The sequence below is a fragment of the Marmota flaviventris genome, chromosome 17 (assembly GCF_047511675.1).
Source record: "Marmota flaviventris isolate mMarFla1 chromosome 17, mMarFla1.hap1, whole genome shotgun sequence".
Classification (NCBI taxonomy): Eukaryota; Metazoa; Chordata; class Mammalia; order Rodentia; family Sciuridae; genus Marmota; species Marmota flaviventris.
Window position 1 is genome coordinate 36,873,145 of NC_092514.1, and position 263,158 is coordinate 37,136,302.

Below are 263,158 nucleotides of genomic sequence, written 5' to 3' on the forward strand. Positions count from 1 at the left end.
TTGCACTGGCTGTTCACTGACTGATCTTGTCCCCAGATAAATTTGTGACTCGTTGCCTTACTTTGTTCAGATCTTTCTCAAATGTCACTCTCTCAGGGAGTTCTTTCCTATTTAAAATTGTAGCCCTTACTCTCAACAATCCTTACTGCTCTATGGGTGGGGCTGGGGATTGAACCCAGGGCCTTGTACATGCCAGGCAAGTGCCCTATCACTGAGCCACATCACCAGCTCCCTTATTCTTTATTCTTATTTTTCTCTCCTCCACATCCCTGATCAGTATCCAACATACTACATGATTATTATCTCTCTCTTCACAATTCACTGAAACATAAGCTCCATGGAGTTGAAATTATTTGATGCTCAATCTCCAGAGCTAGGTGTACGGTAATACTCATTACATATTGAATAAATTAATGAGTGTTTGCATAGCTGTACTATATGGTTTGTATTGATCTTTTCTCTCTCTCTCTCTCTCTCTCTCTCTTTCTTTCTTTCTTTTTCTGATACTGGGATTTAACCCAGGGCATTCAACCACTGTACCATATTCCCAATCCATTTTTGCATTTTATTTACAGATAGGGTCTCACTGAATTGATTATGGCCTCACCAAATTGCTGACGCTGGCTTTGAACTCGAAATCCTCCTGCCTCAGTCTCCCGAGCCACTGAGATTACAGGCATGTGCCATCATGCCTAGCTGTATTAATCTTTAATCTATATGTCCACCCTTCATGATATTGTGACTTCTATGACAGAGAGACTAGTATTTTACTTTCCTTTGAATTCTCTAATACCTAGTATTGTAAAACATTAGGTAGGCATTCAATAAACATTTTTTTTTAAAAAAAGAACTACTCTACATCATGAATACCACCAGTTAAAGAGTTACTCACATGTCTATTATGCCCCCAAACCCTTCCTAAATGAAACTGATCTATTTTTTTCTTAACACTTGATCCTGGGCAGTTTGCCGCTACTGATCAGACCAAAAGTAAGCTCTTGACTCAAGATCAACTAATCTGTCGGCTAGCCAAAATCTACAATATACCTTGGCATAAAAAGATGAACTAACTCTCCCTCTTTGGACTCTGATTTATGAACTAGATAGGCCTGGGGATGTAGCTCAATTGGAGAGTACCCAACTAGCAAGCATGAAGCCCTGGGTTCAATCTCCAATACTGTAAAATCTTTAAAAAGTAGAAAGGAATTATGATAGGGACATGAGACTGAAAGCCAAAAAAAAAAAAATTTCCGTAAGTTAAGAGATAGGAGTTTTGACTAACAGGAAAAGTTAATTTTTTTTTTTTTTTTAAGATAGGATCTCACTATGTTGCCTGCCTATCTGGTCTCAAACTCCTGGGCTTAAAAATAATCTTCCCACTTCAATCTCCTAAGAAGCTGGGACTACAGGTGAGCTCCACCATTTTGACTCATAAGACAAAGTGGGAAGGGAGCAAAAGCTACAAGTAAGTAGAAACTGTGAAGTATAGAAAATATCTACAAAAGTAAAGGGGAAGAGGAAGAACACAGTACCTGAGAAAATGGAGAATCAATGAATCACATTAATAAGAGCACCCTGGGGTGAGGAGCCACAAACTCCTGCAGTTCAAGTTTCATTTGGAGCTTTCTGGAATCCAATTCTCTTGAAACTCTATGCTCCCTTGTTGTTTGCATCAATTTACAACAAAACCAACTTGCTTGAGGTACATTAAAGGAGCATCCCTGTTCTTTACAACCCTTAAACCCAAATTAAAATAACATTCTTGGTTTATATAGTTGCTGCCACATGAAGAAGAATGAGAGTATTTTATTTTCATATTTTCTGCTAAATGATACACTTGAGAAGTTCTTCAAAGCCTAGGGGAAATGTCCTGTGGAGCTTTGAACATTTATTAGGAAACACAGGAAGGAATGCTCTCTTTGGAATTATTTGGTTTCTCTTTAAAGTCACACTCCTCTGACAAGCCAGAATCCACTTATGGCATAAATGTAACTTGCTTTTAAATAAATTCAAAACTCTGGATCTACAGCGTAAATTACTAGTTAGTCATTTTGAACAATCATATAGTTATTTATGTTATTACAAAAGTAGCATACTGTTAGAAATTCAAATTACATATTAATTTAAATAGTGAGGATTTTATTAACCAGTAGAGCCACAAACCCAAAGTTCCCTGCCAAGTTTCAGTGAATCTGTTGACTTGGGTAAACATGAAGTACCTAAGAAAAAGGGCTTTCTGTCCAGTGTGGTGGTGTATGCCAATAATCCCAGTAGCTCAAGAGGCTGAGGCAGGAGGAGCACAAATTCAAAGTCAGCCTCAGCAATATAGCCAAGCCCTAAGCAATTTAGTGAGACCCTGTTTCTAAATAAAATATTTTAAAAAGAGCTCAGTAGTTAAGCACCCCTGGGTTCAATCCTGCTTCAAAGAACTTTGCTTCAAAGACTTGATCACAGTCTTTCTTTTTCCTGTTCCGTTAATAGCCCACCAGTAGGGGTCTACATTGTAGCTGCCATCACTTCAGAGAAAGCCAGCTATTTTAAAATGTATTTACTACTTTGCTTGAGAGGTGGTGGGCATACAGTTAAGACTAACAGCAGCAGCAGCAGCTGCTGCTGCTGCTTCTTCTTCTTTGGGATTGAACCCAGGGGAGCTTGACCACTGAACCACATCCCCAACCCTTTTAATTTTCATTTAGAGTTGGAGTCTCGCTCAGTTGCTTAGGACTTCACTAAATTGCTGAGACTGGCTTTGAACTGAGATCCTCCTGCCTCAGCCTCCCAAAATGCTGGGATTACTGGCAAGTGCCACCACGCCCAACCTAACAGCTTCATTTTGAGCAGAGTTTGGTATTAGCTACCAACATTTTAAACATGGATGCTTTAAAGCCCCACAATTCCAACATCTACAAATCTGTCCTACAGATATGCTACAAAAGTACACAAACGTACAAGGAGGGTCACTAAAGCAATGTCTGTAATAGCAAAAAATTAGAAAGTTCCTGAATTCTATATTAAAAAAGTGGTTAAATAAATTATAATATATCTATACAATGGTGTACTATGCAACTATTAAAAAAGAGTGAGGAGTGTATACATACATACATAATGAGGTGGAACTAGGCCTATTATACATTGTTAAACTTTAAAAAGGCAAGTTGCAAAACAATACATTGTGTAATTCATTTTAAGCTTGTGTATGTGTGTATTTGAGGGGGAAAAATGCTTTGGAGGATTGCTCACCAAATCATTCATAGTGGTAACCAATATAAATAACTGAGTAATATAACAAAGGCATATTATTTTTGCAATTTTTATTTAAGTAAAACATTTTAAGCTGGGTGTGGTGGTACACACTTATAATCCCAGCGACTTGGGAGGCTGAGGCAGGAGGTCAGCCTCAGCAACTTAATGAGACTGTTTCAAAATAAAAAATAAAGGTCTAGGGATATAGTTCAGTGGCAAACCCTTCCTGGGTTTAATCCCCAGTACCACAAAAAACAAACAATAGCCATTTATTTATTTATTTATTTATTTTTAGAAAGAGAGAGGGAGAGAGAGAGAGAGAGAGAGAGAGAGAGAGAGAGAGAGAGAGAATTTTTTTTTTAAATATTTATTTTTTAGTTTTTGGCGTACACAACATCTTTGTATGTGGTGCTGAGGATCGAACCCAGGCCGCACGCATGCCAGGCGAGCGCGCTACCGCTTGAGCCACATCCCCAGCCCGTATAGCCATTTAAATAGAGACAAAAAGAAAAATTAAAAAAGAGGCTTCAACACTAAACTCAGAGTCAAATTTCACCTCCACCATCTTTTTAGGGTTAGTTAGGGTGTTAAGATGAAAATTTGCTTTACCTGAACTTCTGATTGACATTTTACAAGTTACCTCAACTTTTCTTTTAGACATTGTTTTTGAACACTGGGGAAATTCTGCCTTAATGGGACTAGTGATCCATTTTTTTTTTTCACGTAAGGAATATTTTTTATAAGATCAAATAAGATACACATAATCAATACCGCATATTCTGTCTCTTTTGAAAATTCTGTCCCCTTTTGTCCCCCATCTCACTCTGAGCCTCCACAACCTGGGAGCTGTCCAGGTACAAATTAACATTTAAAAAGACTTCTAGTTGTTCACACAAGCAGCCCTATTATTGCTCTCTCCTTTACAACCCTGGTCTGCTCAAAAACCCACATTCAAATTGGATCTCATCCACTCTAGCCCTTCAGCACACAGGTATTGTGGGCAAGAGGCCGCTTTTGGCCGCAAACCCCCGTATTCATTTAAAATAACTTCATTCATAAGGTTCTTTGCACTAGTCTGTGCCCATCACAGGCTCTGACAAAGCATTTTGCCTACCTTGTCACCACCAATCCTCAAGCAGCTCTGTGGGTGAGTGTTGCTACCCTCATGTAAAAGATAAGCAAATCAGGCTCCAAAGGGTGACATAACTTAAGCATGATCATAGGGCAAATAGGTGCGAAGCTTGCTGGGAAATCTAGGATTGGGGCAACTAAAGGTCACTGGCGACTGTTTAAAAAAAACAAAAAAAAAATTACATCCTTTTGAAAGCCAGAGTACTCTTAAGCTTGTGAAGAAAAACAATATTGCCCTAACCACACCACCACCTTACCCTCTTTCGAATTGCAACTTTTCTGTGCAACCACGTGGAGACTTTTCAACTACTTTTGGTGATTTACCTCCCTATTTCTGGATGCCACGTATAACCAATGTGATGCACAGACTTAACCGCGGTGCAACCCGAACGCCACTATATGGTCCACTCCTTCTGTTCCTTTGTATGTCATTCCCGGGCGCGCAATGTCGGCCCGGCTGCTCAGGTGGAGAGCTGGGTCCCCCACCCTCACCCCCTTAGATGTAGAACAGGCCCTGGCTCACACGCACCGCAGTGCTGCGGTAACTAGCATGAAACTACCGGGCCTGAGCTGCTGCCACCCGCCTGGTGCGGCGGTTCCAGGCTCGTCCCAGGTTCCTAGTGGGTTGCGGGCTGAGCTCGGGGTCTGAGGACGGTGGTCGCTGGGCGAGGCTGGGGCCGCAAGGTTGAGGGCCACGGGCTGGGGTCCAGGGCAAGGTCGGAGCCCCGGGCAAGAGCCGGGGTTGGGGCTGGATTGAGCGGCCTCAGGCCAAGCAGTGGATGGAGGCCGGCATCGCCCTACGCAGGGGCACCTAGGAGCTTTGGAGGTCCCTGCGCGCCTGTCCTGCGGCCTGGGTCCCACTGCGCCCTGCCTGGCCCTCAGCCACCCTCGTCGTGGCAGTTCGGCACCTGCAGCCCCGGTCCAGCTGGACGAGCAGGGAGTCGGCCTCTCCCGCCCTCAGGCCCAGGTCGCCGCCGGCCTGTGGCTCTTCCTGCGTGGGGCGGGCGCCGAGGATTCAGCTTTCCCAGCTTGCGCAACAGAGATGCCAAAGCCCCTTTGGGGGCTCGGAGTTGAGCGTAGCACCTCTGCCCCTTCCTCCAATGTGGGTAAGGGTCACAACGTGACAACCGTGTTGCAAAGAAACCTCTCCATCAATCCTCCACTCTTCCCTCTGGACGCCCCTTTTCAATATTTTTCCTCGGTCTGAAGGGAGCTCAAAAGTTGGGGTGAATATTCTTCATCTTTATGAAGGGAAGGGGAGTCCTTCCCACTAAGTGTGGTATCCTCTGGTTGCACCAATTCTGTCCCCTTCTTCTCCCTTTATGCACTCATTCATCCTCTCCAAAAGGTCAGGTTGGCACAACTGGGGGTTAAATCAATTTGTAATATATATTATAATGAGTTTGAAAATACCTTCAAGTAGGTCTGGTCATATATGGTTATTATATTTCCTCTCCTAGACTTTTTTCTTTTCCCCGAAGTTAATTATTATCTCACATTTTTGTTAAGCTTTCTGTATACCCATTGTTAATTTTTGCCCCCAACACTCTGCCAGAACTGTATATCTCCATGCATTCAAACTGATCAGGTACAGCTTCTATTTTATTTTTTCTTAGAAATATCTTTCCCATTCCAATCTTGACTGTTTTGCTCATTAAGCCAACTGCACAGCTCTTGTTCTGGAATTTCCCTTCATCCTCATCCTGGGAATTTTCTTTACTTCTTGTGTGAGTTCTCTGTGTACTGGTTTCCATGTGTGTTTTCCTCTCTCATTTTGGTAGAGCACATCCTCCAGTAGCTTTCTGTAAAAATGTGTAAGAAGGTAAAAAACTGGGCTGGTTTTGTGGCTCAGTGGTGGAGCGTTTGCCCAGCACATGTGAGGCACTGGGTTCCACCGTAAGCACCACATAAAAATAAAGTCATTGTGTCCATCTACAACTAAAGAAAAATATTCTTTTACAAATGGTAAAAAATTCCCCGAGATCTTTTTTTTTTTAAATAAATCATAGCTTTTTTAAACTTTATTTATTTATTAATTTTTTAAATTGGTGCTGAGGATCAAACCCAGTGCCTCACACATTCTAGGGTACTAGGCAAGCATTCTACCACTGAGCCACAATCCCAGCCCCTTCCTTAGATCCTAATTGTCTGAAAATACCTTTATTCCATCTCTTCACTGATTAACATGATAATTTGGATATGTAATTTGAAGTTAAACATTTTCCCTTTGAACTTAAAATTGTCTTATAGTTTCCAATATTATCGCTGAGAAGTCTAATGAAATTCTACCTTTCATACATGACTGTGTACCTTTGTGTATGACCCTGTTTTTATTATTTCTGGAAGCTGTTGGGATCTTCTATCTTTGATATTTTGAAAATGAACAGTGTGAAAATGTCTCAATGTGCATCTTTTCCTTCCTTGTGCTGTGTAGTCAGAGGGTCCTTTCAATTTAGAAACATTTGTCCTCAGTTCTGGAACATTTCTTGCATTACTCCCCTGCCCTTGCATTACTCAGTAGATGACCCACCACATATACACACATACTCTGCCCAGCTCCACCTCATTTATCTTCTCTGTTCTTTCTCAAATTCCTGTTTCTTGTGTATTAGAATCTCCAAATGATTCTAATCCTCTGTCTTTTCTCTCATACTTCTCATTTTTCCTTCCTTTTTTCCCCACTGACTACCTCAATCCTATTTCCTCAGTTTTACTTTCCAAACTTATCATTCTCTTTTTGTCAATTCTGACTTCTAACAATGCTAGTAAATACCTGTCAACCAACTCTGTAGGAAGAGTGGTGAAGAAAAGCCTTGATTTGTAGTATTCGCCCATTTCCATAGTACAAATATTTCCCTCAAGATTGATTTCAAGCTAAATCTCTAAAGATGGCATTGGGATGCACAATAGCAATCATATTACTACTTCTATCATATAGATATAATAGACATAAACAATCTCAAGATTATAGAGAAGAAATCATTTGGAAGTGATGAGTTTTTAGTATTATTTTTGTTTTAGTATAATTTATTTGATTGTGACATTATAGAACCAGATTTTAATAATGACAGCGATTCTTCCAGCAATAGTCAGTTATCTGGACAGAACAATTCCTGTGATGGTGTTAAACTGCTGGGAGAAGATTATCTTGTCTTCTTCATCCAGTTGCCTATGTCACTGGTGGTACATGGGACTGGTACAAGGCAGGACTTTGCTTCCTTGAGAGTGTGCTAAGTATTCATTTTGGCTGCTTAGTTCAAGTTAGGGAGCAGACACAATACAAAAACAAGTCCAGTGCCATGGCCCATGCTTATAATCCCAGCAACTCTGGAAAGGCTAAGACAGGAAAATCTTGAGTTCAAAGACAGCCTCAGCAAGGGCAAGACACTAAGCAACTCACCGAGACTTTGTCTCTAAATAGAATTCAAATATCAGCTGAGGACACTGGTTCAGTGGTCAAGTGCCCCTGAGTTCATTACACACACACACACACACACACACACACACACACACAAAGAAAAAAGAAAGAAAGAAAGAAAATAATGACAGTGATTCAACAACTATCTTGCAAAATTCCTGAAAATTCAACAATTGGCTATAGCAACCTGGTACAACCTGGTATGATATATTACGTATATCAGAGTAATCTCTCAAAAGCAGTTCTGATCATGTCAGTCCCCAGAGTGAAGCTCTTTATTGCTTCTCTGCCTAGTGAAATCTTCAGCAGTTAAGGCCTAATTCACATTTCATCTTTCTTATTTATTCATCAAACAAATATTGATTAGGTATCTACAATGGGCAAAGTCTAAAGCAAGATGCTGAGGATATGAAGATAAATAACACACATTTTCTCTCTTTGAGGCACTCACAGTGTAGTCGAAGAAAGTAAAACTTAAATATATGTTTATAAGCACATAGAAAAGATATGCACAAAGTACAAGAATGCCTAGCAAATGACTAGTTCAGCCTGGAGGAATCTGCCAAGGAAAAACTTAGTTTGTCTTTCTTTGTCTTTTGTTTTGCGTCTCTTTATGTTACCAGGCTGGCCCTGAACTCCTGGGCTCAAGCCATCTTCCCTATCATCCTGCCTCAGTATCCAGAGTAGCTAGGAATACAGGTGAGTGCCACAGTGCCCGGATTTTCCTTTTCTTTAACATCTATTAGTGATTTGGGTCTTTTTATTTTATAAGCATTACACTTTGATTATCACAGGCCATAAAGGTAAAATGTAGTGTTCATTTTGAAGACTGCTGAAATAAACTACTGACTTATTCACTTATGTGTCAATGTTTTAGACTGAAGTAACATAGTATTTCTTTAGGCTATCAATGTATGAGAAAGGTAGGAATACTAATGCATGTACTACGGTTTCTGAAATGTTTACAAAGATGATATGAAATGTCATAGAAGAAGCATGAAGCTCTGGGTAGGTAGCTCAGTGGCAGAGTATTAGCATACCTCAGGACTCTCAAAAAGAAAAAAAGAAATGATAACAAAATGGAATTAATCCATGGCAGTGGATGAAATATACTTAAAATTTGCAACTGCCCCATAGCTTCCCACATAAAGAATATGTATATATATGTATGTATGTATGTATGTATGTGTATGTATGTATGCGTATGTATGTGTGTGTGTGTATATATATATATATATATATATATATATATATATATACATTTTTTATGAAATTAGTACTTTTTTTTGGTACTGGGGATTTAACTCAGGAGTGCTTGACTACTGAACCACATCTCCACACCTTTTTAATATTTTATTTAGAGACAAGGTCCCGCTGAATTGCTTAGCACTTTACTAAATTGCTGAGGCTGGCTTTGAACTCAGGATCCTCCTGCCTCAGCTTCCACAGTTGTTGGGATTGCAGGTGCATGCCTCCGCACCCAGCCTATTAGTAAGCACTTTATCAGAGGCTCATAAACTTTTTTCTGATCCAAAATACTTAAGGCTATAATCCCACTTTGGAATAGGAATAATCGATCTGGTAAAACTCTGTAACTGTTGTAAAAAATAGATCCAGAAAGTTGAGTGAGTTTTCTAACACCATACACATAATGGTTGAGCTAGGGTTAGTGAACCTGGTGTTTGGCTCCTACTTGTGTCTTCTAAACACTTTAAATATTTACCCAGAGGCAAGCTCTGAATTCCACTAAGCAGTATCTGAAGCAACTATGTTGATATGTTCATTCCTTTGTCAATACTTCAACAAACATTTATTGAATGCCTATTCTAAAATTGGCTCTAGAGATGGACAGCTGAATTAGATACATTTCTAGCCTGCATTAGCTAATAGGGGAGAAAAGTACATTTGCTATGGGTAATATATTCTATCTGGGAAAATTGGAAGGCATTTTTATGTCACAGATGATGTCAGAGTGATGAAAGTATAAATTTGATGAGGAAATGGAGAGAGAAGGCATTCTAGGCTTATGAAGAAAGTGTAGAAAATGTTCATGGAATCATGCTGAAAATAGTATGGATGGAGAGTAGGCAGTATAACCAGGAATTGAGAATAAGAAGGCAGGAAGCATTCTGATTTTGCAAGGCCTTTATCTGAGGAAATAGGGTTATTTACTGGGTTTGTGAAAAGTTCTATTTTAATTTTTTTTCTTTTTTTTTTTTTTGGTACCAAGGATTGAACCCAGGTGCATTTAACCACTGGGCCACATCCCCAGCCCTTGTTTGTATTTTATTTAGAGATAGGATCTCCCTGAGGTGTTAAGTGCCTCACTAAATTGCTGAGTGATGGCTTTGAACCCTCAATCCTGCTGCCTCAGCCTCCAGAATTTCTGGAATTATAGGCCTGCACCACTTTGCTGGGCTTCTATTGTAATATTTTTTGAAGCAAGTCAGTAGCTTAGGCTCTTGAGAAAGTCTTCAAGACCCATAATTTTCCAAGTGAATTGTCATATACTTCTCTCTCTGAAAAATTAGAATTTATGGTGTCAGGAAACATTTAGCCCAGAATATAAAAAGTTTATCAATTCTACTTGGGGGTTTTGTGGTGAATTCATTCTCTCTATTCATGGGATATTCTGTTCTTTCTTCTGCTCCTCAGACACTTTATTAAAATTTAAAGACTTATAGGAAATTAAAAGTAGCTTTTAATGAAGAAAAAAAAAAAAAAAAAAGAAAGAAAGAAACTCTGCCCCTCAGCCCTAGTACTGGGGATTTAACCTAGGGGCACTGTGCTCTACCAGTGAGCCACTCCTCAGTCCTTTTTATGGTTTCATTTTGAGCCAAGGTCTCACTAAATTGCTGAGGTTGACCTTGAACTTGTAATCCTCCTGCTTCAGCCTTCCTAGTCATCAGCATTAGAGGTATGCCCCTCAGAATTTTGCTTCAATTGATGGCACAAGCAACATAATTTCAATCCTAAAAATATAATGTATATTACAGTTTTCTAGAAGCCCTTGTAGTAGGAAACCTCAAACATCCCCCTTACGATGTGGGCTCACCCTTAAGTAAAGAGGAAGTGTCCAGTTTACATGGTGAGCTCTACGGGTAAAGAGAAGGCAGAACTGATAAGCAAAACTTCCATTCATTTACTACCCTCATTGTCTCTTTCTTTCACCAGAGTTGGCTGGGAAGGGAAACGTGCAGTGCCACCTTTTCTTTCCTCCAGGATTTAGTGGTTATCTCTCTGTTCCCTACATTTCAAGTTTTCTAAGAAAAAGAAATTCATTCTCACTAAAATGTGGTGGCAAGGCTGGGTGTGACTATAATCCCAGCAATTCTGCAGGCTGAGGCAGGAGGAGCACAAGTTGGAGTCTAGTCTCAGCAATTTAGAAAGGCCCTAAGCAACATTCTATCTCAAAAAAAAAAAGGTCAGGGGATGTGGCTCAGTGGTAAAGTTCCCCTGGGCTCAATCCCCAGTACCTAAATAAACAAATAAAAATGTGGTGGCCTTTATTAAAGATATGAGTAACTATATTAACAGCACCATTTGGACTAAATACTCAGGGAAAGATTGAAAGAAAATATAACTCATTAAAAAACAAAAGGTGGGCCTGGGTTGTACCTCAGTGGTAGAGCACTTGTCTAGTATGAGTGAGGCACTGGGTTGGATTCTCAGCACCACATGTAAATAAATAAAATAAAGGTTCATCAACAACTAAAAAAAAATTTTTTTTAAAAAAGATGGATTGGAAATGTAGCTTAATGTAGAGCACTTGTCTAGCTCACATGTTTGATCCCCAGCAACACACACACCACACACACTACACACACACCACACACCACACCACACACATACCACACACCATACCAGAGACATTACACCACACACCACAAAAACACACAGACCACACACACACACCACATACATACCCCACACACCACACCACAGACACCACACCACACACCACAAACACACACCACACACTACAAATACACATCACACACCACAAACACACACACCACACACATACACCTCATACACCACACCACACACCACAAATACATACACACCACAAACACACACACCTCATACACCACACCACAGACACCACACCACACACATACACACCACACAAAGTTACTGTTAGAGTTAGAGCTATCAGTATAAGCTCATGTTTAGCTTAATATAGATAGAGAATGACAGACATAGAAATAATTATATATTTGTGTGCATATATGGGTTAAAATACATATTCCTAGCTCTGTTTACTGAGAAGGCTTGGAAGCAATGACCCCAACTGCAATGAGCATTCCTAACTTGCACATCTTAGTTTCTCACACTGTTCGCCCAGTAACGGAACCAGGGATCCAGAGACATGTTTGTGGAGTAGGGATTATACAAGATGAGCCTGGCACATCTTTTTTTTTTTTTGTACCAGAGATTGAAGCCAGGGGTGCTTTACCACTGAGCTAAGTCTTTAGCACTTTTTATTTTTTATTTTGAGCCAGGGTTTCCCTAAGTTGCTTAGGGCCTCACTAAGTTGCTGAGGCTGGCTTTGGACTTGCAATCCTCCTGCAGCTTGGCATATCTTGTAGTAAAAGTAAGGAAGTTCTAAAGTATAACCTGTGATCATGGATAATAATATGTCCCTGATTTGAACATTACACAATGCATACATGTATTAAAACATCACATGGGACCTCATAAATATATACAACTTTTAAAAAAAATTTTTAATGCCAGTCATAATAGTCTTTATTTTTTGTGTCTGTGTGAAAATACCAAGATCTCTCCCTCACATTTGTAGATCCACAACCCTTTTTATAAGCCATGTGTGTTCTCTGTATTATTATTAACTATTTTTTAGCATTTACCTGTAAGTTATTAAAGATTGATGCCTCTAGTTCTTAAAAAAAATTTTTAAATTTTTTAGTTGTAGTTGGACACAATCTTTATTTAATTTTTTTATGTGGTGCTGAGGATTGAACCCAGGGCCTTGCATATGCTAGGCGAACGCTCTACCACTGAGCCACAATCCCAGCCCCATATACAATTTTTTTATGTCAATTAAAACATAAATAAAAACAACAACAATAGTAAAGCATAATGATGTTGAAAGGACACAGGAGCCAGTTAACCTATCTCTTAATGGCAAAAGCAAAAACTGACATATTAGCAGGCAGTTTACCTTTTCATTTATCCACTGATTTAGAATTTTATTTTCAGTGATATTGGTGTAAAAACTACAGGTAACTTTCTTTTTGTTTTGCTTTCAAAAAATAAAATAATAATATTGAATATTATTTCCCAAATTAAATATGATCTACCCTCTACTTCCAGGGAATCTATCATAATCAAGAATCACTATTCTAGCAGGGCCTGATGGTGCACTCCTGCAATCCCAGTAACTCAGGAGGCTGAGGCAGAAGGATTGAAAGTTCCAGAGCAGCCTCAACAATTTATTGAGATCCTGACTCAACATAAAAAGTAAAAAAGAATAGGGATGTAGTTCAGAGGCAAAGCACCCTGGATTCAATGTTCAGTCCAAAAAAAAAAAAAAACAAAAAAACAAACACTGGTCTAAATCAGAACTTACTTTTATGCTTAAGAAAACTAAGATAGAGAAGTTAAGTAACTTCTTCAAATCACACTGTGAATTAGTGATCAATTCAAATGTTTACTCATAGACACATAGTGTAGTGTTCTTTCACCTATTTGCTGTAAACTGGAACTTAAGAAAAAAATAAATTTTTAGAATAGAAATAGAGCCAGAAGTATTTCTCTCCTATTAAGAGAACTCTCTTTAACCAAATTAAAATTCCTTGTCTCTGAATGTAATTTGCTTCTGAACCACTAAAAGTATAGAAACTCTATTTACCTTGATATAAAGGAGTCTTATTCTTTTAGTAATTTCCTCTTCTTACAGTGTCTCTATGATAGAAAATAGTTACAAAATTATGAGTTCTACTGTTGATACTTTATAAACATCAAGGAATTTTTTTCAGGCACCTAGAGTACAAACTATCCCAGTGGTAACATACAAACCCTGTGCTTTTCTTTCAAAAATGGCTGCTAAATCATTGTGAGGTCTCTTGGAGATACCTCTGTTGTTCAGTTCAACTATGAAGGTAGTAACTTTTTCAAACTAGTCACATTAAAAAGATATTGTTAGCCTGGTTGGGCAGGGTGGTACCTGTAATCCCAGTGGTTCAGGAGGCTGAGGCAGGAGGATCGCAAGTTCAAAGCCAGCCTCAGCAATTTAGGGGGCCCTAAGCACGTCAGGAGACCCTCTCTCTAAATAAAATATAAAAGGGTTAAGGGTCCCTGGGTTCAATCTTCAGTACAAAAAAAAAAAAAAAAAGTTACTGTTAACCAGGGTGTGATGGTGCACGCCTATAATCCCAGTGGCTTGTGAGGCTAAGGAAGGAGGATCACAAGTTCAAAGCCAGCCTCAGTCATTTAGCAAGGGCCTGAGTAACTCAATGAGACCTTGTCTCTTAATAAAATATAAAATAGGGCTAGGGATGTGGCTCAGTGGTTAAGAACCCCTGGGTTCAACCCTCAGTACTAAAAAAAAAAAAAAAAAAAAAAAAGTTTTCCCTACCAAAAATTAAGTTAAGAGTAATAATAACTGCAGAAAGGATGGAACAACAATGGCTTTCAATGGATTCACAGCAAGTTAAAATTGCTACAAGCTCGAAGGGAATATCTTCCTACAAATTAAGACACAGGAAGCCAAGGGTAGGGCTTGTTGAAAAATAAGTAGTTCAAACCCAAATAGAATAAGGTAAATGAGGACTTAGTTTTGTTTGAAACATCTAATGTACACTGAATTAGTAAGCTAAGAAACAGCTCTTTCATAAACATTCATTCCTGCAGATTCTCTCTCAACATATACTTAACCTCCTGTGTGATCTTGGCAAATTACTTTAAAATCTGGGATGCAGTTTCCTTTCCTCAGACATTTAAGAGGCTTAAAGTAGATACTGTCTACATTTCCTTTGGCTATAAAATTTGATTTTATATAACAAATTCTTTTTCTCCTTTTTGGGCACTGGGGATCTTCTTCCTTCTGCCTCCCAGATCTCTGGGATTACAGGTGTGCATCACTGCACCCAGCTACAGATTAATTTCTACATAGTAATTGCTAAACATATCCTTCAAATAATGATCATGTCATTAAAATAAAAACAATATTTGTGGGCTGGGGTTGTAACTCAGTGGAAAAGTGTTTGCCGAGCACGTGTGAGGCACTGGGTTTGATCCTCAGCACCACATAAAAATAAATAAATAAAATAAAGGTATTTTGTCCATCTACAATTAAAAAAATTTTAAAAAATATTTGTAATAATAACAACTACCTGAAATTAAAGGCCTGTATCCTTTAATTTGTTTTGATTAACAATTATAGCCTAGCAATTGTGAACTAAAGGTGAATTTTTTTTGGGGGGTGAGATGGTACTGGGGACTTAACTCAGGGGTGCTTAACTATTGAGCTACATCCCCAGCCCTTTTTTTGTTTGTTTGTTTTGAGAGAAGGTCTTGCTAAGTTGCTCAGGGCCTCAACCTGCAAACTTCTACTTGGAATACAGGAGTAAATCATTGCACCTGACTGAATTTATAAACTTTAAATGGAAATACAAACTATAATAGTGTTATAAAAGTAATTAAAATACCTGATAATGCTAACAAAATATATAAAAGATAGCTACACAGTGCTGTGCCTTGAATGTGTCCCCCAAAGGCCATGTGCTGGAAACTTAATCCTCAACACAACAGTCTTTTGTTGTTGTTTTTTTTAGATATTTATGACAGTAGAATGTATTTTGACATATTATACATATATGGAATATAACTTATTCTAATTAGGATTCAATGCAACAGTCTCCAGAGGACCTTTAAGAGACGATTAGGTCATGAGAGCATGAATAGATTAATGACATTATTGCAGAAATGAGTCTGTTAATGTGAGAGTGAATTTGCTATAAAAGCAAGTGCAATCCTCTCTTGCCCTCTCTCATGGACCCTCTGACCTTGCTTTCTGCAATGGGATGAAGCTGTAGAGCACAGGGTCCTCACCAGATGTAATCCCTGGATCTTGGACTTTCCAACTTCAAGAACTAGGAACCAAATAAACTCATTTATAAAATCCCCAACCTTCATAAATTGAAAATATCCTGAATTCAAATGCATTTTAAGCTGTAAGCTGTGACGCATGCTTATAATCACAGCTACCTGGGAAGCTAAGGCAGTAGGATCACAAGTTCAAGGCCAGCCTCAGCAATGTAGCAATACCCTTCCTCAAAATAAAAATTAAAAAGAGCTGGAGATGTAGCTCAGTGGTACAGCACCCCTGGGTTGTGTCCCCAGAACCACGAAAAATGCATTGAATACACTTAATGTACTAGCTGAGGAACATAGTATAATACAAAGTCTCGATTATTTTCCCTTATGGTCACTTGGTGAACTGGGAACTGTGGCTCACTGCTTCTGCTCAGCATCATTTGAGAGTATGGTATCAAATATTGCACCCAGGAACTAAATTCAAACTTCCAAGTACAGTTCCTATTGAATGTCTACACTTTTGCACTGTTGCAATGTTGAAAAGCCCTTAAGTCAAACCATAAACCAGGAACTAGGGCTGGGGGTAATAGCTTAGTGAAAGAGCACTTTGCTAACATGCATAAGGCCTGGGTGTGATCCAGAGCACTGCCAAAACTAATCATGGACTACCCATATACAGAATAATCTTTTACATTTATATTTGATTTTTATGAAACAAAATAATCTTCATTATTCTTAGCATAAACTTGTTTTAGATGCTCTCCAATTTTGAGATATTTCCCAGGATACACTATTTGTACCAATTTAGCCCAGTTTTTCTCATTATCAGACTTTGGAAGACAGCATAATATAATGCTTTGGTTTAAAAAAATTTTTTTGAGCCAGGCACCATGGCATATGCCTGTAATTCCAGCGATTCAACTTAGGGAGACCTTATCTCTCTCTTTTTTTTTTTTTAAGAGAGAGCGAGAGAGAATTTTGAGGATCGAACCCAGGCCACACGCATGCAAGGCATGCCAGGCAAGCGCTACCACTTGAGCAACAACCCCAGCCCCTGGGAGACCTTATCTCAAAATAAACAATAAAAAGGGCTGGGGATGTAGCTCAGTGGTAAAGAGTCAGTGAGTTCAATCCCCAGTTAAAAAAAAAAAAAAAAAAAAAAAAAACTTAGCCAGGCATGGTGATGCAGGCAGTTTGAGAGACTGAGACAGAAGGATCACAAGTTTGAGGCCAAGTACTTTAGCAAGGTCTTAAGTTATTTAGCAAGACCTTGCTGCCAAGGAAGGAAGGAAGGAGAGAGAGGAGAGGGGAAGGGAGGGGAGGGGAGGAGAGGGGAGGGGGAGGGAGAGGGAGGGAGGGAAGGAAAGGCAAACTGGGCATGGTGATGCAGGCCCCAGTGGCTTCAGAGGCTGAAGCAGAAGGATCGCAAGTTCAAAGCCAGCCTCAACAACTTGATAAAGCCATAAGCAACTTAGTGAGACCCTGTCTCAAAATAAAAAATAAAAAGGGCTGGCAATGTGTCAAAGTGTTAAAGTGCTCCTGGGTTCAGTCCCCAGTGCCCGCCCCCCTCAAAAAAAAAAAAAAAAGCTAATAAGTAGAACCATTATCATTAAATAAATTTTAAAAGAAATAAAAGCATAATGAAAGGTATGGCACAGAGCCCACCATTTTGCAACTTCACCTTCTCCTCTGGGGCTTCCAAGAAAATAGCCTGGATATCTCTGTTGTACTGGAAAACACATGGAGTTTTTTGCTTTTGGTATTGGGGATTGAACTTGGGGACACTTGACCACTGAGCCACATCCCCAGCCATATTTTGTATTTTTTAAAAATGTTTATTTTTTAATTTTAGATGAACACAATATTTTACATTTATGTGGTGCTGAGGATCGAACCTGGTGCCTCTTGCATGCTAGGCAAGCACTCTACCATTGAGCCACAACCCCAGCTCCTCTATTTTGTATTTTATTTAGAGACAGGGTCTCACTGAGTTTCTTAGCGTCTGGCTTTTGCTGAGGCTGGCTTTGAACTCAAGATCCTCCTGTCTCAGCCTCCCAAGGCACTGGGATCACAGGAGTGAGCCACTGGGTCTGGCCATGTGGAGTTTTGAGTCCCATGCAACTGAGTTCAAATCCCAGATCTCCCCCTTACAAGCTATGGAATCATGGGAGAATTAATCTCTTTTGAGATTCAGTTCCAAGTGTATAAGGGGGTGGATGCAGTTGCTGTAATGTGAATTTTTGAAGCAGTTGTGAAACTGGTCTGTGACTGTTGGTGTACTCTTGTAAATTCAGAGAGATTTTGTTGGACTTTATTATTATTTTAACTGATTATTTTTAGAGTATCTACTTTGAATTAAAATTTGTTGCATCAGTTCAAAAATTAAAAAAGGATAGTAATTGATACTATTGTTTATGATGGTTGTATGGATAGGATGCTCAATAAATACAATGAAGCTCATTTCTGTTGTTTAAGATTAAAAATAAAACACCCAGATCCCAGATTCTTGGGAGGCAGAGGAAGGAGGGTTGCATTTTGAGACCAGACTGGGCAATCTAATAAGAACTAATCCTACTATTTAAAAAACAGGCATAATAGTTGTCTCCAGACTTAGGTCTCCCAAAATTCAGGCTTACATATTTCAAATTTGGCTCAGGTGGTTCATTCTTCCTCTGGTTATTAGTGTCAAGTTTCTTTGTGTCCCAGGGGTTCTTACTAAGGCTCCCTGCTATCCTTATTATATCTAGTTAACTTTAGGTAAACACACAAATCAGCGGTTTATTATGAAAACCCTATAATGCACCGTGAGTATTCCACAGTTCTTGTGTTTTTCTTTCTTAGACAAAGGAAACAAAAATGAGTAAACATTTGTTTATAAGCTTCAAATAGGACTGCTAAAACTGTTCTTTTAATCTACCTGTTATTAGGCAGATCATTACTATTTTTACCTTGGAGGCTTTTCTTAAAATAATTTGATTATATTTCTCTCAGAACTTATTAGTAAATACATTCATTCAAAGCAAGAGATTTTTCTTTGCTATGGCATTTGTTGTTTTATTGTCACAGTATCATTCCTTAATCATGCTAAGTGATGAGCATAGATGGAATATAGACACTGTATCAGTAAAAAGGAGACTCGATATCTTGGTTACTTTTTGTTAAATGCATTCATACTTATGATTCATTTCAGTGTATCAGAGGCAATATTTACTGATCATCTTTCTTGACCTAGAAATGATATGTGCAATGTCTTTTTTCTTTTTATATATATATATATATATATATATATATATATATATATATATGTGTGTGTGTGTGTGTGTGTGTGTGTGTTGCTCAGGTTGGCCTCAACCCTGAGGCTTAAGCAATTCTGCCTCAGCCTCTCCAGTCAGTGGCTGATACTACAGGGACTACAGATGCACCTAGCTTTTGTGTAACATCTCTCTCTCTCCCCACTAGGGACTGGGGATTGAACCTAGGGTTTTATGCATACGAGATGCAGGGCTCTACCATTGAGTTCTTTTTATTTTGTCATTTTTTGGGGGGGTCGGGTGGGTACCAGGATATGAACTCACAAGTACTCAATCACTGAGCCACATCCCAAGACCTATTTTGTATTTTATTCAGAGACAGGGTCTCATTGAGTTGTTTAGCACCTCACTTTTGCTGAAGCTGGCTTTGAACTTGTGATCCTCCTGTCTCAGCCTCCTGAGCCACTGGGATTACAGGCGTGTGCTACCACATCCTTTTTATTTCATTTTGATACAGGGTCTCACTAAATTACCCAGGCTGGCCTCACACTTATGATTCTCTTAGCTCAGCCTACCAAATACCTGGTATTTTAACTGTATGCCACCATGCCCTGTGAGGCATGCAATTTTTTTTTTTTTTTTGAGAGAGAGAGAGAGAGAGTGTTTAATGTTTATTTTTTAGTTTTTTCGGCAGACACAGCATCTTTGTTTGTATGTGGTGCTGAGGATCGAACCCGGGCCACATGCATGCCAGGTGAGCACGCTACCGCTTGAGCCACATCCCCAGCCCAAGGCATGCAAATTCTTAACCTGCTGTTCTACTCTCAATCACCTCAATGGTGGTCTGACAGGTTGTTAGAGGTTGGCTTGGGTTTCAGATGAAACGTTGTGGGTACTCTCTTTAGCTTGTGTGGCTGATGAAGCCATGGCTAGCAGGAGGACTGTATGACTGGCTTAGGAGCTATAGGGATGGGGAGGGAAGTGGAACTGGTCTTCTGGTCAAAGCTTGGGGAGTTACACAGATTGGTGGCTGAAAATAATGGTTTATTACTAGTTGAAGATGTTTTTGTTTGTTTTGGACTTTATAAGTACATTTTATATGAAAACATGCTGAGCTGATGAAAGAGGAATTTAATTTCAGCTCCATTTAAAGGGAATATGAACAAATGAAGCCATCTTGCCCTAGAGGTAGAGTCCACAGAAATACCTAGCCTGGAAGCCCAAGGCACCCTTTTGAGAATTAAATAATGATGACAGTCAAGGTTCCAAATATCAGATCCAGAGGCAATGATGACTGTAGTTGTTAAGGATTATCCAGTCTCTTTTTAAAATTTACTATTTATTTATTTTGGTACTAGGGATTGAACTTAGGGTGCTTTACCACTGAACTACATCCCCTGTTCTTTTTATTTATTGATATTTTTTTAGTTGTCAATGGATCTTTATTTACTTATATGCAGTGCTGAGAATCGAACCCAGTGACTCACACATGCTAGGCAAGTGCTCTACCACTGAGTTACAACCCCAGCACTCTTTCTAGTTTTTGAGACAGGGTCTCACTAATTACTCAGGCTGACTTTGAATTTGTGATCCTTCTGCCTCAGTGTCCCAAATAGGTGAGATTATGGCATGAACCACTGTGCCTGGCTGAGCAACATCTTATGTCTTTAGTTTTGTGGAATGATGGTCAAGAGTGAGGGTTCTGGACATAAACAGTTTGGATTAGAATCCTAGCTCCATTACTGACCTTATGCAAGTCACTTAACATCTATGAAATGGGGTAATTAATAATAGTCTTTGTCTCACAGGGTTGATGTGAGGATTGAACAAATTACATTAACATATTGCCTGGCACACAGTAAGCACTCAAGCATTATTATCATAATTTACCTTTGTGTACTGGTGTCCATCCTTTTTTTTTTTTTGAACCTAATGGCACTTAACCCCAGCCCGTTTTCTGTATTTCAGTTAGAGACAGGATCTCTAAGCAACTAAGTTGCTTAGTGCCTTGCTTTTGCTAAGGCTGACTTTGAACTTGCTATACTCCTGTCTCAGCCTCAGGAGCTGCTGGGATTACACACGTGTACCACCGCACCCAGCTGGTGTCCATTCTTATTCAAGATTCACTGAGTGAACTGCTACTCTATGCTAGACACAGTGATAGACATCTCAGTTACTAAGATAAATCATGTATCATCCCTGCCCCCACAAACTTCCAGAAAGGGAGAAAGAAAACCACTTGCTGCTATGACACAGAGGGTTTTTTTGGTGATGGGTATTGAGCTAGGGCCTCACAAATGCTAAGTGTGTGCTTTACTACTGAGCTACATCTCCTTGCCACAGAGGTGCTTAAGTTGAATAGGATTGTGTACTTGGATGAGAAAAAATTTACATCTTCATACTAATCTCTAACTGAAATTTAGTATTTCCTTCAACTACTAATGTGAAAGGGAACTCATAGTAGTGTTTAACAGTGTTTGTGACTTTGTTACCAAGAGAAATAACAGATATTTTCATATCACATTACAGTTCTCTCAGGTATCTCAAAATATTATTTATCCTTATCACTACTTTGCAGATTTGATAGTTATCAGACTGACCTGCTCCTAGCTCATATTACTACTTTCATAAAGAAACACTCATAGTATTACATCACAACTTTAGTTTGTACTATTTTGGTAACAATATTTTATTGTAATTGGTTTTCTTCATAATCTAATAAACTTTACATTTATGTACTTTTTAAAGAGGGGCCTATAGGTGTCAGTAGACTGCCAAAGGGGTCCAGGCACACACACAAAAAAAATCTTTAAAATTCCAGTTCTGAACTCTATATGAAGCAAAGTATGGGTACTAGTGAAAGTGAGAGAAGTATAGATGGAAGAGTACAAAGAGATGACTATCTGGTCAGAGAAGATAGTGACCCTCAGTTTTAAAATCAATTTCAGAACAGTTAGCCTATGGTACTTTACTAAGGATTTTCTAATTACAAAAGAGCATAGAAATTAGAGTTAGAAAACCTGGGTTCAGATCACAGCTCTGACAGTGAACAACAAGCAAGTCATTTAATCTCTGGAAGCCTGCTTTATCAACTATAAAAATGGAACTAATGCTGGCTTTATAGGATCATTGTGAAAAAGTGAGATAATATGGACAAAAACACACTGACAAATATTAAAATGATTGCTATTCTTTCCTTAAACACATATTTTGTCATGTGCTAGAAAATATAAAAGAAAGGAATAATGGTCTTTGCTTTTTAGGAATTAAGATTTCAATTCCAGACATAATATAAAAATAAACATGAGACCCCTAGAAACAATTTAAACTCAATATGTGTAGAGGAATTAAACATATACATGTTATGGACAGACATCAGAAATCTCAAAAAACAGTTGTTGTCCCTAATTCAGAAATAAACACAAAACAAGTAAGCTAGACACAGAAGAGGCCAACCCTGAGATGGCCTGCAAATGTTTTACCTATCTGATTAAGAAGATAGTAACAGGGCTGGGGTGTACCTCAGTGGTAGAGTATCTGCCCAGTCTGTACAAGGTCCTGGATTCAATTCCCAGCAACTCACACACAGAAATCTAAGATTTCTCAACTAGTTCTAATTTATCTGAGGTAATAAGATTTTTTTCCCCAGTATTTTACATACTAGATAAAGGAGAATTCAAATGTGAGGATTTCTTACTATGCCTCTCTCCCAGCATAGTTAGCTTTGATTTTCATGACCAGTGCAGGTTAACTAACATGTACAGACCCTGCAGAGGCCCACATACCCAAAGCTAACAATGTTGTTCTTTAAACGTTATTTATTTAGAACATTCTAAACCCCTTAAGTCCATTTCTCTGTTCATCAGAGATTTATGATAATTTATCCTTTGGTTTTTTTTCTTTGACTGTATGTGCTCCTCTATTCCATTTTTCCTCAAAGAATGGAAGAACCCTGGTCAAATGATGGAATGGGCATTTTGCCAGTTATAGCTATAGTTAGTTAATAACAAATTAGTATTCTGGTTTATAACTTGATATTTTGTGATTTGCTTAGTGTAATTTAATGCTTCAAAATTGACTGAATTGATGAAACCTCATTTCCTAACTCCATAAAGCTGAAGATGAGGACTTTACTAAGATCTAAATACCCACAAGTCTCTGTGGGATGTCATTAGTCAGAGATGGCTTACTTCAGAAATCAAACAAACAAACACACAAACAAACAAAAAAACCCCCATTTTTGTAGAGGGAAAATTTAAAACACAGAACACAGAGAATATATAACAAGAAAGCATGCTGAATTCTTTTTGTCTAAACATAAAATACAGGGAAGCTGACCTTAAAGATTAGCAACAGGTATACCTATTTTCAGGTAAGATGTACAGCTAATTTCAGATGTGTTACTGAGATGCCAAATTTTACATTAAATCCATCATTTGTAGAACTTGTTTTCTGAAGAAACAAAATATTTTGATTAAAATCGGTACTTTAGATATTTAAATAACCATTCCAAAGACGGCTAGTTTTGTAAACAGTTTTGCAGTTAGAGAGAACCCCAAAATAGACGTTTGGAAAAAAAAAAAACGCAAGAAGAGAATGAAATGGTTCTGTTTGTAGATCGGGATTTTTGAAGATTATGTTTCATTTCGACGTAATGTAAGATAACAGGATTTGAGTTTGGAAAAACATCCTAGGAGATCATTTTGTCCAATCACAAAGTCAAAGCTTTCAGAGCATTAGCTCCCAGACCAACCTGTACCACAAGACTGAATCGGGCCTATGCATCGATCTTTTCAAGCAAGACCCGCAAGACACCGGATTCCCTCTCGTTTTTTTTTTTTTTTTTTTTTAAGCGCAAAATGAATGGATTGTCAAAAGGAGTGTCCGTCCTGCTAGGTTCGCCTGGATCAGGGGTGGCGGGGGAGGATCGAAGATTGCTCCCGTCGTGCGGAGGAGCCACGACCTCTCTGGCTAACAACCCTGAAACCTCACGACATCTACAAAATTAGTTTTCCTCGTTCCTCTCAGACATCCCTTGCCACCTTATAAATCGCTCCCTTTGGCGGAGCCCAGTGGCGCCCGACAACAGCTGCCGCCGCAAGCCGGGGGCTGAGGTGGGATTCGGTCAAGGGTGCCCTGGGGCACGTGGTGGCGAGGGGACAGGGGACGCGATCCCCGCCCCAGGGGCCCTTCCAGCTGGGAAGCGACCCCCCACACACACACTTGGTGGGCACACCAAGCCCCAGGCAGGCCGGGTCCTGAGACACTAGAAACTCGATTCGCCAAGGATCTCAGTTCACTTAATAGGCCCCTCACCCCCAGTTCCTTAGACGCCCGCCTCTCTCCAGGGGTTCCGTACCCCCCTGGGGGCGGCGACTGACGACGCTCAGAAGGCGAGAAACGGCTCCCTAAGCCGCTCGCTGGGTCTCTCTCTCCCCACAATGCACCGGGGCCAGCAGGAAGGCCGCTCCGACCCTAATTTTCCCGCGAATTCAGTTCAAAGAGGCGGCCGGGCCCGCGATCGGCAACGCGCACGGGCCAACCAAGCCGCGCCTCCGCGAGAAGCGCCTCCGCGTGACTGACGGGGGAATCCGCGGGCCAACAGGCTGGGCGGCCCGGCGGCGCGCGCTCCCGATGGCCAATCGGAGCGCCGGGAGGGGAAGTGGGCGGAGCGAGGCCAGGGTAGGGTGAGCGGCCTCCGAAGCGGAGCGGGGCTCAGAGGAGACACTTTTTTTTTTTCCTCCCTCCTTCCCTCCTCTCCTCCTCCCTTCCCTTCCCCTCTCCTCCCCTCTCTCCTCCTTCCCCCCTCGGTCCGCCGGAGCCTGCTGGGGCGAGCGGTTGGTATTGCAGGCGCTCACTCTCCGGGGCCGCCCGGCGGGTAGCTGGCGGGGGGAGGAGGCAGGAACCGCGATGGCGCCTCAGAAGCACGGCGGTGGGGGAGGGGGCGGCTCGGGGCCCAGCGCGGGGTCCGGGGGAGGCGGCTTCGGGGGTTCGGCGGCGGTGGCGGCGGCGACGGCTTCGGGCGGCAAATCCGGCGGCGGGGGCTGTGGAGGCGGCGGCAGTTACTCGGCCGCCTCCTCGTCTTCCGCGGCTGCAGCGGCGGGGGCCGCGGTGTTACCGGTGAAGAAGCCGAAAATGGAGCACGTCCAGGCTGACCACGAGCTTTTCCTCCAGGCCTTTGAGAGTGAGTGTGTGCGAGGCTTTGAGGGCAGGGAGACGCACTCTTGCGGCACCGGGGGCTCGGGACTCTCGGCCGGGCCCCATCCTCTCCGCGAGTGCACTTGGTTTGGGAGTGGAGGGAGGCTTCGCGGGGGATGTCCCCACGCCAGGGATTGCGGCTCCCCGGGACCCCAAGTCCTGGGCCTTTGGTGGAGGTGGGAGCGAGGTCCGGGTTGGGTTCTTGACTCCCCCACGGTCCGCGGGGGCCCCTCGTTAAGGGCAGGCTTTTGAGATGAGGTTGCACAGTTGGACTGAAGGTGCAGGGAGATCCCAGGACGAGTACTTGTTTTCTTTTATGCCTTTCGTACTCCAGAAGTACCGGGGTTTCGATTGTAGGTTTCGAGGGGGGCAAGAGTCAGCCTGGGAAGGGATGAATGCTGTGAGGCCGGCGAAATTGTCATGGGTCCGAAATACCTGGGCACTAACTTGTGCTTCATCTTAACATGGCACCTTTTGATGCTTTAAGTCTTTCGAAATATATCCGCCCATTTTATGGACACGTAAACTGAGACAGGTAGTAGGCCAGCATCCTCTCTTGGAGAGGACCTCGGAGCCCTGTCTTAACTTCCCGAACCTTAAGTCAGTTTCTGCTTTTTAAAGGACTGTTTGGAGGGCGAAAACTAGGACTGACTTAGGTGGAAACGGGAGCAAGGTGTCTGGAAACAAACAATAGGATTTATAAACAATATCATGACTATAAACAGTTGTAACTGTTCTTTAATGTTTGTTATATCCTGATTTTTTGCTTTTGTGTGGACATTATAATTTGGGCAATCTTAAACAGCTAAGTATCTTACAGAAACTGGAATAAACTCAGCTCTACCGCTGAATGTCTTTATTTACAATCTTACCGTGGCATATGTTAAGGGCATGGTATCAGCTGTGCTTGGAAAGACATATTACATTGTTTAATACCCCTCCTTCATTCTCTCTCATTAGTGCTTCATGAAATTCTAATTGGAATTTAATACTTGAAATTTCAGTTTTTACTGAAACGAATGTGAACCTGCTTCAGAGAGATTTCACGTTATTCCTTTGCTTAATATACTTTAAAAAATCTGGGACGTCTGATTAGAAATAGGATGGAGAACTGAAGGACAGACATGACAATAAACGTACTTATTTGTACTTCTTCTAAAATATCTTCTTTTAGTTTAACTTGAAACTAAAACGAACTGAAGAACAAGTGGAAATTTTTAAAGTTCTTTCTAAATCTTATGAAAAATCCTCCAAGAAAGTTTTAACTATTTGCTTTCTGATGCATCTACCTGGGAGAAATCAACTGTCATTAAGAACTAGATCTGGTCACCAAACAACTTGATTCTTTTCAACATTGGTCTTAGTTTCTGGGAAGTTTAAATGCTTTAGTGCAATTATTAATACAGTTACATTTAGTTTATTTTGATGTTTTTTAAAGAAATGTGATACTAATGAATCATTAATACAAGGTGGTATATGTCTTTATTTTTTTAACTTTAATCCAAGTCCTTTATAACAAATTTTAATTAATTTTAAACATTAAAAAGACTTTGGGACTCTTATCAGTTGCACAGAAATATGTGTTGGTGGCAGTATTTACATGTTGAGATAATATTTACATTAAGCAAAACAAATAAAAATTAAACAGGTTAAAAATACTCGGTGAATTTTAATTACATGTAATGTCTTAGACTTCAGTATTGACTGATTTTCATCATATCTATTTTGGGATGTCTGGAAAATCATTTTATTCCATTTTAGCTGGTTACTATATGAAATTTTTAAACGGCCAATTAAAAAGTGAAATTTTCATTTTGTTTGGCAACAATAAATATTTATTTTGTTGAATATAGCTACCTTATGTCAGCTGCTTTTTGGAAAGAGATGGGTTACACATAGTAAAATTAGCTAATTAAATGACTACAACTATTTGGTTCTTCACAATAACAGTAACCACCTCAGAAAGGTTTAAGAACAAGATTATGGAGAGCCTTGAGTTTAAAATAAATGGTGAATTTTGTGAATGTGCCATAGATTGAATGTCTTTTGATATTATTGTGCATACTTATTTCCTTGATTTAAATAATTAGTACATGGTTTTCATGCCAGGTGATTGGATTCTATTGGTTATAACATGGGCTGGGTTGATAGTTTCCTTAAAAATTAGTAAATTTAGATAATGTTTGGATTTTTGTTTTCTGTTACCTAGAACCAACACAGATCTATAGATTTCTTCGAACTCGAAATCTCATAGCAGTAAGTAGTCAATGAAATTCATCAATATTATTTCATTTTTATAATTTCATTTGTATTGTATTTTAATATTTTTAAAACTTTTTTTATAGCCAATATTTTTGCACAGAACTCTTACTTACATGTCTCATCGAAACTCCAGAACAAACATCAAAAGGTACATTTTATGAATCTTATTTCAAGCTGATCAAACCATCTGAAAGTTTTGTCTTAAAGTACTGTTTCTAATTACAGGTTAAATATGAAAACTGAAGTGAAATAGTGGTTAGTTGAATTGGGTGCAAAGTAATTTTTAATAGTATTATTTTTGGAATCCTAATTTATTTCAGTTTTTTCCTAGTAGAAATGATTTAGTAGTAAAGTGAATGAGGTGATTTTTATTGACTCGTATTTTCACTAGTTATTTTCAGATTTGGTAAAAGTCCAGGATTTAAATACTTACTAAAGGGCTTACTATCTTTGAGACATAAAATATAATGTTTAATTTTTTTTTTTAATATTCTTTAGTTGTCAATGGGTCTTTATTTTACTTATTTATATGTGGTGTTGAGAATCGAACCCAGTTCCTCACCCATGCTAGGCAAGCACTCTACCACTGAGCCAAACCCCAGCCCAAAGGGTTTTTTAAAAAATCTTATTTATTTATTTTTTTGGTGGAGTTCTTTTTTGGAACTGGGGGTCCAACCCGGGGCTTTGCGAATGCAAGGCAGATGCTTTGCCACTGAGCTATATCCCAGCCCTTAATTTTTAAAAAATATTTCTTAATCTTTCTGTCTTATAGTGGAGTCAGGAGATGTGGTATGGTACACAGCTTATTTTTGGCATTTAACATTTATGACTTAGCCACATGTAATCATGGAATGTGTTTCTTGTCCTATGTGCAAGATTATATTTATTGAGTATATCAAGTTAACAAGTTAAATTTAAAAGAAAACTATCAAACATTTAGTATGTTATAGTCTTAAAACCATTAAGCTATTTCAATAGACTTTGAAACTCCCTAGGAGACTCCTAGTTACTAAATAGGCATCACATTTATATAGCAAGATCTAGTTTTATAGATTTATTAAAGTATATTTTAAAGAATTGACATTAAAATAATTTGTCTTTTAACAGTCTAAGGTGAGAGACAGAAAGAGAAAACATTGTGTTCAGAAGGTGAAAATTGCTAAGGATCCAAATAAGTAGGAAGGGTGTGATGAAGTAGGTAACAGAACCTGTCTACTCTGTTGATTAATGCCAGGGTACAGGACTAGATAGTAAATATTTTAGGTTTTTTGTGGCCAGGAGGCAAAATCAAGGATATTATGCAGGTGCTTAATATAAACAACAGCACCCCCCCCCAAAAAAAAAAATCCCCAGTTCTTTTACTGATGAAATTCAATATTACAATACAACAATACAAAGTAAAATATTTTGTAACAAGCCTACAAGTAAGAAATGTAGAATTCTTTTGAGATAACATTTTGCTTAATTGGGGTTCAGAGTTAAGTGTTCTCTGTCATCAGATCAGTTGCCAGTGTTTTTTCTGTTAAAATTATTCTTGGGGGCTGGGGTTGTAGCTCAGTGGTAGAGTACTTGCCTAGCACGTGTGAGGCACTGAATTTCATCCTCAGCATTCATAAAAATAAATAAATAGAATAAATGTATTGTGTCCATCTACAACTTAAAAAAAAATCATTCTTAGTTTGTGGATTAAACTGTGGAGTCAGCCATAGTTTGCTGACCCTTGATTCATTTCATAGAACTAAGAAAATTTGATTAAGTTAACCTTTTTCTTTCACTAAGTTATTTTAAAATTTTTATTCTTTGGGACCAGGGATTGAATCCTTGGGCTTTTTACCACCATGCCACATCCCCAGTCCTTTTTATTTTTTATTTTGAGTCAGGATATCATTAGGTTGCTTACAGCTTTGCAAGTTGCTGAGTCTGGCTTTGAACCTGCAATACTGCCTCAGTTTCCTGGGCTGCTGGGATTACAGGGATGTGCTACCATGCCTGGCTAAATTATTTTTAATATGGATTGTCAGTTGAGTTATTAAGATATTGCCTAATTTTAATTTTAAAAGTCATTAAGTTCTTAAAGAATAAGTGTATTAATCCATAAATGGATTACAAGTACACATTTAAAATCTTACCTTTTTCTTCCTTTGTGGTACTGGGGATCGAACCCATGGCCTTGCACATACTAGGCAAGCATTGTTCCATTGAGCTACATCCCCAGCCCTTTTTGTTTTGAGACAGGGTCCTGCTAAGTTTTTAGCCCGGGCTGGCCTCAAACTTTCCAGTCTTCCTACCTCAGCCTCTCAAGTAGCTGGGATTACAGCAGTGTGCCACCGTGCCAAGTTTTTCATTTTCTTATCATGTTTGTTTATTAGACTGTCTCATTTTGGAATATATTGTGTCCAGTAGATGGATAGTTTAAAAAACTTGGTAGTATAAACTGATTTTCTTAATTATTGCCATTTAGATTTTAAAATATTTGCGGTTTGGGGATTTTTAAGCAATTTTCTAGCCAAAAAACAAAACAAAAAAACATTTATTCTTTCTTTATTATTGGTGCTGGAAATTGAATTCAGGAGCACTTTATCACTGAGCTGCATCCCAACTCTTATATTTTGAGACAAGATCCTGCTAAATTGCCTCTGCTAACCTTGAACTTCTAATCTTCTGCCTCACTGCATGCACTGTTGTGTTTGCCTAGCCTAGAAACATCGAACTCTCCTTTATTTCCATTAAGAAATGAATAGACATTGGTTAAACTCTCTTATTATATACCTGACTTTATATATTGGACTTTAAGAGTAATTTGTGTGTGTGTGTGTGTGTGTGTGTGTGTGTGTGTGTGTGTAAGGGTACTGGGGGTTAAATAAAGGAGTGTTTAACCCCTGAGCCACATCCCCAGTACTTTTAATTTTTTAATCTTTATTTTATTTATTTGTTTTTATGTGGTGCTGAGGATCAAACCCAGGGCCTCGGATGCTGGGCAAGCGCTTTACTCTGAGCCACAATCCCAGCCCAGTTCTTTTTATTTTTTGAAACATGGTTTTGCTAAGTTGCTGAGGCTGGTTTTGAATTTGTAATCCTCCTGCCTCAGCCTCCCTTCACTGGAATTACAGGTGTGTGCTACCATGCCCAGTTTTAAGAGTAATTTGTAGCAAATTGTAGGCCAACCCTTTGTATCTTCAGATGAATACTATTGTCTCTTCAAAGTAGTTGGTGACTTTGGGGGGCTGGGGATGTATGTAGCTCTATGGTAGAATGCTTGGATAGCATGTGTGAGGCCCTGGTTTCAGTCCCTAGCATAACAAACAAAAAGCATTAGTGACTTTTAAAGGTAGCAGATTTAGCAATAATTGTGGTCTTTTCACAAATTATTTTTGGAACTCCTTTTTACTATAACACCATATATATGTACATATGTGTATGTGTGTGTATGTATGTATATATATATATATATACACACACATACACACACGTATATAATTTTTTTTTTTTTTTTTTTTTGGTTGGGACTTTGTGTGTGCTAGGCAAATATGTTATACCACTGAGCTACATCTTCAGCCCAGTATCTGTTATTGGAACAAGCATGTTATTCCCTTGGAAGTCATACTGTCAGTTGTAATTTTATCCTTGGTATATCGGTAAAACTCATTTCATATTTTAGTCTTAATACTTTACAGAGGTATTCAAATTCTATAGGCTAACACTATTCTGATGCAGTAGAACTTAAGGTAAGGAGAAAGGCTTTGAATCCATTTTATTAGATTTTATGTAAACTACTTCTGAACCCTCCCAAGAAAATTTTCAGAAATTTCTTGAATTTTTAAATGTTCTCCTTTTTGATGACCTTTTGATAACCATTTCCCTTATTAAAGCTGAGCTACAGTAGCATTGCCTTTCTAAAGAACAGAAATACCTTGGTGTTCGGGGAGGAACTGCTTTTCTATAGTTGTTCATGTGGTTTGTTTTTTCTTAAGAAGGTAGGGTTGCCTTTATGATTGTATCTGTTTCAAGTGGTTGTTACTATTCAGTTCTCTTATTCATTTCTTCTGTATAAAACTTCATAATGTTGGGAGAGATGAACCTTGGGACTTAGTCTTACCTTTATTAAAGACAGAATTTCTTTTTTTAAATAATTAGTCTATTTTATTATTAGTTACTGTTGTTAATCTCTTACTGAGTGTAATTTACAAGTTAAACTTTATTACAGTTATGAAAAACATAATAGGAAAAAAACAGTATAATCAGTCTCCAAATCCATGGAGTCCATATACACATGATGGGCATCTGTGGAGTCAACCAACTGCAAGACAGAATTTCTTAATCATTACATAAACATATTATACCTAAAAATTTCCAGGGCTGGGGTTGTGGCTCAGAGGTAGAGCGCTCACCTATCATATGTGAGGCACTGGTCACCACATAAAAATAAAGATATTGTATCCACCTATAACTGAAAAATAAATATTAAAAAAAATTTCCAGTAACTTTAAACCCTCCTTAATAATAACTTTTCAGCATTTATATTGAACTGTTTTTGTAGCTTGCCTAGAACAGTTCATTTTTCTTCTTCTCTCATCTGTGGAGATTAAAAAATGAATTGCCATCATTCATAAAGCATTTCTTGCTAGACTATTGGGTTAAACTTCAAAATTGAAGTTTTTTAGTTACTCTAAACAGAGAAGTTTTTTTTAAAAAAAGGTCTTTTGTTTAAATAGAGACTTCTCAATCACTGGAATATAGACTATCAGTACTGCTGTTCCAATGTTTTATTGTAATATATTTACATTATTTTATATTAACATTTCTCTACTAATAATTTTCATTATAGTAATTGAATACAGTAGTTGTTTTGAGGTCTAGGGTTGTAACTCAGTGGTAGAGCACAGTCCCTAGTCCTGCCAAAAAAAAAAAAAAAGTGACAATAGCTGTTTTTGAGTAATGAGCCTGGCCTCAGTTTCTCTTATCTGCATTCAAGCATTATAATGTCATAAGTAAATTTTGAGTACAGTAAAATTTCAAGTCCCAAATTTGAAGAGAACACATAAAAGGGTATAAAGAGAAATATTTGGGGTTGAGAATGTAGCTCAGTGACAAAGCACTTGACTAGCACACACTGGACCCTGGGTTTGATTCCTAGCACTGCAAAAAATAAAATTGCATAGGATTTCAGTGTGGCCTAGCCTGAAATTCACTTAAGAAAAGAGAAACATTTCTTTACAATTAACAAATTATATGTGGATAAAGTTTTTCACCTCTATCTCTAGGAGATACCATAATCTACCTTGAGAAGTAAAATGAGATTTGTTTTACAACCCATTCAATCTTTAATTGCTTTGGGAGATTTTACTTCAGTTTCTGTTTTGTGAAAAAATTACTTTTTTCTCGTAAAAGTATCAAAGATAATAAGCAATTTTATCATTTGATGGATATGTCCTCTAATTTCAAATTTTTACATGACTTTTAAAAAACTGTCTCTTTAGTATGACATTATTCAACTGTAACCTTTGAGGATGTTTTATAAACTTTGGTATACGTTATAGAATATCCATTTTTATGTGATGCTGCTAGTTCTTTTTTGTTGGGTTGCTTTAAAGAAGTATGGTACAGATGCTTCAAAATACACATAATTTGCCTTTGTTTCACCTAGTTTAATAGATAATTTGAATACCTACCAAGAATAGGGCACTATGCCGAACACTACTTACTTGAAGAGAGGCAATCACTGCCCTTCAGGAGCTTATAATCTATATGGAAAAATAAAATATTTACACAGATTTCACAGGTAGGAGACTGTGTCAAAAGAAATATAAATCAAATGCCATGGTAAGGAGAAATCACTCATTTGGGAATAATTACAAAAGATTTTATGACAAAGCATGTCTGCTGTGTTGCAACATACACGTTTTAATAGTATTCATTGTTACAGCGAACCCTTCATAATTTATCTAGGTAAAAATAATCAAAATCAGATTTCCATCTAGCCTGTTATAGTGAAAATAAAGTGTAATTTGTTTGTTCTTTCCCAGTTGAGAAGTGATTATTTTGTTTATCTGTTTCTTCCAGGAAGACATTTAAAGTTGATGATATGTTATCAAAAGTAGAGAAAATGAAAGGAGAGCAAGAATCTCATAGGTAAGATAACTTATTAGTTTATATTAAGTGATGTATTTGAGGAAAGAGGAAAACCTAATAGTGATCATTTCCCTAGTGATCACCTCAGTTCTATTAGGATTTGGAAGGAACCTTAGAGGTCAGTTGGCCCAAATTCAACCAAACTCAGGAATTAATTTTTGTAGTGACCCTGAAAAGAGAATTCTTAAGCCTTAGCTTGAATATCTACAATGTGTAGGAACTCACTATTTGTAAGGCCGTTGTGTTTGTTATTGTTTATTGCCAACTTGTGCCATTTTCGATAAAAATCTGTAATTTCTGCAGTTCATCTCACCTGAGGGAGTGGAGAATCACATTTCTGTGCTAGGTACTTCACAGTGTCACATCTCTTCTAAATAATCATCTTCATATTCTATCCTTTCCTTTCTCTTATTTAAATATCATGCGAAATATAATTTTATGACCCTTTTGACAGAACCTACTTATTGTACACTTTCAAATGTATAACTAGAACTAATTGCTTAATATTCTTTATTATTATGTTGGGGATTGAATCAGGGGTACTCTATCATTGAGCTACAACCCAGCCCTTTTTAGTTTTATTTTTAGACAGAGTCTCACTAAATTACCCAGGCTGTCCTTGAACTTGGGATATTCCTGCCTTTATCTTTCAAGTAATGGGAATTATAGGTGTGCTAATCCCAGATGTGTAATCTCAAGTAGCTGGGATTACACATCTGGGTAATCCTTTATATTCTGATTAGTTTATTATCTCCTTACTCTAGATAATATGCATTTTTAAATTCTGTTTTTATCTTTGACATTCAAACTAACAAGTGAATATTCTTCTAAAGAGAAACAGGAACTTATATGGTGGTTATTCATTCATTGACTGCTTTTAGAGAGAATGAAGAACTAGAAAATATGGATCTCCCCCCCACCCCCCCAGTTCTTGAACCCAGGGCATTGTGTCATAGGCAAGTGCTCTACCACTGAGCCACATTCCCAAGTCCTTTTCAAAAAACAGAGTTAGGAAATTGTTACAATGTATTTTTCTTTTTCTCTTTAATCCATTTTACAATTTTGATAAGATATATGCTTAACAGTGCTGCATTTGTTTTCTTATTGTTTTAGTGACTGATGAAAGATTTCATTTTTCTTTGTAGTTGGCTTATATCTTGAGTTGGCTGTTGAATTAGTTGATTATGTTATTTAAATTATAAAAACAACAGTGTTTTTTGTTTTATATCTTGTATTCTTATAGGATTGAAGTGTAATTTGTACTTCAATATGTAGGTAAATTCTGACTTGCAAATAAGGTATGGCGGTCAACTCTGGAAGCTTAAATCTTTACCTAGTCTATGTACTTTTTTTGTGGGCATTGGTGTGTGTGTGTGGGGGGAATGGGAGTTTAACACAGGAGGCACTTCACCACTGAGCTACATCCCCTGGCCCTTTTATTTTTTATTTTGAGACGCTCTCACTAAAGTGCTTAGGACCTTGCTAAATGGCTGAGGTTGGCCTTGAACTTGCAATCCTCCTGCCTCAGTTTCCCAAATCCCTGGGGTTGTAGGTATGTGCCCTTGCGCCTGGCTCTATGTACTCTTTAAAATAGAACTGAAAATATTGCCGGTGCCTTGCACACTTACCTTTTGCTTGAATTGCTATTCCAGATGCTTGGTTGGTTGTCTACCCTGGGGCTAGGTCTTGGGATGCTCAGGGTCTTTTTTGTGGAATCCAGAGCCTTTGTGCAGTCTGAGCATGTGCTTTACCACTTAGCTATATCCCCAGCCTCCTCAGGGCCTTTTTTTTACTTAGAGCCTGATCTGACCCTCCCGCTTCTTTTCTTGACCACCTAAGTATAAAGTGTCCTCTAGACCTTTCAGGTTTCAAATGAGAATGACGAGTGAGCCAATAATAATAATAAGAAAACTAGACTCTCTTCTTAATTTTCCCTATTAAAATTCTAGTTCATCACTGCTAAACTATTATTATCTCATTGTCATTGTCTTTGATAAATATTACAGAGCTTCCCTAAGAATGTGTGTTATGAGGGAGATAATACCGGTCAGTTCTTTGTACATAATTATTCTTCCAATAACTTTTGTTCTTTTTGACCCCGTGGGTTCAACGTAAAGAACAAATCTAAGGATTACATTAAAATTCCTACTTATAATTTGGAAGACAAAATTTTCAGTCTTTAGGATCTAGCTGTTCCAGTGAGAGATTTTTATGAATGTCTCAGTCTTGCTCCTAGGGATACTAGATGCATTGGGAAAGTGCTTCCTTTTAAGTTTACTTGCCAGACCCTCTAGTCAAGTTATTTAAGTGTATTTCTCATCTCAAAGTAAGCCCATTTCTATTGTACTAAACTTTTTCACACAGGGTTGTAAGAAGTACATTATATACTAGTAAATAATGCCAGCACTATAAAACTTTGCTTATAAAAATCTATTGTCAAATTTGTTCTTAAAAAAGAACAAAGCAAGGGTTGGGGTTGTGGCTCAGTGGTGGAGCCCTTATCTAGCATGTGTGAGACCCTGAGTTTGATTCTCAGCATCACATATAAATAAATAAAATAAAGGTCTATTGACAACTAAAAAAAAAAAATTAAAAAAAAAGAACAAAGCAAGTCTTTGTTGTTTGTGACATTAATTAGAAGTTAAAATCTTAAATCATAATATAAAAGCATTTTTCTTCTGTGTTCTCTGTACCATCTCAGACACAGGGATCTCCTTGAGTTTAATTGGATACTGCATCTGTTTAACAACAGTAGTCTAGGCATTTTGTACTGAAATTCTTTTTCTTTCTTTCCTTTTTGTTTTTGGTACTGGGGATTTAACCCAGAGGCACTTTAACGCTGAACTATATAGCCAGCCCTTTTTATTTTTTGAGACAAGGTCTCACCAAGTTGCTCAGGACCTCATTAAATTGCTCAGGCTAGCCTCGAATTTGTTATCCTCCTGCATATGCTACCATGCCTGGCTTGGAGTTCTTGTTTTTTCTGTACTTCCAAAGTTGAAATGTCTCTATTCCCAAGCCCAGTATATTTAATCCCCAGAACTCAATGGGATAATCATCATACACAAAAATACCATAGTACTATAGCCTAAAATTTAAGTACAAATTCCTGAGTTGATTATGACATTTATAGCAACTTCTATTCTAAATCCAAATCCTATCTTTATTTGTGTAAAAGCAGTTGGTATTCCATGGTCATCGTCATCTTTTTTTATTTTATTTTAATTTTTTTGTAGTTGTAGATGAACAGAATGCCTTTTTTAAATTTACTTTTTATTCAGTTCTAAGGATTGAACCCGGTGCCTCACATGTGCTAGGCAAGTGCTCTGCTACTGAGATATAGCCCCAGCTCTCATGGCTTTTAAATTTATTTGTTTCTTTATGGGGGGTTGGGTTACCAGGAATAGAACTCAGGGGCATTCTACCACTGAGCCACATCTTCAGCTCTATTTTGTTATTTTATTTAGAGAGAGTGTCTCTCTGAGTTGCTTAGTGCCTGGATGTTTGCTGAGGCTGACTTTGAACTCACAATCCTCCTGCCTCAGCCTCCTGAGCTGCTGGGATTACAGGCATCTGCCATCATGCCTGGTTTATGCTTAACTTTTTGTGGGGGTACTGGGGATTGAACCCAGGAATGCTGTGCCATTGAGCCACACCTCTAGCCCTTTTTTAATTTTTAATTTCGAGACAGGGTTACACTAAGTTGCTTTGGGCCTTGCTAAAGCTGGCCTTGAATTTGGTGATCTTCCTACCTCAGCCTCCCGATCCCTTGGGGTTACAGGCAGGCACCACTGTGTCTGGCTAATACTTTAGATCCAAGTTCTTGGAAATCATTTGTAAAAATGTTAGTAGAAGGAGACAATAGAAAACGTATATCTTTCGTGTTTTTTTTTTTCCTTTTTCTAGTCAATCTATGATACTAGACCAAAATTGTCATTTGTAACCTTAAAACTCAATTTTTAAAAATATTTTTTAGTTTTTGATGGACCTTTATTTTATTTCTTTATATATGATGCTGAGAATCGAACCCAGTGCGTCACACATGCTAGGCAAACACGCTACCACTGAGCCACAACCTCAGCTCCAAAACTCAATTTTTTAAAAAAATATTTTTATTAGTTATTGATGGACCTTTACTTATTTATTTGTTTATATGTGGTGCTGAGAATCAAACCCAGGGCCTCACACATGCTAGGCAAGCGCTCTACCACTAAGCCATAGCCACAGCCCCAAAACTCAATTTGTAACCTTAAAACTCAATAAAACCCACCATCTGTGCCCCAAAAGAAAAAAAAATTCTTTTTTTCTTTCTTTCTTTTTTTCTTTTTTTTGAGTAGCTTTTGAAAATTTCAGAACTAGCAAATTTTAGAAACTCACTATGGTTATACCTTTGGTTCCCAGGTTTTCCTGATGTTTCTTCTTGCTTTTTTGGTGTGGTTATGTATATTTTAAATATCTTTATTTTCCTTTTAGGATGGCTTATATGATATCTTCTCTAACTCTTGTTTCTGGCACTCTAATTTTGAATGTATGGGGACCAAGCATTGCTTATTAGAATAAATATCTCTTGCTTTTCTGTAGTTATTAATCTAGCAGGGTAATAAGAGTTTCTTATGCTATGTAATGTGCCAATATTGGAATTCTCTAGTCCAAAGAGTTGGAATAATTCTTAAACTTTTAAGTGCATTTCCATAGAGAAAACACATCCTGAAAAGATTTTCAGATTGGAGTTGCTTACAAATGTGTTTGCAGGGGCAATGAAAAGTAGAATGTTTCCTCTCTTCTTTGTTCTGCTTCCATTTCTAGCCCAGTGTTAGTGGTTGGAGAAATCCCCTCAAAAGATACCTTTTATTGGGGGTATTTTCAAGCCTATATTTTCAGTAGTGTCACAAGGCAAAGTGTTTTTTGTTTTATTTCATCTTGTTTTAGTGTTTTGATTCTGGGGATTGAACCCAAGGCCTTGTGCATCCTTGGCAAGTACTCTGTCACTGAACTATATCCCTAGCCCTCAAGTGCCTTTTATCAGTGTTTTTTGTTAATATCCAAACTTTTGAGTTAATAATCTTCCCTTCCTAAACATTCCCTATTATAAGCATCTTTTTGTACAGAAACAAGGTCTGGGGGGTCCAATTTCCTTAGGCTGCCATTTCCCAGGTTTATATATAAGCCCTAGGGGATATAATAGTGATCAAAACACATCTGTCTTTTTTTTTTTTAATTGATTTTTTTAATATACTACAGCAGAATGCATTACAATTCATATTACACATACAGAGCATAATTTTTCATACTTCTGGTTGTATATAAAGTATACTCACACCAATTCCAAAACACGATCTGTCTTTATGGAGCATAATGTTTAGGAGGAAAGACATAATGAATAAAATTATAATTGTGGGAAAGAAAAGTATGGGGAAGCCATGAGTATATAAAATAGAAGACACAGCTCTCTTGGATGTGGAAATAGTGATGGTGAAAGCCATGATTTGAAAGATGGACACAGGCTGGTCTGAGTGCAGTGGTGTATGAACATAAGAGTAAAATGAGGAGGGAGAATGAGCAGGTAGATGGTTTCAGGAAAAAAAAAAAAGAATATGGTGAATATAGCCTTTGAGGCAAGAAGAGTGGCATGGAAAGAGTCTTGAACAGATGACCATGGACAGATAATACAGTTTTGTAGGATATGTAAGAATATCTTCTTTGAGCCTGTTGTAGCACATGCCTTTTCCCTGCAGTAATTTTGGAAAGTGATCCATTTATGTATAATAGACATACACCATTCCCACATCCAACTTAATCTTCTCACTTACAAAATGTTTTCATCTGAGTCTGAACCCTATATTTGCGGAGCCTGGATTCCAAAATAATGGGCTCAATGTAGTCACCAACTCCTTAGCTTTATATATCATAGGATAAATTCTATAAGAAAAGTTGAATGGCTGCTATCTAGCAGGATAAATGCCAAGTAGCTTATCAACTTGTGCTGTTTTGAGGTAATCATAGCCATGACCCTGGAAGCAAGCTTTTTACCTGCCATTATCAGATTAGTGTGTGTAAACTAGAGGTACTGATCTTGGTCTCTTTTCGGCATATAAACATTGATATCTTTCTTGGATCTGGCTATTAAAATTTGGAGTTCTAACATGAATCATGTTTCAAAATGTTAGTCTCTTTTGACTTATTCTGCAGACTGATTGAAAACTGTCAGATGTTTGTGTTTAGAATGTACTATTCCAAAATTGCAAATGTTTCATCAACTTTTGTATTAGTAGATTATAATTATACATATTAGTGCAATTCTTATTACATATTTGTGTATGCACACAGTATAAAAATATAATTTGGTCAGTCATATAAAAACATGGAATAGTTTGCATGTTGTCTTTCTGCAGAGTCCATGCTAATCTTTTCTATATCATTTCAATTTTGATACGCGTACTGTCGAAGCAAGCACCTTCATCCATTTTCTTGCAACTATATTGCTTATTTCCTAAGAATGTATGGACAGGAAACATCATGTAGATGAACTAAATCCTTATCTGGTATCTTTTTTCTGCTCATCTAAACTAGATTCTTTACAGCCTAAATAAAACCAAATTGGTCTTACATGGTTTTTTTTCCCCTTTCTTTATCTGATCCAGCTTAAACAATTAGGATATGGACATAGTAGCTATAAGAGGGAAGAGAAAAAGGGGGGAAAAAAGTTTGCTTTTTTTTCTTGGAAGAAACCACCGATGCAAGTGAAAATGGTTACACTTATTCTAGATTATATATATGTATATATAGTGTATCCTTTGAGGTGGGAGTTTGGGGGGAATCTTGTACAGCAAATCATATTCCCATTGTTAATTTCAAACCTTTTTTATATTGATACTTTTATTTGTAAAATACATTGCTCATGCTGAAGATATTTTCACACTGTTAAATTTCTGTATAGTTTTTGTTATTGTAAGTTTCTATTTTGTTTTGTTTTTTACCACTGAGCTACATACCCAGTTCTTTTTATTTTTAAGACAGAGTCTTGGGCTGGGGATGTGGCTCAAGCGGTAGCGCGCTCGCCTGGCATGCGTGTGGCCCGGGTTCGATCCTCAGCACCACATACAAACAGAGATGTTGTGTCTGCCGAGAACTAAAAAATAAATATGAAAAAAAAAAAAAAAAAGACAGAGTCTCACTAAATTGCTGAGGCTGGCCTTGAAACTGCAATCCTCTTCCTTCCGGCTAAATTTCTAAAAAGGTTTTAAAGTCTTATTCTCAATTTCTTACATTATTGTGGAATGGTAAGTGTACCTAATGACCTCAATTTACAGCCACATTTTGAACAATGCTATTTAAATATTTTCTAGAGTAGATAATAATACAAGATGTTTCTGGCATGTCACAGCTGGAACTTAGAATTTGGAATCACATTTCCCAGAAAAACAGCGTAAATACTATTAATATCACAGTGTAAAATGGGCCATGAACCCTGACCTTCAAAAACTATTACTCTAGGAGGACATTCTTATCCTTTACAAAAAGCATTTATTAAGTGTCTTTCTGTAAGACACTGCTAGGGACACCAATAAAATATAAAGATTTCAAAAGAATGTGTATGCAGGAATAGTGACAGTAATAAATAAAAGTGTTTATAAAGTAAAGATGTTATACTTAAGTTTTGGATGGGTGGGCTTGGTGTCTTGGTAAAATGAGAGAATACTGGATCTGTTATTTTATGCAAACTTCACAACCTTAACAGAGGTAATTGTACTCATAGGTATCAGGTCACAACTAAGAACTGAACCAGAAGTGAAATTGGAATTTTCTGGTTCTTTTATCATTCTATTTTCTCATGTAAAGCTTTAATGAAGATAATAAGAAATGAAACCATATTATAGGCAGTGATTAGACAATGGATTTGGTAGTTGGGTACTAATTAGAAAATTGCAGCCAGGTGTGGTGGCTCACGCCTGTAATCCCTGTGACTGGAGAGGCTGAAGCAGGAGGATCGAGAGTTCAAAGCCAGCCTTAGCAATAGGGAGGCACCAAGCAACTCAGACACTCTGTCTCTAAATAAAATACAAAATAGGGCTGGAGATGTGGCTCAATGGTTGAGTGCCCCTGAGTTCAGTCCCCGGTACCAAGAAAAAAAAAGTTGTAGAAAAGGAATTTTTAAAACAAGAAAATATTAAAAGTAAAATTAGTAGCACACTTGCCTGGCATGTGTGAGGCACTGGGTTCGATTCTCAGCACCACATATAAATAAATAAAATAAAGATCTATCAACAAATAAAAAAAAAAGGAAAGAAAATATGCAGAAAGGAAGAAAATGGTGTTTTCAGAAAATTAATCTGCATGAGGATTTGCGTTCAATCTTCCAACGTAAAGAAAAAGGAAAGATTAACTTGGCCTTGTATATAGGTTTAATTGAACCAACTAAGAGTTGGCTAGAGTTGTAATGGATTATCTTCTAACGTGTGGAAGTTATAGAATGTTTCTTTCTTTTAGCTATATTTTGGAGTTTTCACTACTTTTTAAGGAAATATTTATGAAATTTTTGAAATTACTTTTTTTTAGTACTGGGGATCAAACCCAGGGGCACTTAACCACTGAGCTATATCCCAGCCTTTTTTATATTTGAGACAGGGTCTTGCTAAATTGCTGACACTGGCTTTGAGCTCAATGATGATTCTCCTGCCTCAGCCTCCTAAGCCACTGAAATTACAGGTGTGCACCACCACACGCATCTTATTTATGGGTCCATTTTTTTTTTTTTAAAGAGAGAGAGAGAGAATTTTTAATATTTATTTTTTAGTTATCGGCGGACACAACATCTTTGTATGTATGTGGTGCTGAGGATCGAACCTGGGCCACACGCATGCCAGGCGAGTGCGCTACCGCTTAAGCCACATCCCCAACCCTATGGGTCCATTTTTATGGGAAAATTTGAACTATCCTCCTTCTCTTTCCTTTTATTGGTGCGTACTAGGGATTGAACCCTGGGGCACTTAACCACTGAGCTACATCTCCAGCCCTTTTTATGTTTTATTTTGAGACCGGGTCTCACTATGTTTATGTGGCTGGCCTCAAATTTGTGATCCTTCTGCCTCAGCCTCCCAAGTTGCTTGGATTAAAGGCGTGTGCCACCCTGCCCATCCTATGAACCATCCTTTTAGTAAAATATCATGTAAATGACTAACGTACTTTTAAAATATCGACTTTGAGTATAGTTTACATTTAATAAATATACTCATCTTAAGTATAGTTCAAGGCTTTAAAAAAAAGCTACAGGAGATTGATCCTGGGGTCTTCTGTATCATCAAGTTACAGGTCATCAACTTCCCATCCCCCCTCAACAAGTTTTCATGGCTGACCTTGAGCCTCAGCCTCCCGAATGTCTAGGTTTATGAGTGTGCACTACCACTCCTGGCTGATAGTTCAAGTTTTAACAAATGTATATACTTTTTAATCTTTGCCACAATCAAAAATGTAAAACATTTGCATGACTTTGAAAAATTCTTTGGTTTGTATAGTCAGTCAATTCCCCAATGTCTGCTTTTGTTTGTTTATTTGTTTTAAAGTATAATTTACATTCATTCACTCCTTTTGGTGTATGATTAGTTCTTTTGTCAAACTTATACAGTCAGATATCAATCACTGCAGTCCAGATAAACCCTAAAATTTTTTTCTTGCCTCTTTCATTGTTAGTCTTTCCCACGTGTTTTTAAAACCATCTGATTTATGTCACAAAATAATTTAAAAGTGCTTCTAATATTTGAATTACCTATTTTTAAGAATTCCATTGTATACTGTTTTTGTTGATATTGTTATCATTAGTTTTTGCCTTTCTTTTTTTTTTTTTCCTTTTTTGGTACCAGAGATTGAACTCGGGGGCACTTGACCAGTGAGCCACATCCCCAGCCCTATTTTGTATTTTACTTTAATTTTTTTTTTTTTCTATTTTGTATTTTATTTAGAGACGTGAGTTGCTTAGCGCCTCGCCATTGCTAAGGCTGGCTTTGAACTCGTGATCCTCCTGTTTCAGCCTCCCGAGCTGCTGGGATTATAGGTGTACACCACCATACCCAGCTCTGCCTCAGTTTTTGCCTCTTAATTATACTTTTTAGGGGCTGGGGTTGTGACTCAGAGGTAGAGTGCTCGCCTAGCAAATGTGAGGTACTGGGTTCAAACCTCGGCACCACATAAAAATGAAATAAAGATATTGTGCCCACCTACAACTAAAAATAAATATTAAAAAATTATACTAATACTGCTTAAACCTTTGTACTTCCACTCTTCCATTGTCATTTTGTTCTCTACTGATATTCTCGCATACTTTCCTTAGTACAGTTCTAGAAGTGCCCCCACAATGTTCCTGCTCTAGTTTTTTTATCAGTTGGATGGTTTACTTCACTTAGAAAATACAGGCATCCCTACATCTTTCATCGAAATATCTTACTTGCCTCTTCTATATCTTGGAAAAGAGGAGTCCTAGGCAAATTTAGAGTATAATATGTTCTCATTTTTGTCATTGCTCTAGCCTCAATGTCTTTCTGTAACTCTTCCTTTCTACTATAAAAAATATCTAGATTATTACCATTATGTAAGAAAAAACAAAACAAAAAACCAGATACCCTTGACTGGTTCTTATTGTTCTGTAAGTATTATTTACTTTCATTCTTTTCACTGGTAAATTTCTTGAGTTAAAGGATCAGTTCTGCTTTCCTTTCCTCACTGTCTGTTTTCTCTTGGTTTTTATAACCTGAATTGCCAGTATCACATCATAGAAAGTGTGCTCTAAAATGTTATGAACGACTCCTGACCAATAGATAAGCCTGTTTTCTCTTGAGCTTTAAAGGTTTACAAAAGCTGTTGGTGTTTGTTTATTCTGTCCCATCCTAATAGTTTTTCATTGATAATAGCTGTTTTTCAAAACAAAGGCTCACTGGTTCATGCTTCCTTCTGAATAGCTTCTTCAGAAAAAAGTGGAAATGGCATGTTGAAAGTGAATTACAGAACTATAGTAGATTTGTAGTTGGTGTTTCACTCCTAGTTGAAATGTAAAACAGAGGGTTTGCATCATGGATTAGGAGGGTTGAATTTTTCCATTGCTTTAAGTCAAACACTTGGATCAATTCAACTCTCCTTATCAAAATTTCCTTTTGCAATGTGGGAAGAGAAACTTTCCATTTTGTAGGTAAGACACTAAAGCACAGTAATTTATCTGGCATCTCATTTTGTCTATTTTTTTTCCCTGCCCTATTCCTGTGTTTTTGTTTTTGCTTTTATTTTTGTGGATTTGGAGGATTTTAGTTGTTTATTTGTTTAAAGTATATAGTAGACATACTCATTTGGATGTCATTCTTAATGATGGTAAAGCACATGGAGTCATGGGCCAGAACAGCAATTAAGAATGAGAAAATCAAATATTTATAAATTAGCTGGAGTGGCTTTCACTGTTATAAATTAAAGTCTAGGCTATTTTATTATAGAATATTAATGTGATGAAAACTTTTGTTTGTTTTGTTTAGCTTGTCAGCTCATTTGCAGCTTACATTTACTGGTTTCTTCCACAAAAATGGTATGTACCTTAAATATTTTGGCATCCAACAACCAAATATGTTTGGGAATGTTTAAAAAAATTGGTATTAAGATTACATTTAATGGGAAAGATGTTCTATTGGGGAAGTGTTCTTTGTTGTTTTTCAACGCTGGAAATGGAGTCTAGGGCCTTGTGTAAGTTAGGTAAGTGCTCTACTGCTGAGATCAGCCCCAGCCCTCTGCTACTTGTTTTTGAACTTCAGGTTTGAAGTCTAATGATGAAAATTTTAATTAATTGCCTTAGAACTGGAATAGGGGACTCGGGTTGTAGCCCAGCGGTAGAGGACTTACCTAGCATGTGTGAGGCACTGGGTTCAATCCTTAGCACTGCATATAAATAAGTAAAAAATAAAGTTTCGTTGACAACTAACTAAATAAATACATATGTCTACATATATTTAGAAAAACCACAATAGGTAAAGAATCCATTCTGCAAAGACACTTTGAGTTAATGTTATTGCATCATGTTTTTTTCTAAATAAATGGATATTATCAATATGTTAGGCATTAAACCAAGGAAATTATGTAATATTTTATATTACTTCAGTAAAACCTGAAAGCATGCTGGGGAAAATTATAGTTGTTTTTTTAAAACATGGATAAAATGCCTCTAAACTTAGTCCATCCTAAATTTGTGTATACATCCACTAATTATCGTGGAATGGAATAAAACCTTTACTATCAACAGAGACCAGGTTGGTCTTCCTTTATTGTTCAGTAAGAAAGTTTAAGGGGCTGGATATGTATATAGTTTAGTAGTAGAGTACCTGCATAGCATGTGAAAGACCTTAGCACTGATTCAAAGTCCTGCTGGAAAACAAAAAAACCAACGAAGTTTTATATTAAAATAGTATAGTAGAACATTTTAAGTGTTTTTTTTTTGGGGGGGTGGTGGTGGTGCTGGGGATTAAACTTAGGGGTACTCATCCATTGAGCCACATCCCCAACCTTATTTTGTATTTTATTTAGAGACAGGGTCTCACTGAGTTGTCTAGGGCCTTGCTAAGTTTCTAAGGCTGGCTTTGAACTTGTGATCCTCCTGCCTCAGCCTCCTGAGCTGCTCAGATTGTAGGCGTGTGCCACTGATTGATGATTTTAATGTACGATTTTTGTAATTTGGTCATGTCTATTATCAGCTAATGTAATTTTCAGGTTTTGCCTTAGATCTGGTCCATTTTTATATAAGAAGTAAGCCAAATGGCATTTCTATGTTTTTCCCCCCCTAAATTATTTACAGTTATATTCTGGGATCCTTATTTTTATTCATCTATATTTGGTTTTCTGTGGTACTTCGAAAGTATGTATCAAATCTAATACTTTTGTTTTTTCTTTTTTGAGGTACTGGGGATTAAACCCAGGGCCTAGCACATGCTAGGCAAATGGTCTACCAAATGGTCTACCATTGAGCTGTATCCGAGCTCATAATTTTAACTTTTAGGTTCATTTGCTCTTTGTTTCCAGAGACTTGTTAAAGTGCATATATATATATATATATATATATATATATATATATATATATATATCTCTTTGGGAAGCAGTGTGTTTAAACTATTTTTTCCTGTTCTCCAAGACAAAATATAAAGTTTGAAAATTGGTCAAATTCACTTTGTTTCTTTTCTTTTGTTTTCTTTTTCTTTGGGTACCAGGGATTGAACTGGGGCACTCAACCACTGAACCACATCCCCAACCCTATATTGTGTTTTATTAGAAACAGAGTCTCACTGAGTTGCTAAGCACCTTGCTATTGCTGAGGCTGGCTTTGAACTCGAGATACTCCTGTCTCAGCCTCCAAAGCCACTGGGGTTACAGGCGTGCTCCACCATACCCGCTGTTTCTTTTCTGTATATTATTAAAAGTCAATCTGAAAGTGAGCTCTGATGATAGTTTCCTGAAAACAATTTCCTATTATAACTTTGAAATTAGCATAAGTTAGGAAGAAGCAAGTACATTTCCTCTCATATTCATTCAAGTTACATTTTTTTTTAAAGGAATTAACGTTAAGAAACCAGGATACAAAATCAATGTCAAAATCCCTAGGGCTGGGGATATAGCTCAGTTGGTAGAATGCTTGCCTCATGTGCACAAGGCCCTGGGTTCAATCCCCAGCACCACAAAAAAAAAGAAAAGAAAAATCCCTAAAATTTGCATTTTTCCCCTTTTTGTTTTGAAGACTTTTGCTTAGCAATTGCTACTAAAAGAGCTAAGAATAAAAATAGAGATTATTAGGGTACCATTTTCATGGTGAGAATTATTCTGAGAGTTTTTGTTTCTGAGTTTTGACTGTTGGATTATTTTTTTGCTATACATGTGTTTTCATCCTGATTCAGCTTTCAAAGAGACTGATACAAATGCTTACACCCTGTGTGAAGAGATGATTTTTAAAGTGAAAAAGTATTATTGGAAACTTTTTGTTTCTTCATGTATGTGATGATATATTCATCTGTTATAATAGTTCTATGTAGAAGGTTAATGAGGAATTAATGATTGAATATTTAGTTATTTACATTTTGGACTTTATGATGTAGCAGAGATTGATCCTAGGACTTCTCACATGCTAGGCAGGTCCTCTTCTATTGAGCTACATTCACAGCTCTGAACCTTTGGGACTTTAAAGACAAGCATATTATAGAGGAGTACTCTGGAACCTAAAATTTGCAAGGCTTTTGTTAATTGATATAGAAAATATAGACTTTAGTATTCAAAACTGAAATTAGTAAATTTTATAAGCTATGGGATTATCCTAGGTAGTAAACAGTAGCAAGGTTTTGCTTTCCTATTTAGACTTTATAAATTCTGGGGAAAGGGTTTTTTAAAAAAAAACAAAACTAACTTATTTTTCTAAAATTGTGATCAATTAAAGAACCTTTTTAGTTTAGTATCTCATAAACAAACATATAATAGTAACCAATTTAAATTTCTTAGTAATAGATTTTGGAAGGAGGAAAAAATTAAAGATACTTTTTTTTTTCCTGTATATATTCATTTCTTTCATAATTTCTGCCAAGAGGGTTTAACTAAAATGTTTATCAAAATTACTTTTTAGTAGCAGTTTATTATGTTATTATCATAAATGTTAAATCTTGAAATCAGAAGTAGTTGGTATATAGGAAGGTAATTATGTTTTTCTTGTGAAAGGTTTATTTAAATTACTATATAAAGAGGCTTTTAAAGTGTTTGCTGCAAGTTTGGAACTTAATTGGGGAAAGAAGAATGAATCAACTTGTTTTGAGTCTTTATTGTGGGAAGTCTTTGTTGTTTGAAATTCCCAAACTTCTTGGGAAAATACATACTGTATTTATTTATAGTATTGATTTTCTGTTTAGATAAGCCATCACAAAACTCAGAAAATGAACAAAATTCTGTTACCCTAGAAGTCCTGCTTGTCAAAGTTTGCCACAAAAAAAGAAAGGTAATGTATAAAATACTGATAGATCAAGTGGAATGATTTTATTAATTAAACTTGTTTATGCATATGTAGAAATATGTTGATGGCTGAATTATAACACTAACTTCTTTTTGGCCTTCCATAACTTTGTGTTTTTTTAATAATGCATACAAAACTTTCTCCACAGGAATCTGGAGATAAGGAAAGAAGCTATATTTTAGCATTTTATGATGTGAATTTATTTGCTTCACTGTCATTTCAGTTCTGTTAGGTTCTTTCTTGCTATTAGTACTCATTAAAATTTTAAATAAGGGGTAAGAGAGAGGTTTTTTCCCAAAAGAAACACTACTCTCAGGCAAAGAAATTTTGTTATCAGCATTATCAGCCATTAACTTATTAATACATTGCTTCAAATTTTTATTTAGAAGATAAAATCTTTTCACCATAGAAACAAGTGTTACAGTGGTTAAGTTTCCTGGGCAACCTACCAAAGCCAACAGATATACTTTGAGTAGCTTCAAGTCCTTCAGTCTTTTAAGAGAAACAGGAACTGACCTATATAGAGGTTCCTATGCTTATGTCCTGTCAGAATCTTAGTAAGATGATAAGGGGGTTGAAAACTGCTGGAGCATTGGTGAAAAGTTGGCTATGGCCATAGGAAGCAGCAATATAATTACATATATTAAAAAGTTTATGTAAAGTTTGGACACATTGCTCCTTACTTCTACCCAACCCCCATACAAACAGTGAGGGAAAAATTGTGCAAGAATTAGATAATTAAAATGTGAATTTAAGCCGGGTGTGGTGGCGCATGCCTGTAATCCCAGCAATTTGGGAGGCTGAGGCAGGAGGATTGCAAGTTCAAGGCCAGCCTCAGGTATTTAGTGAGGCCCTAAGCAACTTAGTGAGACCCTATCTCAATAAAAAATAAAAATGCTAGGGATGTAGTTCAGGTTTTAAAGGGCCCCTGGGTTCAATCCCAGTATCTCCCTCAAATGCAAAAAAAATGTGAATAATAATGTAATGTGATTCTTTTTAGTTTTTCTAAAAAAGCACCAATGTCTTCTTGGAAGGATATAATAGTCAACTGCCAGTATTAGTCATTCTGTAGTGTTAGAACTTGGGGTGTGAGTGAGATTTAATATTTCTCATTTTACACTCCTTTGTGCAGTAGATTATTAGCCAATATTCTAGTTTTTTTTTTTGTTTTGTTTTGTTTTTTAAAAGATACTACCATAAGAGAGATAATATGTGGTCTGGGGTTGTGGTTCAGTGGAAGAGCGCTTGCCTAACATGTGTGAGGCACTGGGTTCAATCCTCAGCACCACGTAAAAATAAATAAAATAAAGGCATTGTGTCCATCTACTTAAAAAAAAAAGATAATATATAATATGTAGAATAATACCATAAGATATGTCTGTCATCACAAAGGTCCGTCCTCTGTATCTTTCAGTTTTTCTCTTTCAGCATAACATTTTTTAAAAAATATTTTTTAGTTGTTGATAGACCTCTATTTTATTTATTTATATGTGGTGCTAAGAATCGAACCCAGTGCCTCACACATGCCAGGCAAGTGTTCTACTGCTGAGCCCCAGCCCCAGCCCTCAGCATAACATCTTTACATGTTAACAGAACATTACTTAGAATTTGGTAACTATTGCTTCTACTAAACATTTTTTAATATGAATTTGTTTCATAATGTTGACTGTGGGGTTATTACAGCCATCTTGTTTTTCAATTCTGGTGATGTTCATCTGCACCAGATATTGTTGAAAATTTAAGGTAAATGTTGCAGTTACATGGATTTAGCATTTTAAGCATAATTTTTTAATTCCATATTTCTTTTGCACTAACTGGAATAGAACACAAGCTAAGCATTCTGCATCTGAGCTACACCCCCAGTCCCTAATTGCCAATATAAAACTAATTTGTATGACCATCATCTAGATATTGAATATACTGTATCATTATTTTCATCATATTTCAGAAATCTTTAGTTGATTTAATATTTGGAATATAGTTCCACATTTTTTATCTTTGCTTCACAGTTTCCAAAACAGTGATTGTTTTAACATGGCATTTGGTAAGCATGGCCTATACCATGTTTCCTGTAGCTATTAGAAATTTCATTGTATTGTTGCTCATGTATAAATTTAATTTAATAATCTTTACCTTTGCAGGATGTAAGTTGTCCAATAAGACAAGTTCCCACAGGTAAAAAGCAGGTGCCTTTGAATCCCGACCTCAATCAAACAAAACCTGGAAATTTCCCGTCCCTTGCAGTTTCCAGTAATGAATTTGAACCTAGTAACAGCCATATGGTGAAGTCTTACTCATTGCTATTTAGAGTGACTCGTCCGGGAAGAAGAGAGTTTAATGGAATGATAAATGGAGAAACCAATGAAAATATTGGTAATTTTTATTTTAATAATCTTACTAGATTTCATCATTGGAGAATAGGATGGTCAATAAAAATGACTGAATCAGTATTCCTTTATAATGTTCATAGTTGTTTGTGAAGTATTGTTTTGATTATTTTAAAACCTTACCTTTCCAAAGTTGGAAAGACTGATATTTTTAATTGATCTGTTAGCACACAGATTTTTTTTTTAGTTGTTGATAGACCTCTATTGAGGTTGAAAGAATTGTAAATACCTGTCTACTCACTACCTACATTAAAACAGGAACTTTTTAATTAATTAATTTATTTTTTTGAGATAGAGACTCACTTCACTTTGTTGTTCAGGACAGTGTTGAATTCCTGGGTTCAAGTGATCCTTCTGTCTCAGTCCCTAAGTGTTGGGACTCAGGTGCATACCTCTACTTACATCCAGCTTGAATACAAATATTTTATTATATTTATCACATATTTATCCCTCTACCCATTCCTCTATTTCAACAATTTATCTTTGAAAGAATCATCTGACCAACATATAGATGTGGGGTGGGGTGCAGGTTGGGTAAATCAGTCCTATTCTCCAAAGGCTCACAATCTAGCATGTGAAGATGGGCAAGAAATAAATGTGGTAAAATGATGAGTTCTATAATAGAGGTGTATGGAGAAGCACCATAGAGGAAATAATCTTTGTGAGTCTTGAAGTGTTTTTTGAAGTTCCTAAACAGGAACAGTGATTAAGGAGTTTGCTTAGCAAAGAAGATCGTGTCAAACAGAAACCACCATTTGCAAAGATATGGGTTAGTGTCAGTGAATATAAACAAGTAAGGGCATACACATATGGTAAAATTGCAAATTGGAACAAATGTGGTCTGTGGCCTCATTTAGGATAAATGTAGCATGTTTTGTGTTAAGGGACCATATATCATGAATAACATTTTTGTTTGATTTATAAGAAATGTTTGTTAAATTCAGATGTCAATGAAGAACTTCCAGCCAGAAGGAAACGAAATCGTGAAGATGGGGAAAAGACATTTGTTGCACAAATGACAGTATTTGATAAAAACAGGTAATGTTGATGGACAAGTAAGGCTTCCATAATGTTCTAGAAATGTTTACATTCTGAAGTAGAAATTAATGGTGATATTGTTTCCTTACCTTTGTTTCTTTCTTTCTTTCTTTCTTAACAAATGGAGAAAAAAATACTGAATTTCTCTTGATAACAGACAGAATGCAGTAAGCACAGAAAAGGAACTATTAATGATTCAGTTGAGTGTTTTCGTTTGGCAAGTATTTGAGTATCTGTTCTTTGCCAGACACTGTTCAAGGCAGAGAAGGCAACAAAGTTCCTTCATGAGCTTAACTTGTAATGTAGGACATTGACCACTACACAAAAACATTAACTGATGTCACTGTGCTATGAAGAAAAACATAAAGAGAATAAATGATTACTATAAAGCCTGTAGGTGGAGGTAATATTTGAGCAGACTTCAGTGAAATGAGTGCTGTGGAAATCTTAGGGTGTGTGTCTACTGAAGATAAGAAAATTGTATATAATCATTGTGTGGCTATGTGAGTATTTCACATAGGGTGGCAAAGAAATACCTGGGCATATAATCATCTCTGCAGTTTCTATTTGGGGAAAAAACATTTTAGCATCAGTAAAAGAAAGTCTAGGAAACAATGTAGCAGTTTTTTTACACAGAGTCAGTGGATGAAGCCTATACATGCCATGATTTTTTTGTACTAGACTGATTGCTGGTAGTTAAGTACAGTTTACTTGCAGTAAAATAATAGGAGAAAGAGCCAAGAAAAGTAACTGGGCCATTCCTCTTATTTTTAAAAATGAACTAGATTGATGCTTTAACATAATCATTTGTTAGCCACCAGGTAAATAAAAGTGTAAGGCTCTTAATATGACAGCCTTGAAGATTAGATATAATGAGATAGAGCTAATGCACGCTTCTAATCTAGCTACGAGGGGTGCTGAGGCAGGAGGATCATAGTTCAAAGCCAGGCTCTGCAACTTAGTGAGACTGTTTCAAAATTTAAAAAAGGATTGGGGAGATAACTTAGCAATGGAGTATTTTCACAGCATGTTTGAGGCCCTCGGTTCCATCCCCAGCACCTCAAATTAGAGAGAGAGAGAGATTTTGGCTAACATTTGTCTTAGAATATATCATATAATGTCAACATTAGTAATAGGAATCATTGTAGTGTGTTTATTTTTAAAATCAGAAATTTGAGTGTGGATCAAATTTATATAGAAAACAATAGGAACATAAACATACTAGAAGACAGTGATTATGTCTTTTAGCAGTGAGGACAATGCTTACTGGGCTTTGTTGATATTGATAAATGTTCTGTTTTAGGCAGTGAGCGGGTACATTATGTTTTCTTTTTTCTAATTTACATATGTTTTAACATATTCCTTGTATGAAAGGAATGCTTTTTTAATATTTATTTTTTAGTTGTAGTTGTACACAAACTTATTTATTTGTTTTTATGTGGTGCTGAGGATCGAACCCAGAGCCATAACCCCAGACCCAAGCAATGCTTTTTCTAATGAAAAAATACCAAGAAGAAACAGGGTGAATTTTTCCCCAAGTTTTAATTTTGAAAATTACCAAGCCTCTAAAACAGTTGAAAGAATGATTATTTAAGACCATATATCCTTCACCTAGACTTATCTGTTAATATTTTGCCACAGTTGCTGCACTAGCGAGTATGTTTTATTTTTATGCTGAACCAGGTAAAAGATTACTTTTTTTGTGTGGTTCTGGAGATCAAACCCAGGGCCTTGTGCATGCAAGGCAAGCACTCTACCAACTGAGCTATATTCCCAGCCATGAAAGATTACTTTTTATTCCTCATTCTTCACTTACATGTCAACATTTATTTCTTAAGAACCAAAGCATAACTACAGTTCACTTGTCTTACTTAGGAAAATTAATATATAACAAATACAGTACTAGCTCCCCATTTGACCTCAGTAATATCCTTTATAGTTTGTGTTTCCCTCCCCCATTCTGTAAGTAGTTGTCATACTGTCCAATTTCCTTCAATTTGGAATAGTTCTCCAGACTATTATATTTATTTGTTTTTGAGATTGGACCTCATAGTGTTGCCCAGGGTGGTCTCAAACTCCTGGGCTCAAGGGATCTTCCTACCTTGCCCTGGCAAGTAGGTGGAACCATAGGGCCTATGCCACAGAATATTGTTGGGACTTCTTTTTTAATTATAGGCATATATTTTTGTAGCATATATCTCAGTTTGGACTTTGGTGATTATTTCCTCATGATTAGATTGAAATTAAACATTTTTAGCAGAGATACTAATTACTTGGTGATGTGTTCTTTGTGTATTCCATCACAAACACAGGTAATATTAGGTTTGGTCAGTTGGTTAAGATGGTGGTTGCCATTTTTCTCTATTTTAACAGTTGTTTTTTGCTTTTCACTAATTAACATGTAATCTGTATTAATACATGAACCTGGGTGAATATCCTTTTACCTCCAGTACCCTTTCACCAGATAGTTTAATCATCCATCGATGATTCTTTTTTTTTTTTTGGTGCTGGGGATTAAACAGGGACATTCAATTACTGAGCCTCCCCAGCCCTATTTTGTATTTTAGAGACAGGATCTCACGGAGTTGCAGAGGGCCTCATCACTGCTTGAGGCTGGCTTTGAACTCGAGATCCTCCTGTCTCAACTTCCTGAGCTTCTGTGATTACAGCATCACGCCCAGATGATTCTTATCTTTTACCAGCATGGATTAAAAAATGTGTATACACACACACAAACACACACACACATGGGATTGAACCTAGGGGTGCTCTATCACTGACCTACATCCCCAACCTTTTTTTATTTTTATTTTGATAAAGTCTTGCTGAATTGCTGAAGGTGGTCTTGAATCTGTGATCCTCCTGGCACAACCTCCCAGATTGATAGGATTATAGGCATGTACCACTGCAAATGCCATTTTTATTCAACTAGTTTTAGTTTGTTCATGTTGCTAATCCTTTTAATGGCCATATTATCTCAAATTTAATCAGCCTCTCCAGGTAGGCTCTTGTGTCCTTTGAACTTGACTTTTAGTTTTTCCTTATTTTCTGGAGTAGTAATTGAAGCTTGCCTTTTCCTGCCTCTGCTCTGGATTACCATTTCTTCCAGTCCTGATTCTTTTCAGTAAAGGAACAGCATAGGCCAAGATCTGGGGATTAGATGTGTGAAATTGTTTTTGCAATCTCAGAGAGAGATTAAAGTATAACCAAAATTCAAGAGACCATAAAGTATGAAATATTGGGCAAAATAAACATAAAAAATTTGAAAAAAAAAGCCATAACTAAAGTAAAAGTAATGACAGCCAACCTGGCACACATATGTAGTCCCAACCACTGGGGAGACTAAGTCAAGCAGATTACAAATTTGAGGCCAGTCTGTGCAATTTAGTGAGACTCTGTCTCAATATAAAAAGGGCTAGGGATATAACTCAGTGGTGGACACCACTGTGTTCAATCCTCAGCACTGCAAAAATAATAATTAAAAATAAATTCATAAAAAGTGGGGGGAATTACTTTCAACTTATATATCATAATCCTCTAATACAAAACAATTATGCAATTTAAAAAGACCACAGCCCAACAGAAGAATGAACAAAGGATACAATACAAAGTTTATTTAAAAAAGAATATATGTGATTCTTAAACAATTAAAAAGATAAGACATCTGAATTAAAAGTACACTGAGATGTCATTTTTTCACTTATCAGATTGACAGAGATCAAAAAACTTGGTAAAGCACTGTTCATGAGGCTGTGGGGGAAAAGGCCTCCTCATACATTACAGGTAGGAGAGTGCATTGGATTGTAGCTATCAAATGTACAACCATAAAATGAAATATTATGTAGTCATGTAAAAGCATGATGGAAACACCTTTTAAATATAGAGCTATATGACTGTATTGTCTATTTAAATGATTAAATAAAATTAGTATTTTAAAATAGAAAATTGAATAGCTTTGCTGATGTACTATGGAAGTAGACTAAATTAAGTAGTACATCATAGAGAACAGGCAAAAATTCTTAGTCTCAAAATTATTTGATGTTAAGAATCAGACTTGAGAGACAGGCTACCTAGATTCACTGACTAGATCTGGCTACTTACTGTGTGTTCTTAAAGCAAGTTACTTAATGTCTCTGTGCCTCAGTGGAAATGGAGTAGTAGAACCTAGGTCATAAAGTTGTTGGGAAGTTTAAATAAACTATATAAAGTCTTTAGTGCCTGGCACATAGTAAGCACTCAATAAATTTTAGTTGTTATCAACTAATAGTATTTGTTTTAAGGCTGACGAAGAGAAGCCAGATTCTTGCTATGTACGATTAATTATTGAGCACGGTAGAAAAATGGTGTTTAGAGCAGTAAGGGTTACCAGTATTTAGAAGTATGGGAATATATATATAAAACACACACACACACACATATCGAAACTATACTGCATGAGTATAATTTAATTGATTAGTATAATTCATTTGATTCTTTGATTCAACCACTGTTTCATTTATTTCTTCTTCAATGAAATATTTATTGAGCATCTATATGTGCCAGGTGCCCTCAGGTTCCTATAATTGTCAGATTTGTTATTATAATCATTAATCAGTTTACTGGGCAAGTATAAAAGTAAAGGATTTTAGTACAAACATGTATAGTAATTAAAAATAACAAACCTAATTATTAGTGGTTTTCCTAAGGCAAGTATTATAAGATTGTTGTTATCCTTTTTTAAAAGTATAAAGCCCACACACTTGCTTTATACTTAATGTTTACAACTTACAAGGTCTAGAGAGCTTAGCCATATTATATTTTCAGTGTGTAGAGTTACATCTGTAAACTACGTAATAGAAGAATTCTCTAGTTATTTATCTGTTAGTGTACATCATTAAAATTGCTGTTGTTAGCACTGGAGTGTAGATATATTTTAAAATCCTGTTGGGTACATAAGCTAGTTTATAAATTTAATAAATGCTTTTTAGTGTAAAGTTGTAGAATTTGTGTACTTCTAGTAATACACAGGTTACTTTAAAGTGTATGTGTTTGTCTAACAGGCGCTTACAGCTTTTAGATGGGGAATATGAAGTAGCCATGCAGGAAATGGAAGAATGTCCAATAAGCAAGAAAAGAGCAACATGGGAGACTATTCTTGATGGGAAGGTATGGACTACTTAGAAGGCTGAGCACGTTATAGTTATGAACTCCCATTTTTGACTGATGTTTTCTTCTCCAAATGCAAATCCATGTTGGAAGTAGACTACTTTGTTTTAGTACTTTGAAGAACACAACTAAAAATGATCTAGTCAGAATATTTAATGAAAGACATTGTTCTTGGAGCCAGATTGCCTCATTAAAATTTCTGTTCCTAACTGTGTGGCATTTGGCAAATTACTTAACTTGTGTCTCAGTTTTCTTAATCTGTAAATTGAGGGACAGAATTGATGTATTAAATAAGGTAATTAATAAAATGTTTAATATTGTGCCTGGCATACAATAAGTGCTCAATAAATGTTAACTGATAATTTCAATCCCGTTCATAATAACAAGTAATGTGATGTCTGATAATAAATTTATTAAGAAATTGCATAACTTAGATGAAGCATACTTCAAAATAACTTTGAAGAGTTATAAAAGAATAAATAGGCATACATATTTCTTGAATAGACTCAATAAAATGTAATAGTGTCATTTATTTCTCAATGTATCAGGATACCAACAAAAGCAAAATCTCAGGTTTTTTTTTTAAAGCCCAAAAGATAGTCTCAAATTAATCTCATAGTGTGTAATACTAAAGAAACTTTTGAAAAATTTACTTACCAGTTAGTGGAACAAGCCATAAAGTTATAAAAAGTTAAACGGTTTGGTGTAATCATAAGAGTAGATAATCATATCACTGAATTATAGTACTGAAGGATTTTCATGTATACTTGAAATTTAGTTTATGATAAAGGTGGTAATATAGGTGTGAATGAGAAAGAGAAATTATTCATTAATTGTGGTTTCTACCCATCTGAAAATAAACTTGAATTCCCAAAGGATTATAAATATTAAATGTAAAAATTAACAGTCCTGCCTGGGTGTGGTGGTGCACCCCTGTAATCCCAGTGACTCAGAAATCAGAGGCAGGAGGATTGCAAGTTTAAAGCCAGCCTCAGTAATTTAGCCAGGCCCTAAGCAACTCAGTGAGACCAGTCTCAAAATAAATAAAAAGGGATTGGAATGTAGCTCAGTGGTTAAGTGCTCCTTGGTTCAAGCCTTAGTTCTTACAATCTTAATTTTTTTTTAAGAAACTATTAACAACCTTGTAACTTCAGAAATATGTTAGCAAATATTAATATAATTCTTGTGGTGAGGAAGACCTTAGTAGGGATGATATAAAGATAGAAAGTGTAAAATAAAAAATAGCTCACTAAAATTACTAATTTTTTTAAAAATATTTTTTTTAGTTATACATGACACAATATTTTGTTTTATTTTTATGTGGTGCTGAGGATTGAACTCACGGTCTCACAAATGTGAGGTGAGCGCTCTACTGCTGAGCCACAACCCAGCCCAAAATTAATAATTTTTTAAGAAATTTTTTTAATGTCTTTTATTTATTTATTTATTTTTATGTGGTGTTGGGGATCGAACCCAGGGCCTCCCCTGTGCTAGGCAAGTGCTCTACCTCTGATCCACAGCCCCAGCCCAGTAAATTTTTTTTTTTTTTATTGCAAAAGTCTCAAGTTGAAAACAACTGGGTCTGCTTAGTGTAGAGTGCTTGCTTAGCATGCTTGAGGTCCTGGGTTCGATCCCCAGCAGTTCCCTTGTCCCTGCTACACACAATGGATTGGGTGAAAATACATTAAAACAAAATATTAATATTGTGAACATAAAAATTGGCAAAGATAATCAAGAAGTTCTTAATAGAACAAATACAAATGGCCACCAAAGTTCTAGAAATATACTCAGTCTTGGGCTCAGGTCATTGCACAATGGTAGCGTGCTTGCCTAGCATGTCTGAGGCACTGGGTTTGGTTCTCAGCACTGCATATAAATAAATAAATAAAAATAAAGGTCCATTGACAACTACAAAACAAGATATTTGGTCTTAGTATTCAAAGAGACACAAACAGACAGAGGTATTACTTTGTTTTTTTGTGGCACTGGGGATTGATCCCAGGGCCTTGCGCATGCGAGACAAGCACTCTACCAGCTGAGCTATGTCCCCAGCCTAAGATATTACTTTTGACTATGAATTTGACAAAAATTTTACAGAGAGATGGTTTCTACTGTTATTAGGTATATGAGGACACATATTGTGATAATACTTTTATTTAAGGATATGGTGGTTTTAACTTTAATAGAGGGCAGATCTGCAATATGCATAAAACTAAAAATTATATAATCATTACCAATTCTAATTCTGCCAATTTGTCACACAGTAATACTTGATTAACTATGGGTTGAGGCTATAGCTTGGTGGCAGAGTGCTTGCTTAGCCATGAGTGAGGCACTAGGTTTGATCCTCATCAGCACCACATAAAAATAAATAGAAGTACTTAAAAAAAGTTGATCAACAGAAAAATGTAAGTAAGCAGATCTTTTCAGCCATTAAAATGAAAAATTGTAAATAAAATCTAAGAGCTGGAATTGTGGCTCAGTGATAGAGTGCTTACCTAGCATGCTTGAGGCACTGAGTTTGATCCTCAGCACCACATAAATGTAAAATAAAGATATTGTGACCACGTAAAACTAAAAAATAAATATGAAAAAAATCTAAAAAGCCATTTAAAGTATGATAGAGAAGAATTTCATGATATTTCATTTTTACTAAATAGTAGGTATGAGTTCCTTTTTCTAAAATTAATGAAATAGTGGTTCATTCAAGGTTAACAGATGAGATTTCAGCTCGTTTTAGTTTCTTTGTACTTATCTACAGTGTTTGTATTTTCTGTTATTTATTATCTTTATAATTTTTTAGTTTTAAAATTCTTAAACTGTACTTTTTAAAAAACAGTTTTTTAGTTGTATGTGGGCATAATATCTATATTTTACTTTTATGTGTTACTGAGGATTGAACCCAGTGTCTCACGCATGTGAGGCAAGTACTCTATCTCTGAGCCACAACCCCAGCCCAAGTTTACTTTTTATTCATTAGAAAATAAGAATTCTAAATACAAGTTGAATTTTCCTAAGAAATTGTTTGCAGCAGTGTAATGTGTATATACTTTTAAGTCAGAGCATATAGGTATACTTCTTTTTTAAAACTTGCTATTAAATAAATGACATAATTTACTAAATCATGGATAATTTGGTTTAATGGATAAACAGATTATTTTAAATTTTATTTTTACATCTCCGAAATGTTTTAATAATCATGCTTATATCTTTTTTGTATTGGTAGTGTTTCTATAAGACACATTCCCAGATATAGACTTAACTGTCTAAACCAGTTGATACAATCACATCTTTACCTTGTTTTAGTTTAAAATTTTAGTTTTTGTTGTGGTGTTGATGATACTGGGAATTGAACCTAGTGCCTTTGCAGCTGAGCTGTAGCTCTGGCCCAAAATTACCGTTTTAATAGGATTACTGATAGGAAAGATATAGAAGGACTTTAAAATGAATTAGAGCCCATTGAAGGTTTCTGTCAAAGAGAATAGCATGAAAGCATTTTTTGAGCAGTTTATTTGGACTCAGTGGCAGTGAGATTTAGAGAAGTCAAGAGAAATAAGAAAGCTACTCAGTTTGCAAAATGCCTAAGGAAATTGTCACTTCAGAGCAAAGAGAGAGCTGGCAGTCTGTGGGAATCAGATTTATTTTGCTTTGTTTTAAAGACATTTGGTCATCTAAATAAGGAATGTAAAGATTTCCATAAAAAATCTGTTTCCAACTTTTTCTTTTTTTTTTTGGTGGTGCTAGATAAACGGGCCTTGTGCATGCTATGCCAGCACTTTACCACTGACCTACATTCCCAATTCATGTTTCTGACTTAAAAGCTGGCCATACTGTATCAATATTTCTACATAAAAAGTCAGCTGATAAGTGGCTTCTGCATCGAATAGCCTTAGTTCTTCAGTTCTACAATGTCTACTCCTCCATATTTTATCTAACCTTATCTTTTGATTTTTGGATTTTTGAGGAAAATTTATTGATTTAAATCAAATCCACATTGACTCATCATAATGAATTATTTTTATTCCTATAATTTATTTCAGTTCATTTAGTGAATCTTCACTTTTCATGTTTTTGTATCTTTTAGAGGCTGCCTCCATTTGAAACATTTTCTCAGGGACCTACACTGCAGTTCACTCTTCGTTGGACAGGAGAAACCAATGATAAGTCTACAGCTCCTATAGCCAAGCCACTTGCCACTAGAAATTCAGAGAGTCTCCATCAAGAAAACAAACCTGGTTCAGTTAAACCTACACAAACTATTGGTAAACAAAACATTGCTATTAAAATAATGGTTTCAGGGTTAGATTTATTTGTATTTTGCTTCATGTAATTATTCTTTAGGAAATATTATTTGGCTTGCTAGATTGACTATTAACTATTGTACATTAGGATTTTCCTGTGTTAAATGTAAAGTTTTATGTTGAAGTACTGATAAATATACCTTTATTTAGAATCTTTGTGCTAGATGTGTCTTGAGAATTTGAATTTTTCTTTTAAACGTTTGGAAGCATAATATGGTATGTAATATATGTGCCACATATTATTTAACACTTCCACGGTGTCTGTATATACCTTCATGTCAGTTTAGCAGTTTTTCCAATATATGAATATGCCATAAACTGAGGAAGAAAAAAAAAATTGGTTTTCAGATTGGATTTTAGATTTTTCAGTGGCAGCTTGGAAAGGACTTTGGAACTGCCAGATGCTGAGTCACATGCCTGTAATTCCACCTACTTAGAAGACTAAGCAGGAGGATCACAAATTGGAGGCCAGCCTAGGCAACTTAGACTGTCTCAAAAGGATGTAAAAAGTGTTGGAGATGTAGCTCAGTGGTAGACTTCTTGCCTAGCATGAATGAGACCCTGGGTTTAATCCCCAGTACTAGAATAATTTTTAAAAAGTGCTTTGGAACTATATCTTTAATAAGTTTTACAGTGTTATAGAACTGAATTTAAATATTCAGACTGTTTTTTATAATTGTAGGGTTGCTGGAAGAAGTTCATCAAAACCTGGATTATACTGGTTTAGTACATTTTTAAAAAAATATTTTTTAGTTATAGATGGCACAATACCTTTATTTTATTTATTTATTTTTATGTGGTACTGAGGATTAAGCCCAGTGCCTCATGTGCAAGGCTAGCGCTCTGCCAATGATCCATAATCCCAGCTCTGTAGTACTTTTTTTTTGGTAGTTGTAGATGGACAGAATGCTTTTATTTTATATGTTTATTTGTATGTGGTGCTGAGGCTCGAACCCAGTGCCTCATACATGCAAGCAAGCACTCTACCGTTGAGCTACAGCCCCACCCCTGTAGTATATTTTTAAAAGGAAAAACATTTTGCAAATGGAGTTGACTCTGTTGTATTAATTCTGAAGCTACAATGTTCTGTCATATCTATTAGGAGCACTGCCCTTCACCTGAGCGCATCCATGTATTTTTATCTATTTAAAGACTACAGATGGCTTAAGATGTTTTCTTTGACATTAATCAGTTATGCGTAGGTCACTGTAATAAATTAAAGAGATATAAGAAATGACCCATGACAGGAAGATTTCCCACGTAAATTGTGGTCTAGGCACTTCTCAGCAATACTCTGAAGCCATTGAAAATAGGTAAAAAAGTTACAAAGGAACTGAGGGAAAAGGAAGAGTTTATACAAAATTGTTTATGTGGGATGCTCAGATGAATCAAGAGAAAGGCTTTTTTCCCATTAGGTATGAATAAAATATATCAAAATTGTTAATAGTGATTATCTTTTAGATCTGGAATGATTTTAATATAATTACTTAACTTTCTGATAAATGAGAATTTAGTGGATCTTATTTTTATGGTGGTTTAGGACATAGCATCTTAAATTCTGTCATAGTAGATTTATTTTTAATTATGTTGTAAGTAATTTTTAATTTTTTCTCAATATATATTAATATGAAATATAATTATAAGTAATTTTTTTATTTTTTCTCAATATATATTAATATGAAAACCAATCAAAAGCAATTCTTAGGGTTGGGGATATAGCTCAGTGGTAGAGTACTTGCCTAATATGTGGGAGGCCCTGTGTACAAATAATACACACACACACAAATACTCTCTTTCCTCAACTTCAAATTGTTCAAAACAGTATAGTTACCACATAGAATTACCTGGTTTTGTTTGTTTATTTTTAACCTTTATTTTATGTGGTGCTTAGGATTGAACCCAGTGCCTCCCACGTGCTAGGCAAGCGCTCCACCACTGAGCCACAACCCCAGCCCCTTTTATGATGGTTTAGGACATAGGAGGTAGTTTTTAAAGGAAAAATTGAGTCCTGCCAATAAAGACCTTAACATCTGATTACTGATTAACCAGATTGTTACTCTGATCATTAGCTAAGGATAAGAATAGAAATTGTGTCACATAAATAGAATTCCGTGAAATCTTTAATTGTTTAATTATTTTAGCCAGGTATTATTTTACCTTTTAGAAGCAAATATTTTCATTAAACAAAAGTATATTTTCAGCTGTTAAAGAAACATTGACTACAGATCTACAAACAAGAAAAGAAAAGGATACTTCAAATGAAAACAGACAAAAATTAAGAATATTTTATCAGGTAAACATAGCTGACCTTCTGTTAAGTAATCATGAAATGCATTTTTTAATATACATATTTTTAGTTGTAGGTGGACACAATACATTTATTTTATTTTTTTATGTGGTGCTGAGGATCGAACCCAGTGCCTCACATGTGCTAGGCAAGCACGCTACCACTGAGCTAGATCTCAGCTCCTCATGAAATGCATTTGTTATATATATTAGATCTAAAATCTTTGGGAATATTTAAATTAAAATATCTATTAATTTGACACTCCTTTTAAAAATTGTCTTAACTATTTTTATAAATTGAAACAAAACATCTTGATAAAAGTTGTGGACTTAACTGGATTTTTTGTTTTTTATTTCTTTAGTTTCTTTATAACAACAATACAAGACAACAAACTGAAGCAAGAGATGATCTGCATTGTCCTTGGTGCACTCTGAACTGCCGCAAACTTTATAGTTTACTCAAGCATCTTAAACTCTGCCATAGCAGATTTATTTTTAATTATGTTGTAAGTAATTTTTTATTTTTTCTCAATATATATTAAATATAAGAGCCTAACTCTTAAAAATTATATTTGTGTACAAATAACAAAATATCTGCATTTGATAGATTGCTTTATGCATGAGTTACACTTAATGATTCAAAGTTTGCAGAAACTTGGGGTAATTTCCTTATTCTTGATGAGAGAAGAAAGAATTTTTTTTTTAATAAGCCAAGATTCTGTGTTTGTTTGTTTTTTTTAATAGTTTTCGGCGGACACAACATCTTTGTTTGTATGTGGTGCTGAGGATCGAACCCGGGCCGCATGCATGCCAGGCGAGCGCGCTACCGCTTGAGCCACATCCCCAGCCCCCTGTTTTTGTTATAATTACTTTTTAGTTATAGTTGGAGACGATACCTTTATTTATTTATTTATTTTTATGTTGTACTGAGGATTGAACCCAGGGCCTCTCATGTGCTAGGCAATCCTCTACCGCTGAGCCACAACCCCAGTCTCCAGAAGAAAGAATTTATATGAAGTCTCCAAGCCAATAAAAGAAATTTTAAAAAAATATTCATTTTTTAGTTGTAGTTGGACACAGTGTATTTTATTTTATTTATTCATGTGGTGCTGAGAATTGAACCCAGGGCCTTGCAAATGCTAGGCAAGCACTCTACTGCTGAGCCACAACCTCAGCCCACAATTGAAAATTTTAACACACATATTTCATTCCCCTATAAAAGACTCCCATAGAGATGATGGAGCCAGATGTGGTGGCGCACGCCTGTAATCCCAGCGGTTTGGGAGGCTGAGGAGGAAGGATCAAGAGTTTAAAACCAACCTCAGCAAAACCAAGGCACTAAGCAACTCAGTGAGACCCTGTTTCTAAATAAAATCTAAAATAGGGCTGGGCCTGCGGCTTTGTCGTTGAGTGTCCCTGAGTTCAATCCTTGGTACCACAAAACAAATAAACCAAAACCCTGTTGGGTTTGAAACTAGGGGCACTGTGACACAGACTTTTTTGGGTGGGGGTGGGGAGTACCAGGGATTGGACTCAGGGGCACTCAACCACTGAGCCACATCTCCAGTCTTGCTGTTGCTGAGGCTGGCTTTGAACTCGAGATCCTACTGTCTCAGCCTCCCAAGCTGCTGGGATTGCAAGTGTGTGCCACCACGTTAGGCAAACCCCAGACCTTTTAAATATTTTTATTTTGAGGCAAGGTCTTGTTAGTTTGCCCAGTCTGGCCTTGTGATCCCTTTGCCTCAATGTTCAGAATTGTTGGGATTGCAGGTATGTACCACTGTACCTGGCATCACATGTTTTTGACTCCAGATCTTGTGATGTCCTGTTCACTGGCTGGTGTGCCTGGATAATTTTAGTTTTAAAAATAGTAAGAATCCATAACAATATAGAGATGCTACTCAATATAGTGCTTTTTTAGTGTGCAGAAGACCCTGATTTCAATCTCCAGCACTACAAAAGAGATAACCTACAAATACTTTTTAATTAACTGGAGAGATAGGTATTTATTTATGTGCTTATTATTTTAATTTGTTTTTTTTTTTTTTTTTTTTGGTACAGGTGATTGAATGCAGGGGCACTTAACCACTGAGTCATATCTCCAGCCCTTTTTAAATATTTTATTTAGAGACAGGGTCTCATTGAGTTGCTTAGGACCTCACTAAGTTGATGAGGCTGGTTTTGAACTTGCCATCCTCTTGTCTCAGCCTCTTGAGCTGCAGGGATTACAGGCATACAGGTGTGCACCATCACACTGGTCTTAGGTAGAGAAGCATAATTAGTATTTTCTTTTCCTAAACATGCTGTTATTTTTGTTACAGTATCATCCAAAAGGTGCTAGGATAGATGTTTCTATCAATGAGTGTTATGATGGCTCCTATGCAGGAAATCCTCAAGATATTCATCGCCAACCAGGTTTTGCTTTTAGCCGAAATGGACCAGTAAAGAGAACACCTATCACACACATTCTTGTTTGCAGGTAGGTAAAATGCTCATACTACAAAAGCTTATTCTCTAGCTTTTGTCGGGGATGTTAGAGTGAAAAAGGGGAGCCAGCCAGACTTACTGTTTAGATAAAAATTATTATTTTAAGTGTAAGTCTCTGAGGTGGTGTACTTCTTTATAACTCTCACAAGATCCTCCTCCTGTAGGTGTTTTTTTCATTTTGTCCTCCAACTTTCCCCCTAAATTTTAACTGTTGTATCTCTATTTCTTTACTGGTTGCTATACTGGTTAGTAGAATTAAAGAATTTTCCCAGTGAAAGTTTCTAGATAGGAACTAACAAGAAAGGGATGTACTATAATTGGGTTGTATGAAATATAAACACTTCTATCCCTGTCATTTAATATTGCACATGATGGTCTCTGGTTAGATACTATCCAAGATTGGTTATCCTTCCATTAGGATTTATTCCACAGTGGTGTATTTATAGTAGCAGATTTGACTGGTGAGATGAAAATTTTATCTCTTGAAACTGAAAAAAAAACAAAAAAAAAATTTTTGGATAGTTTTCTGTGTGTAGCCAGTGTTATGGTTTTCTACTTTGTAATTATACATACATTAGAATACACTTTTTTTTTTTTTTTTTGTGGGGATTTGGGGGTATTGGGGATTGAACTCAGGGGCTCTCAACCACTGAGCTACATCCCCAGTCCCATTTTGTATTTTATTTAGAGACAGGGTCTCACTGAGTTGCTTAGTGCCTCACTGTTGCTGAGCCTGGCTTTGAATTCTGATCTACCTGCCTCAGCCTCCCGAGCTGGTGGGATTATAGGCATCACCACACCCAGCAAAATATACAATTTTGACAAGTAAAATTTTATATGTATATTTCTATTGTGCCCTGTGTAGCACATAGTTCCTTTTTTCCCTTTTAACTATCTTTCATTTTCTCTATGTAATGTTTTTCCACAGTTAGTTTTATCATTAAAACCCTGATGCTTAGATTGATAAATAATAGGTCCACTTCACATCATGTATAGAAGGAAAATAATTTAGGAGAAGGATTGCCTGAACTACCTTTTTTTAAATAAGGTTTTCTTCTTAATTTTTTTTAGTTGTCAGTGGACTTTTATTTATTTACATGCCATGGTGAGTGCCTCACACATGGTAGGCAAGATCTCTGCCACTGAACTACAACCCCATCCTCTCAACTACTTCTATGGTGTCGTTGGTTTTATAAAATGGTAATATTGTAAATTATTGCAGACCTCAAGTCATACTCAGTTGGATGATGTACATGTAAATGTATAGTCTGTCAGTATTTCTTTCTTTTTGCTTAGGCCAAAACGAACAAAAGCAAGCATGTCTGAATTTCTTGAATCTGAAGATGGAGAAGTGGAACAGCAACGAACATACAGTAGTGGCCACAATCGTCTGTATTTTCACAGTGATACATGCTTACCTCTCCGTCCACAAGAAATGGAAGTAGACAGTGAAGATGAAAAAGATCCCGAATGGCTAAGAGAAAAAACCATTACAGTAATTATTATCATCTTCATTACCATCATTATTAGCTATGATATGAATTTTATGATTAAATGTATTTTGTTTGACAGGAGGCTGAGACAGGAGGATCCGAAGTTCAAACCCAGTCTCAACAATTTAGCAAGGCCTTAGGCCCTGTCTCAAAAAATTAAAAGAGAGCTGAGGATGTGGCTCAGTGGTTAAGTGCCCCTCAGTTCAATACCTAGTACAAAAAAAAAGGGAATTTGTTTGAAAACATTATGTAATCCGAACTAGACTTTTTGACTTTCAATGAGGAAACTTTTTTTAAGATATTTATTTATTTATGTATCTTTAGTTTTAGGTGGATACATTAGTTTTGTTTTTATGTGAACCCAGTGCCTCATGCATGCTGGGGCGAGCACTCTACCACTGAGCCACCACTCCAGCCCCGAGGAAACTTTTTTAAGTTAAGGAAACCAGGAAAGTCCATTTTTTGAATATTTAAGTTTTACCAAGTTAAATTTAAAAAAGATTTTCTTCATGTGAATTTGTATTGGGTATTTTAATTTCTATATGTATAGATAACTTGTAACTTAGGATTTGCCTTTCAGAATTATAACTTGGTTTTGAGAAATGTTGCCACTTTTCTGTTTTCAATTCCAAAACTATTTTTTACATTCTCAAAACTTTTTTAGAAATACTAATTATGTTCTGCATTTAATATATATTTTTTCTTCTTTTTTGTTACTGTTTTAGCAAATTGAAGAATTTTCTGATGTTAATGAAGGAGAGAAAGAAGTGATGAAACTATGGAATCTCCATGTCATGAAGCATGGGTAGAGTATTTCTAATTTAATATATTCCATTGTTCTTTATATTGCTTTTGCTGTTCACATTCTATAAATCTACCTGTTCCAATCTTATTTAAAATTTCACTAATTTATATGGTGACCCAAATTTTTGCCCTAATCTCAAAATATTTATTTAAAGAAAAATTGGGATATTCACAGAATTCATAAGAGAAAAAACATTGGCTTCTAGCTCTAATAGCACGTTTTTGAAGGGACTTGGGAATTCTTCATTTCCATATGTGGTAGAGTGACCCTGAGCCCAATCCCTGATACTAAAAAAACAACAAAATATAATAGGTTCCCATTCTTCCTCCCTGCCAAAAAAAAATTTGTTTTCTCTGTGTGAACTGCTATTGTCAATTATTTTTCTGCTCTATTTTCTTTATCAGATAATCAATTTCTTTGTTCTACAGCACAAACATCCAAGGTTTTCCACTTAGTGTGCCACTTTACCCTTGGGGATTGAACATAAGTTAGTACATAAGTTCTAGTCCAGAAGTCTGGGTATCTGTTTTTGAACTGCCTTTGAGCTACCAATAGTGTTTACATTTTTAGTGGATGCAGAAAAGAAAAAAGGAGACCGATCAAGTCAAAGCCTAAAGTGCTTGCTGTCTGGCCTTTTTATACATGAAGTTTGCTTGATTCTTATTCTAGTCTTTAAAAATCAATTATGAGGGCTGTGGCTGTGGCTTAGTGGCAGAGTGCTTGCCTGGCATGTGTGAGGCACTGGGTTCAGCACCACATAAAATAAGACACTACAACTAAAACAATTCTTTTTAAAAATCAATTAAGTATGTATATATGGATGGTGGATGGTTGGGTTAAATGTGTTTCCATTTGTCCTAATATGCCAGTTACGAAATACAATTTTAGGCTGGGGAAGCTCAGTGGTAAAGCATCTGTCTAGGATGCTCAGGGCTCCTTGTTCAATCCCTAGCACCACAAAAAATACATAAATAAATTTTAGTCAAGTTACTTTTAGTTCCCTTTCAATTCCTTTATCCAAATCTATCACTGTAGCAACTATTAGGATTCATTATAAATTGACAGGTATTTAGGCAAAATACATCGATTGCCACTCCCCCAATCTAGAGATACGGATGCCATGTTGGATTCTTAGTTTTAGTGGGTAATTGAGCAGCTGTCTCTTTGTTCTCATTTATTTCACTCAGATATTAATTGTACGTGCACTTTGCTTCCACCAATACACTTCTCATCACTTCTTTGACAACTTTAATTTTTTTAAAGGTTTATTAGGAACTGAAAAGAGTAGAGAAGCCCTGGTTCTATAATAAATCTGTGAAGATCAAGGAAAGAAATAAAGGGGAATTGTTAATATGTATAGAGAGTTAAAGACTATTGGTAGCTCAATGACAGTGTGAAAACAGGCAGTGGTGCTGGCAAAAGAAAATATGCTGTTTGGGCTGGGGTTGTTCCTTAGAGGTAGAGCGCCTGCCTAGCATGTATAAGGCACTGGGTTCTATCTCAGCACCACATAAAAACAAATAAAATAAAGTTATTGTGTACATCTACAACTAAAAAAAAAAATATGCTGTTATATTGTGACTTCATTAAGAAGCCTCTTGGTTTGTGGCTAGGGATATAGCCCAGTTGGTATAGAGTGCTTGCCTTGCATGTCCAAGGCCCTCGGTTCAATCCCCAGCGAAAGAAAGAAAGAAAGAAGGAAGGAAGGAGGGAGGGAGGGAGGAAAAAGAAAAGAAAAAAGAAACCAAGGGAATTGACTTTTCTAGTGGCACCTATTTAGTTTACATTCTGATTAGGTGAAGTCTTTCAAGAGTATAAAGAAACTTAATCTAAAATTTCTAAAATTATTAGTTTATTCAGGCAATTGAATCTCAGTTTTACTGTAGTCTTACTACTTGTTAAGACATCATTTTTTGGGCCGGGGTTTGGTGGCACACATATATAATCCCTTCTGTTCAGGAGTCTGAGGCAGGAGGATACCAGGTTCAAGGCCAGCCTGGGAAACTTATACAAGACCGTGCCTCTAAAAAATAAAAAGGGCTGGGGTTGTAGTGCAGTGTAGAACACCCTGTGTTTGATCTGGGTTTTGTTTTGTTTTTTAATGCTAGAAACAAAATAAACATCATTTACTGGATTCAAATATATTCTTGACTGTTCTATAATGGTTATCACTATTGCATTTAACAGAAATGCTTTATATAACTATTAATGTATTTTTATTTTTATGTTTTATTAAATAGGTTTATTGCTGACAATCAAATGAATCATGCCTGTATGCTGTTTGTAGAAAATTATGGACAGAAAATAATTAAGAAGAATTTATGTCGAAACTTCATGCTTCATCTAGTCAGCATGCATGACTTTAATCTTATTAGCATAATGTCAATAGATAAAGCTGTTACCAAGCTCCGTGAAATGCAGCAAAAATTAGAAAAAGGAGAATCTGCTTCCCCTTCAAGTGAAGAAATAACTGAGGAACAAAATGGAACAGCAAATGGATTTAGTGAAATTAACTCAAAAGAGAAAGCTTTGGAAACAGATGGTGTCTCAGGGGTTTCAAAACAGAGCAAAAAACAAAAACTCTGAGAAGACCTAACCCCATGTTATGGACAAACACTGAAATTGCATTCTAGGGAATTCAGCCTCTAAGAAGAGTTGTTTTTGTTTTTAAATCATAGGTTCCAAACAGGCACTGTTAGATGAAGTAAATGATTTCAACAAGGATATTTGTATCAGGGTTCTATTTCACTTGATTATGCAGCATTACATGTATATCAGTTTTATTGATGTCATTAAAACATTTTCTAGTTTGAGCATGAAAAGCAATACTTCAAAGAAAGTACTTTTAACTGAAACAATTGTCTTATTAAATACATTGAATTAATCTAGAAATTATTTCATATTTAAATTATAATGCTTTTTGCATTTGTGACTAGCTGTTTTTCTATTTTGTAATTGTGAAACATTTTCTTGGGGAGGGAAAATTGGAATGTGATTCTCTTTTTTAGAAATTGAAGATTTTTGTGAAATTGAAATTGTTGCATTACTACTTGCAATCAAACCTTGATCCTTGATTTTGAAATCATCAATTTGGAATGAAAAATTACAATGCAAGATATTTTACTTAAGTTTCTTTTACAATTTTAAGGTAGCACTTCTTCATCTTATGCCTGTTTGAGAAGATGTTAATTTTTCATATTGTTGACGGTAAAATGTCATGTCGGTTTATAAGGGTTACTGACCATTTGTTTTCACATGGATAAATTTAGTGCATTGTTCACCTATGTATTTTTTTCAAACTTGAACATTTATTTTCTTTTGGTTTTCTTTTTCAATTAGGTAATCATATGGAAAATTCAGCTGTATGAATCTTTTCATTAGAATAATAATCCAAGGAAAGAATCCAAGTTTGAGAATTTTAAGATGCCACTTTCGGGGAGGGGAAGTATTCTATAAAAAAATGAAGCAGAAAATGTTACACTTTTGTTTTTGTTGTTTTCATTGCAAGGGTGTCTTTGTAATGTATTTCATGATTAGAATATCCAATACAGATAAGCTGACTTGAATTGTTTTTGAGCAATTTTGCCCTGTGTTATGTGTTTTACGCACATATTAGCAGTTGGATTTTCTCCAACAGAAAGCAGTTTCACTACTGGCACATTAATAAGCACCAATAGGTTTTTATTCCAACTCCAAGCACTGTGGTTGAGTAACATCACCTCAATTTTTTATTATCCTTTAAAGATACTGCATTTTCATACTCTTTATTTATAAAGGATCAATGCTGCTGTAAATACAGGTATTTTTAATTTTTTAATTTCATTCCATCACCATCAGAGCAGTTCCCTATTTTGTTTAGTGAAGGGATATATAAGCTTTCTAATGGTGTCTTCAGAAATTTATAAAATGTAAATACTGATTTGATTGGTCTTTAAGATGTGTTTAACTGTGAGGCTATTTAACTAATAGTGTGGATATGATTTGTCATCCAGTATTAAGTTCTTAGTCATTGATTTTTGTGTTCAAAAAATAGGAAAGAGGGAAACTGCAGCTTTCATTACAGATTCATTGATTTGTAAGCTCTCTAAATGATGAGTTCCAGTAAACTCTCATTTTGCCTTTGAGTAGTGGATTTTGAGCATTTCTCTTGGGCTTTAATTTGCTAAAGCTGTGCACATATGTAAAAAAAAAAAATAGATTATTTTAGGGGAGATGTAGGTGTAGAATTATTGCTTATGTCATTTCTTAAGCAGTTATGCTCTTAATGCTTAAAAGAAGGCTAGCATTGTTTGCACAAAAAGTTGGTGACTCCCTCCCCCAAATAGTAATGAAATTACTTCTGTTGAGTAAACTTTTTATGTCATCTTATAATAAAAGCTGAAAAAATCCCTTTGTTTCTATTTATAAAAGAAAAAATGCTTTTCTATATGTACCCTTGATAACAGATTTTGAAGAAATCATGTAAGATGATAAAGCATTTGAATGGTACAGTAGATGTAAAAAAAATTCAGTTTAAAAGAACATTTGTTTTTACATTAAATGTTTATTTGAAATGATTTTGTACATAAAGTTCAATAATATAAAAGCTGTATTTCTGCTTTTTTTGTCATTGTTGTTATTATGCATTGTTAATGCGTACACTAAAATTTTGGCTTAGATAGCAGAAAAGTTCTCTACCCCCAGTGATGACTCAGAGGTAATAATTAAGGGGGGGAAAAACTAACATGAAATCCTGCTTTCAACATTTATGAGTGTTATGTCATTTATGATACATAGATATTTCTAGATTTATAGTTCAGAGTAATACCAATATTAGCCAAACAGTTATCCTACTTTAGTTGTGGATTTTTCTTTTCAATTTTCAAAAGTTCATAGGGTAGGCATACAAACAATGATAAACTAAAATTATTTACACATGGTTCCTGGTTTATGATGGGCCAACTTTATGATTTTGTGATGTTGATAAGTGTTTATATTAGAGATTGTATTTTTGACTTTGAAATTGATCTTTTCTTGGATTATCAATAGGTAGTACAATACTATCTTGCAATGCTGACAAGCAGCTCCCAGTTAGTGTCACAAGGAGCAAAAATCATTAGTGTTCTGTTGATAAGGTATGATGGTTAGAAGGTTTAGATGTATTAAATGCATTTTCTATTTATTTTTTCAACTTGAGGGTTTATTGACATGTAACCCCATTGTAAGTCAAGAAACATTTGTACTATATAAGAGGAAAAGTTGTTGAAGTAACAATTCTGTGCTTTATGTTCCAGTAATAGCTTTTTCCCCTTCACATGGTGCTGAGAAGTGCCTTTTAGGCTCCCAAGCTTACTAGGTATGTTTCTCTTTTTCTTTTTTAATATTTATTTTTCAGTTGTAGTTGAACACAATACCTTTATTTATTTTTATGTGGTGCTGAGTATTGAACCCAGGGCCTCGCAGGTGCTAGGTGAGCGCTCTATTTCTGAGCCACAACCCCAGCCCATAGGTACATTTCTTTTACGGAGTTAGCTTTATTTTTAAAAGACTCATTGACCTTGTTGCCTGATGGTCTTAATTGGTGCTTATATATTTGGTGACATGAATCAAGGACTTGAACTGCTATGCTGAAGTTTTGGATTTCAGGCAGTTTGAAGTATGAGAGGATTTACTAAAGAGATAAGAAAAATTTGAGAGCCAGGGTGGCATAATGCCTGCAATCCCAGCTACTCAGGAGGCCGAGATAGGAGACCAGGCCAACTTGGGCAACTCAGCAAGACCCTGTCTTGAAAAGTAAAAAGAATCAGGTGCCCCGGGGTTCATTTCCCAGTACTATGAAAGAAAAAAAAGTTCCTGTAGGAAGCACTACTAGGATGCTAATATGATGCAAGTGAAATATCTAGACAATCAGGACTCTCATGAAGTAAGTGCCAAGAAGTAGTTGAATGATGCTGCAAATGGCTTCCACCTGCTTTTGTAGCATGCTATCACTAGCAAGCACCCTTTCATCTTTTGGGGATCTGTGTGCTTCCACTTGTTCTGAGCGCTGGGAATGCGAAGTTGAGGAAGAGATCCTGCTTCAAAATTCTCCCAAGGTTTATAGTAAAAACTGCAGTTGTTTGCTTCTTTCTCCTATCCCTAAATAAGAATATATCCCTTTGGGTAGAATTATTGCTTGTCACTACAGGAAAAAGGTGAAGTTATACAGGCATTAGATTAGAATATTTTTCTTTATATTCTAACAAATTATTGAATCACGTAGAATATGTAATAAGGTCCAATAAACCTCACCTCCTAATCCAATTACAGTTTTCTTTTGAATAGATCCTCTCTAGACTATTCCTGTTTCTCTTCTGAGGTACTTGTAGGGAAGATCCATAGTTGTCACGTGGGTAATTATACCATCAGAGCCTTATAAGACACTTAACTGCAATTAGTAAGACCTGTGTGTTAGTCATGGAGATAGAAAGATAAACAAGTCATATATTGTTAATGTCCTTGTTAATCTTGAAATACTATGTTAGGTACCTCTGTTTGAACAGAATGAGTTTGCTTTGAAAACAAAACAAACTTCAGTTTATAGTTTAAGACAAAATAGTTTCAGAGTTCAAGATATTACACTCCTGTCTAGAATTCGTTTTAAGTCACTTCGTTGAAAAGGCATATTTAAGGTGCCTTTTTCTCATAGAGGATAAGAAACAAATGCATTTAATAAATATTTGATGAATGAAAGGAATGGGATGAAGATGTATGAAGAAAATGATTTATCCGCATTCAGTCCAACATTTATAGGGCACATTTTGTCAGGTACACACTTAGTATCAGACCCAGAGAACATAAGAAAGAACAAAGAACTTTCCACAAGTTACCATAACATCTAATTCAAATGCCTGGAGCCACAAGAATCCTTTCTCTTTCAGATTCATTTAATCTCACAAAATAAAAAATACACACATTTAAATTTGAGCTTTTTATTTTGTTTCAGATGGCTGGGCAAGGCATCTACATTCTGGAACCTCTTTATAGTCACTAAACATGTGAAAGGCACTTATATATAAAAAGGCAAGGAGAAAATTGGTCACGATTGTCTAACAGGGAACATGAGCCCCAAAATAAATTATCTTACAAAAATATCAAGCTTGCTTTTCCATTTTTCTATTACTGATAAAAATGAAAAAAAAAATTACTTTTCACATTAAAAAATCTGTAAGCTGCTATATCAAGTTATGGCTATTATTTTTTACATATTAAGTCCCTCAAATAAATATCTTACACAAATTTAAGTTTAAAAAAATCGGTCAAGTATTTACCCTATATTTCTTTGGCCCACTAACAGACCATTTATCAAACTGACATTAACTGGACTAGAGCTTGTAACTACAAATAGCAATATGCATATTATTGACCCTGAAGGCACACATGTACATATAATGTACTTGTGAAAAGACTAACACTGCTGCGTTTACTACTTCCATAAGTAGTTTCACCCTGTACAAAATCCTCTATCCTATCTCTCTCCCTCTCTCTCTCTTTTTTATTTATTTATTTACTTTTTAATCAATACTAGGGATTGAACCCAGGGCCCTCTACAACTGAGCCACATCCCCAACCCTTTTTATTTTGAAACAGGGTCTCACTAAGTTACTGAGGCTGACCTCAACATGTGATCCTTCTGCCTCAGCCTCTTGATTTGCTGAAATTACAGGTGTGAACCATTGCACCCTGCATCTTCTATCCTATATTGAATCAAACTACAAGAACAAAAGACAATACTTGCCTATTACAGACACTGACTCAGGCATTGTAAAAAAAAAAAAAATTTAGACTTAAAGATTAATGAAAATGGGATAAACGCTAACACTGCTTTCAAATTCCTGAACATACAGCACACAGTCAATGCACTCGTGTGGAAAAAACAAGTGAATGAATTTTACAGAACTCTGGCTTCTTATCTGGTCTACTCCTGTTGTTATAAAGTTTTACAATGGTCTTGGATGCTGAAAGAGTTTTAATAAAATGTTACATTAAACCAACTTTAAGATGTACAATGGAAGGGTATAGGATTTTTTGTTATCTTCCCAGACACTTAAAGCTAATTTGATTTTATTGAATTTTCTATTTGTATTAATAATGTACTAAAACCAAAATTGACTGAATTATGGTTTTGTCCACACCATTCAACTCTCTTATTGTTAAAAATGTTGTCAGTAGACACTTTTCATTTCCAATGGCCTGAAAGATTAATTTAACTTTAAACAACAACAACAAAAGTTAACTAAACTGGGATGAGGCAGATACAGTAAACCAATGCCAAGCATCCAAAACTCTAAAACACTAATACTTTCCATCCAGGATAAAAAAATGAGCATCCAAAGTAAAGAGAACCACAAGACTGATCAAGTAACCAATCAAAAACCACTTCTCTGTTATTTGAGCTAATAGTTACTCGGAGCTTGAAGTTCCCGCCTTCATTATTATTGGTAGTTCCTAGAGTCACAGCTTCGATATCAAATGTGACAGTGGATCCAGAGGTAACTGCAGGCAATTGATTAGTCATTTCTTTTCCATTTACAAAAACTGCACCTAGAAATGTTAAAGATGTCATTTACCTGTGAGCAATGACTGTTAGATAATTAAAAGAGCCTCCATGTAACTGATAACATAGCTAATTTTGTAATTCAGAAAAAAAGTACATTTCAGAATGCCAAATCAACATCAATAATGAATTTAAATATGCTAATCAATACCATCTACAGTAGGAGAAAAAATTAAAGCCTTACTAACGTTTTATTCCCTCTCCCCAACTTTTTATTTTTTGCAATCTTAGAGATTGAACTCAAGGCCTCACAATTGACAGGCAAGTGATCTACCCAGCTCTTTTTGTTTTTCTACTTTATTTTTACAGAGGTCTTGCTAAATCTCCCAGGCTGGGCTTGTATTTGTGATCCTCCTGCCTCATCCTCCCAAGTAGCTGGGATTATAGGTATGTACCACCATGTCTGGCTCATGTTAGAATTCTAGTACAGATTCAAGTCTTGTTCAATAGAGTATAAATCTCCCAGGTGAACGCATCAAAATAAACTACTAAAAAATTACAACCTGTGCCCAGCGTGGTGGTAATCCCCGCGGCTCAGAAGGCTGACACAGGAGGATTGTGAGTTCAAAGCCAGTATGGCAAGCAATGGTGAGGTACTAAGCAACTCAGTAAGATCTTGTCTCTATAAAATACAAAATAGGGCTAGGGATGTTGGCTCAGTGGTGGAGTGTCCCTGAGTTCAATCCCCAGTACTAAAAAAAAAAAAAATTACAATTTATAAAATAGCAAGATTGTTTCATATAGAATAAATAGGAATCTTGTTCTACTTAGTGCTTGATATTATGCTGCTGCAAAATACTGAACTGTTTTAATAGTGACTTTGAGAAGTGTGATACTGTGGAGTAAGGGACCAAAGAACACCAGAGACTACATATGGAAAATAACCTTGCCAGGCACAGTGGTGCAAACTTCTAATCCCAGGTACCTAGAGGCTGAGGAAGGAAAACCTCAAATTCAAGGCTAGCCTTTGCAACTTAGCAAAAGCTTGTCTCAGAAATAAAAAGGACTAAGAAAGTAGTCTAGCAATAGACTGCTCCTGGGTTCAATTCCCAGTATAGGGGAATAAAAAAAGGAATCCTGGGCTATAGCTCAATGGTGTAGATCCTAAGTTCAATCCCCAGCACTGCCAAAAAACAGAAACAAAAAAAAAGCCCTAAATCTTCTCATCTTTTTATGTATGATGTTGGGACAAACTCATATTTTACTACAGTGATTAACAGGTTTGAAGAAAATTGACAGTTATTTATCTCTTACCATTGGTACTAATGCATACAGCTTGGTCGCGCTGCAGAGAGTCATATCCATTCTGCTTCTCTGCACACACTCCTATACTATCTCTTCTGTCTGGCTGTCCCACAGTTTCAACTCTGTAAATGAGGTAGAAAGATTATTTTGTCTTTTTTTTTTTTTTTATAACATAGTATCGAAAAGCTACCATTTTTTTTAAGACTTTATTTATTTTTATGTGGTGCTGGGGATCAAATCCAGAGTCTTGCATGAGTAGTAGCAAGTAGGCGAGTGCTCTACTGCTGAGCCATAACCCCAGCCCCATTACAGCTACCATCTTAAAAAGAGCAATTTTGGGGGCTGGGGATATAGTTCAGTTGGTAGAATGCTTGCCTCGCATGCAGAAGGCCCAGCACCATAAAAAAAAAAAAGGAACAATTTTTGGGGGCTGGGGTTGTGACTCAGTGGTAGAGTGCTTGCCTAGCACATACAAGGCACTGGATTTGATCCTCAACACTATATAAAAATAAATAAATTAAATAAAGTTATTGTGTCCAACTATGACTAAGTATGTATATAAAAAGAGCAACTGTGGGCTGGGGTTTTAGCTCAGTGGTAGAGTTATTGCCTAGCATGCATGAGGCACTGGGTTCAATTCTCAGCATGGAATACAAATAAATAAATAAAGGTCCATTAACAACATTCACACACTCTCTCTCTCTCTCTCTCTCTCTATATATATATATATATATTTTTTTTTTTTCTTTTTTAAAGAAGAGCAATTTCATTGCTGGCCATGGTGGAACAAACCTGTAAGCATAACTACTCAGGAGGCTGAAGCAGGACTGAAAGTTCAAGACCGGCTTGTATAAAATAAAACAGGCTGGGGATATGGCTCAGTGGTAGAATGCTTGCCTAGAATGAATGAAGTCCTGGATTCCATCCCCAATACGGCAAAAAGAAAAAGCAATTTCATCACAATTGCTCTTTTCTAAATAATAATAACAATTGAGAACTTACTATATTCTAAGCACTGTTTTAAATATTTTTAGAGTCATGCACTGCATAAGGATGTTTTGACCGATGGTAGAATACACATAAAATGATGGTTCCTTAAGATTACAGCGGAGCTGAAAAGTTCTGGTCATCTAGTATTTTACCATATCTTTTCTATGATTAGGTACACAAATATTTACCATTGCATTATGACTGCCTACAATATGAAGTACGGTAACATACTGTACAAATCTGTAGCCTGGGATACACATAGGTTACTCATAAAGCCTAGGTGTGTAGTAAGTCACATCATCTGGGTTTGTGTAAGTATGCTCCATGATGTTTGTACCATGAGGAAATACTCTAATGATGTATTTTCCAGAATGTGTCCTTGTCATTCATGGATGGAATCTTTCCCAATTCTCATAACAACCTATGAAGTTGGTGTTATTTTAATCTTAACAAATATGTCCCTTCTCCAAGCCAGTGCAGCTCAGTGCTGGGCAAGAATGCCCCAGTTTCTGTTACAGCTTCCAGGAAGGAGAAGAGCAGAGCATACTGCAGGACTTATACTTTCAGACCAAAACATATTAACAATGCAGAATAGTATGGTACTGTCATAAAGACAAGATGTCTATGTTAAAAGAACAGAACAGAGAGCCCCCAAATAAACCCATAAGTCTACAGTCAAATGATTGTTGACAAAAGTGTCAGGACTATCCAATGGGGAAAAGACAAATGGTGCTGGGAAAACAGGATGTTTATATGCAAAAGAATCATGTTGGACTTTTATCTTTCACCATACACAAAAACTAAGTAAAATGGATTAAAGACCTAAATATAAGACTTATAAATATAAAACTCCTAGAAGTAAACTTGGAAAGGCCTTAGAACTCCGGCATTGGCAATGATTTCTCAGACATAACCCTCAAAGCAGAGGCAAGAATGGACAAGGATTGGAACAAACTAAAAAACTTATGCACAGCAGAGGAAATCATCCAGAGAGTGAAAAGGCCCCTATGGAATGAGTAATTTTTCTTTCTTTTTTTGGTGTGAGGCTTTTCACACATGCTAAGTATGTGCTCTACCATTGTGGCACATCCCCAGTCCAGAAATTGGAGAAAATATTTGCAAACCATACATCTGATAAGGGGTTAATAGCCAAAATATATAGAAGAACCCCAACTGGGGCTGGGGTTGTGGCTCAGCGGTAGAGCGCTCGCCTAGCACAGGCGGGACCTGGGTTCGATCCTCAGCACCACATAAAAATAAAGGCATTGTGTTGTGTTCATCTACAACTTAAATGTTAAAAAGAGTTACCAAAAAAAAAAAAAAAGATCCCTCAGTATTTTTTTTTTCAAAGAGAGAGAGAGGAGAGAGAGAGAGAATTTCAACATTTATTTTTCAGTTTTCGGCAGACACAACACCTTTGTTTGTATGTGGTGCTGAGGATCGAACCCAAGCCGCACGCATGCCAGGTGAGCGCGCTACTGCTTGAGCCACATCTCCAGCCAAGATCCCTCAGTATTATATCAGATCTTTATCATGGCTGATATAAAAAAAATTTACAAAATCTAGAGCTGGCTTGATGCAGCCTCCTGAGTAACTGAGATTATAGGTATACACCACCACACATGGCATTTTTTTTTTGCCACAATTAAAAGATGAGAGATATTTTATTTTTAATATTCTGGGAAATTATTTTGAGATGAAATCTAGAACAAAAATCATCTCAAAAAAGTCTAGTATTTGAAGATATGTTCCAGAATTTAGCAATTATCAATAAGTTGAGAAAAGGGCACATAATCCACAAGAAAAATAGGGAAATTACAGAATCAGACAATTCACCAACATGAAAACCTATATGGCCAATAAATTCCAACCTCATTAGAACTTAGGGAAGATAAAAAAATACAGTGAGAGATCATTTCCCATTTATAAGACAGACAAAACTTTATGACACAGGACCACACTAAATTCTAAAAGAAACAAACATAAAGAAACAGGATCTCCCATATACCACGACTGGAATATAAACCAAGATGGCTGCTGGGGAAAGCCACCTGACAATACCTCATCAAGCAGAAAGGACTGATGATGCACACACACAATGACACAGTAATTTCATTTCTGTGTATTTTATCTAGAAAAATTCTAACAGGAATACAAGGAGACTTGTACAAGGATATTCACTACAGCACTGGAGTGTTGTTTATAATAGTATAACCCCAAATGTCCCAAAACCCATCAGTAAGGAAATGGAAAAAATATATACAGCAAGTTAAAAAAAAATAAATTAGCTCAGTTTGGTCTTAATCTCAAAACATAACTTTGGGAAGAGAAGCTACAGAATGATACTGTAATACTGTCTTAGTCTGTCTTGTATTGCTAAACAGAATACCAAGTCTGGGTAATTTATAAAGACAAGAAATTTATTTGCCACAGTTCCCAAGGCCAAAAGTACAACACCCAAGTACCAGCATCTGATGGCAAGAGCTTGGTACATCCCATAGCAGAAAGCGGTAGGGCAAAAGAGCACAAAAAGAGAGAGTGGGACAAAATTGCTCTATCAAAACCCACTCCTGAGGAGCTGTGGCTGTGGCTCAGTGGTAGCGCACTTGCCTGGCATGAGTGAGGCACTGGGTTCAATTCTCAGCACCACATACAAATAAATAAATAAAATAAAGGTCTATCACAAACTAAAAAATATATTTAAAAAAAAAAAAAAAACCCACTCCTGGGGATGTGGTTCAAGCGGTAACGCGCTTGCCCGGCATGCCTGCATCCCGGGTTCGATCCTCAGTACCACATACAAACAAAGATATTGTGTCCGCCGAAAACTAAAAAATAAATATTCTCTCTCTCTCTCTTTAAAAAAAAAAAAAAAAACCACTCCTGTAGCTGAGCTTGGTGGGACACACCTAGAATCCCAGTGGCTCAGGAGGCTGAGGCAGGAGGATCAAGAGTTCAAAGGCAGCCTCAGCAAAAGTGAGACAATAAGCAACTCATGAGACCCTGCCTCTAAATAAAATATAAAATAGGACTGGGGATGTGGCTCAGTGGTCGAGTGCCCCTGAGTTCAATCCCTGGTTCCTCCTCCCCCCCCCACTCTTGTGACATGAATCCACTAGTGCAGACAGAGCCCTCATGAGCTAATTGCCCCTACAAGGTCCCACCTCTCAACGTTCCCCTTGTACTGGGGATTATGTTTATTTTTTTATTTTTATTTAAAAAAATTAGTTGTAAATGCAAACAATATCTTTCTTTTATTTATTTTATTTTAGTGTGGTCCTCACATGTGCTAGGCAAGCGCTTCACCACTGAGCTACAACCCCAGCTCTGGGGATTAGGTTTCTAACACCTGAAATTTGGGAGACACATTCAAAGCATAGCAAATACTGTTTAAATAATAATAATTTTTAAAAACCCCAAATCCTAAATGATTTTAAGAAATATCGCAGTAATGGAGTACAGCCCTTTGAACAGAATAAGCAACCATGAGATTATACTGATATAAATGCATACAGAAGAAAAAACTCTCACAGTGTAAAGTAATGTAGAAGAAATAATAGAATCGGAAAAACCACTAACAATTACCAAAGTAATAACCAATTCAAGAAAGAATCAGTAACAGACAGTAGTCCTGTACCTGTAATCCCAGCAATTTGGGAGGTTGAGGCAGAAGGATCACAAGTTGAAGTCCAGCTGAGCAACTTAGTGAAACCCTGTCTCAAAATAAAAAGGCTGGGGAGCCTGGGACCATGGTGCACACTGTAATCCCAGTGGCTTGCGAGGCTGAGGCAGGACGATTGTGAGTTCAAAGCCAGGCTCAGCAATTTAGCGAGGCCCGAAGCAATTTAGCAAAATCCTGTCTGCGGATATAGCTCAGCTTTTGGATTCCATTCCTACTACCACAAATAAGTAACTAATAGTAAAATACAACACTTATGGCAACTTTGAAAAAAAAAAAATATATATATATATATATATATATATATATTTGATCCCAGGGATTGAACCCAGTGGCACATCACACATCCCCAGCCCATTTTATATTTTCTACTTTGAGACAGGGTCTCCTTAGGTTGCTTAAGGCCTCACTAAACTGCTGAGGATTGCCTTGAAATCATGATCCTCTTACCTCAACCTCCTGAGCCTCTGGGATTATAAGCATGTGCCACCATGCTCAACACTGAAAAATTATATATATTTTAAGAGATCTATTCTTTTGAGAAAACAGGAAAATGATCAGTGATAATATTTATTAATATCATTAACATTATTAATGTCATTAACATTATTATAGTAAATCAATAAACTCTAGATTATGATTTCCAACCTATTTTAATGAACCTGTGTCAATTTCATTTAAAATATTCCCAGAATTAAAAACTTGGGACTTATTAACTTAATAGCACCAGTAACATGTCAAACTAACATCAAATGGTTCCTGATATGATGCTGAGAAGAATGTGACATCATTTCTATAATACTTCTGCCAAAGATCCATGACTGGGTTTAATCCTTAGGAAATACTCCCCAAGTTGGAGAACACTGTATAAAATAACTAGCTTACACTCTTCAGAGAGTCAAAACAAAAATAGAAAAACTATTCCAGATTAAAAGAGACTATCAAGACATGATACATGATGCAAGACTTTTTCTATAAAGAATGTTAACTGAAACAACTAAATCTGTAGGGTCTAAAGATTAGATAATAGTATTATAACTATTAATTTTCTGATTATGATAATCTTTGGTTTTATTCTAAAATAAACATTAAGATATTTAAACCCAGAGCCTTGTGCGTGCTAAGCAAGCACTCTACCAATTAGGGGACATCCCCAGCAGTATTGAGTGACATCCCTAGCCCTTTCTATATTATTTTGAGAGGGTCTGGTTAAGTTGCCCAGGTTGGCTTCAAAATCTGCAATCCTCCTTCCACAGCCTCTAGAGTACCTGGGTGTGCACCACTGTGCCCAGCTAGGACCTAAATTTTATCCCTAATTTGTTATTTCTCTAAAAAATAAATACTCATGAATCCTGGATAAATAATAGTGTATATTTGTTATAGTATTGTATAATGAAGAATTTGGCTGGTTTATGTCCTGGTTCCTGGGAAGAATTTTCCTTGAGACAGGAGTGTGTTTGCTATTCATGGTGGACCTCTCACACTGGACAGCTTACGTTAATAAAGTGACTCAAGGTGGGTCTCTGGATAGTTTACTGCTAACAAGATGACTTCGGATGGAAACTGCCACAAAGACCAACCTTTGAACCACATGATATCAACTCAACCTGTGGGGAGGGGAGGGAATGTGAACTGCAAACTATGATTCTGTCAACTTACATAACAAAATCCTGACACAAATTTCAGATACCAGAGCTAGAGGCAGTGGCACAGGCCTGTAATTCCAACCATCTAGAAAGCTGAGGCAGGAGTATCACAAGTTCAAGGCCAGTCCTCAGCAACTCAGTGAGCCCTAAGCAACTTAGCAAGACTCTGGTCTAAAAATAAAAAATAAAAAGGGCTAAGGACATGGCTCAATGGTAGAGTGCCCCCCGAGTTCAATCCCCAGTGCCAGAAGAATAAAAATAAAATAAAAAGGGCTGAGGACATGACTCAATGGTAGAGTACCCCTGGGTTCAATGCAGGAGGTAAAACCTTCAATAAGGTTTGGGGGTGTAGCTCAGTGGTAGAGTGCTTGCCCAGTACATGTGAGGCCCTGATTTCAATTCCTAGCACCACATACAAAAATAACCTGACAAATAATTAATTTAAAAAATCAATTTATGTAAAAGTTTGTTGGAATTCATCTATTTCATAGAGTAGGATAGAAGTTCTAGATAATAATCTTTCTCAAAGGTAAAATGGTTTAAAAAGAACAAGGTCCAAAAAGGGAGAAATTTCAAAGGCATCAAAACAGCTAGCTAAGGCTGGGGTTGTGGCTCAGTCGTAGAGCACTTGCCTAGCATGTGTAAGGCTCTAGGTTCGAGTCTTAGCACCACATATAAATAAATAAAATAAAAGTACAATGACAATTAAAAAAAACCAGCTAGCTAATTTACTCCTATTAATCTGCACTTTGGCTAATTTTAGATTTAAATAGCAAGGTATCATTAATATCCAGTCTCAAGCTTCCTTCTTCCTAGAGTGAACACCTAGAACAAAGATTTTAAAAATTTAGCTATATGGCTAATAAACTTGTGAAAAATGATTAACTTCATAGTAAATTTAAGAAATAACAAAATGAGAATTTTATTTTGTCTATCAGTTACAGATTGAGGAAAAAATATCAATACTTAATGCTGCTAAACGAATCAGTGACATTAGGACAATCACATACTGCAGGAATGTGACAAGTAAGTCTGACAATCCCAAGGAAGAGGTATTAAATGATATGTCAACAAATATATCCTTGTTAAACTGGGGGAAAAAAAAAAAAAACTTGTTAAGAAAAAGGAAGAGAGAAGGATGCCTTGTCAATTCATGGCAAAGGATTTTTTTTTTTAATTTTTTATTTTTAGTTGTCAATGGACTTTATTTATTTATATGTGGTGCTAAGAATCGAACCCAGTGCCTCACACATGCTAGGCAAGTGCTCTACCACTGAGACACAACCCCAGTCTGTGGCAAAGGATTTTTGATACAGAAATACATTCCTTGCTACACTAACTATAAAATAGGATTTATTGTCTCTTAAAATATTGACCAAGAACTTTGAATGACAATGATGTGTCAATGTAGGTTTCTCAGTTGTGACAGATGTACTACTCTTGTGGGAAATACTGTTAATAGAGGAAGCTATGCATATATGGGGGCAGAGGGCACTTCATGAGAATTCTCTGTACCTTTCTCTTAGTTGTTGTGAACCTAAAAATACTCTAAAAAAATAAAATATATTTTATAAACAGAAATGGATAATTTCAAGGATTATCCATATCTATTATAGAAATTGAAAATCTTCCAACAGATAAACTCTAGGATGACAAATTCATTGGTAAATTCTGGTAAACATGTAAGGATGAAATAATACCAATTCTATACAAATACTTTCAGAAAGCAAAAGAGGAAATACTTCCTAAATTTCTTTGAGGTTGGCCATTACTTTGGTAATAAAACTAGTTTACAAAGGCATAAGAAAAAACACAAATACACCTCTTGTGAAGACCCAAAAATCCTCAATAAAATATTAAAAACCAAATCAGATATATATTTAAAAGATAATGCATGATAAATGGGGCTTCTCTTGAGAATGAGAATTTAAAGCTTAAGGATACAACAGTTGAAAATCTAACACTGTATGAAGGAAAAAACAATCTTTTCTTATATGCTCATCCTCAGTACAGCACAGAACACTTCCCTGACCATGTGTGGGCTGTTCTGTTTCCCCCACCCCATAGCAAGCAATTCTCCAACTCCCTGGACACCAGCTGGATATTCTATAATTCAACTCAATTCTGACACTCCACCTAGAGACAGCATCAGATCCCACAAGGCTGCCCCCATTTCAGGTACCAATCATAAATCTGAGCTTCACATGCTTCCGACTAACTTGGTATAAACTAGGAGTTCCCATGACCTCCTCCTCCTCTATATTTTGATAGAATGGTCCTAGAACTCAGAGAAACAATGTTCACCAGTTTATAAAGAACAGAGATGAGCAGACAAAGAGATACATAGGGTAAGGGATGAAGGAGGGCACAGAGATGGCACACTCCCTCTAGGTACAATGCCCTTCCAGCAGTTCATTGTGTACAGCAATCTGAAAGCTCATCAAACCTTGTGACTCAACAGTTTCTACAGAGTTTACCCTCCAGCACTGCCTACCCCATGCCCTTTCCTGGATGTTGGTAGGTGGGGCTGAAAAAATCCCAACCCTCTCATTATTTGCTCCTTCTTGTAACTAACTCTACCTCGAGGAACCTCATTTTACAGAGAAGCATCTGCGTGGTTTGTGTACGCTGATATTTGTCTCTCTCAGAGACTTGTTCTCATAGATTGACAAAGCAAAAAAAATCCTTGGCCTCTGATTTTTTTTTTTTTTAGTTGTAGATGGATACAATACCTTTATTTTATTTATTTATTTTTATGTGGTACTGAGGATCAAACCCAGCACCTCACACGTGCTAGACAAGTGCTCTACTACTGAGCCACAATCCCAGCCCTGGCCTCTGAATTTTTAAGAATGATTTTTTTTTAATATTTATTTTTTTTAGTTGTAGGTGAACACAATATCTTAACTTCATTTTTATGTGGTACTGAGGATGGAACCCAGGGCCTCACGTGTGCTAGGCAAGCACTCTACCACTGAGCCACAACCCCAGGCCTTAAGAATGATTTTTAAGCCAGGTGGGGAGGTGCTTGTCTATAATCCCAGCAATTTGGAAGGCTGAAGCAGGAGGACCCCAATTTTGAGGCCAGCCTCGGTAAAACCCTGTCTCAAAATAAATAATAAAGGGCTGGGGTTGGGGCTCAGTGGTAGGTGGACGCAATACCTTTATTTTATTTATTTATTTAAAAATAAATTTATTTAAAAATAAATAAATAAAATAAAGGTATTGCGTCCATCTATAACTTTTTAAAAAAAACCCAACACTTTAAAAATAAATAAATAAAAACTAAATCTGGGTATATAGCTCAGTGGTAAAGTGACCTTTGGTTCAATTCCCAGTACCAAAGGCGGGGGAGGGGTAGGTGGTGGAGAGACTTATGAGGTATTATTTCTTTGTTTTTTTTTTGGTGGTGCTGGGGATTGAACCCAGGGCCTTGCACATGCGAGGCAAATACTCTACCAACTGAGCTATATCTCCAGCCCTCATGTTGAGGTTTTTGGTTTTTTTTTTTTTTTTAATATTTATTTTTAAGTTTTAGGTGGACACAATATCTTTATTTTACATTTATGCGGTGCTGAGGATCCCCAGTGCCTCATGTATGCTAGGCGAGCGCTCTACCATGGAGCCACAACCCCAACCCCTCATGTTGAGTTTTTACACACATTTTTATACACATATTAGTTAATCTTCATAATACTTTATGAATACAGATGAGAAAACTGACACAGAAATAAAGAACCCTCCCCAAAGTAACACTGCCTATGAATGACAAATAAATTCAGGATATTTTTAATTTAAAGCTCATACATGTTCTGTGTACTTTGATATGTTACTTAAGTTATGACAGATGTTTTATCATTTTAAAAAAATATGTTTTAGACAGGATCTAGCTATGCTGCTCAGGCTGGTCTCAAATTCATAGTCTCAAGCAATCTTCTTGTCCCAGCCTCCCAAGTAGCTGGGACTACAGATGGACGCCACTGTGCCCAGATTATGACAGATATATTCATATCCACTTGCCTGAATGTTAATGTCTGCCCACAAATATAGGTTGGAGCGCTGGAGTAGAGAACACCTGAGGATTCAGAATCATTCCGGAGTGCTATATTTCTTCGACTGCTCAGACTGTATCCCTCAAAGCCAGTTGTCCACTCTTTTTAAAAGCAAAGATATTGAAAATTATTAGACTCCTATTCAAGGATAACTTCAATACAGACACATTAAAAATGACTACTTATAGAGGTCATGGCCAAATTTACTAAGATAAAGGGTTTCAGTTATGGGGTATCATGGTACTCTTACAAATTACAGAAAGATTTTAGTACATTCCTACACAATTTTGGTACAGCATCAATTAAGTGTTATCTCCTAGCTAATAAAAATCACGTTTTAAATCTGGTGTGATAGCACACTCCTGCAATCCCAGCAACTTGGAACACTGAGGCAGAAGAATTGCAAGCTCCAAGCCAGCCTCAGCAACTTAGCAGGACCCTGTCTCAAACTAAAAAATAAAAAGGACTGGGGATGTAGTACTGGGTTCAATCCCCAGTACAAAAAAAAAAAAATCATGGTTAAAGTCTAACTGTTCGAGTTTATTCCAACCTGACTAATTAATAGGGCTTGGGAGTGTAGCTCAATGGTAGAGTGCACGGTTAGCATAAGCAAGGCCCTGGGTTCAATGCCCAGCACCACATTAAAGAAAGAACACTGCCAGGCATAGTAGCACCTGCCTATAATCCCAGCTACTTGGGAGGCAGAGGCAGGAGGAGTGCAATCATCAAGGCCAGCCTGGACAATTTAGCAAGACCCTATGTCAAAACAAAATGAAAAGGGCTGGGGTATAACTCAGTGGTTGAGCACTTGCCTAGTATGGGTGAGGCCCTGGGTTCAATCCCCAGTACTAGGGGAAAAAGAAGAAGAAGAAGAAGAAGAAAAAAAACTACCTAATTAATAAATGAGTAGATGGCTAGGTGTGTGGCACATGCCTGTGGTTCCAGCTACTCAGGCAGATGAGGCAGGATGACTGGTAAAGCCCAGGAGTTCAAGGCCAGTCTGGGCAATATAGTAAACCCTGTCTTTTATCAAAAAAAGAAAAAAAAAAAAAAAAGGAGAAAAAAGAATATGTCTTTAGAAATAGTAATAGAGAAGAGAGACCAATTTCAAATCTTAAGACTTAAGAAATTGCCTCTGCCCAGATATTTATTGAAGGTTTGAAAAACTTTGTGTCCTATGCAATATATTCAATCTTTGATTTTAGGTGATGCTAAGAATATGTCTAGCATTATTTTTGAAATCCCTCGATAAGAACTGATAAAAACAATATTTATATGAAGGAACTATAATTTGAGTACAAGATGTTTCATGTTCTTCTCATCATTTCAGGATTTATCTTTAGAAAAAAGGTTGTCAGATGTGATGGACATCATTATCCAAAGTACATGTATGAAGACATGAATTGGTATGAACATACTTTATATACAGAGATATGAAAAGTTATGTACTATATGTGTAATAAGAATTGTGATGCATTCTGCTGTCATGTATTTCAAAAATAAAAGCATTAAAAAAAAAAAAAAAAAAAGAAAAGAAAAAAGGTTGTCAGTAGGTAGCCCTTAGCACAGAATGTAACTGTTTCTATATGCAGTTAAGCCTTAGGGGTGAGACGGTATCGCATACCATGAGGCACCAATGTAGAATGACCTATTTGGGGGACGCTCCACGGGCTCCACTCCTGTCGGCCGTCTCCTCGGGCGCAGACTCTGAACTGATAATCAACATTGGGGTCTATGTGCAATACTATGAATTCAGTTTCAGAACCTACATAAACATCTTCAAAATGATTTGAAGAGCATTTACGGAACTGAAGCCTGTAATCTTGGGCTGTGAAGTCGTCATCCACCTAAAAAGAAAGGTTTTATGTTAGGTAAAAACCAGGAAATGAATGGGGACATTCTGGATCAAGCATACAGACCCATAGGTTGGATATGGGCTATTCTAGGGAAGACCACAGGAAATATGTCATCACTAGTTCCTTTCTTTTCTTTATTGACTGAAGTGTTTATCATACTTACCAGACTGATATTTTTAAAAATCTGATTCCTTGAAGAAATAGCATGTTTTTCTAAATAATAATGCCTTAGTAAAACATTCAGAATTCAGGAATAATTCTGAAAGATCTATACATCACTCATATAATAAAGAATTAATACTTACAATGTATAATCCTAAAAATAAATAGGAGACAAGACACTCAATAGAAAAAAATAGGCAAAAGATATAAGTAAGTTAGATTAAAAAATACAAATCGCCAAGAGCCAGGCATGGTGGCACATGTCTATAATCCCAACAGCTCGAGAGGCAGAGGCAGGAGGATTGCAGGTTTCGAAGCTGGCTTCAGCAACTTAGCAGGGCTGTAAGTAATCTACTGAGAACTTGTCTCTAAATAAAAAATGAAAAGTGCTGGGGCAGCTGGGGCTGTAGCTCAGTGACAGAGTGCTTGCCAAGCACATGTGAGGCACTGGGTTCAATCCTTAGCACCACATAAAAATAATAAAGGCATGCTGTCCATCTACAACTACAAAAAAAAAAAAAAATTTTTTTTTTAAGTACTGGGGATGTGGTTCAGTGGTTAAGCGCTCTTGGTTCAATTCCAATGTTCCCCCCAACCAAAAAAAAAAAGAAATATAAATCGCAATTCAGGCATAGTGGCTCATGCCTATAGTCCCAGCAGCTCTGAAGCTAAGGTAGAAAGATTGCAAGTTCAAGGACAGCCTCAGCAATTTAGCAAGTCCTTAATCTTTAATCAACTTAACAAGACCCTGTCTCAAAATGAAAAGTAAAAGGGCTAGGGAAGTAGCTTAATGATAAAGTGCCCCTGGACTCAATCCCCGATACCAAAAAAAAAGAGAGAGAGAGAGAGAAGAAAAGAAGACGAAGAAGTAAATGTAAATAGCCAAAAGAAAAGAAAAATATTCAAACCAATTCATAATATGGAAATGTAATGTAAAAACCATAATTAATACCATTTTGGCAAAAATAAAAAATCTGACAATACCAAGTACTGGTGAAGATGTTGAAGAACACTTTCTCATACAATGATGGAAGGCTAAACTCATGCAATCATTTTTTAAAAAGACCGGTACTACCTAACAGCATATAAATCCAATACTTTTAAGGTCTCATCATTTTACAGCTAGGTACACACCAGAAAAAAACCTTATGCCTTTGTGTAAGGAAACATGAATAAGAATGCTTATAGCAAAAAAACAGAAACTGGAAATAACCCTACATAGAGTGACCAGCAAAATAATAAAAATTAAATAAGATTCCTCAGGGTTTCTTTGTTTTGTTGGTGATGGTGGTGGTGGTAGAGAATATGAGCAATAATAGAATTCTTTTGTACCAACAAAAGCATCTCTACTTCTTTCTTTCATACTAAGACTCTTAAAAAAAGGAAAAAAAAAAAAGGTTGGGGTTGTGGCTCAGCAGTAGAGCACTTGCCTAGCATATGTGAGGCACTGGGTTCTATCCTTAACACCATATAAAACTAACTAAATAAAATAAAGGTATTGTGTCCATCTACAGCTAAAAAACTTTTTAAAAACATCCATTTAAGGGGCTGGGATTGTGGCTCAGCAGTAGAGCACTTGCCTAGTGTGCGCGGGGCCCTGGGTTCGATCCTCAGCACCACATAAAAATAAATGAATGGAATAAAGGTATTGTGTCCAATTACAACTAAACAAATAAATATAAAAAAAAAAAATCCATTTAAGAAAATACCTTCCAGAAGCTAAGCATTCCCCTCTGAATGATGTATTTCTTCACAGTTAACATATTATATACTATAGCTAATTTTGATGTTGTTTGTATTTAAAATATGATTAAATCAAACACACAACATGACTTAATATGCAAAATTCTGGGCAATGCTGAGAGTTTAAGGAACACACCTATAATCTCAGCAACTAGGGAGGCTAAGGCAGGAGAACTGAAAGTTCAAAACCAGCTTAGGCAATGTAGTGAGGCCCTAGGTAACTTGGAGAACCTGTCTCAAAAATAAATAAAATAAAAAGGGCTGGGGACAGGCCTTAGTGGTTAATCATTCAATCCCCAGTACCAAAAAAATCTTATTTCGGGGGCTGGGGTTATGGCTCAGGGGTAGAGCGCTCGCCTAGCATGAGCAAGGCCCTGGGTTCGATCCTCAGCACCATATAAAAATAAAATAAAGATATTGTTTCCAACTATAATTAAATATATGTATGTGTATATATATATATATATATATATATATATATATATATATATATATACACATACATATATATATATATTATTTAAAAAAAAAAAAGAAAAAGAAGTATTATCTCTTCAAAAAAAATCTTCTTTTTTTCTTTTCTTGTTTTTTTTTTTTTTTTTGGGGGGGGGTACGTGGGATTGAACTCAGGCACTTAACCACTGAGCCACATCCCCAGCCCTATTTTGTATTTTTTATTTAGAGACAAGGTTTCACTGAGTTGCTTAGCACCTTCCTTTTGCTGAGGCTGACTTTGAACTCTAGATCCTCTTGCCTTCAGCCTCCCGAGCTACTGGGTGGAGTGCACCACAGAGCCCAATGAGAAATCCTATTTCAAAGGTTATTAGTTCAATGCTGAACAAAAAAATTAAGATAGTCAAATTCACTGTCATCTTCTGGCTTTTCTATTTTTTTTTTTTTTTTTAAAGAGAGAGTGAGAGAGATAGAGGTAGAGAGAGAGAGAATTTTTTTTTTTTTTAATATTTATTTTTTAGTATTTGGCGGACACAACATCTTTGTTTGTATGTGGTGCTGAGGATCGAACCCGGGCCGCACGCATGCCAGGCGAGCGCGCTACCGCTTGAGCCACATCCCAGCCCCAATGGCTTTTCTAATAAATAGAAAAGGAAGAAATTCTCAATTCACTGAGAGTTAAGTCCGCAGAAATGTATGTTAAGAAACAATGTTGGGGGCTGGGGTTGTGGCTCAGTGGTACAACGTTTGCCTAGCAGGTGTGAGACACTGGGTTTGATCCTCAGCACCACATTAAAAAAAAAAAAGAGGGCTGAGGTTGTGGTTCAGAAGTAGAGCTATTAAAAAGAGAATAAAAATAAAGGTATCATGTCCATATACAACTAAAAAATATTTAAAAAAAAGAAAGAAACAATATTGGCTGGCACGGTGGCACACACCTGTAATCCCAGCAGCTCAGGAGGCTGAGGCAGGAGGATCAGAGTTCAAAGCCAGCTTCAGCAACTTAGTGAGGCCCTAAACAACTCAGCAAGATCCTGCCTCTAAATAAAATGTAAACAAAAGGGCTGGAGATGTGGCTTGGTGGTTAAGACCCCTGGGTTCTGGGCTGGGGATGTGGCTCAAGCAGTAGCGCGCTTGCCTGGCATGCGTCCAGCCTGGGTTCGATCCTCAGCACCACATACAAACAAAGATGTTGTGTCCGTCGAAAACTAAAAAAATAAATATTAAAAAAATTCTCTCTCTCTCTTTCTCTCCCACTCTCTCTTAAAAAAAACAAAACAAACAAACAAACAACAAAAAAAAACACCCGAGTTCAATCCCTGCTATCAAAAAACAAATACAAAACAAAACAAAAAACCCCACAATGTTGGCAGCAGCATGAATCAGACATAACCTTCCCTTGTTGATATAAGAACATACCATCATGTGCATCCACAAGAATGGAATCCTAATTAGAATAAGTTATACTCCATGTATATATAATATGTCAAAATATACTATACTGTCATATATATCTAAAAAGAACAAACAAAACACAATGTTGGAATAGATTTTTCAAAGTATCTTCAAGGGGCTGGTAATGGAGCCCAAGGGCAGAGCATTTGCCTAGCATGCATAAAGCCCTGGGTTCCATCCCTAATAACACACATAGACATACACAAAAGTACCTTCAAAACTATTTATTTCAAACTGTAGAATCACCCTCTTTTATGTTCACAGTGACTTCATCTTAATTGTAAAGCAAAAGGGACTTTTGTTTGGAAAGATAAGAAAATATTTAAAGGTAGTTTAATGAAAGAACTTTAGTGTCCCCAATCTTAAACCTATAATGTTGAGGCCACTTCTATTTCCTGAATTACATACCTTACACCATCGTACTATGATGCCTCCAGGTTTCTCTATTAGTTCTTCTATCTGCACTGGTGGGCGAGATGCTACTGTTCCATGCTTAAAAATGTGATCTTTCACTATGTTAAGAATTGAATCATCCAACTGAGCAGATAAACAAGGCACATCAACCAGTAAAGGCACTTCTGGTAAGCTGAGGAAACAAAGCTCATGTGTTTATGAGGCTTTTAACTTAAATTAAAACTAGAATAAAGTTAAAGATATAAAGAATATTTTAGATTAGCAACATTCTAGAAGGGTCCTGAAGTCCTCAGTAAATAATTCTTGTGACAGTGGGGGAAGGCCTTTCGTCTTCATAAAGATTACATAACAGGGCTGGGATGTAGCTCAGAGGCAAAGCATCTGGTTGCATTCATAAAGCCCTGAGTTCAACACCTCCCCCCCCCCCCAAAAAAAAAGATTACATAACAATTGTCTTCTCAAATAAACAGGGGCAAAAACTGGTAGGATCACAACTGTCAATTTTATACCAAAAGATCTGCTTTACTAAATAAAATATGTTTCAATTTCAATGATATATTCAGAATCCTGTCCCCCAGAGTTCATGCTAATTTTCTCTGAATTATTCCAACTTTAGTGTATATGCTGCCTAAAGCAAACACAACAATTCTCTTCTCCACTGAAATTGAAAAAAAAAATCTATAGTATTATGATGCCAAAGATTTATAATCACGACTATTTGATGCTAATACTACTGATAATGAGTAATGACACTTTGAAAACTATATTCTCTATCCCCCTTAATCAGGGGGCAAAAGAAGACATAGTTTAAATGTTTAAAAGTCAGTCTAGCTAGGCACAGTGGTGCACACCTGTAATCCTAGCTGCTTGGGAGACTGAGGCAGGAGGATCGTGAGTTCAAAGCCAGCCTCAGCAAAAACAAGGTGCTAAGCAACTCCATGAGACCTGTCTCTGAATAAAATACAAAATAGGGCTGGGGATGTGGCTCAGTGGTTGAGTGCCCCTGAGTTCAATCCCTGGTACCTCCCCCACCCCCAAAATTAGTAAATCCAGCTGAGCATAGTACCATACATCTGTAATCCCAGCTACTAGAGAAGTTAAGACAGGAGGATGGCAAGTTCAAAGCCAGTCTGGCCAAATTTAGTGAGAACGTGTCTCAAATTTTTAAAAATGAAAAATGTCTGAAGTGGTAGTTCCAGTTGTAGAAAACTTGCTTGGCATGTTTAAGGCCTTTAAAATAATCCTCAATGCCACAAAAAGAAAAAAAAAAAAGTCAAAAAGTCAAAAACTCTTTTACCTGTCCAACTGAATGTGTGAGGCCTTTTTGGTAAAGCTCCAAAGTTTCTCATTCTGTTCTTCTATGCCACCAAGAATGGCGATCTCACCTACAATCAAGAGAAAGAACTATTACAGTGAAAAATGGTCACACAACTAGTATAATCTACACAACCAGTATCTACCTGGGTTTCCAGTTTTCTTGCAAAAAACTCCTAAGTGACACCATAGTCAAATTCCTAATATGTAAAAGTAGAAACTATTTAAGAAGTGCTTTATTAGTAAGCTCAAGAAGGGAAAATGGCAACATTTTGGCAGAGCTTAGTGATTCTGCTCTAAAAAAGCAAAATTGGTTTGACAATCAATTTTACACAAAGCAGCAGGCTCAGGAACTTCTATCCACCTCTCCTAGAGAATCTTAGCAGATCAGAAATCACACAACAGAACAACAAAAAAGAAATGCTATGGGGCTGGGGTTATAGCTCAGTGGAAGAGTGCTTGCCTAGCATGTGTGAGGCACTGGGTTCAATCCTCAGCACCACGTTTAAATAAATAAAATAAAGGTCCATCAACAATGAAAAAATATTAAAAATAAAGAAAAAGAAAAAGCTATGTAGAGGGTAAGAAAATTATGGTTCCACAGCTGAAGGACACTGCCAGAATGTTTTTCCATTTGAAAGTACCCTGGAATTACTTGAGTTCTTTGAGACCATCTGACCTCCTTGACCAAAAGAAAAACAGAGATATTGCATACTGCCTCAAAATCCTCAAAATTCCATAAATAAGTGTTTATCCCTTGGGAGAAAGAGTCAAGAAAGAGTCTGAAGTGAAAAATATTTTTTTAATATTTATATTTTAGTTGTAGTTGGACAAAATACCTTTTTTTTTTATTTTTATGTGGTGCTGAGGACTGAACCCAGGGTCTCTCAAGTGCTAGGAAATCACTGTACCACTGAGCCACAACCCCAGCCCATGAAAAATATTTCTGCAGAATTAAAAAAAAAAAAAAATTCAAGTGTCAAATGCTACAACAAACATGTTATGTGCCTCAAAGGACTTTTTCTAAAATGAAAACATTTCTTAGTTTTCAGGGCAATGGGTGCACAACCCTGACCTGTGCTGACCTGTTTCTGGGTTTGTTTCCAAATGCAAAGCCTCTGGGCAAAGACAGCCTGTGTTCCTGCTGAAAAGAATTTTCTCAAAGGCACTGTTAAGGTCAGTGAAAAATAAACACTTCCCATTGAAGAAAAGAGAAAACTATTATTAGCATGTAAAGATAACAGTAGTGCCACATTCTAAGTGGGACAAAAGCGATTAACTTTTAGTTCCAAGCTTATGAGCTATCTAGACTTTTTATCTTATGCCACTCATAGCGCTCACTCTGTGAAAGAGTTTAGTTTCCTTCAGAGGCTTCTTTATCCCAACTGTCCTTTAAATGCTGGCATCCCTTAATGTTCTACCCTCTGTCACTTATTTTTCTCATGATATGATGATTTTACTTATTCCCACATATTCAGATTTGATCTGTATGCAATCAACACCACATTGACATCTGCAGCATGATCTCTCTCCTAAGCATTATACCCACATTTTCATGTTAAGTACCTCAAATTCACTTCAAACCAAATGCCTAGGGGCTGGGGTTGTGGCTCACTGGTAGAGTGCTCGCCTAGCATGTGCAAGGCCCTGGGTTCGATCCTGAGCACCACATAAAAATAAAGGTATTGTGTACAACTAAAAAAAAAAAAAAAAAAAATGCCTAAATACTCACTAAGACCCTCCCCTCACCCTTTAGCACCACCACTCACCCAATCATCCAAAACTAGGTTGGCTTTCCCCTTTTCCTCTCTATCTATATCTCGGTAATCACCAAAAATCAATAGCTGCTGATTGATAATCTCAGTTCTACCTCAAAACCAAACCAAAACAAAAACCTCTTTAAAAGCAGCCCTGTCTCATCTTCACTTGACAATCTTTCCATTTTTCTCTGGACAACTGTAACTTTCTAATCAGTCTTTTCTACCTCCAGTCTCACCACCTATCATCGAATCTCCAGACTGTAGACAGTGTTATTTAAAAAAGTACTTCAATAAATCCTTGAATATGCCGTTCACTCCACTCCACACATTACTTCCACTTGGAATCATGGTTACCCTCTGTTTTTCCTTGTCTACTTGATGACTTTCTTCCAGCCTCTGTGCAACTCCTCCTGCAAAAATCTACCCTCTACTTTTCCAGAGAGACTGAAGCATTCCTCCTCCATGTTCCAGTGAGTTCTTCCATCTCTCTAGGCATGTATATCTCTCCCACTGGGCTGTGAACCCCAAAGAACATTTAATGTACCTGACAAAGAGCTGGGCAGGGTGGCACACACCTGTAATCCATCTGAGTCAGGAAGCTGAGGCAGAAGTCTCACAAGTTAAAGGCTAAGCTTCAGCAACTTAGTGAGACCTTCTCTCAAAATAAAAATTAAAAAAGAACTGGGGCTGAAGGTTCAATCTCCAGGTTTTTTTTAAAAAAGAAAAGAAAGGAAACACTTGACAAAGACCTATGTTGAAGGCAGGGAAGTCAACATGAAGGAAAGAAGACAAGAGGACAAGATCTGGGCATGGGGCTGGGGATGTGGCTCAAGCGGCAGCACGCTCGACTTGGCATGCGTGGGGCCCGGGTTCGATTCTCAGCACCACATACGAACGGAGATGTTGTGTCCGCCGAAAACTAAAAAATAAATATTAAAAAAAAAAAAAAAAGATCTGGGCATGACTTAAAAATACTGGCTGAAGACAGAAATATAACAACTCAATTTCATGAGTCAACATCAATCATATTTAAACTTAAATTAACCCTTTTAATTTAGATTTAAATTCTATGATCCTTGAAAAATATTTGAACAGATTCAAAATAACCTTAAAATTGTGTTAAAAATGAAACAGATATTATTACCATAGAACTATTTGAGACAAATCATTCACTCCTTCTTGTTTCAAATACCTCAATTACATGTACCCTGGAATGCCCACAGTATATCTTTAATCCTATATTATAAGCTGTCAAGGTAGAAACATCCCAAGCACCACACAGATGACAAGAAGCCTTCCGGTATCCTATGAAATCAGCCAAACATCAATCTCAATGAACCATATTTAATAGGCTTCCTGGACTCTTTTTTTTTTTTTTTTTTTTTTTTTTTAAAGAGAGAGTGAGAGAGAGGTAGAGAGAGAGAGAATTTCAACATTTATTTTTTAGTATTTGGCGGACACAACATCTTTGTTTGTATGTGGTGCTGAGGATCGAACCCGGGCCGCACGCATGCCAGGCCAGCGCGCTACCGCTTGAGCCACATTCCCAGCCCCGCTTCCTGGACTCTCACCTTCTCGAACTAAGTCCTCTGCAGTGTTAACTCCATGTTCGATGAGCTTTTGGCAGTCATCTAGTGGTTTAATGGTCTCCTGTTCAATGGTGTCTACCTCTTGCAAAAGGGTCACCAATCGTTCATCGAGTAGCTTCCCAAGAGTTCCTTTTAAATCATTAAAATGCTGTTTGAGGACATCCCTTGTCTGTGATGCACTGTCTTTGATCTGAAAAAGAAACAACTTAAAAATTCAAAATCTGAATTTCTAGAAAAAGTTTAATTATATAAAGTTACCATATAACTATCATCTTCTATTCTTTAAAATTTTTTGTTAAAAATATATATGCTTAAGGTAGAAAGTGTAATGTTCTAATATACATAATGTAGTCAACTAATATTACAATTAAGCTAATTAATATATCCATATTGTCACATGGTTACCTTTTTGTATGTGGTGAGAACACTTAAGGTATCTCTTAGCAATTTTCAAATGTATAATACAGTATCATTAACTATAATCCCCATCCTGTACATTAGATCTGTAGAAACTATCATATATAATTGAAATTTTGTACCCTTTGACCAATATCTTACTATCCCTTTCTACCCCATCCCTGGTAACCATTCTATTTTAGGCATTTGGGTTTTTTGGTTACCGCATATAAATGAAATCATGTAGTATTTTTTTTTAAACATATCTGGCTTATTTCACTCGACAACATTTTCTTCTTTTAAAAGGCTGAATAATATTCTATCATACACTCATACACACACACACACACACACACACACACACTTTCCATTATTCCTAAACTAAACATAATTCATTTTTGCAAACTTGCAGAATTGCATAAAATTGAGTCACATCAGAAAGAATTCAATTTCTTGGTTCCATTATTCACAAACTATGTCAATTTGGTTAAGTTAATTAAGTACTCCATGCCTCAAATTTCTTATTTGTCAAATGAATATAATAACAATAACTTCATGGAGTTGCTATGAAGATTAAAATAATCTATGTATTGCATTTCATAAAATAACTAGCACATTATGGTTCTCAATAAATAAATGTTAGGAATTATTATTTACCCAATGTAGTTTTGGGGAACAGCACACTTCAGTACAAAAATTAATTATTAGGAGATTAAAATTCAACTTAATAGAAGCAACAAAACAGTATGTTAGGAAGTCATAACATACACACACAAATCACCTCATGAATAAAATGTACTTGCTATGCTAAAAGAAAACTAAGATTTATAGTCCACAGGACTATAAATTATAGTCCAAAGTAGCCTAATTGGGACAATGACTTAATCCTTCTTGAGTTATGAGAGGTTTATAGACTCTCTTCCCAGAAAAAATGAATAATCTATGTCCTAAAAAAATGAATAATCTATAACCTAAAAAAATATTCAATTTAAGTTTACAAATTCTTGGGGCTGGGGATGTGGCTCAAGCAGTAGCGCGCTCGCCTGGCATGCGTGCGGCCCGGGTTCGATCCTCAGCACCACATACAAACAAAGATGTTGTGACCGCCGAGAACTGAAAAATAAATATTAAAAAATTCTCTCTCTCTCTCTCTCTCTAAAAAAAAAAAAAAAGTTTACAAATTCTTCAGACCCAAATCATGGCTTGCCAGAGTAGTAATTATAAAACTTTCTTTGCATGTAGGCTGCTTCTTATAATTCAAATTGCCGGGTTCTATCTCAAACCAGAAGCTTAGAGGAAGAGCTACAGGAGTGTATAGATGGAGTTCTCATTTTTCACAAGCATACCTGAGATTCTGCTGGCCACACTTTAAGAAACACTGCCCTAAGTCCACAATGCTGAGATTTAGAACCCCAGTTTGAGAAGATATGACAGAAAATTTGTTACATCTCATGCATATTTTGAAAACAAACAGGTTGGCCAGGCATGGTGCACACACCAATAATCCAGGCTATTCAGGAGGTAGGAGGATTGCAAGTTCAAAGCCAGCCTCATACTTTAGTGAGGCTCTAAGCAACTTAGCAAGACCCTGTCTCAAAATGAAAAATAAAGGGGCTGGGGTTGTGGCTCAGTAGTAGAGCACTTGCCTCGCAAGTGTGAGGCACTAGTTTGATCCTAGCACCACATAAAAACAAATAAAGGCATTGAGTCTATACACAATTTTTAAAAAATGAAAAATAAAAGGGCTGACGATGAGGCTCAGTGGTTAAGTGCCCCTGGGGTCAATCCTCAGTATTTAAAAAAAAAAAAAAAAAAAGGCTGGGAGTATATCTCAGTGGTAATGCACCCCTTGGTTTAACCCCTAGTACTGAAACAAACAAAACCGTTTTTATTTTTAATTTTTTTATTTGTTCTAATTAGTTACACATGAAGCAGAATGCATTTCGTTTCACTGTACACAAATGGAGCACAACTTTTCATTTCTCTGTTTGTACACAATGTAGAGTCGCATCATTTGTGCAATCATACATGTACCTAGGGTAATTATGTCCTTCTCATACTATCATCTTTACTACCCCCATGCCCTCTCCCATCCCTCCCCTTTGCCCAATTCAAAGTTCCTCTATTCTTCACATGCCCCCTCCCCCAATATGGATCAGCATCCACTTATCAGAGAGAACATTTGGCCTTTGGTTTGGGGATATTGGCTTACTTCGCTTAGCATGATATTCTCTAACTCCATCCATTTACCTGCAAATGTCATAATTTTATACTCTTTTAATGCTGAGTAATATTCCATTGTGTGTGTGCATGAGTATATCACAGTTTCTTTATCCATTCATCTATTGAAGGGCATCTGGGTTGGTTCCACAATTTAGCTATTGTGAATTGGGCTGCTATAAACATTGATGTGACTGCATCACTACAGTATGCTGATTTAAAGTCCTTTGGGTGTAGACCAAGGAGTGGGATAGTTGGGTCAAAAGGTGGTTCCATTCCAAGTTTTCTGAGTAATTGCCATACTGCTTTCCAGAGTGGTTACACCAATTTACAGTGCCACCAGCAATGTAAGAGTGAGGTACTGTTTTGTTTTTAAAGAAATACAATTCAGATAACACACAACCCATTTTTTTCTCCTTAGAGCAATTCTAACTCAGTTAAATTAAAACAAACACATAAGCTGAGATATGGCTCAATGGTAGAACGCTTGCATAGTATATACAGGTGCCTGAGTTCTACCCCCAGCACTGCAAACATAATAAATAAATAAGGAAATATATACTCTTCTTTGCAAATATTATTATACCAGTCTCATATAATATTGTGTTTACTACCCCCTAACCCTTTTGCTAATTTTTTCTTAGCAAGAGTCTGAAATATAGGCTGGGGTTGTGACTTAGTGGTGGAGTACTTGCCCAGGGTGTGTGGGACCCTGGGTTCAATCTTCAGCACCACATAAAGATAAATAAGTGAGGGTGTTGTGTCTATCTACAACTAATATATATATATATATATATTTTATTTTTTTAATTTTTAGTTGTAGATGGACACAATACCTTTATTTTATTTACTTTTATGTGGTGCTGAGGATTGAATCCAGTGCCTCACACATGCCAGGCAAGCATTCTACCACTGAGCCACACCTCCAGCCCCCCAAAATATATTTTTTTAATATTTATTTTTTAGAAGTAGTTGGGCAAAATATCTTTATTTTATTTATTTATTTTTATGTGTGCTGAGGATCGAACCCAGGGCCTCGCACGTGCTAGACGAGCTCTCTACTGCTGAGCCACAATCCCAACCCCCTAAAAAATATTTTTTAAAAAAGAGTTTGAAATACAAGAAAAATCTACCAAGAAACAACATATCAGAATATGGATAAAGGATAATATTTCAACAGTTAATAGAGAAATTTAGAAAGCTTTCTGTACACTCTCTTAATAGCAAACATAAAAAGCAGAAGACACAAGTAATCTGTGTGACTTGGGGGGCTGAGGCGACAGGATCACAAGTTTGACGCCAACCTCAGATATTTAGAAAGACCCTGTATCAAAATAATATGTAAAAGGGGCTGGGGATGCCAGGAGTCATGGCGCAGGCCTGTAATCCCAGCAGCTTGGGAAGCTGAGGCAGGAGGATCACAAGTTCAAAGCCAGCCTCAGTAACTTAGGGCAGACCTAAGCAACTTAATGAGACCCTACATCTAAATAAAATATAAAAAAGGGCTGGGTATGTGGCTCAGTTGGTTGTTAAGTGGCCCTGAGTTCAATCCCTGGTATCAAAAGGGGGGCGGGTCTGGAGTTGTGGCTCAGTGGTAGAGCGCTTGCCTAGCACGTGTGAGGCACTGGGTTTGATCCTCAGCACCACATGGAAATAAATAAATAAAATAAGGATATTGGGTCCAACAACAACTAAAAAATATATATATTAAAAAAAAAAAAGTTCCAGCGACATGGCTCAGTGATAAGTTACCAATGAGTTCAATCCCCGGTACCAAAAATGAAAAGAAAAGAAAAAAAAAAAAAAAAAAAAAGCAGAAGAGAATATTGTTTTCAAGTGATTTCACAACATGTAAAAACAAAAGATTCCCATGCCCAAGAACTGAAACACAGAAAGAAGGAGTAGTTTCATGTGCTGGGCAGATCATGCAAATAATTGTTTTCTCCTTTTGACATTAATATAATTATATTTGTATAGTAACTAAAAGAAATTCTTATATCAAAAATAAATATAGAAATCCTAATCTAAGTTTAATTGTTAACTACAGAACTATGAAACAAATCCAAATACAATATATTAAAAAAGAAAGAAAGAAAGAAAGGCAATAAACCCAAAATGTATTTGTTTTGGTACATTGTTCAACTCTGGGATCCTTGAGAATCAGGCCTCAATCTACATAGCATGTGACAAATAAACGTTGAATAAAAATGAAGTCAATTATGGGTGTTTTAAGAAACATTTTGAAAGAACCAGGGAGAGAGAAGGCTTTGTGATTTTGATATATCACCTGGAATGTTATTAGAAATGCAAGATCTCAGGTTCTATCCAGAAGTACCGAATCAGAACCTGTGTTTTGAACAAGGCCCCATGTGATTTGTATGCACAGTGCAGATGGCAGAAAAAATGAAGGCAGCATGTCAGAACACTATAGAACATTTCAAAAGCCCACCACCAAGAGGAAACACTGCAGTTGAGCACTATACCAAGGTTCTATTTCACTCTCTAACGGATACAGCACACACAGGAAGTGCACTGGTTAGGTAAAGTCAATTTCCTCTTTAGAAAGAATTCAAAAGCTCCTTCAGCAGTTGCAGACCCTGACTATGTTTTGTTTTTGTTTCAGAACCTCAGAAAAAAAAAAAAAAAAAAAGGGAAGTAAGTGAACACAAATAGCGAGAGAACTATGAAAGGAAGAATCCATTTCTAAACCCACCTCTTGTGCTCTGATTGTAAATTTGGTCCCTTGCCATTTCAAACTTGATACTACTAATTTGGGATCTATCTCTTCTCGCAGAAATTCTCATTTAATCAAATTCATTTTCTTGGCTTTATGAAACTAATTTAAAAATGGGAACTTCACTGCTAAATAAATTTCCTCATGTTTGACATGGTATCAATGGTCTACTGAGTTCACAGTTAACTCTTTAAATCTTCACAACTCTGAGAGATGAGTCTGCATTGTTTACAACCGAAGTCTATAGGGCCCCCCAAACAGTCTGACTCCCAAGAACCATTCTCTTTCTGCTACACCAAGTTGTTTGGTACTTACAGACCTTGTTTTAATGAGTTCTCAGGAAAAACTGTAAATTATATATTGGCTACAAACACTTCTTCCTACAACATGTATTTTTTGCCCCTACATAAAGCATTGTATGGCAACCATCAGCCCGAAATGCTACCACATCATTTAGGGCAAAAACAATTCTCACAGCTTGTAACAAGGTAGATTTAAGGAGAAAACAAACAAAAGAAAAGTCAAGGTCTAAAAGGGAAACTATAACACATTGTATATATTGATTAAACATAACCTGAACTCATTTACCACTAAAACCTCTAGTGTAACAAACCCATTAAACATATTTACAAAGTTTCTACTTAAGATGACTCTAGTTTCAAAGTAACTGTTTTACAGTTTTAACAGGATGATAAACACACAAAAAAATGCCATTCATCAATACTAGCTAACCAAAGGCCTAGAGAATACAATCCTCCAAAAAAAAAAAAAAAAAAAAAAAACAATTGACATATTTTCCTTCAGAGTTTATAAACAAAAAGTCATAAAATCTATGGAGAAAGTGATTTAAAGACCTCTAGTCTTAAGCAGCAATATACAATTGCTATGTCAATATAATATTATATTTCACCAAATAAGTTTTAATGGTTTATAACGTGAAATCTATGCTATCATCTCTAAAACATGAATGTGCATGACTTTCTTAAGAACATTTTTTCAGGTTTAATCTAAGAACGTATTTTCTCAATTGCTCGACCAATAAAAAACTAAAACCTGGGTAATATATATATTTTTTTAATATTTATTTTGTAGTTTTCAGTGGACACAACATCTTTGTATGTGGTGCTGAGGATCGAACCCAGGCCGCATGCATGCCAGGCAAGTGCGCTACCGCTTGAGCCACATCCCCAGCCCAAACCTGGGTAATATTAACACACTTTCTTTAGAAACCATTAGCTGCCAGGTGAGGTGGTGTACACCTATAATTCCAGCAACTTGGCAGGAGGATCACAAGTTCAAAGTTAGTGAGGACTTAAGCAACTTAGCAAGGCCCTGTCTCAAAATAAAAAATAAAAGAGCTGTACAAAAAAAAAGAAGAAACATTAGCTAACAAGAACGTAATGATCAAAAATAAAAGATGAAGTAAAGGGCTTGGGTAGAGGATCAGTGGTAGAATATACACTTAGCATGTGTGAGGCCTTGGGTTCTTCCCAGAACCAAAACGGGAAAAAGGGAAAAGGGTGGGGGGAGATATAACATAGTCAACTGAAATTGAAGAATCTAACCAAAATACTGTCTCTCTCAGTTCATATGAAATGCACAACATTAGTTATCTGTCTTTGCACTGACAAAGATATCACTCATTAATAACAACAGCAACGATAACAAAGCAGCAGGTATCATTTGCTGAGCACCCGGTGTGCCAGGTACTTACTTACATGGTTTCACTTAAACCCTCTCACAGTCTGATGTGGTGGTGCAGGCCTATAATCCCAGTGACTTGGGAGGCTGAGGCAGTAGGATCGGGAGTTCAAAGCCAGCCTCAGCAATTTAACAAGGCCCTTAGCAACTCAGCAAGACCCTATCTCTAAATAAGATATTTAAAAGGGCTGCGGATGTGGCTCAGTGGTTAAGTGCCCCCTGGTTCAATTCCCAATATCAAAAATAAATAAACAAACCAACTCTATATAGAAATAATCTATGGATGAGTAACATGGGAGTCAGCCTAACGTATCTGCTCCTATCACTAAGTCAATGAAGTGGCAGAGAATTTGAAGAATTTGAATTTGACTCAAATATTAACTCCTAAGCCTGTTATGTTTACTCTTAAGACTTATATATATTAACTTTTTTTTTTTAACCCCAGTATTGGGGACTGAATTCAGGAGGAACTTTACCATTAAGCTACAACCCCAGTCCTTTTTGGGACAAGTTGCTGAGGGTCTCACTAAGTTGTCTGGGCTGGCCTTAGACTTGTGATTCTCCTACTTCAGCCCCCTGGGTCCCTGGGATTAGAGGTGTGTACCACCAAATCTAGTTTATAGTTATGTTTTTAAAAATTCTTATTTGAAAACTCTCAACAGAAAAAGTATATGATTTAGTAATCTGTTATATTAGTGGCCCCCAATCAACCAGGAAACACAACTCCCAGTGACAGAGCCTCCTGTAGTCCTCTGTCCTAGAATCTGGGCTGGCCTATGACTAACAACATAGTCACATGTGCACAGCAATAGAGTGAAACTGATGAGTGACAGTTCCAGGCCTCAGTCTTAAGAACACCTGGCAACTTCTACTCTTGTGGTTTCAAAGTAGTATGGTTTGAAAAGTAGTATGGCTATCCTTATAGAGAGGACAAGTGGAGGGCGGAGGGGGTAAAGGAGAAAGAGAGAAGAAGGGGAAAAGAGGAAGGAAGGAGAAAGGGAGAGGAAGATATGGGAGAGGAGGAGAAAGAGAGTGGTGCTGAGGCCCAGCATTCCAACTGAGTCCTGCTAACACCAAGGCTCCAAACACGTAAGTAAACATTCTGTCTTGGACATTCCAGCCCCAGTTGCCATCTGACTGCAATCACAAGAGTGTTGCCAAGAAAACTCAGTTCCAGTCACCCTCCAGAACTGTAAGCAAATAAAATGATTGTTTTTTAACCTGTTAAGCTTTGGCACAGTTTATTATACAACAAGATAACCAAACTATATGATAAAACAAATATTTAATTCTTAATTAACTTTATTAATAAATAGGGTATATATGACCCTGTTTGTCACAGAGAAAGCTGCAGACAATCTAAAAAGGATGACTGCAAAATCAAACCCACAAAATTATTATTTTTTTTTAAGATAGAAGAGAGAGAAGAGAGGAGAGAGAGAGAGAGAGAGAGAGAGAGAGAGAGAGAGAGAGAGAGAGAGAGAATTTTTTAATATTTATTTTTCAGTTTTCGGTAGACACAACATCTTTATTTTATTTTATGTTTTTATGTGGTGCTGAGGATGGAACCCAGCGCCCCGCACATGCCAGGCAAGCACGCTACCACTTGAGCCACATCCCCAGCCCCAACCCACAAAATTCTTGAAGGCATTATTTCAACCAATTTTTGAGGTCTAGTACATGCCAGGAATTGGGATAGTAAAGATAAATAAGGCATGGTCCTGATCTAAAAAATCTCTCATTCTGAGTAAGGAAGACAGACAACTATATGTACAAGTATAATAAGCATTAAAAGTGGGACAACCACAAACTGCCACCAGAGTTCAAAAATGGCATTCTGCTAGAATATAATAGACAATATGATTGATGTATGTACATTCCATGTATGTATTATATGTCAAAATACATTCTGCTGTCATGTATGACTAAAAAAAATAAAAATAAATCGTATAAAAAATGGCATTCTGCTAGAAGAGACTATAAGCTTAAAGAATAAGCTGCCAGTTGAAGTAGGAATTGTCACCTTGAAAACAATACATAGTGGATTTATTATTATGGCTATTAGTAATTAAGAATGTCCCACATTGTAAGCATTGTGCTTAACATTTTAAAAATGTTTCTCATTTCAGTTCTCACATTGGTCAGCTACAGTAGGCACTATCTTGATCCTCATTTTACAATTAAGGAACCTGAAAATCAGAAAAATTACATTTCACTGGATCTTGAAGCTAACTTGTCCCTGTTAAGTAAATGCAAGTATAAGTGATTCGCTGATAGCTCTCAATAATAAAAGACTACCCTACATTTGTTTGGCTTTTTATTTTTAAATATTTTTTTAGTTGTCAATGGATCTTTATTTTATTTGTTTATTTATATGTAGTACTGAGACTTGAACCCAGTGCCTCACACATGCTAGGCGAGCGCTATCCACTGAGCAACAACCCCAGCCCCGCACCCTGTTTAACATTTTTTAGTTGTAAATGGACATAATACCTTTTTATTATTTATTTATTTATTTAATTTCTAAAATACCTTTACTTTACTTATTTTTATGTGGTGCTGAGGATTGAACCCAGTGCCTCATATATGCAAGGTAAGCACTCTGCCACTGAGTCACAACCCCAGCCCCTCTTGTTCAGATTTTTAAATGACAAAATCAATCATATTTCCTGGGTTTATAGTAATAAGAATAGTTCTTCTCTATGAAAATTATTAAATAGCACATGAGATATTTGTGTGGCCCCTCCCTCCTACCCCCACCTAAGTTTAAATTATTTAGTTTTGCTTGCAGAGCTTTGCTTTCAGTATTTTGGGGTACCTAAGTAAATACTTTCAGCCTACTACCAACAAATGCTCCACAAAGATCTAAATAATACACTCCACTCACCTCTGCATTAAAAATTATGCTGCAGGTGAAAAAATTTTCTTGATAAATGCTTACAATGCTAGCCAAAAAAAAAAAAAAAAAAAAGATACAAAACTGCACGTATAGAAGAAGTCTCTCAACTTTGTAGGGCAGGTGTAGGATACACCAAAATGTTTACCACAGCTGTCAGCAAATAGTAGAATTAGAGATTATTTTTAAAGGATTTCATTTGTTCTTGGTTTTCCCTAGATCTAGATTTAAATTTTTCTTACAATAGTACAACAGGGACATTTTAAAGTGCTACTGCTGTAACAAATTATATTCAAGCAGATTTTTGTACTGTTTTGAAAATGGGTAACAGAGGGGAAGTGAGAGATAAAAGGAGCAATAATAGCTTTTTTTCTTTGCTGAGCTACTAAGACTTCCTGTCTTGGTTTTCTGAAATAACCTGTTTTTTTTCTTTACTGGGTTCTATATATGTCCCAGTCTTTAGTACACTGTGTCTTCAAATCCTGTGGGAATTGTGATCTATAAAGCATGTAGTATTATACATCAGGAATATCAAGAATACCAGTCAAGTGGGGTGTGGTGGTGCAAATCTGTAATCCCAGGACTTGGGAAGCTGAGGTAGGACGGTTGCAAATTCAAGGTCAGCCTGGATAATTTAGCAAGACACTGTCTTAAAATAAGAATTAGGCATGTAGCTTAGTGGTGGAATGCTTGTCTATCATGGGCAATTACCCTAGGTTCAATCCCTAGTACCATAAAAAACAAACAAACAAAACAGAAAGCCGTTTAAATGTAAATTTTTAATAACAAATGAAACTTATATTTTATTTTTTGGAAATGGAGATTGAACTCAAGGGTGCTCTGATATTGAGCTACATCCCTAGTTCTTTTTTAATCTTGGATCTCAATAAGTTATTTAGAGCCTCCTTGCTAAATTGTTGAGGCTGGCCTCAAACTTGTGATCATCCTGCCTCAGCCTCCCAAGTAGCTGAGATTATAAAGTGTGTATCATCACACCTAGCCCAAATAAAAAAAAATTAAGAAATAATAGCAGCAAAATCTTCAAAAGGTCATAAGAAATTAATTGTTTTAAAAAAATGAAGCAGGGGGGCTGGGGTTGTGGTTCAGTGGTAAAGCGCTCACCTAGCATGTGCAAGGACCTGGGTTTGATCCTCAGCACCACATATAAATAAAGGTATGGTGTGCAACTACAACTAAAAAATAAATAAATATTTTTTTAAAATGAAGCAGGTAAGAAGGGGTGGCACATACCTGTAATCCTAGGAGCTCAGGAGACAGAGGCAGGAGAATTGAGAGTTCAAAGGCCCAGCCTCAGCAACTTAGTGAGGCCTTAAGTAACTCAGCAAGATCCCATCTCTAAATAAAATATAAAAAAGGTACTGCAAGGCAACCCCACTTCAATAACAGAGAAAGATGGTGATTCTGGATTTGCAAAGTTTAAGAGCCCCTGGTTCAATCCTTGGTACCAAACAAACAAACCAAAAAAAAAAAAAAAAAAGAAAGAAAAGAAAATGCTGTGGAAAACTTATTCATCAAATGGCCATATTACAGGTATGAGGACATGTTAGACAAGTTTTGACTTGAGTTTGTCAGTTATTCCCTTGTATATCTCTGCACAATTATCTAACAAACAAATGTGCAGTATTTCAAACAACATTTTAACCTTGAAGATAACCACAGCAATTTATGAAAACACAGTTTAAGCAACAGAAATCAGTAAAGAGCTGAAGCGATAATGATGTACTCTAAGACAGTGTGCCTTTTCTTTAATGTGCAGGTATATCATGCCTGGGAACTTGCTAAAGTGCAGACTCTGATCAGTAGGTTGGGGTGGAGCCTGAGGTTTTCAATTCTTCACAAATAATAATCCTCTTGCATCAACATACCAACTTGCAGGAATTACAGAGTGCACCACCACACAATTGAATTCTTCATAAGTGATAACACTCCTGAAGATTATGAATCACACTTGTAGCAAGGATCTAAGGGACACCACTGGCCAGAGCTGGGCAGGGCTCTCAAACAGTATCTCAATTATGTACCAGGATCTAATCATTTTCTCTGAGGGAGAGACACTTCATTCTGTCAGTGCAAGGAAAGACAAAACAAAAAACAACAAAAAAATCACCCTATTAAAAGACACATGAAGGCCAGTAGATTCATTTTATAAACAATTAACTGCACCTGAACTAAAATATTAGCATTTCTCACCATAGGCACCTCTAGTACTGCAAGGCAATCCCCTCCACCGTGCGGCCTGCGCATTGGTTTCATTAATGAGGTTCTTGGCATAAAAGTTAGCTAGCAGAGATCGAAATAAAACACACAGACTCAGTTACCTTTTTCTATTGCCAGGTCCGAGACGGTTCCCCTCTCTGGCTCCAACCTCGAACCACCCGTAGGGCAGCAAGGATTACTCAGGGCTAGCAGGAGAGAGAGAGCGAGCTCGCCAGGGAGTAGCCTTTTATTGGGGAACAAGAAATTCAGGGGATAATTCCATCCAATGAAGGTTGAGGGGGGGCCGCACTCCAAGGTCAGGGTCAGTGATTGGGCCCCTGGGGTCAGTGGTCAGTCACACCCCCACACGGATGGGTTCTCTCATCAGGAAAGGGCCAGGAAAATTCCGACACAGCCAGAAGCCTCAGACCCAAACTGGGAGTCACCCAGTCACGCGTGAGAATGACTCCCCACAATCCCCCTTCAATAACAGAGAAAGATGGCGACTCTGGATTTGCAAAGTTTAAGGACCAGGCCTCAGATTGTAACAATATCCTCTAGGTACCTCAACGGTGTGAGGCCTGAACAGACAGTTGCATCCCTTGATCAGTTTATCTCTACTTAGAACAAGCAGAAAAGTTAATGCTGTAGAAATAGGGCAAGTGATAACAAAACAAAACAAAAAAAAAAAAACCACAATGGAAATAAAATCCAAAAATGAATATACAAGAATGTATTTAGTTTTTCTTATTTGTTCTATTTTTAGGGATGATAACCTAATGATCAGCCACCAAAGATAAGAATAAATTCATGAGGACAATGATCTTTTCTCTGACCACAGTATATAGTATACAGAAGTACCTCTGATGCCCAATAAATATTTACTGAGTAAATGAATAAATGAACATTTTAGGAGAGTGGGAGTTAATTTCTGTGGTATTTACATCTTAGAACCAAAGATTCCAAGGACTATAAAGAATTCTTCTTAATGATTTCAACCTCAGGATAGGGTGGCTGTAAACATTATCTGATTTCCTGAAGACAACCAACATCTCTCTTGCCTTTAACTTATTCAAACAATAAAAGCTACAGACAACCCTTGCATTCCTACACAGAACTTCCTTTTCTCTGAAAACAGAGAGGAAGGCCTAAACTTAACCACAGAGGAGAAACTGCTACATGTTGACAGGTTTTTGATTTTTTTTTTTTTTTTTTTTGTACCAAGGATTGAACCCAGGGGCACTTAACCACTAAGCCACATCCCTTCTAGACATGGTCTCTTTAGTTTTAGGGTTTGCTTTCGGAACTCTTGTCATATCTTTTAGTCTTTACTTTTGTTTCTTATACCCTTTAAAAATATCTTGTGAAATTTGTTCATGTTAACCTACCAACTTGCAGATTATACACCTGGCACATGATTTCTTAACATGAAACAAATTTCACAAGATATTTTTAAAGGGTAAGAAACAAAAGTAAAGATAAAAGATATGACAAGAGTTCCGGGAAAGGTTAAACAAATCTTAAAACAAAAAGAGTCACCATGTGTTAGAGGGTAGGGTTGTGGCTCAGTGGTAGAGCGTTTGCCTCTGATGTGTGAGGCACTGAATTCAATCCTCAGCACCATACAAAAATAAATAAATAAAATAAAGGTATTAAAATAAAAGAGTTACCATGTGATCCAGTAATTTGTTAATATAATCTAAAAAAGTAAAAACATAGCTGGCTGCCATGGTGCCTGCCTGTAATCCTAGCTACTAGGTAAGGAGATTGAGGTAGGAGGACCCCAAGTTCAAGGCAAGACTATGCAATTTAGTGAGGCCCTGTCTCAAAATTAAAAATGAAAAGGCTGGGATATAGAGTGCTCTGGGTTCAATCCCCAGTACTACACACATACCCACCCCCCCAAAAAAAAGAAGAAGAAAACGGTAAAAACATCGCCGGGATGGTGGTGCAAGCCTGTAACCCCAGTTACTAGAAAAAGTGAGGCAGAATTGCAAGTTTCAGACCAGCCAGACAACGTCTCAACTTAGCCAGATTCTGTCTCAAAATTGAAATAAAAAAGAGCAGGGCCCAGCATGGTGTCTGGCTGGAGGCTAAGGCAGGAAGATCACAAGGTCAAAGCCAGCTTCATCAAATTAGCAAGGCCCTAAGCAATTTAGCAAGACCTTGTCTCAATAAATAAATAAATAATGATGATAATCAAGAATGAATACATATTGTACATAATGTATGATTCTATTTATATGAAATGCCCAGAACAGGCAAATCCATAGAAACAGAAAATAGTTTAGTTGACAGGCGCTGGTAAGAATAACAACTAGGGATATGGAATTTTTCAGGGGGTGGGGGTGGTGATTCTGGAATTAATCAATAATTAGTAATTTTGTAAACACACTAAAAGCCACTGAATTGAATGCTTTAAAACACAAATTTTATGGTATATAAATTATATCTCAACTGGAAAATATCAGGGACTGGAGGCATATCAGTGTAAAGTGCTTGCCTAGCCTGCACAAGGCTCTGGGTTTGATCCCTGGTATCACCCCCGCCCCCAACATCATTTGCCAAAAGTAAATAAAATCAGCAAGCAAAAAACTAAATACATCCCTTCCTTTCTGATCTTCTCATTCTTCCCCATGCAAACTCTTTGGCTAAAAAGCCATATATTTTATGTAGTTATTCTGAAAATGACTGGGACTCTAAAAATATCCTAACCACCAAACAAAACCAACTGCTTATTTTGATAATATTTTTGTAACACAGACCTTCCTTAAAACACAAGTTAACAGTGGACTTATTCTACAAACCCAAACACACACAATTGAATAGAATTAGCCTTTGTAACTGGCACTGGCACAAAACACATTCCAGTTGACAAAAGAGAACCACACTTAGCCTCCTTGTCAGAAGGCAATGTCATCAGAAGTCTGTTGATGGATGCTCCTTTAGTTTTTTTTTCTGTCTCAGGCCCAAGACAATGGCTTTCAAAATGAAACAGAACAAAAAGGAAAACCATACTAAATAACACTAAATTATAGGAAAGTATGTCCTCTATTTAAATTATTGGATATAAAATTTAAAAGAATATTGGTTTGGAAATTGAATACTAAACCATGAAGGATGGAGTCACACTAATTTTTTTAATGCATTCAATATCACATGAGAAGTTAATAAGTACCACTCCCAGGTGTTCACTCCCTTTATGTCTATTGATACTTAATTACTGATATTGTTAAAACAATTGTTATGCTCAGACATATTCTAACTGGCTGGCAGTTGTATATTAAGAGGTATTTTAATATCTTTTTAAACAATGTCCTTGAATTAGAACCTTTACATCAAAATAGCAGAAAGAATAATGCAGATGTTTTCAAAGGAAAATCCAGAGAAGTGTATTCGAATGCCGTGAAAAAGTGTTCACCAAATCATACCTAGATTCTAGTCTCAGTTTTGCTACTAAAATGAAAATGATGTCTGGCCTACATCAGTTCTACAAGGACTTTAAAATACATAAAGCCCAAGGTATGTTGAGTATTCTTAGTGATGACAAGATCCAAAGACACTATGACAATAGTCTTCTAACATTTTCAGATTCTTTGCCACTAGGACTGACTAGCTTGACAATATCTATTAATAACAAACGAGACCTAGAGAAATTCAGATGGAATCCCACTCATTCAAAATGCATTTATGAAGCCCTTAGGTTATTAGTAGACTTAAAGAACTACTTGTCCAATCACACATAAGCAGTAGGTTATATCTTTTTTTCTGTGTATGTTTGAGGGTGTAGAGAAACCATGTGGCTTTCCTACAACTTTGATAATCTTTTCCCCTTGGAAAAGATAACTCCACCACTTGCAGGTATATTTAGCTTCTCCCTTGAGCACTCCTCTCTTTAAAATCTGTCCCTTGGCTTTTGTATATCCTCCTTCAAGCACTTCATTTTCCTTCCTCTGCCCTTCCAATTAACCTTATCCTTAAATTCTAAACTACCTAGAAAAAATGACTCCGATTTCTATGAAATGTATTCAAGATCGTACGAGGCATTCAAACACTAACCCCATTCATTTAGTGTTAACGTTACGGTTTCTCTATCCCTACCTCTTCCCTTTCACTTTAGTCCTTCGGTTCCAATATCCATTTTGTCTCCTCCCCCTTCAGCTCTCACCAGGTCATCACTGCCCCCGTTTTTTCTCAGGCTCTCTAAAATTAATCGCTAACACACAAGTTTTCCCAAATAAAATCCCACCTCCCGATTCTGTTCAGTCATCACTACCCTTTGGATCCCTCGGATTTTGCTTTGGTCCCTCACTCTCCCCAACCTCGGACGCCAATCCTATTCCCTCCCATCGCTGCCCCTCACGGTTTAGGGAACACTCCGCACAATTTCGTACGATTCCCCCAAACTTGGCTTCCCCTAAAACTTCCCCAATTCCCAGCGCCCCATTCTCAGACCTTACGAGGTCCCTGTCCTTCTTCAGAGCTCTCCCCCTCTTTCTCCGGAGTTTTCGGACACTCCCACCATCCGGAGTCCTAGCCCACCGCTCGGCACCCCGCGACCTCCCAGGCCCACAGCGCCCCTTAGGGTGCGGCCCTCCGACCTGCCTCTGCGCCTCCCGCAGCCCCTGCAGCCGGTGGCTCAGCTCGCGCCGGTAGCTCTGCGCCGCCTCCACGTTCTCACGGGCCTCCTGCAGCAGCAGCTCCGGCTCCAGTTCCATGGTCCCTCTCATCAGGCCGCGCCGCAGGCGGCTGGGGGAGCGGGTTCCCGAGTGTGCCCCGCGCCGGCTGGAGGCCCGGGGCGGCCTCGCTCTGGCGGAAGCGCCACCACGCCCCGCCCTGCCATTCCAGTCCACGCCCCAAGTCGACTTTGATTGACAGCCATACGGCGGCGCCCCCGGCGTAGGGCCTGCGGGTCCCAGGGTCTCCCACTTTGTGACTTTGCTGGCCTCGGCCCTGCGCCCGCGCCACGTTATTGCTCAGTGTTTCCTCAGGAAATGTTTGGAGGCACGGCAAGACTAATAAGAGCGTTGTGCGGTGCTTTCCACATCTTATCTCTTTCTTATATCACTTACAGCCTTTATCTCCAATGCACAGAGGAGGAAGCCGAGGGACAGAAAAGGGAATTATCTTTCCCAAGCTCAGCAGTTGAGACCAGAGCAGACGCCGCCGGAGCCTTGGCCCTTAAGTCGTCGCTGTTTTACGGGCCTGGTAAAATGAGACTCCTAGCCACGACCGGCGTTCTTGGAGGTTACTGCAACCCAGACACCACCGCCTAGGAGCTCATCATCTAAGAAGGGAACCAAGAGAGGCCTAAAGGATAACCAGCAATACAGCAATCCCGGCGCAAGTCTAAGAAGGGTGTTGGCAGTATTTTTCTGTAAGGGTCAAGTAATAAATATTTTGGGCTTGTCTGTTCATGACGTATCTGTTGCAGCGGAGTGAGTAAATGGGTGTGATCAAGTGCAATAAAAACTTATGGGCCCAGCGCAGTGGGGTGGCCTGTGCCTGTAGCTCTAGTTACTGGGACAATAAGGCAGAAGTATCCCTTGAGTCCAGGAGTTCAAAGCCAGCCTGGAAAACACAATGAGACCCAGTCTCTGGAGAAAAAAAAAAAAAGACACTTAAGGACACTGAAATTTGAATATTACATAATTTTCACAAATCACAAAATAATTTTTGCATGCTCCCCCAACTATTTAAAAAGGTAAAAAATGATTCTTTGAAAAGCTATACAAAAACAGGCAACAGGTTGAATGTAGTCCTAGCGCCCATAGTGTGGGGGCTGCTAATCCAGAATGTCAGAGCTGAAAATTGCCTCATCCAGGACTCCCCCTGAGATAATTACTCTTTTTTGGTACCAGGGATGGGACCAAGGGGCGCTTAACTACTAAGCAACATCCTCAGCCCTTTGATTGTTTATTTAAATTTTTGATTTTTTAATTTTGCTGAGGCTGGCTTTGAATTTGCGATCCTCCTGCCTGGGATTACACCCATTTCAGACTACTTTCTTTTTTTAATTTTTTAATATTTATATTTTAGTTTTCAGCGGACACAACATCTTTGTTTTGTATGTGGTGCTGAGGATTGAACCCGCACGCATGCCAGGCGAGCGCGCTACCGCTTGAGCCACATCCCCAGCCCTCAGACTACTTTCTTAAATTTTTGTGCCTCTCCTTTCTGTAGTATAAATTACGAACCCACCAGGGTTGCGTTGAGGTCCCCCTTTCCCTTCTGGGAATTTCTTCAGACCCCATGCTGGTGACAATATTATGGTATTTAAAAAGCTGGGCGCCATGGTGCATGTCTGTAGTCACAGAGACTCAGGACTCGGGAGTTCAAAGCCAGCCTCCGCAATTTGGTGAGGTCCTAAGCAACTTAAGGAGACCATGTCTCAAGATAAAAATAAATAAATAAATAAATAAGAAGGGTTGGGGATTGACTCAGTGGTTAAACTCACTTGGGTTCAATCTCAGGTACCAAAACAAACATAGGTCTGACATATGAATCAGAAATCAGTTATTTTGTACAGTGGATTTTTGTTGTTGTTGTTGTTGTTTTTGGTGCCGGGGATTGCCGGCATTATTAACTTTTATATTTATTCAAGTAATGCCTGTTCTTGGTTAAAAATGTCAAAGAATATAACAAAACTTACTGTAGCCGGGTGCAATGGCGCTTGCCTGTAAATCTCAGTGGCTCAGGAGGCGGAGGTAGGAGGATCGTGAGTTCAAAACCAGCCTCAGCAATTTACCGAGGCGCTAGGGAACTCGGTGAGACCCTATCTCTACATAAAATACAAAATAGGGCTGGGGATGTGACCCAGTGGCCGAGTGCCCCTGAGTTCAATCACCGGCATACCCACACACACACACATACACCAAAAAAAAAAAAAAAAAAAAAAAAAAATTGAGTTAATAATAACAATTTGTAAAAGTAGGAGCTTCTTTGAGGTCCTACCTTGGAGCTCTCTCAATGAAACTGCACGTCAAGAGGGAAGAATAAAAGAAAAGGTTAATTGGGCTGGGGTTGTAGCTCTGTGGTACTGCCGTCTGCCTAGCATGTGCTAAGCCTTGGGTTTGATCCTCAGCACCACATAAAAATAAATAAATAAAGATTAAAAAAAGGTTAATTAATAGTTAAAAACAGTTTACATAACCCGGTTCTTAAGTACCATGCTGTTGAAACTATGCACCTAAATAAAACTGTTTATTTGTGTAATTGCAATTTTAGGTAAAAAAAAAAAATAAAAGTTTAAAGAATCCATGAAAATATTGCAGTTGCTGCATGAGATTACCCTCACAAGAAACCAGCGAACTATTGATATCCTACAGAAACTGAAAACATGCCAGATGAGGCAATAATTTTGTGTTTGTTTGCTGCTCCCAACAATGAAATCCATGAGAAAATGCCTCTAGAGTCCAGTTAGAGGTATAAAAATTTAGGACCCCCAAATGGACGAGTCTCCAGGTAGGACGCTACCAAGATATTAGCATTTTAGTCTATAATCAATTTACATTTAGGAATGCAATCAATTATTCAATTTTTCGTATTTTTCCCATTTTCACTTTTTAAAAAAGGGCTAGCTTAAAGTCTAAATTTTCATTCTGCCATTAACTGACTAGGTGACCTTAGTCAAATCATTAGTTTTTAATGGTGACACTGTGTTATACAACAGAAAAAGTCTGAGTGTCCAAAACCTTGGCTGATTTTAAATTAAACAAAGCAATTGGCTCCGTCTTTTGCAGGTTTGTCAAGAGACGTATTTTGGCCCTCCTGACTCACCATCCGCGTAGGCTTCCAAAGCAGCCGTAAACTCCGCCCCCTACGCTCAGGACGGCGCGAAAACCCAATTGACAAGAACTCCCGCCGAAGCCCCGCGGCCCGATCTGTGTTCTGTTGGCTGTAGGCACCCGGGCTCAAGTCCTGGGCGCTCAGCCTGGAACTGCCGCCTCTGAGACGTCCTGCACTGCCGGCCGCGTCCCAGGGCCCTCGCTGCCCGCGCTTTCTCACCGCCTTTTTCCGCGTTTGACTCGACGGAGCTGGGCCCAGTCTCCGCGCCCGTTTTGGGCGGGTGGGCGCGGTGGGCCCCTGAGACTGACTCGGCGGCCCAGCAATTCGCTCCTACCGGAGCCGGCCAGCTCCATGGCCTCCAGGCAGGCTGAGCCGGACCGCGCAAGGTCCTAGGAGCTGGGATTCGGGGAAGCAGGGAGCATGGTGGGGGTCCTGGCCATGGCGGCTGCAGCTGCTCCCCCTCCAGTGAAGGACTACGAGATTGAGGTGAGGTCAAGTTTCTGTCAAATTCTTTCCTTCATCTGTTGGGGATTGTAGGGTGGGGGTGGGAGGAGGGTGATCCTTGGTTTGCATACGGAATGGCAAAGGAGGGCCATGGTAAGGACCCACAGTTAGAACTTTGTGTGGGACAGTTGCCAACGTAGTGTCGTTTCTTAGAGTCGTAGTAAATACTGACAAACATTGGGATTGTGAGATATTTGTGGGGTCACTGCAATTCAGGATTTAAGAAGACATAGCCCATTCCCAGATCCTGAATTGTGGGTGGAACTTGAAGTTTTAGACTTGTGACTTGTCACACGGCAGGATCCTAGGGTCAGATTCTCAGTCGTGATCTGGAATTATAGGACTTAAGCTTTGAAAAAAAAAAAAAATCAGGTAGTCAATACATCCACCTCATTTCGTAATTTCCATTTAGAATGTGACTCCTGGAATCAAATAAGGTACTTAATTTTAAAAAAATCAATTTCTTAAGGCTCCAGAGCCTTAGGAGTCCTAGCCCAGCATGCTGATGTTCTCCTGGATTCATCAAGTTTCAGTGAAATATACTCTGTAATCATAATGTTATTCTGCGCTGGAAGTAGAGGGTTAGCATTTTCAGGTATATAGTTGCTATATTTACACCTTTTCATCTCATACTGGCATTCTAATTCATGTATCTTGTTGTCCTTGAAGTTAACTAAGACTCAACTCTGTTAAGTCCTAGCTCCAAGTTCCCTTAACTCTGACTCATTCAAGTAATGTCTAATTCATAATAAGTATGATGCTCGTATTTGCTAATTCAAGTGAATTACTCAGTTTGTCTCAGGTGTGAAGGACTTCTGGCACTGAATTACACAATTCTTGATTTTGTATGTTCAGTTTTATCACTACGTTGCTTAACAGTTTGTGATTTTGGTACCCTGATTAGAAAGAGCCTATTTCATAATAATGATACTTTGTGTTTAATTGTAAGATCTTTTATCCTATTTTGCTTAATATCAAGCTATGATGAGGTATTATTATCTCTATTCAACAAATGAAGGAAGGTTAAGAAGTAATTAAAAGTAGGTTAGAGTAAGTTCTGAAATTTTTTTCTGTGTGTGTGGGATTGAATCCATGGCCTCACCCATACTGCCTAAGTGCTATACCACTGAGCTACATCCCAAGTCCTTTTTATTTTTTATTTTGAGACAAGGTCTCCATAAATTGTCTAGGCTGGCATCAAATTTGTGATCCTCCTGTTTTAGCCTCCCAAGTAGCTGGGATTTATAGGAGTGTGCCACCAAACCCAGCTCCATCTTACATTTTAAAAATAAACAAAAAGTTGTAAGTGATTTGCTTAAGGTTCCATTCCAGTTGATGTTGGGGTCAGCACTTGAACTTAGATCTTCCAGACTCAAGAGCCTATTCTATAGAGCCTCTGATACCATCTGAAAGTTACATAAATAATAATACCATTTTTTGAATACATTTACAATTTCATTTTAACATGTATAATTTAATCTGTCTTTAATTAATTTTGCCTCATATTTATCCAAATGTTGAGAAATTTGTCCCAACATGTTTCATTAACTGTTACTTTTTCCACTAATTTGAATGCTATTGTTACCACATACAAGTTCTTAAATGTGAACTTAAGTCCTTAAGTCTATTGCTGGTTTTCTTTCTTTCTTTCTTTCTTTTTTTTTGGTACCAGGGATTGAACCCAGCGGCGCTTTACCACTAAGCCAAATCTCCAGCCCTTTTTAGTTTTTGAGATAGGGTCTGGCTAAGTTGCTTAGGACCTCACTAAGTTGGTGAGGCTGATTTTGAATTTGCTATCCTCCTGCCTTAGCCTCCTTAGTCCCTGGGATTATAGGGGTAAACCACCACGCCTGGCTGTATCTGGTTTTCTAATCTATTACATCACACTGCTTGCCTACTAATGCATGAGAAGTATGCTTTTAATCCTGAAGGCTTTATAATACAATTTAATTTTCTAGACATGCAAATCCCCCATTTATTACTTAGCTTTGAAAATTATTCTTGTTATTCTGGCAAATTTATTCTCACAAAATTAAGACAGATACATGGATAGAACATAGCTCAGTGATAAAGTGTTAAGTATTTGCTTAGCAATTTTAATGCTGGGGGTTCAATCCTCATCATTGTAAAAACAATATGTAACTTTTGGTAACCAATAAAATGATATGTTTCCTATTATAGAAGTTACTGATTTATTTATCTACTTATTTTCACCATTTTATTTGTGCATATATACTTGTTTAAAATCAGTGAATTTCTAGGGCCAGGTTCAAATAATTAATGGGCTTTTGAAGTAGCTTATCTACACCATCTATTTATTTATTTATTTATTTTGGTAACTCATGTTCCTCCTGCCTCAGCCTCCCAAGCCATTGGAAGTTTGTCTAGTCCTAAGGTATGCTGCAAACTTAGTCTGGAGTAAAGTGAGAAATGACATCTTTTCAAAGATACCATTTAGAAATTCTAACCTAAGCTGCATATGGTGTCACATGTTTATATTCCTAGAGACTTGTAAGACTGAGGCAGGATGATTGCAAGTTTCAGACCAGCCTCAACAATTTAGTGAGGCCCTAAGCAATTTAGTGAGATCCTGTCTCAAAATAAAAAATAAAAGGCTAGAGATGTGGCTCAGTGGTCAAGATGCACTGAAAGCCTGCTATTAGGCAATAGAGAGCAGTATCAAGTCCCAATATATGTGATCCTCCACCTGCTGCCCCTAGGTATGGGGATTGAATCCAGGCTCAGACAGGCAGGCAAGCTCTCTACACTGAACTATATTCCCAGCCCCTTGCTTTTTATTTTTATTTTTTATTTTTTCAGTCCTGGGGATTAAATTCAGGGGCATTCTACCACTGAGCTACCTCCCTACCCTCTTGTTTCTTTTTGGTACTGGGGATTAAACTCAGGGGCACTTGACTACTGAGCCACATCCCCAGCCCTAATTTGTATTTTATTTAGAGATAGAGCCTCACTGAATTGCTTAGCTCCTCATATTTGCTGAGGCTGGCTTTAAACTCTCTATCCTTCTGTCTCCTGAGCCGCTGGGATTACAGGTGGGCACCACTATACCCAGCCCTACTCCTTTTTATTTTTTGAGATAATGTCTCACTAAATTGTCAGGCTAACCTCAAACTTGTGATCCTCCTGTCTCAGCTTTTGAAATAGCTAGTATCACAGGCATGTGATACCACATGCCCAACCTTAATTTTCAATATCATAACCAGAAAATTTAATCAACTTCCAGAAGCAGAAAGGATCAATATTTACTGGACCAGATGGGGTCGTACTTGTAATCCCAGCTACTTAGGAGACTGAGGCAAGAGGATAGTAGGTTCAAGGACAGCCTGGATAATTTAAAATTTTTAAAAATAAAAATTTAAAAGGGCTGGGGATGTAGCTCAGTGGCCTAACATGTGTGGGATCCTGGGTTTACACACGAAAAATTAAATTTCCTTGATAGTATCATCTGATTCATGACTTTCATTTTGAGCTTTATGCTTTCCTCACAACAGCTAGTGCCTCTCTGGATCTTCTTCAACCACACCTGGGCTCATTATAACCTTGGCTCAACTTACTTGGGTGCGTCCATTGTTGCTGACCACAAATGACTAATGTATGACTGACAAAAATATGACTATCCTTAGCTTAATCACCTTGATACCATGAGAGTAATAGCTAGTGCAGGAAGTAGGCAGTAACTGTTTTAGTATCAAAACACTGGAATTGGGCTGGGGTTGTAACTCAGTGGTAGAGCACTTGCCACTGGGTTTGATCCTCAGTACCACATAAAAATATTTAAATAAATAAAATAAAGGTATTGTGTCCATCTACAACTTAAAAAATTTAACTTTAAAAAAACCTGGAATTGTGGCAAGTGTTCTTTTGGTGATCTTTCAATGTAATTTCTACTTGATTTAGTAAATTTTGGGATTCTGGGCTTATTTGCTAAGTATCTGCATCTTAGCAGTAGTAAGATAATGTGTTTATTTAATTTTTATTTTTTGCAGTGCTGGGGATTAGACCTAGAGTCTTACATGTACTAAGCAAGTGTTCTACACTAAGCTACATCCCTAGCCCATGTGTTTATTTTTAACTAAAAAAGTAAAAGGGAATGCAATTGATAACTGTGTGGTCCCTACCATGTGTCAAACTTCACATATTTTTATATACCTATTACAAATTCTGTAAGGTGGTTATTGGTAATCAAAGGTTATAAACAGAGACTAAGAAACATTAATAATTTTTTCATAAGTATAGTAGCCTTGGTTTTGTTTCAGTATAAACTTTTTATTGAAGTATGATGTGTTTGTGTGTGTGTGTGTATGCGAGCGCCTGCAAATTGACATGACACTGAGATTTGAATGTATTTTTAACTTTAAAGCAGAGTGGTACATATCTGTAAACCCAGTGGCTTGGAGGCCTAGGCAAGAAGATTGTGAGTTTGAAACCAGACTTAGCAATTTAGTGAGGCCCTAAGCCTCTTAGGGAGAGATCCTATCTCTAATTAAAATATGAAGAGTTGAGAATGTGGCTCAGTGATTGCATGCCCTGGGTTCATTTATTTACCAAAAATAAATAAATAAATGAATAAAGCTTGTTTCTTTCTGATATATCATATTTTGCATCTAAAGGAGCCCCCCCATGCACAATCCAATTTCTCCTTTACTTTTATGGTATTAAGGATTAAACTCAGGGCTATATACCACTGAGCTACCTCTCTAGCCCTTTTTGTGTTGAGACAGGGTCTTGCTAAATTGCCTAGATTGGCCTCTAATTTGTGATCCTCCTTCCTCAGCCTCCTGAGTAGCCAGGATTATAGCCATGTGCCACCACACTCAGTTTTGGTCCAATTTTATTTTATTTTTCCTTTATCTTTTAGTACTTGGAATTGAACCCAGGGTGTTCTACTACTGGATTACACCTCTTTCCCTACTCCCATCCTTTTTTGGGGAGGTGTTGGAGGGGACTAGCAGTTGAACCCAGAGGCACTTTACCACTAAGCTACATTCCTAGCCCATTTTATTTTTTATTTTTGAGGCAGGATCTCACTAAGCTACTTAGGGCCTCACTAAGTTGCTGAGGCTGGTCTTGAACTTGCATTCTTCCTGCCTAAGTCTCTTGAGTTGTTGGGATTACAGGTGTGTGGTCCCTTTTTAAATTTAATTTTATTATTGTTTTTTGTGTTACTGGTATTAATTGAGGGTCACTTTACCACTGAGCTACATCTCCATCCTTTTTTATTTTTTACTTTAAGACAATGTCTTGCTCAGTTGCGGAGGCTGCCCTCAAATTTACAATCCCTCTGCCTCAGCCTCTTGAATAGCTGGGATTACAAGCAAATGTCACTGTACCTGGTTTTATTTTGGGGTGGGATCTCACTAAGTTTCTAAGATTGGCCTATAATTTGTGATCCTTCTGTCTCAGCCTCCTTCTATCTCAAGTCTCCTGAGTCTCTGGGATTCCAGGCATGTACCACCATGTCCAGCCTTTGTTTTTGTTTTTGTTTTTAATTGTTAAAGCAGGGTCTTGCAAAATTGTCCAGGCTGGCCTTGAATTTGCAATCCTACTGTTTCATCATCCTGTTTAGCTGGGGTTATAGGCTGGGATTGTAGGCCTGTGCTACCAAACCCATTAATCCAATTTCTTTCTTTCTTTTTCTTTTCTTTTTTTCTTTTTTGGTACTTGGGATTGAACCCAGGGTGCTGCATCACTGAGCTACATCTCCAGTCCTTTTTGTTTTTTATTTTGAGACAGTGTCTTGTTGTGTTGCATAGGGCCTCACTAAGTTGTTGAGCCTGACCTTGACCTTGCAATTCAACTGCCTCAGCTTTCCCATTTGCTGGGGTGACAGGGCATGTACTACCACACCTGGCTTCAGTTTCTTAAAATGTTAGAGACATGTTTAAAAGTTACACTTTGTTTTATTTTGCTTTAAATAAATACTTTTTTCTTGTTTTAAATTGCTAGCCATGCAAGAAGCGACGAAAAGATGATGACCGATCTTCCTGTAAAACAATTACAAAATATTTATCACCGATAGGGAAGACTGGAGACAGAGTTTTCTCTCCACCAAAATCTAGTAATATTATGGATTATTTTAGAAAGACTTCACCCACAAATGAGAAGACACACTCAGTGAAAGAGTGTAAGATAAAGTCATCTGCACCATTGCCTGTTGACAATAACAAAGATTGTAAAAAACCTTTGGACACATTCTCAAATACAGTATTTAAGAAGAAAGTAAAGAGGGTTAATTTATCTCAACAGCTAAATAATATAAAAACTGAGAATGAATCTCCAATTGAAATTAACAGTGATGATAGCAAAGAAGACTGTAGTTTAAATAATGATTTTGTGGAAAATAGTGCTTCTGTTTTACTTTACAATAAACATGTGGAGGTTCTTGTAGAAAGTATTCATGATGTTGAAAGACAGTCAAATGCTATGACTTTCAAGAAAAATTCTAAGAAAGTGAATCCTAAACAAAGGATGACAAAAGGTGATTGTAAAAGGTTAGGAAAAAGGAAATACAGAGATGTAATAGATCTATCTGAAAGTTTACCCTTGGCAGAAGAACTAAATCTGCTTCAAAATAGTGATAAAGACAGCAAAGAGATAGTATCTTCCCTAACTAATGAAATTGAGAGTACTACAAATGAAGCAAACTCTAGTGATCATGTTACTGAAACAGCCCATTTAAATGATTGTACAATAACTGTCTCATATGAAGAATTTTTAAAAAGTCACAAGGAAAATAAAGTGGAACAGATACCAGACTCAACAATGTCAATTTGTTTACCTTCTGAAACTGTTGAGGAAATAGGCACAAGTGGTTATATAAGTGAATCAGAAAACTGTGAGCTATCTCAGCTGATGCGCTTTAAGACAGTTACTGTCCTTGCACAAGTTCACCCCATTCCTCCAAAAAGGACAAAGAAAATACCCCCAATTTTCTTGAAACAAAAGAAATTTGAGATGGAAAATAGTCTTTCTGATCCTGAGAATGAACAGACAATTCAGAAAAGAAAATCTAATGTTGTTATACAGGAGGAAGAATTAGAATTGGCTGTGTTGGAAGCTGGAAGTTCTGAAGCTGTGAAACCAAAGTGTACCCTAGAAGAAAGGCAGCAGTTTATGAAAGCATTTAGGCAGCCAGCATCAGATGCAATTAAAAATGGTGTCAAAAAGTCTTCAGATAAGCAGAAAGACCTCAATGAAAAATATTTAAATGAAGAAGGACGAGATAATAATTCTAAGAAAATCATGGAAAATCTTAATATTCAAATGGTTTCAAATGGTAGTTCACAGTCACACGCTGATAGAAGAAGTTTTCCTACGGAGAAAAGTAAAATGCTAAAGAAAAAGAATAAGGAAACATTAGATACTGGGGCTACTACAGGTGAAAACCAAAAAGAAAATAATCAAAAGAAAGAAACAATTCTTTCCTTAAGAAGTAAACAAAATCAGAATAGACTTAGAATGAGTTTGAGACACAAGAAATCAGAAATTTTCAAAAGCACTACATTACTTAACAGTGAAAATCTTGTTTGTGAAGGTATAGCAAATGATGACCCTCTAATGATTTCTTCTCTGTGTGACAAGAATAAATCATCAAGGAAAACCAGCACATCAATTAAAGAAAAGATTATATATCCTAAAGCTGAACCTGAAGACAGATTGGTAAATGTTTCCACACCTAAATCATCCAGACGATCTATAAGAAATAGCAGCACACCTACTACCATTAGAGGTCCTGATTATGAAGATGTACAAGACAATAGTCCAGTAAAGTTTTCTACTCCCAAAACAGCCAGTGTATCAGAAAAGCATAGCCTATACACAGCAGAATTACTAACAGTACCCTCTGATTCAGAGAGCCCTATTAGGTAAAGTTTTGTTTTTATTCCAACGTTCTAATATTCTGCATGCATTATTTGGGAATGAAAATACTACATATGTTGGAGGGCATTCTTTTTTCTTTCTTTTTTCCTTTGACCTGTCATCCCCTAGGGAGATATGGACAGATATATATATATTTCTTTTTAGTTATACATGACAGTAGAATGTATTTTGATATATTATGCATATATGGAGTATAACTTCCCTTTTTGTGGTTGTACATGACTGTGGAGTTACACTGATTGTGTATTCATATATGAACATAGAAAATTTATATTTAATTCATTTTACTCTCTTTCCCATTCCCATTCCCTCTCCTTTCCTGTATTAGGGCATTATTTTTTCTAGAACACAGCTGATTTGTAAGAAGGCGAAAAGGATTTCAAAATGCTTTTTGTTTCTCACATGTAATTTATAATCAGTCATAATTTCAGAAAAGTTCTAGATGTATTTTAGATGAGTTTTAAACTCTTAATTGTCATAGTTGATAATCCCTGAAAAACTATGCTTCAAATATGTCTTCTGTTCATTTAGCAAATGAGATTAAAAATAAATCATGGAGTATTAACTTGTTGAATAAACGGACACATTTGTGAAGAAGTATATACTTGCATGCTGCTTCTGGATAAATTTAAGAATGATCCTAGAGGATAATTTTTTTTTTTTTTTTTTTTGGTACCCAAGAGTGCTTTACCACTGAGCTACAGTCTCAGCCCTTTTTATTTTGAGACAGGATCTCAATAAGTTGCTTAGGGCCTTGCTAAGTTGTTGAGGCTGGCTTTGAACTTGTGATCCTCCTGCCTTAGCCTCCTAAGCCATTAGAAATAAGGGAGAGCACCACCATACCTGGCCTAAGGCTTATTATTTCTAAAGGAATTAACAAATAGTAAACTTTGGCTTCCCCCCAAAAAAATTATGATTATGATTTTTATTATGATTATGATTGTTAGGTACCTGGGATTGAATCCAGGGCTGCTTTACCACTGAGCTATATCCTCAACCCTTTTTATTTTTTTGAGACATGGTCTTCCTAAGTTGCTTAGGTCCTCGCTAAGTTACTGAGACTCATCTTGAACTTGCAATCCTCCTGTCTCAGCCTCCCCTGTTACTGGATTACATGTGTGTGTCACCATACCCAGCAAGTTTGACTACTTTTGAATCAAATTGTTAAGAATTGTTTTTTTTTTCCTTCTGTCTTATTATAATTAAGTCGAGAAATTGGAGTGTTACTTGGTTTATTCCTATATTTAACTAAGAATTTTACACGTTATAGTCATGAAAATGTTTCTAAATACTTCATCTTTTTTTCAGAATGAAATTTACCAGAATTAGTACTCCCAAAAAAACTAAGAAAAAATATAATAAAAAGTCTAAGAAATCAGAGGCAACTGGTGGAGATTTTACTTCTCAAAATAGAAAGGTAATTAAAATATTGGAGTCCTATAAATGATAACTATTTCCTTTTTATGTTCTATGTATTATTTATTTATTTATAATTTTGTGGTACTGGGGTTTGATTCTATGGGTCGGGGCTCTGCCACTGTGCTATCTATCCCCAATCCTTTTAATTTTATTTTGAGATAGATTGTTCAGGCTGGCCTTGAATTTGCATCAGCCTCCTGAGTTGCTGGGTTTACAGCTGTGCACCACCACACTTGGCTCTTATTTTCTTTAAAAAAAAAAAAAGCAAAAAACCCATGGTACTAAGTACTGTGGAGGTAATAAGCCAAAAGATTCATATTTCGTACATTGGTTAATTATGACCTTGTATTATTTTTCACTATTATCCCATTCCTCTAGATAATGCTTTAAGATATTAAAAACTCTTATTGTGAGATGAAAGCAGTTGAGAAAGAAAGTATAATTTCCTTAGAAAATACTTTCTTATTGACTTACATTCCAATTATTTTCCTTGTGGTTGCATATCTTCGTTTGTGCTGTTGCCACAAAATTACATATACTTTGGGGCTTAACCAACAGAAATTTATTTCTCACGGTTCTGGGAACTGGGATGTCCAAGATCAAGGTCCCAGCAGAGACCTAGTACCTTATGTGTAACGCGCTGCCATCTTCCTCAAATGGCAGAGAGCAAGCCAAGAGAGGGCTTTATCCTTATAACCAAATTACCTCTCAAAGGCCCTACCTCCTAATATTATCACACTGAAGGTTAGGATTTCTACATAGGATGCATTAAATCATACCTATAGGTCATAACTGTATTTCTATTTTATATCTATAATTTAGATTTTTTTTTTTTTTTTTTTAGAGAGAGAGAATTTTAATATTTATTTTTTAGTTTTTGGCGGACACAACATCTTTGTATGTGGTACTGAGGATCGAACCCGGGCCGCATGCATGCCAGGCGAGAGCGCTACTGCTTGAGCCACATCCCCAGCCCGAATTTAGATTTTTTGAAACATGGTTCCTCAACCTAGATATTTGGGCTGGATAATTTTGTTGTGGAGAGCTATGCTATGCATTTATTATAGGATATTTAGCAGCAACCCTGGTCTCTACCTCTAAGAAACCAGTTGCACTCCTACTCCTCTAGTGATGATAACCAAAAATGTCCACAAATATTGCTAAATATCAATTGCAGAGAGGAGAAAAATCACCTCCCTTGAAAAACAATTCCTCTAAAGAAATAGGTAGGAAATATATACACACACACACAAACAGTTTAGTTGCTTCTGCAGAATAAAGCTGCTTGTCTGTCCCCACTATGAGAGAATTGGATTGTATACCTATTATACTAATAGGTTTTTTTTTTTTTCCTTAAACTTTATTCTTCTGTGCTTAGATTTTGTGTGTGTGTGTGTGTGTGTGTGTGTGTGTGTGTGGTGCTGGAGTTTCCTCATTTCATGAACTAACAAGTTTCTTCATCTATACTATAAGGTTAAATAATATTTACTTTTGGGGCTGGGGATGTGGCTCAAGCGGTAGCGCGCTCGCCTGGCATGCGTGCGGCCCGGGTTCGATCCTCAGTACCACATACAAACAGAGATGTTGTGTCCGCCGAAAACTAAAAAATAAATATTAATAAATAAATAAATAAAAAAGAAGCAGCAGAGGACAAAAAATATTTTAAAAAAATAATATTTACTTTATGAGATTAATAATGTGTGTACTAAGCACAATGCCTACAATGTGATAAGAAATCAAAAATGACAGTTGTTAAATAAAACCAAGAGATAGCAAGCTTTTGTAGCAGTTTTTAAAAGATTCTTCTTCTTTATATTGTGTACTTATAGATGGACAAAACGTCTTTATTTATTATTATGTGGTGCTAAGGATTAAACCCAGAGCCTCACATGTGCTAAGGCAACCACTGTGCCACTGAGCTGTAGCCTCAGCTCCTAGCAGTAGTAGTTTTGACTCAAGGATTGTATCAGAATCACTTGGTGGCTTTTCTGGAACATGCACACATCGATTCACTCTGAAGACAATCCAATTCTCCCATAGTGGGGACAAGCAGCTTTTTTGCAGAAGCAACTATACTGTTCATATGTGGGGTGTGTGTGTGTGTGTGTGTGTGTGCGCACGCACGCACGTGTGCACACACACGCACACACACACATCTATATATATCTCCTACCTATTTCTTTCTTTTTTTTTTTTTTTTTGTTTTTTGTTTTTGGTACCAGGAAATGAACCTAGGGGTGCTATCATTGAGCTACATTCCTAGCATTTTTTTTTTTTTTGGTGGGTCTGGGGATTGAACCCAGAGCCTTGGCATGTGAGGCAAGCATTCTACCAACTGAGCTATATCCCTAGCTCCTACCTATTTCTTTAGAGGAATTATTTTTCAAGGGAAGTGACTTTTTTCCTCCCTGCGATTGATATTTAGCAATGTCTGTGAACATTTTTGGTTGGCATCACTAGAGGAGTGGGAGTGCAACTGGTTTCTTAGAGAGAGAGACCAGGATTGCTGCTAAACATTCTATAATAAATGCATAGCACAGCTCTCCACAACAAAATTATCAGCCCAATGATGGTATAATAATTGTAAGTAATTAGATGATCCTTACCCTGTTGGAAAGCACTCTAGATGCCAGCTGATTATACCACAGCTAACGGTTAAAAGTCTGAAGTCAACTTTATTGCATACATCATGTTCTTTTTTATTTAATTCTAAAGGACAACTTCCAACTTTAATTTTGGAAGTACTGTGCGTTGGTTTGTCCTATGTATTTCTTAGAATTGGGATTCAGTAAATCCAGCAAGACAAATCTTGTGAATGTGTCCAAATTGGGTCTGGATCAATTATTTTATTTCATAGTCTGTCAATGAACCTCTTAACAGAGGACTGTGATTTTTCTCAGAAGCCTTATCACTGTGTCCTAGCTTTAGGAGAAAAATCTTAATAATTTTCTGGGAGAAATGTATCATGTTTCTATGAAAATAAATAGTAAACTGGTTTTCCTAAGAGCACTAAAAGCTTGGTGTTTATCCATTTAGATAATACTAATAGTTAAATTTTCCTTAAACTTTTTTAAAAAAATATCTTTGTTTATTTATTTATTTTTATGTGGTGCTGAGGATCGAACCCAGGGCCTCACACAAGCTAGGCGAGTACTCTACCGCTGAGCCACAACCCCAGCCCCTTTCCTTAAACTTTATTCTTCTGTGATTAGATATATTCTGGGGGCGGGGGCTGGAGATTGAATCCAGGACCTTGTGCATGTGAGGCAAGCACTCTACCAAGTGAGCTATATCCCTGGCCCTAGATATATTCTTTTTAAAGGAATCACATAAAGTAAACTCTTTGGCATTTTGCTATATATATATGGTTTGTTTGTTTGTTTTGGGTACTGGGAATTAAACCCAGGGTTGTTTAACCACTGAGCCATATCCCCATCTCTTTTTATTTTTTGAGACAGGAGCTCACTGAGTTGCTTAGGGCCTCGCTAAATTGTGGGGTTGGCTTTGAACTCAATATCATCTTGTCTCAGCCTCCTGAGCCGCTGGGATAATAGGCATGCACCATCCACTCCTGTCCCCCACCCACTTTTTATTTTTATTTTGAAACAGGGTCTGGCTAAATGATTAAGACCTTGCTAAATTGCTGAAGTTAGTCTTGAACTTGCAGTCCTCCTGCCTCAATCCTTCAAGTTGCTGGGATTACAGGTGTGCATCACTGTGCCTGGCTTGTATATGTTTTTAATCCCAATGAAAAGATTCAAGGAATTCGGAATGGAGAAGCACATTCTCTGGAAGATAATATTTGAATGTACAAGGTCACATTATACATCAATGGCAGAGCCAAGATTGAAAGACAGATGTTATTCTTGGCTAGTACCATTTTACATATCATAATACCTTTTCAGCCTCACTCCAAAGGATCCAGCCTAAAATACTCTCTACTCCTAAACTCCTATGGCTTATTTTTTTATGTATCTAGTATGTATCATTCTCCCAGTCTGTCTTTCTGTGTTCTTGTTTTCTGTGTATATATAAGATATATACATACACACAATAGCATATACTATGTTATTGCCAGTATGTTTTTACTTTCTTCCCTGCCATATAAAAGTTTCTAGAGGTCAAGGTTCATGTACTATGTTTTTTTCTTTTATGGTATCCAATTCAGAGCTTTGCATACAGTAGACTGAGTGACTATTTATATTTGGAAACTATTTTACCTGATTTTGGTGACTAAAATAAAGGAATATATTGCCATGAAGATGATGAGAAAATAACCATCAATCCTAATCTATATTACAGACATGCTTCTAGGTGTTTTGCCTACAAGTAAATATTTATCAAGATAATTTCAAATAGGAAAAGTAAACTAATCATAACTACATACATTTCATTTTAAGGTTCCTAGTAAGGTGTGATAACCATTTCTTTCTTGGTTATTTGATTTACAATTATATTTTCCTATTATTATATACTTTTTTCTATTATTAAATATAAAATATTTGCCATGGCTAAATTAATATATCAAATTTTTGTCTAGGCAAGCAAAACTCAAAAAAATATATCAAAAGCAAAACAATTGATCGAAAAAGCAAAAGCTTTACACATCTGTAGGTCAAAGGCTACTGAAGAAACAGTGATACCTTTAAGGCGTTCCTCTAGACATCAGAGGCTTCCTGAAGGAGAGAAACCACCAAAAACAGAAGTAAGTACTATAAATATCTATAGTATTAATTCTGTCCTATTTTGCTTGGAGTGAGAGAAAGAAACTTTATAAGGTCATAGGTAGCATTATATGATAGCCTTGAAGTGGAAGACAGAATATCCTTTTCAGTTTTGCTTTAGAAGCCTTTGGCTTTCTTTTGCTTACAAAATACAACCTGAATCTTTCTCAAGTCAACTGAAAATCTTCCATACCTGAACCGGCTCTTCCCGTTTTTCGAAACAGTTCTTTACTCCAGTCACACTAAATTATTCATTTCTTCCTCAAGTGGTACAATTTTCACTGATTTCATTGTGTTTTTCTCATCTTGAGATACATATTCCAAGTATTCTTTTCTACCTGAGATTTCTTGCTCAGCCTTAAAGATTATGCTAAAGTGACACTATCTTCTTTTTTTTTTTTAAATAAAGCTTATTGAGATTAATTCACATACCATATAATTCACCATTTAAAGTGCGTAATTCAGTGCCTTATAGTATATTCACAGTTATACATTCATAATAATCAATTTTAGAGCACTTTTATTACCCCTAAAAGACATCCAGTCTCTCTTTGCTGTCAATTCCTAATCCTCCCATTCCCCCGCCCTTGCCAATACTAATCTGCTTTCTATTTTTATGAACTTGCCTATTCAAAACATTTCATGAAAACAGTATCATATAACATGTGGTCCTTTTTGTTCAGATTCTTTCATTAGTATATGTTAGAAAAATTCATCCATGTTGTAGCCTAAGTGTTCCTTTTTATTGCCAAATAATTTCCCCGAGTTTATACTATATTTTATTTACTCATTCACCATTTGGTGGACATTTGGGTTGTTTCTTTCTGGCTATTATAAATAATAGTATGTAAATTCTACCACCTTTCTTTGAAAGCTGTGCTGATGCTTTTGAGACAAATAGCTTCCTTTCCTATATGTATTTTATTTTCATGGGTTTTTTGTTCTTTAGCAGATACTGCCCTCAACACCCTAAGTTAGAGCTAAACTATCTACTCATGTACTAGTTCTCTCTTTCCTAATCCTTTTTGTAACATTTAAAGCAGACAATTGAGTATTATTTGTCTGTGTATTCCCAGAGCCTCCTATATTAACTCACATATAGTAGGTGTTCAATAAATATATGCTGACCACAGGAAAATAACAAACTTCGTATTAATTTCTAGGATGTATAGTTCTAAAAAGGATATGGCTAGAATTTTTATAGCTTGGCCATATTGATCCTTCTTTTTTGGAAAAGTGGCTTCTTTTAAAATGAAGTCCCATGGTCATATTAAAACTACTATTTGCTATCATATAAAGTTGTATGATGTAAACATATACTCCTATCATTCTATCATGTTTTTTCTTTTCAATCAAATAATGTCCAGTAGGAGATACATGGAGCTGCTAATTTAATTGCCAGATCTATGGTTTCTATCACTATAACCTTTTGTATATTTTAATGACATTGGTTGTATGATTTATAATAGCTCCCTTACCTGTGTTTGCTTTCAACGATTTCAGTTGCCTATGATCAATCATGGTCTGAAAATAATAAATAAAAAATTCCAGAAATAAGCAATTAGGGTCTGAGTGGCTTAATGAAATTTTGTGCTGTTCCACTCTGTCTGATCTAGGACAGTGCAGATCAGTATATCCATGTTCTACATACCACTTGCCCATTAATCATTTAGTAGTCATTTCAGTTATCAGATCATCTGAAGCAGTATTGTAGTGCTTGTGTTCAAGTACCCTTATTTTATTTAATAATGGCCCCAAAATGCAAGAGTAGGGAGGCTAGCAATTGAATATGTCAAAAAAGAGCCAAGCTTTTTTTTTAAGTGAAAAGGTAAAAATAAGAAGGAATTTTTTTATCTGTAAAATTATGAAAAAGTAAAAAGAAATTCATTCTAGTTTTGCTCTCATCTCAAGCTACAAAAATAACAGCAACAGTATGTGATAAGTTAAGTACGTATAAAAAAGAAACCTAGTATATGTAGGGTTTGAACTGTCTGAGATTTTAGGCATCCACTGGAATTATTGGAATATATATCCCCTGTAAGGAGAAATACTGTATTTAATTTTTTTTCTTATTTTATTTTAGGATGTTATAATAATAGATTCAAGTCCTACTTCTTTAAAGACATCAGAGAAAAATCAGAAGAAACTTCAGTGTTTGAACGATGTGCTAGGAAAAAAGCTTGACAAGTCTCCTAAAAATGTACCTGGTAATCAGATTTAATACCATTTATAATGAATAGTAGAACCTTTGGGGAGATCATTCTGACTGTACTCACGATGGAAATTTAGTCTCTTTTGTAAAATGGATAATTTTAATTATATTATTATTTCCTTTTTAATAAGCAAAATTTTGATATAGTGAAGAGTCTTTCAGAGGGAAAATAGTCATTTTTTTTTTTTTTTTCACTTTTTTTTGTTTGTTTGTTTGATACCAGGGATTGAACCCAGGGGCACTCAACCTCTGAGCCACATCCCCAGTTTTTTTTTTTTTGTGTGTGTGTGTGTGTGTTAAAGACAGGATCTGGCTGAGTTGCTTAGGGCCTCTCTGAGTTGCTGAGGCTAACTTTGAACTCACTATTCTGCCTCAGCTTCCCCAAGCAGCTGGGATTACAAGTGTGCGCCACTGTGCCCAGCTTTGTTCACAATTTTAAGTTTGTCTGTAAGTATATTTTAACTTACTGCATCTCTATTATATTTATTTATTTAAGTTAGTGTTTCCCAAACTTAACTGATCATCAAAATTATCTGGTTAAGGGCTGGGGTTGTAACTCAGGGGAACAGCACTTGCCTAGTATGTGTGAGGAACCTCAGCACCACATAATAAATAAATAAATAAAATGAAGGTACTGTGTCCATCAACAAGTAAAAATATTTTTTAAAAATTATCTGGCTAAATCAAAACTTTTATTAATGCTTTAGATCTTTTCCTATTTATATTGAACAAGAATCTCTAGAGGTAGGTTGTGGGAATCTTTAGTCACAAATAAAAGCTTCCAAGGAGATTCCTATATTGCCATGTTGAAGGAATAGATCATTATATAGAAATTTTATAATTAACCAGGCGTGGTGATACACACCTATAATCCCAGCTACTTGGAAGGTTGACGAAGGAGGATCACATGTTTGAGGCCAGCCTGGGCAATTTAGTGAGACCCTGTCTCAGTAAAAAATAACAAGGGTTTGGGATGCACCTCAGTGGTAGAGCACCCCTCAGTACCAGGGGGAATTTGTTTTTTAATTTTTAGAATTCTAAAAAGATATAATTTTGAAAGTAGCGGAAAATAAGTGGAGATTGTAAGCATTGATACTAACTGAAGTTATTATTTTTTTTTTTTTTAAGGAAAAATGAAAGTTGCCCCTTTATTTATTGCCAGAAAGGTTCCAAAAACAGCTGATCCTGACGTTGGTTTGGAAGAGAGCAGGTAAGTCCAATGTAAGTTTTAAAATACCAAAATATTTTATGGAATACATTTTGTATTTATTCATTTATTTTGGTGAGAAAGCATGTATATTATCATTTGGAGCTTTATAAGTCCATTTTAAAAGATGACACTAGAGCGGAGTCCGGCAGTAGCACATGTGTGTAATCCTAGCTGCTTGGGAGGCTGAAGCGGGGGATCGTGACTTCAAAACCAGCCTCAGCAATTTAGCAAGACCCTGTCTCAAAATAAAACATAAAAAGTGCTGGGGATGTGACTCAGTGGTAAATTGCCCCTGGGTTCAATCCCTAGTACCCTACCTCCAACCCTGAAAAAGATGACACTCCTGACAGTGCTACCACTGCTATGATCCTGATTATTTACAAATGCTTTGTGGTCATCTCTAGACATAAAATGAGAATAGTAAATAAACAAAACAAAAATATAAAAGAGTGATTATGAACGTTCTGTAAATATTTATATAGCTACTGTGTGCCATGCAGTATTTTTGGCACTAGGTATATTCTGGGGAAGAAGACAGAATCCCCCTGTCCTCATGAGGATTATAGACTAAATAAAAGATTGTTTAGGGCTGGGGATGTGGCTCAAACGGTAGCGCGCTTGCCTGCCATGCGCGCGGCCAGGGTTCGACCCTCAGCACCACATACAAACAAAGATGTTGTGTCTGCCGAAAACTAAAAAAAGATAAATATTAAAATTCTCTAAAAAAAAATTAAATAAAAGATTGTTTCTATAATTAAATATTAGGTCAACAAATGAAAAATTGGCATTGTGCTAAAGAGAGGTACAAAATGCTATTAGAGTTTATATTAAGGAAGTTTGGTTTGATCAAGGAAGGCTTTGTACAGGAAATGATACCTGAACTGAAATCTAAAGGAATATCAGGAGTTCATCAGGGGGAGAAACAGTGTTCCAGCCAGAGAGAACAATCTGTGTCAAAGTACTTGTAGCTAGACGGAACATGGGAGTTTCCAAAGATTGAAATAATACCAGTGTGACTTGAACACAGAGAGCAAGGGTGGGAAGAATATGAGATTAAGCTGGAGAGGTGGGTGCTAGCCATTATAGGATCTTGGAGGCAGTCTAAAAGGATTTTGATTATACTAAGAACAAAAAGAAGTAGCCAAAGGGTTTTAAGCATAATACAGATATAAGCAGAATTGGATTTTGGAAGTTTAATGTGCCTGCTGAATTAATCTAACAACTGCATAGAGAATAGAATGAGAATAGAATGAGAGATTCAAGTTGTAATTTGCCAGCTTGGACAAATTAGTGAGACCCTGTCTCAAAATTTAAAAAAATAAAAAGGGCTGGGGTTGTAGCTCAGTGGTAGAGCACTCACCTCTGATGCATGGGACCTTAGGTTTGATCCTCAGTACCACATAAAAATAAACAAATAAAAATAAAGATCTTGTGTCCATATACAACTAAAAAAATATTTTAAAAAAAGTGTTGGGGATGTAGTTTAGTAGTAGAGTACTCTTAGGTTCAATTCCCAATATGCAAGTAAATAAATAAACACGAAAAAAAAAAAATATCATGATTCCAATATTTCTGTTGACTTTAAAAAATTGATTTAGAGATAATGATATTGAATTATCTGATCTGGGCACATAGTACATCTTTCTTAGTTTGAAATTTCTTTTGACTATGTGCTATAGTTTTCAGTGTAGAAATTTTGTACACATTTTGTTAAATGGATCTCTTAAGTATTTCATTATTTGATGTTATTGTAAATGATACTATTTTTTTATTTTCATCATAATGGTACTATTTTTTAATTTTCATTGTAAATGGTACATTTTTTATTTTCTAGTTGTTTATTTCTCTAATTTTAGATTTTTTGATACTGAGGACTGAACCCAGGGGTACTCTGCTAGTGGGCTACAGCCCTTTTTGTTTTTTATTTTGAGGTAGGGTCTCTCACTAAGTTGCCAAGGTTGGCCTTGAACTTAGGACACTTCTGCCTCAGCCTCCGAAATCCCTGGGATTACAGGTGTGCACCATTGCTCCTGGCTGTTTGTTTCTTTTTTAAATTATTATTAGTTGTTCAAAACATTACAAAGCTCTTGACATATTTCATACATTTGATTCAAGTAGATTATGAACTCCCACTTTTACCCCGTATACAGATTTCAGAATCACATCCGTTACACATCCACATTTTTACATACTGCCATACTAGTGTCTGTTGTATTCTGCTGCCCTTCCTATCGTCTACTATCCCCCCTCCCCTCCCCTACCCTCCCATCTTCTCTCTCTACCCCATCTACTGTAATTCATTTCTCTCTCTTGTTTTTTTTCCCCTTTCCCCTCACTTCCTCTTACATGTAATTTTTTTTAACAATGAGAGTCTCGTTCCATTTCCATGCAATTTCCCTTCTCTCTCCCTTTCCCTCCCACCTCTCATCCCTGTTTAATGGTAATCTTCTTCTCATGCTCTTCCTCCCTGCTCTGTTCTTAGTTGCCCTCCTTATATCAAAGAAGACATTTGGCATTTGTTTTTTAGGGATTGGCTAGCTTCACTTAGCATAATCTGCTCTAATGCCATCCATTTCCCTGCAAATGCCATGATTTTGTCATTTTTTAGTGCTGAGTAATACTCCATTGTGTATAAATGCCACATTTTTTTTATCCATTCATCTATTGAAGGGCATCTAGGTTGGTTCCACAGTCTAGCTATTGTGAACTGTTTATTTCTTTATAGATAATTAATTCATCTTTATCCTGTATATCCTATAATCTGTCAATTCACTTAATTTCTTCTTTTTTTTCTTTTTGATACCAGGGATTAAACCCAGGGGCATTTAACCACTGAGCTACATCCCCAGCCCTTTTTGTATTTTATTTAGAGATAGGGTCTTGCTGAGTTACTTAGGGCCTTGCTAAATTGCTGAGGCTGGCTTTGAATTTGTGATTCTCCTGCTTCAGCGTCCCCAGCCATTGGGATTACAGGTGTGCATCACTGCGCTGGCTCAATTTCTTCTTCTTCTGTTTTTTTTTAACCCAGCCCCAGTTTATTAGAAAAGGTGTGAACAAGGCTATATCAACAGGAGTGGCCCTTCCCAGCCCTTTATTCACTCTACCTGTACCCTGGTTGTTGTGCCTCCTAGGACACAGCTTCAAGTGGCCTGGGCAGCAGGGTCTCTAAAACCTACTCTACTCAATTAATTTAATTTCTTAATTTTTAAAGATTCTGGTTTTTGTTTTTTAAGTTCTGGGATAGAACCCAGGGCCTCACACATGCTAGGCAAATGCCCTACCCCTGAACTATACCTCTAGCCCTTTAAAAAAATTTTTTTGTGTGTGTGTGTATGTGATAAGGTCTCAATTATCTAGGCTGATCTGGAACTTGTGATCCTCTTGTCTTGCCTTTCAGGTAGCTAGGATTATAGGCATGTGCTACCACATTTGGCCTTTAATGTATATTTTGAAATGGTGGAGTTTTTTGTTTTGTGACTGAGGATTGAACCCAGGGGTGCTTAACCACTGAGCCATATCCCCAGTCCCCTTTTTTTTTTTAATATTTATTTTTTTGTAGTTGTACACAATAACTTTTTATTTTTATGTTTTTATGTGGTGCTGAGGATCGAACCCAGGGCCTTGCACAAGCAAGGCAAGCGCTCTACCTCTGAGCCATAACCTCAGCCCCTACCCAGCCCTTTTGACTTTTAATTTTGAAATAGCATCTTGATAAATTGCTTGGGACCTCGATAAGTTGCTGAGGTTGGCCTCAAACTTAGATCCTCTTGCCCAGCCTTCCAAGTTTCTGGAATTAGAAGTGTATACCACTGAGCCAAGTCAGGACTTTTTAATTTAATGAGAGGTTTGATCTTGTTTAAAAGTCACAGAGGAGGATTAAGGAGAAGCTGAGCATATAAGAGAAATCTTTAGGGTTTGTTGGGACAATTACATGGAATCAGTTTCAAGTTATTTTAGAGGAATAAGCCTTGTGTTATAGAGAGCAACTTTCCTATTTTAAGAGGAGAGAGACAGGGCTGGGACTATGGCTATAGCTTAGTGGTAGTGTTTGCGTATCATGTGTGAGACACTGGGTTGGTCCTTGGCACCACATAAAATAAAATAAAGGTTATTGTGTCCACTTACAACTAAAAACAAAAAAATGACAGAGAGAGGATAGATTTGCTGAATTTCCTGATTATGTGTTTTTTACATAGGAAGATGAAGAAATACCCATTATATGTTGTTTCCTCTCTAGTGTAAGATGAGATTGCTTGTTGAAGGTGAGGTGTAGGACTAGGCAGGGACTGAGTTCAAAGAGAATGAAGATTTGAAATAGTCTTTGTAGAGTAGGAGAGCAAGTGGAACAGAAAAATGTTATTGGGGGCCCTTTGAGCTGATATTGTGAATTCAATTTATGAGCCTAATTTTGTGACTATGGCTGCTCCACAAAAAGTAAGCTATTGCATTGAGTAGATTGTTGAGTGGTATTTAATGATGAAACATGGAATCCAAACTGGTTAAGGAGGGAAATTAATAAAGGAAAATGTCGATGGATGGGGGGAAATAGAGATGTTAATGAATTAGCAGCTACCAGGAGGTTGAAGAGCTTATGGTTGAAAAACTATAGATCAGCTCTAGCAGTCTGTTTTGCTTTTGTAATATCTTGATTGATTCTGTGCTTTTTAAAATAAAAAAAATTGGGGTGTGGAGCATGGTGGTATAGGCCTGTAATCCCAGCTATTCTCCTATAATCCCAGCTACTTGGAAAGCTGAGGCAGGAGGATGCAAGTTCAAGGTCAGCCTCAGAAATTTAACAAGACTCTACCTGAAAACAAAAAGGGCTGTGTTGAGTAGGTCTGCAGTATAGTGTATGCCTAGTATGTTCAAGGCCCTGAGTTCAATCCCCAATACCCTCTTCCCACAAAAAAAAATTTTTGCTGAAGGACAGTCTGAAATGAGGAAAATAATTGCTTGAGTATACTGTTATTTTATCTGCATTTGCTTTACCTAGCGGAATTGTTTTCAGGAATCAGTTTTCTTATTTTGAACTATTTACTTTGATTTCTTAGAGTTATTCTTATGTTCATCAATCTGAGTACCATGAAAAAAATTTTTAAAATAATTTGTGTTGAAAAAAAACTTATGTTTAGGGGGTTGGGATTATGGCTCAGCAGTAGAGCGTTCGCCTTGCACGTGAAAGGCCCTGGGTTCGATCCTCAACACCACATAAAAATAAATAAATAAATAAAATAAAGTTATTGTGTACAACTACAAAAAAAATTTAAAAAACCTTATGTTTAGGAAAAGCTGCCAGAATACTACAAAGATTCCCATAGCCCCCTCACCAAGATTTCCTATATCCTTGGCTGTTTTTATTAAGGAATGAAGATTTTACATGATATATGATGACCTTTACCCTGGTTTCATGTGATTTCCTCATGATTAGACTCAGCTTATACACTTGTCAGGATTACACAGACTAGTGCTCTGATCTTTTCAGCGCATCACAAAAAGAGGCACGTAAGGGGCTGGGGCTGTAGCTTAGTAGTAAAGCGGTTGCCTCATAGGTGTGATGCCCTGGGTTTTATCCTCAGCACCAGATATAAATAAACAAACAAACAAATAGATTGTGTTCATCTACAAGTAATTTATATATATATATATATATATATATATATTTTTTTTTTTTTTTTTTTTTAAAAAAAAAAAGGAGGCATGTGACATTCACCTGTCCCACTGATGGAATGTTAACCTTGATCAGTTGGGTATGTTTGTGTCTGCCAGACTTTTTCATCTTAAATTCCCCTCTTTCCTTTTGGATTACTTAATATTTTATGGACAAGCTTTATTTGTTTATTTTGTGGTACTGAGGATTGAACCTGGGGTTACTTTCTGACTACATCCCCAGCCTTTTTTATGTTTTATTTTGGGACAGGGTCTCCCTAAATTGCCCAACCTGGCCTTGAACTTGCAAACCTCCTGGGTTGCTGGGATTACAGGTATATGCCACCATGCCTGGGTATTTTTATTTTTTAACAGTATTCCACATGCAAGGCAAATGCTTTTAACACTGAGCTACATACCCAGCCCTTTTAAAACTTTTTATTTTGAGACAGGGTATTGCTAACTTGTCCAGGCTGGCCTTAAACATTTGATCAACCTTCCTTAGCTTCCTGAGTAGCTAGAACGACAGGTATCATGCCTGGTCAGCAAGTATTCTAAAATAATGCCAATAATTATTTTTCATCATACCTTCAGCTATTAGTCTTAACCAGTTCTGAATTAATCACACTATGATGCCTACAAAATGGTGATTCTGCTTTGCAATCATTCTTTTGCTATGTGGTAGTTTGCTTTTGCATCTTATGTTTGTTTATTTGCTTATCTCATTACTGTTTTATTCAGTGGGCTATATCCTTTACTATTATTTATTTTCCCGCTCAAATTGTTTTTTTGTTTTTTTTTTTGAGAGAGAGAGAATTTTAATATTTATTTTTTTAGTTTTCGGCGGACACAACATCTTTATTTGTATGTGGTGCTGAGGATCGAACCCGGGCCTCACGCATGCCAGGCGAGCGTGCTACCGCTTGAGCCACATCCCCAGCCCGCTCAAATTGTTTTTAATTTGGCCAATATGAGCCTCTTGGCTTGGTTCCTATATCCCTTTGACATATCCTCATGATTTTTGAGCATATCTTACTTTTTTGAACAGGAAGATGTTCCAGGTTCATCTTTTACTTGCCTTGCTTTGTAGTCAGGTACTTTTCCAAGGAAACCTAGCTGCTTTTCATGGAGCATGGTTTTTAGAGACCAAGATCTGTGTGCTCATTGTGTTCATTGTTCCTGATGTGTCACTGCTTCTAGGCCGTCTCAGTAGATAAAACTTGGACATGCTTTATATATAAATACACATATATCTAGAAGAAGAAAGCGAGCATGCAGAACTCCATCCTGTCTGGGTCCTCTACCCTGACTGAAGGTTACTGCAGGGTAGGCACGCATTACCTTCACATTACCTTCAGCTCTCAGTCCTACAGAAAGGTTTGGAGGAACTAGGTCAATTTCGAGAGTCCTTAAAACTCTAATTTGTGATGTTTTAGCCAAGAAAATAAAAACAAAACATAATGAATTCCTGGGATAAAAAGTATGGCTATAGAGTGTGGAAATTCTTTGGGAGCTTGCCTTGAATGCCTTAGTACAGGGGTGCATTAGCAAACTCAGCCATAGAAACTTCAGTAAGCATCAGCTGGGGCCTCAGTATTGTGAATGCACTGTTCCCATTCTAGAATGCAAGATACTGTAGCCTATTTTTTTTTGTGTGTGTGTGTGTGTGTGTGGTGCTAGGGCTACACATGCTCCACTTTCTCTGGTGGTAGTGGTTAATCTAAAGGTGGGGAAGAATGCAGGGTGGTCCCCTAAATCTCTGATATGTTGAATTTTGTCCCCACAAAAGATAGATTAATGTTCTAATGCCCAGTACCTCAGAACATGTCCTCATTCAGAGATAGAATTCCTGCAGATGCAATTAATATGAGGCCCCTTAATCCAGTATGACTGCTGTCTATGTAAGAGGAAGACGGGAGACACAGAGACATGGACATGATGGGGGAAAGCCCTGAAATGAGGGACTCTGAGACTGGAGTGAGGTAGCTAAGCCAAGGAACACCAAAGGCTGCCCCAGAAGCTGTGAGAGACCAGAAGGCTTTTTCTGTATCTATTGAGATCATGTGATTTTGTCCTTGATTGTATTTATGCCTATTACGTTTATTGATTTGTAAATGTTGAAACATCTTTGCAGCCCTAAAATGAAACCAACTTGATTATGATGTTTAATCTTTTTAATGTGCTATTGAATTTGATCTGAAAGTGTTTGTTAAGGATTGTCACATCTTTGTTCATCAAGGATATTGTCCTGTAATTTTCGTTTCTTGATGTGTTTTACCCAGTTTTGATTTCATTATAATACCAGTTTTGTATAATGAGTTTGGAGGCATTCCCTCCCTTTCTATTTCAAGTACTAATTAGATAATTGGCCTTAGTTGTTTTGGTATGTTTGTTTATTTATTGTATGGTACTGGGGATTGAACCCTTGGGTGCTCTATCACTTGAGTTACACCCCCAGCCCTTTTTATTTTGAGGGAGGGTCTCATTTAGTTCCCAGGCTGATATTGAACTTGCATTTCTCCTGCCTCAGCCTCCTGAATTGCTGGGGTCATAGATAATGTGCCACTTTGCCTGGCGCTGTTAGTTCTTTAAAGATCTGGTAAAATTCAGCTGTGACTCTATTACGTCCTGGGTTTTCTCTGTTGGGAGGCTTTTATATATATATATGGTTTTCAGTAGACACAACATCTTTATTTTATTTTATGTTTTTATGTGGTGCTGAGGATTGAACCCAGAGCCCCACGCATGCCAGGCGAGTCGCTACCGCTTGAGCCACATCCCCAGCCCACTTCATCTCTAATCTTATTAATTGAATTCTTCCCTCTGGATTTCTCAAGGGAGCATGACCCTCCCATCACATTGAGGACTGACTTCTATACCCCAGATATGTGAGACAATAAATTTTCATTATTTTGAGCTAAAACACACACACACACACCTAAAACTATTTTTCAATATATAACATAATATATATGCATATTTTATATTAATACTTTGTATTTCTCTCCTTGGAGTTTACTTTCTGCTCTTGGAACACACTAATTTAGCTACAATTATACCTCTTTTCCCCGTTTCCTCCTATTAACAAAAGAAAAAATATATCTCTTCTGTTCTAAGATTAATTTCTCTAATCTGGCTTCAAGACTCTTCTTCCGGGGCTGGGGTTGTGGCTCAGTGATAGAGCGCTTGCCTCGGATGTGTGAGGCACTGGGTTTAATTCTCAGCACTACATATAAAAAATAAAGGTCCATCAACGACTAATAAAAATATTTTTAAAAAGACTCTTCTTCCGCTCATTTCACTCAAGAGATTGCAATTCTAACTCTCTATCTGGCAGTTAGGAAAGGATATATAAGCTGTGATATACCACCCACTACAGTCCTTCCCCCACCACCACCACTCCAGCCTTCCATTCTCCCCCACCCTTTCACCTCTTCCACTTCTACCGTTGTAGTCAAGATTCCTGTGATTCATAATCTAATGATAAGCCAGTTAAGCTGGGTGCAGTGTTATATGCCTGTAATTCCAGCAGCTTAGGAGGCTGAAGCAGGAAGATCCCAAGTTCAAAACCAGCCTCAGCAACTAAGAGAGGCCCTGTCTCAAAATAAAATACAAAAGGGGCTGGGGATGTGGTTCAGTGGGTAAGCAACCCTGGGTTCAATCTCTGATACCAAGAAATTTAAATAAAGATAATTCAGTGAGATAGACATCAATTTTCTGCTATATATTGGAAACAATACATTTACAAGTTCTTTGGTTAACTTTTTGAAATGTGGCACTGATTTTGTTTTCTAATTACAACATAAATGAGTGTTTAACAACAACAACAAAAAAAAAAAAAACCCTGGGGATGGAGATTTAGTTCAGTGGTAGAGTATTGGCTTAGCATGCTGGAGACTCTGCATTAGATTCCCAGCACTGAAAACAAAACAAAATAACAAGGGAAAAAACTCTCCTTCCACCTACAGATATCCCGTTAACATTTTGGTGGATGTCCTTCAAGTCATTGTTTAAAAATACATATTTGTTTTTATTAATTAATATGGCAGGCTTTTATATTAGTGTTATATAAGCCAAAAAAGAATTAGACTAGCTAACATCTTAGATGGGTGATTAATTTTTAAGTTAAATTTTAGTATTTATTTTCTAGGTATTTTATTCTTTTAAGTGTTTATAACCTTAGCTCTTCTTTTTCAAATCATTTTCTAAAGTCAAGATACATCTGAGAAATCTCAGGACTGTGATGTACAATTTAAAGCAAAGCGTGATTTTCTAATGAGTGGTTTGCCAGATTTGTTGAAACGACAAATTGCAAAGAAAGCTGCTGTTCTGGATGTGTACAATTCATTGAGTACCAGTTTCCAGAAAGTTGTTCATATACAACAAAAAGATGATGGTAAGTTTATTATTATTCAACATTTACTCTTTTTTAACTGTTAGAAGTAATATAAAACTATATAGGTAGTTTAAAATGAGGCTAAGTTTTCTTAGCCTCAGGTCATTCTTTTTGTGATTTTAGTGGGAATTTTAAGTATATGTTTCATCCTCTTTTCCTTAGCCTTTTACTCACTTTAATGAGAATGGAGGTTTGCAGAGCAAGGAAGCCAAAGGGAACCTTCCTCCATACCTTGTCAGAAACATGCAGGAAAGTGTGAAGGACCTTGAGTGAATATTCTCTAGACAGGCACTATGTTCTAAAAGGAAGGCAATTCCTCTCTGAAATCGGAGCAGATCATCTTTATTTCTCTGAAGTGCTGGGAATTTAGCTCACTGGGAGAGCACTTGGCCTAGCATGCATGAGGCCCTGGGTTCCATCACCAGCACTCTTTAAAGAAAAAAAAACGCGCGCGCGCGTGTGTGTGTGTGTGTGTGTGTGTGTGTAAGTAAACACACACACACATTTGTCCTATCCATTATTATTGTATGGTCAGAGAAATCCATTCACATCCTTTCAGAACAGCTTCAACTATTTAGTACCATATTAGTCTCTTCATAGAATACACAGGTAACAAGTAGCAAGGAAGCTGTGCAAAAGTATCTTATTCCATGGTGTCAGCCTAATCATAATCCAGTTTTATTTGGATTCAGATGCTATAACAACCATAACCTTTACTTACAGTTTTTAGTTACTGATAAAGTACAAAAAAGGCTTTTATCATTACGTCAGCATTACTTCTACCCAGAGATGTTTTTGTTTCATTTTATTTTGTAGCTTTTTGGTTCTGGGGCTGGTGTTGTAGCTCAGTGGTAGAGTGCTTGCCTAGCAAGTGTAAGGCACTGGGTTTGATCCTCAGTACCACATAAAAGTAAATAAGTAAATAAAATAAAGATTTTTTTAGAAAGACAAGTTCAGCTCAGCTGGTTTTGAGGTTTGGTTTTGGGCATTCCTCATGACCATGAAATGCATATTGTTTTCTATTCTTTTTTCTTTTCCTTTTGTGTTTCTGACCTTATTACCTAATAAGTTTTGTTCAGCCTCTTTTGGTATAGGGAATTTCTCAGTCTAATAATTTTTTCTGCTTTTCCCTATTTTGCATTTCTGCCACTGTCATTAAGTTGATGAAAAAAACCTTTTTTTTCTTGTGGTCTTGGGAACCAAACCCAGAGCCTCATGCATGCTGGGCAATTACTGTAACACTGAGCTATATCCCCAACTCAACCTTTTTTAATATCATGTTTAAATATAAAAATGGATTGTGCTTTTTTTTTTCCTGAATGCGATTTTTGAAAGAAGTGCTACTATAAAACTTAGCATTCTTTCTTTCTTTTTTGTTGGGGGCAGGTGTTGCTAAGGATTGAATCCAGGGACATTCTACCATTGAGCTATATTTCCAGTCCTATTTTTCATTTTCAATCAGGGTCTTGCTAAGTTGCCTAGGCTGTCCTTAGATTTGCAATCCTCCTGCCTCAATCTCCAGGGTCACTGGGATTATAGGTGTATATTTCCATGCCAGGCCCAAATTTAGTATTTTTGTTTTTAGATGAGCAGATGAGGCAAGAACTGGGGGAATCCCCTTTCTTTTACATCCTTAATAATTATGAAGTACTCATTGTTAACCGGAATTCTGCTGAGCACTTATCACACTCATTTTACCACACTCATTTGGAATCTTGTTCATATAAGAATGATAGTTGGCAGAATTTGGATTGGAATACAGATTTGACTTTAAAGTTTAAACTTTAAATGAGTTTGCTAATACCCCCTAAAATCCTAAAATTTTTTTTTAAATATTTATTTTTTAGTTTTAGGTGGACACAATATCTTTATTTTATTTTTACTTGGTGCTGAGGATCGAACCCAGTGCCTCACACATGCTAGGCGAGCACACTACCACTTGAGCCACATCCCCAGCCCCAAAATCCTAAAATTTTTACCCTAAGTATCAAAACTGATTAAAAAAGAAATGAAAGTTTGCTAATATGTGCTTCTTTTAACAATTGGGAGGAATTTTTATTAATTGTATTTGTTAGAGGTGAGGATATTGTTCCCTTTGTACTCATTTGGGTTTTGGGTACTTTTATGATAACTATGTGGTTGTCACATCATTTTTGTTTGTTTTTTGTGGTGTTAGGATTTATCAAGTCTTTTCATATTCGACATTCAGTAAACATAGTATAAAAAGTTAATTAAGATAGTTTTTCTGTTTCTCTTCAGGGTGTTGGTTATGGAATTTGAAACTACCTACTTGTCCTCTGTTAACTACATTTAAGGAGTCTAATACTAAAGTAATAGATCTCTCAAAATGTGTTATTGCTCTTGGTGAATTTTCAACATTGAATTCAAATTCAAAAAGTAATTCTGCTGTCATGGTAAGTACTAGAGAGCTAATCTGTTGTTGTAGGGCATTTTCTTCACATCTTACAGAGGAAAAAAATTGGATGCTACTTTTTTAACGTAGAATTCCTTTTCTTCCCCTAATGTCCAATTTTTTAAAAGTGTATCTAATTGAAATACAGATTTCTTTTAAATATTCACAGAGTTACACATGTGCACGTGCACACACACACACACACACATACATGATTTCAGTTCTGGGGATTGAATCCAAGGACAGTCTAGCTCTGGGCTACATCCCCATCCTTTTTTTTTTAAGAGAGAGAATTTTTTAATATTTATTTTTTAGTTTTCGGTGGACACAACATCTTTATTTTATTTTTATGTGGTGCTGAGGATCGAACCCAGCGCCCCACGCATGCCAGGTGAGCGCGCTACCGCTTGAGCCACATCCCCAGCCACCCCTATCCCTTTTTAATTTTTTTAAATTTTGAGACAGGTCTCCCTAAATTGCCTAGGCTGGCCTTGAACTGGCCATCCCCCTGCCTCAGCCTCTTGAGTTGCTGGAATTACAGGCGTGTGCCACCACACCCAGTAAATGCAGAGCTTGAAAAACATTTTAAGAATTAATAATAGCCGGGCTGGAGATGTGGCTCAAGCCGTAGCACGCTGGCCTGGCATGCGTGCAGCACGGGTTCAGTCCTCAGCACTACATACAAACAAAGATGTTGTGTCCGCCGAAAACTAAAAAAAAGATAAATATTAAAAAATTCTCTCTCTCTCTTTCTCTTTTTTTAAAAAAAAGAATAATAGCCAACTTCAAAGAAATGTTAGATTATATAGCACAGTTAGATGCTTTATAAGTCAGCACTGTCTAATAGGTGTGTAAAGTACAATTACTTGTAAAGAAAAAAATATGAAATAAGTCTTTCAAAAATTATGCAAGTGCAGCTTTGTGTTTAATGACTAAAGCTAATCCAACATTTATATTGATTTAATATGAACAGAACATAGTTGGTAGTTTTGTGATTAACATGCATAAATGATATGTGTTTGCTATTATGCATTTTATTCTTCATTGCAGCTTATAAGGACAAGGAAGAATTTTACTAAAGAAGTAAGAAATCTTTTGCTAGAAGAAATTAGGTGGTCAAATCCTGAATTTTCTGTGGGAAAATATTTTCCCTTGCTTCTAAAAAAACAAATTGAGCACCAGGCACTTTCTGAGTATCATGGTAAACAAGGTTAGTGATCATTGTTATCATTAATGTTAATATTTTGGTTTTGAAACATAAAGACTTAGGCTTTGACTCTTAGAAGCGGCCACCATAGACAGAACATTGCTTACAGATGGCAAGGAGAAATGTTAACTTCAAGCAAAGCATCTTGAGCAATGCAATATTAGTGCCTGCCAGCTTCCATAGATGTCAATCCAAAGACAGTTTTAATTATAAATCATTCATTTAAGGAAAGCCAGATAAGAGGATTTTAACTTACATATCTTATACAAAAGGCACTCAAATATTAAAAATCTCAGCTTACTTTCAGTATGTCACATTCCATTCTTACCTTTTCATCTTAATGTCATAAGACTACAGGCTATTTAGAAGTGATATGAAGATTACTGGGTGTTGAAAATGCTTTTTGTTGATTAACAGCACATGCATTTTATGATTTCCCAAATCAGAAAATCCACAAGTAGAGCTTGATAACAATCAAAAAGAAAGCAAAAGGAAACGAGTGGAAATAGAAAATCAGAAGTCAAAAAGAAAGAAACCAAATGAATATTCAGTAAGTCCAGTAAAGATAAATGGGAAGCCAGAAGAACTTGACAAAAGAAACAACTCTTTTGAGAAAAAGCTAGGTTCTTCCAAAGGTATATTTTCTAAAATGTCTCGGAAGAAACAAACTGCTTTGAGTACACCACGTAAAGTGAAAACAGGAGCAGTAGAAGATAATGATATTCTGATCATAGATGGTGACAGAGAGTTTCCAGCAGAAATATCTTCCATTTCTGGTAAATTGGATTTTCTTCCTCTCAACTTAGAACTTGGTTTTTAATCTCTTCTTTTTCTGTCTCTGCATTATTTTTTTTAAACATTTATTTTTTAGTTGTAGGTAGACACAATACCTTTATTTTATTTTTATGTGGTGCTGAGGATTGAAACCAGTGCCTCACGCATACCAGGCGAGTGCTCTACCTCTGAGCCACATCATCATCATCATTAATCATTATTATTATTATTATAGGTACTGGGATTGAACCTGGAGAACGTTTAACCACTAAGCCACATCCCAGCCCTTTTTATTTTTCATTTTGAGACATGATCTCACTAAATAGTTCAGGGCCTAAGTTGCTGAGGCTGGCTTTGAACTGGGATCTTCCTACGTCAGCTTCCATGGCTGTTCAGATTACAGTCATGCACCATCAAACCCAGCCATTTTCCCCTCTCTCAAAAATTTTTTTTGAACTAGGTGCAGTGGTGCACCCTTGTAATCCCAGTGACTCGGGAGTTCAAAGCCATCCTAAGCAATGGTGACGTGCTTAACAACTCGCTGAGACCCTGTCTCTAAATTAAATAAAATACAAAATAGGGCTGGAGATGTGGCTCAGTAGTTGAGTGCCCCCAAGTTCAATCTCCAGTACCAAAAAAAAAAAAAAAAAAAAAAAATTTTTTTTCCTTTTTTTAAATTTTGAGCTGGGTTCTTGCTATGTTACCAGGCTGGGCTCGAACTCAAGATCCTCCTGTTTTAGCGTTCCTTTTTTTTTTTTTTAAATGTTTATTTTAGTTGTAGGTGACCTTTATATTATTTTTATGTGTTGCCGAGGATGGAACCCAGAACCTCACATGTGCTAGGCGAGTGCTTTACCACTGAACCACAATCCCAGCCCTGTTTTAGCCTTTTTAGTAGCTGGGACTGTGGGCAGACACCACCATTCCTTACCACCCTTTCTTTTAATGTACATCTATTGCAACTTTTAAACAATGTATGTCCAATGTATTCCTTTGAATTCATCCATTTTATATTTTCATTGGTCAAAAGAAACCACATATGCTGCCTTTTTTCTATAGATTGTTGGGTTTTATAAAAATTATTTTTAATAGTCATATTTCTTGATTGGTTGTTAAATTTTAAGATGTACTTCTTTATACCTTTCATGAGATTTTATGGTGGTTAGGTTTGGGGTTTTTAGTACCAGAGAATAAATCCAGAGGAGCTTAACCCCAGAGTCACATCCCCAGCCCTTTTTATATTTTATTTTGAGACATGGTCTCATTGAGTTGCTTAAAAACCAATTTGCTGAGGCTGGCTTTGAACTGTGATCTTCCTGCCTTAGGCCCCAGTGCTTCTGGGATTGCAGACCTGCATGCCCACTGAGTGCAGTAGTTAGTTTTTTTGTTACTGTTGTTGCTTTTTTTTTCCCCCCCAGGGGGTTGGATTTGGTGTCGAAAATTTTAAAGTAATGTTTAAGTTTTAAAAATTACATTTTTGGCATTTTATAAATGTAAATATTTTTACAAATATGTATTATTTCATTATAAAAAATGTTAATGTCTAAGAATATATGCTTATGTCAAGGAGTGAATACTATCTTAGCTTTTTCTTTTCTGCTTTAGATTCTGGAACTGAAGACATGCTTTGGACAGAAAAGTATCAACCTCAAAATGCCAGTGAACTCATAGGCAATGAGTTAGCTATAAAAAAGTTACATAGGTTGGTAAAAATTTTTAAAGCATTAAAAATTTTATAAATTTAGTGTTCAGTTAAATCTAAAAGTTAGAAATTACAAACTAACATACTAAATGGGAAACATCATTTAAAAAAAAAAAGAATTTTAAGTGAAGTTTCTCTCTTCTCATATTTCCACTGCCCAAGGTTACTGCTATTAAAACTTATTTTTATAATATCTAAAGTTTAAGAGATGTTGATATTCTGTGAATTTTCTTTTTATTAATATACTTTATGACAGTTGGTTGAAAGACTGGAAGAGAAGAGCTGAACTGGAAGAAAGACAGAATTTGAAGGGAAAAAGAGAGGAGAAACAGGAAGGTATTTGACTCATTTTTTTTCTTCTTAACTGAACATTTTTTTAGAGTTAAATTAGCTCGGAGCTGGGCATGTGGCTCAAGCGGTAGCACACTCGCCTGGCATGCGTGCGGCCCGGGTTCGATCCTCAGCACCACATACAAACAAAGATGTTGTGTCCGCCGAGAACTAAAATAAATAAATAAATAAATATTAAAATTCTCTCTCTCTCTCTCTCTCTTTAAAAAAAAAAAAGAGTTAAATTAGCTCAAACATTTTTATGTAATTTTAAAGTTAATATATAATATTTGGCTTAACTTTTATAAATTCATTTTCCAGTATTTATTGTCAAGAAATTTGGGGGGACTGGGGTTGTGGCTCAGTGGTAAAGTGCTCGCCTAGCATGCATGAGGCACTGAGTTCGATCCTGAGCACCACATAAATGTAAAATAAAGATATTGTGTTCACTTAAACCTAAAAAGTAAATATTTAAAAAAAAAAAAAAAGAAATTTGGGGTGTTTGATTATTGGGTTTCATGAGATAGAATTGCTGCCTAAACAATTAATCATTTTATATGTTTTTGAATAATTTTTCAGATTTGTCAGATAGCAAAGACTTTAAAGGCAGTTCAGATGATGAGGAAGAGAGTCGTCTTTGCAATACTGTTCTTATAACAGGGCCAACAGGAGTGGGAAAAACTGCTGCAGTGTATGCTTGTGCTCAGGAGCTTGGATTCAAGGTTAGTAGGTGCAGTGGAAGAATGTTAATGTTAATAAGTAACCTTGACCTAAAAGAAAACATAAAGTATTCTGCCATTTTCTCATTTATTCTTCTAGATATTTGAAGTAAATGCCTCTTCCCAGCGCAGTGGTAGACAGATTCTGTCTCAGCTGAAGGAAGCTACTCAGTCCCATCAAGTAGACAAGCAAGGTGTAAACTCACAAAAACCCTGCTTTTTTAATAGCTACAACATAGGCAAGTCACCAAGTAAGTAAATTATTTTTCTTAAGGTATAGCCTTTTGAGAAAAGTAAAACCTGAGAAAATAGTTTTTAATTGTCAACATTTTGCCTTTTTTTTTTTCCATAACTGGGGTATCGAATCTAGTAGTATTCCCAATTTTTTTTTTTAGTTTATATTTGAGACAGGGTCTAGCTAAATTACCCATGCTGACCTTCAACTTGGGATCCTCCTGCCTCAGTCTCCTGAGTAGCTGGGATAGCACCATGCCTTGCTTGCCATTCATTTTAAATCTTTTCTTGCATATTAACATGTTTTGTTTTTTCCCCTGAACTATTTTAAAACAAAATAAATCTGAGGGACTTCATGTAATTTTACCCACATATACTTTCTGTTTTCCTAAATATTTATTTTTTTGTAGTTGTAGTAAGACACATTACCTTTAATTAATTAATTAATCAATCAATCAATCAATTTTTTTGTGTGTGGTGCTGAGGATCAAACCCAGGGCCTCACACATGTGAGGCGAAGCTCTACTACTGAGCCATAACCCCAAACCCCCCCCCCCAACACATATGCTTTTAACCAATAAAGGCTTTTTGAAAAGCATATCAATAGTATCATAATCAGGTCTAACAAAATGCAATGTATTACTTAATATCCTCTAATATACTGATTTTAGTTTCCTGTTGTTCACATTGTTTGTTTAAATCAGGATCCAAACAAGGTTCATATCTTATATTTAGTGTTTTTTTTTTTAATTGTTAATCTCCTTAACAATTCCCTGACCCATTATTTTCATGTTGTTTATATGTTGAACAGCCTGTCATTTGCCATAGGATTTCTCGTAGTTTGGACTTGGCAATGATTGTATCCTCACACTGTCAGTTAACATTTTCCTCTTCCCTATATTTCTTATAAATTGGTGGTTAGATAGTGGGGCTTGATTAGATTCAGGTCTGTTTTGTGTGTGGCATATGTGAATAGGTAGGCTTCTACTTCTTATGACATAGCAGCAGAACACACATCCTTCTTAGTGATATTGAGAGTAATCAGTGAATTCAAGTATTTTCATTCTGACCCATATACCATAACCTCCCTTACCTTTAGTTAATGGTACTTTAGACCCACTAATGATCTTTGTCTAATGGAATAATTATTGTTAGGGATTTTTAAATGATGATATTGTAATTCTCTCAGCCTTTTTGCATTTATTAGTGGGAATTCTGAGAAGCACTATTCTTTGTCAACTATTTGGATACTTTAAAATATAGTTCATAGATATAAACTATATTTTAAAATGGTTCTTTTTTATTTTTCTGTACTGGGGATTGAACTTGGGGGTGTTTTATCACTGAGGTACATCCCCAACTCCCTTTAAAAAATTTATAATTGTAGATGGACAGAATGCCTTTATTTTATTTGTTTATTTATATATTGTGCTAAGAATCAAACTGAACCCAGTTCCTCACACAGATGCTAGGCAAGTGCTCTGCCATTGAGCTGTAGCCCCAGCCCTTCACATCCCTTTTTAATTTTTATTTTGAGACAAGGTCTGACTAGGTTGTTTACATCCTCACTAAATTGATTAGGCTGGCTTTTTGTTGTTGTTCTTGTTCTTTTTAGTTATATGTGACAATAGAATGTATTTTGAGGGGGGTTGGGGTAGAGCGTTTGACTAGCATGTGTAAGGCACTGGGTTTAATCCTCAGCACCACATAAAAATAAGTAAATAAAATAAAGGTAATGTGTCTATATACAACTACAAAGAAAAAGAAAAGAATGTATTTTGACTACTATACATGCATGCAGTGTAACTTTTCATTCTTGTGGTTTTACATGATGTGGAGTTACACAGGTCATATATTCATATATGAACATAAGAAAGTTAGGTCAGATTCATCCTACTTTCTTTCCTGTTTCCATTCTCGGTCTCTTCCCCTTCATTCCCCTTTGTCTAATCCAATGAACTTCTCTGCCTCCCCACTTATTATATGTTAGCATCTGCTTATTAGAGAGAACATTGGGCCTTTAGTTTTTTGGGTTGGCTTATTTCACTTAGCATGACAGTCTCCAGTTCCGTCCATTTACTTGCAAATGCTAAGGCTGGCTTTGAACTTGCTATCTTTCTGCCTTGGCCTCCCATACCACTGGGATTACAGGCATGTGCCATCATGACCAGCTCTTTCTTTTATTTTCTTGTTCTTAGAGTAATGATATTCTAGCAACCTCCAAATTGACCAAGGAGGTTTTTTTTTTTCTTGGGGGAAGAAGGGTTGGTATTACTATGAACTCATGGATTTTAACATATTTAATGTTTTTCAGTCCTTTGTGTTCATTATTCATTGCAATTTTTAAATTGTTTTCTTTATCACTAGGTTTTTTGTTGTTGTTGTTGTTTTTCTTTTTTTGGTGCCAAGGATTTAACCCAGGGCACTTCACAACTGAGCTACATCCCAGACTTTTTTTTTTTTTTAATATTTATTTTTTAGGTGTAGATGAATACAACACAATTTTTTTTTTTTTTAATGTGGTGCTGAGGATCGAACCCGGGCCCCACCCTTGCTAGGCCAGCACTCTACTGCTGAGCCACAATCCCAGCCCCCCAGACCTTTTTTTTTATATTTTATTTAGACACAGGGTCTCACTGAGTTGCTTAGGGCCTCGTTAAATTGCTGAGGCTGGCTTTGAACTCACAATCCTCCTGCCTCAGCCTTCCTGGCCCCTGGGATTACAGGCATGCACTCCTGTGTCTAGCACTTGTTTTAATTTATTTGATTATGATGTTCGTTGGTGATTTTCCACATATTTTGTTTGTTTGGTGGTGTTGTGATTCTTTGATATATGGGTTGATAGTTTTCAGTAAACTTGGAAAATTTCAACCATTATTTCCCGAAATATGTTTTCTGTTCTCCACCTTTGGAAACTTAATTACAGATATCTTCGACTACTTGCAGTTGTCTCACAGCTCAGTGATTTTTATTTTCTTGGTAAAGAACCCCCAGGTGCTTTACCACTGACCAATATCTCCAGTCTTTTTTTTTTTTTATTGTTATTTTGAGACAGGGTCTCCTAAGTTGCTGAGGCTGGCCTGGAACTTGCGATCCTCCTGCCTCAGCCTCTCTAGTCACATCACTGTGCCTGGCCTCTCTGATGTTTTGTTCATTTTTTCAATCTTCATCCTCTTTGTGTTTCAGTTTGAATAATTATTACTATTTACTCAAGTTTACAGACCTTTTCTCCTGCAGTATCTAATATGCTTTCAGTGCCATAGTGTAGTTTTCATTTCTGTAATTTTTTTTTTTTTTTTGTGGTGCTGGGGATCAAACCCAGGGCCTTGTGCATGCAAGGCAAGCATGCTACCACCTGAGCTATATCCTCAGCCCATTTCTGTACTTTTTATTTGGGTCTATTTTACTCTGATGTGTTTCTACTTAACATGTACTCAGTCTTTCCAATAGTTTTTTTTTTTTTTTTTCATTTGTTCTTTTTAGATATACATGACAGTAGAGCACATTTTGACATATTATACATACATAGAGTATATAGTTTTTTTTTTTGTTTTTTGTACTGGGGATTGAACCCAAGGTTATTCAGCCACTGAACCACATCCCCAGTCTGTTTTTATTTTTTATTTTGAGACACAGTCCTGCTAATTGCTTAGGGCCTCACTAAGTTTCTGAGGCTGGCTTTGAACATTCCATTCTCCTGCCTCAGCTTCCTGAGTTGCTGGGATTACAGGTGTGTGCCACATAGACATAGAGGTTTTTGAACATAAGGAGTACAATGACAGTAACTATTTTAATATTTTTAATCTATGTATATCTATTATCTGTATTGTCTCTGGTTTGGTTTTTCAATTGATTGTTTTTCTTTATTATGGATTGTATTTTTCTATTTCTTTGGATAGAAAAAGAACATATGCTCTGGAATTAATGCCTTGGGGCTTCTGGAGGTAGAGATCAGTAATTTATTTTTTTAACTCTATCCTCCAAAGCATCTTTAGAAATATATATTTCTTGCTTCTAAAGTCAATTTACAATAGGGATAAGCTGAAGTTGAACAATAAAATTTATGTTCTGTTGTCATTTTTTCCTCTATCCTCTTCTGACCTCAAGCAAATGTTGAGCAACTCACTAAAGGGATTGTGATCATTACTTGTTTCAAAAATATGTATTTCTTTGGAAAAGAGTGTTTTCCAAATTTTCCGTTTTCCAAATGGTTGGTTTGCCTTCTCTATGTGGGCATAAGTAACAATATAGTGATTTTTTTTACTGCATTGAGCATTTGAATGTAAGAATGAAAGAAAATTTCTGTATCTTTGATTTTTACCTGATAAGGAGAAATATACAATCTTGCTACCTGTATAGTTTTAGAATGTTTATCCTTAAACACAGTTTGTTTTGTGCAGAAAAATTAAACTCTCCTAAGAAAGTTGTTACTTCACCAAGGAAACTTCCTCCATCATCACCAAAAAGTAATGGGCAGAAGCGAGGAATTCCCCCTAAAACTTTGGCAAATTACTTTAAAGTATCTTCCAAGTCCAAAAATAATGAAGAAATAGGAGAACTTCTGGAAAGTAATAAAGGTAAATCATTAAATTGACAAATAAACTTGGCTTTTTATTTTTATTTTTATTTTTTTAGTTGTCAATGGACTTTATTTATATACGGTGCAGAGAATCAAACCCAGTGCCTTACACATGCTAGGCAAGTGCTGTACCACTGAGCCACAACCCTAGCCCAAACTTGGCATTTTTTAATAATAATGGTCTGGATACATGAAAATCTGCAGATATTTCATGAGTTCCTATTGCTGTTATTGAAAGCTGAATTATACTGAAGGTTCTACATATAGAAGTTCTGTTTCAGTTTTTTTAAATGTATATTTATTTTAGTTATAATGGACCTTTATTTTATTTATATATGGTGCTGAGACTCAAAGCCAGGGCCTCACACATGCAAGGCAAGTGCTCTACCCTGGAGCCACAACTTTATTTTACTGGCTATTTACTTGAGGAGCTGTTTCAGGAACCACCTCAAGTTCAAGGGCAATCTATGTAACTTAATATGACCATCTCAAAATTTAAAAAAATAATAATGAAAAGGACTGAGGATGTAGCTTAATGGTAAAACACTTGCCTAGTATGTGTAAGCCAAAAATGTTGATTTTTGCCTAAAATAGCAATATTTTATTTATTCAGGAATTAAAAATTCTTTGGAACAGAAGCAAATTACTCAGACTAAATCTGCAAGTGTACCTAATTCAAACGTCAAAGAATTTGGAGCTGAAGAACCCAACAGGAAAAATGCAACATCTCTTATTCTTTTTGAGGAGGTAGGCTTACAGAGGTACAACATTCATGACATCTTGGTAAAAATTTCTTTAAAAAGATACACACACACACACACACACACACACTCTCTCTCTCTCTCTCTCTCTCTCTCTCTCTCTCTCTCTCTCTCTCTCATTCCTCCCATGGTGCTGGGGATTGAACTCAGCGTCTTACACAGGCTAGTTAAGTGCTCTATCACTGAGCTCCATCCCCAGCCAATCTATTTGATTAAAGCAAATGAAACTGTTATCTCTTGAATTTTTTTAGGAAGATAATTAATGCAATTCAATGTTACTAATTATTTAATGATCATAGAAATTATTCTGACCTTCATCTATCCACTTACAGGTGACTGCATTTTTTTTGGTTTTAATGTTTAATATTTGATAATCAAAAAAAAATTTATAAGATATAAGCTTTCATCATGGGCTGACAATACTTTTTAAAAAATTAATAAATTTTGTCTCTCACAGGCGTATAGTATTTTTACTGTGTATACATAATTGAGATCTAGTAAGTATTTTGTTACTTGTTAATATTCTAATAAATGGTTTGTAGGTTGATGTCATTTTTGATGAAGATGCTGGTTTTTTGAATGCAATCAAAACATTCATGGCAACAACGAAACGACCTGTAATCCTTACTACAAGTGGTATGTAACAATGATTTTAGTACAAAAAATTACTTTTGGTTAAAATGTTTAGGAAAGCCTCTAATTTTGTTCCTTTAAAAATTAGTTGACTGGTCCACACAGTGAGGTGTACCTATAGTCCCAGCTGCTCTGTAGACTGAGGCAAGTGGATATCTTAAGGATTCTTCAAATTTGAAGGAAAAAAAAAATTGATTTGCAACCTTCAGTAATTAAAAACTATTGTATTATTTCACAAATAGCGATGACTTTTTAAAAATAGGTACTACATTGGATAACCATGTTGAGTATTAGATATTTAGTAAGCTGATCACAGCCTGGAACACAGATAGATTTATGGATTAGCTAGTGTTACAGTAAGAAAACATATCAGATCATTTTCTTTCTTCTTCATTGTATCTGTAATTAGATCATCAGACCTCATTTTCTAGTCCTTTCTACAGTTACTTAACATTGAATTTAAGCCCCTTATGACACTTCCAATATGGATTATTGCACATTTTAGCTAAAGTAAGCTATCATCAACCTAACAGAATCTCCTTTCTCGGGAATTAGCATTGCATAGTTTTCAAAACTCGTACAATTTCCTTTCTTTTAAAAAAAATTACAAATATTATATTTTCATTTTTGTCTAATATTTTTCATTGCATTATTCAGGAGACTAGCTCTGCCATAGACTTCTATGAAAATGTGTATGTTTTAGATTTTACCTACAAATTGATGGCCCATTTAACAGTGATTGTGTTCTAAAAATATTTATAAAAATCCTGTTCATCATAAGGTGGTAGTTTAATTAAAAGATCATAATTACTTTAGGTCAAGATGGAAAGTTAGTTCCATAAGGATCAGTGATGTGCATGGTATTATTGTTTAGTAGACTCCCCTTACCTGCTGAGGATACTTCCAAAACTCCCAGTGGATACCTGAAATATCAAGTAGCACCGAGCCCTATATAATAAGTTAAATTTATAAGTAAGCACAGTAACAGATTAACAACAAAGAATCAATTAGAATAATTACAACAATATACTGTAAAAAATTACTCTTTGGACTTTGGGACCATTATTAAGTAAAATAAGAGTTATTTGAATGCAAGCGCTGTGATAGCCACAGAAATCAATTTGATAACCAAGAACTAAATGACTGACAGAAGGGAAGCATATACAGCATGAATATACCTAATGAAGTGATGATTCATCTCAAGCAGGATAGCTTGAGATTTCATCACATTACTCATCATGTCATGAAAATTTAAAATTTATGAATTGTTTAGTTTTACAGTTTTCTACTTAATATCTTTGGATCATCATTGACTGTAAGTAACTGAAACTGCAGAAAGCAAAACCATGGCTAAGGGTAGACTACTGTACTTTCATTATTAATGAAATGTTTAATATTTTGATAGACAAGTATAACTGGGAAAAGTTACTTAATGGTGTTAATGTTTAATTTTTTTTTTTTTCCCTGTAGATCCAACATTTAGTTTACTGTTTGATGGCTGCTTTGAAGAAATCAATTTCAGTACTCCTTCTCTGGTAAGTTTTGAATTTTGATGATCATAGATTATACACCATAATTATGTGAAAGTGATTTCTTATTAAATTTAGATATCATAATTTAAAAATGTGTTTGCTAAGGGATATATTACAACTTTTGTTAGTTTTAGGGAACTTCTGGCTTTTTTTTTTCCTTAAAAAAAGATTTCTAAAAAATAATTAAATTTTTTCTGTATTCAAATGTTCATTTGGGTTACCCCCCCCCCCCAATAATAGTACCTAATTAAGGGAAAACATAAATATAGTTGAAATTTGAACTTTCTTAGATGTACTGTTCAATGAATGTTAACATATGTAAAAGCCCCCAAAAATCATCACTGAGATCAAAATATAGAACACTTCCATCACCTTCTAAACTTCCTAATGGCCTTCTGGTCAGCATGACCTTCCCAACTAGAAGTAACCATTATTCCTTTTCTGGTTTTCTTCACTGATGAACATTGCACTTTGTTTATTTTTTCTTTTAACCTTTGGAAAAAACAATTCTTTAATTTTAAAATGACATACATTGAAATTGACTTCTTTGGGTGTTATGTTCTATGATCTTTAATACCTATATAGATTCATGAAACCATTACTACAATTTGGATACAGAATAATTCTCTCACCCCATAAAACTTCTTCATGTTAATATCTATTAATTGAGATTAGTTTTGAAATTTCAAATAATAGGAAACAAACATTAAGCACCCTTTCGTATCTAGCTTCTTTCATTCAACACCAGGTTTTTTGGATTCATCCATGCTGTTCTGTTTTTGGAATTGTTGAGTCATATGCAGTAGGTATTTGTTTAATTGTTTTTTAAGAGTCTGCCAGATAAACCAGGTGCAATGGTATGTATCTCTAATGCTAGCAACTCAGGAGGCTGAGGCAGAGGATGGCAAGGCCAGCCTGGGCAACTTAGCAAGATCCTGTCTCAAAACAAAAATTATTATTATTTTTTTATTTTTTTTTTAATATTTTTTTTTTGAGAATTTTAATATTTATTTTTTAGTTTTCAGCAGACACAACGTCTTTGTTTGTATGTGGTGCTGAGGATCGAACCCGGGCCGCACGCATGCCAGGCAAGCGTGCTACCGCTTGAGCCACATCCTCAGCCCTCAAAATAAAAATTAAATAGGGCTTGGGGATATTGCATAATGGTTGAATACCCTGTTTTTAATTCCAGTGCTGCCAAAAAAAAAAAAAAAAAAAGAATCTGCCAAATAGGTCTGTGCATGAGAATTGCAGTTATCAGTCTTTTTTTAACTTTAGCCACAATGATGTTATTCATCTGTGTTTGTGTTCATGTGGTTTTTGTTAATTACTTTATTGAAAAATAATTTACATAATAGTAAAATTTATTCGGTCTAAGTGTATGGTTCAATGAGTTTGACAAAATGTAGCTATTGGACATGTGCATCAAGATTTGAACATATTTTAAGTGCGATGTGGTAGCATACATCAAGTAATTCTAGCTATTTGGGAGGTCCATGTGAATTCTGGGCCAATTTGGACAACACAGTGAGACCATGACTTTAAAAAAAGAAACAAAAGTCCTTTTGAAATAGGATTTCTGTTAGAGAGTGAATGTAAATGTCAGAACACATTGAAGAGTCAGTCACAAGAATGTACTTGGGAAAATATGTAGGAAAATAGATATCAATATATAAGTTAGGAGATCAGACAAAGTATAAAGTGAGTGATAGGATTAGAAATATTTTCAACAGGGCTGCGGATGTGGCTCAAGCGGTAACGAGCTTGCCTGGCATGCACAGGGCACTGGGTTCGATCCTCAGCACCACATAAAAATAAAGATGTTGTGTCCACCAAAAACTGAAAAATAAATACTAAAAAAAAAAAATTCTCTCTCTCTCTCTCTCTCTCTCTCTCTCTCTCTAAAAAAAAAGAAAAGAAATATTTTCAACAGGGGGGTGGTTGAATATATAATCTTAGGAAGAAACAAGTATGTAGTTACCAATAGGATTGAAATTTGAAAGCATTAGGCAACGTAGACATGGATGTTTTTAGTAATCCATGCTCTCCTTAAATTGAGGCTTTGGTAGAATCTTAAATGTGGGCTTTGCATTAAAAAAAATAATAAAAAAAATAAAATTAAAAAAGGAACAAAATGAACATCACCTCAAAGATTCCATTGTGTTTAGACCCTTCCCCTACTCCTAAGCCCTGTCAACTACAGTCTGTTTTTCTGTCACTGTAGTTATGCTTATTATAGAATTTAATGTAAGTGAAATCTTTTTCTTTTTTTTTTTAAACCAGGGATGGAATCCAGGGGCACTTAACCACTGAGCCACATCCTCAGCCATTTTTATATTTTATTTTGAGATAGGGTCTCATAAAACTTTTTTTTAATATTTAGTCATGTAATGTGTCTGTTCTTTTTTTTTTCTTCTTCTTCTTTTAAATTAGCAGTGTTCTGTCATATGGATGTACCTCAGTGTGTTTATCATTTCACCTGTTGATAGACATATGGGTTACTTCTAATGAAGTCATTTTTTTTTAAATTTTTAATTGTAGATGGACATGACTTTATTTTATTTATTTTTATGTGATGCTGAGGATCAAACCCAGTGTCTCAACATGCTAGGCAAGTGCTCTACCACTGAGCCACCACCCCAGCCCCCAAATTTGTTTTTTATGGAATTGTTCTAGCTATTGTATGTCTTATTCATTTCTCTCTATTAATTTTAGAAACAGCTTGTCAACTTTATAGTTTATTCTAGGTATTGCATTATATTTACAGATCAATTTTTGTAAAACTGACATTAAACAATATTGAGTCTTCTGATTCATGAAGGGAGGTGTTAATTTCTATAAGCAAGGTTTTATAATTTTAATTGTACATACTTTGCACATATTTTGTTAAATTGAGTCCTTGGTGTATCAATTTCTGTTACTATAAGGAAATATCTGAAGTTGTGTAATTTTATAAAGAAAGGAGGTTTAATTTAGCTCCAAATATGGAGGTCCAATGGAATAGTGCCAGCTTCTGCTCAGCTCTTGTGAAGGCCTCATTGAAGATGGCACCACAATGGCCGGAGCACCTGAGCTATATCAAATAGCTCCTGCAATATGGAGAAAAAAATCAACAGAGTGAACAGTAAAGTATAGAGTGGAAATAAATTTATCAACTATCTAATAAGGGCTTAAGAGCCAAACCATAAGGAATTCCTACAACTCAATACCAAAATAAACAACTAGGTTTTTAAAATGAGCCAGTGACTTGAATAAACATTTCTCCAAAAAATAAAAAAAAATACATATGGCCAACAGGTATATGAAAAGATGTTGATTATCACTAGTCATTAGGGAAATGCAGATTAAACCACAATATGATATCATCTCACACCTGTTAGGATGGTCATTAGCCTTTCTACTACTTATTATTCAATTATTTGATGAGGGAAAAACATTAAAACTTGATCTTTGATTATAGATTTATATATAAATATATATTAATTTTTTTAGTTATTGATGGACTTTTATTTATTTATTTATATGTGGTGCTGAGGTTCGAACCCAGTGCCTCACACGTGCTAGGCAAGCGCTCTACCACTGAGCCACAACCCCAGCCCTGGATTTATCTATTTTTATTTTTAATTCTATCAGGTTTTGCTTCATAAATTTTTTGGGGGGGGGGCAGGGGTGATGGGCATCTAACCCATGGGCACTTTACCACTGAGCTACATTACCAGCCCTTTTCATTTTTTTATTTTGAGACAGGGTCTCACTAAGTTGCTGAGGCTGCCCTCGAACTTGTGATCTTCCTGTCTCAGTCTCCCAAGTCACTGGGATGCTTCATAGATTTTAAAGCTCTACTATTTTATGCATTTATATTTGGGATTGCCATATTCTCTTGATCAGTTGATTTTATCTGATTTTAATAGCATACAATACTATTATGAATATAATTCCTTACATTTCTTGTATCTTTTTAATATTTAAATATTTTTAATATTTTTAGTTTTCTCATTTCGGTCTATCATCAATTTCAAATTAAATTCTGTGATTGGCATAGAATAGTAGTCAAAATTTCTCTTTTCTCATGGATTTCCACTGGTTCCTACCCTTATTTACTGAATATAATCTACTTTCCCCCATTTAATTGCTTTGGTATATTAAAAAATAATTTTAGTTCTGTACACACATGTCAATCTCTTTCAGGATTATTTATTTGGTTGCACCGATGTATTTGTCATTATTGCCAACATACTTTTGCTTTCTTTAAGACAGAGTTTCACTCAGTCTGATCTCAGGCTCCTGGACTCAAGAGATCCTCTCACTTCAGCCTCTTCCCTTAGTACTAGGATTATAGGTGTTTGCTACCACACCTGTCTTTACCATATTTCTTAATTTTGATGACTTTATAGTTAATGTTGATATCTGATAGTTTGTTCCCGAGTCTGGTCATTCTTCAAGTTGTTTTGGTTTTTCTAAGTTCCTTGCTCTTTCTTTTTTAAGTATTGAGGCTTGAACCCAGGGCCTCAAGCATGTCAAGCACACATGTGACCACTAAACTTACCTCTAACTTGTTTTTTACTTTAAAAAAGACTGCCAGAGCTGGGTCTGGTGGCACATGCCTATAATCCCAGCAGCTCAGGAGGCTGAGGCAGGAAGATAGCAAGTTCCAAGCCAGCCTCAGGATAAACGAGGCACTAAGCAACTCAGTGAGACCCTGTCTCTAAATAAAATACAAAATAGGGGGTTGGGCCTGTGGCTCAATGGCAGAGCACTTGTCTAGCATATGTGAGGCACTGGGTTTGAGCCTTAGTGCCACATAAAAATAAAATAAAGGCAATTCTGTCCATCTACTACTACAAAAACAAAACAAAAAAAAAACTTTTTTTTTTAGTCCAAAACAGTGCTGGGGATGTGGCTCAGTGGTTGAGTGCCCCTGAGTTCAATCCCCAGTACCCCCCACCCAAAAAAAAGGGGATGAGGATATAGCTCAGTGGTTAAGCACCTCTGGGTTTAATCCCTGATACCAAAAAAAGACTTCCAGCATTTTGATGGGAATTATGTTACATTCATAAATCAATTTGAGAGAAAATTGGCATCTCAATATTGAATTTTTCAGTTAATGAACATGGTAGAGTTCACCATTTATTTATCTTTGATTTTTTTTAAACAGTATTGGTGGTTTTTAGAGGCATAACAAACCTTTCTTTAAACTTATTCTTTGGTATTTCATGTTTCTAATGCTCCTGTAGACTTTATTCTTTGGGGGGAAAGGGGGAGGGTCCTAGGGATTGAGTGGATCCAGGGTGCTATACCACGGAGCTACATTCCAGCCTTTAAGTTTTTCACTTTGAGACAGGGTCTCACTAAATTGCTGGGGCTGGCCTGGAACTTGAAATTCCTCCTCAAGCCTCATGAGTAGCTGGGATTACAGGTGTGTGCCACCATTATTGGCAATTTTACTATCTTTAAAAAAAAAAATCCTTATCTACCTATTCCAGTATCTGTATTATCTTGTGTTCAGTTGCTCTTGATTACCATGTCTCTAAAGTATTGGTTATTTTTCTAATTTTCATGTGTCTGTTTAGATTTTCCTCCTGGACTTTGTGAATGATATTATGGATACCCGGATCCTGATAGTTCCTCTGAACAACTATTTGCCTGCAGTTTATTGCAGCACAAATTTGTGCTTGGTCCCTGTAGTTTCAGTTGGGCTGTTTTTAGAGAGGCCAGATTTGAGTCCTGTTGCCTAGAATTTCTGTTTCTTTACCTCTGGATCCTTTCCTCTCTTTCAAACACTGATATCATTCCAGACTTTGTCCTCCGGTTCTTTAAGTCAGTAGCTGGGAGTTGCTCTCTGAATTTTATCCACCCTGCTGCAGCATTCCCTCAAAAATAATTAAAGGGGTAGAGGGGATTCACCCAGGGCCATTTAATGAATCCCTCTTCAGTTTTCTCTACTTTTGTTCACTGTCTTGTACTTTCAGGTGGTTAATTTATTTGCAGTTAATTATAAGTTTATAGTTATTTACACAGGCCAGGTTTTCCTGGTATTCACTACTCCGATATTAGATATAGAATTCCCAATTTATGGTAAACATAAATCCCAGAAGTATGCAAGAGTAAATGTATATTTGTAGAATAAAGGCAAACATTTCAAAGGGATATTTTTTTTACTTGCCTTATTTAGTATAGTGAAAATGCAATAATGGTTTATGAAATCTATGAAATTTAAGTACAATTTATTTCTTTTAGTTTTCAAGGTAAAAAATTTTTTTCCATAGGAAACAATGTAAAGAGAATTGTACATATATATATGTCCATATATGCACACACATATATTTTATAAACCATACATACTACTGGAATACTAAATAAAATGAAAGAATTCTTTTTGTCTGTTAACTCATAACAAATAAAATGTTTTAGATTTTTCCCCTTTTATTTCTTATTTACGTACATATATATTTTTTATTTTTCCTTTTTTGAAGTTCCATGGATTGAACCAAGGGATGAAGTACCACTGAGCTAAATCCTTAGCCCTCTTTATTTTTTTTTATTTTGAATCAGGGTCTTGCTAAGTTCCCCAAGGTGGCCTTGAATTTGTGATCCTCCTGCCTCAGCCTCCAGAATAAGCTAGGATTTTAGGTACACACCACACACCTAATACATATATGCTTTTATGCACTTGTTGATAGTTTCCTAATTGCAGTTTTAAAAAATCATGTGTTTTTCAGTGTTGTTATAGTATTCATAATTTTGATGGCTATGAAATATTCTCTTGAGCTATACCATTACACAATCCTAAGGGTTTTTCAAGATTTGTAAAATGTGTTCAGATTGGAGAACCTTCTATAAAAGTTTCCTGGCTATCCTGGATTATATACAATAAATAGAAATAGTATATGTATATATGCCTTTCATCTGGTATATTGCTTTATATGTTTTAGAGCAATTTCGTTCTTTAAAATATTGTGAACTATAGCAAAATTTCTTTTAGATAATGTTTAGATTTATTATTGCTGTATTTCTTTCTATTAATTGCAACTAACCATGTTTCTCTTTCTCTCCCACTCTGTCCCTGTTTTTAAGCTAAATGTTGCCACCTACCTACAAATGATATGTTTAACTGAAAATTTCAGAACTGATGTAAAAGACTTTGTAACCTTGTTAACTGCAAATGGTTGTGATATCAGAAAAAGTATCCTTTACCTACAATTTTGGATTAGAAGCGGAGGTGGATTTTTAGAAGAAAGGCCATTATCTCATTGTCGTAAGTCCATATGTTATATAAGAGAAATTTCCATTATGAGACTGTCTGTCTGTCTGTCTGTCTGTATTATGTATTATGTGGTTGTACTAGAGATTTAACCCAGGGGCACTCTACTACTGAGCTACACTCCCAGCCCTATTTTTACTTTTATTTTGAGGCAAGGTCTTACTGAATTGCCAAGGCTGACCTCAAACTTGTGATCCTTCTGCCTCAGTCTCCAAATTGCTGAGATTATTAGGCATGCACCACCACACCTGGCAGAACCTAATTTTAAAATATATATCAAAATATTTAAAAGACTAAAATTTTTGACCATCTAGTTATCATGCTAATCTTCAAAATACATATACATATCTCAGCTTTGCTCATAAGAAGTTTTGTGAACTTTACAAGTAAGTGATTAAGATTATTAAACTGATCCTAGAAACAGATCTTCTCCTGCCTTTTCTCTCCTTTCTGTGTAACCTCCAAAATTCAATCTACCTCTTTGAACTTGTTTCTTCATCTGGAAAATTAGAAGTTTAAGCTAGATAATCTGTAAATTGCTTTTGATTGTGTAGTTGTTGTAAGATTTTAAAAGTAACTGGTTGTAGCTCAGTGGTAAAGCACTTGCCTAACATATGCAAGGACTTAGATTCCATCTCCAACACTGCAAAGCAAAAAACAACCCCCCCCCCATTTCCTACCTCCTCAAACATTTGATTGTTTAATTTTCTAAACTGTTATTTATATGTTTATAAACATGTTTGGTATAAAATAAATAGAATTATAATTATTACTTAGCAACTTCCTTTTTTCACTTATTAAAGTCATATTGGTGGCTAGGGTTGTGGCCTAGTGGTAGAGCACTTGCCTAGCATGTGTGAAGCACTAAGTTCAATTCTCAACACTGCATATAAATAAAATTTTTTAAAAAGGCATATTGGTGATGTCTGTACATCAGTGTATATAGATACATCTCATTCTTTTTATGTGACTATTGTAAATATTGTAAATAAGCTTCCTTTTAGCTTATTTAGTAATCTGTAATTCTGTTTCCCAAGAACTTTATTTCAGAAGTGCTTTTGTTTCTTATTGCTTTTCAGTCTTCATTGTGACTTAACTCAAAGCACAGACACTTATTGAATACTTTCTCTGTGCCAGGTGCTGTGTTATCATGAGTAAGCCATGTTTCTTCCCTGAAGAAGTTGCTAGTTTGTGCTTTCCATGCTCCATAGACACTGTTATGTAGGTTCAGATTCTGATCTGGGAAATACATATTTAAGTAGAACCAAGATGAAGTTCTATAATATTAATGCCCTATAATTTTTTGCCTCTAATAAGCTCAGAATTTTTACATATTGTTTTTTTTCAAAGTAGACATACCTCGATGTTTAATTCAATGTAAGCTGATAGCTTTAACTATTTCTCAAAAGGTAAATATAATAAATAGAAAATGGGAAACATCCTGGTATTAAAAACAAATGAGTTGGGGCTGGGGTTGTAGCTCAGCTGTAGAGTGTTTGCCTAGCACCTGTGAGGCACTGGGTTCAGTCCTCGGCACCACATATAAATAAATAAAATAAAGGTATTGTGTCCACTTACAACTAAAAAAAATATTTTTAGGGGCTGGGGATGTGGCTCAAGCGGTAGTAGCGCACTCGCCTGGCATGCGTGCGGCCCGGGTTCGATCCTCAGCACCACATACAAACAAAGATGTTGTACCCGCCGAAAACTAAAAAATAAATATTAAAAATTTAAAAATATATATATATATATTTTTAAATGAGTTAATAATAACAATTGCCATGCTACTTGATGTAAATTGCCATACCCAAGAACTTTTTTTTTTTTTTTGGCAGTACTAGGTATCAAGCACTGGGCAAGCACTATACCACCCCCTTAAGAACTTCAGAAAGCACTGGCCAGGGTTGGGGCTCAGTGGTAGAGTGCTTGCCTAGCATGTTTGAGGTACTAGCTTCAATCCTCAGCAACAAATAAAAATAAAATAAACATTGTGTCCACCTGAAACTAAAAAAAAAAAAAAAGAAGAAGAAGAAGAACTTTAGAAAGCAGAATCTAAGTATAACACAGTTTCTTTGAAGATCTTACATTTTTCATTCCTGCTTTTAAAGAAACACAGAGACTGCCCAAGGTGGTAGTGTGTACCTATATTCTTAGTTACTCAAGAAGCCACGACAGGAGGATCTCAAGATTAAGGCCATCGTTGGCAATTCAAATATATATAAATAAAATTATTTCTCTACTACCACTTTTTTTTTTTTAGTTGTAGATGGACATAATACCTTTATTTTATGTATTTATTTCCATGTGGTGCTAAGGATCAGGTAAGCACTGTGCCACTGAGCTATATAGCCTCAGCCCCTTCCTCTACTTATTAAAGGTAGCACCCATTAGACCTTTATATCTAATCATATATAATATTGCTACAAAGTTTGTACATCATATATATATATGATTTTATATGTATTGTTATGTTTTTGTTTTGTTATTACTGTGCTGGGCACTGAACTAGGGCCCTATATGTGTTTGGCAAGTGCTGTACCACTGAGCTACACCTCCAGCCTCCTAGTTTTTTTTTTTTTTTAGATGTTGATGGACCTTAATTTTATTCATCTGTTTATATGTGGTGCTGAGAATTGAACCCAGTGCCTCACACATGCTAGGCAAGCGTTCTACCACTAAGCCAAATCCCCAGTCCTAGTTAATTTCTTTTAAGTAAATTTTTGGAATTTTATTTTGCGAGGAGGACATATTGAGAATTAAACACAGGCCTCACACATGCTAGGCAAGCACTCTGCTGCTAAGCTATATCCCCAGTTCTAATCACGGAATTTTTTTTTAAAGAGAACTTATTTATTTATTTATTTATCCATTGCTTGCTTGCTTGCTTATTTATTTATTTATAAATTTATTTGTTTATTTGCTTTTTGGTTTATTTATTTATTGGTGCCAGGGATTGAATTCAGGGGCACTTGACCACTGAGCCACATCCCCAGCCCTATTTTGTATTTTATTTAGAGACAGGGTCTCACTGAGTTGCTCAGTGCCTCACTTTTGCTGAGGCTAGCTTGGAACTTGTGATCCTCGTGTCTCAGCCTCCCGAGCTGCTGGAATTACAAGCATGCACCACCTTCTTTTTGTGGGGGTGGTTATTACCAGGGATTGAACTCAGGGGCACTCGACCCCTGAGCCACATCCCCAGCCTATTTGTATTTTATTTAGAGACAGGATCTCACTGAGTTGCTTAGTGCCTCGCTGTTGCTAAGGCTGTCTTGGAACTTGCTATCTTCCTGCCTCAACCTCCCAATCCCCTGGGATTATAGGTGTCTGCCACCACGCCCAGCTGTGTATATTGATAGAACTAGATTACCAGTCTTTTTCATTCTCCCCCCACTCTTTTTTTGGTACTGCAGATTTAACCTAGGGGTGCTTAATAACTAAGTCACATCCCCAGTCCTTTTTATTTTTTGATTTTGATACAGGTACTCATTAAATTGCTGAGGCTGGCTTTTGAACTAGTAGTCCTCTAACCTCAGCCTCATGAGTTGCTGGGATTACAGACATTGTGCCACTGTGCCCAGCAATTTTCAATCTTTTTAATCTTACCAGTTTAAAAGGTGAAACATGGACAGTATTTAACTTTAAATTTGCATTTCTGTGATCACTAGAGAAATTGCACATCTTTTTCCCCCTTGTAGTCCTAGGTTTTGAACCCAGGGCTTTTTTCATGCTAAGTAGGTCCTCTGCCACTAAGCTACAACTTCAGCAGTTTACATTTTATTTATTAATTGATTAATACTGGGGATTGAACCCAAGGGTGATCTACCACTGAATTACATCCCCAGCCTTTTTCACATTTTGAATCAGGGTCCCAGAGAGTTGCCCAGGTTGTCCTTGAACTCGTGGTCCTCCTGCTTCAGCCTGCCCAAGGATTACAGGGGTGCACCACCAAACCTATTGCATGTCTTTTATGAATTTAATAGGTAATTTTTACCTGATTTTTTTTACCCATTCAGTCTTTGCACTTTTTCTTTTGAGTTGTATTGAAAGCCATCATCACCTTATTCGATGTAGGTATTCTCTTGAAAAATTAAATGCATATATAGAAAACAAAGTGGAATATGGGTCCAAAGAGTGTCAAAGCATCTAATTGTTTGATAAAATTTGTTTTAAATATGTATAGCTTTTTCTTTTATTGTAGGAGGAAGTAGCAGAAATAAACAACTAGCTTGCTCTGAAGATGGCCCTGCTTCCAAAAATAACACTAGAAATACCAAAAGCAATCATGTGGACCTTCCCAAATGTGACACTGGCTGTGTTGAGACCTTGTTTGGACTCAAGAACATTTTTTCCCCATCTGAAGACTTATTTTCATTTTTAAAGGTATTTTAATGTGTATTTGGAATGTTACATTTATATTCCTTGTCATCTGTAAAACAACAATTTCAGAGTAGCTGTTAAAAGACTTTTAATTATTGAATTGGTGTATATTACTAAATATTAGAACATTTAATTTCTCCAAATTAGCAGTCTAAATTTAGTTTTTAGACTCAGTTCTATTTTCATGTATTAAGTGGAGTCTAATAAAATTTTAAGAGGTAAGTGACTAAGTATTTAAAGATAGAAAACACTATATTTATATCTGTAGAAAAACATTCAAACTGTGTACTGTTATAACATTTCTGTATTCAAAATTGCTTTTCAGCACAAAATCACTACAAAGGAAGAATGGCATAAACTCATCCAGCTTCTTACAGAATTCCACATGCAGGATGTAGATTTTTTATATAGCAATCTTGAGTTTATTCTACCATTACCAGTTGATATCATTCCAGAATCAAAAACCATTTGTGGCTTATCAATAAATGTGGATGCCAGTGCAGCAAGGAGCATGAAGTGTCTTGCTAGGAAATGTACTGAAGGAGAGCGGCCATTGAATAAGTCACAGAAAAAGAAACATAAGAAAAAGATCGTGACACTAGATGATAGTGATTTATTTGACAATGACTTGGACTTTTCTGAATTTATTAACCTATCACCTGCATCTTCCTCAAATTTAGAAGAAAACAAGACCAGAGACAGCAGTTCAGGGACAAAGAACCTGAACAATAGTTTAGAGTCTAGCATTGAATCTATTCCTCATCCTCCTAAAACACCAGCGGGGAAAAAAAGTTCTGTCCTTGTCTCTCATTGTTTAAATTCTCTCACTGAGTTTATGGATAACATGTCCTTCTTGGATGCCCTTTTAACTGATATAAAGGAACAGAAGGAACTCGGGAAAAATGACTTTCGTTGGACAGATGGAATGGTTAAAAGTGGACTTTGTGATGAGTTTAGTCTTGAGAGTAATGATGGATGGACTTCTCAAAGCTCTAGAGAACTAAAGGCAACTGCAGAAGCTCTTACCTTTACTAAATGTTCTTCTACTATTTCAAAAGCATTGGAATCCTCCTTGAATTCTTGCAAGAAATTAGGAAGAGATCCAACCAAGGATCTTACTTTTAGTGTTTCACAAAAGCACAATAATGTATGCTTTAGTCAGTCAGCAACTGATTTAGAGTAAGTCTTCTTTTGCTTTTTATTTTTCAGATAAATGACAAAGGGGAAATAACTCGTTTATTTATTCTTACTAATTTTAAAATGCTGGACTATTGATCATGTTAAGTCATATTAATAATGTAGCTTCTGGGCTGGGGTTGTGGCTCAGTGGTGGAGTGCTCGCCTAGCCGTGTAAGGCCTTGGGTTCGATCCTCAGCATCACATAAAAATAATAAATAAAATAAAGGTATTGTGTCCAACTACAACTAAAAATTAAATATTTTTTAAAAAATAATAAAGTAGCTTCTAATGAAAATTAAGAAGACCAGAGTGATTTCTAAGGAAGATTAGGGTGGGCTAGATTTGAAAAACCCCTAAGTGACAGGGAAACAAGTTTGCCAGATAGCAGATAGCCATTAAGATTTTTAGTAAGAGCTGGGTGTGGTGGCACATACCTGTAATCCCAGTGGCTGTGGAGGCTGAGGCAAGAGGATTGCCAGTTAAAGCCAGCCTCAGCAATTTAGCAAGGGCCTAAGCAACTCAGTGAGACCCTGTCTCTAAATAAAATATTAAAAAAGGGCTGCAGATGTGGCTCAGTGGGGTTAAGTGCCCCTGAGTTCAATCCCTGGTACCAAAAAAAAAAGTAAAAATTGAAAAAAATATATATGTATATATTTTTTAGTATGTATGAGAGTAATTAATGACAAGAAATTAATCTAGAAGTATCATCCAGTATAGATCAGAGGCAGAAAAACTGGTTAAGTTTGCAATTGTTATTTTTATTGGGCATTAAAAAATTATGTATTACTTTTAATTTCCAGCAGTGCTTGGAAGAGGATATCAGTCATTAAAAGTGTGTTTTCTAGTCGATCTCTTCTGAACCTGGGTAATAGACAAGCTAGTGTAATTGAATACCTGCCAGTTCTCCGCAACATCTGTAGGATTGAGAAGCTAAAAGAACAAGGAAAAAGTAAAAGAAGGTAAAGGCTCTATAAAAAATAACATTTTAGAGAGCTATTTCAGGATTAATAAATATTCTCAAGAGATGAAAATGTTAACTTATATTTTTCTTTGTAATTTTGACAGGTTTCTGCACTATTTTGAAGGAATTCATCTTGACATTCCAAAAGAGACTGTGAATACTTTGGCAGCTGAATTCCCTTAATATTCTCCATTAATGTCTTGTACAGATTATGTGGTCCTTTAGATGCATTTTTGTATTATGTTGATTTTCATGGAAGAGTTTATTTCTCTTAATGTACATTTAAAACAGACTATTTGTATTTTTTTATTGTGCAAATATTTAAAGTGAAAAAGTTGGATTATAAATTGTATATATGATCATAGTTTTTTTCTGCATTTTTGTATAATCTAGTTTTGCTTTGTTGATGTTGTTTTGTATGTGACTGAGCTGTTTATTGGAAGTAGAGTTCACTAAGATATTTCTCAAGATGGTTCAATACAAAACTAATCTATCATCTTTCCCTTTCCTGTTACCTGTAATCCATCCCTTTACAAGTGTCAGTGTTCTGTCAAGTTGTAAATATGAAGCACCTAAATGGTAATCTTTTTAAAATAAGTTTACACAATACAGAACATAAAATTATATATGTAATACTCAACAATTAACTTCCTAGGAAGAAAATTATGCCTCATTTTCCAAAAACATAAGAACTTCCTGGTGTTTTTATCTAGTATACTCCTTCAGCATATTTTACCATTGAATCATTGAATATTGACAAAGTAAAATCAACATTCTAAATTATAGTTTTCTTAAATTATTTTTAGGACCCCCACATGGGTGCTATCTTCTATATTTTGCCAACTCAAATCATTTGCTTTGTAAATTTTTCTTACATTTTATATATCTATTTTGGCCAAGCTGGGGTTCTACCATAAGGTTTCTACATAATAGCTATTTCTATTTAATGTTAAAGTTTGTTTTGTTTTTGCAGTGCCGGGGATGGAACCCAAGACCTTAGGTATGCTAGGCAAGTGGTCTACCACTGAGCTACATCCCCAGCCCAATTGTTTGATAAGGAGTCTTGCTATGTTGGCCAGGCTAGCCCAGAATTCATAGGCTCAAGCAATTGTGCTTCAGCTTCCAAACTAGCTGGTATTGTAGGCACATGCTACCATGCCCAGAAAGGTTGATTTGGCGGTGGGGAGGGAGTATATATTTTTATTTTAGTGATAAGACTTTAAAATATCCCATCACTTGAGATCATTTTGCAATTGGATAATCAGGTGTGTTTAAAATTGCTGTATCTATATTTCAAATGTTTATGTTAATATTTAGAGATTTTAGCTGATGAATTATATTTTTAACTCAAGGATCCTCATTTTATAGTTTTTAAAAGCATAGATGCATACCTCTTTACAAATGTATATGAAGATGTTTTTACCTTATTTGTTCAACGTACCTCTTCTTGTATTGATTAGTACCTTGATCTAATTAAAGGTTAAAGACTTTACATAGTATTATGTAGGAGTTCAAGATGTATTCATCTTGGTAAATGTGTATATTTGTGGTGGGTCAGATATAGGCTATATCCTACAGATTTATTCCTGCATAGGAGAAAATAAGGTGTTCTGAAGCATTTTTTTTTAATGGTACGAAGGATTGAACCCAGGGGCACTTAACCACTGAGCCATACCCCAACCTTTTGAGACAAGGTCTCGCTAAGTTGCTGAGGCTGGCCTTGAACTTGTGATCCTCCTGACCCAGGCTTTAAAGGTTTTTGGTTTTGTTTTTGTTTCATTTTTTTTCTTTTAGCTGTAGATGGACACAATACCTTATTTATCTATTTTTATATGGTGCTGAGGATCGAATCCAGCACCCCATGCCTGCTAGGCAAGTGCTCCACCAGTGAGCCACAACCCCAGCCCTCTACAAAGCTTTTAAGTGCACTCACTTATCCATTTTTTTTCTACTGAGTTCCGTCATTAGACCACTTACCTGATAATTTGTTTTTTTATTAGAAAGTGATAATTCTCAACAATTGATGAACCAAAGTAGAGTAACTCCATAGGAACTACATTTAAATCATCCAAAATAAAGAAATAAATGGGAATATTTTCCTCCCTATTAGGGAAATGGTTTATTTATTTATTTAATGGTGGTAGGGATGAAACCCAGGGCCTCATACGTGCTAGGCAAGTGCTCTAGCACTGAGCTACGTCCCCAGCCCCTTTCTTAAAACTAATAAATTCCTCTATGATTTAGATTCACTTTTGTGATAAAAGTAATCAAATTTTGATGACTTTTCAATACTTTGCATATTATCCTATGAATGTCTAAAGCTGACGTTTTCACTTATACTTATTTCCAGAAACATGTGGGAGAAGAATGCCACATTTGTGGCATGAACAACTGTGTACATTGTAAAACTATTTGCTAGTAGAAAACAGCGTCAAGGGTGATGATTTGAAAGAAGAGAGACTGATTTTAGTGAGTCACGTTTAGTTTATGTGCCTACATTTCTAAGGGGAGATGTGTAAGTACATAATCACAAACATAAATGTGGAGACTTACATGTGACTGGCAAGAGTATACACGACTCCAGGCTGCTGGAGGTGCTGATGAGGCAGGACTTCTACTTCTTGCTTTATTTATTTATACACATACTTTTAATTATTTGAAATTTTTTCCCAAGAAGCATATTTCACTTTTTATCCCCCAGTATTAGGGATTAAACCCAAGGGTGCTTTACCACTAAGCTACATCCCCAACCTCTTGTTTTGAGATAGGGTTTCACTAAGTTAGGTCAGATAGGCTGGCCTTGAACTTGCAGTCTTCCTGCCTTACCCTCTCAATTAGCAGAATTATAGCTGCATACCACTGTGCCTGGCTGGGTTATTACATCTGAGCTGATTAAAACTGCAGACAGTATGCCAAACCATATTTTTCCTAGAGAATGAGGAGTCTAAAAATTTTGTTGTCAGTTGTCTTAAGCTTTATTCTCATAAGTCACCCATAAGAACTAATTTTTCTCTATTTTTTAACAACATAATAATGCAAATCCTCAATATAGATGGTATCTACTTGATAAAAGCAGAAAACTTTGTTTTTCTTTTAGCTGGGCAGGGCATTTTATTGACGCCGAATCCCAAAAGGCACAGAATCTCAAAATATTTATTGATCTAGTCTTGGCTTATTATTGTGTATACCATTTCATAGCTGAAAGTCAGACATTAAACATCTAAAACATACTCAAAATGTGTTTTATTCTCCATTAACATGGTTGTTCAGAACAGCTGATTTTATAATTAGAATAAATATATATAGTACAACAGAGCAGGTACATTCATCTCAGAATTCTAAGACTCGGTGTCAAAAACCGCTAACTCATAGAAAGCAATAGCTTGTAACAATGAATCATATAACTCTTCTCTTCTGTGTGAATCAGGTGGGTCAGCAGATGAAAACATTTGTCGATAGTGTACCACTCTGTCTGGTGGAAAGAACACCCGAGGCTTCGCCTTCAGTACAGATTCAGAGAGGAACTGCTTCACTAGTTCTTTCCCACTAGTCCGAGTGTCGCCAATCATCAGTTTAAAGTGCTTCCCAACTGCATTCCGATTCATGCTCAGCACATGATGCTGGCCATCCTGGGTGAAAGTTTTATTTAATAAGGCATACAGCATGGCTTCTATGATGTGAAAATGTAACAGTACAGGAAACAGAGATGAGTTCTGAATGGAAAGTCCTGTTTTTTCCAGAACATAGAAATCTGCTTTAGGCATTTTTGAAATGACTGAAGAAATCTTTATTTAAAAAAAAAAAAAAAAAAGACAAAATAAGTAAGCAGAAATAATTCATTTAGTTTCATATTTAGTCCCATTTCTATCTTCAAATATTCTAATTAGGTAACTTACATAATATTACTGTTGACAATTTTGAAATAAGAGAAAAAGCATTTATGGGTAGTCAAGCTCTGGTCATGATTTTTTCAGGAACAGGCTGAGCTAAGAAAATGTTTAGTTCTCAGTACCAGTTTCTTCATCTGTAAAATAGGCTTCATAATTTCTAAAAACCAATAGGGACTTAATTTTAGACAATTTGCTGGGCAGACACCTGTAATACCAGCTATTCAGAAGGAGGAGGATCAAATTCAAGGCTAGCCTGGCAATTTAGACCCTGTCTCAAGATAAAAAATAAAAAGGTGGGGGTACAGCTAGTGGCAGAACACCCGAGTTTCAATTCCCAGTACCAAAAAAAGACAAAGATTACCCAACTCAGAACTTTTATGAACCATTTAAAATTTTCTATGACAGGGACTGGGGTTGTGGCTCAGCAGTAGAGCGCTCATCTAGCACATATGAGGCCTTGGGTTTGATCCTCAGCACCACATTAAAAAAAATAAAGGTATTACATCCTACAACTAATAAAAATTTTTTCTAGGGCTGGGGATGTGGCTCAAGTGGTAACGCACTTGCCTGGCATACACGGAGCACTGGTTCGATCCTTAGCACCACATAAAAATAAAAAATAAAGATGTTGTGTCCAACAAAAACTGAAAAAATAAATATTTAAAAATTATCTCTCTCCTCTCTTAAAAAAAAAAAAAAAAAATTTATTACGACAGCCAGGTTCGTAGTGCACACCTATAATCCCAGTGGCTCGGGAGGCTTAGGCAGGAGGATCACAAGTTCAAAACCAGCCTCTGCATGGGCTGGGGTTATAATGCAGTGGTAGAGTGCTTGCCTAGCACATGTGAGGCAATGGGTTCAATCCTTAACACTACAGAAGAATAAACAAAGGCCCTGTGCCCATCTACAACTAAAAGTATTAAAAACAAAAAACAGGATCCTGTCTCAAAAAATAAAAAGGGCTGGGATGTGGTTCAGTGTTTAAGCACCTCTGGATTCAATCCTCCAGTATCCAAAAAATAATAATAATCTAGGGCAGAGTATAGGATTTTTTTTTTTTTTTGGGGGGGGGGGGGGTCAGGGATATCAGGGATTGAACTAAGGAGCACTCGACCACTGAGCCACATCCCCAGCCCTATTTTGTGTTTTATTTAGAGACAGGGTCTCACTGAGTTGCTTAGTGCCTCGCTGTTGCTGAGGCTGGCTTTGAACTTGAGATCCTCCTGCTTCAGTCTCCCAAGCTTCTGGGATTACAGGTGTGCCCCAGTGTACCCACCTAGAGCATAGGATTTTAACAACTAACCAAGAATTAATAATCTCTGCAAATGACTGAACAGCAGTTTTCATGTGTATAATCAAGACAGTAATTCCCAACCATTTCAAAAGATTTTGAAGACTTAAATGAAACAAGTGATAGCATTTTGAAAATAAGCTATGAATACAAGATAGTGAAGTTTTTAACATGCAGAATATATAAAGGACACTATATATAGTGTCCTTTATATATTTACTATTGATTTTCTCAATATCTGCCTTTGATACCTAAGACATTTCTTGAACTAATCAAAAGTGACAAAAACAATAGGAGTGGGTAAGTAACAAGTATCACAAAAAAATAACCAATATCATTATTTTATTACATTCTCTTTGGGAGCAGAAGATTAAAAACTACAAAGAAGCCATGCAGGCATACACAAGAAGCTACACAGTAACAGGAACGTGGAGATGCAGCAGCCTTACCTCTTTTAAATAGAGTGATGATGGGTAGGTTCTATTCACTAATTTCCAATAGTCAATTTGCTGCCAGTCCAGCACTGTCAATTTGCGATCAAGGAGAGCCCAGGCAATTCTTTGAGTACCAAAAACAATAGATAAAATACTATTGGCTGCCTAAAAGAAAAGAGCTGATTTAATTATAAGTGTAATAAACTTTTTTTTTTTCTTTTTTGCAGTACCAGGGATTGAACCCAGGGACACTCTACCATATATATATGTAATATATATATATATATTTTTTTTTTTTTTTTAAATGGGAATAAAGTCCACAGCTTTCATTGGATTTTCAATAAAACTCCAGAACTTTTTATATTATTTTGAGACAAGTTCTCACTAAATTTCTGAGGCTGGCCTCAAACTTGGGATCCTCCTATCTCAGCCTCCCAAGTCATTGAGATTACAGGCATATGCCACTATGCCTGGCTCAAGTACAAACTTTTTTTTTTATTATTGAATGTAAACATTTTAACAGATGCAAAACCTGATTTACAACCTCAGAATGCCAAACTAGTTGATGTAATGTAAAATTTATTTAGTAATTAAACTGAGAATTATTAATATGATAGATATTGGGAAACAAGGAACATAACATTTGATTTTAAGAAATAATAAGATTTACATTTCAGAAAAATCACTGACAGCTGTGTGGGAGATGGATGATAGGGGATTAACAAAAGGTAGGGATTTGTGTAAGGAACTATTCTTAATAGTATTAAGAACAAAACATAACGAGGAAGGAAAAGAGTGGGAGAGTCCGTATGGTAGCATATGCCCATAACCCCAGTGGCTCTGGAGGCTCTGACAGGAGGATCTCAAGTTCAAAGCCAGCTCCAGCAAAGGTGAAGTGCTAAGCAACTCAGTGAGACCCTGTCTTAAATAAAACACAAAATAAGGCTGCGGATGTGGCTCAGTGGTCGAGTGCCCCTGAGTTCAATCCCCAGTACCCGCCCCATCCTGCCAAGGAATAGTGGGAATAGAACTGATACTCAACTGGATGGTACTTTTAAGCAAGAAGGTAAGAGGCAGATCAACTAGGAACATGGTAGGAGATGAGGTTGTTTTTTTTCCCACAATGCCTTTATTTTTATGTGGTGCTGAGGATTGAACCTGGGTCCCGCCTGTGCTAGGCAAGCACTCTACCACTGAGCCACAATCCCAGCCCAGAGATGAGGCTTTTTTGTTTTTGTTTCTTTTAATGAGTTTGAGATACCTATAGAGCTTCTAAGACGTATAACAGCTGATTGGCTATATGGATTTAGCTCTGCTGAGTTTAGTTTGGAGATAAAGTACAATGATGTCACCTCACTCCCATAAGACTCATTTACAGAGAGAGACACTACTAATGTGTTCCATAGATACAGGATAAAGAAGAATAGTTTATAATAGTTTATAATGCTACACCCATTTCCCTTTCACTGCTACATAAATCACTGGATAAATATCTGCGAGCAGAATAATTTGGATGCAAAAACATCTACAAAACACAGTCCTGCTTTTGATTCTTTTAGTTTTAGGTTGCATAAACATCACTGAGCCATACTGTGCATAGCATTTCCTTGGGCAACAGATTTTAAGGATTGCGCTACACAATTTTCTCCCTACAAACTGACTTAAAAAACCAAACCCATAAACAAGGTGCAGCCCTACTATAGTCCGAGTATAGTTTTAGCCATGAATTTGGATGAAAATCTTCCTTGAAAAATATGAATGAAATATATTCCACATCAACTGCAGCAGGAGTTCTGTCCTGAGCCTGCAGATATATGTAATGGCATCTGCAAATCCTCTGAAAGCATGTGTGATGTTCTATGTGTGTGTATGTATGTGTATACACACATACACACACACACACACACAATGCTTTTTTTTTTGGGGGGGGGGGGGGATAAGGTCCATAGCTTTCAACATGTTTACCAAACTTATCCATATTGCTGGGTATGGTGGTGCACATCTGTAATCCCAGTGACTTGAGAGGCCAAGGCAGGAGGATTGTTGAGTTTGAAAGCCTCATTGACTCAGTGAAACTTTGTCAAAAAATAAAAAGGGCTGGAGATGCAGCTCAGTGGTTAAGCACCGCCAGGTTCAATCCCCAGTACCAAAAAAAAAAAAAAAAAAAAATTAACTAAAAATATCCATACTCCCCCCAAAACCTGAGAACTACTGTTCCATATAAAAATAATACTTATTATGGGACAAGTGAATATTTTATCAAGCAATGTGACACAGGACCTAAATGCTCCCAAGCTTATTACTTGACTGACATGTCAAGTAACGTGACTACTTATCTTTTTTTTTTTAGTGCTGGGGATTGAACCCAGGGCCTTGTACAAGTGAGTCAAGTACTGTACTAACTGAGCTATAACACCAGCCCCTGAATATTTATCTTTTAACATAACATTGAAAGATTGGCTTTTAGAACAGTTGTTAAAGGTGGCAGTGGGTTGGGCATAGTGGCATACACCTGTAAACCCAGAAACTCAGGAGGCTGCAGCAGGAGAATCACAAATTCAAGGGCAGTCTCAGCAGTTGTGAGGCCATAAGCAACTTAGCAAGACCCTGTCTTGAAAAAAATAAAAAAGGGCTGGGGATGTGGCTCAAGCGGTAGAGCGCTCGCCTGGCATGCATGAGGCCCGGGTTCGATCCTTAGCACCACATACAAACAAAGATGTTGTGTCCGCCGAAAACTAAAAAATAAATATTAAAATTCTCTCTCTTTCTCTTTAAAGAAAAAAAGAAAGAAGAAGTCTGGTGATGTTGCTCAGTGGTTTAGCAACCATGGGTTCAATCTCCAGTACCAAAAACCAAAAAACAAAGTGGTGATGGGGGCAGAAAATAATTTTAAATTTTGCTGGAAAGACTGGTATACTCTTCTAGAATCACTCCTCAGTCATAATTCATATTTATATCTTCTCATTATTTCCAACATGACTCTCAAACAGAGCTGGGTATCTATCTTACAACAGTCCTCTTTTTTTTTTTCTCCTTTTTTTTTTTTTTAACACAAGTAGGAAACGGCTTTATTATTGGCCTCATGTGTGTCACCTAGTGTCCAACGTGGACCCCATGTCCGGAGGAGCTGCCTGCACATGCAGCTGCCCCTCCAGGCCAGAGGCCAGGCCTTCGCCCACATCACCAGGAGGCCAACCCCACACTCCCGCAAGACATGGAGGGAGGGACAAGGCAGGCCCAGCACTGGGCCCTCCATCCCTGGGCCCTCCTCGGGCGGGGTTCCAGGAGGGGCCAGCTGGGCCTGGAAGATCAGTCTCTTTTTTGGTTTTATGATCATTTAAAAAACAGGAAAGACAAACATTCCACAGTCTTTAAAAAATAGGTGTCTCAGGAGAGAACCCAGGGCCCTCACCCTGGTCCCTCGAGGCCCAGCATCCATGTCCCTTGAGGTCTGCAGATCGGCCAGTGTGCACCCAGCCCTCCCACAGTCACTGTCCCAAGTAGGGCCAGTTGAAGGTACTTCCTGACAGCAGCATATCCCGGATCAACGTCTCAATGGGCGTCTTGCCCACCAGGCGCATGAAGAACAGCTGGGAGATGAGGGACGTGGGCACCGCTAGCAAGGCAGGGAGCCGCAGCAGCAGGCGGCCAAAGCGCTGGGGCTGGGACAGGTACTGGGCCCGCACGTACTCCGTGAGGGCCACTTGTGCCTTCTCCTGCAGGCTCTCCACGTGGGCCGGGTCTTCCTTTTTCTTTTTTTGTACAGGGGACCCAATTCCAGACATGCTTAAACACTGAGCCATACTCCCAGACCTTTTATTTTTTGTTTTGAGACAGGGTCTTGCTAAGTTGTTTAGGGCCTCCCTAAATTGCTGAGGGTGGCTTTGTATTTTTAATGCTCCTGTCTAAAATTCTCACTGAGCCACTGGGATTACAGGCTGGCACCACTGCGCCCGGTTTACCACAGTCCTCAATTTTAATATTTACTTTTTAGTTTTCGGCGGACACAACATCTTTGTTTGTATGTGGTGCTGAGGATCGAACCCGGGCCGCACGCATGATAGGCGAGCGCACTACCGCTTGAGCCACATCCCCAGCCCGACAGTCCTCTTAAATAAACCTTGCACAGACCTACTTCTTGACGACTGTTCTATCTATAACGCCCTCCTCTTTCAGCCAGCTTAATTTTCAAAATCCAAATTGAGTTCTTCCAGTAAACTTTCCCCTCCCTTCTCTCACTTGTCAATTTACTGTCTGTACATCTCATGTATGGTGCTCAAATGAGATACTTTGTGTAATAGGTCATCTATTTATATGTCTAGATCCACCAACTAAGCATGAAGAAACTTGTCTTAGTAACCTACCAATACAATGCCCAGAACAGTGCTTTACAAAGTTCTCAAACATTAAGCAGTATAAGAAAATGACATACCTTAAGTCTCTCTCTTTCTATGTCTGGTTTGATGAGCTTTCCCAACAGTCGGTTTTCCTGGAACTTTCTTTTTTTCTTTTCACCCTCTGGATAAAGAATGGAGTTACAAACTTGAACAATAGTTTTAAACTGGAACGAGGGCACATTCATCAAACTCTCCAAATCCTGAAATGGCCCAAACTTTTCTCTGTGTTCTATAATACTGATGGACTTTTTTCCATGAAGCAATTTGAAAGCTTCAAGTTCTTTATTAGATGCTGTATTCAACACATGCAGGATGGAAGCCTGCTGTTCTGAAGAGAAGAGCTTGTCAAGTGCATTTCCAGACTCCTTTGCATTTTCATCATAAAAAGAAACACTGCTGATAGTTTTCTCAGGTGCAGTAGATTTTTTCCGATAGCAGAAATTACGTAGGGTCTGGAACAAGGATAACTCCACTGGAACTGGAAAGGATCTCCATCTCCCTAAAAGGAAAATTAAATAATATAAACCAGATGTCCTACTTCTATATAATGTTAGTTACAAGCTTGACCAGATCCTTTGCAAAGTCACATAGACTCTCCAATAATTTAAGAAATACTTGACTATATTTGCCAAGTGCAGTGACATACCTGGAATCCCAGAAACTTTGGAGGCTGAGGCAAGAGGTCAGAAATTTCAAGGGCAGCCTCAGCAGTTTAGCAAAATCCTCAGTAACTTAGGAAGACCTTGTCTCAAAAATGGGTGGGGATGTAGTTCCGTGATAAAACACCCCTGGGTTCAACCCAAGTACAAAAACAATAATAACAATACACTAATAAGTAAAAAGAAATAATGGGCCATATTAAATTATTACAGAGAATCAACTTTAAAATAGGAAATATACATTTTTTGTTTTGTTTTGGGGAGGGTTGGCATTATGGATTAATCACAGGAACACTTTACCACTGAACTCCATCCTCAGTCCTTTTCACTTTTTGTTTTGAGACAGAGTCTTGCTAAGATTCTGATGCTGGCCTCAAACTTATCCTCCTATCTCAGCCTCTTGAATGACTGGGGTTACGGGCCTGAGCCACTGTGGGCCTGTAGTTTTGTTTCCTTTAGGGCTTTCGTTTTTTTTTAAGTCACAAGAATTGTCTTCTGATTTTTATGGATCAGTCCTAAATTTCACTACCTAGAATTTGTATTTTATGCCCGTCAAAAAGTTGTAGTTAAGGGCTGGGGTCATAAATCATTGGTAGATCGCTGGCCTAGCACTCTTGAGATCCTGGGTTGATCTCCAGCAGCGCTTGGTTTTTACCTAAAATAATCATTTCAACTGATTAACTTTATATATATATATATATATATATATATATATATTTTTTTTTTTTTTTTTTTTTCCATGTGAGGGATCTTTTTTGTAATTGATCTCTCTTTAAGATTTATCTTCACACACAAAAAAAAAGATTTATCTTCACTTCCATTTTCACTGGATTCTCACCTGGTGGAATTAAGAAAATTAAATTTTATGTTTATAAGAAAAGTTTTAGCCAAGTTTAAAGGCGCCATATTAAAGAGCAGTTTTAATTTTCTTCTATAAACTCTTCAAGATTTCTACTATGACTATGTTTTTGCAAGCAAAAGAAACACAATAAATGACTTTGTAAAACCAGGGAAAGTCACTCTGACATCGCAGCCACAGGGAATAAAGCAGCCAGAAGTAAGCAAGTTGCTACTGGAATCTGAATCCACTTGGATTTGATCCCCAGCATGGGCGGGTGGAGGGGGTGGGGCGGCATCAATCCTCCTCTTGGAGCCATGGGCCAGGGAAGCACACAAGCTCCAAGGTTCGGAGACCAGAACCGTCCCGACAGCTCGGCTACAGCTCCAAGCGGACGACCTGGATACGGAACAGGAGAAGACAAACACTCCAAGTTCAGGGGCTAATGGCACATGGGAAAACAACCCTGTATTCTAGGTACCCTACCTCCTGCTTTGAGCAGACAAGACACGCTCATCCTCCAGTCCCACCGCTAGAGGCTTCCTCCACTGACTTCCGGTTCCTGTTTGCTTCGCCACAAAGCGTCCGGCCTGGGCTCCGTGGAAAGATTCCAGCCGAAGTGTCGTTCCGAGACACACCTGGCTTTGCAGTGGGTTGGCCGGTGGCCACACCTGTGTGCGCTCCTCTCAAGGCCTCGGGTGGTCCGCAGACTTACGTTGCTTCCGGGAAATGTTCTTGCCCTGACCTGCCCATAGTAGCTGCAGGACCGAATCTCCGGGAAGGAAACACCTAGGTTAGGTTCATCTGTAGTTCGTTACGGCGGCCCTCTTCGGGGAAAATTTCCTGGGTTGAGTAGAGTCGCATAGATGGAGGAGCTCCAGTTGGCACCCAGCTTGGAGCTTAGTGCCAGGTGGGGATGGGAAAGACAAGAAGTAGAAAGGTGCACCAATAACCATGGCTTCAGGTTGAGCGGGATAACTGAGGGAAGTCCGAATTGTTTCAGAAGCTCAGCGAGGAAAAGAGGGCAGGCAAGATACCAGGGAGGACGAGGAAGGAGGAGATGGCTTTGCCCCTGGGTAAAGTATTCCATTTGGATTGGCTGGAGAAAGTTGAGTGGCGCTCTGTTTTGTTGGTCATCCAAGGCAGGGTGGAGCAGTTGAAGAGCTACCTCAGTCGCTGCTCTTTGATTTTGCAAAGTTAGGTTGGAACTTTTCTAGGAAAAAAAAAAAAAGGCTGTGTATATAGCCAATGTGAGACCGGCTTGAAGTTGAAGAACCTGGGAACATGAAGAACAGTCGGGAAGCTAGACTATCTTCCCAAGGGACAGGGAACAGTAAGGAATTGAATCTGGGAAATGTGAGGAGCCTGGAAAGAAAAGGATTCTTTCTGGAAAATGGGGAGGCTTTAGCCAATTTTGTGAAAAACGGGAAGTCAGGAGGAAGAAAAAGGTAGTGAGTTTGTGTTTTTTGTGGGGCAGCAATAGATTGATTGTCCCTGTGGATATTGTCCAGAAGGCAATGAGGATGTGGGGAATAATAAATATTAATGAGAATTCTAAGAATAGGAATTCTAAGAATCCTGACAGTTTCCGGGGGAAGTTAGGAATCTAACAAGAAATAAAGTTAAGTTTTTGTGCAAAATCCTCCAAATCAGGAGAAAATGATTCCCATTTCACTCCAGAGCTTATGCAACTGAATGAAATATTGTAATTGCATTCTTCAAAAAAGATAAAAGTTGAGCTGAGTTCTGTGGCACACACCTGTAATTCCAGTAGCTCAGGAAGCTAAGGCAGAAGGACCTCAAGTTCAAAGCCAGCCTCAGCAACTTAGCCGAGGCCCTGTTTCCCAAAAAACTTGGGTGTGGGGCTGGAGCTGGGGCTCAGTAGTAGAGCACTTGCCTAGCATATGTGAGGCACTGGGTTGGAAATTAGCACCACATACAAAAATAAATAAAATAGAGGCATAATGTCCATCTACAACTACACCCACTTTAAAAAAAAATTTTTTAAAGGTAAGGGTGCTGGGGATGAGGCTCTGTGGTTGAGCATATTTGGGTTCAATACCTGGTGCCAAAAAAAAGATGAAGTCCTAACCCCTAATATCTCAGAATGTGACTTTGTTTGAAAATAAGGCATTGTAGATGTAAGTAGTTAAAATAAGGTAGGGTCTGGGTGAGTAGCTCAGTGGTCTTATGCTTGCCTAGCATGTACCAGTCACAAATTTCAGTCCCCAGTACCTGATCACACCACGCGAACAAAAAGGTGAAAATGCCAGGCACAGTCACTGCCTATGGTGCCAGCTGCTCCAGAGGCTATAGGAGGATCATTTGAGTCCAAGAGTTTGAGGCCAACCTGGACAACATAGTAATACCCCAGTCTCAAACACAAACAGAAAAACATGAGATGATGCTGGCCTAGGGCAGTGATTTATCCAGTATGACTCTTGTCCTTATAAAAAGATGGCCATGTCAATGTCATGGGGAAGATGGTTGGAATGATAGAACTACATGCCAAGGAAGGCATTCACTGGAAGCTGGGAGAAAGGCATGGAACAGATTCTCCTCAGAACCCTCAGAAGGAAGCAACCCTGCTGACATCTTGATTTCAGACTTCTAGCCTTCTGGACTGTGAGAGAATAAATTTCTCTTGTTTTAAGCCTCCCAATTCATGGTGACTTGTTACAACATCTGGATGAAACTAATTAATAAGGAATCCTGGTTATGCTTTCAGAGATGGAGTAGTTGTCTGGCAAGACACAACTTAACACGCACTTCACAAACTTAGGCAGTTTTTTATCCTAATTAATAAGGAATCCTGGTTATGCTTTCAGAGATGGAGTAGTTGTCTGGCAAGACACAACTTAACACGCACTTCACAAACTTAGGCAGTTTTTTATCCTCTGAACCTCAGCTTCCTCATTTGTAAAATGGAGATAATGATACCTAACTCAAAAGACAGACTGTTTGAAGTATTCACAAGAAACAGGATATAGAGAATCCAATATGTAATAAAAGTTTCAAGAAATGTTAATTTCTCCATGAAGCATCACTTCTTCTTCAGAACTAATGACCTTGAGGAGAAAGGCCCTTTTTCCTCGGAGCATTCATTCAGAATTATACTTTGACCAGACTGGAAGTAGTGCTCATGATTCACTGTAAACCAGAATCAGTGCATTCAAAATGAAAAATCATATCTTCCTTCAGAAAGTAGCTCTTTCTCACTTCCCTGATTCTATTTAAGAAATCACTGGCTTAGTTTAATTAACACAGGTTAATTCTGTATGGGAAAACAATAAAGGTTAATGTTCTATAATATCATGTCCTTGAAGTAGACAAACATTTCTTATCAAGATATAAAAAGCGGGGCTGGGGATGTGGCTCAAGTGGTAGCACGCTCGCCTGGCATGCGTGCGGCCCGGGTTCGATCCTCAGCACCACATACAAACAAAGATGTTGTGTCCACCAAGAACTAATAAATAAATATTTTTTTAAAAAAAGATATAAAAAGCATTAAACTTAAAAGAAAAATGGATAAATTGGATTTAATTAAAGTTATAATGTCTGTTCATTAAAAGACACATTGAGACAATGAAAAGGCAAGTTACAGGGTGAGAGAAGATATTTACAATGCTATAACTGACAACTTGTATCCAGAATATATTGTCAAAATTCTTACAAATTCATATAAGAAAGGTGAGTAGCCCAATTAAAAAGTGGGCAAAGGCTGGGCATGATGGTGCATATCTGTAATCTCAGCAGCTGGGGAGGCTGAGGCAGGAGGATTACAAGTTCAAAGCCAGCTTCAGCAATTTAGTGAGACTGTAAGCAACCTAGTGAGATCTTGTCTCTAAATAAAATATTAAAAAGGGGCTGGGAATGTGTCTCAGTGGTTAAGTGCCCCTTGGTTCAATACCTGGTATCAAAAGAAAAAAAAAATGGTGGGGAAGCAAAGACTTAAATAAATACATCACCTAAGGAGGATATTCAAATGGCCAATAAGCAAATGAATAGATTTTAATTTTACTCATTGTTAGAGAAATGTGAATTAAAAACACATTGTGATACTATTACATACCCACGAGTATAGGTAAAATGAAAAATACAGTATTAATGCATCAAGAGATTGGAGTGTTGGCAAGGATGTGGAACATCTGGAGATCTCATACATGCTGATGAAAGTGTGGGTTGGTACAACCCTTTGGAATACTGGCAATATCTAGTTTCCAATAAAAGCCAAAGATACATATATAACCTGTGGCCTGGCAATCTGATCCCTGGATGTATGTCCAATGTAATGCAATGCAAACACGTTCACTTTAAAATGTGTAACAGGTTGAACTACACATATGAAATTGCCAACATTTAACAGCTGTCAAATAGCAATTTCACAGCCAGGCACGGTGGCACACTTCAGGAGGCTGAGGCAATGGCATTAAGCAACTCAGTGAGACCCTACTCTAAATAAAACTTAAAAAATAGTGCTGGGGATATGGCTCAGTGGTTGAGTGCCTCCAAATTCAATCCTTGGTTACCCCCCCACACACACACACAAAAAATAGCAATTTAACATGATTAAATGAGCGTTCACGCAATTATAAGAGTGTTCATACTGTCTTGTATTAGCCAAAACATGGACTACGTTAATGTCAAATGATTGTTGGTATATTGAGAAATTTCAACTACATCCAGCAACATGATGAATCTCATAAATATAATGTCTGGTTAAAGAATCCACACACTTATATATAAAGTATAGGACCAGGCAAAACTAATCTGATAAAAATCAGTTTACCTCTGGGACTGGTCCCTGAAGAGGGAATGGAGGGGGGAGTCTTATATTCTGTGTATTTTTAAGCTCTGGGTACTATTTAAATGTAAAATCCATCAAGTTGAAGCTTATGATATGTGTCATCCAGGCTTAGTCACAATTACAGTTGTATTTGTTATACTTTAATAAAAGATTACTTGAAAGGTTAATTCTCCAAATTACTTTGAATTAGGTATGTATCATATAAGGTCTGAATGTCGATGTAGTGACACAATCTACTCTATTTAGCCCCCAGAGTCATTTGTGTCTTCAAATGCAGCTAGACTCCCAAGAAAGAGCTGTTGGTTCTTAGATGGATCATTCAGGGACTGGAACACATCATGTATCTCTTTGCCCCATCCCCACCTCTGTGTTATGATATAGAAGAAAAATAATTGATTCTACAAATTCTAGTGTAGTAGAAGTTTGGGTTTTTTTTTTCTGCTTTTATGTTATATTTTATTTTTTTCAATATTGTACAGAATTAATATTGTTAATCAAATGATCAAAAATTTTAAAAACCCTCAGCAATTTAGTGAGGCCCTAAGTGATTTAGTGAGACTCTGTCTCAAAACAAGAAGTAGGGCTGGGGATATAGCTCAGTTGGTAGAGTGCTTGCCTCCCATGTACAAGGCCCTGGGTTCAATCCCCAGCACTACCACAAAAAAAAAAAAAATTCAAAACAAAGAGTAAAAAGAGCTGTGAGTGTGACTCAGCTGTTAAGAGACCCTGGGTTCAATCCCCAGTACCAGGAAAAAAAATTGTTTTAAACCAACATTCACACAACATTCCAGAATCAGAATACTTGGGCTCATGCTCCAACACTGCTACATATTATGTATGTATCTCAGTTTATTGCTATAAGAAAAGTTTTCTCTTTTGCAATTTAAGGCTCAAAGTATCACTCTTAGAAGATTGTTGTGGAAATTAAATTATAGGAATCACTGGTAAACTGTGTTATTCAAGGAGAGATGTTATTAATAAAACAACTGAGTATCTAGATTAAGATGAGTGTGGTTGTCAAAGAAAAGGCCCCAAGAGAAAAATACTCAGATACTTTCTATGACAGTCTCTAATGCAGTTAATTTAGGTATAATAACATAAGGAAAGAGAAGTTGGGGATTTTTTTTCAAAGAGAGGTACTGGGGATTGAACTCAGGGGCACTCAGCCACTGAACCACATCCCCAGCCCTATTTTGTATTTTATTTAGAGACAGAGTCTCACTGAGTTGCTTAGCACCTCGTTAAGTCACTGAGGTTGGCTTTGAACTCTCGATCTTCCTGTCTCAGCCTTCCAAGCAGCTGGGATTACAGGCGTGTGCCACCGCGGCGTGAGAAGTTGGGGATTCTTGAGCCCATTTTTTAAAGTCTGATTCCATTGGAGACCCGCCCCGCTCCCTGTCAATGTTCAAAGTTTTAACAGATGTCACTCCAATCCCTTCACCTATAGCCATGACAAAAACCTGGTTGACTCACTTCTCATTCAGTGTTCCAGAAAAAGGTGTGAATCGTAAACAATCATCTTGTGTCTGCTCAGGATTTATTTTTCTGGTTCCTCAGGTCCCATGACTAGATTTCTCATTTCTCTGACTCTCTGTTGGCCGCCCTGTCTCATTCATAAGCAGGACTGCCTGTCTCTTGATGGTCTAAACTCCACTCAAGTCAACCACTATCTTTTGAAGTTGTGGCAAGATTCACATAAGAAAATCCACCATTTTAACCATTTTAGTGTGCAATTAAGCTGCATTTAGTACATTCACAGTGTTATGCAGCCGTCGCCACTGTCTAGTTTGAGAACATTTCAGCACCTTAACAGGAGACCTCATTCCCATTTAGCAGTAATTCTCTAGTCCCTGACGCATACACATACCCCACCCTGCAAACACTAATTTGCCTTCTGTCTCTGTGAATCAGCCCATCTTGAACATTTTATAGAAATGGAACAATCAACATTATTTTGGGCCCAACACTGGCTAGGCACCAAGGGTACAAGAATGCATAGGACAATCTGCGCTTAAACACTGCTGATTGAGACAAAATAGGTTAAAAAACAAGTGTAGAACAGAGTAATGATTGTTGTGACAGAAATACAAAAACTGTGAGAACATAGCGATGTAAGGGCAGGCTGCAAGAAATAAGGTTTGAATTGGGGCATGGAAGCAGAAGTTCACTAGACCCATGGCAGCTAGTGAACAGAGAGAGACAGCAGTAGTAGGAAAGGGGGCAGCATGAGCAAGGCGCCATGGTATAGAGTTGGACAGCTCTGTGCTCACCCCAGGACCCCTGCATTCCCTGTTTGCTTTTCCTGGTACAGTCTTGTCTCAGCTAGGTACAGAATTGCCTTGATTCTTTCTTCAGATCTTTGCTGACATGTCCCCTCTTCAGAGAGCATTTTCTTGACCTCCCTATCCCAATGGCATCTTTTATCCTTCTCTAACCCTTTATTCTGTTTATATTTCTTTATAGCATTTGTCACTCTTACACCATATTCTGTGTAAAATGTGTATTGGTTTCCTCTGTTCATTTTCTGTCTTCTCAACCTGAAGGAAAGCTCTATAAAGGCAGCTACGTCCCCAGCACCCATAACAATCAATACCAGGCACAAAGTAAGGTGTCCTGTGAATAGTTCATGAATGGTTGAACAAACACTTTGGCAGTATTGTCCTGAGGAATCCCTCTGGGTTCTGAGCTGGTTCCTAGTGTTGAAGACAAGGTGATATTGAACACAGAAATACATAAGTAGGCTGGGTGTGGTGGCACACGCCTGTAATCCCAGTGGCTTGGGAGGCTGAGACAGGAGGATCGAAGATTCAAAGCCAGCCTCAGCAAAGGTGAGGCACTAAGCAACTTAGTGAGACCCTGTCTCTAAATAATACAAAATAGGGCTGGGGGTGTGGCTCAGGGGTTGAGTGCCCCTGAGTTCAATCCCTGGTACAAAAAAAAAAAAAAAAAGAAAGAAAGAAGAAAAGAAAGAAAGTCTTCTGCTCTCATTATTTATTATTTTTTTAATATTTATTTTTTAGTTGTAGTTGGACACAATACATTTATTTTATTTACTTATTTTTATGTGTGGATTGAACCCAGGGCCTTGCATGTGCTAAGCGAGTGCTCTACTGTTGAGCCCCAACCCCAGCCCTGTTTATTATTTTTACTGCTACTTATTTTTTTGGCTTATGGAGCAAAGATTTATTGAATGTGCAGACAGGTGCTGGGGATACAACGAGAACAAAACTGGCCTGACCCCTGTTCTCATAAAGCTTTAAAGAATGAAGAAAGCCAGTCAATCAGCAAGTGATTACATCAGGGAGAGATGCTTGAAGAAATGGTTTTAAAAATGGAAAAAGCATGAAGCGCAAAGACAATCATTACAGCATTATGTATACCAGCAAAAAATTGGTCACAATCTATATCTAACAGTAAAGAGAGATACATATTCCATGGGCTATCATGCTGCCATTAAAATGATCTCAGAGAGCATCCATGATAATGATATGAGACTTATTTTTTAGTTGTAGTTGGACACAATGCCTTTATTTTATTTATCTTTATGTGGTGCTGAGGATCAAACTCAGGCCTCACACATGTGAGACAAGCGCTATACCGCTGAGCCCTAGCCCCAGCCCCTGATATGACACTTATTATGTAAAAAAGTAAAAAACTAGCAGTGGTGGCACATGCCTGTAATCCCAGCAATTCAGGAGAAGCAAGGAGGAAGGAGGATTTCAAGTTCAAGGCTAGCCGTGGCTACTTAGCAAGACCCTATCTCAAAAAAATTAAAAAGGGCTGGGGATGTCTCTCAGTGGTAGAGTGCCTCCCCCACCCCAAAAAGTAGACAAAGGATATAAAAGAATATAAAGTTGTATGAAAACATATTCAATCATATTAAAATATACATAAAGCCCAGAAAGAAACTCACAAAAAAATGCTAATGATGGTTGAGAGCAGGACTATTCAAGGCACAGAATCAGGCTGAACTGCCGCTTTTGTAAGTCATGTTCTTCTGGCTCAACCTGAGTTGCTGGAGAAAAGGGCCCAAGGCACACTTGGATTCAAATCTTGCTCCAGTACCTTGCATCATCCAGTGTGTGCAGCACCTCACTTGTGTAACCTTAGACAATTTTTTTTTTTTTGGTTCCACGGATTGAACCCAGAAGCGCTTAACCACTGAACCACATTCCAAGCCACCCCCACCCCTTTTTTTGTTTGTTTGTTTTAAGATAGGGTGAGATAGGGTCTCACTCAGTTGCTTAGGGCCTCACTAAATTGCTGAGGCTGACTTTGAACTTGTGACCCTCCTGCCTCAGCCTCCTGAGCTGCCAAGATTCCAGGAGTGCGCCACCACGCCCAGCTTGGACAAATTTACTTAACCTTTCTAGGCCACCTAGTGTACCTCTCGGGATGGTGGCCAAGATGAAATGGAACAAGGAACGTAAGCATCCTGGAACACTCTAGTCCCCAGGCAAACAGTGGCCATGATAGTAAGTAGCATTTCCTTTCTTCTTTGGTTTTCAAACTTCCTATAGTTATAATTTTCTTTAAAATTCTAAAGCTAATAAACACAATTATTTGAATTTACAAAAGGTCATGCTCTGTTCCCTGGGGATCTGGAGCCTGTTCCTGGGAATGCGGTTGAAGGCTTTCTTCCAGCCCTGTTGTGACCCACTCAGCCAGAGAAAGACAGTGATCTGAGAACAGGGCTGCATATTTGTGCTCTGAAGGACCCTGGGAGCATTATTTAGAGAGGACATTCTCTCCCAGGCCTAAGCTGCTCTTTCACCCAGCAGCTGCAGACTGGACTAAGCACCCAGAGAGACCCACCCTGGCCCTGAAACCTTGCCTGAGTCCTGACAGCCTGTGGCACAATCCTCTTTCCTCAGGAGCAGCTTTTGGTTTCTGAACACAGAAGCTGAGCTCAACTTTATCATGCCCAGTACCCAGAAATGGGCTATAGCATTTCTGTGTGGGGTGAAGAAAATGTTTTGGAAATAAATGATAGTAAAATGTATACAGAGGCTGGAGTTGTGGTTCAGCGGTAGATCGCTTGCCTAGCATGTGTGAAGCACTGAGTTTGATCCTCAGCACCTCTGGACTTATTTTTATAAAAAATAAATAAATAAAATAAAGATACTGAGTCTTTCTACAACAAAAAAAATATATATATATTTTTAAAAAGGGTACACATAGTGGGGTAGGGAGGGGGAGCATGGGAGGAATAGACGAACTCCAGATAGGGCAAAGGGGTGGAAGGGGAAGGGAGGGGGCAGGGGGTTAGAAATGATGGTGGAATGTGATGAACATTATTATCCAAAATACATGTATGAAGACAAGAATTGGTGTGAATGTACTTTATATACAACCAGAGATATGAAAAAATGTGCTCTATATGTGTAATATGAATTGTAATGCATTCCGCTGTCATATATTAAAAAATTAATAAAAAATGGGGTACAAACTTTCAGTTATAAGATGAGCAATTTCTGGAGCTGGGACTGTAGCTCAGTAGTAGAGTGCTCGCCTCACACGTGTAAGACCCTGGGTTCAATCCTCAGCACCACATAAAAATAAATTAAAAAAAAAAAAAAGGTATTGTGTCCAACTACAACTAAAAGAAAAAATAATATAAAAAAAGATGAGCAATTTCTGGGGATGAATGTACAACCTTGGTGGTGATGGGTATGTTCTTTGTGATAATCATTACACAGTGTATATGTATATTGAATACATAAACATATTGCGTACATTAAATACATACAAAATTAAACCCAAAAAATCCATAATGAGAAGACTAAAAGAGAGGTTTCAAGAAATAACCTGGACTAAACAACACCATGATAGGAGACCTGGATTTAGGTTTCTGTTCTGCTTCTTATTTGACTTCAGGACCTTGAAAAACTTAACTCCTGTAAGCCTCAGCTTTCTCTTCTGCAAAATGGCATAAATCCATGCTGCCCTCGGTGGGTGATCAGGGAGCACTAATAGATCAGATGCTGTGGAACTCTTCTGCAAAATACCCAAGAAGTATCAATTAGGGTTATCTCCCACAGGCCCCAAACAAAAAGGAAGAAGGAAGGAAAGAAACCTATCACAAATACAATACCAGAGTACTCTTTTTTTTTTTCTTTTCCTCTATGGATGACTGAAATTCCGCCTTAAGGCTTTTATTCGTGTTACATGGAAACATCCAAAAATAAGGCAAGGAAGAGGGGAAAGGAAGGAGACCTCTCAATCTCTGGCTCCTTACTGGGAATGAGATACCATATTTTCTTTGGGTTGGTTCTGGGGGGCTTCCAGGGAGGAGACAGTGAGAGTCAAGGTGCCAGAGGAGAACATCTCAGCATCATAATTTTGCTCTGGCATTGGACAGAACACAAATGTCCTTGGCTTGAGCCCTTTTTCTTTCCTGTTCCCCCTCCCTCTGCCTTCCTACCATAGGTTGCCTTTCCCATCCTTCTCCTGGGAGATGTATTTCTGTCTCTTTTTTCATCTAAAGCAGAGGAAATGAATCATCTCTCGGCTTGTTTAGTAAACAGCCTCTTACTCCTGACCCCAGCCGGCTCTCCCAGCACCCTGTGGCTGCTCCAGTCAATACCCTCATGGCTGGTTGTTCTTCAGAATGTTTGTCCTCTGGGCCTGGTGGCTTGACCTCCTCTGCGCTGGGGATGATGGGAAATGACACATAGCATTCCAGATGACAATAACACAAGCTGGCCAGGAGGGCAAGGGAAGCAAGGGAACCACTGTGTTTTGAGAACACTGTGTGTCATTTCAAAGACCCGAATAGGCAGGCAGATCTCAAAATTCTCCTTTTACCGATGAGGAGTCCAAGGCTCAGAGAAGTGAAAAAGCTTGTCCAAGGACAAACAGCAGGTGATAGAGCCAATATTCAAACCTGAATTTGTGTATTCTTTGATTGGTTCCATTATATTATGGTGTGTGTATGTACGTGTATGTGTATATTTTGAATGTGGGTGTGGGCAGGTCAGCTACAATATCAGCTTCAGTCCATTCATCAGGATGGAAATCAAGCATCATGTGCATTAAGCCATATGCATGCCATAGATGGATGTTACCAACAAAGGAGATGTCAAGTACACACAGTATGTATTTTACCAGGAGGCAGATGAGTGTCTGAGGATGGTATCAAGAAGAGAAGGCCAAGCTCCGTGGCACATGCCTGTAATCCAGAGGCACAGGAGGCTGAGGCAGGAGGATTGCAAGTTCAAAGCCAACCTCAGCAATTTAGTGAGGCCCTAAGCAACTTATTGAGACCCTATCTCTAAATAAAATATAAAAAAGGGGCTGGGGATATGGCTCAGAGGTTGAATATCCCTGGGTTAAAATTAAAAAGGTGTGTGTGGGGGTAATGAAATGTTCATGTTCAAGACCATCTAAGCCCTGCCCACACCTTATGGTGATGGAACTTGACAGGACCCTGCTATGTCCAGGTGGTTCAGTTCCTGGTGAACACAGTCATGCAATTATTTTTCGATTTCCAAAAAACGTGCGGGTGCCATTTCTAAGAGATAAAAGAGATACAGGAATAACACTGCTGATATCCAGCTCACTAGTGAAGACTCGTGGAATTAACCCAAGTATGTATCACTATGGTGCAAGGTGGACAGAAAGTGCCCAGGGCCAAAGGGGATGAACAAATCCTATCATAGAGTTCTAGAAGGACCAGAAGCTGGAGAGACTCTTTGATACTGGGTAGTAAGAAGGTTTTCTTGAGAAGGTGATGTTTGCAATATACCTATGTGCCGAAATAGATGTAAGATCCTAACAAAAGTTAGGTTCTGTTTAAGTTTTCCAAGGAGCCCCAAGATGTGGACATATGCCCTTATTCTTCCACTATAGCGGTGGAACCTGAGGCCCAAAGAGGCTGAACATTATTGTCCACAGTCTTGCAGCTAGGAAGTGGCGGGCCAAAAGTTGATCTTGCTCCAGGGCAACGACTCAAAGTCTGGTGTTCCTGCCCCTCCCCACCTGTGGAGGGGAGGGGCGGGACTGGCCCGGCCGAGGGCGGGGCAGAGGCCCTGGAGGGGCGGAGCTGGAGAGGCGGCGGGCTGGGTCCTTTTCGACGGTGGGGACTAGCGCACTGGTCATGGGCGGCCGCGGGCCCGGAGGCGGCCGGGCTGAGCCCTGCTGAGCCCGCCCCGCCCGCCATGGGCGACCGCGAGCGCAACAAGAAGCGGCTTCTGGAGCTGCTGCAGGCTGCGGGCACCGGCAACGCGCACTGCGCCGACTGCGGGGCGGCGGGTAAGGGCGCAGCGGCGCGGGGCGCGCGGGGCGCGCGGGGCAAGTGCAGCTCGGGACTTGGCCAGCCAGACTCTCCCCTACGAGCACACCGGGTCCGGTTCTATCTTCGTAGGACCCAGAAATGTCCCCTATTGAGCTTTGGGACCCGGACTCCCGTCCATCCAGACGGTGAGCCTCCCACCCGGACGCAGGATCCTGACTACCGACTCCAGACCGGACGCAGATCTTTCCACGTCCTGGGACCCTCCCGATATTAGATCCCGGAGCTGGGCACCCTGACCTTCCTGTCCACCGCCCCCACCACAGACACCCTACGGCTCAGGACCCAGCTCCCTGTGCCATCCCTCGAGACCTAGGCACTTCCCGCTCTCTGGATACAAACATCTCACTCACCGAGGAGCCCTAGACCTCAGCCCCAGGCCTCCTGATGGTCATGTGTCCCCTGTCCCTCCCCTGGACGCCTCCGAGATCTTTCCCTTTCCCTCTCCACCGCGATCAGACCTGAGGAACCGTGATTCCGACCTGCCCACTTGCAGCTCCCAGCCCGTCGCTTGGCTGCCGGTCCTTCCCCGGTGCTCCTCTCAGTTCCCCCTCAGTTCTGTCACTTCCACGTCGCGCCCGCCTCGGCCTCGCCCCCATCCCTTGGAATCTCTCCAAGATCGTCACCCTGGTGGCCGCCGCGGTGGCGGGTGGGCCGACCACATTTCATGCTAGTAACTTAGCTGTTCCAAGGTGGGGAGCCCCGCACAGGCAGAGCTGGCCACAGCCTCCGGAATCCTGTCAGGTCCTATCTGTCCCAGAGCCCCAGTCCAGCTTTGGTTTCTTCGCTCAGCTCTGCTCAGCTACCCTCCTGCCCCCGCAGATCCCGACTGGGCCTCTTACAAGCTGGGAATCTTCATCTGTCTCCACTGCTCTGGCGTCCACCGCAACTTCCCGGACATCAGCAAAGTTAAATCCGTGAGACTCGACTTCTGGGACGACAGTATTGTGGAGGTAGAAGGGTGTGCAGGTGGAATTGCAAAGTTGGGGTGGAGACAGGGAGTGGGTGTTCCCAGTCCAGAGAAGAAGAAACTGAAGCCCAGCGAGTGTCAGAGACTAACAGAGGAAACACAGTAGACGGCATTTTAGACAGAGGCCCTAAGGACATAATCTGACTCATCACTTGCTCACTTAGAAGCCCTGAGGCCCTGAGCTACTTACTTAATCCTAGCTGTGAACTCTTAGTTTCCACATCTGTATTATAGGCATACCTACCTTCTCATAGGGATGCTAGAAGCATTAAATGCAGGCTCATTTGAGGAATAAAGTAGGCAGTCAATTAACAGTTGCTCTTATTATCAATGGAAGTCCTAGACTGGGAGAAGAGAAACATGCTATGGTCCTCCTGCCCTCCGGGAGGTGGGAAGAGGACCACTTTGCTTTACTGCCCTGTGGGCACTGAGGACTCCGTTAACGGGTGTGGGGGGGTAGTTTTATACTGTACTTGTTGCCTGAGGGGTTCAAGAACAATTGGGGAAGCAGATCAAATGACTTAGCACCCACTCTGTGCCAGGAACCGTCCCAGAAAACCACTAGGATGGATGTTTTACTTATTCAGCTAAAACATAGTTACTCTAAGCCTACTATGTGTTAGGTGCTGGGAGAGAACAGTGGACAAGACAAGGTCCTTGCTTACCTGGGACTTAGATTCTAGTTCAGAAGTCAATCTGCACATAAACCTGAAGCGTTTTATTTGTGCCTTTTCTTCATTTTTATATGTGAGATCTCAGGGTCAGTCCTAGAATAAATGGCAGAATCTCAACCCTGTTGGGATCCAAACCTGGTACATATCCTGTGACATAGCCCAACAGCTCCCAGGAAGGTGAAGAGTACGGTTCACTCTAACCAAGGGTGTCCCTTCAAAACCTGGCGTTTCTTCCCACTGCTGCTCTCGCCTAGATATGCTACCTCCACCGTCCACTCTGGTCCACTGATCACCCTGACATATGTATTCTATGGGGCCAGCACCCACTTCCATCCTCCAGCTGCCTCTGTCTTTTGAAGACATTTAGAGCTGCTGGGGGTCCTGCCATCTGCGGAAGGAGTAGGTGAAAGAATGTGAGCTTTGGAGTCAGACAGGTCTAGGTTCAAATTCCAGTTTTCCACTTCTAGCTATGTTGCCAAGGACAAATCATTAAGCCTCTCTGAGCCCAAGTTGCCTCATCTCTAAAATGAAGATGGCCATATTAAAATGGCTAAGGGTATCCAATGAGCCACTGTGTAAGAATTGTGAAGTATTGTTTCCGTTTGAAGCATGGATATTATTGCCCCTCATTGGTCAGCCTGGGACTTCCTGGCAGTGCAATTAGCAGGCCTGGTGGGACATGTCCTTCTTGGGGGCAGTTCCTTCTGACCCAGCCTAGAAGCCAGCGAGACCTATAGCCTTCTGGGTAGACCAGGGTTTCATTTCACATTTTTCCAAGTTCTAAGATTATCTTAAATTGCTGTTGTCTTGCAGTTTATGACTCACAATGGGAACCTCCGCATGAAGGCCAAGTTCGAAGCCAGAGTCCCAGCTTTCTACTACGTCCCCCAAGCCAATGACTGCCTGTAAGTGGGCAATTCTTTAGGGGCTGGCTGAGAGGTTTCCTGGGTCCCATCCCCCAAACCTCTACCCCATCTCAGATGCCTTTGTCTGTGGCAATCTCTCCTGTGGACCAGGTCAGCAGGTAGATCCAGGAGTGCATCTGATACCATCACAAATGAATCCTGATTTAAACTAGGCATGATGGCACCTGCCTATACCTCAGCTACTCAGGAGGCCAAGGCAGGAGGATTGCAAGTTTGAGGCAATTGAAAGTTTGGCCAGCTTAGTGAGATCCTGTCTCAAAAAAAAAATAATAAAAAGGGCTGAGAATGTAGCTCAGTGATAGTACACCTGAATTTAATCCTCAGTACTGAAAAAAAAAAAAAAAAAAAAACCTTAAGGCTTAAGCCTCTTTCTACCTCTGTTGTTTGGTATGTCATTTCCCTCTTTGGGCCTCAGTTTCCATTGCTGTGAGATGGGGAATTTTCTGAACTGTCTATCACTCTGCCTCCTATGTTCTGAGAGCCTACAGGTGGTAGAGGAGAGATGTGGGTATTTTAATAGAAAAATGTGTTTCAGCTACTTCCTGTTGAGTGTTCTGTCTAGGACTATCCCACCTCAGCTCAGGTTGACTACAAAAACTTGCTTAAGCTGCAGATCCTTAAATAATAACTATAAAAGTGCTGGGCATAGTGGCGCATGCCTGTAATTCCAGCAGTTTGGGAGGCTGAGGCAGAAGGATAGTGAGTTCTAAACCAGCCACGGCAACATAGCGAGACCTTGTCTCAAAATAAAAATATAAAAAGGGATGGGGATGTGACTCAGGGGTTAAGTGCCCTTGGATTTAATCCTCAGTACCATAAATAAATAAATAACCATAAAAGAAATAACAGCTGTCAGGTGTGGTGGCACATGCCTGTAATCCCAGCTACTTGGGAGGCTGAGGCAGGAGAATCACAAGATCAAGGCCAACTTCAATAATTTAAATGAGACTCTGTCTCAAAATAAAATAAAAAGGACTAGGGAGTAAGTCAGTGGTAGAGTGCTTCTGGATTCATCTGACCAAAGGTTCTCTGTTTTTAGGGTGTTAAAGGAACAGTGGATTCGAGCTAAGTATGAGAGACAGGAGTTTATGGCTGATGGGAAAGCGGTCCCTCCCCCAGGTAAGGTAATTTTTGTATCTTGTGGAATCAGTGTTCTGATGAGCCCTACCAACAAAATGCCGACTATTAGGAGCAAAATCCATCCATGAGATGTCTGTTGCCCTGGCTTTGCCCACAGTATCCAAGGGGTGGATATCTGCACCTTGAAACAGCTAGAAAATCAGCAAGTGGGGTCTTGCAGTCTGAACAGCAGAGAAGCATCTAGGTCTCAGATCCTTGCAGGGCCACAGATGTATGCAGAATCTTAGCAAGAATTGTAGGATGATTTCCACACCGGGCAGGCCCATTAAACAAGGCATGGCGCTCCTGGCTAATGCCATTCCTGGTGCAGCTCACAGCTTAGTGAGGAGCATGGGCTGCCTTTCAGCTTCCCTTTCTGCCATTGTAAGGGCACAGCCTCATTGGTGGCCATGAATCTATGGCAGTTTTTAGCCTACTGCCCTGAGTCCAAGCTGACAGTGACCCAGAGAGCAAAGAGTGGCAACTCTTGGAGAAACAGAGGCAGCTAACTTTAGCTACCAGGAGCACCAATTAGTCTTTATACCAGCAAGCACCTTGAGGCCATTCATTATTTCCAAAGTTTCATAAGGCTGATGGCCATGTGAAGTTGGGCCGAACCACATATATTTAGGCTTCTTCCAAAATCCTTCCAGTTTGTCAAGACATAGACTACTTAAGGTTTATTGTGTCTCCAAGTGAGACAGCCTGATACCATGGAGAGCCAAGAAAGCCAGGTTTTGCACGGGGTGGGAGTGGAGGGGTCTGACTGAGATGATAAGCCATAGCAAAGCTGGCCCCAGGCAAGACCCTTGCTCCCTGCAGCTGACATAGCCAGTTAGATTGGGGGTATCTAGGCCACAGGTGGAGGGTTCTTTCTGCCCCTGAAACTCTAAGAGGTTCCTGAGCCATTTGTGCATCCTAAGGTCATGGGCATTCACTTCTTCTCTCCCTGGTGGTCAAGGTAACCGAGAAGGAATCCTGTGGAAGCGGGGAAAGGACAATGCACAGTTTCTGAGAAGGAGATTTGTCCTGCTGGCAAGAGAAGGACTCCTGAAGTACTACACCAAGGAGGAGGTAGGAGGCCAGACGGGCCAGGGGCTTCCTCCCTCCTCACTAACCAGCCTTCTTGTTAATGGATGGGCTTGGTCTTGTGGATAATTTCAGATCCTGCAAGACACCACATTCTCCTCCTTTTCCTTGGTTAGGCAATTAATCCAATCCACTGAAAACACACTCTTTGTTCATATAGAATCAGCTTAAACTAGTTCAATTTTGGTTTGGGTTGGTTTTTGAAACAGGGTCTCACTATGTTGCCCAGACTGGTTTTTCTTTTTCTTTTCTTTTCTTTTTTTTTTTTTTTTTTTGGTATCAGGAATTGAACTCAGGGGCGCCCTCACTTAATTGCTGAGGCTGGCTTTGAACTTGCAGTCCTCACTGCCTCAGCCTCCTGAGCTGCTGGGATTACAGGCGTATACCACCACGCCTGATCCCAGGCTTGTCTTGAACTCCTGGGTTTAAGAAGTCCTCCTGCCTCAGCCTCTCAGGTAGTTAAGACTGCAGGTGTGTGCAACCATGTCATGCAACTGGTCCATGTTTAAGCCTCTGATGATCGCTTGATTTTATTTCATTTATCCATTCATTTAAATATTTATTGAGCACCTATTCTGTGGTAGGGACTGGGGATATAGCAATGAACTAAACAATTCCATAACTCTCATGGGACTTTTATTCTAGTGGAAAAAGACAGCAACCAACACATTGTATCCATGTGTATTAAGTGGCATATGGGTGATTGACTAGAGAATGGTCAGGAAAGGCCTCTCTGGTGATGGGTGAGCAGAGATCTGAATAAACATGAGGAATAAGTTATGTGGGGACGTGAGGAAGAGGAGGGACAAGGGAGCACTATGTACAGAAGCCTTGAGCACATCATGGTGAGCATATACACCTTTGTGCCAATTAGAAAAAAAAAATGGCCCCATTAGAGGGTGTGACCCAAAACCCTGGTCCCAGTAAGCAGAAACCTGGACTGCAGCTTTCACCCCACATTTTATGCCATGCAGAAACCCAGCCCTAGGCCACTGCCCTGGCCCTGTGTTGGGTATTAGGTGACCAAGTGACTGAGTAAGCAAGCAAAAGAATGGAGGGAGACGAAGTCACTTAATGGAGACTTTGTAGGCCACAGTAAGACGTGTGTCCATGTGCACAGACAGACACGGCTGGGAATCAAACCCGCAGATTTTTTTTTTTTTTTATGGTGCTGGGAATTGAACCCAGGTTCTCCTGCATAAACCCAGAGATTTTTAAAGATCAGCTTTGCCGAAATATAATTTATAGACCATACAATTCAACCATTTAAAGTATACAAGCAATGACTTTTAGTATATTCAAAAGTTGTACAACTATTATTACAACCAGTTTGGGAACTTTTTCATAGTTTCAAAAAGAAGCCCTACACCCTTACCATCACTTCTCACTCCACCCCTACCTCTATTCCCAAGGGCAATCTCTAGGCTACTTTTTGTCTGTAGATTTGCCTATTCTGACATTTTATATTAACAGAATCCTGCATTATGTGCATACTTCTCTCACTTAGCCTGATGTTTTTAAAGTTCATCCATGTTTTAGCATGTTTCAGTACTTCGTTTCTTTGTTTATTTTTTCTTGCTGAATAATATTTTACGGTATGTGTGACATTTAATTTTACTTATTTATTTGGTACTAGGGATTTAACCCCGGGGTGCCCTATCATTGAGCGACATTCCCAACCCTTTTTATTTTTTACTTTGAGACAGGGCCTCTCTAAAGTGCTGAGGCTGGCCTCAAACTTGAGATCTTCTTGCCTCAGCCTCCCAAGATGCTGGGATTTCAGGTGTGCACCATCTCTCCCAGCAGTATGACATTTTATTTACTCACTCATCAGTTGATGGGAATTTGAATTGTTTCCACTTTGGGGATATTATGAATAATGCTGCTAGCGACGTACAAGTTTTCAGGTGAATAGGTTTCCATTTTTCTTGGGTGTACTTAGGAATAGAATTGTTCTTGATCCACTTTGAGTTGAGTTTTGTGCAGGGTGAGAGATAAGGGTTCAGTTTCAATCTCCTACTTACGGATTTCCAGTTTTCCCAGAACCATTTGTTGAAGAGGTTATCTTTCCTCCAATGTAGGCTTTTGGCACCTTTGTCTTGTATGAGATAACTGTATTTATTTGGGTTTGTCTCTGTGTCTTCTATTCTGTTCCATTGTCTTAATATCTGTTTTGGTGCTAATACTATGCTGTTTCTGTAATATAGTAATATTTTAAAAAATATCTTTAGTCGTAGATGGACACAATACCTTTTTTTTTTTTTTTAAGAGAGAGTGAGAGTGAGAGAATTTTTTAATATTTATTTTTTAGTTTTCGGTGGACACAAAAAGTTTTGTTTCCTGATGTGTCTTGTCTGGTTTTGGTATTAGGATGATACCAGTTTCATAGAATGAGTTTGAAAAGGTTTCCTCCTTTCCTGTTTCTTGGAATAACTCAAGGAGGATTGGTGTTAGGTCTTTGAAGTTCTGATAGAACTAGGCTGAGAATCTGTCTGGTCCTGGGCTTTTCTTTGTTGGTAGGCTTTTGATGGCATCCTCAATTTCAATTGCTTAAAATTGATCTGTTTAAATTTTCTATGTCCTCCTGATGGGTAGGTCATATGTCTCTAGAAATTTGTCCATGTCTTCAAGATTTTCTAAGTTTCTAATTATCATCTGTATTCCAGTAGTGCCTGTGGTAATATTTCTTTTTTCATCATGAATTTTAGTAATTTGTGGGTTTTCCCCCTTATCTTGGTTAGCTTGGCTAAGGGTTTTTCAATTTTATTTATTTTTTCAAGGAACCAACTTTTGTTGATTTTTTTAATTGTTTTTTTTTGTTTGTTTGTTTCAATTTTGTTGATTTCAGCTCTGAATTTAATTATTTCCCATCTTCTACTACTTCTAGTGTTGATTTGTTCTTCTTTTTCTAGGGCTTTGAGATGTAATGTTAGGTTATTTCATTGGTGACTTTCTATTCTTTTTTTTTTTTTTAAAGAAAGAAAGAGAGAGAGAGAGAGAGAGAATTTCAATATTTATTTTTCAGTTTTCGGCAGACACAACATCTTTGTTTGTATGTGGTGCTGAGGATCGAACCCGGGCCGCACGCATGCCAGGCGAGCGCGCTACTGCTTGAGCCACATCCCCAGCCCACTTTCTATTCTTTTAATGAATGAACTCAATGCAATGAACTTTTTTCTTAAAACTGCCTTAATAGTGTCCCAGAGATTTTGATATGTTGTATCGCTATTCTCATTTATCTCTAAGCATTTTTTTCATTTCATCCCTGATTTTTTCTGCTATACATTGGTCATTAAAAAGTGTATATTTTAGTCTCCAGGAGTTAAGTAGCTTCTATTTTTTATTTTATCATTGATATCTAATTTCATTACATTATGATCTGATAGAATGCAAGGTGTTATGTCTATTTTTTATTTGCTAAGAATTGCTTTGTGACCTAAGATATGGTTTATGTTAGAGAAGATTCTGTGTGCTGCTGAGAAGAAGTATATTCAGTCATTGATGGATGAAATATTCTATAAATGTCTGGTACGTCTAAATTATTAATTATAGTTTTTAGTTCTACAGCTCCTTTAGTTTTTGTTTGGAAGATCTATCCAGTAGTGAGAGAGGTGTGTTTAAGTAACCCAGTATTATTGTATTGTGGCCTATTTGATTCTTGAAATTAAGAAGGATTTATTTGATCTTTGTAAATGCTCCATTGTTTGAGGCATAAATTTTTATGATTGTTATGTCTTCTTGATGTATAATTCCATTAAGCAGTATGAAATGTTCTTCTTTGTCCCCTCTGATTAATTTTGGCTTGAGGTCCACTTTGTGATATGAGGCTAGAAACCCCTGCTTGTGTATGAGATGCCCGTGAAAAATATGCTTTTTCCCATCCTTTTTACCTTCAGTCTGTGGATGTCTTTGCCTATGAGGTGAGTCTCTTGGAGACACCCATATTGTTGGATCTGTTTTTTAATATAGTCTGCCAGTCTATTCTTTTTTTAAAAAAATATTTATTTATTTAGTTAGTTTTCAGCAGACACAACATCTTTGTTTGTATGTGGTGCTGAGGATTGAACCCAGGCTGCAAGCATGCCAGGCGAGCGCGCTACCGCTTGAGCCACATCCCCAGCCCAAGTCTATTCTTTTTGATTGATGAGTTTAGGCTATTTATATTCAAGGTTATTATTGAGAAATGATTTTATTTCCTATCATTTTGATTTATTGCTGGTCTTAATTTGAATTAGTTTCTTCTTTGATTGACTATTATTCTGTGTAGTTCCTCACTTTGCTGGTTTTCAATTTTATTTTTTATTGCTTCGTCATGAAATATTTTATTGAATATGTTCTGGAGTGCAGGCTTTCTATTGTGAATTCTTTTAACTTTTGTTTATCATGAAAGGAAGGTCTTTATTTCATTGTCAATTCGGAAGCTTAATTTTGCTGGGTAGAGTTTTTGTGGTTGGAATCCATTTTCTTTCAGAGGTTGGTATATATTATTCCAAAACCTCCTAGCTTTGAGGGTCTGGGTTAAGAAATCAGCTGAAATCCAGATTGGTTTCCCTCTAAATGTGAACTATCATTTTCCTCTGGCAGTCTTTAAAATTCTACCCTTCTTCTGTATGCTAGGCATTTTCATAATAATGTGCCTTGGTATGGGTCTGTTGTAATTTTGTATATCTGGAATCCTGTTAGCCTCCTGTATTTGATTTTACATTTCATTCTTAAGGTTTTGGAAATCTTTTGATATTATTTCTTTGAAAAAATTGTGCCTTCCTTTTGTATCTCTGCGCCTTCATCTAGTCTGATAAATCTTATATTTGGTATTTTCATGTTATCCCATGTTTCTTAGAAGTTCTATTCATGGTCTCTTTTTTTTTAAGAGTATCAAATTATTTTATTACAAAATTTAACACCATTTACTGGTCATCCACTTTTCTAAAAATCACAAACACAAGAAAAGAACAAATTCATCTAAGGTTCACCAGCCCTGGGAAGATAGGAAAAAGCCCTGAACAGGGAACCTGCAAATATTTTCCTTATGCCTGATGTCTTAGCATCCTACTTCACTCTAGGCTTCCACTTTTTGTCACCTCTGACAAGGGGAGGAAACTGGCTAGAAGAATCACTGACAAGAAGGTCACAACCAACTTGAAGGCTATGTGATACTAAGGGCTTGTACATTCTAGTTTGTAACTCTGAAAAATGATATCATATAAGCACTGTCAAAATACCTATTCCCGGGCTGGGATTGTGGCTCAGGTAGAGCGCTCACCTAGCACGGGCAAAGGCATTGTGTTGTGTCCATCTACACCTAAAATATAAATATTAAAAAAAACAGCAATGACTTTATTTATTTAAAAAAAAAAAAACTATTCCCCACTAACATTTACTGTCCTTATTCTCTGAATTACCTTTGGACTGGTTGTGTTATTTCATTTTAGCTTATGTTTATCCCAGAGCACAAACCCTAAAATCCATGTGCAGTCTCCATGTTCAAGTTTAGAATTGTTTCAGACAACCCCAGTGGCTCTATTGTTCATGCTCTATAGTATGTACTGGGTGTCATACCCTTGCACAAGCAGGTCAAGTGGCAGCCCAGTGCAGAGGGCACACAGGAACAACTTTCCCACTGCCAATCTTATTCCTGCTCTATCTGGACACTGCCCCACAGTTCAGGTAGATTTTTTTTATTTCAGTGGCCCCAACTGAATGAAGTCATATACTCATGGATCAGGAATCCAATTCTTCACCATTAATTAAATGGGGTTTTCAAACAGTGCCAGGAATATTCTTAGGAAATGTCCTGGGACTGGGCTGGTGGGTTCTTGATCTCTTGCTTGGGAGGGGACACTGGCACAGCTTATTTTTTTCTGGGCCACCAGGAACTCATGAATCATTTGAGCTGATATTAACCCTCTTTCAGAAAAGTAATCAGCAAAGATTTTATCCCATTCTATAGGTTCTCTCGTAACATTCTTAATTTTTTTTTTCTGCACAGAAGCTTTCTAATTTGATGCCAATCGCTTTATTAATTCTTACCATTTTTTCTTGAGCTTTAGAGGTCATATTGACAAAGTCATTGCTCATACCTATATGTTTTAGTGTTGTTGATCTTACGTTTCTTGTTTTTTTTTTTGCACTGGGGATTGAACCCAGGGGCACTTAACCACTGAGCCATACCCTGAGCCTTTTAAAAAATATTTTATTTAGAGACAGGATCTCATTAAATTGCTTAGGGACTCACTAAGTTGCTGAGGCAGGCTTTGAACTTGCCTCCTCCTGCCTCACTCAGCCTCCCAATCCTCTGGGACTATAGATATGTGCCACTGTGCCTGACTCTTACGTTTTCATCTACGAGTTGTATAGTTTCTAGGTCCTTGATCCATTTTGAGTTAACTTTTATTCAGGGTGAGAGATAAAGGTCTAGTTTTATTATAGACCCTTATCTCTTACCAGTTGTCCCAGAACAATTTGTTAAAAAGTCTGTCTTGAGCTGGGGTTGTGGCTCAGTGGTAGAGTTTTTGCCTAGCATGTGTGAGGCCCTGGGTTCAATTCTCAGCACCACATAAAAATAAATAAAATAAAGGTCCATTGACAACTAAATATAAAAAAAAAAAAATTCTGGGGCTGGGGATGTGGCTCAAGCGGTAGTGCGCTCGCCTGACATGCGTGTTGCCCGGGTTTGATCCTCAGCACCACATACAAAGATGTTATGTCCGCCAATAACTAAAAAATAAATATTAAAAATTCTCTCTCTCTCTCTCCTCTCTCTTTAAAAAAAATTGTCTTTTCTCCAATTTATGTTTTTGGCACCTTTGTCAAGGATCAGATGACTGTATCTGTGTGGGTTTGTTTCTTCTCTCTCTCTATATATATATATATATATATATATATATATATATATATATATATATATATATATATATATAATTAGTTGTAGATGGACACACTAACTTTATTTTTATGTGGTACTGAGGATTGAACCCAGGGCCTCACACATACTAGGCAAGTGCTCTACCATTGAGCTATAACCCAGCCCCTGTGTGGGTTCATTTCTGTGTCTTCTATTCTATACTGTAGGTTGGTGCATCTGTTTTTATTGCCAGTACCTTGCACTTTTTGTTACTATAGCTCTGTAGTATAATTTAAAGTTAGGTTTTGTGATGCCTCCAGCATTGCTTTTTTGGCTTAGAATTACTTTGGCTATCCTGGGTGTTTTATTCTTCCAAATGAATTTTAGGACTGCTTTTCCTAGTATTCTTGATATTTTGATGGGCATTACATTAAATCTGTATATTACTTTTGGTAGTATGGCCATTTTGACAATATTAATTCTGCCCATTCACTTCTTTCATTTTGTTCAATTTCTTTCTTCAATATTCTGTAAGTTTTCATTGTAAAATTATTTCATCTCCTTGATTAGATTTATTCCCAGGTATTCTTTTTAAGCTAATGTGTAATTTTTGTAACACATTGATTTTTTTGAAGCCATTTATTCTTGGTATATCAGAAAGCTATTCATTTCTGTATGTTGATTTTGTAACCTGCTATTTTGCTGAATTTGTTTTTTTAGCTCTAGCAGTTCTTTGGTGGGGCTTTTTGGATCTTCTAAGTATAGAATCGTATCATCTGCAAACAGTGGTAATTTAACTTCTTCCTTTCTTATTTTTATTCCTTTTATTTTATTCTCTTAACTAATTGCTCTGGATAGAACTTCCAGTATTATATTAAATAGAAGTGGTAAAATTGGACATCCTTTTTTTGTTTCAGATTTTAAAGAAAATGTTTTCCATTTTTCCCCATTCATTATGATGTTGGCTTTGGGTTTTTCATAGATAGCCTCGATGGTGTTCAGGTAGTTTCCTTCTATCCCTAGTTTCTTCAATGTTTTTACATGAATGGGTGTTGAATTTTGTTGAAGGCTTTCTCTGAATCTTTGAGATAATTAAGTGATTTTTGACTTTGATTATATTTTTATGTGATGAATTACATTTATTGATTGTATATGTTAAACCATCCTTGCCCTCCTTGGTCTTTTTACTATGTTGTCAAATACAATTTTCTTAGATTCTATTAAGGATTTTTGCATCTAAGTCAGGGCAAAGAACATTAAAGTCCAGACTTACATGTTGTTTTTTCGTTTGCATTAAGGGCCTTGGTGAAGGTGATGAGAAGTCACCTGTTGACTGTCAGCATCTGGAGTATCTTCTTTCTCTCTTTCAGAGTAAAGGCCCTAAAGCTGTCATCAACATCAAGGACTTGAATGCCACTTTCCAGACAGAGAAGATAGGGCACCCGCACGGGCTGCAGATCACCTACAGGAGAGAGCGCCACATCAGGAACCTGTTTGTGTACCACGAGAGTGGGAAGGTGAGATGGCTGGAGTCCCACCCCAGCTGCGGGTCCAGCTCACCACCATCCTTGCTCATTGAACAATGTGTTCAGCTGCCTCTGAAGACTTATTGCTGCCTCTTGCCTTAATCTGTTTTCAGTTTCCAGTGTGACACAGAGGTCTGAAGAAGGCAGAGTGACATGTGGGAGAGGAACCTGGCAGATGCCATGGTCCTATACGAACAGTGCACAATCACCAGTGGGAGTCCAGTTAGCAGAAGGGACTATGCCTAAGAATGGTACATCCAGATAGGGCCTGAGTTTCTGAATACAGAAGGAGGAATGGCTAACTCAGGCTAGGGCCTTTCTGCTCAGCCACTGTCCTGGACCAACAGCATTGGCATCACTTGGGAACTTGTTAGAACCAGAGTCCCAAGTCCATCCCAGACCTACTGAATTAGAAACTTCCCTTCAACAGGATCCTTAGGTGATCCCAAAGCATGTGAAAGTTTGAGAAGTGTTACTTAATGGTCTGCAGATCAGCCCAGAGAAGAGAAGGCCAATAGTCCAGGTTTGAGAGAGTACACAGGGTCAGATCCTGACCACATGATGGGGGCAGGGAACAGAGGTGCTAAGTAGTGGGTAGAGGGAAGTCGGGGTTTACATTTTGTGGGCATCTATTAACTCTGCTGTTCTATACAGTATTTTTTATAATATTTATTTTTTATTTGTAGTTGTCAATACTTTTATTTTTTTAAATTTTTAAAATTTATTTATTTTTTTAATAAGTGCCTTTTATTCATTTATTTTTTTAGAGAGAGAGAGAGAGAGAGAATTTTTATTTATTTATTTATTTTAGTTTTTGGCGGACACAACATCTTTGTTTGTATGTGGTGCTGAGGATCGAACCCAGGCCTCACGCATGCCAGGCGAGCACGCTACTGCTTGAGCCACATCCCCAGCCCCTTATTTTTTATTTTTTATGTGGTGCTGAGGATTGAACCCAGGGCCTCGCACATGCTAGGCAAGTACTCTACCGCTGAGCCACAATCCAAGCTCAGCATTTATATATCTACACACACACACACACACACACACACACATACATATAGTTGTCAATGGACCTTTATTTTTATTTTTTTTTTATGTGGTGCTGAGAATCGAACCCAGTGCCTCACACATGCTAGGCAAGTGCTCTGCCACTGAGCTACACAGCCCCAGCCCCTGCATTTCTTAATCCTGTAAACAACCATGGAGGGCTAGGGTTGTGGCTCAGCGGTAGAGCACTGGGCTAGCATGTGCAAGGACCTGGGTTCAATCCTCAGCACGACATAAAAATAAATAAATAAAATAAAGGTATTGTCTCCATCTACAAAATAAAAAAATAAAATGTTTAAAAAACAACAACAACAACCATGGAAATGTCTTGTCCCCTTGCTCCCGAGGCATGAAAATTAGTATCATACAGCCAATGATTCTTGGGCCCTTTGCATCCATTTTACCACTCCACGTGCCTCTGTGGGTCACCCTGTCAGCAGCCTTCGCAGACTCCTTCGTCTACTCCACAGTCTACCTGGGTGCCTGGTGGCAGGGATTTGGAGTCAAAGTTAGAGCCCTGCTCTGCTGCTCTCGGCTATGTTGCTGGGGCAGGTCGCTTCCCTGTGCTTGTTTTTGGATTCTGGCACCCATCTCTCAGAGGGACTTTAAGAGCTGAATGACCATGAACCAGGGATGTGAAAGATTTCATCACCATTACGTGCATTACAAACATTACTTGTTACGGTTGATATTTGCTCATGACTGTAGCAGATGTCAAGGGCAAAGTCTTGTAGTCATTTATTCATTTACGAACTCACTCTTTTAACAAATTCTTCTTGAGCCCCTGCAGTGTGTGAAGGGTCTAGGGAGTGTCATCATGAATGGTGCAGAGTCATGGGCCTCAAGGATCTCACAGTCTAGGGAGGGAGGAGGACAGGGAAATAGGCACTGACCATGCCCTGTGATGGGTGGCCATGCTGGGGACACACAGAAGACGTGTGTTTTTAGTATGTGTGCAGGAGGGTCAAGAAGGCTTTCCAGAGGAAAGTTTCTATTTAAGAATTTGGGGGATTCTGCTAAAAAGGAGCATTCTACCATGGTGTAAAGGGCATGGTATAAAGAGCATGGCGGCCATGCCTGTAATCCCAGTAGCTCAGGAGGCTGGGGCAGGAGGATCATGAATTCAAAGCCAGCCTAGGCAACTTAGTGAGGCCCTAAGCAACTCAGTATCTAAATAAAATATAAAAAGGGCTGTGGATGGGGCTCAGTGGTTAAGCACCCTTGGATTCAATCCCCAGCATCACACACACACAGAAAAAGGAGCACAATCTGGTTTAAAGAAGCATGAACAGGAAGGGGACAGAAGTATTTGTTTTAAGGGCCAGAAGTACTGCTGGGCCTCCTGAGAGATTAAAATCAGGAACTAACACTCATCTCTCCTCTCTCCTCTCTCTCTCTCTCCCCCTCCCTCCCTCCAGAGAGGCAGAAAGGAAGAGAAAATGAGAGGAGGAGAGAGAGAGAAAGGGAGGGACAAAGTACACTCTTTAACAGGCACAAGTTGTCCTTACATCATCAGGGATCAAATGGTACCACACTTGTTTTGTTTCCCTAAATTCAAGAGCCTCATTTCCAAGATTAGCAAGGAATGTAATCAGTCATCTCTCTTGTCCCAGGGCCACCAGTCCATTACTGGAGAGACCTTATAAAGTGGTAGCCTGAGCGAGTTTTTCTGGTCTGGCCCCATTCCCTTAGTGCCTGAGACCCTAGAAAGTTCTTAACAAACCCAGGGGCAAGAGGGCTTGGAACTTCAGAATACTATCCCCCTATCCTTGACCTAGGGGAGACAAGTGGAAATTGTTTCATTCCTTTGAAACCATATTTAAATGACTTTTTTGGTCACCGTATTACATCAAAGTCCAGTGCTGCAGCTATTTGGACAAGTCTTTCAGCCTCCCAGTTCCTGGGAGAAAGAATCTGGTAAATCCAGTCCAGCCTCTGTATCGGTCCAGTCCTGGTCCAGGTGCTATGGCCCAGGAAGGACAGGATTGGGAATGGAAATGGGGTGAGGGGCAGTTCTCAGAGAAACAGGTTGGCTAAGCAACCAGCCGAAAATTTATTACAACATCTAAACTGACCTGCAGGATGGTAGAATGTTCTAGTTAAAAGATGTGTGTGGGAGGGAGGTGGGTGAGGCCAAGTGCGCCAGGAGTAGGGGATAGCATGAGTTGGGGGTATTGAAAATGTTGAGTGGAAAGAGCTCAGAGGGCAGAGTGTGTCATGCTAAAGAACTTAGGGTAGTGGAGGCCTCCAGCCAACCTGGATGAATTAACCAGACAGTCACTGTCTGAATCTGAGCTCCTGAATCTGAGTCTACATTTGAACAAGATTCCAGATGATTGCAGCAGGCATTAGAAAGTGGAAAGCAATGTCCTGAGCCATTGTGTGTAACTCCCATGCAGCTCACCTGAGTCCTTTCCCATAGCTCTAGAGTCCCTCCTGTCAGTGGCTTCCCCCCGGGGGCTGTGGCCTAGTCCTCCCAGTTTGACCCTAGCTGGAACTGTGTGACATATATGTGTGCTGAATGCATAGGCCCCAAACCTGAGAACCCTAACCCTGCCACCAGACTCAGCCTCCCGTCCTCACCGGTCTGACTAGCTGTCTGTGTCCTTTGTATTTTGTCACAGGAGATAGTGGACTGGTTCAACGCCCTCCGCGCAGCCCGTCTGCAATACTTAAAAATGGCCTACCCCGAGCTTCCAGAGTCTGAGGTGAGCTACATGTAGACCCCAACTTCTAAGTCTCCCCCTGCCACCTCCTCTCCTCAACTACTGATCCCTGAGGCCAGACGAGGTTTATTGCAGGCAAGACCTTGAAAGGAGAGGGTTGGGCATCACAGAGGGAAGCTGAAGGCTTTTATTTTTCTGGGGAGGCCGGAGGATAATAGACTCTAAAAATCAGGTCAGTTTCTTCCCTTCAGGACACATGGCCACTATAGTGTCAAGAGGCTCAGCCTTTGGACAACTCTTTCTGACCCCTTCTCCCACTAAAATGAACAAATGGTCCCTACATACTGTTGAGCCCATTTTATCTCATAACCCTTTTAGGCAGGATGAGTATTCCCATTTTACAGATGAGAAATGGAGTCCCAGGAAGGTCAAGTGAGTAACGGAAGGTGCTCTTCTCACACTAACATCTGCCCTTTTCCCTATGGTGCTCTGGACTCAGGGAGGCCTTAGGATCTTCCCCACTGCACTTGTAACAGGAGAGGTCTGCCTACAGTGGCCAAGGTAATGGTGAGCCCGAGAACTTCATTTGGACTGTCCTCAGGCTTGGGTGGGGTAGCCCATGTGGCACAAGGCAGAGGATGCTGCCTTGAGCCAGGAGGCCTGCACCCTCATGGATGCTCTGTTCCTGATTTGCTATGTGACTCTTGCAAGTCATGGCACCTCTCTGAGCATCTGTTTTCATATTGGGTGGTTGTTGCAGACCCTCTTCATGGTCTCTTCCAGCCCTGAGGTGCTGTGGTCTGGTCCCTGTTTTAAGCTTTCCTCTAAGAGGCATTTTAAAGTGATAGAGGTAGAGAGATCCTGTTAATCCTGGACTTTCCTTCCTCCCAACTCTTTGACCCTCTTTGCTCCTCAGTTCCCAAGCTTGCAGGGAGCTAGATGTCTAGGTTAGGGTCCACTCCGGTGGCCCAATGATGCATTGAGACAGCAGCTCCCTGGGTACAGTTCCAGTAAGGCCTGACCTGGTTCTGAGAAGCCCTTGGAGGTTGGTGTGCTGAGTCAGCACGTGGAGCTGGCTCATGCTTGCTCCCTTGGGCGGGAGTTGGGAGTGCTGACTGTTTTGCCCAAGAGGAGGAGAGGACAAAGTGAAAGTGCTCAGCCTTCTTTCATTGGGGCTGGCTTCCCATCCTTGCTGACCCATGTGGAGGAAATTGGTCTTCAGCCAGTGTCCTCCACGTTCCCTTTTCTCTCTTGTTCATGATCATTACCCCTTATCCATCCCCAGTGTCCTCCCAACCCACCTCTCTCCTCTGTCTTTCTTCCCACCCTATGTCTATGTATGGTGTCAAATTCTGGGCAATCATCCAGACTTAGCTCAGGATTAAGGATCCAAATGCTGGAAACCCAGGGAGGCCCTGTGGAGTTGTGATCTTTTTATCAGAAATAGATACAGGATCTGGGTACAATGCTTATAATCCCAGCTACTTAGGAAACTGAAGCAGGAGGATCACAAGTTCAAAGCCAGTGGGACAATTGAGCAAGACCCTATTTCAGAAATTAAACAAACAGGGATGGGTTCAAGAATACAGTGCTCGGGCTGGGGATGTGGCTCAAGCAGTAGCGCGCTCGCCTGGCATGCGTGTGGCCCGGGTTCAATCCTCAGCACCACATACAAACAAAGATGTTGTGTCCGCTGAAAACTAAAAAATAAATATTTAAATTCTCTCTCTCTCTCTCTTTAAAAAAAAAAAATACAGTGCTTGCCTAGCATGAAACTCTGGGTTCAATCCCCAGTACTGCAAAAAGAAATCACAAAAACAAAAATGCGTACAGGGCTGGGGATGTAGCTCAGTGGTAGAGCACTTTCCTAGCATACTTAATTCCATCCCCAGCACCACAAAAAGAAAAAAAGAAAGAAAGGTACACACATTCTGATGTGTTATTTAGGGCAAGCCACCTCGCCTCTCTGAGCCTCAGTGTACTCATCTGTCACCACAGGGACAATGCTTACCTTCCAGGACTATTTTAAGAATCATTTGAGTCAAGTTATACAAGGTACAGTAAGGAATTCCCTTCTTGCCATTGTTTCCCTGAGCCTAGACTAGCCCTGGGTTGGCTCAAGTTCAGAATAGGGAGAAACTGGTGACCCTATTTTCTCCAAATGGAGAAATTAAAGCTTATAGGATGTATTTTAGGGAAAAGGGAGTAACATAGTTGAGGTTTTCATTTTGGGCCCCCAATTTCTCCCCTTTCATATTTCCCATTCTTCTTCCCCAGATCTCCCCTCCCCTTTGCCCCTGCCCTGGAGCCTGGGAGAACGTGCTCTGTTCTTGAAACAAGTCTGCTGCTTGAAACTTTTGACTTGCCCAGTTGACACCCCCTCCCCACCCCGTCCTCCCACAGCACAGGAGGCCAGTGTCAGTCCCTGGCAGCTTCTCTGAGCACAGGAAGGCAGGCTGGAGCTCACATGATCAAGTCTTGTCCATTGCACAGGAGGAAACTGGCCCAGAGAGACAGAAGGTCTCATTAAGGTAGCACAGCTGGTTGAGACCAGAGGTGAAGCGAGAATGCATATCCCTCCACTCCTACCCAGAGTTTTCCTTGTTTGCCCACTCTGCAGTCACCTCCTTGTGACCCTATATCAGTTTCCCTGCCAATGGCCAGTCTCAGTCAAGGGGGCTCTGGCACGTATGCACCTTGGCACCACAGTGAGGTGGCAGGTGTATGGCCTTGTGCCTCCCAGTCCTGAGCATGCTACCAGCTACATAACTTGGAGAAGACCCACCACCACTTCATTTCAGCTGGGTTCCTTCAGATGCACAATGAGGCCAATAAGATCCACCTCACAGGGCGGCTGAGGATTGCACCCAGATCCTGACACACAGTAGACCCTAGGAAAATGTTCCCAAAAGACACCAAGAGGGTCTTCTCATGGCCTCACTTGAGTCCATTCTTGTGACTGAAGTTGTCCTTAAACCAAGTCCCTAAACTAAGACTCAGCCATGCTGGTGAGCTCAGCAAAAATCTGGGGTGCTGTCGACTGGCTTTGTTGAAATATTGATATTACATCCATTGCACATTCCAAATATAACCCCGTAAACCATGAGTTCACATCCTTCCCTATTCCAAACTTCCCCTTTCTCTGGGAGCCAAGTTCAGTGGGGAACCTTGAACTCTTGGGGTGTGAGGAGGGGGTCAGCCTCTGTCTCTCTTCCCCCAGCTCGTGCCCTTCCTCACCAGGAACTACCTCAAACAAGGCTTCATGGAAAAGACTGGTCCAAAGGTACATTCAACCATTCCTTGGGGGACTTACATGGATCTGTCCCAACTACCAATAGGCCAGAATTGGGGAGGTGGGGAAATGGGGAAAGAGGGTTGGAGAGGGAGGGAAAGAAAGTAAAGCCGTATTTGTGAGCTCCTGGGCTGAAGGAATGGGTGAAGGCTCCATGTCAGCTGATGTGTGATCCAGCTGACATGTGTTGCTCCAGGGCCTTCTCTCTCTCATGGGGGTATCCCAACCCCCATCATCATCACCATCAGCTTCTTTCCTCCAAACTCCCTCCATCTGTGGGAAAGCAGAGCCAAGAAGGGGATCCCTGGGGAGACAACTTTTGGGCTTCCCAGAATCCTCTGCTGGGAACCCACGGGGACCCTCCAAGGAGAGGCAGACGGGCCCAAGGAAACACATTCATGCCAGGGTGAGGCTGCATGTGCACTCACTCCCTCACACTCAGCCTGACTCCTTTGCTAAACCAGCCCCCACCCCCAGCAGCTGCTTATTCCCACTTATCTATGAAGGAAAGGAAGGGCTGCTACTGTGGGGAGGAACCTGGATATTGATGAAGCTTAAGGAAGCTTGGCTGGGCTGGGTAGATAGCTCAAGTGGTAGAGTGCCTGCCTCCCATGCCCAAGGCCCTGGGTTCAATCCCCAGCACCACACATAAACAAAGTCTGAGTGCAGGGGGTCCAGGTGGTTGGATGAGGGTTGAGGGGGAAGTCAAGGGAGAAGCAAGGCAAAGGTAGCTCCCAGAATAGGATGGATGTTAAAAAACAGTGCAAGGTGTCAGGGGTAGAGTGAGAAAAGTCTCAGGTGGGTTGGAAAAGGGGCCAAAGGTTTGCTTTAGGTTTCTTCCTTCTCTAGCTGGGCACCGCCCATCCCTATGGTTTTTACCCCAGGGTTTTCTCTCCTCTGACCTAGGTTAGGATTTGGTCAAGGCCAGCACTTTCAGCTTGGCTGAACAGTAGCCACTTCTGATTTCCCCAGCTTCCTTTTTCTGAGATTTCTTTGTCCACAGCTTGAGAAAGAGGGAAGCGGGCCTTCCCAGCTCTGGCAGCACCTGGAGGCAGCAGGGGTGAAGCTGGAAGGGGGTGGGGTGGGAGATGAGGGCTGGGAATGGGGTTGGGAACTTGCAGAGCCCCAGAGAGAAGTACTGGGCTTGTTCTTGGCTGGCCCTGACCTCTGTCCCCTGCTTTGTCATCCCTGGTAAGAGGTTCCCTCTTTTGCAGCAGAGAGAACCTTTCAAGAAAAGGTGGTTTGCCCTGGATCCCCAGGAGCGGAGGCTGCTGTATTACAAAAATCCGCTGGTAAGAGTCACTCCTGGTCCCTCCCCAGGACAGTCCCAAGGAGAGGTGGGTCAGCACTTGTCCAGCCTACACAAATAAACTCATCTCCTGGAGCCCCCAGGGTTGGGGAGCCCTGATCAGGAAAGCCTGTGCCCCCTCCCCTTCTAAGTTAGTTCCTGTTCCAGAAGCCCATTGAGAGCTTCCCAGATGCTGCCAGTTGTGATTAGATAAGGCATATTCCCCCTGCAGTCTCTGGGGCCTCGTTTCTAACCAGGAGGCTGAGATGAGGAGTGGTTAGGAGTGGGGTCTCTCGAACCTGGTTGTCTGGACTCCGGTCTCAGCCATGCCATTGTGGTGGCATGCCCTGGGTAGTGTACACACTTATCTCTCTGTGCCTCAGTTTCCTTCTATGAAAAATAGACTTAATATGTATGCCTTGCTCAGCGGGTCCCATGATGATCATGACTTCCTACATGTAAAGCGCTTGTATTCCTGGTGCCCAGTGATCTCTCCATACATGTTAAGTGTCTTCTCAACAGATGATTATGTGATTTGCTTCAGGGTTTTAACCTTTCAAATTCAAGTCGTTCCCCCACCCACGCGGTGGCATACCCCTGTAATCCCAGCGGCTCCCGAGGCTGAGGCAGGAGGATCCTGAGTTCAAAGCCAGCCTCAGCAAAAGCGAGGCACCAAGCAACTCAGTGAGACCCTAAGTAAAACACAAAATAGGGCTGGGGAGGTGGCTCAGTGGTTAAGTGCCCCGGAGTTCAATTCCCAGTATCCACCCATCCACCCCCCAAAAAATCAAGTTCCCCTGCAGCATAAATCCTGGCAAGGACACTCACTTACTCCCCTTTACCAAAATAGATCTTGAGGGCTGTCAGTGCTTCAGGGGTCCCTCTGCCCCAGCATGACCTCTGATGACCAGGTGCCTTTGATTTTCAGGATGCCTTTGAGCAGGGCCAGGTTTTTATCGGGAGCAAGGAGCAGGGGTACGAGGTCTCTGAAGACCTGCCCAAGGGCATCCGAGGGAATCGCTGGAAAGCCGGCATCACCATCGTTACCCCGGAGCGCAGATTCATCCTCACCTGTGCCACTGAGAAGGAGCAACGGGAATGGCTGGAGAGTTTGCGGGATGTCCTGTGCCGCCCCTTGACACCCCTCCACGTACCCAGTGAGAAGCAGGGACTGGGGGTTGTTTTTTTGACAGAGGGTAGGAAGGGGTTTCTTCACTGGGACTCGACTGTGTTGCCAGAAGAGCCCTGACTCTGCGCTTTCTGTGGCCTTCTCTTCCTGCCAAAGAAAACACACAATTGTCGCCAGGAAATCCCCTCTGTGCCCCAAGTTCCTCTAACAGAGTCCTTCTCCATGAGCTTCAAAAGGAGTTTGGAGCCGGGGCGGTATTGCCCGCCTGTAATCCCAGTGACTCAGGAGGCTGAAGCAGGAGGATCTCAAGTTCAAAGCCAGCTTCAGCAAAAAGCAGGGCACTAAGCAACTCAGTGAGACCCTGTCTAAAAAAAAAAAAGACTGGGGATGTGGTTCAGTAGTCGAGTGCCCTGAGTTCAATCCCTGGAACAACAACAACAAAATGGTAGTTTGGTGCCAGCAGAACCCTTGAGGCTATCTCTGCCCAGCTCATCATCTAGGTGCTGGACAACCTCTCCTTGTTCCTGGTCCCTGATCCCTTTTCTCATGAGAAAACTGTGTCCTCCTATTATTAGCTGAGGTCACCCTGCTGGGCAGCTCCTGGGACTTTGGATTCTGCCCCATTCCAGAGGGAAGGCTATTTTTAGTGTCCTTCTTTCCCCTGGGTCCTTCCCTCTGTCTGTCTTTCTAAGGCTCCTCCTCTTCACCCCAGATGTGTCCCTGCACGGCTGCCCTGTCTGCTGACAGCCCTGCAGAAAGGGAGAGATGTGCTGAGCTGGAGCAGGAAACTTCTGACCCAGGGCTTGACTTCTGGGGCACAAGGGAGAAGTTCTGTGTTTGGAAAAGTACAGACTGAGCAGGTGACCTCACACAGACCCTTGGGGAAACTCCTGTGCCCTCTGAGCCTGACCAGTGCAAACACAAACTCTCTCTTCTTCGTTGTCCCAGTTCCCAAAGCCAAAGAGCCTCAGAAGCAGATGTGGGAGGCGTTGGGTGGGTCAGTTGGAGCTTCCTTTTCTCTAGGTGCATGTGTGTTGGAGTCTTTCGGTTTCTCTCTCCATCTCCATCTCTGTGCTTATCGCTCCCTCTCTAGTGTGTAGGTCCTCTGTGTCTCCCACTCTTTTGGTTTGTCTTCTTTTAAAAAAAAATGTTCTTTTTTGCTTTTCTTCCTTCCTATCTTTTTCATTCTGTTTTTTATTCTGGCTCCCTCTGGTAGCATGACCACCTCCCTCACACTCCTGTTTCCCTTGCAGCTGCAGTAACAGAGAGTGGCTGTAGCAGCAGGTGACCCATCGGCTGGGGAGCTGGCTGGCCACCAGCCACCTACTGGAGCTCCTGGCATAAAGGAGGAGTTCTTATCTCTGATCCAGTTGCCCAGCACGAGTGCCGCACAGCCAGCAGCCAGCTTGGCAGAACTCACTGCTGACACTGAAGCTGTGATGGATCTTCCTGCTCCTTGGCCCTTCCCTACTGCCCAGCCTCCAGATCAGAGGACGTGGTACACAGTGAACACATATGTCACCCTGTCTTACAAACCAAGACTTGAAATGTCCTGAAGGCCCAGAACCTGCTCATCTGAAATGGAGGCATTGTAATGAAAAAGCACCCACAGCATCCTGCAAGTGGTGTTTTGGAAAAAAAAAAAAAAATTAATCTGAATGTAATCATGAGGAAATAATCAGGCAGATTCACATTAGGTATGCTCTGCTGAACAGCCAGCTGGGACTCTTCAAAAAGGTCCATGTGATGAAAGGTAAAATAGTTTGGGAACTGTTGTAGGTCTGGCAACCAGAAACCAGATGCAATGTATGATTCTTGAGTAGGTCCTGGATTTTAAAAAAATAGCTGTAAAGCACATAATTAAGATAATTGAAGAAATTTGAATATGGATTTATACTAGCTAATAGGATTGTAAGATTATGGTATTCATGCTGTAATGGTATAGGAAAATATTCCTGTCCTTAGGAGTTACGTGCTGAAGTGAAATGTAATGATGTCTATGACTAATTCCTAAAAGATTCAGCAAAAACAAGTGTATGTATAAGTATATGAATACAGTGTGTGTATGTATATATATATATATATATATATATACACATATATACATATATATATAGAGAGAGAGAGAAAGAGAAATACAGATATACATATATATATAAAGAGAACAGTACTGTATAAATGTTATCAACTGATGAATCTAGATAAAGTGTAGATGGGGTTATTTTCCTATTAATACAAATATATAGGTTTGAAAGTTTTTATATTAAAACATTGGAGGAAAAAAAACCCGACTACTTTTCACTCTTCAAAAGCATGTTTTTCTCTATGAATCCAAATGTTTCTGGAGCCATTTGGCACAATGTCACATGCCTGTAGTCCCAACTACTCATGAGGCTGAGGCAGCAGGATGGCAAGTTTGAGGCCAGCCTTGGACAGTTAACAAGACCCTGTCTCAAAATAAAAAATAAAGAGAGCTGGGGGTATAGCTCAGGGATAGAACTTTAGCCCAGCATGTGTGACACCCTGGTTTCAATCCCCAGTAGGCCAACTAACAAAAATAAAAGTAGCCAGAGCAATGTTACCCACCTGTAGTTCTAAGTACTTTCAAGACTGAGGTAGGAGAATGCCTGAGTCGGAGAGTTTGAGGCCAGCCTGGGGAACATAGTGAACCCCCCGCCCCAAGAGATCAGGCTGGGGCTGGAGCTCAGTAGCAGAGGACTAGCCTCGCATGTGTGAGGTACTGGGTTTGATCCTTAGCACCACATTAAAATAAAAGCATACTGCCCATCTACAATTATAAAAAAAAAATAGATAAATAAGAAGGGGGCGGGGAATCAATGTTCCTGGTAGAGTTCCATCTTTGTGCACATTTGAAAGAAACAGAAGCTCAGATAATATCAAAACAATGCCTGCATTGATTGTCATAGTGCTCTGGAAGGGAAAAAAAAAAAAAAAAACAAACAGAGGAGACACCGCTCCCCTGGACCACAAAATGGAGAGCTATCCAGGGTTGTCAGGTCCTGCCACTAACTTGAGACCACTAGCAAATTCACTTCCCCAACTCTATGCCTTGGTTTTTCTCTCTGAAATGAGGAAGTTGCACTCGTTATTGAAATCCAGTGTAAGTCACATGTATTTTTGCCCACCTCACGGATGCCAGGCTCTCTGCCTCACCCCATGAATAGGCAGGAATAAAACGATGTGCTCCCTGCTGTGGCAGATGACAGCCTTCAGGGGGCGGCAGCCACTAACCAGGGAATGGCAGGGAGTAGGGTGTTCAGAAAGGGGAAGGAGAGCAGCCTGCGGTGGCAGGGTAGGGCAACCAGGCTTGTCCTAACTGAGGAGGAGAGGGCAGCCGCCTCCCTTTCCAGAAAGTGACACTGAAGTTGAAACTTCCCGGCTGTGTAAAGATTAGTCAGGGGGAAGAGGGTGAGGAAAACACTTTAAGCTGAGGGAAGAAAATGGTCAAAGGTCCCCAAGATGTGAAAGAGAAACTGACAGGAATCTCAAATGGCTGAAATGTTAGAGAAACAGATGGACAAGTTTCCAGTTCTGTGATTTTTTTTTTTCTTTTAAATCCTTTCCTCTCTTTTCAATGGATGTGCAGAAATACACGAGGTATTTTTTCTTCAAAGGAGACCCAGAGGGTTGAGAGGGTCTTTAAGAGATTCTCTACAGTTAATGGGACTTTTCTTTGGATCCCCGGAGGACAAGCAACACATTGGGGTGTCTCTTTCCTGAAGCTTTGTGACTACCTGGATAGGGAGGTGGGTCCTCTCTGCATCACCTGTCACACCTTGGAAATGTCTGTTTCAACTCCTGCTGGGCTGTGTGGTAGGGGCCAGTTCACTTGTCTCCCTTTACCACCACCTATGAACTGTGTTGGGCACCCTACTAAGATCTGGAGATGAGGACATCAATGAAAGGTGCAATCTTGCCCTCAAGGGAAACCAGAGGGGAAGGAAGAAAAGTCAGCAGACAGCAACAACCCTGCTCCACTATTCTGGGAGGGAAGCCAGGCTTCTGAGTGTGGGAGAGGGGCCCAAGGACAGGCACAAGAGGTCAAACCCCAGTGACCTAGTTGGGTCTCTATCTTTGGGTTCCCTGACGATACCTTTGTACTCTTGCCTTAAATCCCCCTTTTTCCATCTTGACTTGTTAGTGCAAGGAAGTTTCAATTGTTTGAATCAATCCCAACTGAAAATTCTCCCAAAGAGGTGATATCTATGCTGAATCCTAAAGAATGAGTAGAAGATCCTTGGGTTAGGGTGGGGGAAACAGAGAAAGATGCATGTACAAAAAGGCCCCAAGACAAGAGAGGCCTGTTCTGGAAATTTCAAATAATTAAGTATGTCTACAGAACCAGATTGTTGGGGTGAGGAGGAGTAAGAAAAGATGAAATTGTAGGAGGGTTTGCTTTCAATAATGTTGGAGCAACTCATATCACAACAATCATCCGACAGATATCAATTATAGGCGCTGGACAGACTATATCAAAACAAATGCCTGAAAGCACTGGGAAATGACCCAAAGCAGGCAGGAACCAGAAAGGAGTTGGCACTAAAAAGCAGGGAATGGCACGGATAAATGTCTCATCTTTTTCAGTTTTCATCAGAGGACAGGCCCAGGTTAGTGCCTCAGGGAGTTACCCAAACTCTGATGGAAACATACAGTCTTCCTTCCTGAAAAACAGAGAACAGTGAAGTAAACACAGCAATTGGAAAGTGAAAGGAGAAAATCTGGGAGAAGAGAGCCACAGAGGAGGAGCCCTGAGTTTTCCATATAAACTGCCCGATCTCTGGAGAAATGTAGCAGAATCCAAAAGGTCTATAAAGTATCTTTCTCAATATCAGGATATAATGCTAAATTACTAGATAACTGTGTGCTAATCAGTTTTGTTACCATAACAAAATACCTGAGTTAAACAGCTTACAAAGAGAAATGGTTTATTTTATCAGAGTTTTTATCACAGTTTTGGAGACTCCAGTCTATGATCAGTTGGCCCTGTTGCTTTGGGCCAGTGATGAGAAGGGGCTGGGGTCCCATAGTCCTCTTTGGAGGCATGTACCCAGTGACCTAAGGACTTCCCACAAGTCCTCACCTTGCAAAAGCCCCACCACCTCCCATGAGTGCCACTCTGGAAACCAAGCCTTTAAAACATGGGCCTTGGGGGGACTTTCAACATGCAAATTATAGACATACGTACTGAAATGAATGTATGAATATGAAACCAGAAAATGTGAATGATATTTGTATTCTCCAGAGAAACAGAAACAGTAGGAAATACATAGATATATAGAAAGAGATTTATTATGAGAGGCTTGATTATGGATTATGGAGGCTGAAAAGTTCCGTGATCTCTATCTGCAAACAGAGGCCCAGGAAAATCAGTAGTGAAGTTCTAGTCCAAAAGTGTCTGAGGACAGGAGAAGGATGGCCCAGCACAAGCAGAGAGTAGAATTTACCTTTTGTTCACCTTATTGTTTATTTAGGTCCTCAACAGATTGGAGGATGCCTACACATGTTGGTAGGGCAATCTTCTTTACTCAGTCTACCGATTAAAATGAGCACTTCTTAGTTGGGTGCAGGTGACACACGCCTATAATCCCAGAGGCTTGGGAGGCCAAGGCAGGAGGATTACAAAATTTCAAGCCTCACTTGTTGCAATTTAGAGGGACCCTGTCTCAAAATAAAAAATAAAGGGTTGAGGATGTGGCTCAGTGGGAGAGCACCCCTGGGTTCAATCCCCAGTATTAAAAACAAACCCCAAAAAAATGTAAAAAATAGTTTTAAAAGAAATATAAAAGATTGCCTATTTAAAGCAAAAATTACAAATGTTTTGCTTTGTAGCATCTATAGAGATAACATATATAACAACTGGAGCTTAAAGACTGGGCCAACTGATCATGGACTGGAATCTGCAAAACTGTGATAAAAACTCTGATAAAAAAAATATAAACATTTTTCTCTTTGTAAGCTGATTATCTCAGGTATTTTGTTATGGTGATGAAACTGATTAGCACACATTTGTATAGTAAATTTTACAATAAGTGGCATACAAAATCAACTCTAAATTGACTGTGAAAAGTCAATGATGTATATTATAATTTTTTTCTTTCTTTTTCAAAAGAAAAGAATTATAGGGTTGGGGTTGTGGCTCAGTGGTAGCGTGCTTGCCTGGCATGTATGAGGCACTGGGTTCGATTCTCAGCACCACATATAAACAAATAAATGAATAAAGGCCCATCAATAAGTAATAAAAAAATCTTTAAAAAAAGAAAAGAATTATAATATACATCTCTCCACCCACCCACTCCAGGCTGGTCTCCAGGTCCCCGACTCAGACAATTCTCCTACCTAATCAGGTCCTGGGGATTGAACCTAGGACCTCTTGCATGCTAGGTCAGCACCCTGCCTCAGCCCTTTTTGTTTTTTATTTTGAGACAATCTCCCTAAATTGCTGAGGCTGACCTCAGACTTGAGATCTTTCTGCCTCAGGCTCCTGAGTACCTGGGATTACAGGTGTATGTTCCCACACCCTTTCCATTCTCATCCCTACCCCTTTTAAAATTGTGTGGTTTGTTTTCTTATTGTTAAATTCTTCATATACTCTGAATACCAGTCCTTTGATAGACAAATTGGCAAATATTTTCCCCCAGTCTGTGGTTTTTCACTTCCTGTCTCGCTCTCTCTCTCTCTCTCTTTTTTTTTTTGCTACTGGGATCAAACCCAGAGCTTTGTGTATACTAGGCAAATTTGCTCTCAGCCCAAATTTTTCAGTTCCTTGACTGGGTTAATGGAATCTTCTTTCATCAAGACACTGAGGTCACAGTTCATTACTTTCTTTGTTTTATGAAGATCTTTGTACAGCATTAAAAATAGGGTATTTGTTGGGTGCATGGTGCAAACCGGTAGTCCCGGGAGGCTGAGGCAGGAGGATCATGAGTTCAAAGCCAGCCTCAGGAATTTAGGGAGGCCAAGCAACTCAGTGAGACCCTGTCTGTAAATAAAATACAAAAAGGGTTGGGGATGTGGTTCAGTGGCTAAGTGCTCCTGAGTTCAAAAGGGTATTTTGGCTTGTGTTTGGATGTTTGTATTCATTTATTATAAGTGGAGTGGGAATAAGGACTATGACAATGTATAACATGCTTAATAAACTCTCCCTTCCCTTGACCACAAAACAAAAACAAACACACAAACAAAAACTTTGTCTCCAAAAACATCTACCAAAGCAAACTCTGGTAGACCACATTGGTGACAGTTATACCTTTTTTTACCCAGCACACAAACTCAAGGACCTTGTTACTTCTTACTCACTTGGCATTGGAACAAAGTATTGCCTGGCATGGTGGCTCAAACTCTCAGGAGGCTGAGGCTGGAGGACTGTTTGAGTTCAGGAGTTAGAGACCAGCCTGGGCAACATACTGAGAACTTCTCTCAAAAATAGAGTATACAGGGGCTTAGGTTGTGGCTCAGTGGTAGAGCGCTTGCCTGGCATGTGTGTGTCAGGAGCTGCCATGTGGGAATCGAGCGCCCCCTAGCTTTGAGTGATGAGAGTGTGGAGTTGTGGCAAGTCAGCCATGGGCTGTGTGTGTGAACTATGAGCGCTAAGCACACAGCGGGGACTGAACGGATGTTGCTCCTCTGTTTGGGCGGGCAATATTAGCATCTTTTCCTTCTCTCTATGATCCCCACACAGGGCAAGATGGGCGTGGGCTTCCTAGATGTCAGTCAACCTGCTGACAGCAAAACTTCACAAAGCTAGACTCAACCCCCTGAAACCTTGCCTCATTTGAATGGCTTCTCCCCAATAAAAGGGTTCAGCACTCATGCTCCTTGCTCTCTTTCTTGCTTGCCTTGCCCCCCCATGGGTGCTGCTGCTGAAGAACCATCAACGAACCCCCAAAAATGTACTTTCTGTGTCTGTGTATTCATTTATTTCCCAAATTCACTTGGAGTGACCCTGACTGGTTTAGTCGTGGGACAAAACATGTGAGGCACTGGATTTGATTCTAAGCACAGCATATAAATAAATCAAATAAAGGTCCACCAACAACTAATAAAAATATTTTTAAAAATAAAGTATACAATTCAATTGTCTTGAAAAAACCACCACCACCACCAACAACAACAACAAACAGTGTCATAGAAATGTGTGTTGAGCTGGGGATGTGGCTCAAGCCGTAGCGCGCTCGCCTGGCATGCGTGGGCCCGGGTTCGATCCTCAGCACCACATACAAACAAAGATGTTGTGTCTGCCGAAAACTAAAAAATAAATATTAAAATTCTCTCTCTCTCTCTCTCTTTAAAAAAAAAAAGAAATGTGTGTTGACAAATTTGTTTGAACTGACAGCAAATGAGTCTGATTTAACTGACTGGTTTTACAGTAAGGACTAGCTTTGCCAGTTGGATTATGTGGCATATATTCTACATAAATCCATTGAGTTCATTCTACAGGTCCAATCTTTTGAAGAATATTTCAGGTATATAAGATAAAAGTACCCCCCCCCCAAAAAAAAGAAAGAAAAAGAAAAAAGAAAAAAGGAAGAAAGAAAGAAAAAAAGGTTATTAGATCAACAAAGACACATTGAAAAGTATTCTAATTTTTCTAGCCCTTTCTGAATACATCAGGGTGTTTCTAAGTCAAAGTGTAATTGATTGTAATTGCCAGTCACTTGACAAACCTAAGCAGAGTCTTTTTGGCCTACATCCCAGAAAATAAGAAAGTGAATATACTTCCAATGACTTGGATAACACAGATGATTTCAAATGTCTGTTTTCGACAAAAATAAAGAGAAAAAAAATCGAATCAAGTTTCCAGCTGAGAAATTATTTTAAAAACTTCTGGATTTGCTCCCCAATGGGGCAAGAAAACAAAAACAGCAAAACCAACCCAAGAAAAAACCGAACAAATAAAATCAGGATTTTTTTTTTCTATGATGGATCCCTATAAGATTTGGGGTGCTTGTTGGGTAACGGGCTTTCAGCCCGCAAAGGGCATCAAGGAGACTGGAACAATTCTACATTATTGTAGAGATTTTAAAAGTTTGGAGATCAGTTACTCGATCTTGACTGCGTGGTAGAATCACTTGAGGGAGGTTTTATAAAACATCCAAGCCGGGACCCCACTCCAGACAAGTGAAATCACACTGTCTGGGAGAGATGCCCCAACATCGGTATTTTAAAAAGTGTCCCAGTAGATGTGCAACGGTGTTCTTTAATCCCTTCCCACTTTTTTTTTTTTTAAAAACCAGGGATTGCACTCAGAGGCACTCGACCACACCCCCACCCCACCCCTATTTTGTATTTTATTTAGCGACAGGGTCTAAGTTGCTTAACACCTCGCTATTGCTGAGAGGCTGGCTTTGAACTGGCGATCCTCCTGCCTCAGCCTCCAGAGCCGCTGGGATTAGGATGTGCGCCACTGCACTCGGCTCCTTACCACTTTATAGCGGGCTGGATAACACCTAGTGGGCGCATCCCCATTAATGAGTTCCTGAATCGAACCCTCTTTCTCATTCTCCCAAACGATGTGGGGTTGCATCTTAATGAGGGAGACCGGGAGCAAGCTAAAGGGACTCTCTGGAACATCGGCACTTTCCTAGCGGCTTGGGGCAAATTGATTTCCCAGGCAAGTGGCCGCCACCGAAGGCCAGCTCTGCCCACAGGGCGCCGCGTGCTGGACGGCAGCGGGTCGGTCCTCTGTCCTCTGAGCGGAAGAAAGCAAGCATCGAGGGACCGCGGCGGGGAGGGGAAGAGGCTGTGGGGAGGAGGAGGAGCCAGTGGGGACGTGGGCGCTCGCTTCCGAGTACAGACGCCTGGGTCACCATGGCTGGCCCCGGCTCCAGTTCGGCGATCCCCGTGTGGCTGACGGAGGAGGACCTGAACTGCATCATCTGCCAAGGGCTGCTGACCTCGCCCGCCACGCTGCAGTGCGGCCACAGCTTCTGCTGCGAGTGCTTGAGGAGAGCGTGGGGCGCGCGGGGCACCGGGGTCGCCAGCCACCCCTGGGCCTGCCCCACCTGCCTCGAGGGCGCGGCGCTGCCGCCGAAGCTGCGAAAGAACACGCTACTGCAGTACCTGGCGGACAAGTTCAGCCGGGCGCAGAACGAGCTGGAGGTCGGCCCGGAGCGGGTCCCGAGCCCGGTCCAAGGGCCCGAGCACCGCCCGGCACAGCCGCGGGTAGGGAGCCTCGCCCGCTCGCCCCCTGTCTCCTGCAGGCTGCCCGCGCCGCCCGCCCTCTCCCCCTACCCTCTCCTCCTGCCACTCAGCTGCCCCTCTGACCCCTGTCTTCAGGTCTTTTGGTGTATACGCAGGAACAGAATTGTTGGATCGCATGGTAATTCCGTATTTAACCGACTGAGGAACAGCCAAACTGTTTTCCAGGGTGGATGCGCCCTGTTCTGTTCCCACCAACAATGAATGTTCCAATTTTTCTACATCCCTGTCAACACTTGCTATTTTCTGGATTTTTTTTTTTTTTTAAGTACAGCCTTACAGCTCTATAGAGGTGTCAAGTGGTATTTCGCGGTTTTGATTTGCATTTCCCCCCAGCACCGATGAGGCTGAGCATCTTCCCGTGCGTATTGGCCCTTTGCGGATCTTCTTTGGAGTTACATCCTTCGCCGTATTTAAATTGAGTGTCCTTTTGGTTGTTGTTGTTTTTGAGTTTTAGGAATTCTCTATATATTCCGAGTATGAATCCCTTATCAGACTCATGATTTGCAATTATTTTCTCCCATTCTCTGGGTTTCCTTCTATTCGTGTCTTTTGAGGTACATTTTAAAAAAATGTTTATTTTTTAGTTGTAGTTGGACACAATACCTTTATTTTACTTATTCATTTTTATGTGGTGCTGAGTATCGCTCGCAGGGCCTCACACATGCTAGGCAAGCGCTCTACCGCTGAGCCGCAACCTCAACCCAAGGTATATTTTTAAAATAATTTCTTATGTCGAACCTATATTTTTTCTTTTGTTGCCTATACCTTTGGTGTTATATTCAAGAAATGATTGCCAAATCCAATGTTATGAAGCCTTTGTCCTGTTTTCTTTTTAAAATTGTATTGTTTTAGGCCTTATATTTAGGTCTTCGACAGATTTTGAGGGGTGTGTGTGTATGTGTGTTGGAGTATAGAATCCAGAGCCTCACACATGCTAAGCATGCACTTTACCACTGAGCACACTGAGCAACACCCTCAGCTTTTTGAGTTGATTTTTGCATATGGATATCTGGTTTCCCCAGTACCGTTTGTTGAAGACTCCTTTTCCCCATTGAATAGTCTTGACACTCTTTGTCAAAAATCATCTGAGGGGCTGGGGTTGTGTCTCAGGGGTAGACCACTTGCCTCCCAGGTATGAGGCACTGGGTTCAATCCTCAACACCACATAAAAGTAAATAAATAAAGGTATTGTGTTCCTCTATAACTAAAAAAAAAATTTAAAAAAAATCATTTGAGGTATAGCCCTTCCTTAACATTTATGAGGCCCTGGGTTCAACCCCCCAGTACGGCAAATAAATAAGTAAATAAATAAAATAATACTAATTTGACCGTATATATGAGCACTTATTTCTTGGCTCTCCATTCTATTCCATTGGTCTATATAAAGACACAGAGTTTACGGTTCACTTTATTTAGTGCTGGTTCCCAGGTCCCGTTTTATAGGACCTCCCAAGCCCAGCTTTGCTCTTTTAAAGGCGACAGTACCGGAAAACATCACAGAAGTCGTCCAGAAGCTGACGGACCTGGTGGGACAGCTGGTGGACATTGTCAAGAGACTCCAGAGGCAGACACCTCTCTCAGAATCTGGACAAGACAACGAAGTAAACATTGTGAGCACAGTAGGCTCAGCTGGGTGAGAAAAAGTTGAGAAACAGGGTAGGGCTAGGGATGGCTTCCAAGAGAGCAATATGAATATGTTTGAGGACTCAAGATCCAATAAGTCTCAACTGTATGGGGAAGGGGGGGAAGGGTACTGGGAATGGAACCCAGGGCCTGACACATGCTAGGCAAATGCTCTACCACTGAGCCACACCCTTAATCTCAACCAAACATGAATGACTCGAAGTTTGGCATGCTGGATATGAGTTACAGAAGCTCCAAGTGGGCTAGGATTTGTCTTTACCACTCCACCAACTCTCTCTAAAATCACAGTGGCCTCTAGGTCAGGTCTATAGACATTCTGGTTCTTATCTTCATTTGACCTTTCAGCAGCCTTGATATAGTTGATGACATCATCTGCCTTGACACTCTTAACACTTTTTCATTTTATTTTTCTCTTGCTTTAACTTCTTAGCTTTTGGGACACAAATTTTCTGGTTTTTTCCTCCATCACATTCTGGTGGGTTCCTTTCAGTGTGATTTGTAGGCTCTCTCTCTCTCTCTCTCTCTCTCTCTCTCTCTATCTCTGAGCAATTAAATGCTAGAATTCTTCAAGGCTGAATTGTAGATCCCTTTCTAACCACCCTCTTCCCCCCCAAAAAAGTGATCCCCCCAACACCCATGGTTTTTTGTTTGGTACTAAGGGTTGAGCCCAGACATGTTTTACCACTGAGCTACATCCCCAGTCCTATTTTTTTTTTATTTTGAGATAGACTCTTACTAAATTGTTAAGGGTCTTGCTAAGTTGCTAAGGCTGGCCTTGAACTTGTGATCCTCTTTCCTTAGTCTCCCAAGTTACAGGAGGATCACAAGTTGCAGGAGGATTGCAAGTTTGAGGCCAACCTCAGCAACTGAGTGAAACCCTGTCTCAAATAAAAAATAAATAGGACTGGGGATGTAACTCAGGAGTAAAGTGCCCCTAGGTTCAATTCCTAGTACAAAAGAAAAAAAGTGCTTGAACAATGTGAACATGTAGGATGATATTCACCATGGCAATTTAGTTAATCTCCATGAACTTCAACTTCTTTTGTAAAATCGGGAAAATAAACCTGCCTTGTGAGGTTGTTATACAAATTCCATACTTAGGCTGGGCCAGCCTGAGTAACATAGTGAGATCTCGTCTCAATACCTAGCATGTGGAAAGTACTCAATAAGTATAATACGTTATGATTGGTGAAAAGATTGGAGGATAGATTTTTCAGTTATCAAAGAAAACTGAGTAAAAGATGAGGGGCTGTCTTGGGGAATAAATAGCAGGACCTGAGGTTAAAGAAAAATCAGGAAGCATGTGTTACAGGTCCCAGAGAGCAGAGCTAGATGTGGCCACATGCTTACATTGGCTTTTTTTTTTTTTTTTTTTTTAATCATTATTTTTTTAGTTGTAGTTGGACACAATACCTTCATCTTAATGTGGTGCTGAGGATTGAACCCAGGGCCTCCCCCATCCTAGGCAAGCGCTATACCGCTGAGCCACAACCCCAGCACCCTTACATTGGCTTTTGATAGAGTTGGGAGATTATCTGACCTTTATGGCTTATCTCAGTGAAGTTGTATAATTTATTTTGTAAGGTCCATAAGATGGGCGTAAACTTTTTAATTTGTGTATTACCTAAGAAAGTCTTGTTTATTGAAAAAAAAAGTCAGAAAGTATGTAGCATTTAAAGAAAACACATTAAGCTGGAAGTGTAGCTCAGTGGTAAGGCATATGCTTAGTATGCATGAAGCTCTCAGTTCAATTCTAACATCACAAAAAGCAAACAAACAAAAGACAAATTAAATTCCTCCATAACACCATCACTCAGAAATAAGCACTTTTGAGCCTGGCATTGTGATGCAAGTTGGTAATTACAGCAATTGGGAGGATGAGGCAGGAGGATCATTTGAGCTCAGGAGTATAAGACCAGCCTAAAGGGCTGGGATTGTGGCTCAGAGGTAAAGAACTTGCCTAGCATGTGTGAGGAACTGGGTTTGATCCCCAGCACCACATTAAAAAAAAAACAAAATATTGTGTCCATCTACAACTAAAAATATATACACTTAAAAAAGACCAGCCTGAATAAAATAGTGAGACCTCATCTCAAAATAAATAAATAACAAATACTCTTTAATATTTTGCTATACTAATACTATTCCATATTATTTTAAAGGTACATATTTTGAAAGCCTTATCTTAAAAAAACCTGCTAGGAGGTAAATGAAAACATATTCGAGTACTGTATTTTTAAATTTGTATTTCTGCATGAATTATCTATTCATATCTTGTGTTGTCTTTTAAAATCAATGATGGGAAGCTAAGTATAGTGGTATACCCCTGTAATCCCAGAGACTCAGGAGGCTGAGGCCATTGGATGTCATATTTGATGGGTTCCAATGGGCACTTTCAATTGATTTGCTGTTTTATGATGAATAGGCCTTGTCTTCCGGGGAGGACCGTGGCTTGACTTCTTTAAACCTAGAAACTTCCAACACATCAGAAGGGAGGATGGGAGAGATTCTCCATGATCTAGAAGAAATTCAGAAAAACTTACAAGAAAACTTCACATGGAAAGCGGCTCCCGAAGAGCAGACCCAGGGTGAGGTGATTTTATTTTGTGGAGGAGGATTAAACGCAGGAGCTGGGTGGAAATGGCCAAGTGCTGCGGGGCTTTGTTCTTTGGGGACAGGATCCCAGAGTGTGGCTGCTTCTTCTCTGTGGGGTTGTAAATCAAGTGGGAGTCGGCTGAGGCGTGTTTGTGACTAGGTAAGTTTGGGGACCTGACTGGAGGTGTGCTGTATCTCAGGCCCTGAATAGACTGAAACTCGTTTTCTAAAATCCATAAATGGGGCTGGGGATGTGGCCCAAGCGGTAGCGCGCTCGCCTGGCATGCGTGCGGCCCGGGTTCGATCCTCAGCACCACATACAAACAAAGATGTTGTGTCTGCCGAAAACTAAAAAATAAATATTAAAAAATTCTCTCTCTCTCACTCTCTCTTTAAAAAATAAAAAATAAAGCCCATAAACGGAGATCCCAGCTTACTGCTTGTCATGTTATCCTCCCAAGGAGATTTGGAAATAGGCTGCTTTTGATGTTTGTTTTTGAGATGGGTCTTGCTATGTTGCCCAGGCTGGTCTCCAGTTCCCGAGCTCACAGGGTCCTCCTTGCCTCAGCCCCCTGAATAGTTGGGACTACATGTGTGCACCACCAGCCCTGGTTGCTTTTTAATTTTTTTTTATTTGTTCTAATTAGTTATACATGATAGTAGCATACATTTATGCACCGAGAAGTGGGATAGTTGGGTCAAATGGTGATTCCATTCCAAGTTTTCTGAGTAATATCCATACTACTTTCCATTATAGTTGCACCAATTTGCATTTCCACCAGCAATGTCTGAGTGTACCTTTTCCCCCACATCCTCATCAACATTTATTGTTGTTTTTATTCTTAATAATTGCCATTTTGACTGGGTGAGATGAAATCTTAGAGTAGTTTTGATTTGCATTTCTCTAATTGCTAAAGAGGTTGAACATTTTTCATATATTTATTAATCGATTGTATTTTTTCTGTGAAGTGTCTGTTCAGTCCTTAGCCCATTTATTGATTGGGTTATTTGTTTGTTTGTTTGTGTTAAGTTTCTGAGTTCTTTATATATCCTGGAGATTTAATGCTCTATCTGAGGTGCATGTAGTAAAGATTTTCTCCCATTCTATAAGCTCTCTCTTCACATTATTGATTGTTTCCTTTGCTGAGAAGAAGCTTTTGAGTTTGAAACCATCCCATTTATTGATTCTTTATTTTACTTCTTATGCTTTAGGTATCTTGTTAAAGAAGTCAGATCCTAAGTTGACATGGTAAAGATTTGGGCCTACTTTTTCTTCTATTAGGCACAGGGTCTCTCTGGTCTAGTGCCTAAGTCTTGTTTGTTTTTTTTTTTTTTTTTTTTTTGGTACCTGGGATTGAACTCAGGGACACTCAACCATGGAGCCACATCTCCAGCTCTATTTTGTATTTTATTTAGAGACAGGATCTCACTGAGTTAGCACCTCACTATTGCTGAGGCTAGCTTTGAACTCGTGATCCTCCTGCCTCAGCTTCCTGAGATGCTGGGTGCCTAAGTGTTTGATCTACTTTGACTTGAGTTTCATGCAGGGTGAGAGGGGGTTCAATTTCATTTTGTTGCACCATTTATTGAACAAGCTATCTTTTCTCCAATGGATGTTTTTGGTGCCTTTGTCTAGTATGAGATAACTATATTTATGTGGGTTTGTCTCTGTGTCTTCTATTCTGAACCATTGTTCTACATGTCTGTTTTGGTTTCAGTATCATGCCATTTTTGTTAATATGGCTCTGTAGTATTGTTTAAGATCTGGTATTGTGATGTCTCCTGTTTCACTCTTCTTGCTAAGGATTGCTTTGGCTATTCTGGATCCTTTATTTTTCCAAATGAATTTCATGATTGCTTTTTCTAGTTCTATGAAGGATGTCATTGAGATTTTAATCGGAATTGCATTAAATCTGTATAACGCTTTTGGTAGTATCACTATTTGCCGATGACATGATTCCATATTTAGAAGAGGCCAAAAAATTCCACCAGAAAACTTCCAAAACTCACAAAAGAATTCAGCAATGTAGCAGGTTATAAAATCAACACCCATAAATCAAACGCATTCCTATACATCAGTGATGAATCTATTGGAAGAGAAATTAGGAAAATTATCCCATTCACAATAGCTTCAAAAAAAGTAAAATACTTGCGAGTCAATCTAACAAAAGAGGTGAAAGACCTCTACAGTGACAACTACAGAACACCAAAGAAAGAAAGGAAGAAAACCACAGAAGATGGAAAGACCCTCCAGGCTCCTGGATAGGAAGAATTAATATTGTCAAAATGACCATACTGGGGCAGGGAATGTGGCTCAAGCAGTAGCGCGCTCGCCTGGCATGCACGGGGTGCTGGGTTCAATCCTCAGCACCACATAAAAAAATAAAAGTAAAGATGTTGTGTCCACTAAAAACTAAAAAATAAATATTAAAAAATTCTCTCTCTCTCTCTCTCTCTCTCTCTCTCTCTCTCTCTTAAAAAAAAAAAAATGGCCATACTGCCTTGTTGCTTTTTATTTGTTAACTAGTAAATGTCTTTATTAACAAAGCATGCAACTGTATAGATAATTTTTTATGCATTCTTTTCAAATATAATCTCTGGGGTACATGTTAATGTCAAACAGTAACAATGTAGAAAGGGCTTTCTTCTTGACTTTGTGTGTTCTCTGTTCCCCCAGAGTTATGTGAAAAGTTATAGCAGCCAGTTAGACATTAGAGATTAGCTCTGGTCCTCCAAAACCCTACCTCCTGGTCTGGCCACTGCTAACTTTTTGTACTGTAGGGATCTATCTCTCATAGCTTTCTAATATTTAAATAATCTTGCTATGCTTAAAAAGTCATTCCTTGTTCAAGTGAGAAGCATGATTCTTTGGAGAAAGTTTCTTAAGGAAAATGATTAGAGGGCAGTTTATTAGTTGTTCCAGAAATTATCTGAGAAATAAATGTTGTCTTGGTCTCATGTAATCCTAAACATAGTGATTTTATTTATTAATACAAATTTCAGATCAATTTTTGAATTTTGAGGTTAAGTTTAAAATGTTTTATTTAAAAAAAACTACGTGTAGGCATACAACAAAAGTTTCTCTCCCACCCTGCCCAATTCTCCCTTTTCCTTTATCTCAGTTCACCACTTTTTATTAGATCCATTCAGAATTTTTTTTTTAATTTTTAATTTTATTTATTTATTGTATGTGGTGCTGAGAATCGAACCTCGTGCCTCGCATATGCTAAGCAAGCACTCTGCCACTGAGCCGCAATCCCAGCCTTCAGAATTTGATTATGAAAATATAAGCTAATATAAATTTGCATTTTATTTCCCACAGTTTTACTTTTTTACACAAAAGGTAATACATTTATATTCATTGTTCTGTATGTTGCTTTTGTTCTACATCTTGGTATCTTTATGAATCAGTGTACACAGGAGAGCGTTTTGTTTTTCATAGCTGCTTAGTATTCCAATCTATGCATACAGACTTTTATTTACCCAATTCTTTACTGATGGATACATGATTGTTTCTAATTGTTTATAATTACAATAAATGCTGAATGCTATGTACATATATCATTTCACATGGGTACAGATGTAATTGTAAGTTTGCCAGTAAAAGTTGCTGGGTCATAGGGTAAATTCATTTGGCATTTTGTTATATGTTGACAAATTTCTTTGTAGTTGGATTATACCAATTTACACTCCTATAGAAGTATATATCAGTGCAATCTTCCAACTGTGTGTTGTCAAACTAGTTTTTTGTCAATTTGTTGTGTAAAAGAGTGATTAGCAGTGTACCATACTTTTAATTTTAATTTCTCCACAAATTGTCTATTTGTATCTTGTGTGGTCTTTTAAAATTAATGTTGGGGAGCTGTGTGTGGTGTTGTACGCCTGTAATCCCAGAGACTCAGGAGGCTGATAGGAGGATTGCAAATTTGAGGCCAACCTGGGAAATTTTAATGAAAGCCTATCTAAAAGATTAAAAAACAAAACAAAACACTGAAAGAGAATATATTGGATATTTTCTTGTTTTGTTTTTTTCTGTGGTGCTAGGGATCATATACTGATACATTGCCAGGACCACATACAATATTTTTAAGACTTAGACTAGTTGTTCTTCATGTTCCAGACTACTGAATCAGCATCTCTAGAAGTCAGTCTCAGGAATCTACACTTTTGACAAACTCATCAGGAAATTTTGTAAATCTTATGCAGCACTTAAATAGAATAGTAGTATAGAGATTCGGTCCTGAAATTATTAAATTATTTTAAATGCCCAAAGGTTTCTTTCTAATTTTTTAAAAGAAAAATCTTATGACTTATTCCCTTGTTGTAGTAGAGAAATGAGATTGTTTTAACTCTATTATAAAGAAACTTCTCGAAGCCAGGCATGGTGGTGCATGCCTGTAATCCCAGTGACTCAGGAGGCTAAGGCAGGAGGATCATGAATTCAAATCCAGCCTCAGCAACTTAGAGAAGCCCTAACCAACTCCGTGAGACTCTGACGTTAGTAAAATATAAAAAGGGGCTGGGGATGTGGCTTGGTGGTTAAGCACCCCTGGGTTCAATCCCTGATACCAAAAAACAAAAAGAAAAAAAGAAACTTCTCAATAATTAAGTTTTACATAACAAATATTTCTGTACAGTCACGTGCTTAATGTAAACATCTTATTTTCCCTCTTACAAAACCTAACATTCATTTTGTAACCAGTGAATAGGCAACCTGCTTTATACCCAGAGGGTTAATTCATCATAAAACTTTATTTCATAATAATTTCCAGTGTTTTAATAGCTATTCAATAGTATTTTTTAAAAAATAGTTTTTAGTTCTCAATAGATCCTTTAACTTATTTATTTATCTATATATTTATTTATTTATTCATATGCGGTGCTGAGGATTGAACCCAGGGTCTCACACATGCCAGGCAAGCGCTCTACCACTGAGCCACAACTCCAGCCCCATATTCAATACTACTTTAATAGTATATTTTGAATGTACATTGTGTGTAAATTTTTTCTGAGTATCTTTAAAGTTGGAAACACTCAAGTGTAGATTATTTCCCACCTCAATAGGGATGAGAAATGTTAGATTTAATAAAAGAAATAAAATAAAATAAAGGGGCTGGAGATGTTGCTCAGTGGTAGAGTGCTTACCTAGCATGTTTGAGACCCTGTATTCAATCCTTAGCTGTGCAAAAAAAAAAAAGTAATTTATTTTAGCAGGTCATACAACCTATTTTAAAAAACTAATAATAAGCAACAATCTTATCAGCTAAATAGGAGAATAGTGTTGCCTATATGAATTAAAAAAAAATTATTTTGTCAGTTCTGGGGACCAAACCCAGAGCCTCATGCATACTGACCACATGCTCTATCATGGAGTTACACCCCCAGCCTGCAGTATGTGTCTGTTTTGTGACTGGCTTATTTCACTTAGAATAATATCCTTCAGGTTTATCCATGTTGTGGTATGTCAGAATTCCTTCTAATAAAGGCTGAATAGTATTCCACTGATAACTCCATTATCAGCCACACTTTGTGTATCCATTTATCAGTGGATACACAAGTGTGTTATCACTTGGGTTGCTTCAGGGCCCACTGGAATTTTGAGAATGGCTTCTCATGAACAACTCTCCTGTTCTCATGCCCTAAATTGCCACAGCCCACACCCCTAGACAAGGTCTTTCATCTCATAAAATGAGTCTTAGATTATATGCCCCTGTCACTTCAAGGTACACAGGGGAAGAGCTCATCTTCAGCGTCCACATTTTAAGTTGTCCTTCCTTTTCTTTTTTTTTTTTTGGTACTGGGGATTAAACCCAGAGGCACTTTACCATTGAGCTGCATCCCCAGCCTTTTTTATTTTTATTATTTTTTAAAATTTTTTAATTTTTAAAATTTTTTTTAATTATTAGTTGTTCAAAACATTACAAAGCTCTTGACATATCATATTTCATACATTTGACTCACGCAGATTATGAACTCCCATTTTTACCCAGTATACATATTGCAGATTCACATCGGTTACACATCCACTTTTTTACATACTGCCATACTAGTGTATGTTGTATTCTGCTGCCTTTCCTATCCTCTACTATCCCCCCTCCCCTCCCTTCCCCTCCCATCTTCTCTCTCTACCCCATCTACTGTAATTCATTTCTCTCCCTTGTTTTTTTTTTCTTTTCCCCTCACTTCCTCTTATATGTAATTTTGTATAACAATGAGGGTCTCCTTCCTTTACCATGCAATTTCCCTTCTCTCTCCCTTTCCCTCCCCCCTCTCGTCCCTGTTTAATGGTGATCTTCTTCTCATGCTGTTCCTTCCTGCTCTGTTCTTAGTTGCTCTCCTTGTATCAAAGATGACATTTGGCATTTATTTTTTAGGGATTGACTAGCTTCACTTAGCATAATCTGCTCTAGTGCCATCCATTTCTCTGCAAATGCCATGATTTTGTCATTTTTTAGTGCTGAGTAGTACTCCATTGTGTATAAATGCCACATTTTTTTTTTATCCATTCATCTATTGAAGGGCATCTAGGTTGGTTCCACAGTCTAGCTATTGTGAATTGTGCTGCTATGAACATCGTTGTAGCAGTATCCCTATAGTACGCTCTTTTAAGGTCTTTAGGGAATAGTCCAAGAAGGGGAATAGCTGGGTCAAATGGTGGTTCCATTCCCAGTTTCCAAGGAATCTCCGTACTGCTTTCCAAATTGGCTGCACCAATTTGCAGTCCCACCAGCAATGTACAAGTGTACCCTTTTCCCCACATCCTCGCCAGCACTTGTTGTTTGACTTCATAATGGCTGCTAATCTTACTGGAGTGAGATGGTATCTTAGGGTGGTTTTGATTTGCATTTCTCTGACTGCTAGAGATGGTGAGCATTTTTTAATGTACTTGTTGATTGATTGTATTTAATTTTTAAATTTTGAGACCATATCTCACTAAGTTGCTTAGGGCCTCACTATATTTTTGAGGCTGGTTTTCAATTTGCCATCCTCCTGCCTCGGCCTCCTGAGTCCATGGGATTATAGGCATGTGTCACCCAGCTTTCTTTACTTTCTCTTACTCTGTTATGGTCATTGCAGTCTAGCACATATAGTTGCTTTGAGTTAACAATTCAACTTTTGTACTTTGAGAGAAGTTAGGAGGTAGCAGCAGTTTAGACAAATCTTACCAGTTTATATAGCAGTAGTTTAAGGCATTGACACAGGGATCATGAGTATGGTGGGTATCAGGAGGATGCACACCCCTGGAACTGTATTAGTTAATTTCTTTGATAAACATGCATCAAGGGGCTGGGGTTATGGCTCAGTGGTAGAGCACTTGCCTAGCATGTGTGAGGCACTGGGTTCGAGTCTCAGCACTGCATATAAATAAATAGAATAAAGGTTCACTGAAAACTAAAAAATATTTTTTAAAAATGCAACAGATACTTTCTATATGTAGGGCTCATATGGGGCTTCATGCTTAGAATACACAGATGAACAAGAAGCCGGGACCTTAGGGCTTACTGGGGAAACAAACAGTAAGAGTTCACGGTGAGGGGCTGGGGGTGTGGCTCAGTGGTAAAGCGCTTGTCTCGCATGTGTGAGGCCCTGAGTTAGATTCTCAGCACCACGTATATAAATGAATAAAGTAAAGGTCCATCAACAACTAAAAATATATATATATATTAAAAAATATTCCAGAGCTGAGGTTGTGGCTCAGTGGTAGAGCACTAGCCTAGTACATGTGAGACCCTGGGTTCCATCCTCAGCATCACATAAAAAACCAAATAAACAAAATAAAGGTATTGTGCCCAACTATTTAAAAAAAAAAATTCCACAGTGTCCTCAGGAGCTAGCTGTACCTGGGCTGAATATATTGCCTGATCAGAAGTGTGCCACAGTATAAAGTAAGCCACGTGCCTGGATGTGATACTTGAATACCTTCAGTATGCCTTTACTGATGGGCCTTTCTCTTTCCTTTTTTTTTTTTTTTTTTTTTTGATTCTTTAGTGGAATTCCCGAAAGCTCTGTCTTCCTCCTCATTGCCTGACCAGAGCTGCCCTCAACCTAGGAGGACCTCTCGTTTTGCTCAGTGTAAGTATGTGGTCCATTTAAAACTCAGGTTTGGGGGCTGGGGCTGTGGCTCAGTGGTAGAGCACTAGCTTTGCATGTGTGAGACACTGGATTCAATTTTCAGCAGCACCGCATATAAATAAATAAGTAAAATAAAGGTCCATAACAACTAAAAAAAAAAATATTGAAGAAAAACAACTGGGGGGTGCTGGGGTTGTGGCTCAGCAGTAGAGTGCTATCCTCACATGTACGAGACCCTGGGTTCAATCCTCAGCACCACATAAAAATAAATAAGTGAGATAAAGGTATTGTGTCCAGCTACAACTAAAAAAAAATAAATATTTAAAAGAAGGAAAAGGTAGAGAGAAAAGGAAGAACATGCTGTCTATCTTCCCGCTGCAAGGCCCACTCCCTGGCTGACTGTAGTTGTGTTTGTTGTCCAGAATAGGTCCCTTCACACGGGGAGCTGAGTACAAAGGCAAAGAGGCGTTGAGACTCCCAAATTTCAGACTCAGCTAGACCCATGAGCACTTAGAGCCCAGGCAACCTTTGAATATCCAGGCGGGGGTCACCAATTACAGCCAACTGCCTGTTCCCCCACCTGCATAGGTGCTACTGCTGTCCGAGTCTGGGGAGTCCTTAAGAGCATGGATCATGGAGCTGGGGGTGTGACTCCCAGCATCACTAGCTGTGTGAGCTTGGATGAATCACTTCGTCCCTTAGAGACTCAGTTTCCTCATTTGTAAAATGGTGACAACAATAGCATTTCTCTTGTGGGCTTTCTATGAGGATGCACAAGTGCATGTATGTGAAATAATGCATTGAGTGGTCATGGCACACAAGAGTTAGCAGTTGTTCACTCAGTAGGAAACAACAAGGGTTGGGGTATTGCTCAGTGATAGAGCACTTGTCTAGCATGTCTGAGGCCCTGGATTTGATCACTAACACTGAAAAAAAGGGGGGGGGGGAGAAATAATATGAAATATACAAGATGAGGGCCAGGGTTGTGGCTCAGTGGTAGAGTGCTTGTCTAGCATGCGTGAGGCATTGGCTTCAATCCCTGGCACCACATAAAAATAAATAAATAAATAAATAAAATAAAGTATTGTGTCCATCTACAGCTAAATATATATATATATATATATATATACACACACACACACACACACACACAAGATGAATAAGATACATACCTTAATTAGAAAACCAAAGTTTAACTAGAGAGATCCAATAGCAATAGTCATACTTGTAAAGCATAGGAATATTGAGAAAAATAAGAGATGATTTTGTGCTGGATGGAATTCAGCCAGCGGGAAGAGAGGGCTTCCTGAAAGATAACTAATGGGTAGGTGAAAAGTAAGGCACCTGGATATGGACACACCTGTAATCCTAATGGTGCGGAAGGCTGAGGCAGGGGGATCATGAGTTTAAAGCCAGCCTCAGCAATGTCGAGGCCCTAAGCAACTCAATAAGACCCTGTCTCTAAATAAAATACAAAATAGGACTGGGGATGTGGTTCAGTGGTCGAGTGCCCCTGAGTTTAATCCCCGGTACAAAAAAAAGAAAAGTAAGGCAGGAATGGGGTATTGTTCATATAACAACATCTAGAATATATCTATCTATCTAAATAAATAAATTAAAAAATATATTTTTAGTTGTATATGGACTTAATTTTATTTATTTTTATGTGGTGCTGAGGATCGAACCCAGTGCCTTACACATGTTAGGCAAGTGCTCTGCCATTGAGCTATAACCAACCACATCCCCTTGGTGTACCAATTTTAATGCATGTATGAGTAAAATATTTTCACCCCTCAGAACACAACACTGAGCTGGGGATGAAGCTCAGTTGGTAGAGTGCTTGCCTTACATGCACAAGGCCCTGGGTTCAATTCTCAGCACCACACACACACACACACACACACAAATACAATGCTGCTTTTTCTATTGGATGACATGTTAGCCTGGATGATCCAAAGCCAGCTGATCTTGTGGTGGTATACTTTTCTCCTCAGGGATCATCAATCCAACCTTTGACTTGGGAAGCCTTTCCTGTATCCTGAAGGTATCAGAGGATTGCCGGACAGTGACTGTGTCTCAATTCCGGCAGCCCTATCCTTGGAGTCAAGAGAGGTTTTCAACCAGCCAGGTCTTATGTTCCCAGGCCCTGTCTTCTGGGCGGCATTACTGGGAAGTGGACACGAAGTGCTGCAATAACTGGGCAGTTGGAGTGGCCTCTTGGGGCATGAGCCGAGACCGGATGCTGGGAAGGACTGCAGACTCTTGGTGCATAGAGTGGAAGGGAACTGGCCAGCTGTCTGCATGGACCATGGTCAAAGAAACTGTCCTTGGCTCAGACAGACCTGGGGTGGTGGGCATCTGGCTGGACCTGGAGGAGAGGAAGCTTGCCTTCTATTCAGTGGCCAGTCAGGAGAAGCTTCTGTATGAGTGTGAGATGGCGGCCTCCTCTCCTCTGCACCCTGCCTTCTGGCTCTATGGCCTAACTCCTGGAAACTCCCTGATCATAAATCAAGTACGAGTATAAAGCTTCCTCAGGGGTTAAAACACAGTGGTCTCCTGGCCTCTCTCTCTGCCTTCAAGCAGGTGGCAACTCAACTTAAGAATCCCACTTTTGAAGTTCATCCTTTTGTGTGGTACAGGATTAACAAAGCAGGCTTGAAGTTCTTGAACCCTGCACATTTCAAAGAAAGGACTGGCCTCTGACAGACTCAAGAGAGGGGACCTATAAGCCCTTCACATATCTTGCCTGGCATGAGTGGCTTGGTTTAAGTGGGGGCTTTGGGCCATGCAGTATCACCTTGACCTCTGCACGGGCTAGAGATTAAGTCAGCCATGTGGGCAGTGAGGCATGCCTATGTGACAGATCCCCAATAAAAGCATTGAATACTGCGGCTTGGGGAACCTTCCCTGATTGGCAGTACTCCAACCACATTGCCACACATCATTGCTGGGAAAATTAAGCAATGTCCTCAGGACCCCACTGGGAGGGGATGGATGATTGGGAATTCTCTTGCTCTGTGTGCCTTTTTCTATTGCTGATTTTATTCTGTGGCCTTTCACTACAGTAAATTGTAACTGGTAATGATTCACTGAATGCAAGGGTGGCCACAGGGACCCCAGAACATAAGGGACATACATTACTTATCAGTTGCTGTGTAATGATATTACTATGGATTTAGTGGTTTAAAACAATTTACATTTATTATCTCACTGTTTCTGTGGGTCAGGAGTCAGCGTCCAGCTTAGCTGAGGCTTCTGCTTCTGAGTCTCTCAAGTTGCAGTTGACATGTCAGCTGGGGCCACAGTGTCACAGGAGGCTCAACCAGGAAAGGATCTGCTCTGGAACTCATGTGGTGGGCAGCATTCAGTTTCTTGTTGTTGAATTGACAGCTGCTATTTCTTGGTGACCGTTGACTGGAGACCACCCTCAGTTCCTTACCCCCTGAGTTTTTGCAACAGAGTTGCTTGCCTCCTCCCAGTCAATAAAGAAGAGAAAGTCTCTTGGCAAGATGGACATGAAGGGCTGGGGTTGTGGCTCAGTGGTAGAGCACTGCCTAGTGCGTGTGACACACTGGGTTTGATCCTCAGGACCACATATAAATAAATAAATAAATAAAATTATATTTTTTTAAAAATAAGGCTTCCTATGCACAGTATTAATTTATATATAAAAAAAGATGGATGTGAAATCTTACACAATAATTACATAAACATATAATGGCACATATCCTATTACCTTTGCCTTATTCTGTTGGATAGAAGCAAGTCATAGATCACACCCACACTTAAAGGGAGGGCATGAAACAAGGGTAAGAACTCCAGAATGTGGGGTGCATGGGAGGCACCTTATAGTCTGTCTGGCATATGTGTCATTTCTTACTTGATTTTTCCTACTTTATTTATTTGTGTATTTATGTATGTATTTATTTATATTTTGCAGTGCTAGAGACTGAACCCAGGGATACTCTATTGCTGAGCTACATTCCCAGCCATTTTTTTTTAAATTTTAATATTTATTTATTTACTTACTTACTTATTTATTTTTAGTTTTCGGCGGACACAACATCTTTTTTTGTATGTGGTGCTAAGGATCGAACCCAGTGCCGCACGTATGCCAGTCGAGCACGCTACCGCTTGAGCCACATCCCCAGCCCCCCAGCCATTTTTAAAAAATTTGAGATAGGGCCTCACTAAATTGCTCAGGCTGGCCTCACGTGATCTGCCTGCCTCATCCTCCTGAGACTCTGAGATTATAGACATACACTACCGTACCTGGAAAATTCCCCTATTTTTAAAAATCATTTTATTACATAACAATACAGATACAGAAAACTACCCAAAACACATGTGGGTCTTAAACATCCTGGAAACTACTATTCAGGTCAAGAAATGAAACCTGTTGCCCACCACAGAAGCTCTGTATGTAGCTGGGTGTGGTGGCACATGCCTGTAATCCCAGCAACTCAGGAGGCTGAGGCAGGAGGATCACAAGTTCAAAGACAACCTCAGCAATTTAGCAAGGCCCTAAGCAACTTGGCAAGACCCTGTCTTTAAAAAAAAAGTGGGGGGGGGCTGGTGATGTGGCTTAGTGGTTAAATACCCCTGGGTTCAGTCCCTGATACCCCCCACCCCAAAAAAGAGAAGAAGCTGCTTTGTCATGTGCCCCACTTCAATCACAACCCCGCAACACCTGAGAGCAGTCCTGACTTTCCCACTAATCATTTCTGTATTTTTCTGTAGAGTTTTATCACCCAAATATGTCTGTAGCCACAAAACTTAGTCTCGCCCCCATTTTCAAAAAACTGGTATGCTTTTGGGCTGGGCTTGTGGTTCAGTGGTAGAGCACTTGCTTAGCATGTGAGGCATTGGGTTCAATAATCAGCACTGCTTATAAATAAATGAATAAAGGTCCATCAACAACTAAAAAAATTATAAATAATTGGTATGCTTTTTAAAAACAGCTTTGTTTTAAAACAAGACCCAACTTACATACTGTAAAATTCACCTATTTAAACAGTATAAACCAGTGCTCTTTAGTGTATTTACAGAGTTGTGAAATCATCAGCATAATCTAATTTTAGAACATTTTAATCACCCCAGAAAGAACTCTTATACCTTTTACCAAGTGATTGGTCCTAAGTCTCATACTCTACATATCTCCCCTATATCTCTGTCTCCTTTTCTTTTCCTAGCGATTCATCTGCCGAAGGACCCCCAGCTAGATTTGCACCTATTTTGAAGATTTGGAAATTCAACTCTGTTGGGTCAGATTGGGCAGAAAGCATTGGCACACAACTAGCCAGGAAGCCTGGGGTGGTACACTTAACCTCTCTTTGCCTCTGTTTGTCTGTAAGATGGAGGCAGTTACCTTACCTACCCTTACCTTCCTCATAGGACTGCTGAGAAAATTAAATAAAGTAATAGATGAGGAGATCAGAAGACTTTTCTTTGTGCTAGAGGACCATGAAAAGGCTCTCTGGGGCTGGGGCTGGCTCAGTGGTACAGCACTTGCCTAGAATGTGGGAGGCACTGGGTTTGATCCTCAGCCCCAAATAGAAATAAAATAAAGGTATTGTATCCATCTACAGCTAAAAATGATTTTTAAAAGGCTCTCTGCCCTCACTCTTTTTTTTCCCAGTTAATTATCAATCTACTCGTTGACTATTTTGTTATCTCTTTATTTATTGTACTAGAGATTGAACCCAGGGGTACTCTACCATGGAGCCACCTCCCCAACCCCATTTATTTATTTATTTATTTTTAAGAGAGAGAGAGAAAAAAGAGAGAGAATTTTTTAATATTTATTTTTCAATTTTTCGGTGGACACAACATCTTTATTTTATTTTTATGTGGTGCTGAGGATCGAACCCAGCGCCCTGCGAATGCCAGGCGAGCACGTCACCGCTTGAGCCACATCCCCAGCCCCCCTTTTTATTTTTTATTTTGAGACAGAGAGTTTCACTAAATTACTTAGGGCCTTGCTAAGTTGCTGAGGCTGGTCTTAAACTTGCAGTCCTCTAGTCTCAACCTCCTAAGTTGCTGGGATCACAGGTGTACACCAGTCCATCTGGCTTCTCTGCCCTCCCTTTTTGCATTATGGAGCTTTTATTGTTTTACTCACAGTCATCTTGATGTTTACCTTTTGGGCAAAATTTAGCATTTAGAAGCCAGGGTTCTAATCTCTTGCTGTGATGCCTTTTGTTGAATAGCATGCTTTTAATCAATGTTTGGATAACAGGATCTTTGTGAGGGTGGGGTTTATCTGTTGGTCCTATGATTTCCTCAAACTGGAGCCAAAGTGTAAGAATCACAAGGGGGGGGGGGGGGCGGAGTGGAGACAGTCGCTTTTGGTTGCCTTGCTTTTGTCTCACTTTTACTGCCTGCACATCCCTTCTGGTACACAGTGGGAAATGACATCCTTCCCTCAATCAAAACATAAAATCTTCCAAAAGAAAAACAAAACAAAAACTGAAGCCAAAATGCCAATGGATAAAAGACTTTGCACTTGAGTCTGGTTTTGTGTGAATCAGGAAATTATCCGCCCAAAGCCCAAGCTGGAAAATTTACAGCCAGGACTTTCCTAATCTATGGGGGCGACTGTATCATAATACCATAGACTGGGTGGCTTACACTACAGGGATTTATTTCTCACAGTCTGGGGGCTGGGAAGTTCAAGGTCAAGATTTAAGGGAGCTCTCTGGGATTTCATTTTTATAAGGATTCTGTCCCCATTATGAGGGCACTATCCTCATGACCTAATCTCTTCCTAAAAAGTCCCACCTCTAATCCCATCACCACATCCTGGGTTAGAAAACCAGTATGTAAATTTTAAGGGAAACAAATATTTAACTTGAGCAGGGACATAAATGCTCACGGAAAGAGCATCAGGGACTCCTGGGATGTTTCTCTCAAAAACATCATTTTTTTTTTTTTGTCAAGTCTTGTCTCTCTTAATTGTTTTCTTCCTATGGGGCTAGGGATAATGGAATATCCTGGTCAGTGATGGGGCCTGCCTATATCAGTCTCCACTTCATTTTTCCTGCATCTCAGGTATGCACTTAGCCCCTGGTGAGGCAGCTATTGAACAGCACTGTTATACTCTTTTTCTTTTTTCTTTTGCAGTGCTGGGGATTGAACCCAGAGCCTCATTGATGCATGGAACTGAGCCACATCCCCAGTCCATTATTGTTCTCCTTATTGAGGTCTAGAGCTTTGCTTCTGCTAAGTAGGAAGCCACCATCTTGTTAGTATTGAGGCAACCTGGAATACAGTTATATCTATCTATTCCTTGCTTCTCTTCTCTTGCAGGATTTTTGTTTGTTTGTTTCTTGTTTGTTTGGGTTTTTGTTTGTTTGTTTTTGGAAAAGCTAAAATTGAGGACTTTATTTTATAGGTGACTTCAGAAACATACCTCTGAATCAAACAGTGTTGTTTTTCTGGGTAAATTTCTGAAGTCTCTTGCTCTGGTCAAGGGAAAACTCCCTTTTCCAGGGGGATTTGGGACTTTAGGAGACCCCCCCTTTTTTTGGCATATCCCCAGCTCCATCATCCCTCACTCCTGCCTGAGCCTTTATCCCCAAACTCTAAATTCATCCTCATGCATAATTTCTCAAAATCCTAATCGCTGCATGAATTGTCCTTCCAAAGACCCTGACTTTCTCTGCAATTCTATTTATGTAATGCTGAAGATTGTTTTGATTTGGGATTTGACTTCCAAATCAGCCACGGGGTTCCAAGAAGCATGAACAACCTGCAGGATTCTTGTCACATCTGCATATCTCCTATGCTATATTTTACTTACCATTTTTTCCTAAATCAACTCACTTTCCCCTCTCTTACATTTATTTCAAAAGCCTTTGTGTGTGTGTGTGTGTGTGTGTGTGTGGTGTGTGCTGGGATTGAACCTATGGGTGCTTAACCACTGAGCCACATCCCAGCCCTTTTATTATTATTTTTTAAATTATGAGACAGGGTCTCAGTTGCCTAGGGCCTTGCTAAGTTGCTGAGGCTGGATTTGAACTTGCATCCTCCTGCCTCAGCCTCCTGGGCCACTGGAATTACAGGCATGCACCACCGCCTGCCAAAAGGAGACTCTTTGAATTATGTAGATGGAAAACAGAAGCATGTTTTTAGATAGAAAGGTAACTCTAGACATGTTTCAAGCAAAACGAAGCAATGCAACCACCTTGTTATTGTCCTCTCAGACTCTGAAACTGAGGCTTGCTAGGGACCTTCCCCGATCCCAAAGGAGATTATCAGATGTTCAAAATTTATAGGCTTTCACCTTGTCTTAATCAGGATTGAAAGATAAATAGAAAATTTTCTGGCTATGAGATACTGTTTTCAATGTCCTTGAACCATCTCCAATTATCTCTTGTTCAGCTCCTTTGGGAAATTTGAATGTAAAAGATGTCTGGTGCAATAAGATTCCTCTGTCCTCTTCTCTCCAGAGATGCTTGACTCACTGAGGGGCTGTATCTTCCTTCCCTGCACAGTGAAGTGGTTTTATCTCTATTTTTCAGAATACATTTTTTCTTAAATATTTATTTATTTATTTTAGTTTTCGGTGGACACAACATCTTTGTATGTGGTGTTGAGGATCGAATCCGGGCCGCACACATGCCAGGCAAGCGCACTACCGCTTGAGCCACATCCCCAGCCCCTTTCAGAATAAATTTGCCCTGGGGGAGAGAGCTTCATGGCTTTGGGAAGTGACAACCTCCAGGACAGAATGCTTGGGATTCCCACAGCTTCAGTTCTTCTTCTTTTTTTTTTTTTTTAAATTGATTTTATTTTTTAACTACATGACAGTGGAACACATCACAATTCTTATTACACATATACAGCACAATGTTTCATATCGCTGTATATAAAGTATGTTCACACCAATTCGTGTCTTCATACATGTACTTTGAATAATGATGTCCATCACATTCCACCATCCTTGCTAACCCCATGCCCCCTCTCTTCCCCCTCCCACCCCTCTGCCCTATCTAGAGTTCCTCTATTCATCTATTCCTTGCATGTTCCCCCTCCCTACCCCACTATACGTCAGACTCCTTATATCAGAGAAAACATTCGGCATTTGTTTTTTTGGGATTGGCTAACTTCACTTATCATTATCTTCTCCAACTCCACCTATTTACCTGCAAATGCCATGATTTTATTCTCTTTTATTGCTGAGTAATATTCATTCCAGTGTGTATATATTCCACATTTTAAAAATCCATTCATCTGCTGAAGGGCATCTAGGTTGCTTCCTCAGTTCAGTTACTGTGAATTGTGCTGCAATAAACATTGATGTGGCTGTGTCCCTGTAGTATGCTGTTTTTAAGTTCTTTGGGTATAGACTGAGAAGAGGAATAGCTGGGTCAAATGGTGGTTCCATTCCCAGTTTTCCAAGGAATCTCCATACTGCTTTCCATATTGGCTGCACCAATTTGCAGTCCCACCAGCGATGTATGAGTGTACCTTTTTCCCCACATCCTCGCCAACACTTATTGTTGTTTGTCTTCATAATAGCTGCCATTCTGACTGGAGTGAGATTAAATCTTAGAGTAGTTTTGATTTACATTTCTCTGATTGCTAGAGATGATGAACATTTTTTCATATATTTGTTGGTTGGTGCAGACATCTGAGAAGATGTCTGTTCAGTTCTTTGGCCCATTTATTGATTGGGTTATTTATTTATTTATTTATTTTTTTGGTGCTTAGCTTTTTGAGTTCTTTACATATCCTAGAGTTTAGTGCTGTATCTGATATGTGAGGGCTAAAAATTTGCTCCCAAGATGTAGGCTCTCTGTTCACCTCACAGATTGTTTCTTTTGCTGAGAAGGAACTTTTCAATTTGAGTTCATCCCATTTATTAATGATTCTTGGTTTTAATTCTTGAGCTATAGGAGTCTTATTAAGGAAGTTGGGGCCTAATCCCACATGATGGAGATTAGGGCCTACTTTTTCTTCTAATATACGCAGAGTCTCTGGTTTAATTCCTAGGTCCTTGATCCACTTTGAGTTGAGTTTTGTGCATGGTGAGAGAGAGGGGTTTAATTTCATTTTGTTGCATATGGATTTCCAGTTTTCCTAGCACCATTTATTGAAAAGGCTCTTTTCTCCAGTGTATGTTTTTGGCGCCTTTGTCTAATATAAGATAATTGTAATTTTGTCCCACAGCTTCTTTTATCTTGCCATCTTCCATATAGGGTAGGTACCAAGTTCTGACGCTTGATTCTACCTCCTCAGCCTGCCTTTCCTCTTCCTTCTATCCACACACCAGGTTCAGACTCTTATCATTTCTCTCTTAGATTTTTCTGAGGAGGAGGAGAAAAAAGTCCCAAAGTGCTCTCTGTCCTATTTTCTACTTTCATCACAGAATACTTCTGTGACCGTAGGTATGTGGGGTTGTGTCCCCTCACACCAAGCCAACAGTTCTCTGTGGATTCCAGCTGGGGTATTTTATAATTTATCTCAGATTTGATGCTGTCTACCTGGAGATAGAGTCAGATCCCACAGGTTGAGGGTTCAATGCCATAAGGGTGCCCCACAATAGATGCCAGGTGCAGGCCCCAGGGTGTAATCCATGCTGACTGTAGAGAGCAGACTGCACCCTGCTCTGAGTTTCTCCGTGATATGTAGAACAGTAGTTCTCCGACGGAGCCTAATCCTGAGTTATTTCATTTTATAAAGCAGAAGTTTGCCATGAGTTACTCCATTATGAAATAACTTCAGTACTGAGATAGAATGACTATACACCTTCTCTATGAAAGTAAACAACCACCATCTGCCTAGCACAACGAAGGCACAAAATAAAAAATAAATTCATCATGCTAATAAAAATAATCACCTGTGAACTTATCCAATTTATCAGAAGCACATGGATGCATGGGTATATCAAACTCATATTAGAAAACCTAGGCCTATGAGTTTCTCTTTTTTAAAAAATATTTATTATTTAGTTGTAGTTGGACACAATACCTTTATTTTATTTATTTATTTTTTTGTGGTGCTGAGGATCGAACCCAGAGCCTTGCATGAGCTAGCTGAGCGCTCTCCACTGAGCCACAACCCCAGCCCCCCCCCATGATCTTCTTGAACACACCAGACCAACAAATGAAGTAACCCCTTCATCTGAGGCCCATTAAAGGAGGAGCATCCCCGAGACTGGAAATGGCAGCACAATGACTCTGTCATCTGGTCACTCTTCATGAGCTTTGCCCAGGATAATTACCATGGTGATGAATTTCTGAATCTCTGTTGCAGAGCGTGATTTCCCCTGGCGGTGACAACCATACTTAGCCCAGTCCAAACTGACACTTGGAAACTGCTATCTGTCCCCTTTGGCCTCCAATAAGTTCCTGCACTTTGACAATTCTGTGTCTTGAACAAGTTCTGGCTGGTTCATAATCTTATCTGTACACCTACAGTGACTCTATAGCATTCCTATCTGCTCTCTGCCTTTGTTCACAGTTCAGCCTCTGGAACCCCTGTCTAACCTATATGTTTCCTTGTGTAAAGTGTGATGTGTCACTTGAGTGTTATAGATATTAATAATGAAGATTGTAATAAAATAATTTAGCTGGGTGTGGTGGTGCATGCCTGTAATCCCAAGTGTCTGGGGATGAGGGTGTTGGGGTGTACTGATGCAAGAAGATCTCAAGTTCAAAGTGAGGCCCTAAGCAACTCATTGAGACCCTGTCTCTAAATAAAATACAAAAATGGGCTGGGCATGTGACTCAGTGGTTAAGTGCCCTTGAGTTTAATCCCTGGTACCAAATATATATATGTATATTGTATTGAACATGTATGGACTTTTTTATTCTCTTTATTCCCTAAACAATACAATATAAAAACTATCTACATAGTGGTTAAATTGTATTAGGTATTATAAGTCATCTCCATTTAAAAATACAGGAGGCTCTGCAAAGGTTATAAGCAAATACTATGCCATTTTTATATAAGGAAATTGAGTATCCTCAGATTTTGATATGGGGGTCTTCCTAGAATCAATTCCCCACCTATACTAAGGGACAACTGTGTGTGTGTGTGTGTGTGTGTGTGTGTTTATATATACACACATATATGCTTAGTGTGTTTATACGTATTTCTTCTTTTGAAATATTGTCTATGAATATATTTAATTCTGGTGATTTCTTTGCAGAGATAAACAGAAATGAAAAATTTATTATTCTATGGAATTTTTGGTCTTATAGAAATGGCTTGGGGCCTAAAAAATTTTGACAATCACTGTCTGGTATGTATAAGTCAGCAAAATTTGTTCTAATATATGTAGGGTAATTAAAATTTTCATTAAATGCATTTTGTCTTTCAGAGTTTTCAGTTTGGTGAGCAGGCTAATCAATTTGCCCTTAAGAAGATAATGCAAGTCAACAAATGCATTCCAAATTTAAAATGCAGCTGTTAGGGGTGACACGTGAGCTCACACTACCTTTTAAGCAATGTGATGAACACTTTACCAGCATTACTTTATTTCATTCTCAATAGAGTCTTAAGGGATAGTTCCATTTCACAGATGAAGTTTATTTTATTCTTATTTTTATAGAGTACCGGGGATTGAATTCAGGGGCACTTGATCACTGAGCAACATTCCTAGCCCTATTTTGTATTTTATTTAGAGATAGGGTCTTACCAAGTTGCTGAGGGTGGCTTGGAACTCATCCTCCTTCCTTAGCCTCCCAAGCTGCTGGGATTACAGGCGTGTGCCTCTGCACCCGGTAAAGTCTTATTTTTTCAGAGACATTATGTCACTTGCCCCACATTGCATGACTAGCAAAGCAGTGAAGACATGCAGAGACTTCAGAGTCTATCCATAAGGGAATTCAGTCTATTTGTGGGGAGGATGATCAGAAAGGGCTCTCAATATCAATTATCTTTTAATTGAGGAATTTGTTTTCCAGTGTATCTGAAAGAAGTTTGAGAAATTAAAAAGAAAACTGAATGCAAACTCATCAACAGACGAGACTCTTGTCTGGAAATTTTCTTTCAACGCAGTGATAAACAAATGCCTTTTAATAAGTAAATTGTGGGGACTGGGGTTGTGGCTCAGTGATGGAGCACTTGCCTAGAATGTGTGAGGCACTGGGTTTGATTCTCAGCACCACCTATAAATAAAACATAAAGGTCCATTAACAACTAAAATAAATAAAGATTTAAAAAAAATAAGTAAATTGTGCTGAGTGATATACCCTCAAGCCAAATCAAGCTAACAGAATCTATACCCTCTCTCTAGAGGTGGCAATGCTGGAAATGTGTATCTTATAGACTCAGGGTCCAGTCATTTCACAGGGATATCAAAAACCAGATTTCAAATATTAAGCTATCGGTCTGACCCAAGTCCAGTGTGCACACGCAGTGGACAGCATAGGCAAAGGAGAAAGACAACTTCAGAATAGGAGCTGAGGCGAAAGTCCCTGCATGCACATGGCCTTCACCAGGATTGGCTCTGAAGCTCCTTTGTGGACTGATGAAATCAGAGCCCAGAGCCCTTTAGGACAATGCAGAGGATATGGCTGTTTGAACAGTGAACCAAGAACAAGCACATTAAAAGGCAAGATAAACCGGGCATAGTGGTACACACTTGTTATCCCAGCATCTTGGGAGGCTGACACAGGAGGACCGCAAGTTCAAAGCCAGCCTCAGCAATGGCGAGGCCCTAAGCAACTCAGTGAGACCCTGTCTCTAATAAAACACCAAATAAGGCCAGGGTTGTGGCTCAGTGGTTAAGTGCCCTGGGTTCAATCCCTGGTACAAAAAAAAAAAAAGGCAAGATAAAATATTTACCTGGTCTCAAGGCACTGGACTTTTCGGCTCCACTAGAAGAGCAGTTCTGGGAGGAAAAGGAGAGGCTTCCTGGAAGGAGTGGGAGACAAATATGGAGAAAGTGCAGATGATGGGTGCAGCTTTGGATTTAACTTGAGAGACCAAAGAGAGATGGGCCTGAAGAGTGGGATTGATGCCAACCTAAGTCTTATTTGGCCTCCTGCCCAGGTCTGTGTCTAACTCACCAATCAGAGACAGAGCCCTTGTTCCGCCCATCGTGGGTCATTTCCCACACACTATCTCTTCTACACACTCGCCTGGGATGTTCTGTTGTCCTGGGCCTCAGAAAGAGGCTGTTACAAGTACTCCCTCTAATAGGCAGAAAAGATGGATCCCTTTATCTCCTGGCAAAAGCACTTTGCTTTGACTTCCCAGTGTTCCCTGCATAGAAGCTGCACAAAGCCTGTTTGTGAAGGTAGAGTCCCTTCCTAGCATTCTAGAGGAAAATTCCATTGGTGCCTTCTAGATACCAATGTGTCTTCTTGGCATAATCCAATCTCCTTAATATGCTGTAATAAATCTGAAATATCCTGACAGTAAATTTCACTGCCAACAACTCCATTCTCTGGCTTACGTGGTGCTGCAGTGTATGTCATCGTGGGGCTCTCCTTAGGCTCAGAGAGGGGGACAGATGTCACGTCCTTCAGAATTTGTTTTATTTGACCAGTATTTACACATCACTGACCAGGTACCAGGCACTATTCTTAGTGATTTCCTATTATATTAACTCATTTTAAAAATTCCTTTAATCTTCCCAATGATTGCCATGAGGTATTGTTATTTCCATTTGGCAGAGAGGTTCAATAATTTGCTTGGTGGTGCACAGCTAATAATTGGCAGAATTGAAATTTAGACCTAGTAGGGGGATTCTAGAGTCCTTGCTTTTTACCACTGACCTCTGCTGTCTCTATGGTATCTGAATGACCCCTGGTGGATATTTGTTAGCATTTTGAGAAGGACATAAGTAAGGCTCAAGGCAAGCCAAGGGCTGATAAGATGTGGAGAGTGACTGTAAAAGGAAACTTAGATTGCAATATGGCTTGGATATGAGATGTCTGCCAAAAACTCCTGTGTTAATGCAGGAATGTTCAGAGGTGAAATATTTTGATTGGGAGGGCTGAACCTAATCAGTCTGTTTGAATGGACTGGGTTGTAACTGTAGGCAGGTGGGGCATGGCTGGAGGAGGAGGGTCACTAGGGCTAGGCCCTAGAAGGTTTCCTCTTTCCTGCATCCCCTTCCCCCTTCCCTCTTTGCTTCCTGGCTGCCTTGAACTGAGCAGCACTCCTCTGCCACGCTCTTCTGCCATTATATCAGCTTTACCTTGGGCCCAGAACCATGGATTCAGCTCCACCATGCACTGAACCTCTGGAACCACGAACCAAAATAAACTTCCCCTCCTCTGTTGTTCGTGTTGGGTAATTTTGGTCACAGCAAAGCAAAAGCTGACTAACACAGCAGGGGAGGGAAATTCTGGCATGTGAGATTCCTTCTCTCCCACTTAAGCAAGTGCCAGCCTTGGTTTGTGCTAAACCATATTCTCTGCCCACTGAAAGTGCTTGTCATTGCCTCCTTTCTGCCGCCCATGAGTCTAGATTTTTTTTTTGAGACCATATTTTTAAGTAAGTATTTATAAAGGAGTTTTTGCCAACATTATCTCTACAGTTTCCTCCAAATAAACTCTTCCCCCTCGTCAACTGCCTACCAGGCATTTTCCTTAATAAAAAATGCAAAGGCTTTAACCAGCACACATCAATCAGTGTACTGCATTGCTAAGCTACAGATGTATTGAATGCATGTTCAGCTTACAGTATTTTCAATTTATGATGAGTTTACATGGATGTAACTCCATTATAAATTGAGGAGAAACTGAACCTAATTTCATGGAATTTCCCAAACAACTGCAAAGAAGACATCAGTCTTCATTTGATAGAAAAGGGAGGCACAAAGGTAACATGAGTTCTAAAGACTTATTGTACCTTATTTGCATTCACCCGGGAATATGACTTTTTTTTTTTTGCAGTACTTAGGATAGAACCCAGGAGTGCTCTACCACTGAGTTACATTTCTGCTTTTTTTTATTTTGAAATTTCACTAAATTGCCCAGGTTGTCCTCAAACTTGCAAAGTTCCTGCCTCAGCCTCCAGAGTTACTGGGATTATAGATGTGTGCCACTGCAACCAAATGGTTTATAACTTCTTTTTTTTTTTCTTTATTTAATTTATTTATTTATATGTGGTGTTGCCTTGCACGTGCTAGGCAAGTGCTCTACTGCCTGAGCCACAACCCCAGCCCAGAATATAACTTCTTTATCTCCCAGTTAACAATGATTATGTCTTTCCCATCTCCCTCCTTATCATATTACAGACTCAGTGAGTTTTTCAAAGGGTTTCCTCCCCTGTATTCGTTTGGGACATCAAACGGCTAAGATGATGAAATACTGTAGTGATATAACATATGTGCCTCAAAACCTGTGGATTGCAACTTTTCAGTGAACTTTTATGATCATAGTGATTGCTGAGATCAATAGAGCACACACTGAGGCTAGCACTGACCTAAATGCTTGACATGCATTATCTTTTTTTTTTTTAAACTGAGAATTGAATGTTTTACCACTGAGCTACATCCCCAGTCCTTTTTATTTTGAAACAGATTCTTGCTAAATTGCTTATGGCCTCACTAAATTGCTGAGACTAGCCTCAAAATTGCAATTCTCCTGTCTCAGTCTCACAAGTCGCTGGGGTTACAGGAATGCAATACCGTGCCCAGAAGCATGCATTTTTTTTTTTAAAAGAGAGAGTGAGAGAGGGAGAGAGAGAGAGAAATAATTTTAATATTTATTTTTTAGTTATCGGTGGACACAACATCTTTGTATGTGGTGCTGAGGATCGAACCTGGGCCGCACGCATGCCAGGCAAGCGCGCTACCGCTTGAGCCACATCCCAGCCCCAAGCATGCATTATTTTATTTACTCTTCACAACCACAGTAAGAGGTAGGTATTATCATTGATATATTACAGATGAAGGAAAAGGCTAGAGAAGTAACAGAACTTACTCAGGATCACATAGCTATTAGGTGATGGAATCTGGATTCAAACCCAGGAAATTGGTCAGAAATTTTGAACTGCTGCAGAAGACCACATGACTTCTTCTAAGAGAAGTGTGATCAGTATTATGCACATTTTATTACCTTTAAAATTTTATTATGTAATATTTTAGATAGAAAAAGGTACATTATGCACAATGTTTCATTAGTGCAATATATAGATGTATGTTTTGCATACACACACACACACACACACACATATATATATATATATATATATATACACATATATATATATATATTTATATACACATATATATATATATATATATATATATATATATATATATAAATATATATAATA

The 263,158-nt window shown here is 38.4% G+C and overlaps 6 protein-coding genes, 2 non-coding genes and 1 pseudogene across 16 annotated transcripts; 5 read left to right on the forward strand and 4 right to left on the reverse strand.

The window, feature by feature from the left end:
• Positions 1-7,452: 7,452 nt before the first annotated feature.
• On the forward strand, positions 7,453-7,651 carry LOC114083070 (small nucleolar RNA SNORA74). The gene has a single exon (XR_003581091.1). It is a non-coding gene; the product is annotated as a small nucleolar RNA SNORA74 (small nucleolar RNA).
• A 17,134-nt stretch (positions 7,652-24,785) lies between these two features.
• Suz12 (SUZ12 polycomb repressive complex 2 subunit) lies at positions 24,786-73,237 on the forward strand. Of its 2 annotated transcripts, XM_027924186.2 has the most exons (16): positions 24,786-25,288; positions 27,512-27,558; positions 27,648-27,712; positions 33,625-33,693; positions 45,204-45,253; positions 48,597-48,682; positions 50,839-51,070; positions 52,029-52,122; positions 57,162-57,267; positions 61,352-61,529; positions 63,770-63,861; positions 64,217-64,360; positions 66,176-66,333; positions 67,638-67,836; positions 68,560-68,639; positions 70,880-73,237. In XM_027924186.2, exons 1-16 carry the CDS (start codon positions 25,015-25,017, stop codon positions 71,223-71,225), a joined length of 2,220 nt encoding a protein of 739 aa, XP_027779987.2. In that variant the 5' UTR covers positions 24,786-25,014; the 3' UTR covers positions 71,226-73,237. The 2 variants fall into 2 exon arrangements, with proteins under 2 accessions (XP_027779987.2, XP_027779988.2); XM_027924187.2 differs by lacking the exon at positions 33,625-33,693.
• Positions 40,049-40,147, reverse strand: LOC114083068 (U6 spliceosomal RNA; annotated as a pseudogene).
• A 2,130-nt stretch (positions 73,238-75,367) lies between the features above and the next one.
• On the reverse strand, positions 75,368-116,539 carry Crlf3 (cytokine receptor like factor 3). Its single transcript, XM_027924189.2, has 8 exons — positions 116,338-116,539; positions 99,555-99,762; positions 96,207-96,294; positions 94,904-95,081; positions 90,451-90,673; positions 88,795-88,927; positions 78,469-78,581; positions 75,368-77,201 (listed from the first exon to the last, which is right to left on the reverse strand). The coding sequence occupies exons 1-8, from the start codon at positions 116,464-116,466 to the stop codon at positions 76,945-76,947; spliced, it is 1,329 nt and encodes a 442-aa protein (XP_027779990.1). The 5' UTR covers positions 116,467-116,539; the 3' UTR covers positions 75,368-76,944.
• LOC114083069 (U6 spliceosomal RNA) lies at positions 95,441-95,546 on the reverse strand. The gene has a single exon (XR_003581090.1). It is a non-coding gene; the product is annotated as a U6 spliceosomal RNA (small nuclear RNA).
• A 3,340-nt stretch (positions 116,540-119,879) lies between the features above and the next one.
• Atad5 (ATPase family AAA domain containing 5) lies at positions 119,880-177,701 on the forward strand. The gene is made up of 23 exons (XM_027924180.2): positions 119,880-120,010; positions 125,996-127,914; positions 129,239-129,347; positions 133,890-134,054; positions 136,157-136,280; positions 137,414-137,495; positions 147,353-147,537; positions 149,797-149,951; positions 151,001-151,160; positions 151,604-151,792; positions 153,537-153,633; positions 153,890-153,969; positions 154,543-154,685; positions 154,783-154,933; positions 159,317-159,493; positions 160,109-160,242; positions 160,799-160,892; positions 162,360-162,424; positions 169,496-169,676; positions 173,881-174,062; positions 174,385-175,238; positions 176,039-176,197; positions 176,304-177,701. Exons 1-23 carry the CDS (start codon positions 119,945-119,947, stop codon positions 176,380-176,382), a joined length of 5,550 nt encoding a protein of 1,849 aa, XP_027779981.2. The 5' UTR covers positions 119,880-119,944; the 3' UTR covers positions 176,383-177,701.
• Positions 177,702-179,427: 1,726 nt separating this feature from the next.
• Tefm (transcription elongation factor, mitochondrial) lies at positions 179,428-188,391 on the reverse strand. 2 transcript variants are annotated; one of them, XM_027924170.2, is made up of 4 exons: positions 188,195-188,387; positions 186,247-186,710; positions 181,830-181,979; positions 179,428-179,984 (listed from the first exon to the last, which is right to left on the reverse strand). In XM_027924170.2, the coding sequence occupies exons 1-4, from the start codon at positions 188,223-188,225 to the stop codon at positions 179,538-179,540; spliced, it is 1,092 nt and encodes a 363-aa protein (XP_027779971.1). In that variant the 5' UTR covers positions 188,226-188,387; the 3' UTR covers positions 179,428-179,537. The 2 variants fall into 2 exon arrangements, with proteins under 2 accessions (XP_027779971.1, XP_027779972.1); XM_027924171.2 differs by lacking the exon at positions 181,830-181,979 and having other exon boundaries at positions 188,195-188,391.
• Positions 188,392-200,567: 12,176 nt separating this feature from the next.
• On the forward strand, positions 200,568-231,716 carry Adap2 (ArfGAP with dual PH domains 2). Of its 5 annotated transcripts, none has more exons than XM_071603126.1 (13): positions 200,568-200,768; positions 201,631-201,761; positions 203,266-203,357; positions 204,418-204,497; positions 205,459-205,571; positions 213,801-213,947; positions 217,631-217,714; positions 218,172-218,233; positions 220,893-220,955; positions 221,161-221,370; positions 222,179-222,256; positions 223,181-223,409; positions 224,635-231,716. In XM_071603126.1, exons 1-12 carry the CDS (start codon positions 200,675-200,677, stop codon positions 223,389-223,391), a joined length of 1,365 nt encoding a protein of 454 aa, XP_071459227.1. In that variant the 5' UTR covers positions 200,568-200,674; the 3' UTR covers positions 223,392-223,409; positions 224,635-231,716. The 5 variants fall into 5 exon arrangements, with proteins under 5 accessions (XP_071459227.1, XP_071459229.1, XP_071459230.1 ...); XM_071603128.1 differs by having other exon boundaries at positions 201,631-201,725; XM_071603129.1 differs by lacking the exon at positions 221,161-221,370 and having other exon boundaries at positions 224,635-231,715.
• Positions 231,717-233,176: 1,460 nt separating this feature from the next.
• Rnf135 (ring finger protein 135) lies at positions 233,177-248,805 on the forward strand. 3 transcript variants are annotated; one of them, XM_027924182.2, is made up of 5 exons: positions 233,177-233,563; positions 235,078-235,212; positions 237,672-237,834; positions 245,831-245,914; positions 247,909-248,805. In XM_027924182.2, the coding sequence occupies exons 1-5, from the start codon at positions 233,210-233,212 to the stop codon at positions 248,436-248,438; spliced, it is 1,266 nt and encodes a 421-aa protein (XP_027779983.1). In that variant the 5' UTR covers positions 233,177-233,209; the 3' UTR covers positions 248,439-248,805. The 3 variants fall into 3 exon arrangements, with proteins under 3 accessions (XP_027779983.1, XP_027779984.1, XP_027779985.2); XM_027924183.2 differs by having other exon boundaries at positions 235,078-235,203; XM_027924184.2 differs by lacking the exon at positions 233,177-233,563 and having other exon boundaries at positions 233,616-235,235.
• The last annotated feature ends 14,353 nt before the right edge of the window (positions 248,806-263,158 follow it).

Excerpts from the sequence above, each read along its gene's own strand:
- Rnf135 (XM_027924182.2), top strand. The coding sequence starts at position 233,210 with ATGGCTGGCCCCGGCTCCAGTTCGGCGATCCCCGTGTGGCTGACGGAG. Across the intron at positions 235,213-237,671 it reads AAGACAACGAAGTAAACATT|GCCTTGTCTTCCGGGGAGGA; the intron begins GTGAGCACAGTA and ends TATGATGAATAG. Across the intron at positions 245,915-247,908 it reads GACCTCTCGTTTTGCTCAGT|GGATCATCAATCCAACCTTT; the intron begins GTAAGTATGTGG and ends TTTTCTCCTCAG.
- Adap2 (XM_071603126.1), top strand. The coding sequence starts at position 200,675 with ATGGGCGACCGCGAGCGCAACAAGAAGCGGCTTCTGGAGCTGCTGCAG. Across the intron at positions 204,498-205,458 it reads GAAAGCGGTCCCTCCCCCAG|GTAACCGAGAAGGAATCCTG; the intron begins GTAAGGTAATTT and ends CTGGTGGTCAAG. Across the intron at positions 221,371-222,178 it reads GGAAACACATTCATGCCAGG|CAGAGAGAACCTTTCAAGAA; the intron begins GTGAGGCTGCAT and ends CCTCTTTTGCAG.
- Suz12 (XM_027924186.2), top strand. The coding sequence starts at position 25,015 with ATGGCGCCTCAGAAGCACGGCGGTGGGGGAGGGGGCGGCTCGGGGCCC. Across the intron at positions 52,123-57,161 it reads ACAGTATTTGATAAAAACAG|GCGCTTACAGCTTTTAGATG; the intron begins GTAATGTTGATG and ends TTTGTCTAACAG. Across the intron at positions 64,361-66,175 it reads GATTTATTTTTAATTATGTT|TATCATCCAAAAGGTGCTAG; the intron begins GTAAGTAATTTT and ends TTTTTGTTACAG.
- Tefm (XM_027924170.2), bottom strand. The coding sequence starts at position 188,225 with ATGAGCGTGTCTTGTCTGCTCAAAGCAGGAG. Across the intron at positions 181,980-186,246 it reads TAGAAAGAGAGAGACTTAAG|GCAGCCAATAGTATTTTATC; the intron begins GTATGTCATTTT and ends CTTTTCTTTTAG. Across the intron at positions 179,985-181,829 it reads CATCACTCTATTTAAAAGAG|ATTTCTTCAGTCATTTCAAA; the intron begins GTAAGGCTGCTG and ends TTTTAAATAAAG.
- Crlf3 (XM_027924189.2), bottom strand. The coding sequence starts at position 116,466 with ATGAGAGGGACCATGGAACTGGAGCCGGAGCTGCTGCTGCAGGAGGCC. Across the intron at positions 95,082-96,206 it reads TCACACATTCAGTTGGACAG|CTTACCAGAAGTGCCTTTAC; the intron begins GTAAAAGAGTTT and ends TTGTTTCCTCAG. Across the intron at positions 78,582-88,794 it reads GGGCAGACATTAACATTCAG|AGTTGAAACTGTGGGACAGC; the intron begins GCAAGTGGATAT and ends CCTCATTTACAG.
- Atad5 (XM_027924180.2), top strand. The coding sequence starts at position 119,945 with ATGGTGGGGGTCCTGGCCATGGCGGCTGCAGCTGCTCCCCCTCCAGTG. Across the intron at positions 127,915-129,238 it reads GATTCAGAGAGCCCTATTAG|AATGAAATTTACCAGAATTA; the intron begins GTAAAGTTTTGT and ends TCTTTTTTTCAG. Across the intron at positions 176,198-176,303 it reads CAAGGAAAAAGTAAAAGAAG|GTTTCTGCACTATTTTGAAG; the intron begins GTAAAGGCTCTA and ends TAATTTTGACAG.